The 269,826-nt window shown below is 45.2% G+C and overlaps 1 protein-coding gene and 1 long non-coding RNA gene across 5 annotated transcripts; one reads left to right on the forward strand and one right to left on the reverse strand.

The window, feature by feature from the left end:
* Positions 1 to 23,199: 23,199 nt before the first annotated feature.
* Positions 23,200 to 27,127, reverse strand: LOC143804773 (uncharacterized). Its single transcript, XR_013221108.1, has 3 exons — positions 26,997 to 27,127; positions 25,155 to 25,305; positions 23,200 to 24,576 (listed from the first exon to the last, which is right to left on the reverse strand). It is a non-coding gene; the product is annotated as an uncharacterized LOC143804773 (long non-coding RNA).
* LOC143804772 (saccharopine dehydrogenase-like oxidoreductase) lies at positions 26,867 to 219,876 on the forward strand. 4 transcript variants are annotated; one of them, XM_077283172.1, is made up of 12 exons: positions 26,867 to 27,251; positions 28,492 to 28,601; positions 55,264 to 55,344; positions 60,074 to 60,203; positions 114,513 to 114,562; positions 114,998 to 115,128; positions 133,194 to 133,311; positions 159,062 to 159,181; positions 176,663 to 176,719; positions 194,543 to 194,654; positions 194,773 to 194,854; positions 219,664 to 219,876. In XM_077283172.1, the coding sequence occupies exons 1-12, from the start codon at positions 27,053 to 27,055 to the stop codon at positions 219,764 to 219,766; spliced, it is 1,293 nt and encodes a 430-aa protein (XP_077139287.1). In that variant the 5' UTR covers positions 26,867 to 27,052; the 3' UTR covers positions 219,767 to 219,876. The 4 variants fall into 4 exon arrangements, with proteins under 4 accessions (XP_077139287.1, XP_077139288.1, XP_077139290.1 ...); XM_077283173.1 differs by lacking the exon at positions 176,663 to 176,719 and having other exon boundaries at positions 26,952 to 27,251; XM_077283175.1 differs by lacking the exon at positions 159,062 to 159,181 and having other exon boundaries at positions 26,952 to 27,251.
* The last annotated feature ends 49,950 nt before the right edge of the window (positions 219,877 to 269,826 follow it).

Below are 269,826 nucleotides of genomic sequence, written 5' to 3' on the forward strand. Positions count from 1 at the left end.
TTGAGATTCAGGCAGAAAAGGCCTTGCTGGCTATGTCTCAGGGCCAGGACGAGGCTGAAGTGTATTGCCAAAAATTTCGGAAATGGTCCGTGCTGACCCAGTGGAACGAGTGTGCATTGGCTGCTAATTTTAGAAATGGCCTTTCTGAAGCCATTAAGAATGTGATGGTGGGTTTTCCCATTCCCACAGGTCTGAATGATTCTATGGCCCTGGCTATTCAAATCGACCGGCGGTTGCGGGAGCGCAAAACCGCTAATTCCCTCATGGTGTTGTCTGAACAGACACCTGATTTAATGCAATGTGATAGAATCCTGACTAGAAATGAGCGGAAAATTCATAGACGCCAGAATGGCTTGTGTTACTACTGTGGTGATTCTACACATGTTATCTCAGCATGCTCTAAACGTCTTACTAAGGTTGTTAGTCCGGTCGCCATTGGTAATTTGCAACCTAAATTTATTCTATCTGTAACTTTGATTTGCTCACTGTCATCGTATCCTGTCATGGCGTTTGTGGACTCGGGTGCTGCCCTGAGCCTTATGGATCTGTCATTTGTCAAGCGCTATCGGATTTGTTCTTGAGCCATTGGAAAATCCTATCCCTCTTAGGGGTATTGATTCTACGCCATTGGCAAAAAATAAACCGCAGTTTTGGACACAGGTTACCATGTGCATGACTCCCGAACATCGGGAGGTAATACGTTTTCTTGTTCTGCATAAAATGCATGATTTGGTTGTTTTGGGTTTGCCATGGTTACAGACCCATAATCCAGTCTTGGACTGGAAGGCTATGTCAGTGTCAAGTTGGGGCTGCCATGGAATTCATGGAGATTCCCTGCCCTTGTCTATTGCTTCTTCTACGCCTTTGGAAGTTCCGGCGTATTTGTCTGATTATCAGGATGTCTTCAGCGAGTCCAAGTCCAGTGCACTGCCTCCTCATAGGGAATGTGACTGTGCAATAGATTTGATTCCTGGCAGTAAGTTTCCTAAGGGGAGACTGTTTAATCTGTCGGTACCTGAACATACCGCGATGCGTTCATATATCAAGGAGTCTCTTGAGAAGGGGCATATCCATCCTTCTTCTTCCCCTCTTGGTGCGGGATTCTTTTTTGTGGCCAAAAAGGACGGATCTTTGAGGCCTTGTATTGACTATCGGCTTTTAAATAAGATCACTGTCAAATTTCAGTATCCTTTGCCGCTGTTGTCAGATTTTTTTGCCCGGATTATAGGTGCCAAGCGGTTCACCAAGATAGACCTTCGTGGTGCGTACAACCTTGTGCGCATTAGGCAGGGCGATGAATGGAAAACCGCATTCAATACGCCCGAAGGTCATTTTGAGTACTTGGTGATGCCATTCGGTCTCTCTAATGCACCTTCAGTTTTTCAGTCCTTCATGCATGACATTTTCCGGAAGTATCTGGATAAATTTTTGATTGTTTATCTGGATGATATTCTGGTTTTTTCTGATGATTGGGACTCGCATGTGGAGCAGGTCAGGATGGTTTTTGAGATTCTGCGTGAAAATTCTTTGTTTGTAAAAGGCTCAAAGTGTCTCTTTGGTGTACAGAAGGTTCCCTTTTTGGGGTTCATTTTTTCCCCTTCTGCTGTGGAGATGGATCCAGTCAAGGTCCGAGCTATTCATGATTGGACTCAACCCTCGTCAGTTAAGAGTCTTCAGAAATTCTTGGGTTTTGCTAACTTCTACCGTCGTTTTATCGCAAATTTCTCTAGCGTTGTTAAACCACTGACGGATATGACCAAGAAAGGCTCTGATGTAGCTAACTGGGCTCCTGCTGCCGTGGAGGCTTTCCAGGAGTTAAAACGCCGGTTTACTTCGGCGCCTGTTTTGTGCCAGCCTGACATCTCACTTCCCTTTCAGGTTGAGGTGGATGCTTCGGAGATTGGGGCAGGGGCCGTTTTGTCGCAGAGAGGCCCTGGTTGCTCTACTATGAGACCTTGTGCCTTTTTCTCTAGGAAGTTTTCGCCGGCTGAGCGAAATTATGATGTGGGCAATCGGGAGTTGTTGGCCATGAAGTGGGCATTTGAGGAGTGGCGTCATTGGCTCGAGGGTGCTAAGCATCGTGTGGTGGTCTTGACTGATCACAAAAATCTGATGTATCTCGAGTCTGCTAAACGCCTGAATCCTAGACAGGCCCGCTGGTCATTGTTTTTCTCCCATTTTGACTTTGTGGTCTCGTATTTACCAGGTTCTAAGAATGTGAAGGCCGATGCTCTGTCTAGGAGCTTTGTGCCTGATGCTCCTGGAGTCGCTGAACCTGTGGGTATTCTTAAGGAAGGAGTTATCGTGTCTGCTATTTCTCCAGATCTGCGACGTGTGTTGCAGAGATTTCAGGCTGGTAGACCTGACTCTTGTCCACCTGACAGATTGTTTGTGCCTGCTAGATGGACCAGCAGAGTCATTTCCGAGGTTCATTCCTCGGTGTTGGCAGGGCACCCGGGAATTTTTGGCACCAGAGATCTGGTGGCCAGGTCCTTTTGGTGGCCTTCCTTGTCAAGGGATGTGCGGTCATTTGTACAGTCCTGTGGTACTTGTGCTCGAGCTAAGCCTTGCTGCTCTCGTGCCAGCGGGTTGCTCTTGCCCTTGCCTGTCCCGAAGAGACCTTGGACACACATCTCTATGGATTTCATTTCTGATCTTCCGGTGTCTCAGGGCATGTCTGTCATCTGGGTGATATGTGATCGTTTCTCCAAGATGGTCCATTTGGTTCCTTTGCCTAAGCTGCCCTCCTCTTCTGATCTGGTTCCTGTGTTCCTCCAGAACGTGGTTCGTTTGCACGGCATTCCTGAGAATATTGTGTCGGACAGAGGATCCCAGTTTGTTTCCAGGTTCTGGCGATCCTTTTGTGGTAGGATGGGCATTGAGTTGTCGTTTTCATCCGCTTTCCATCCCCAGACTAACGGACAAACGGAGCGAACTAATCAGACTCTGGAGGCTTATTTGAGGTGTTTTGTCTCTTCTGATCAGGATGATTGGGTGACCTTCTTGCCGTTGGCTGAATTTGCCCTTAATAATCGGGCTAGTTCCGCCACCTTGGTTTCGCCATTTTTCTGCAACTCTGGTTTCCATCCTCGTTTTTCCTCGGGACATGTGGAGCCTTCTGACTGTCCTGGGGTGGATTCCGTGGTGGATAGGTTGCAGCGGATCTGGGGGCATGTGGTGGACAACTTGAAGTTGTCACAGGAGAAGGCTCAGCGTTTTGCCAACCGCCGCTGCGGTGTGGGTCCCCGACTTCGCGTTGGGGATTTGGTATGGCTGTCTTCTCGATTTGTTCCTATGAAGGTCTCCTCTCCCAAATTTAAGCTTCGCTTCATTGGTCCTTACAAGATATTGGAAATCATTAATCCTGTATCCTTTCGCCTGGATCTTCCGGTGTCGTTTGCCATCCACAACGTATTTCATAGGTCCTTGTTGCGGCGGTACGTTGTGCCTGTGGTTCCTTCTGCTGAGCCTCCTGCTCCGGTGTTGGTTGAGGGCGAGTTGGAGTACGTGGTGGAGAAGATCTTAGATTCTCGTCTCTCCAGGCGGAGGCTTCAGTACCTGGTCAAGTGGAAGGGCTATGGTCAGGAGGATAATTCCTGGGTGGTCGCCTCTGATGTGCATGCAGCCGATTTAGTTCGTGCCTTTCACGCCGCTCATCCTGATCGCCCTGGTGGTCTTGGTGAGGGTTCGGTGACCCCTCACTAAGGGGGGGGGGTACTGTTGTGAATTTACCTTTTGGCTCCCTCTAGTGGCTACTAGTGATTTGACTCTGGGTATGTAATTCATCCCTTGTATGCTCACCTGGGTCGTTAGGTCAGGGGTGTTGCTATATAAGCTCCCTGGACCTTCAGTTCAATGCCTGGCAACGTTGATATCAGAGCTAATCTGTAGTGCTCTTGTCTACTGATCCTGGTTCCTGCTTGATTAAGCTAAGTCTGCTTTCTTGCTTTTTGCTATTTGTTTTGGTTTGCATTTTTGTCCAGCTTGTATATAATCTGTTTCCTGACCTTGCTGGAAGCTCTAGGGTGGCTGGTGTTCTCCCCCCGGGCCGTTAGACGGTTCGGGGGTTCTTGAATCTCCAGCGTGGATTTTGATAGGGTTTTTGTTGACCATATAAGTTATCTTACTACATTCTGCTATTAGTAAGTGGGCCTCTCTTTGCTAAAATCTAGTTCATCTCTGTTTGTCATTTCCTCTTACCTCACCGTTATTATTTGTGGGGGGCTACTATCCTACTTTTGGGGTCTATTCTCTGGAGGCAAGAGAGGTCTTTGTTTTCCTCTTCTAGGGGTAGTTAGTCCTCCGGCTGGCGCGAGACATCTAGCGACCAACGTAGGCATGTTCCCCGGCTACTGCTAGTGTTGGCGTTAGGAGTAGATATATGGTCAACCCAGTTACCACTGCCCTATGAGCTGGATTTTTGTACGTCGCAGACTTACTTGTTTCTCTGAGACCCTCGCCATTGGGGTCATAACAGGGGTGGTCCGTGACTCCTCCTGGCACATAGTGCCGGATGTGAGCTGCGATAGGCAGCTGACACCCGTCCGCGATCGGCCGCGTTCCCCCCGCGAGCGCGGCCGATCGCATATGACGTACTATCCCGTCGGTGGTCATACGGGCCCACCCCACCTCGACGGGATAGTACGTCAGATGTCAGAAAGGGGTTAAACTTGTATACAACAGTGTTTCAATACTCCAGCATACGCGGGTCCCTTTCTAGGGCGGGAATCATCTGACAAAATTTTGTTTTATAACGTGGATCTAATAAAGTGGCAACCCAGTAGTCAGCATTATTCCTAATCATAACTATTTGGGGATCATGTTGGGCTCTATCATGATATCCAAGACCATGCTGTGTTGGTGGCTGTGTAACAATGAAGCTTGTCTCCTCCGTACCCTCCTGCCAACAACAAACAACAGAGAGGGGAGGATTATTCTCTTCACCTGACAGTTGCTCACCCATCACCTCTTCCTCCTCCATTTGGTCCTTGGATCTTACCCCTTCAATAACAGTTTGCCTGTTATCATCATCACCAGCCCCTCGATTGCTGTACTACATCCTCCCTTGCCACCCGCCTGTGTGATGACAGTCTTGAACTTCGAGACAATGTTATCCCTTCCTCAGCCTCTTCTGTTTGCTCCTCTTTTTCTGGGACCATCATCTCCTCCTGCAGGTCAATCAAAGTCTGCTCCAGCATATAAATGACTGGAATAGTGATACTGGTGATGGCGTTGCCAGAGCTAACCATCTTAGTAGCCATTTTGAAACTGTGCAGAAGGGTGCCCACTCTGTAAATGTAATATACACCACCTCCATACTGCATTGACCCAGGCTATATGACATACTGCATCAGGGATTGTTGCTGCTGCCACAGTCGCTGCAACATGTGCGGAGTGGAATTCCACTGTGTCAGCACATCGCATATCAACCTGTTAACTGGCATGGACAAAGACCTCTGTATCGATGCAAGTCGATGAGCAGAGGGGTGCATGCACACAACTTATGTGTTTTCTGGAACAGGTCACCCAGGCCAGGATAGTGGCTGAGAAAATACTGCACCACCAGGTTGAGGACATGAGCCATGCAAGGCACGTATGTGAGCTTGCCTCGCTGTAGCGCCGCCACCAGGTTCGCACCATTGTTGGACACCACCTTCCCTGGATGCAGGTTCAGCAGGGACAGCCATTGATCAAACTCAGCCTGGAGAGCTGTCCACAATCCTTCAGCTGTATGACTGTGATCTCCAAGGCATATCAATTTTAAGACTGGTTGACTTCAGTGCCCCCTGGCTGCGCAGTACAGACGTGGCAGGGGTACACTATGCACTGTTGGAATTCGTGTCTCATGAAGGCAGAGGTTGAGGGTGCAGGTGGAGGCCCTACCTAGAGGAGATAGAGGAGGCAGCAGCAGTCAAGGAAGTGTTTAATATAGAGGTTTGGCCTGGAAGTCTTGGGGATTCCAACCCTTGTGGAGCAGCGTCTGTCCCCACAGCCACCAGAGTCATGCAGTGCCCAGTCAATGAGATATAACGCCCTTGGCCATGCTTACTCGTCCAACTGTCTGTAGTGAAATGCACCCTGGCAGACAGAGATTTTGTCAAGGTACGGGTGATGTTGTCTGCTACATGCTGGTGTAGCGCAGGCACAGCTTTCTTTGAAAAATAATTGCAACTTGGTAATTGGTACTGGGGGATTGCGAAGGTCATCAGCTTTCGGAAACCGTCGGTACCCACCAGGCAGAAAGGCAGCATTCCTGTGGCCAACAAATTTAAGATGGTGGATTCCAACCTCTTAGCTTTGTTATGCATGGGAGGAAACAATCTTTTCCATGACTACAACTGCGGAATTATGGGCTGGCTGCATTGATGTGAGAGGGCGAAATATGGTGAACCATGAGAGAGGTGCAGGCGGACTGTGAGAGAGGTGCAGGCAGAGGTTAGTGTGGATTAAGAAACTTCTGGTGTGATCGTTCTCTGAGATCGGTCAAAAACAGCAGGCATGTCCGCTTCCATTACAGCCTCTCAGTCTGTGTGACTCGATCGGGTTAAGAACCTGAGGTTCTATGGTTAAAGACCTGTGTCTCAATAGTTGGCACAGTAACAGAGGAGGAAGAAGCAGCAGTGGTGATTGATTGGGCAGCTGATGGTGGTTGATGTCTACATTTTTGCACAGTGGGATTCCCATACTAAAGCATGTTGATTGTGCTTGTGAACGTTTATACATATAGTAATCAAAATATTGCAGTTTTTACCTCGATTCAGTTTTTTTTGCAAAGCTGGCAGATGACGTGAGTTGGCTCATCCTTTGCAGTGTTAAAAAAGGCCCAGGCGAGGCAACCCTTGCCACTCCTGTGAGCTGCAGACCCACAGACACTACTGGTCAGAGGCACAGTTGTGGCTGAGGATGCATCGTTGTCGTGGCTGAATCACGTTTCTGCGACAGATGGCGCAAAGTAACCTCGTCTTCCTTCTCAGATGACCTACTCAGCTGTGTGCCTCTATGTTCACACCAACTAGGATCTAACCCCTCATCATCATCCTCTGTGTTATCACATTCCTGGCAATTGGAGTCACTCTCTTCCTATTCTTGCCCTGACAGAACAGTACAGTCCGCATGAGCCTCAGATATCTGAATTTCATCAGGATCACCTCCCCCAGGGGTTAACATATGATGACGATAGGATGTTGTTGGGACCGTACTTCTTCGTGCCCCGGAGGCAAGCAAAAAAAAATGTGGGCATCGGTGCATATTTCCTCATCTTGTCCCTACAAAGCGTTTGAGTACACTTCTGATCAACATGGCATAGAATGTGTGAACAGCTCTTCAGAGTCACCCATCTATGGCTCCATACAGTCAGTTGGGCGTCTGGATAGTTGGGAAGCAAGGAGAATTTGGGTGACACATCTTTGGACTGTTCTGGGTGTGATGTTGAGGTTGAGGAAGAGGATGAGAGTCCATTGAAGCTGCACTTGCCATCCACTCGAGTACATGCTATTTCTGGGCATCAATGACATGGTGTACCGCTTTGCGGCTGCTAAAGAAAGGTAATGGTATAGCCTGTCCGGTAACATAAGATGTCATATGTCTTTGCATAGGACGTGACTTTGCTTCACTAGTGCTTTCACCAACATTACCACCTACCCCACATACACATTGAACACCGAGCCTAATTGCACTTTCACCATGGCCTCACTTTTCTCCAGTCATGTTGCTCAGATAGTGTGGTATGAGCACAGTATTAACACCCAAAAATAAAATTTTAAACTCTGCACCACCTATGCAAATAGCTGATCTTCAGCAATAGTAAATTGAAAGTTGCAACATGGCGTGCTGTATCGTGTTAGTCACAGAAAAAAAATATATATATATTTTTTTTTTTACCAAGGATCAGGCCTCTATAACACACTAGATGCTACAAACTGTTTTTAAACTCAGGTCCCTTACTGTATGACGTTAATAACAGAAGAATTTTTTTTTGGGGGCCTATGTACCAGGCCTCTATGACACACTAGATGCTACAAACTATTTTTAAAGTCTTATCCCTTACTGTATGATGTTAATAACCAGGCTTGGACTGGCCCATAGGGGAATCTCCCGGAGGGCACCTCTGCGGATCTGGGCCCTCAACCTTACTGTATAGGCAGTACTTGTCATAATTCAATTAATTCATTCCATACAGAAAAAAGCAGTATCTCATTCATTAACCAAACTACCCAGTTTATTATTATATAGAGATATAGGTAAATTTGTGAACCAGGGTCATGTAATATTTGTATGCACGTGACAAGTTAGCCCTCCCCAAAGTCACTGATAGTGGTGTGCCCTTGGCACCCCATTCTGACACTGTTAATAACAGAATAATTTGTTTGTGGCCTATCAGGCCTCTATTACACACTAGATGCTACAAACTCTTTTTTAACTCTGGTCCCTTACTGTATGACTTTAATAACATAAGAATTTTTTTGGGTGGGGGGGCCTATGTACCAGGCCTCTATAGCACACTATCTCTGAAAATGTCATCTTGTCCCGCCTTAATTCCCCGCATAATCGTACCAAGGCCTTTCGCTATTATAGGTCCCAACAGGCCGATGTGGTCTGCCTCCAGGAGAGGCACTTCTCGGCCAGCTCCTATCCAAAATTTCTGTCGGCCTCCTACCCATTATTTTATTTAGCAAACACCCCGAATAAAACTAAAGGCGTTGCCATTTGTTTTAAAAGGTCTGTCCCTTTCGTCTTTAAATCTTCAGTTGCTGACAAAGAAGGTCGTTACTTAATTATAACAGGTTCCATTTCAGATGAACTGGTGACCATTGTCTCGTACTATGCCCCTAACACTCACCAAACTGCTTTTTTCTCTCAATTATGCAAATTAGTCTCCGAACATGCCCAAGGAACCACGTTACTATGTGGTGGTTCTAACTGCATACTTAAATCTAGCCTCGATAGGTCTGCCAGTACACGATCTCCTACCCCCCACCGCCATATCCCTCGGTGGACTCGACCTCTCTTAACATACTTCTTTCTCAATATCACTGGGTAGACCTATGGAGGGACTTACATCCTTCGGATAAAGATTATACGTATTTTTCCCCTCGTCATTTAGTCTATACTAGAATAGATCATATCTTTGTTCATCCACCCTTTATTCCAAATGTCTCAAACATTTCCATTCTCTCTACCCCGTGGCCTGATCATTCCCCAATTCAACTCATATGTACTACACTACATCCTAAACCTCGCTCACTTAACTGGACTTTGAATGATTCTCTGCTCTCCTACCTTGAAACCGCTCAAAAATCACCTCAAAGAATATTTTTCTTTGAACCTCCAATCGGCTTCTTCACCAATTTCCTTATGGGAAGCTCATAAGGCAGTGTTGAGAGGTTTCTGTATTCAAGAGGCCTCTCGTTAGAAAAAAGACAGAGGTGCGAGGATAGCTGAATTGGAGGACAGGGTATCAGTGCTGGAAACCCAGTTGAAGAGTTCACCCTCGCTTACCACATTCAAAAACCTCTCTCATGCTCAAACAGAACTCGATATATGCTTATCTGAAAATGCAGACCAAGCCATACGCTGGTCTCAACAACGGTTCTATGCTCTCAATAATAAAAACAATTCCAATTTAGCACGTCGATTAAGATGTCTACCCCAACCCCACCCCCCAATACGTCTACGTACAACTTCAGGAATTACATCCAACCCACAACAGATTATCCAACTGTTTCAGCAGAAGCTAAAACAATTATATAGCGCCACTACCACGGTCAATTCAGAGGAACTGGATGCCTTCTTAGATTCTATTCCTCTCCCAGCTCTTGGTTCAAATATGATTGATTTATTAAACCAACCTATCTCCCCGAACGACATAGAATTGGCCATCCGGCAACTGAAAGTTAATAAAAAACCTGGTCCAGATGGATTTACGGCCTTATACTATAAAAAATATGCCTCTCTCCTAATTCCTCATCTTACCAACTATTTTAATTCCCTGCGAGACGGTAATAATCCAGGAGGAGCCTCTTTAGTAGCAGCTGTATCTATGATATCAAAGCCCAATACTGATCAATTATTATGGTCCAACTACAGACCAATATCCCTAATAAATGTAGACCTTAAAATATTAGCTAAGATTTTATCTCAACGTCTAAATTCGGGCATGGGAGCCCTGATACATAGAGATCAGGTGGGTTTTGTTCCTAATAGACAAGCATCGGTCAATATACGAAGGGTCTCTCATCTGCTGCACCACTGCAAACAACGCAATACACCAAGCATGTTATTATCGCTTGACATCAAAAAAGCCTTTGACTCTATTTCTTGGCCTTAACTGTTTGCGGTCTTGCAAAGATGGGGATTCCCTGATCACTTCCTCTCATGGATTCATGCTCTTTACAGTTCCCCTTCGGCATATGTACGATACAATGGCTTCTCCTCCACAAGCTTCTCCATTCATAGAGGCACACGCCAAGGCTGTCCCTTATCACCTTTATTTCTTCTGGCATTTGAGCCACCAAGCGATACATCTTCGACTCAATTCAAACATACAGGGTGTCAAAATAGCGTCAGTCCCCCATAAACTTTTTTTGTTCGCCGACATACTGCTTCTTCTAACGACTCCCCAGTTATCCCTGCCAGCCCTACTTCAAACTCTTAACAATTTTGAACATGTTTCTGGCCTACAAGTCAATCCCTCTAAATCTTATGCTATGAATATATCCCTTCCCTCTTTTACTATCGCACAACTAAAACACAATTTTCCGTTCCAATGGACCACCAATCATTTGGACTATTTGGGAGTGAAACTAACTCCAGACTATAACTCTTTATATACTTATATACTATACTATGCTAATTACCCTCATATGCTTCATAAAATCCGTTTGATACTTCAGTCATGGGGTAAATTGCATCTCTCCTGGCTTGGCCGAGTACGTGCATTAAAGATGACAATCCACCCTAAACTGCTTTACCTATTTCAAGTCCTGCCAGTCTCAGTTCCTACCCAATATCTTAAAATAGCTCAACAAGCAGTTAATACCTTTGTTTGGAGGGGCGGTCTCCCCAGAGTTAATAGAGCCACCCTTTACCGCCACCGCCTTAAGGGAGGTTTGGGGGTTCCAAACCTCTCTAAATATTATCAAGCAGCCCAACTGGGCCTACTAACTCTCTACCATGCCTATTCTGAACCCCCCTTGTGGCTTGCTCTAGAGGCCTCTGAGTTTCACTCGGACACTCTTGATACAATATTGTGGATTCTCCCAACGCAACGCAGAAATATTTAAAATCCTATTCTAGTTCATTCACTTAAAATTTGGGACTCATTGAAATATTCTTCGCAGCTAATATCACCATTTTTACCCTTGGCCCCCCTCTGGGGTAATACCCAGTTTCTCCCGGGCGTAGATTCCCTCAGGAACTTTCGCTTATGGGTCGCTGCGGGAATAACAAGAGTACACCACCTTTTCAACATAGATGGGATTATTCCGTATTCAGTCCTGAGTGAAAAGCATCATCTCCCTCCTGAAGAAATATTCCGCTATTTACAACTTAAAAATGTTGTCCAATCATTATTAAAAAATTCTACCCTTCCTTATTCCTTCACCCCCTTTGAACAGAGATGCCACCAAAACCCACATGATCCGGGCATTATAACTCTTCTTTATTCACACATTAACTCACCCTCCAACAGGCAAAGCCTAGGCTATACATTGCGTTGGGAGTCCGATATTGGTTCTACCTTGACAGACTCAGAATGGACCCAAATTTGGTCCTCCTCCACTGGAGGAATGCTAAATACCCTCATGTTGGAAACTAATTACAAAGTGCTGACTAGATGGTACTTGACTCCAGCCAGAGTTGCAAAGGCAGTCGTTAATTACTCCCCAAATTGTTTTAGAGGATGTAACTCTACAGGAGATATGCTTTCGTCTTTGGAGAAGGTATGTATTGTTTCTTTAGCATATTTAGGAGAGCAGGAAGTTACATTGGGAAACATCCCTTTAATTTTCTCCAAATTGTAGTCTCTGGTAATATGCATAGAATTAGAAAGGGTATCTTCTCCTGGTAAATAAGCAAGTTGCAAACTTACATCATTCCCATTAGGTAGACGTTTGGCCCCGTTTAACTGTAGTTTAGTCATGTGTCCTTTAGTAGTGTTACAGCTCAATATATTAGGTGGTTGATGAGGAATTTTGGATTTAAGTATTGGTATTCTGCTTATCTTATCAGATGGTATGTGAGAAGTGTCAGGGTATGTGCACACGTCAGGATTTCTTGCAGAAATTTCCTGAAGAAAACTGAAAATTTTCTGCAAGAAATCTGCATTTTTTTTTGCGTTTTTTTCGCGTCTTTTTTTAGCATTTTGCAAGCGAAATTAGCTTGCAGAATGCTAAAGTTTTCCAAGCGCTCTGTAGCATCGCTTGGAAAACTGACTGACAGGTTGGTCACACTTGTCAAACATACTGTTTGACAAGTGTGACCAACTTTTTACTATAGATGCTGCTTATGCAGCATCAATAGTAAAAAGATATCATGTTAAGAATAATTAAAAAAATAAAAAAATGGTTATACTCACCCTCTGCAGACAGCCGATCTCCTCAGCGGCGTCCGTTCCTATAGATGGTGTGTGCAGGACCTTCGGTGACGTCGCGGTCACGTGACCGTGACGTCATCACGGTCATGTGACCGCGACGTCATCGCAGGTCCTTCACACACACCATCTATAGGAACGGAAGCGGCAGCATGCACCAGTGAGAGGTGGGAAGACTCCGGGGGCCATCGAAGGTGAGTATATCACTATTTTTTATTTTAATTCTTTTTTTTAACCAATTATATGGTGCCCAGTCCGTGGAGGAGAGTCTCCTCTCCTCCACCCTGGGTACCAACCGCACATGATCTGCTTACTTCCCGCATGGTGTGCACAGCCCCGTGCGGGAAGTAAACAGATCAATGCACTCCTAGGTGTGCGGAATCCCCGCAATTCCGCAAATTTAATGAACATGTTGCTTTTTTTTCCGCGATGCGATTTTTTCGCGGAAAAAATGCAACATTTGCACTAGAAATGCGGAATACACTTAAAATAATGGGAGGCATATGTAAGCGTTTTTTTCGCGTTTTTATCACGTTTTTATAGCGAAAAAACGCGAAAAATATTGAACGTGTGCACATGGCCTCATTCCTGAGAACCTTTCTCTGTTTTCCTTCATTTTGTGTAAACAAGATAACCTTCTCTGGGACCTGCTGTATATGATGAGCTTCTGAGGATTCTCTCGTTATCCTATGCAAATTGCCTCTTCTGAGAAAAAGAGGACTTAAACTCTACAGCGCCACCTATTGGAAACGATATCCCTTAGACCCCATGTCCAGAGCCTCTCACCTAGCCAAATCAGTTCTCATGCTTCGCACTGACGAGGGCCAACAGCCCGAAACACCGTGTCTGCGAATTGAGATACTGATTTGGCTTTTATCCTAAGTCATATTGTACGACTCGTTAAAGGGTTGATTGTGACTTGTAGGATCGCTACTTCCAATAGGTGGCGCTGTAGAGTTTAAGTCCTCTTTTTCTCAGAAGAGGCAATTTGCATATTTAAATTCCCAGAGGAGCATTGTACGGCAAATAAGCCTCCTTACCTTGACAAGCCAGAGATGGTATGTCACTCTCCATAAGGAGAAACGATACCCCTTAGACCCCATCTCGTTATCCTGTCATAATGGAATTCCTTTGACAGGCTTCTCTGCTTTGCAGCAATCCCTTCCCCCTTTATAGCAGGAGGATTTATTACAGATGTCCGACAGGTCTTCTTAGATCTATAATGGTACCGCTCCGTCTCGACAAAGGAAATCTTTTTGATGTGTCATCTTTTATCTTATTATTTCTCAGTCCAGGCATATTCTTACAGGTTTTAGGACCAAATATACCCCAAATAAGCTGAAGTAGCTGAAAATAGGGGATTATCAGGAGCTTTGCAGAAGCAGGTCCGCTCCTTTCCCCTGTAAACCACGCCCCTCCTGCTCACCGTTCTTGTGACCATTTTGACCCCATGGGGTGAGATCTCGTATGGAGCCCCAGAATGAAGGAGATTATCAGTTGTCTTCCATTTTCTTATAATAATAAGAAATAGCAATAGCTCCAACAGCTGATTTCATCACACCAAGCTGCTTGCGCCTATTGCAAATTTAGTATTCCCAGCCTGGTGCAGGGCTACAATTTTGTTCCTGGTGTCCCTCGACAGCTGTTTGGACTTCACCATAGTGGAGTTTGGAGTGTGACTGTTTGAGGTTGTGGACAGGTATCTTTTATACTGATAAGTTCAAATAGGTGCCATTACTACAGGTAAAGGGTGGAGAACAGAGGAGCCTCTTAAAGAATAAGTTACAGGTCTGTGACAGCCAGAAATCTTGCATGTTTATAGGTGACAAAATACTTATTTTCCACCATATTTTGCAAAATAAATCTTGCCGAATCAGACAAGGTGATTTTCTGGATTTGCTTTCTCATTTTGACTCATAGTTGTGGTGTACCTGTGATGTCAATTACAGGCCTCTCTCATCTTTGTAAGTGGGAGAACTTGCACAATTGGTGGCTGACTAAATACTTTTTTTTCTCCCCACTGTAAATCAAATTTTTTTTTAAACGCTTCAATAATAAAATAAATGTATGAGTTTTGTATTGTCCAAAATTATATTGACCTGAAGAATCGGGTTATGTAAATTTTACATCACAATGAACGTTATAAAAAGAAAGATAAAAAACCAACAGCTGAATTTCATTTTTTTTTCTCAATTTTCACAGCATTTTAAATTTTCTCCTGTTTTCAGAACATTATTAAAGTATTCAGACTTCCAAAAATGTTAGCTTTCAGTTTGCTGCTTCAGTGTTTTTAGATGTTTTAGTCAGATGTTTCTTTGGTTACTAAAGTATACGGTAATTATCAGCATTTCATAACTTTTTATATTTTTATTGACAAATAAAAATATGTAACAATTTATTATTTACAGCGCTGTTAGTTTTCCAGACTTTTGCCCTTCGTCCTGGCAGCTGAATATCAGCTTCTGGGCCAAATCCTGACTGATGAGAAGTAGTGATGAGGGAGTATACTTGTTGCTCGGGTTTTCCCCGAGCACGCTCGGGTGACCTTCAAGTATTTGTTATTGCTCAGAGATATAGGTTTTCATCACCTCAGTTGCATGATTTACGGCTGCCAGATACGCTGAATACATGTGAGGAATGCCTGTTTGTTAGGGAATTCCCACATGTATTCAGCTTGTCCAGCAGTCGTAAATCATGCTGCTGAGGCGATGAAAACTAGATCTCCGAGCACTAACAAATATTCGATCACCCGAGCGTGCTCGGGAAAACCTGAGCAACGAGTATACTTGCTCATCACTTAATGAGAAGCCATTCTTGTCTAATTAGTGATAGGCCATGTTCACTCATTTAGTATTTTACATCGGTAATTTAAGCAAGAACCAGGAGTGCGTGATAAATACAGAAGTGGTGACGTGTTTCTATTAAGCGCTGTCCCCAGCATGTGGTGCTGAAGCCGGCATTCATCCCTTCTGTCCTGCTCATCTGAAAGCAGCGCTTGCAGGAGAGAAGGGATGAAAGATCAAGTTTTTTTCTGTTAAAAATAAAGTTTGGGGTCACCTCCCACGTCCCACCCCTCCCCACCCCCCGCGCACCCGGCCGCTTGCAAATACTCATCTAGCTCCCACGATGCCTCCTCTTAGCGCTGGCAGCCTGTCCTGTGTGAGCGGTCACGTGGTACCGCTCATTACAGTGATGAATATGCGGCTCCACCTCCCATAGGGAGACCCCAAACTTTATTTTTAACAGAAAAAACTTGATTTTTCATCCCTTCTCTCCTGCAAGCGCTGCTTTAAGCTGAGCACGACAGAAGGGATGAATGCCGGCTTCAGCACCACACGCAGGGGACAGCGCTTAACTGTAGCACTGTTTCTCCTGCGGCGGGACGTGCACACGGAGGAGATTGCACACTGTTCTCCGTGTGCATGTGTGCGGGACTCTTTGCGGACCGTGCTGCCGGAGAAAAGCGGACATGTCTCCGTGTTTTGCACACGGACACACGGTCCGTGAAAACACGCAGGCATGTGCATAGACCCATTCATTTGAATGGGTCTACGTGTGCCAGTGTCTCCGGTATGTGAGAAAACTGTCACTACATGTACCGGAGCCACTGACATGTGAAACCGGCCTAAGTGTTATGATCCTAATGGCAGAGGATCTCAGGAGTACCAGCTAAGTCTGCAAACACAAAAAGCCAGCTCATAGGGAAGTGGTAACTTGACTGACCATATACCTGATCCTAACACAAACAACTAGCAGCAGCCGGGGAACGTACCTACGTTGGTTCTAGACGTCTCGCGCCAGCCGGAGAACTAACTAACCCTTTCAGAGAAAATAAGACCTCTCTTGCCTCAAGAGAAAGGACCCCAAAGTTATAATACAAGCCCCCAACAAATAATAACGGTGAGGTAAGAAGAAATGACAAACGTAAGAATGAACTAGATTTAGATAAGAGAGGCCCATTGACTAATAGCAGAAAATAGAAAGATGACTTATACGGTCAGCAAAAAACCCTGCAAAATATCCACGCTGAATGTCCAAGAACCCCCGCACCGACTAACGGTGTGGGGGGAGGATAACAGCCCCCCTTGAGCTTCCAGCAAAAACAGGAATCACATTTTAAACAACGCTGGAACAAAATAAGGGAAATTCAAATGCACAAAAAATAAGAAAGCAGGACTTAGCTTATCTGGCAAAATCAGGAGACCAGGAGACAGGAGAAAACAGACAAGGTCTGATAACAACTAATCCAGGCACAATACAGAGTATCCAGGAAGTTTATATAGTCACACCCAGACCAAACGAAGCAGGTGAGTGCCAACTAGGGGAAAGACACTCAAAGTGCCATACCGCTAATGACCACAAGAGGGAGCCAAGAACAATAGTTCACAACAGTACCCCCCCTTTAAGGAGGGGTCACCGAACCCTCACCAAGACCACCAGGGCGATCAGGATGAGCAGCGTGAAAGGCACGAACCAAATCGGCCGCATGAACATCAGAGGCGACCACCCAGGAATTGTCCTCCTGACCATAGCCCTTCCATTTGACCAGATACTGAAGCCTCCGTCTAGAGAGACGAGAGTCCAAGATCTTCTCCACCACATACTCCAACTCGCCCTCAACCAACACCGGAGCAGGAGGCTCAACAGCAGGAACCATAGGCACCACGTACCGCCGTAACAAAGACCTATGGAACACATTGTGAATGGCAAACGACACCGGAAGATCCAAACGAAACGACACCGGATTAAGGACTTCCAAAATTTTATAAGTACCAATAAAGCGAGGCTTAAACTTAGGAGAGGAAACCTTCAGAGGGACATACCGAGAAGACAAACAAACCAAATCCCCAACACGAAGTCGGGGACCCACACCGCGGAGGCGGTTGGCAAAGCGCTGAGCCTTCTCCTGTGACAACTTCAAGTTGTCCACCACAAGATTCCAAATCCGCTGCAACCTATCCACCACAGAATCCACCCCAGGACAGTCAGAAGGTTCAACATGACCCGAGGAAAACCGCGGAATGAATCGCAATGAATTCCCTGACAACCCCAACTTGACACGGACATAGCCTTCCAATCCAAAACTGGATTATGGGTCAGTAACCATGGCAGACCCAGAACGACCAAATCCTGCATTTTATGCAAAACAAGAAAACGAATCACCTCCCGATGTTCAGGAGACATGCACATGGTCACTTGTGTCCAATACTGCGGTTTATTCTTCGCCAATGGCGTAGCATCAATTCCTCTAAGAGGAATAGGATTTTCTAAAGGCTCTAGGACAAAACCACAGCGCTTGGCAAATGATAAATCCATAAGACTCAGGGCAGCACCTGAATCCACAAATGCCATAACAGGGTAGGAAGATAATGAGCAAATCAAAGTCACAGACAAAATGAACTTAGGCTGTAAATTACCAATGGCGACAGGACTAACAACCTTTGATGGCCGTTTAGAGCATGCCGAGATAACATGTGTAGAATCACCACAGTAAAAACACAACCCATTCTGATGCCTATGATTTTGCCGTTCGGTTCTAGTCAGAATTCTATCACATTGCATTGAGTCAGGTGTCCGTTCAGACAACACTGCCAGAGGATTAGCAGTTTTGCGCTCCCGCAAACGCCGATCAACCCGGATGGCCAGAGCCATAGAATCATTCAGACTTGTAGGAATGGGAAAACCCACCATCACATTCTTAATGGCTTCAGAAAGGCCATTTCTGAAATTTGCGGCCAGAGCACACTCATTCCATTGAGTAAGCACGGACCATTTCCAAAATTTTTGGCAGTACACCTCAGCTTCATCCTGGCCCTGAGAGATAGCCAGCAATGCTTTTTCTGCCTGTATTTCAAGATTGGGCTCCTCATAAAGCAATCCGAGCGCCAGAAAAAACGCATCAATATTTGCCAATGCAGGATCTCCTGGCGCCAATGAGAAAGCCCAATCCTGAGGGTCGCCACGCAAGAAGGAGATAACAATTTTAACTTGTTGAGCTGAGTCTCCAGACGAACGAGGTCTCAAAGATAGAAACAATTTACAATTATTCCTAAAATTCCCAAATTTAAATCGATCTCCAGAGAACAGCTCAGGAATAGGTATCTTAGGTTCTGACATAGGACTGCTAATAACAAAATCCTGAATGCCCTGCACACGTGCAGCAAGCTGATCCACACTAGTAATCAGAGTCTGAACATTCATATCTGCAGCAGAGCTTCAAGCCACTCAGAGATAAAGGGGAGGAAGAAAAAAAAACAAAAAAAACAAACAAACTCAGACTTCTTTTCTTATAGTCCCGCTTCAGCAATGCACTTTTTAGGCCTGGATTACTGTTATGATCCTAATGGCAGAGGATCTCAGGAGTACCAGCTAAGTCTGCAAACACAAAAAGCCAGCTCATAGGGAAGTGGTAACTTGACTGACCGTATACCTGATCCTAACACAAACAACTAGCAGCAGCCGGGGAACGTACCTATGTTGGTTCTAGACGTCTCGCGCCAGCCGGAGAACTAACTAACCCTTTCAGAGAAAATAAGACCTCTCTTGCCTCAAGAGAAAGGACCCCAAAGTTATAATACAAGCCCCCAACAAATAATAACGGTGAGGTAAGAAGAAATGACAAACGTAAGAATGAACTAGATTTAGCAAAGAGAGGCCCACTGACTAATAGCAGAAAATAGAAAGATGACTTATACGGTCAGCAAAAAACCCTACAAAATATCCACGCTGAATGTCCAAGAACCCCCGCACCGACTAACGGTGTGGGGGGAGGATAACAGCCCCCCTTGAGCTTCCAGCAAAAACAGAAATCACATTTTAAACAACGCTGGAACAAAATAAGGGAAATTCAAATGCACAAAAAATAAGAAAGCAGGACTTAGCTTATCTTGCAAAATCAGGAGACCAGGAGACAGGAGAAAACAGACAAGGTCTGATAACAACGAATCCAGTCACAATACAGAGTATCCAGGAAGTTTATATAGGCACACCCAGACCAAACGAAGCAGGTGAGTGCCAACCAGGGGAAAGACACTCAAAGTGCCATACCGCTAATGACCACAAGAGGGAGCCAAGAACAATAGTTCACAACACCTAAGATTCACTTTCTGTGCTGTTACTTGCATTTGAAAAATGCAAAACATGAAAAAATTGACATTCAGCAGATCTAAAAAAAAAATAAAAAGAAACACTTTGAGCACACTGGGTGTTTTTGCTGCATTTTTGTATGCTAATTTTCAGCTGCGTTTTACAGTACCAGCAAAAGCCTATGAGATTTGAGAAATCTCATGCACACACTTTTTTTGTCATCAGGATTTTGTGCTTTGCAGTGTTTTTTGGACATAGAGCATGTCACTTCTTTCAGCATTTTTTCACCCATTGACTTCAATGGATGGTGAAAAATGCTGCAAATACACAGGTTGACTTTTTTGCAGCATATTTGATGCAGAAAAGTCAAGGACAGCAGGATATGACCTCACTGTCAGCTCTGCTACCTCTAGATGGCAGACTGCATGATGCGCCCTTACAGCCTGTCATCCAGCAGAGCGGACCCGAACCCCATTCACATGAATGAGGGGTCCGACAATACAGTGTTTGACATGCTGTCACATGCATAATAGCGCAGCAAACACCGCTTCTGAATGGCAGTGAAACCATCCCCGCCGGTCACAGAGTCGCAGTTCCCACGCTCTCAAAAGACAGCGTGAGCGCTCAGCTGTGATCGGAGGTATACAGTTTACCTCCGGTCACTGGTGTCAGCTGACGGGACTACTTCTCCCATCATCCGATACAGTGATAGCAGGAGTGGATGATGGGAGTATTCATCAGCTGCTCCTGCGCTGTAAATACATAATTTAAAAAAAAAAACCCTGCTTGGGTTCCCCATTTTTGATAACAAGCCAAGCAAAACTCACAGCTGGGGGCTCCAACCCTCAGCGGTCCGCAGGGCTAGTTATCAAGAATACAGGGGCCCTCAAGCTGTTTTTTTAATTATTTAAATAAATAATAAAAAATGGCATGGGATCCCCCCATTTTTGACAACCAGCCTTGCTAAAGCAGACAGCTGGGGGCTGGTATTCTCACGTTGGTAAGGGGTCATAGAAATTGGTGCTCCCCAGCCTAAAAATAGCAGCCGACAGCTGCCTAGAAAAGGCACATCTATTGGATGCATCAATTCTGGCGCTTTGCCTGGCTCTTCCCACTTGCCCTGTAGCGGTGACAAGTGGGGTTCATATTTGTGCGGTTGATGTCACCTTTCGATTGTCAGGTGACATCAAGCCCATGGATTAGTAATGGAGAATCGTCTATAACACGTCTATGACACCTATGCATTACTAATCCTATAGTTACATGGTAAATAAAGACACAGCCAGAATAAAGTATTTTATTAGAAATAAGACTAAACACACTTTTCCATTTCTATTTAAAGGGAACCTGTCACCCCGTTTTTTCGGTATGAGATAAAAATACTGTTAAATAGGGCCTGAGCTGAGCATTACAATAGTGTAGTTTGTGGACCCCGATTCCCCACCTATGCTGCCGAAATACGTTACCAAAGTAGTCGTTTTCGCCTGTCAATCAGGCTGGTCTGGTCAAAAGGGCGTGGCGTCTTCCCCCAGATTTTGCGTAGTTTTCCGTTGGTGGCGTAGTGGTGTGCGCATGCCCAAGGTCCGGAATCCTCTGCCAGGGTATTTAAAAGAGCGCGCTGTTCGTTATTTCATTGGTGATCGGTGGGCGCGGCCATCTTCCTTTGGCCGCGCGTGCGCAGAAGCGGCGCTCTCCTGGCCGCGGCGCTCTGCTGGCCGCGGCTTCAGGAAAATGGCCGCCGCGATATCCATCTGCGCACGCGCGGCATCCCGCGGCCATTTTCCTGAAGCCGCGGCCAGCAGAGCGCCGCTTCTGCGCACGCGCGGCCAAAGGAAGATGGCCGCGCCCACCGATCACCAATGAAATAACGAACAGCGCGCTCTTTTAAATACCCTGGCAGAGGATTCCGGACCTTGGGCATGCGCACACCACTACGCCACCAACGGAAAACTACGCAAAATCTGGGGGAAGACACAACGCCCTTTTGACCTGACCAGCCTGATTGACAGGCGAAAACGACTACTTTGGTAACGTATTTCGGCAGCATAGGTGGGGAATTGGGGTCCACAAACTACACTATTGTAATGCACAGCTCAGGCCCTATTTAACAGTATTTTTATCTCATACCGAAAAAACGGGGTGACAGGTTCCCTTTAAAAATAACAAACACAGTTATACTCACCTAACGCCTATTCCACCGAAGCCCTCAATCTCCTGTAATAAACCAAAAGTAAAAAAACAACAATATCCCTCACCTATCCGTCGTTCTGTCCCATGCCGTAATTCATGTCTGGAGGATAAATAATTTTCAACCTGGATGGTGCCAAGATGCATTAGGGATATTGTTTTTTTTAATTTTTGGTTTATTACAGGAGAACGAGGGTTTTGATGGAATTAGGCGAGGTCGTAAGTATGGTTTAATTAAGATTATTAAATAAGTCTGTGTCATTCTTTCAATTAACCCCTTAATGACCCCAGCTTTTTTTGATTTTGCATTTTCGTTTTTCACTCTTTTCCTTCCCAGAGCCATAACTTTTTCCGTTAATATGGCCAAGTGAGGGCTTATTTTTTGCGGGACGAGTTGTACTTTTGAATGACACCATTGGTTTTTGCATGTCATGTACTAGAAAACGGGAAAAAAATTCCAAGTGCGGTGAAAGTGCAAAAAAGGTGCAATTCCACACTTGTTTTTTTTGTTTGGCTTTTTTGCTAGGTTCTCTAAATGATAAAACTGACCTGCCATTATGTTTCTCCAGGTCATTACGAGTTCATAGACATCAAACAGGTCTAGCTTATTTTTTATCTAAGTGGTAAAAAAAAAATCCAAACTTTGCTAAAAAAAAGAGCAATTTTCCGATACCCGTGGCGTCTCCATTTTTCGTGATCTGCGGTTGGGTGAGGGCTTATTTTTTGCGTGCCGAGCTGACGTTTTTAATGATACCATTTTGGTGCAGATACGTTCTTTTGATCGCCCGTTATTGCATTTTAATGCAATGTTGTGACAACCAAAAAACATAATTCTGGCATTTCGATTTTTTTATCGCTACGCCGTTTAGCGATCAGGCTAATTTTTATTGATAGATCTGGCAATTCTGAATGCGACGATACCAAATATGTGATTATTTCATATTTTTTTTTGTTTTATTTTGAATGGGGCGAAAGGGGGATGATTTAAACTTGTATATTTTCTCATATTTTTTAAAACATTTTTTTTTTACTTTTGCCATGCTTCAATAGCCTCCATGGGAGGCTAGAAGCTGGCATAGCCTGGTCGGCTCTGCTACATAGGAGCAATACTCAGATCGCTCCTATGTAGAAGAATTGCTATGAGCGCCGACCACGGGGTGGCGCTCACAGCAATCCGGCATCAACAACCATAGAGGTCTTCAATAGACCTTTGGTTGTCAATGTCGATGCATCGCTGACCCCCGATCACGTAACGGGGGTCTGCGATGCGCTCACTTTCGTCCCGATGGCCGGAAGCGCTAGTTAAATGCCGCTGTCAGCGTTTGACAGCGGCATTTAACTAGTTAATAGCGGCGGGTGGATCGCGATTCCAATGACGCTCTTTCGGGCACATGTCAGCTGTACAAAACAGCTGACATGTCCTGGCTGTGATGTGGGCTCACCGCCGGAGCACGAATCAAAGCACGGGATCTGTCCTCGGACGTACTATTCCATCCGAGGTCAGAAAGGGGTTAAAGGACTTTTTTCTGTGTGTTTTGTGTTTTCTTACAATGTGACTATGGGTTTAGTAATGGGGCGCCTCTGTATTACTAACCTTGGGGCTTGATGTCACCTGACAATACAAAGATGACATCAACCCCCCTCAGCGATCATCCCAGTTGCCACCGCTACAGGACAAGTAGGAAGAGCGAGGCTAAGTGCCAGAATTGGCGCATCTTAGAGATACGCCTGTTCTGGGATGGCTGAGAGCTGATGTTTTTAGCCTGGGGGGGCCAGTATTCCTGGCCCTTGCTAGGCTATTAATATCAGCCTGTGTAATAATTATAGGTGATAACTCAGGAGACTCTTTGCGTGGAACAAGACAACTACAGGACACAGTTTTATAAGTGGTAAAGTCTATATTATCACACGGTGATTCAAACAGGTGCAGAGAGAAACTCAAGTCCACAACATTTGGTGCAAATATCAAATGCAGCTCAGCAGTCTATAGGAAACTTCAGAGGAAAATGCAGTCACGCAGAAAGTCTATGAAGCACAATTATTCTTGAGGATACTTGACACGAATAAGTCCTTGCTTAGTCCAAAACACAGATAGATATGCTTATAAGGCAGTTCAAATAATATCCTAGCTCAACCAGGGAGGTCTGGGTAATAGTCTCAGGTTCTTGCAGAGCAGCAACAGCTTACATGTCCAGCAAATGCAGATGGAAGCAAAGACAAGCAGCAGATGAAGGAGGATTACTGGAACTGGTGTATGCAGCAGGAACTCAGAGCAGAGTAGCAGGATAACCCCACAGGTTCACAGGAGCAGGTATATAGCCAGGGAGTCACCAGAGGTCAGGAGCTGGATGCAAGGCAGAATACTCTAGCACAGACTGAAGGCTGGGGTGGAGTTTTATAGCAGGAAGACACAGTGCACGTGACCAAAGACGCCATCTTGGAAAAGGACAGTAATGCACAAAAAGGTAACAAAAAAATGTTCAGAGTCCTGACATTACTCCCTCCTTAGAAGCGGCCCCAGGACGATCCTGGACCTTCTGTTGGGCATTGATGTTTTCCACAGGTTCCCAAGAGTCTTCCTCAGGGGGATATCCCTGCCATCTTCTCAGATATTGGAGCTGATTCCTGCGAATCCTGGAATCAACAATTTCCTCCACCACAAATTGTTCTTGCCCATCAATCACCACAGGCTGCGGAGGTGGCACAACACATCCCTGGAAGGTATTAGGAGATACAGGCTTTAGTAAAGATACATAAAAAACTGGGTGTACCTTCATAGTCCTAATGAGGAGAGATGGTGTGCACTATGGTCAAAATATGAGGTGCTGGCGTAACGGACCGTGATGGCCCCAGAACATAATAGTAGAAATTCACCGCACACTCTTATATGTCAATTTGCAGGCGTGCTGTACACACTTTTTATTCCAAAAAAGATTGTCTCAAACAGATAAATAGACCACAAGCAGTGTAGGGATACAATTTCGATATAACAACCCAACGTTTCGACCCGCCCGGGTCCCATGACTAAGACCCGGGAGGGTCAAAACGTTGGGTTGTTATATCGAAATTGTATCCCTACACTGCTTGTGGTCTATTTATCTGTTTGAGACAATCTTTTTTGGAATAAAAAGTGTGTACAGCACGCCTTCATAGTCCTAGGCAGCTTCAGCCGGCAGGCCACAGAGCTCACAATACCATTGATCTTGAAAGGGCCAATGAATTTCTGTCCAAGTTTTTGTGAAGAAACATTTAACTTCAGATTCTTAGTTGCTAACCACACGGAATCTCCTACCTTGAACATGGGTGCAGGTTTACGGAATCTATCAGCCGATCTCTTATAACGTTCTTGAGCTGTGGTCAGGGATTCCTTCAGAACCTCCAGATTTTGCCTCATTGCAGTCAGCCTTTCCTCCACTGCCGGAACCGGAGAATTAATTGGAGACCTAGGTAAGACACACGGATGATAACCCAGATTGGCAAAGAAAGGTGTAAATTTAGTGGAGGCGCTCTGAGAATTGTTATATGAAAATTCGGCTAACGGAAGCAACTCCAACCAATCATCCTGGAGATGGCTGACATGGCATCTTAGATATTGTTCCAGCGTCTGGTTGGTACGCTCAGTCTGACCATTTGTCTGGGGATGGTAAGCGGAAGAGAGACAGACATTAATATTGAGTGCAGAGCAAAACCCCTTCCAGAATCTTGAAGTGAACTGCACTCCACGGTCAGAGATGATCTCATCTGGAACCCCATGCAACTGAAATACATTCTGTATAACCAAGTTCACTGTATCTTTAGCCGAGGGGAGGCCGGTGCACGGAACAAAATGAGCAGCTTTAGTCAGGCGATCAACTACCTCCATGATTGTATTCATGCCCCCCGATGTAGGCAGCTTGGAAAAGGGCAGTAATGCACACAAAGGTAATAAAAAATGTTCAGAGTCCTGACAGCCTGCAACTGTCTGCATAGCCTTTGATGGTTATTAATAATAGGGGGAGCTGGTATTGATAGCCTGCGAAGCTCCATGGGTATTACCCCCCTTCCCAGGCTATAAACATCTGCCCCCAGCTGTCGGCTTTCCCTGTGCTGGTTAAGAAAATTACCCTGGAGCTCATGCCATTTTTTTCAGAAAAATAATCTTTTAATTAAATACATGTGCAGTAATTTGCACACACACTGTACTAATTGTATTTGTCACTGACATCTGTATATCTATCTATTCTATGTGTATTTACTGTATGTAATCCATCTCCTCTATCCTGTCGGCTCCTGCTGTGGTTTTACAGAAGTCGGCATATGAATTACTGTCTTTTCTACTATCTGTGTAATATATATACATGTATATATGTGTGTGTGTCACTGACATCTATATATCTACGTATCCTATATGTATATTTCTATTCTAACCTGTCAGTGTGATTTTACTGTAGCGGCAGATGAAGTGTCGGCTTTTCAGAGGATCTAGGGGTATGGTTCTTACAGGAAGTAGGTTTTTTTTTCTCTGGGGGCACTCAACTTTATTAGCATGCACAAAGAGACACAAGATACGCACAAAAAAACTAACCAAAACCGCAACAAAAATGCAAACAAAAATGTACCAAAACATGCGCTTCTGACGCAGCTTCTTTCCTGCCAAGAAATCAGGTTTTGCTGCAGAAAAAAAGCACCAAAAAGCCCAATGTGAACTTACCCTGAAGGTTCAAAATGAACAAGGCCTTAAAATGGGATTCAGAGGAAGCACCGTGAGGGCCCCAGGCAGTCTCTGCACTAACGGACACGTTCAGAGAAAGCCACAGACGGGTGAACTCACACTCTGCTCGCGTCATTATAGTCTGTGGCCTGGCGCTTCGGTCCCGTTTTTAGGGAAATCAGAGGGAACCCGTCAAAAAGCAGTGCAGTGTGAACAGGGACTAAATTAACCCAGACGGCCCCCATGACATTCCCAGGCCCAGCTGCCTCCGTTTGCCAGTGACACGGATCGCTTTTGTACATGAATTCTGTCTGTCTGCTCACGTGTTTACAGCCACTGTCACTTCACTGGTAAAGTTTGGCAAACAGAACAGCTGCCCTGCCCTGCCCTTGGAGCCGTGCCCGGATAAAGCCTCGCCCATCTAGAACTGCCAGTGCCTAGTACCTGCTGCCAGTGCTGCCGTCCGCACCAGTCAGTCACACACTCTCAGCGCAGTCACTATGGCGACCAGAGCCTCCAGCCGCCCGTACCAGATAGTCGTATTCGGGGCCTCCGGCTTCACCGGGCAGTTCGTTGTGGAGGAAGTGGCCCGAGCGGCTGATGGAGAGGACTACAGAGGCCAAGAGCTGCGCTGGGCTGTGGCCGGCCGGAGCAAGAAGAAGCTGGAGGACGTGCTGAGCTGGGCCGCGGACAGGATGGGTGAGTGACAGGATGGCGGCCACTGGGGGGCGCACTGACCGTGCTGCTTCTGACGGCAGTAATGGGCACAACTTCCTTCAAGTGGCTAACAATCAGCTGGTGTGGGACTACAAGGCTCAGCATGCCATGCTGGAGAACTACAGGTTGCAGCCAGCTGCAAGGTTATATTATATACTGTGCTCCTAGGTCACGGGGTCCCGCACAGCCATATTGTCCCTCTGACCCATATTGGGGTCTGGCTAGTCGGTGTCCGGCTGGGCGTCCTGCTTGGCATGCTGCACTCGAGGCTCTGCCCTGGATATCCTCTATATCTGCAGAGCAGGGGGCCCCCGTTATCCTTGTATCCCACAAGCATGGGATTAGGGGGCTCTCCGGGTACAAGTGAGGCTGGAACCCCCCAGTCCGCCCAAGCCCTGGTCTCCAGAGGTAAACGCTGCCATCTGCGTCTGCTGCGACCTTCCGCCCGGGATTTCACCCGTTCAGTGTTGTCTGCCGCCTGTGTGCCCGATCTTGGGTTTAGGCCACTGGTAGAATGTTTTTCCTCCACAGATTACGATGCAGATTGGACTGTGGATCTGCGGAGAAAATCTGCAGCTTTCACAGCTTATGGAGCAGGAAAAACTCCGTAGGATTTAATGGGGTTGTCCATCCCGGCCCTCTTCTGCATCGGGAGGAGGCGGCACTGATGATGTCGTGTCTGCACATTGGCAGGTATAGCGCACCCGCCATGCTACAGAGACCTACAGAGACCTAACGTCATCAGCTCCGATTACCTGCCGATGTGGAGGGGCAGTCAGACTACTCGCTGACCACACATTAGATACTGTGGATCGTGGGCATGGGGCACATGGAGCACCTCATCATGCCCGATCCATTCCTTGGGGAGGTGATGACAGAAGTGACAATATGGACCTGCATATTTCAGAAGGTGTAAGATCTAGGGGACCTGAGAACCTGCAGAGCGGTAGTATAATGCCTGTGCTGCAGGAGAAGAGCCATTACATCCAGTATCTGACGGAGCGCGCTGCTACCTTTACTTTTAGTCTTGTATGGTAAAGGTCCCATGCTCTAGACTAGGGGGCTTATAGGTGGTATAATGACGCTTTATCGGTATTATTAATTGCTTGTCTTCTTTTGCACCGCCAGCCAGTATTCTAGGACAGTGCTGGATTTTTTAGCCATTGTAGAACTAACCGTAACTTCGTACCAGTCACTGCTTCTATCCATTATTCATCTGTAGGAAAGCCCCAGCTGAAGTCCATTGACATTCTAATCTCTGACGTCAGTGATGAAGCCTCCCTCGCTGAGATGTGTAAGAAGGCCTCTGTTGTTCTGGACTGTGTGGGACCAGTAAGTATCATACAGCCGTACATGGCCATCAGTGGGCACATTGCTTATTATCTAACCTGCTATCTGTTATATAAGTTGTATGTTTAATCTACAGTGAAAGGAAAAATGGAATACAACCCGATCGGAGACACTAAGTGACATCTGATCAGCTACATGTCTGTTGGTTGTTAGCTTGTATAGGTAGGCCGACCGCAACGGTGATGCTCACAGAGCAATCACTGATAAATTGTTCAGTGCTTTTGCTGTGTCATTGTTATCAACAGCACACGCCCTTTTGCAAAGGAGGGTGTGCTGCCGAGGAGGATGATCTCTATAAGCAAGCTTAAAGAAGTTGTCCACTACTATAAAGTTGTTTTTTTTTTTTCATAAATCTTGCTATTATGTGCCAATGAAAACATCTACTGTGTTTATTTTAACAATATTACCTGTTATCATGCTGTAGCAGCACATCTTCAGTGCTGGATTCAGCTCTCATGGGGTTAATCGACTACTTCCTTATTGTGCCCTAATACTACAAGTTCCATGATGCTTTGCACTGTCCTCTAAGCCCGAACTTAGCACACCCACTCCAAAACACACCCAAACCCCTCCCTCCTCTCCCTCCTCTCTCTTCAGGCTGATGAGGAGAGGTCACATCTTGGTCACAAGCTGTAAAGCAGCACCAAGCACTGCACAACCATGGTGATCAAGCTTTTAGCTTTTTTTCTTTCTCATCTATTTCATAGTATATATAGTTTAGTATACATATGATATACTGTAAAGAGATCCTACTGCGTATATGTCTTAGATATGTAAATTACACAGTACATGTGTGGTTATATGTGTCCATCTACATACGCTTGTGTGCATGTATATATTATGTGTGTTCTTATTTTACACTATTTGTGCTCATATACAGGAGAGGCCCCAGTTTCAGAAACAATATATGGGCCATTTGCAGAAATAACAGCTCATCCTAAGTCACAATTCCACCTGCTTTCGAGGTAGAAATGGCCCCCATTGCATTTTAGCTGCACAGATTGCACCAATATGCGATCACACCTTTTATATACACACCAATATATACTTCTATGTGTATGTATGGAATAAATTATTTATTCATATACATACACTTTAATATTTTGTTGCAGTGATATATACATACATATAGAACTTTGAAGGGTTTGTCCACTATTCTAACAACCCCCTCTCAGTCTGTATGTTTACTAGATTCCAGTGCCTGCACGTTCCAATAGTGTCGGCGCGGTGTCTCGCAGCGATTGTACCTGTGGTCAATCAGTGGCCGCATCACTCTCACCACCTTCTAAGCAAACTCTTATATCTGTAGGAAGTGAGTGTTGCTGCATTTTTTTTAAGAATTACCAAATGTAAGCCACTTCTTCCTAAGGCGAAGACAGTGAAGCAGCCACTGATTGTCCACAGGGTTCACATAATGACACTGACACAAATTCTCCGTGAGAGAAACCGTGGTGACAACATTGGGAGTATTCAAATCACATCCTTGTATTCACTCTGAGTGTAATATGAGTAACCAAAAATCTGCATTCACACTGAGAAATTACAGATTTGTAGACTGTAGTCTACACTGTGCATTTTATAGATTCAAAACAGTTTTAGTATCATATATTAAAGGGATTGTTCAGTACTTGTTCATTACTTTATATTTATGGTCTTTACTTTGGTTATGTCATCACTGGGATTGCGATAACCATATCTTCCACCCTCACCGATGATGCGTTTTTATAGAAAAAAAACTGAAAAAACACCCACCACCATCACGGTGATAAAGGGATCCAAACCCTAACCCTACCCCTAACCTCACCCCTAACCGTTTAATGAACATTTTCTGACATAGTGCCACGATATTTCAGTGCCACGTATGTAAGTGCCACGTATGTAAGTGCCACGTATGTAAGTGCCACGTATGTAAGTGCCACGTATGTAAGTGCCACGTATGTGCCACGTGACACGTATTTCAGTGCCACGGATTTAAGTGCCACCTATTTCAGTGCCACGTATATAAGTGCCACGTGCCACGTATATAAGTGCCACGTATGTAAGTGCCACGTGCCACGTATTTAAGTGCCATGTATGCAAGTGCGATGTATGTAAGTGCCACGGATTTAAGTGCCACGGATTTAAATGCCACCTATGTAAGTGCCACGTATTTCAGTGCCACGTGCCACATATTTCAGTGCCACGTACGTAACTGCCACGTGCCACGTATTTCAGTGCCACGTATTAAAGTGCCATGTATTTCAGTCCCACTCCCGTGTAGCGGTGGGATATGGGGTAATAAGGGGTTAATGTCACCTTGCTATTGTAAGGTGACATTAAGCCGGGTTAATAACGGAGAGGCGTCAATAAGACGCCTATCCATTATTAATCCAATACTAAAAAAGGGTTAATAAAACACACACACATTAGGAAAAAGTATTTTAATATTCTTCATTTAACCATACTTACCATACTCCAGCACCTGCAAAAAAGTAAAATAATAAACCGTATACTACCTGTCCGCTGTAGTCCAATTAATAACGAGTGTCCCACGACGATCTCCCCTATAGAACAGTGACATTGGGTGGTGTCACTGCTCTATAGGACCCTCAGTGACACACTGACAGAAGACAATGGCTCCTGTAGTGCATCACTGAGGTTACTAAAGTTCACTGGTCTCACTTTATGGCAAAAAGCTGCGTGGGAACTTTCTCATACAGCATGCCATAAAGTGAGACTAGGGACTATTTTCTCACAGGGGTGTAGGAATACATTGTGGGGAATACATTGTGGAAGGATACCTTCCTCCCCTCATTGTGTTCCTGGAGCCCCTGGAGAGTGGTTGCATCAGCAGAGGCTCCTGCTCTCCACGGGAGATCGTCGTGGGACACTTGTTTTAATTGGATTTCTGCGGATCAGGGAGTATATTGGTTGTTTATTATTTTAATATTTTTTACAGATGACAATGGCTTCGGGGATCAAAGTGACAAGTGATGGTGAGTATGTAATCTATGTTATATGTACTGTATGTCTGTTGTATGTACGTACTGTATGTGGCATGTTTCATGTCGCATGTCACATGTTGCATGTCGTCGCATGGTGCATGTCGCATGTTGTCACATGGTGCATGTTGACGCATGGTGCATGTCGACGCATGGTGCATGTCGACGCATGGTGCATGTCGTCGCATGGTGCGTGTTGCATGTCGTCGCATGGTGCATGTCTCATGTTGACGCATGGTGCATGTTGACGCATGGCGCATGTCGACGCATGGTGCATGTCGCATGTTGACGCATGTGCATGTCGTCGCATGGTGCATGTCGTCGCATGGTGCATGTCGCCGCATGGTGCATGTTGTTGCATGTCGTCGCATGGTGCATGTCGTCGCATGGTGCGTGTTGTCGCATGGTGCATGTCGTCGCATGGCGCATGTCATCACATGGTGCAGGTCGCCGCATGGTGCATGTCGTCGCATGGCGCATGTCGTTGCATGACGCATGTCATTGCATGGTGCATGTCGTCACATGGTCATGTCGCATGTCGTCGCATGGTGCATGTCACATGGTGCATGTCGTCGCATGGTGCATGTCGTCGCATGGTGCATGTCGTCGCATGGTGCATGTCGTCGCATGGTGCATGTCGTCGCATGGTGCATGTCGCCGCATGGTGCATGTGTTGCATGGTGCATGTCGTCGCATGGTGCATGTTGTCGCATGGTGCATGTCGTCGCATGGCGCATGTCATCACATGGTGCAGGTCGCCGCATGGTGCATGTCGCATGTCGTCGCATGGTGCATGTCGTCGCATGGCGCATGTCGTTGCATGCCGCATGTCATTGCATGGTGCATGTCGTCACATGGTCATGTCGCATGTCGTCGCATGGTGCATGTCACATGGTGCATGTCGTCGCATGGTGCATGTCGTCGCATGGTGCATGTCGTCGCATGGTGCATGTGGTCGCATGGTGCATGTCGTTGAATGGTGCATGTCGCCGCATGGTGCATGTGTTGCATGGTGCATGTCGTCGCATGGTGCATGTGGTCGCATGGTGCATGTGGTCGCATGGTGCATGTCGTCGAATGGTGCATGTCGCCGCATGGTGCATGTGTCGCATGTCGTCGCATGGTGCATGTCGTCGCATGGTGCATGTTGTCGCATGTCGTCGCATGGTGCATGTCGTCGCATGGTGTTGTATGTATGTATGTACTGTGTTTTTTTTTTTTTTTTACATTCAACACATTAGCCGGATGATGGGACTACTACTGTCCCATCATTGGCTAATGTGTCACTCACTGTCAGTGTAGCAGGCAGAGCCCGATGGGACTTGTAGTCCCATCGGACGATGCCTGCACACACACGCACAGCGCCGGCACACACACACACACGCACAGCGTCGGCACACGCACACACAGCGCCGGCACACACGCACACACAGCGCCGGCGGGCAGAAGCACCGGCGGTCACAAGCACCGGCGCCGGCGGGCACATGCACCGGCGGGCAGAAACACCGGCAGACCCCCGGCGACCGAAGCACAGCCCAGCCACACATCATGATCCCAGCACTGAGCAGTGAGCACACACAGCCCCGCCCGCCCCCAGCACAGCCCTGCAGGCACCCCCCAGCACCGCCCACAGCCCAGTCACTCTTGCTGAGTGACTGCTGACTGTGGGGGCTGGTCACGCCTGCTGCTGACGTCACGTCAATTTTCAGAGCCTGGAAATTGACGTGACGTCGGCGGAAATGAGCGGCGGCTGCAGTCTGGGGGTCATGTGACCCGGACTCAGCAGGAGGAATAGCGCCGCTCACAGGCGAAAACGTCAACAGAAGGTAATGGCACAATTCATTAGGGGCCCCGGGGGGATACATTGGGGGGTTAATTGAAAGTAGTGGACAACCCCTTTAAAGAGAATCTGTCTAGCAGAAATGCTACTTACCGACTGTGAGGGACGAGGGAGACTCCATTTTGGATTTATGAATTCAGGCCCCATAGATTATCCAGAGATCTCCCTCCACTCCTGAATTGTGGCTCCTACCCTTGGGAAAAGTACCCAATTTCCTAAAGCTCCGAACTTTACCATTTGCCCAGAGACTTAGAGGCCACCTGTTAATGAAGGCAGGGAGGAGCAGAGCTAGACCCTTGCTCTCTTTTGTGCAAGTCTGCTTACATAAAGGGAAAACTCCAGATCAAGTGTCACCAACATCTAGAGATGAATTATGAAAGTGCCGTGCATCTCACGGTGAAGTCCAATATACCACCAGAACCCTGGGAGCCCTTTTTGGCCCTTTATACCTTTTTGGCCCAGACGTCATCTCCCTGCTGTCCAGAATCCCGGAGTGTCTATCATACATATCCTCCTTCTTCTCTCGCTTCCGCAAACTCAATGTGGACAAATCTGAACTCATCATCTTTCCTCCATCTCATAGATCTTCCTTACCTGACCTATCTATCGCATTAAAGGACACCACGCTTTCCCCCATACCGGAAGTCCGCTGCCTCGGAGTAGCCCTCGTCTCTTCCATGTCCTTCAAACCGCACATCCAAGCTCTTTCCACCTCCTGTTGCCTCCAGCTCAAAAATATCTCCAGAATCCGTCCTTTCCTCAACCATCAATCTACTAAAATTCTTGTGCATGCCCTCATCATCTCCCGCCTTGACTACTGCAGCATCCTTTTCTGTGGCGTCCCTGCTAACACACTTGCACCTCTCCAGTCCATCCCTAACTCTGCTGCCCGACTAATCCATCTCTCTCCTTGCTACTCCTCCGCTTCCCCCCTCTGCAAATCCCTTCACTGGCTCCCATTCCCTTAGCGTATCCAGTTCAAATTACTAATACTGACCTACAAAGCCATCCATAACCTGTCTCCTCCATGCATCTCTGAACTAATCTCCCGATATCTTCCCTCACATAATCTCCGGTCCTCCCAAGACCTCCTCCTCTCCTCCACACTTATTCGCTCCTCACCCAACTGCCTCTAAGACTTCTCCGAATATCCCCCATCCTCTGGAATTCTTTGCCCCAACATGTCCGACTATCAACCACATTCGGATCCTTCAGACGGAACCTGAAGGATTTCTCTTCAGGAAAGCTTACAGCCTGCACTGACCTCGCTGCCTCCCCACCACTACTGGAGCTACCGCCTCACCAACACCGGAGCTCTTGCAACCCTCAACCTATTGTCTGCATCCCCACCATCCTCTAGAATGTAAGCCCGCAAGGGCAGGGTCCTTGCCCCTCTCTATCAGTCTGTCATTGTTAGTTTGCTTACTGTAAGCAATATCTGTAATTTGTATGTAACCTCTTCTCATTCAATGGTGCTATATAAATAAATAATAGTAACTGCTATCCCCAACCTGTACCCTAATTTTTATCTGTACTTCTGGCTGTAATCTCTGTATATTACACTGTATATATTTGTAGTAATCTAGTGTGCCTTTCGCCTATGATATATATATATATCTCTGACCTGAGGGTACTACGGAGGGGGGTCGCCAGAGAGCTGTGACTGTGTAAGCTCCGTCACAGATTGGTGACGGCGGGGGGATATGTATCCCCGACTCCTCTCGTGTGTGGTTTACTTACTCCGGCAGCTATAGGCAGGGCCGCCGTCAGGCCATTACTGCCCTGACTGGCATATGGGACCCGATGAGCAGAGGGGGCCCCTCTCTTCTGCTCACCGGGCCCAGCGGCAGGATTCTGCCAGTGCAGTAACTGAACCTGCGTCCGAGACGAGCCCGGATGGAGACTCATGGGGCAGGATGGAGACACGGGGCAAGATGGAGACACATGGTGCAGGATCATGGAACAGGATGGAGACACATGGTGCAGGGTGGAGACACATGGTGCAGGGTGGAGACACATGGTGCAGGGTGGAGACACATGGTGCAGGGTGGAGACACATGGTGCAGGGTGGAGACACATGGTGCAGGGTGGAGACAGATGGGACAGGACGGAGAGATATGGTGCAGGATCATGGAACAGGGTGGAGACACATGGTGCAGGGTGGAGACACATGGTGCAGGGTGGAGACACAGGACAGGATGGAGAGATATGGTGCAGGATCATGGGGCAGGATGGAGACAGATGGGTCAGGATTTAGACATTGGACAGGATGGAGACAGATGGGGCAGGATGGAGAGATATGGGGCAGGATAGAGACATGGGACAGGATGGAGACAGATGGGGCAGGAACATGGGCTGGCAACCCCTTTAAAAACACCAGTTACATATTGTACTGTCCACTTTGAAGCCTGTTCTGATGCCTAGAACCCGTTTGGGCCAGGCTAGAGTGATCTGAATTTCATTTAGGGCATTCTGATCTATATGTGTGCACTGCGAGATCAGTGGCCCAAAATCATTTAACCCTTTCAGCAACGCCCTACAGTACCGACTTTGATGCCAATTTTTGTGTCAGTTTTTTTTAACTTTTGTAGCTACTTGTAAGCGTGTTTGCATCAGGGCCCCTCGCTGCATTGTATTTTATTGTAGCTTTGTATTTTTGTTGTTAAACCTGTATATAAAAAAAAGAGCACCAAATAAGAAACCAGCTTCAGCCCCAAATAAGAAACTAACTTCAGCTTTGTGTTCACACTTGCGTCTGAGCCACTTTTAGGCGGGGTCTCGCCATATACTGTATTCATTGTTCTGGTATATACACACACAGAGACTAATGCTTATTTTTAAAGAGGTATTTCAGAATAAACAAATTGCCTCTCTACTGGATAGGTGATATCGCTTACTTCATTGTGGGTCCCATGGTTGAAAACAAAGAGTTGACGGCAGAAGCAGGTTGTGCATGCATTTGGCAGTCCATTAATGTCTATGGCATGGATGGTGATGCCAGTGTGGATTATTTCCGTGCCATAGATTTTGATTGGATGCTTAATGCTTGCATTATTTGCTGCTGCCTTCACAGTCTCCATATTGGCTCGCAAATGGAATCCCAACAATGGGACTCCTACTGATTTTAGTTATCTTTCTATGGACATGTCATGTCTTGCTGTAAACAGAATACCTTTTAAAAGGGAAGCGGTCACCCTTGGGATGTATATAATAATAATCTATATAGCGCCAACATATTCCGCAGCGCTTTACAGGCATTATCATCGCTGTCCACAATGGGGCTCAAAATCTAAATTCCCCATCAGTATGACTTTGGAATGTGGGAGGAAACCGGAGTACCTGGAGGAAATCCAAGCGAACATGAGGAGAACATACAAACTCCTTGTAGATGTTGTCCTTGGTGTGATTTGAACCCAGGACTGCAGCGCTGCAAGGCAACAGTGCTATTCACTGAGCCACCGTGTATATGATCTATTAATATGGGCATACAGGTAATGGAAATGTTAAATACAGGTAGCTGTATGTCTCATATTTATGATCTAGTTGTTGAGAAATGTTATATTCAGTCTTTATGCTAATGATTTCTTCCAGGTTGCGGGGTGTGTAGTGCTTAGAAGAAATCCTGCCTCCTTCCTTCATTGTAATACTACCCCTTCCCCATGTACGTCTGTTATGGCCCCGAAATCCTGCGCTCTGCACTCCCTCCACAATGCGTACCTCTTCCTTCCTTCTCTGGGCACTGAATTCAAAGGTTCTCCTGTGCAGGCGGCGGTGAGTCGCTGTGACCTCTGGCATGCATGCTGATAAGGTGCTCTCCCCACTTCCTTCCTGCACAGTCATCGCTAGGAACCATGTGTACATAGCAATGACTATGCAGTTAGGAAGTGGGGAGAGCACCTTATCGACGTGCACAACGGAGGTCACTGGAGAAGAAGTCGCTGGCGCAAGCGCAGGAGATCCCTGAATGCAGTGCTCATTAGAAAGTGAAGAAGAGGAATGTGTTGTAGAGGGAGTGTAGGGCACAGGATTCTGGGGCCATACGTCCCAGGGGGTAACAGATTCCCTTTAAGTGTTTAGCTGGTCATACACTTTCGAAAGCTATCAGCTAACACTCATCTTACCTGCTGCTATTCCTCCTATATTCCCCCACATGTATCATCATCCAAGTCAAGTGTACATGTGTTCTCAATAGGGATTGGGGCTAATCCACCACCAGACATTTCCTTAAAGAACAAAAATATTGAACATGTTTAAACTGGACTGCCTAATCCTGTTCCCCTGACATCTGGGAGAGCCGATGAGCCCTCAGGGACAAATTGCATCAAATGCTCAATCTCAGTGTTACTGATTGGCTTGGCACCCTATGTGACTCCACAGACCGGACACTGCTTGTTTCTTACCTCTCCTGTTTGGCAGTTTGATGCTATTTTGCTGATGTTACTGCATACACTAACATATCCTTTATGAAGGTATTATATTGATAGTTCTAGTACAGGTCTGGACAAACTGCAGCCCGTGGGCCACATCCGGCCCTTTGGTTATGCCTGGATCAGGACAGGCAGAACTTCTGAACCTGTGACTTTGGGGAAACCTGTACTTTTCACCTCCACCCATCATCTTGATTTCAACAGTATCTGTATCTTTGGGCATCAGTCTCTCGCGTGTTCTTCTGGGGAAAATAAATTGTCCACCCCTGTTCTAGACATTCACTGATTATAATTATTGCAGTGACCTAATAATGCAGCTCTGTGCTGAGCCATGATAGGGCTGCCACAGAGGTACACTTAGCCTCTAATCTACAGCTGTATACAGGGGCGGACATAGTCTGCAGAGGACCCCTGTGCAAGAAATCTTCCCCCCACATAGCACAACAAAGTTGTGTAAACATATAGGTTGTAATATTTATTATAAGTTTAGAACACAACTATCAACTCTAAATAATAAATTTAAGTTCCATACTTAACAACTGAATATAACACAAAGCAGTCATGCAATTGATGTCATATCTGCACAGAAGACACTTGCAGATCAACCTGTCAGCCAATCACAGATGTGCTTGTAAGGCTAGGTTCACATTGCATTAACAGCAGCCCGTTCAACGGGCTGCGTCAGCGCAAGTGCCAACATGCCATCGCGCTAGCGCAGATAGAGCTATCAGATGATCTATATGCGCTAGCGGTGACAGACCCGGAAATGCTGCAGCCCGCGTCCCAGAGTCCGTCACTCAATGACGGCACTCAATGCGTCCGGCATAGGGCTTAATGGCGGCGTTAACGGACTGCGTTACACCGCGTTATGCCGCAGTGTAACGCAGTCCGTCTAACAGACTACGGAAACGTAATTTGAACCCAGCCTAAGGCAGTGTGTGATTGGCTGAGAGGTAACCATGCACAAATGTCACTGTGCACTCCATATAACCTTAAACATGTACCAGGCGCTCTGTAGATCTCTATCCCCATCCACCTCCTATATAGTAGATCGATCATTTTAATCCATTTATTCCAGGGGGGAATTCATTCACTGTCGCTGTCATTCACATTCATTGCTTTCTATGTCCGTCGGGGGCCCCCTCCCACTCTGGGCCCCTGTGCGGTTGCACAGGTTGAACTGGCGGTATGTCCGCCCATGGCTGTATACCTCCACACTGTGACCTGCACCATCAGACTTTTCATCCATATTCTTCTCTACTACAAGTATTTACAATAGGGCTATACAACGTTAAGTTAGGAGCCGTAAGACTTTGTGCCCTTTGTACCTTTTGTCTTTAGGCTGAAAGTCCTTAAGTTTAAAAAAAATAATAAATAAAATGATGAACACTTTGTCTCAGCAATAGGCGGTTGCTTTGTTACCGAAGGTAATTACTCTGTCCTGGGTCCATGAGGTTTCATACATTTTGAATAAAGCACATGGGACCTGCTGATATATACCGCTAGATGGTGGCCCGATTCTAACGCATCGAGTATTCTAGAAAATGCATGTGTAGCACCCCCACTGCCGCAGGGCCGAGGGGTACCCAGTACCGGGCCTCTGAGTCTCTGTTCTGGGGTTGTCACGGTGGCTAGACCCGGTCCGTGACCCTGCTGAGGGGCGTACAATGAAGGTGGAGGCATGGTGATGTTGTGGTGGTGCGGTGCAGTGCAGGTCACAGTAAATAACGAGGACACCAGGTTGCAGTCTCTTTACCTCTTTACTGAAGGCTTCAGGATCCTCAGTCCGGAATACGGTTAACCGGGCTGCGCAAGTCCGGCCGGTCCGATGGCACCTCCAGAGTTCCCTTTGCAGATGGAAATCTGTGCCTACCTTCTAGCGCTTGTGTGTTGTGGTCCTCCCCTGCTGTGCTTACGGGATAGTCCCCACAACTGTTGTGTCTGTTTCTGAAGTTCCCTCACAACTCGATTATGATGTTCTTCTTCGTCCCCCAGATGATATGGCTAGGACGCACCCGTATGACGGGTAGGCTCGGAGTTCTTCCGGGACCCTAGCGTCGCCCCTCTCCTATTGTTGCCCCCTGTGTCTTCGTAGGTGATTTGTGTGAGACAGCCCGCCTATAGCTGACTGTCCTGCCGTAGGTTTGAAGTATTGCTTGGAGCCTAGTACTTCCTCGGTGTTCCGGCCACCGGCTACGCGCCTCAGTAGGATGTTGCCTCGTCTTACAGCACGACTCCTACTGGTATTTCTCCTTGTTGCGTTGATCTCGTTTCTCACTCAGCACAATGAACCTCGCTTCTTGTCCTTTCTTGGGGTACCGCCGCTATCTCGTGCAGGCGCGGTCCCGTAACGTTCTCTCTGTTCGCTAGGCCTCTGTCAGGATCCCACCCCTGACAGGGACCCCCCTGAGTCTCTCCCCGCAACACCCTCTGCCACAGGATGTTGCCTGTTCGATTCCCAGTCAGCTTCTGTCTAACTTTCTGCCTAACCCCCAGTTTTACCAGATTGTGAGGAGTGGCCTAATACATAGAACCCTTAGCTCCCCCTAGAGGCCAGACTGTGAAGTGTATTGCTGACTGTGATACCTGGTCAGAAGAACTCCTTCAGTGCCATCAGACGTACCATAGCCCCCCTTAGCGGCGGAGCATCAGTACTGCAACGACCAGGACTCTGGGGCGCTGCACTCCCCCCCGGTTAAATCCAGTACTCCTGGACTGGGAAGAAAACAACAATACATGTCAGCAAAAAGACATACAATTTTGGAAATGCAATAACAATAAGTAAATTGTAGTAAAAGAGCTTCCCTATATGGGAGGTGAGGACTGTTATGACCCCAATGGCGAGGGTCTCAGAGGAACGTGGAAGTCTGCAGAATACAAAAATCCAGCTCATAGGGCAGTGGTAGCTGGGTTGACCATATATCTACTCCTAACGCCAACACTAGAAGTAGCCGGGGATCATTCCTACGTTGATTCTAGATGACACGCGCCAGCCGGAGAATCTAGCTACCCCTAGTAGAGGAAAACAAAGACCTTTCTTGCCTCCAGAGAAGGGGACCCCAAAGCTGGATAGAAGCCCCCCACAAATAATGACGGTGAGGTAAGAGGAAATGACAAACACAGAAATGAACCAGGTTTAGCACAGAGAGGCCCGCTTACTGATAGCAGAATTAAGAAAGGTAACTTATATGGTCAACAAAAACCCTATCAAAATCCACACTGGAAATTCAAGAACCCCCGAACCGTCTAACGGTCCGGGGGGAGAACACCAGCCCCCTAGAGCTTCCAGCAAAGGTCAGGATATAGATTTGGAACAAGCTGGACAAAAATACAAAACCAAAACAAATAGCAAAAAGCAAAAGGCAGACTTAGCTGATATAACTGGAACCAGGATCAGTAGACAAGAGCACAGCAGACTAGCTCTGATAACTACGTTGCCAGGCATTGAACTGAAGGTCCAGGGAGCTTATATAGCAACACCCCTAACTAACGACCCAGGTGCGAATAAAAGGTATGACAGAAAAACCAGAGTCAAAAAACTAGTAACCACTAGAGGGAGCAAAAAGCAAATTCACAACAGAGGACACTTGAACGTTACAAACCTGGTTAAATACTTTAAATAACATACTATAAATAACTTTTCTTACCCAACCGGGTATTCTACTTAGTGCAATTTCTGAACAATAATTTAACATTGCCTTTAAGGATGTACACGCTGAATCCACTAAAGACCTTCTTATAAAACATTATAAGGCTAATCAACTTTTTCTTCATTTTCCACCTTTACATCTGCAGGACCGCCTGTCTATCTGCCCCAGGCCTACTGCCTCTCGTTCTGTTGCAGGACCGCCCCTTTCAGCCCAGGCCTACTGCCTTTCTGCTACTATACACAGTATAGAACTTATCTTCCATCTCTCAATTCAGGATCACCGAGCCATCTCTGTATGGCTCCTAGGAGGACTCACCGATTAACCCCATCTGGGTTCACTTCCTGTCCTCATTTTCTGACACATCATTAAACATTCCTTACAATCAACTGTCTGACTACATATAACTTCACATGTAAGCATTATCATTATTTCTCTTTAAGGCATCATTATACTTTAAGTGCTATGGATGAACGTTCCCTTTAAGAAGGAACCAAGTCTCTATGAGGTAGTGCAACTTCTCAAGCTGCAAGTCTGTACGCAGCAAGGACTCCGGTACTGCTTCCAGGAACAGTTTCTTCGCAAAGAGTCCTTTCGTTTATAAAACCAGTAGAGAGCACCTTTAAGAAGGTGCAAACTATTTACAATGAGTTTGTAATCATGCAGTGTTCATGATCCAGCAGTTCTTTCAACAATGATAAAACAAAAACAAAAAGCAGAAGAAGGGATCCCGGGTAAACAAAGGGATCCCTTTAAGAGTTAACCCTAGCCGGGTTTAAAGCAGCAAAACATCAGAAGGACAAACAGTTAACTATTTACATGTTCAGTAGATTAGAACATTTACTTGAACCACTCAGGAGGTAGCACCGGCGGAGGCAACCCCACTGGATATTGCCCGCCGCCTGGTACTGCGTAAGGGGGAGTGTTATCCCATCTGGGTGTCTGCGTACCCACTGTCTTCAGCCCTGGGGCAGCAGAGGCACCGACTACCTGAGGAGGCGCCTCCCCAGCCACAACGGTGGTTGAGGTGACGATGCTGCAGGTCGTAGTTTTGATAATGGTGCACGTTGGAGTGGCCACGGTGTTCTTGGTGATGATTGCGGGCTGACCACAAGGGGGCACCTTCGCTACGGGAAACAGCTTCACCGGCACCTTAGTCGGGGGTGTCTGTTGTGAATTAGACTTTTTTGGCTCCCTCTTGTGGTCACTAGTGATATGACTCTGGGATTGTCTTCCTCAGTTTGGCACCCACCTGGGTCGTTAGTCCAGGGGTGTTGCTATATAAACTTCTTGGATTCTCAGTCCAGTGCCTGGCATCGTTGTAATCAGATCCTTTCTGTTTGCTCCTGTCTGCTGGTCCTGGATCTTGCAAAATTAAGCTAAGTCTTGCTTCCTTGTTTTTTGGTTATTTGCATTGCTATTATTTTTGTCCAGCTTGTATTAAATGTGATTCCTGATTCTGCTGGAAGCTCTAGGGGGCTGGTGTTCTCCCCCCGGGCCGTTATACGGTTCGCAGGTTCTTGAATATCCAGCGTGGAAATTTTGATAGGGTTTTTGCTGACCGTATAAGTCATCTTACTATATTCTGCTATTAGTCAGTGGGCCTCTCTTTGCTAAATATCTAGTTCATTCTTACGTTTGTCTTTTCTCCTTACCTCACCGTTATTATTTGTGGGGGGCTTGTATCCAACTTTTGGGGTCTTTTCTCTGGAGGCAAGAAAGGTCTATCTTTTCCCTTCTAGGGTTAGTTAGTTCTCCGGCTGGCGCGAGACGTCTAGAACCAACGTAGGCACGTTCCCCGGCTGCTGCTATTTGTGGTGCTAGGATTAGATATACGGTTAGCCCAGTTACCACTGCCCTATGAGCTGGTTTTTTATGTTTGCAGACTTGGTATGTACTTTCGAGACCCTCTGCCATTGGGGTCATAACAGTATGCCAGGCCAAAGTTGAATGTTTAATGCATTGTAGAAGTGGGATAATAAGAAAGGAAATTCTGAGGTTTTTTTTTTTTTTTCCTCTCTTTGTTCCTCCCCTTTACCTCTGAGTGGCTTGTGCTTGCTGCAGACATGAATGTCCAGACCTTGATTACATGTGTGGATCAGCTTGCTGCTCGTGTGCAGGGCATACAAGATTTTGTTACCAGTAGTCCAATGTCTGAACCTAGGATACCTATTCCTGAATTGTTCTCTGGAGACCGATTCAAGTTTAGGAATTTCAGGAATAATTGTAAATTGTTTCTATCTCTGAGACCCCGTTCATCTGGAGACTCAGCTCAGCAAGTTAAAATTGTTATCTCTTTCTTACGGGGCGACCCTCAGGATTGGGCCTTCTCGCTAGCGCCAGGAGATCCGGCATTGGCAAATATTGATGCATTTTTTCTGGCGCTCGGATTGCTTTACGAGGAACCCAATCTTGAAATTCAGGCAGAAAAAGCCTTGCTGGCTATTTCTCAGGGCCAGGATGAAGCTGAAGTGTATTGCCAAAAATTTCGGAAATGGTCCGTGCTTACTCAGTGGAATGAGTGTGCTCTGGCCGCAAATTTCAGAAATGGCCTTTCTGAAGCCATTAAGAATGTGATGGTGGGTTTCTCCATTCCTACAAGTCTGAATGATTCCATGGCGCTGGCTATTCAAATTGACCGGCGTTTGCGGGAGCGCAAAACTGCTAATCCTCTGGTGGTGTTGTCTGAACAAACACCTGATTTAATGCAATGTGATAGAATTCAGACTAGAAATGAACGGAAAAATCATAGACAACAGAATGGGTTGTGTTTTTACTGTGGTGATTCTACACATGTTATATCAGCATGCTCTAAACGCCTAACAAGGGTTGTTAGCCCTGTCGCCATTGGTAATTTGCAACCTAAATTTATTTTGTCTGTAACTTTAATTTGCTCATTGTCTTCCTACCCTGTTATGGCGTTTGTGGATTCAGGTGCTGCCCTGAGTCTTATGGATCTGTCATTTGCCAAGCGCTGTGGTTTTGTTCTTGAGCCTTTGGTAAATCCTATCCCTCTTAGAGGTATTGATGCTACGCCATTGGCGGAAAACAAACCGCAGTTTTGGACACAGGTAACCATGTGCATGACTCCTGAACATCGGGAGGTGATTCGTTTTCTTGTTCTGCATAAAATGCATGATTTGGTCGTTTTGGGTCTGCCATGGTTACAGACCCATAATCCAGTCTTGGATTGGAAGGCAATGTCTGTGTCAAGTTGGGGCTGTCGTGGAATTCATGGTGATTCCCCGCCGGTGTCTATTGCTTCCTCTACTCCTTCGGAAGTTCCTGAGTATTTGTCTGATTATCAGGATGTATTCAGCGAGTCCAGGTCCAGTGCTCTGCCTCCTCATAGGGACTGTGACTGCGCCATAGATTTGATTCCAGGTAGTAAATTTCCTAAGGGAAGACTATTTAATCTGTCTGTACCTGAGCATACCGCAATGCGTTCGTATATCAAGGAGTCTCTGGAGAAGGGGCATATCCGTCCATCCTCTTCCCCTCTTGGTGCGGGATTCTTTTTTGTGGCCAAGAAGGACGGATCTTTGAGACCTTGTATTGACTATCGGCTTCTGAATAAAATCACTGTTAAATTTCAGTATCCTTTGCCTCTGTTGTCGGACTTGTTTGCCCGGATTAAAGGTGCCAAGTGGTTCACCAAGATAGATCTTCGTGGTGCGTACAACCTTGTGCGCATTAAGCAAGGAGATGAATGGAAAACTGCATTTAATACGCCCGAAGGTCATTTTGAGTACTTGGTGATGCCTTTTGGGCTCTCTAATGCTCCTTCAGTGTTTCAGTCCTTTATGCATGATATTTTCCGGAAGTATCTGGATAAATTTATGATTGTTTATCTGGATGATATTCTGTTTTTTTCTGATGATTGGGACTCGCATGTAGAGCAGGTCAGGATGGTGTTTCAGGTTTTGCGTGAGCATGCTTTGTTTGTTAAGGGCTCAAAGTGTCTCTTTGGAGTACAGAAGGTTCCCTTTTTGGGTTTTATTTTTTCCCCTTCTGCGGTGGAGATGGACCCAGTCAAGGTCCGAGCTATTCATGATTGGACTCAGCCCACGTCAGTTAAGAGTCTTCAGAAGTTCTTGGGTTTTGCTAACTTCTACCGTCGTTTTATCGCTAATTTTTCTAGCGTTGTTAAACCTTTGACGGATATGACCAAGAAAGGTTCTGATGTTGCTAACTGGGCTCCTGCAGCCGTGGAAGCTTTCCAAGAGTTGAAGCGCCGGTTTACTTCGGCGCCTGTTTTGTGCCAGCCTGATGTCTCACTGCCCTTTCAGGTTGAAGTGGATGCTTCTGAGATTGGGGCAGGGGCCGTTTTGTCGCAGAGAGGCCCTGGTTGCTCTGTAATGAGACCATGTGCCTTTTTCTCTAGGAAGTTTTCGCCTGCTGAGCGGAATTATGATGTTGGCAATCGGGAGTTGTTGGCCATGAAGTGGGCATTTGAGGAGTGGCGTCATTGGCTCGAGGGTGCTAAACATCGTGTGGTGGTCTTGACTGATCACAAAAATCTGATGTATCTCGAGTCTGCTAAACGCCTGAATCCTAGACAGGCCCGCTGGTCATTGTTTTTCTCCCGTTTTGACTTTGTGGTCTCGTATTTACCAGGTTCAAAGAATGTGAAGGCTGATGCTCTTTCAAGGAGCTTTGTGCCTGACTCTCCTGGAGTCGTAGAACCAGTTGGTATTCTTAAAGAGGGAGTTATCTTGTCAGCCATTTCTCCTGATTTGCGACGTGTGTTGCAGAGATTTCAGGCTGGTAGACCTGACTCTTGTCCACCTGACAGACTGTTTGTTCCTGATAAGTGGACCAGCAGAGTCATTTCCGAGGTTCATTCCTCGGTGTTGGCAGGGCATCCGGGAATTTTTGGCACCAGAGATCTGGTGGCTAGGTCCTTTTGGTGGCCTTCCTTGTCACGGGATGTGCGGTCATTTGTGCAGTCCTGTGGGACTTGTGCTCGAGCTAAGCCTTGCTGTTCTCGTGCCAGCGGGTTGCTCTTGCCCTTGCCTGTCCCGAAGAGGCCTTGGACACACATTTCCATGGATTTCATTTCAGATCTTCCGGTGTCTCAGGGCATGTCTGTCATCTGGGTGGTATGTGATCGCTTTTCCAAGATGGTCCATTTGGTATCTTTGCCTAAGCTGCCTTCCTCTTCCGATCTGGTTCCTTTGTTCTTTCAGAATGTGGTTCGTTTACACGGCATTCCTGAGAATATTGTGTCTGACAGAGGATCCCAGTTTGTTTCCAGGTTCTGGCGATCTTTTTGTGCTAAAATGGGCATTGATTTGTCGTTTTCGTCTGCCTTTCATCCTCAGACTAATGGACAAACGGAGCGAACTAATCAGACTCTGGAGGCTTATTTGAGGTGTTTTGTTTCTGCAGATCAGGATGATTGGGTGACCTTCTTGCCGTTGGCTGAGTTTGCCCTTAATAATCGGGCTAGTTCCGCTACTTTGGTTTCGCCTTTTTTTTTGCAACTCTGGTTTCCATCCCCGTTTTTCCTCAGGACATGTGGAGCCTTCTGACTGTCCTGGGGTAGATTCCGTGGTGGATAGGTTGCAGCAGATCTGGAATCATGTGGTGGACAACTTGAAGTTGTCACAGGAGAAGGCTCAGCGTTTTGCCAACCGCCGCTGCGGTGTGGGTCCCCGACTTCGTGTTGGGGATTTGGTATGGCTATCTTCTCGATTTGTTCCTATGAAGGTCTCCTCTCCTAAATTTAAGCCTCGCTTCATCGGTCCTTACAAGATATTGGAAATCCTTAATCCTGTGTCCTTTCGCTTGGATCTTCCGGTGTCGTTTGCCATTCACAACGTGTTCCATAGGTCTTTGTTGCGGCGGTACGTGGTACCTGTGGTTCCTTCTGTTGAGCCTCCTGCTCCGGTGTTGGTTGAGGGCGAGTTGGAGTACGTGGTGGAGAAGATCTTGGATTCTCGTCTCTCCAGGCGGAGGCTTCAGTATCTGGTCAAGTGGAAGGGCTATGGTCAGGAGGATAATTCCTGGGTGGTTGCCTCTGATGTGCATGTGGCCGACTTAGTTCGTGCCTTTCACGCTGCTCATCCTGATCGCCCTGGTGGTCTTGGTGAGGGTTCGGTGACCCCTCCTTAAAGGGGGGGTACTGTTGTGAATTAGACTTTTTTGGCTCCCTCTTGTGGTCACTAGTGATATGACTCTGGGATTGTCTTCCTCAGTTTGGCACCCACCTGGGTCGTTAGTCCAGGGGTGTTGCTATATAAACTTCTTGGATTCTCAGTCCAGTGCCTGGCATCGTTGTAATCAGATCCTTTCTGTTTGCTCCTGTCTGCTGGTCCTGGATCTTGCAAAATTAAGCTAAGTCTTGCTTCCTTGTTTTTTGGTTATTTGCATTGCTATTATTTTTGTCCAGCTTGTACTAAATGTGATTCCTGATTCTGCTGGAAGCTCTAGGGGGCTGGTGTTCTCCCCCCGGGCCGTTAGACGGTTCGGGGGTTCTTGAATATCCAGCGTGGAAATTTTGATAGGGTTTTTGCTGACCGTATAAGTCATCTTACTATATTCTGCTATTAGTCAGTGGGCCTCTCTTTGCTAAATATCTAGTTCATTCTTACGTTTGTCTTTTCTCCTTACCTCACCGTTATTATTTGTGGGGGGCTTGTATCCAACTTTTGGGGTCTTTTCTCTGGAGGCAAGAAAGGTCTATCTTTTCTCTTCTAGGGTTAGTTAGTTCTCCGGCTGGCGCGAGACATCTAGAACCAACGTAGGCACGTTCCCCGGCTGCTGCTATTTGTGGTGCTAGGATTAGATATACGGTTAGCCCAGTTACCACTGCCCTATGAGCTGGTTTTTTATGTTTGCAGACTTGGTATGTACTTTTGAGACCCTCTGCCATTGGGGTCATAACAGGTGTCACGGGGCTTCGCTTCTTATGAACATTCAGGGCGAACCACCCCTTCTCCCCAAAGTGCCGGGTGTAAGCGACGTCGTCCCCCGGGTAGAGATCCCGGTCTGGATGGCCTTCCCTGAGATGAGACTCCACATCCCTCCGGTTGACAAAAACTTCGGCGTACAGGCCCGGCTCTTTTATAAAGCCCCAGCCTCCGCGGAGCTTGAAGGCGACGACGGTGCCCTGCCTGCGCGGGGCCTGGTAAGCGATGGGGTCCTTGCGGGCCCGGTCCTTGACCGCCAAGTCCCTTTGGTGGTAGGCCTCTAGCCCGGCCTGGTACACCTTTTCCTTCTCCTCCCACTGCTGTTCCAGCTGGGCCTGGTATTCCTCCCAGCTCAGGGACTGCACCATCTCCCCTTCCTGTGTCTTCACCCCGGGGAATCCCATAACGTCGGGCCCTGGGTTCACCCAGCGGCACACTATACACTCTGCATGGACCTCACTCAGCGGGGTAGTTGGTGAAATCGGGGCTTTCAAAACATGTTCCATACCCGTTGTCTCCTCCCACGGTAACAAGCGCTGGAGTCTATGGGTCCCAGGGAGAGGGGGTGCAGCGACGGGGCCTATCAACAGACCCTCAGCTAGTGGGACAGGGTCGGCGGACTCACCAGTCGGTGCGTGCCCCTCCTTCTCAGTCGGCCCCGCTGGCGGTATGATCAGTGGGAGCGTCGGCTGGGGTTCCGGCAGCAACGCAAGCTTCGACGTTAGAAGGTCCTCCGCTGGCGTCTCCGTCCGCAGCTGGAGGAGTTGTTCGATCAGGCCCTCCATCTCCATTTGCAGGAGGCCGGTCCCTATCGCGGAGAGCTGGCTGCTGGGCTCATCCGGGTGGCTGGAGGAGCCTTCGGCCTCAACCCCGCATTCCTGGTCTGAGCGACTCGTCATGGCGTCCTCCGCATGGGTCGCTTCCTGGTCCTTTTCCCGCTCTCTCCTTCGTGGGCGGTTTCGTTTTCTCTGTCTCCGCCCACCATTGAGAATCAGGAGGCGGATCTCGGCTGCTGACGGACACGTCCTCACGGTGCAGAAATATTTAGACTGGGCGGCCATTGTCTTTCGCGCTCTTCAGCTGGTCCACGCCTACTCCACGCCCCTATCCTTCTCCTGCGCTCTCCTCAGCGCTGTAATGGCGGCGGTTTTTGGCGGCAAATGGTAATCCACAGTCTTTGCAATAAGTCACAGTCCAAGTACAATAAATCACAGTTCCAAGGCACACATGACCCGATTCTTCAGGCTTAAGTAGATCCTGTTCGTGCCGCCAAGTTGTAGCGCCCCCACTGCCGCAGGGCCGAGGGGTACCCGGTACCGGGCCTCTGAGTCTCTGTTCTGGGGTTGTCACGGTGGCTAGACCCGGTCCGTGACCCTGCTGAGGGGCGTACAATGAAGGTGGAGGTATGGTGATGTTGTGGTGGTGCGGTGCAGTGCAGGTCGCAGTAAATAACGAGGACACCAGGTTGCAGTCTCTTTACCTCTTTACTGAAGGCTTCAGGATCCTCAGTCCGGAATACGGTTAACCGGGCTGCGCAAGTCCGGCCGGTCCGATGGCACCTCCAGAGTTCCCTTTGCAGATGGAAATCTGTGCCTACCTTCTAGCGCTTGTGTGTTGTGGTCCTCCCCTGCTGTGCTTACGGGATAGTCCCCACAACTGTTGTGTCTGTTTCTGAAGTTACCTCACAACTCGATTATGATGTTCTTCTTCGTCCCCCAGATGATATGGCTAGGACGCACCCGTATGACGGGTAGGCTCGGAGTTCTTCCGGGACCCTAGCGTCGCCCCTCTCCTATTGTTGCCCCCTGTGTCTTCGTAGGTGATTTGTGTGAGACAGCCCGCCTATAGCTGACTGTCCTGCCGTAGGTTTGAAGTATTGCTTGGAGCCTAGTACTTCCTCGGCGTTCCGGCCACCGGCTACGCGCCTCAGTAGGATGTTGCCTCGTCTTACAGCACGACTCCTACTGGTATTTCTCCTTGTTGCGTTGATCTCGTTTCTCACTCAGCACAATGAACCTCGCTTCTTGTCCTTTCTTGGGGTACCGCCGCTATCTCGTGCAGGCGCGGTCCCGTAACGTTCTCTCTGTTCGCAAGGCCTCTGTCAGGATCCCACCCCTGACAGGGACCCCCCTGAGTCTCTCCCCGCAACACCCTCTGCCACAGGATGTTGCCTGTTCGATTCCCAGTCAGCTTCTGTCTAACTTTCTGCCTAACCCCCAGTTTTACCAGATTGTGAGGAGTGGCCTAATACATAGAACCCTTAGCTCCCCCTAGAGGCCAGACTGTGAAGTGTATTGGTGACTGTGATACCTGGTCAGAAGAACTCCTTCAGTGCCATCAGACGTACCATAGCCCCCCTTAGCGGCGGAGCATCAGTACTGCAACGACCAGGACTCTGGGGCGCTGCACATGTAGTTTATTTATGAAGATTTCAGAATAATGCAATGAATACACAGGATTCGGCCGGCAGGGCACGACCAATTAGCGAAGTGTGGTTCAAATCCCACGCCAATTCGCAGCCGGACTGCGTCTCTCGCTGATTGATTAGTCGCGCCTGGCCGGCCACGAACAGGGAAGCCAGGGCCAGCTCCAAGTTTTTGAGGGCCCCGGGCGAAAGAGTCTCACAGCCCACGTAGCATATAACACAGCCCACGTAGTATATAGCACAGCCACGTAGTATATAGCACAGCTTATGTAGTATATAGCACAGCAACGTAGTATATAGCTCAGCTTACGTAGTATATAGCACAACCCATTCAGTGTATAGCACAGCCACATAGTATATAGCACAGCCACATAGTATATAGCAAAGGCTACGTAGTATATAGCACAGCGACGTAGTATATAGCACAGCGACGTAGTATATAGCACACCGATGTAGTATATAACACAGGCCACGCAGTATATAACACAGGCCACGCAGTATATAACACACCCCACGTAGTATATAGCACAGCGACGTAGTATATAGCACAGCCACGTAGTATATAGCACAGCCACGTAGTATATAGCAAAGGCTACGTAGTATATAGCACAGCGACGTAGTATATAACAGCCCACGCAGTATATAACACAGCCCACGCAGTATATAACACAGCCCACGCAGTATATAACACAGCCCACGCAGTATATAACAGAGCCCACGTAGTATATAGCACAGCCACGTAGTATATTGCATAGCGACGTAGTGTATAACACAGCCCACATAGTATATAACACAGCCCACGCAGTATATTGCACAGCCACGTAGTATATAAACACACCCCACGTAGTATATAGCACAGCGACGTAGTATATAGCACAGCCACGTAGTATATAGCACAGCCACGTAGTATATAGCAAAGGCTACGTAGTATATAGCACAGCGATGTAGTATATAACAGCCCACGCAGTATATAACAGCCCACACAGTATATAACACAGCCCACGCAGTATATAACACAGCCCACGCAGTATATAACAGAGCCCACGTAGTATATAGCACAGCCACGTAGTATATTGCATAGTGACGTAGTGTATAACACAGCCCACATAGTATATAACACAGCCCACGCAGTATATTGCACAGCCACGTAGTATATAAACACACCCCACGTAGTATATAGCACAGCGACGTAGTATATAGCACAGCCACGTAGTATATAGCACAGCCACGTAGTATATAGCAAAGGCTACGTAGTATATAGCACAGCGATGTAGTATATAACAGCCCACGCAGTATATAACACAGCCCACACAGTATATAACACAGCCCACGCAGTATATAACACAGCCAAAGCAGTATATAACACAGCCCACGCAGTATATAGCACAGCCACATAGTATATAGCAAAGCCACGTAGTATATTGCATAGCGACGTAGTGTATAACACAGCCCACGTAGTATATAACACAGCCCACGTAGTATATAACACAGCCCACGTAGTATATAACACAGCCCACGTAGTATATTGCACAGCCCACGTAGTATATAAACACACCCCACGTACTATATAGCACAGCGACGTAGTATATAGCACAGCGACGTAGTATATAGCACAGCGATGTAGTATATAACACAGGCCACGCAGTATATAACACAGGCCACGCAGTATATAACACAGCCCACGTAGTATATAGCAATGTGGGCACCATATCCCTATTAAAAAAACAATTAAAATAAAAAATAGTTATATACTCGCGGCCCCCGGATCCAGCCCAGGCCTTTAGTGATGCTCCAGGCGACACTCCATTCCCAGTAATGCCTTGCGGCAATAACTCGTGATGATGTAGCGGTCTCGCGAGACCGCTACGTCATCATCTCGCGAGACCGCTACTTGATCTCGAGTCATTGCCGCAATGCATTCTTGGGACCGGAGATTCGCGAGGAGCGGGAAAGGCGCCGGGAGGTGAGAATATAATGATTTGGTTTGTTTTTTTAAATTATTTTTAACATTATATGTTTTTACTATTGACGCTGCATAGGCAGCACCAATAGTAAAAAGTGAAGCGGTGTTTAAATTCCGCCCCAATATCACGACCAATCAGCGACCCAGGATTTCCGCGACAGACAGACGGAAGTTACAGACAAACAGACGGACGTACCCCTTAGACAATTATATATATATAGATCTACAGCCTGGGTGAAGGGAAAATAGGAGAAAGAAAAAAACTGATTTAAGAAGAAAATCACCCATCTCTCGTATTTGATCCTAAATGGGGGACTTCTGGGATGGTACTATTGATGTCTATGAAATTCCTTGGTAATAAAAATCAAACGGACTACAAAAATTGGCAGTGGGCTACCCAGCCCTGTTATGTGGTAGACATGACTAGGGAGCTGATCAGCAGATTTAACCCTATCCAAACTAATGACAAGCATAAGGGAACATGCCATTCTAGTTGCTGTTCAAAGTACTTTTGCCGAGAAAACAGACATTTAATTTTCAGGTCACAAGTGCCCAGTGGGGCTTCTACAGCTAAACATGTGGCCTGGCTGTCGACACGGAAGCAGGGCAGCACTGTCTGGTGTGGACATGCCTGCCTCCGAAACCCCATGTTTGGGCTGGATATGAACAGTGCATGCACAGGATTTCAGAAGTGGGCACGGTGACAGTGGAAAGCACTGGCTCCTGAATTAAGACTAGTGGTAAGCTGTTGGGGACAGCTGCAGTGACAGCAGTCAGAGCTCTGCTTCCTGGGCACTTGCAACCTAATTAGAGTGAATATGTAAAATCTGCTTTCAGTTGTACCATGATTAGCAAGTAGAAAGGTATGTGTTCTCGAGTGTAAGTGTATTCTCCAATGCTGTGAAAAATCTTCAGAGTTTGATCCAGACAACTTGGTCGATTTGTCATCTTTATTGTCATCCGTGTGTGATCTGTTTTAAAAAATGTACATGATCAATACCGATCCTTAAGATAATAATTTAACCCATAATGAAATGAGGAAGGAGTAAATTTCATCAGCACCTTCCAGCCAGGTAATAAAACAACTTATTTTAGAAAGTTTTAAAAAGACCTCGAAGCCTGATGCATTTCTGGTGTCTTATAAGTAAGGGTATCGCTGAACACCACAAACCTGTCAGGCTTCGAGGTCTTTAAACTGAAAACTGTCTAAATAAAATAAGTTGTTTTATTACCTGGCTGGAATGTGCCGATGACATTTCCTACGTTTTCCTCTTCACTATGGCTGCTATCACCAGCGGATATGGCACCCACCGGATGAACTCCTGCAGAGAACTGAAGTCGTCAACGCGATGAGCTTCACCTACCCTCTCCTCCTTTCCCCTTTCTCCCTCCTTACCGTAAAGAGATGCTACATGGATGTTTTGTGTGGGATTTGAAAAAAATACATTTTATTTTTAACTCTACACGGACACTTGGTCCGTGTGAAAAAACTGTCATCTCACCAGCCCTATTGCGTTACATTGGTCAGTGTGCTGTGCAATCTTTAGGCTAAGTTCACACTAGCGTTGTGCGCCGCTGCGTCGGCGACGCAACGCACAACGCACGCCAAAACGCGGCAAAACGCACGCAAAAACGCTGCGTTTTTGCGACGCATGCGTCGTTTTTTGCCGAAAATCGGACGCAAGAAAAATGCAACTTGCTGCGTTTTTTTGGTCCGACGCTTGCGGCAAAAAAGACGCATGTGTGGCACAACGCAACAAAAAAAAACGCATGCGTCCCCCATGTTAAGTATAGGGGGCGCATGACGCATGCGTCGCCGCTGCGTCGCCGACGCAAACCCGACGCACATTAGCTTAACGCTAATGTGAACGTAGCCTAACTCAGACAACACGTTTCACTGCTCTAAATAAGCCATTATCAGAAGAAGTCTAAGGGCAGACTCCTACTCAGCATATTGTAAGTACCAATTGGCTCTTACCCACTATATAAATGATAAACCTGCCTCATATTTGTGGAGTTATGTAATTCTTATCAGTTGATTAGACATAATGCTGCAGGGCAAAGTTCTCCCACTTATTGGAAGTCCATGGTGCAGATATTAGTCTATAATGATGAAGCCTTTTCTGATTGTGAAACACTTTTCCTTGAGACGCCTCCGTCCACACCATTCACCTGGACTGCAAGCATGCAGTTAGTGTAGGTGAGGGGTGCTGGCAGCTCTATACAGAATGACCCTTCACATCACTGCCTTAGAGATGGCGCAAAGCCCCCTGATCTAGTTACATTGGTCAGCATTGCTTTTGCTAGTTGCACAATCTTTTATGTTATAAAGGGCTCACATTACGATGTATATTAGCATTTCTGAATAATTTCTGCTTACACTTTCTAGTTAAACCTTCTTCACAATGATGGACTTGTCTTCTGAATGTTCCTTGTATGTTTATTAGTACAGATTTTATGGGGAAGCTGTGGTGAAGGCCTGCATTGAAAATGGAGCTCACTTTCTTGATATCAGTGGAGAACCCAAAGTAAGTTTTCGTTCACTTAATACACAAATAATGGTTTATGTGCTTATAGTTATTACATTATTTACATAATTCTTTATTTTCTGTGTTTAAAGATTATTTCCATTGTAGTGCAGCGGGGTTGGTGCAGTGTGACAGACAGGCAGTGACCCTGGAAAGTTCAAAATAAATACTCTTTTATTGGTCAGCGTACTCACAAACAAACGGATCGCAGCCGGGAAACGAGAGTTCGGGACCGGTTGCCATGGGCAACTGCACTTGGCTCTGTGTTGCTTCACACAGGTTGAACTCTGCAGAGCCTCCTGCTCTGCACACTTGCAAGCCAGAACTGACACACCCAACCATCTGCTGCAGGGTTCTTACAAGGAACCTGTGGCCTTAGGCCACATGGAAGACCTGGTCGGGAGGAAGTGGACTGCCCCACTACCATCCTGTAGTCTGCCTCAAAAATAAAAGCCCATGGCAGGTTTTCTTAAATCTGCCTTGAACAAATAGCTTGCCCAAGACCAATACTTACTTTTATTTTGCATTGCAATCACAGCTACAGTATGTCTGTGACTACAATGCACTCCCGCGGCCTCAATATGCTTCTGTACGCATCCTGGGGGACACATAGCGACCCTTGCATATAACATCGATCACTGCCTCACACCATCTATAAACATATAACACCTATACTTGGAGGAAAAAGGCTGTGTAGACATCTGCACTACCATATTAATTCATTTTTTATGGAACTGCTGGAGATAGCTGAGCACAGTGCCTCTCAGGCCATATTTAATGACATACAGGCAGATTAAAGTTCACAAGATCACTATACTACATGCAGTACCGTGAAAGTGGTGCAGAGACCTGCATGTTGACACCGACTTGCTGGAATTCTGGCAACTTGCATAGTTCTATCCTTAAATAAATGGAAGATCTAAAGAGGTGATCTTTTTTCTTTAAGAAAACAGTGGTCAGCCACAGAGAGGTGATATTACTATATATCATTAACCCCTTAGCACAAATTACTGTAAGGCTATGTGCACACGTTGCGGATTTACTGCGGATCCGCAGCGTTTTTTCCGCTCAGAAACGCTGCAGATCCGCAAGTGATTTACAGTACAATGTAAATCAATGAAAAAAAAATGCTGTGCGGAAAATTCCGCACGGAATACGCTACGGATTAAAAGAAGGAGAAAGTCATTTATTTGTGCAGATCTGCAGCGTTTTTGTACGCATTCCATTATAGAAATCTGCAGGGGTAAAAACGCATGAAATCGGCACAAAATCCGCAGTAAATCCGCAAAAAATCCGCATAAAAAACGCATCAAATCAGCACCTGTGTTTTCTGCCAAGAGATGCAGAATCCGCACAAAAGGTTCCAGATGCAAATCCGCAACGTGGGCACATAGCCTAAGCGTACATTCATGCTGGGGTTTGAAAGTGTGGATGGGGCTCAGGATCTGAGACTGCTCCAAATGAAGCAGATGCCAGCTGGGCTACACAGTCAGCATCTCTTATCAGCAGGAACTCTCTCCAATCGCTGTAGTCTGTGTAGATACCTCTGTCACTCTCTGGCAGCAGGATTTTAATGAAGCTGTTGCCCCCTCTGAATAAGACCAGTAGTTACCATGGCAGTCAGGACCCTCTAAAGGCCCCCATGGCTGCCATCTTGGTACTACTGTGAAGCCCAGCAACAGTCCCATAAACTAATATAAATAATTCCACGATCCTTGCTTAGTTGCCATATGTGATAAAAAATTAAATAGTTGTGAAAATAGAATATTTTATTGGTGTCAAATTGACAATCCAGAAAGATAAAGAAACACAAATTGCACAAGGATTAAAGATTAGAAAAATGGCATCTAAGATGCAGAGTAGAGGAGAAACAGCATGAGAAATGATGTTACATTATCAGAAAAAAATATGAAGTACTAGCCCAAATGTGATATGGGAATCACACCGTCCCTCCGCCCCACATTCCGACTTTCATGTTGCTTCTTCAAGGAGTGATGGACGTCATAGGAACCCATGGTTTGCATTATATACTGAAGTATTGCAGTGATGTGCGCTATCAATGCTGCAGCCAAGAGTGACCAAAGCAATGCTAGGAGGCCTGTGCTGGAGCCGGGAAGGGCTAGATTTATTTTACTTTCCAGGAAGTGTTTGGGGTCCACGTTTCTAGAAGTGGAAAAGCCCTTTAAATAAAAAGGGCAGCCACAGGTGGGTTATAGGAACTCGCATGCAAGTTCTCACACGGTTGCTTAGTGTGCACCGTGTGGGAGAGCAGCCTGTTGATCACAACCATACTATTAGATCAGGTGGACCAGCAGCAATGTCAAGTCTAGCCTGGTGCAGTTGCTGGGATTGAGGTGTTAGTAATTTGTATGGCACACTTGTAAGGTTCTGGCCAGCCAGCATGTATGGGGGTTAGGGTAAGGACAGATGGTCGTAGATTTTCTCATACGAGAGAATCGGGTTGATTATGCAAATGACACTCTGAGCAGAGTATGATCAGAGTATCAACACAGTGTTATCCGACTCTTTCAGATGAGAGAATCTGAGCACACTGAGGAGAAGATGGAGAACAAAATTCCTACATCTTTTCAATTCTGTGAGTCTGCGTAAATTGGACTGCACTTGGATGTCATCCGAGTGCAGTTTGATGTTTTCCATGCACCCTTTGACTTGAATGGGTGAGTGGCATCCAATTTCCAAAAGAAATCGCAGCATGCTGCAATTTATTTCACTGACAGATTGTCATTAAAAAAATCATGCATCGGCAATGCTCTCTTGAATAAGATATCCAAGTGATCCGATTTAAAAAAATAAATACATTTAAAAAAATGGAGTATCACTAGTCCGATTTTTACACTGATGTGAGCGAGACCACATCGATGGGCTATAAGCCAGCATGGTGCACAACACCACGCAAAGCCTTATCTGTGTGCATGTAGAATACTAGGCATCCACCCCCATCTATGAATGATAGGTGGGCGAGTGGATCTTAATCAGTATTTTATTACCACCTCCCTTTCATAACATTGTGGTCTGTCTGCATCCAGCTGGGAACTGGTAATTAAACCTGTCCCTGTCTCAGTAAATTTAGGCAGTCCGATCTGAATTCTTTGCATACAGAACAGTTGTTAATATTATCGGCAGTACATCCCTTGGTTACATTGGACATAGTGCTGCCGTCAACGGTATTAATGTTTTGCTCATTATTACTGGCATATTTACACAAGGTGTTAATTGCTTGTTCCTGATATCAACTTGTCTCAATTAGCCTTAAAGGGAACCTGTCAGTCTATTTATGCGGGTCAAAGTACGCGGAGCATGAATCAGAGCCTGGTTTCACGATCACAGCCTGATATGTTTTACTCTGAAGCGCTCCAGTGCTTAGTTTGAGGAGCCGACTGGAGACCGTAGGAGAGACCAGATGACTCCAGATGATAAATCTCTCACTATGTACAAACATGGGAGAGACCTGTCAATCACCGCCGAGTACCATAGCGGACGCCTTGTGGCTTGTCTTATGCTTCGGCCAGATGGTCAAACTGTGTTTCTTGTGAAACACAAAAGCGTTTCAGATTAAAACATACCAGGATGCAATTGTGCAGCCAGGTTCTGATTCATGCAGCACGCAATTTGGCCTGCATGGATCGACTGACGGGTTCTCTTTAACAGTATGTGCACACGTTGCGGATTTTACGCTGCGTATCCGCAGCAGTTTTCCATGCGTTGTACAGCACCAGGTAAACGTATGAAAAACCAAATCTGCTGTGCACATGCTGCGGAAAATTCCGCGCAGAAACGCAGCGGTTTATTTTCCGCAGCATGTCAATTCTTTATGCGGATTCCGCTGCGTTTTACACCTGTTCCATAATTGAAATCCGCAGGTGTAAAAAACGCAGATAAGCTGCAGGTAAAACGCAGGACGTTTTACCTGCAGATTCTGCAGAATCAGCTCCGAAAAATCCAAAATGGAATCCGCAACGTGTGCACATAGCCTTAAGGGAACTTGGCCTGTCCCCCCATGCCATCCCAACCCATTAGCATTTGTTGCTAAATACCCTGCCTGAACAACCCACATAGCGTTTAACACCTAGACCCACGTTTAGAAAAGGCTTTATAAACTGTGTGTTTCCTATCCTAATTAGGCCTTTGACTAGTAGATGTGGCTTTAGTTTCCTAAGACTAGTCGCCCCGCACAGCATGTCATCACTCCCCCGTGGACACTGCCATTGTGGCATCATTGCCAGCATCCTGTAGAGCACGCTCATGTACGTGGATTTCTTTGCGCAAGTCATTGCTCCTTTAAAGCTTGGTGTAAGCTTTCTGGCTTCAGAGGTCCACTGCGCATGTCCAGAAGTGAAGAAAGCAGTTTAGGAAGCTTTTTTTTTTTTTTAAAACATGGGTCTAAGTGTTAAACACTGTAAAGGGCAGGTTAAGCAGGGTATTTAGCAACAAACAGTCTAATGCTGGTGGATTGGAGGGTATAGGGACCTGTCAGGTTCCCTTTATGTAATACAATCTGTCAGCATTCAAAGCAAACTTTTAAATTATTGTTAAAATATATATGGGTATAAATCATAGCTAAGTACAGTGCATGTGTATATAGATCACATACTGTTTTGCCATTGTATCCATATGGCCCTGTTCTCTTGATATTTGCTTATCTTTTTGGCATTTTTGTCCTATTGTGATATTCCTTTGTAATAATTACACTGTACGGTTTTCTTCCCAGTTTCTTGAATCAATGCAAATGAAGTATGACAGTCAGGCTGCAGACAGCGGGGTATATGTTGTGGGCAGCAGTGGCTTTGACTCCATTCCTGCTGATCTAGGGGTCCTATTTACGAGGAACAGCATGCAAGGTAAGGGTTGATACCAATCACCGTAAAAAAAAAAAAAAACTGTCCGATATCCGTCCAGGAAAAATGGGATGACTGTCATGCGATTTTCTTGCAAGTACAATGGGATTTTTTGATCACCTAGCATCCGAATGACATCTGATTAACATGCAAATGCGATCAGATTGCAATGCGATTTTTAACATTAGCTTTTACGTAGTAATTCTGTCATTTACTCATAGTTTCCAAAGGAAATATTCTTCTTCAAAAAAAGTTTAATTCTGCCTCCCAACATTCGGAATAGAAAGCGATAAAAAAATTTAATGTGCCCGAAAATGGTACCAATAAAAACGGAAGCTCGTCCCGCAAAAAAAAAGTCTTCACATGACTCTGTTGGGCGAAATATGGAAAAATTATACCTTTCAAAATATGGTAATGCAAAACTAGTTTTGGGGGAAAAAAAATTACTGTATTGCTGTAAAGAAGACATGTGAGAAATGTTATTAACTATTTTGTGTGACATAGCTCTCTGATTTAAGGGTATAAAAATGTAAAGTTTCAAAATTTTTGCTAAATTTCCTCTTTTTTTTTCCACACACCTGTCATATCGAATAATTTTATCACTATCATGAAGTACTAAGGCATAAGGCTATGAACATCAGGCCCTAGCTGTCCGCTTTCCCTCTGTCCTTTTCCCTCTTGTTTTTCAGAAAATAATTTATTTAGTAATAAAATACATGTACAGTAAGCTACACACGCACTGTATTAATTACATATGTCTGTCACTCTGTGCCTTTACTGTACGCGGCAGATGAAATTTCAGGTTTTCAGGGACATGAGTATGTAAAAATCGGATGGCATTCTTTTTTTTTTTTTTATACCACACCCATTGACTTGCATTGGTGAGTCTCGTCTGAGGTATAAGGACAAGTGAGAATAGTGCTATTTTTTTTTTTCTCAGCCCGATCTTAGCTGAGAAAGTCGCAGGTGAGCAGGGAATCCTAGATTAACATTGGTCAGTGCAATCTATTTTTTTTTTTTTTTTATTGGATTGCAATCATCTGTTTTTCTTGCAAATGAGTATGAACCCAAATAGTATTTAAAATAAATACCGTATATACTCGAGTATAAGCTGAGATTTTCAGCCCAAATTTTTGGGCTGAAAGTGCCCCTCTCGGCTTATACTCGAGTCACAGTCGGCGGCAGGGTCGGCGGGTGAGGGGGAGAGGGCGCTGAGGCATACTTACCTGCTTCCGGGGCTCCTGGCGCTGTCCCTGCAGTCCCACGGTCTCCGGGTGCCGCAGCTCTTCCCCTGTTCAGCGGTCACGTGGGACCGCTCATTAGAGAAATGAATATGGACTCCACTCCCATAGGGGTGGAGCCGCATATTCATTTCTCTAATGAGCGGTAACGGTGACAGCTGATAGAGGAAGAGGCTGCGGCACCGAAGACCAGCTGTCCGGGGGAAGGAGCGGGACGCCGGGAGCAGGTAAGTATTACATATTCACCTGTCCGCGTTCCACACGCCGGGCGCCGCTCCATCTTCCCGGCGTCTCTCCGCACTGACTGTGCAGGTCAGAGGGCGCGATGACGCATATAGTGTGTGCGCCGCCCTCTGCCTGATCAGTCAGTGCAGAGAGACGCCGGGACCGGACGCTGAGGAGCTGCAAGCAAGAGAGGTGAGTATGTCTTTTTTTATTGCAGCAGCAGCAATGGCACAGCTTTCTATGGCACATCTATGGGGCAATAATGAACGGTGCAGAGCACTATATGGCACAGCTATGGGGCAATAATGAACGGTGCAGAGCACTATATGGCACAGCTATGGGGCAATAATGAACGGTGCAGAACACTATATGGCATAGCTTTCTATGGTACAGCTATGGGGCAATAATGAACGGTGCAGAGCACTATATGGCACAGCTATGGGGCAATAATGAACGGTGCAGAGCACTATATGGCACAGCTATGGGGCAATAATGAATGGTGCAGAGCACTATATGGCATAGCTTTCTATGGTACAGCTATGGGGCAATAATGAACGGTGCAGAGCACTATATGGCACAGCTATGGGGCCATAATGAACGGTATGGAGCATCTATTTTTATTTTTGAAATTCACCGGTAGCTGCTGCATTTTCCACCCTAGGCTTATACTCGAGTCAATAAGTTTTCCCAGTTTTTTGTGGCAAAATTAGGGGGGTCAGCTTATACTCGGGTCGGGTTATACTCGAGTATATACGGTAAATAACCTTTTACTGATTATAACTGTTTGGCTTAAAGTGATGAATTACCATATATACTCATGTATAAGCCAAGTTTTTCAGCACATTTTTTTTGTGCTGAAAACGCCCCCCTTGGCTTATACACGAGTCATTGTCCAGAAAGCTGGAGGGGGAGCAGCGGCAGGAGCCGGCGGCTGTGGCTGTAACTGTGCAGCTGCTAAAGAGAAATGAATATTCATTTCTCTTAGGCTATGTGCACATGCTGCGGATTTTGCTGCGGATCCGCAGCAGTTTTGACGCTGTGGATTCGCAGCAGTTTCCCATGCGTTTACAATACCATGTAAACCTATGCAAAATCCGCAGTGCACATGCTGCGGAAAAAAATGTGCAAACGCTGCGTTGTTTATTCCGCAGCATGTCAATTCTTTGTGCGGATTCCTCTGCTGTTTACACCTGCTCCATAATAGGAATCTGCAGGTGTAAAACCGCAGGTGGAATCCACATAAAAATCACGGTAAATCTGCAGGTAATCCGCAGTGCGGTTTACCTGCGGATTTACAAAAACTGGTGCGGAGAAATCCGCAGACATCCCACCTACCTGTGCACATACCCTTATAGCGCACAGTGACAGCTGCAGCCGCTGGCTTCCAGAAGACATCATAGTCATCCTCCGGCGTGCCCTCGGAGCATCTCGTTGGTGCCGACTTCCAGTTGCTCTGCCTGTGCTGAGTGATCCTGTGGATCATTAAGGTAATGAATATGCACTCGTCTCCACTCCCATAGGCGTGGAGTGCATATTCATTACCTTAATGAGCGGTACCACGTGATCCCTCAGCACAGGAAGAGCTGCAGGTGCCGGGGAGGAGGATGAGTATGATGTTTTTGTTTTTTTTTGTAATAGGAAGCATGCATACCGGGACGGGAGGGGGGGAGCCACGCATACTACGACAGGACCAGGGGTGCCATGCATACAATGATGGGACCAGAGAAGCCATGCATACAACGATGGGATCGGGGGAGCCATGCATACAATGTTGGGACGGGGGGAACCACGCATACCAGGACAGGACAGGACAGGGGGTGAGCCACGCATAGCAGGACAGGATGGGGGGGTGAGCCATGCATACCAGGACAGGATGAGGTAAGCCACGCATAGCAGGACAGCAACGGGGGAAGCCATGCATACCAGGACAGGATGGGGGGTGAGCCATGCATACCAGGACAGGACGGGGGAAGCCATGCATACCAGGACAGGATGGGGGGTGAGCCATGCATACCAGGACAGGACGGGGGTAAGCCATGCATACCAGGACAGGATGGGGGGTGAGCCATGCATACCAGGACAGCAAAGGGGGAAGCCACGCATAGCAGGACAGCACCGGGGAGCCACGCAAAGAAGGATAGCGATGGGGGAGCCACGCAAAGCAGGACGGGATGAGGGGACAATGCATAAACGGCTTATATTCGAGTCAATAAGCTTACCCAGTTTTCCGTGGCAAAATTAGGTGCCTCGGTTAATACTCGGGTTGGCTTATACTCGAATATATACGGTATCTCTAATTTCTAATGTGATATTAAAAGGAACCTGTCACCAGTTTTGTGAAATAGCAGCTAAAAATATCACCTTATTCAACGTTTGCTATTAATTACCTAAATCCTTATAGAACCCCCTGACTCCCCTTGTATACTCCTGAAAACCTTTTTTTAATTTCTCCCGCGCTGTATGGTAATCTTCTCAGTCTGGTCTGATGGACATGGTTTCGGGCCTCTGCATTCCTCCCCCCGACTTCTGCTCTCCATCCTCCTGACATGGATAACGATTCACATCGCCATGTGACATATTGCGCCTGATCAGAAATATTGCGATTCGCATCTGTACAAAATGCTTTTTACCAATTGCGGGCAAAGCCGTAAAACAGAAGTGTGCATGCGCTGGCAAACGTAGTTCTGGTACATGAGCCGGAAGTACCATATATACTCATGTATAAGCAGAGTTTTTCAGCACCCTTTTTTTGTGCTGAAAACACCCCCCTCGACTTATACACGAGTCACGGTCCCAGAAAGCCGGTGGGGGAGGGGAGCGGCGGAGCTGCAGGTCACAGAGGCCAGAGCTGACGGCTGTGGCTAAAGCCTGTGCCGCTGCTGTAATAGCGCACAGTGCCAGCCACAACCGTCAGCTTCCAGCACTCATCATACTCCCTTACCGGCGCGCCCTCAGTACTGGTACTGCATCTCATTCTGGCAGCCAGCGCCTGCAGCTCTTTCAGCCGAGCCATCACGTGGCCCCGCTCAGTAAGGTAATGAATATGCACACCTCTCCACTCCAATATGTGTGGCTCGCATATTCATTACCTTAATGAGCGGGGCCACATGATCGCTCATAAGGAAGAGCTGCTGGAAGCCGGAAAAAGATGCAGTGCCACCGAGGGAGAGCAGGCAGGTAAATAAGATGTTTGGGTTTTTTTTAACAGGAATCATACATAGGGATAAGGTGATAAGGAGCCTTGCATACTAGGTCAGGGACTGGGGAACCATGCACACCAGGACAGGGACAGAGGAACCATGCACAACAGGACAGGAACTGGGGAACCATGCACACCAGGACAGATACTGGGGAGCTATGCACACCAGGACAGGGACTGGGGAACCATGCACACCAGGACGGGGACTGGGGAACCATGCACACCAGGACGGGGACTGGGGAGCCATGCACACCAGGACGGGGACTGGGGAGCCATGCACACCAGGACGGGGACTGGGGAACCATGCACACCAGGACGGGGACTGGGGAACCATGCACACCAGGACAGGGACTGGGGAACCATGCACACCAGGACAGGGACTGGGGAACCATGCACACCAGGACGGGGACTGGGGAACCATGCACACCAGGACGGGGACTGGGGAACCATGCACACCAGGACGGGGACTGGGGAACCATGCACACCAGGACGGGGACTGGGGAACCATGCACACCAGGACGGGGACTGGGGAGCCATGCACACCAGGACGGGGACTGGGGAGCCATGCACACCAGGACGGGGACTGGGGAACCATGCACACCAGGACGGGGACTGGGGAACCATGCACACCAGGACAGGTACTGGGGAGCCATGCACACCAGGACAAGGACTGTTCCACAGATTCCTGGGTACCGGAGAGACCTTAGGATCTCTACATTTTCTACATTGGACATTCTCCAATTCCGGATTGGAGTGTCCACCCTTTCTGGGATTGTTGGAGACACCTGCCGTGCTTTATGTGAAGTTCTGCGGGAAGAATTCCTCCCCCATCCCACAACTGAACTCTGGCTGGAAAATGCTGCTAAATTCCAGGAAATTTGTAATTTTCCAAACTGTTTGGGGGCTGTGGATGGCAAAGGCATTCGGATTCTGAAACAGGCTGGAAGTTGATCCAAGTATTTTAATTACAAAAAATACTTTTCTATTGTTCTCATGGCGATTGCAGATTCTGAATGTAGATTTGTTGCCATGGACGTTGGCTCATTTGGACGAGGAAATGACTCACAGACTTTCAAAAACTGTGACATGGGACAAGGTTTGTATGCTAATAATTTCAATATTTCACTGCCACAACCTCTTCCAAAGTCGGGACTTGAATCACACCAAAAGGATTTTCAACTACCGACTGACAAGGGCACGAAGAACTGTGGAGTGTGCATTTGGTTTGCTGTCATCTAAATGGCGCATTTTGGGAACACCAATCAATCTAAAAATTTTGACAATTGATGATGTTGTCAAAGCGTGTGTTGTGCACAGTTTCATCCTGGCAAGCGACATTTAGAACTTGACGAACCTGTTACCACTTTGCAGAATAACGTGATCACCCTCTGAGGACGACTGTGAAAGTTGCCCAGATGAGGGATAAGTTTGCTGATTACTTTTTTACTGATATTGGACGTGTGTCGTGGCAAGACAATATGGTTTAACCCCTTCAAGACCTTGCCCTTTTTCGGTTTTGTGTTTTCGTTTTTCGCTCCCCTCGTTGTGTTTTATCTAAGTGGTAAAAAAAAAATTCCAAACTTTGCTAAAAAAAAAAATAAAAATTGCGCAATTTTCCAATACTCAAAGCGTCTCCATTTTTCGACGTTTTTAATTATACCATATCGGTGCAGATAAGTTCTTTTGATCGCCCGTTATTAATAATAATCTTTATTTTTATATAGCGCAAACATATTCCGCAGCGCTTTACAGTTTGCACATATTATCATCGCTGTCCCCGATGGGGCTCACAATCTAAATTCCCTATCAGTATGTCTTTGGAATGTGGGAGGAAACCGGAGTACCCGGAGGAAACCCACGTAAACACGGGGAGAACATGCAAACTCCTTGCAGATGTTGTCCTTGGTGGGATTTGAACCAGGACTCCAGCACTGCAAGGCTGCAGTGCTAACCACTGAGCCACCGTGCTGCCCATTTAATGCAATGTCATGGTGACAAAAAAAACAATTCTGGCGTTTATATTTTTTTTCTCTCGCTACGCCGTTTAGCGATCAGGCTAATCCTTTTTTTTTATTGATAGATTGGGCGAATCTGAACTCGGCGATACCAAATATGTGTAGGTTTGATTTTTTGTTTGTTTGTTTCTTTTATTTTGAATGGGGCGAAAGGGGGGGTGATTTAAACTTTTATATTTTTTTATTTTTTTCATATTTTTTAAAACTTTTTTTAAACTTTTGCCATGCTTCAATAGCCTCCATGGGAAGGAGAAGGAGAAGCTGGCACAACTCGATCGGCTCTGCTACATAGGAGCGATCGTCAGATTGCCTCTGTGTGGTAGATTTACTGCATTGCTATGAGCTCAGACCACAGGGTGGCGCTCATAGCAATCCGGCATCAACAACCATAGAGGTCTCAAGCAGACCTCAGGTTGTCATGTCGACGCATCGTTGACCCCCAATCATGTGACAGGGTCTGCGATGCGCTCGGTTCCGGCCCGACGGCTGGAAGCGGTAGTTAAATGCCGCTGTCAGTGTTTGATAGCAGCATTTATCTAGTTAATAGCGGCGGGTGAATCGCGATTCCACCCGCCGCTATTGCGGGCACATGTCAGCTGTTCAAAACAGCTGAAATGTCCCGGCTTTGATGCGGGCTCACCACCGGAGCCCGCATCAAATCAGGGGATCCTTGTAAGTAAATGTACCTTTAATGTTTGTTGACTTTACTACTAATAAAACACCTCGAGTTACATACCTGTTGCAACTTCAGTCAACCATACTATACACACGTGTGTGTTTTCACCTAAAGAAGCAAAGAAAACACAGATTGCGAAAGCAGAATAAAACTTACTTAACAAAAATAAATTAGATGTATTTTGGGGGTCTGGGTCTGATTGGCGGTGAGATGGTGTGGACCTTGGGGGTGTGGAGCGGGGAGGATTGGGTGGCGATTGATGATGAAGGGGTTACAGGGGCAGGGGAGGTAAATTGTAGGATTGGCTCCTGGATTGGACTGGACACATTGGGAGTAGATGACACATTAGGATTGGAATCGTGGGAATGGATAGAAAAATTTGAAGTGAGGGAAGGTAGTGACAACAGAGACACACTGGGAGTTGAGGGTAGTGGTGGCAAGTCAATATTTGGGCGGCTTTTCTTGCCCCGTGTCTTCCATTTTCAGTGTGGTGATGAGGCACTAGTGGCAGTCTTTTCCCTTTTTTTTTGTGGGCAGAATTGGAGTGGTGGCCTCTAGCAGTGGATGCTGATTGCTGCAGAGGTGCTGCACTTGGCGGATGCTGCTTGCTGCAGGGGTGGTGCACTATGGAGCGTGGTGGATGCTGCTTGCTGCAGGGGTGCTGCACTCTGGAGAGTGGTGGACACTGCTTGCTGCTGGGGTGGTGCACCCTGGAGGCTGGTGCACTCTGGTGCGTTGTGGATGCTGCTTGCTAGGGTGGTGCACTCTGGAGCGTGATGGATGCTGCTTGCTGCACGGGTCGTGCACTATGGAGCGTGGTGGATGCTGCTTGCTGCAGGGTGCTGCACTCTGGAGAGTGGTGGATGCTGCTTGCTGCTGGGGTGGGGCACTCTGGAGCATGGTGGATGCTGCTTGCTAGGGTGGTGCACTCGGCAGTGTGGTGGTGTAGCTGTGAACTTGGGGAACAGCCCACTGTTCCTTATGGAAGCGATTCTTCATCGAACGGCAAAGGACTTTTACTCTCTTCACTGTGAAGGGGGAAGAAAAAAAAGTTTAAAAATATACCAACATTTACAGGAAAAGAGACGCGTCAGACCACTTTGCAATACTTTTGAAAATCCTTTCTGACTTGTGGCCTTGCATGGTCCCAATCATCCAACAGCGATCTGGCAACATCTTCTCAGAGTCGTCGAATCACTCCTGAGTCAGAATGGTTCCGATCACGGTGGTCCCACAACGCTGCTCACTCTTGCACCAGGGGAATGAGTAGGTCATTGTCAATTTTATGTCGAGCGTCCTCGCGTTGTCGAACCTACAGAACAACTAAAATAAGAAAAAAAAAAATAATAACCATATAGTGTTAAAGATACAAACCTGCAAAAAAAATTCCAATTACAAGTCTGAGAATGTAAAGAATACTTACACCAGTCTTTCCTCCTCAGGAATTTGAACCCGATGACCCTAGGAAGCTTCATTTTCACTGGACTGCTCCTGCTGTTCATCACTGGAAGATACCTGTAAAGAAAATACATGATTTAACACGTGTAGTATTGCCAGTCAATACATACCACTCAGTATATCAAATGTGATTACATAATCAGTGTCATGTCCAGTCTGAAGCATTCAGGTTTTCACTGGAGGACATGTTTGAACAGCAGGCAGCAGTCAAGTGAAACACTAAAACAAAAAGAACAGAAAAAAAAAATTCAACTTGAGCAAAAACCAATGCAGGCAAAGGCCAAAAAATACATAAATTGAAGTCCAATACGTACATTACAGTCAGTAATCCAACAGCACAGCAGTCAGGCAGCACAGAACCAGGACAGCAGCACAGCACCCCACCACCGGAACCAAGAAATCCTGGACAGGAGAACTGAGCATCAGTACCACTGCAACGGAATGTAGAAATCCTAGATAGGAGAAATGAGGGTAATCACATACCACAGCACCGGAACAGAGAAATCCTGGACAGGAGAACTGAGGACCACACCACCGCAACCGAGAAATCCTGGACAGGAGAACTGAGGGCCACAACAGAAGTAGTCGGGAAACAGAGCAGAAAACAGTCTAGAAGGAACAGAAAAAAAAACCATAAGTACAGAATGCAGAGAGACATTTTCAAAGCGTCTATACTTACATATACAGTGCCTTGCGAAAGTATTCGGCCCCCTTGAACTTTTCAACCTTTTCCCACATATCATGCTTCAAACATAAAGATACCAAATGTAAATTTTTGGTGAAGAATCAACAACAAGTGGAACACAATTGTGAAGTTGAACAAAATTTATTGAGTATTTTTTAAATTTTTTGGGAAATTCAAAAGCTGAAAAGTGGGGCATGCAATATTATTCGGCCCCTTTAACTTAATACTTTGTTGCGCCACCTTTTGCTGCGATTACAGCTGCAAGTCGCTTGGGGTATGTCTCTATCAGTTTTGTACATCCACAGACTGAAATTCTTGCCCATTCTTCCTTGGCAAACAGCTCGAGCGCAGTGAGGTTTGATGGAGATCGTTTGTGAACAGCAGTTTTCAGCTCTTTTCACAGATTTTCGATTGGATTGAGATCTGGACTTTGACTTGGCCATTCTAACACCTGGATACGTTTATTTGTGAACAATTCCATTGTAGATTTTGCTTTATGTTTGGGATCATTGTCTTGTTGGAAGAGAAATCTCCTTCCCAGTCTCAGGTCTTTTGCAGACTCCAACAGGTTTTCTTCAAGAATGGTCCTGTATTTGGCTCCATCCATCTTCCCATCAATTTTAACCATCTTCCCCCTGCTGAAGAAAAGCAGACCAAAACCATGATACTGTCACCAACATTTTTGACAGTGGGGATGGTATGTTCAGGGTGATGAGCTGTGTTGCCTTTACGTCAAACATATCGTTTAGCATTGTTGCCAAAAAGTTCGATTTTGGTTTCATCTAACCAGAGCACCTTCTTCCACGTGTTTGGTATGTCTCCCAGGTGGCTTGTTGCAAACTTTAAACAACACTTTTTATGGATATTTTTGAGAAATGGCTTTCTTTTTGCCACTGTTCCATAAAGGCCAGATTTGTGCAGTGTACGACTGATTGTTGTCCCATGGACAGACTGTCCCACCTCAGCTGTAGATCTCTGCAGTTCATGGGTGATCATGGGCCTCTTGGCTGCATCTCTGATCAGTCTTCTCCTTGTTTGAGATGAAAGTTTAGAGGGACGGCCGGGTCTTGGTAGATTTGCAGTGGTATGATACACCATCCATTTCAATATGATCGCTTGCACAGTGCTCCTTGGGATGTTTAAAGTTTTGGAAATCATTTTGTATCCAAATACGGCTTTAAACTTCTCCACAACAGTATCACAGACCTGCCTGTTGTGTTCCTTGGTCTTCATGATGCTCTCTGTGCTTCAAACAGAACCCTTAGACTATCACGGACCAGGTGCATTTATACGGAGACTTGATTACACACAGGTGGATTATATTTATCATCTCTAGGCATTTAGAACAACATCTTGCCTTGTGCCCGCATCAAGAGTCTTGTGCCCGCATGGGGAGTCTTGAGAGTAATGGAGTTCCTGTTTCCAGACCCCCTTTTATACAGCAGGCATTTTGCATGTGGTTACATCATTTCCTGGAGATAATTAATGAGAAGTTCGCATGCGTCTGCATGTCCTTGCGTATCAATGCGTTCCCATAGACAATAAGGCATTGTTTTGATGCACTCATCCGCATGCGTATGTCTGCGCATAATTGACGCCACAAAAATGCAACATGTTGCATTCGCCGCACACCACATAACGACGCATGCATACGCATCTGCATTTGAACAAATGCAAACCCATGTCGCTGTGTATACCATGTTAAAGATATGTACGAATGACGCATTCAGATCTATGCAGATCATACGCTATGCATAGAAACGCTAATGTGAGCCCGGCCTAAGGGACTTCTCTCTACATAGTAATTGAGGCTCTATCAGCCCCATTTGACAACTGGATTTTTTAAATATATTTATAGGAGCTATAGTGAATGGTGGATCATTATACATCTTTTAATCTCTGAAAATATACAGATCTGTTGTTTTCACAATCCTCTGCTGAAGATACAAGTCCCACTATAATACAAGTATATTACGTGTACGAGCACCATCTGTTGTCTACTGCGGATGTTAGCAGGCTATAGAACTACATCTTTGGTGGATTATTATTACTATAACAATCTTATGATCTTCAGGTACAACGGATGTTCAAAGGCGACATCCACAAAGGACTGTTAGCAATATAAATATATACAATTTAACATCGATCTCAGCCTAATTACATCCAACCCGGATCCTATGTGGGATGATGTGGACTAGATATGATGGAATGAATATATAAGCCACCCATGCCCTAAGGCTCCAGACACCTGACAAGGACTAACTCTCTTACCCTATTTCTATTTGCTCATCCGGGGATGCCCGTAAAACGCAGAGATCTAGACACAAGATCTCCCACTCCAGCTACACGTACTGAAGAAGTGCAGATTAACACAATCAGATGGTTTTTCTCACAGGTCAACCCCTCCTTGCCTAAAATGGCACCAATGCCTAACCCATCAAATAACTCACGAGGATCTACCAAACGTCCCAGAGACATTACCCACAAGGCCTCTAATGATTTCCAGAAGGAGTCACCCTCTATCTCCCCATCTCGAGAAGATTTTGAATATTCTTGTAATATGGAGGGAGCAGGGACATCACAGCCTACTCGAACAAGTCAGTATGCCTGTACGGCTAAACAAGGAAACACATCCTCTCCTCCTATGATGCATTCTTGCATTCGGACCTCCATTGATTGTGGAAATGAATACAGGCCTTACTAACAAAGCAAGATATTGACTATGGCACAGAGGATAGAGGCCTCACACCAATAAGCCATTGATTCACTACGAGAGGAAATCAATCTTCTGTCTTCAAGGGCTATAGCCAAGGAGGGTGCTTCTAGAGATCTTTCAGATCGGATTCAAATCACGGAAAGTAAACACGAAACCCCCAACTCAGGTACAAAACATGATCCTTCTCGACAACCAAGAAAATAGGGGTAGAAGAAATAATATTCGTATTAAGGAATTACCAAAGGGTGGAGGCCAGGAGGTCCTCAAATTTTTGGTCACCACCTTATTTAACAAAGTCTCACTAAGCCCCTGGATGCCACCTTCGTCATCGATAGAATGCACAGAGTCACGAGAATGGGCACCATAGACGTTCATAAGCCGAGAGACGTTTTATGCAGACTCCACTACTTTACAGATAAGGACATCCTATGGAACACTTGGGTTGCTGACCCTATCTCCTTGGATGGAGCGGAGATCAAACTGTTACCAGACATATCAAACTGTACTCTCCACAAGAGGCGTCTCCTACTACCACTACTGGCAAAAATCCATGACACTGGTGCATCTTATAGGTGAGGCCATTCCTACCATCTAATTGTTAAAAAAAAAAAAAAAAGATTGCTACCCTTTTCCTCAGACACATAGATATTCCTGCACCTATTCCCAGGTGACTCTCATTAGCAGGATATCCTCCCTTGCCGCAAAGATCATGACAGAAAAGACTCAACCGCCAATCTCAAGATCCTACCCGAGTTTAGCATGTTCTCTCCACTCCAATCAACACACTCGATGACCTCCCTCCTGTACTGAACTTTAGTTCATCACCCACCAATTCAAGAAGACTCACCTACAATGTCCAAGTTGTTGTAACCTCGTATCCTTTTTATATTATTGACATATTTATTAAAGTCATGTGGACTGTTACACTGGGACTCTGGTTATCTTCTAGTTGTGTACTATTCCAGAAATAGGCTTTAACCCCTTAATGACCGTCGATGTGCCTTTTAATGGCAGCAGTTAAGAGTACATTTTCCTTAGTGCCGCTTTTTAATGCTCCTGAGAAATAAGGTTATAGTGCTCCCCAGCATTGGAAAATCTCCAGGATCTCAGCTACCGGGGATAGCTGAGACCCCAGTGAATATTATTTGGGTTGGTTTTTACTGACCCCTGTGTTGCGATCACTGTTATTCACGGAATAACGTTGACCGCAAAAAAAAAGGCCGATTTCCTATTTATTTCTCTCTCCTCTGATATTATCTAGCACATCAGAGGAGAGAGACGTGGGGTCCCCCGAGCCCCCCAGTACCTCCAGAGTCCCCCGGCCCTCAGCATCTTCTTCCGCGAATAAAATGGCTGGCGCATGCGCAGTGCGCCCGCCGAGATCTGCCAACCGGCAACAATAGGAGATTTCTTCTATTGGTTCATTTTGATCACTGTGATAGGGTTTACCACAGTGATCAAAATATAAAAAACAGTAAATCAAACCCCCCTTTATCACCCCCTTAGTTAGGTAAAAATATATATTTTTTCTTTAAGGGTTAGGGTTATGGTTGGGGTTATAGGTGGGGTTATAGCTAGGGCTAGGGTTGGGGCTAGGGTTTGAGCTAGGGTTGGGGCTAGGGTTAGAGCTAGGGTTTGGGTTAGGGTTGGGGCTAGGGTTATGGTTGGGGCTAAGGTTAGGGTTTAGGGTTGTGTTGGGGTTTAGGGTTGGGATTAGGGTTAGAGGCAGGGCCGGGCTGAGCATCGGGCACTTCTGGCAAATGCCAGAAGGGCCGGTGCCTGTAGTGGGCCGCTCGATCTCCGCTTGCTCCGCCACTGTCAGCGCCGCAATCATGCAGTATTCTGCAGATTTGTCACCTGTTCTGCCGGAGTGATAGACAAGTAGGACGTGGGCTGTCTTCCCTCCAGATCACGTGCTGCCAGGATGTAGTTGAGGAGGCAGGGCTGGAGAAGTGCAGCACACAGCTCCCCCGACCCTGCCTCTTCAATTGCGTCACTGCAGCACGTGATTTGGAGGGAAGACCTCCCACGTCTTCCTTGTCTAGCACGGCAGCAAAGCAGGAAAACTTGAACTCACGCTGCAGAGAGAACCAGAGACCAGAATTAACTTGCAGATTTCAGGCAAGCATAAAAATAAACATAATTGCAAATAAAAGCACTGTACAGCTCCTGTGGTGAATTCTAACTCCCAGCATGCCATTGGAGCTTCAGGACATGCTGGGAATTAAAGTTCTCAAATACATACTAGTCACATACTGTAACATCACCACTTGAAATAAATAGCATTTATGGGGTCTTAAAGGGCACCTTTCTGCTTATATAGGCTGCCTGATCCACGGGCAGCGTGTAATGGACATTGGCTGCATGATTTCAGCCACATATGTTTTTCCCTGAAATACTACTGTGTTTCAGGGAAAAAAATACTTTAAAGAGAACCTGTCACCAGTTTTGGCCGATATATGTAATGGCCATCACCTTTCAGGGTTGATATACAGCATTCTATCTGTATATCTGCCCCGATCCCGACCTGTAAGAGAAGAAAAATAACTTTTATTACACTCACCTGCGGGGTGGTGCGGTTCGATGGGTGTCGCGCTTTTTGGTCCGGTGCTTCCCTTCTTCTTGCGATGCCGCCCTCCTGCTTGATTCGTGTGGATGACACGTCTTCTTGGCATCCCGCTCCTGTGCAGGCATACTTCTCTGTCCTGTTGAGGGCAGATCAAATTCCTGCACTGCGCAGGTGTTGGGACTCTCTGACCTTTCCCCGTGCCTGCGCTGTGCAGAACAGAGAAGTACGCCTGCACAGGAGTGCGATTCTGGGGAGTCTGTGTGAATGACACAGGGACACGTCATCCACACGAAGCAAGCAGGATGGCGGTATCGCAAGATGGGAGGCACCCAATCAAGAAGAGCGTGTGACACATACTGCAATATAATGCATTAATCAAGTAATTACTGATTTTTAAGCTTTAAATATGTGCAAAGATAATAGGCCTCCACACGTCCTGGTGTTTCCGGTACTGGAAAAATCAGTACAGGTGAGATCCGTGGTCCGTGTCCATGTGCCTTCCGTGTGTATGTGTGTGCTATCTGTGCGCTGCTAGTGTGCTGTTTTTGTGACATGTATGACATGAAATGCAGCATAGAAATTAAAGAGATAAATAGATACTGTTTTTTCTTTTTTTTTACATACTAAGTTAAAAAAAGATGGAGGGTCCCCCTACTTTTTAAAACCAGCACAGGTAAAGCTGGGCGCTTCTGTTATCGGCTGGGACAGTTCAGTGTTATTGGCTGTCCCAGCCAAAAAATAGAAGCCAACAGCCGCCCCAGAATTGGCACATCACATCAGATTCGCCAATTTTGGCACTTTACCCAGTCATATTGATGTGGTGGCAATCGAGGTAATATATGGGTTTGATGACAGCTGTGGAGAGGTGTCAGTCAGACACTCTCATTACTAACCCTATAAATAAAGATCATTAAACACAAACACAGAAAAGTCCTTTATTTTAAAATGAAAACCTAGACAACATCTTTCACCTATTATTTCTCCAGAAATCACCTCCACAGGTCCGTTGTAATCCACATTGATGTCTCACATCGGTCCCCGACGCTGTTACATCCTGAGGCTGTGATAAGCAGTAACATCAGTAAGGTTACCGCAGTTCACAGCTGGCTGCTCACACACTGCCATCTACGGATCACACAGAGGTTACCGTGAGAATCGCCAGCTGTGACCTGTGATAACCTTACTGACGTCACCGCTCGTTACTGCCACTGGTTCTCACACTACTCTGTGTGTTCCAGCAGCCGTGGTGAGCGGTGGTAATGCTACTGATATTGCCGCTCCTCACATCCTCCAGATGCAGCAGAGTTGAGGATCGTTGTGAGACGTCAATGTGGATTACAACGGACCTGCAAAAGTGTTTTTGGGAAAATAAATAGGTGAAAGAGGGTTGGTTTTTATTTTAAAATAAAGGATTTTTCTGTGCGTGTTTTAATGATTCTAATTTACAGAGTTAGTAACCATGGGGGGGGGGGGTGTCTGACTAACACCTCTCCATTACTAGCCCCAGGGCTTGATGGCATATGTGATTTTCGACAAAACACAGTTGTCATCAATACCATGTATATATATTTTTTTTAAATTATTTATTTTTCATTTTCAACATACAAAACAAAAAGAACAGTACACGGACATAAATCGCAAGAGGGCCGGGCTTATATAATAGCGATGTTAGGGTATGTCAAGTGCCCTGGTCCGATACAGGAAAGCGTCCAAGGAACCTGGGAGAAGGATTACTCATATCCGACGTAGAGGGTTATCAGAGGTCAAGTAGCAGTCCATGTATCAGTGGGAATAACTGTTAAGGCAAAAAACAACATACAACTAGAACAGTAAAAAACATAACGAATGAGTAGTCCAGGGGGAGAATATGACAAAATCCTGTAAGTAAAACATCAGGGTTGAGACAGTCAAAATAGTAAAGATCAAAAAAGACTTGAAGAAACAATTTTAGTAAGCCAGGAGTATCCTGGAGGCAAGATGAAGAGTATATGAATATTAATTAGTTTTATTTCAAATTATTTGAGCTCGGGTCCATCACACTGCTGCGTAGGTGGTATATAAGGTCCAATTCAACTTGGGGAAAGGTAAAAGGACCAATAGAGTTATGGATCAATACCATATATTAACCCGATTGCCACCACAGCAGGGCATCAGGATGAGCTGTGTAAAGTGCCAGAATTGGCAAATCTAATCTCATGCGCCAATTCTGTGGAGGCTGTGGGCTTCTAGTTTTTGGCTCAGGATGGGCCAAAAACCATGGACCGTCCCGGTCAGAAGCCCACAGACACTGTCTTTTTTATCTGCACTGGTTTTAAAATATAGGGGGGACCCCATGCCGTTTTTTTTTTTATTATTATTTCTTTTTTGCACGCTGTTCCCAGGTGCTGACTACAACTGTCATCAGCATTGCCTGGGCTTGCTGATCGTAGGGAGACCAGGCAAGGATGATCACAGTTGTAGTTAGCACCCGGCACCTGGGAATAGGGCTAACGGTACTGCTTTTCCCTGCCACCAGAGCATTTAATTCTGGTATGTGTAATGGTTTTTAGGGTTGATGTCAGCTGCGTAATGTCAGCTGCCATCAATCCCTGGTGTAAGTAATGGAGAGGTGTCTATCAGACACCCCCACTATTACCCCAGACCTGGCGAGACCCAGCGACTCTGAAGAGTGGTGACAGTAGTAACCATACCGCTCTTCACAGTCGCCGAGCGCAGCGCAAGACCGGGAATATCTGAAGAGTGGTGGTGTTACTGAATTACTCATGTCACCGCTCTTCAGAGTCACCGGGTCTCGTGCTGTGCAGCGGAACCAAAAGTGGCTGTAGGCAAAGTTTATGGACCATCAGAATGAGGTTCCATAGCCTTTGGTCATCTCAATCCCTTCATTAATAATAATAATAATAATAATAATAATAATAATCTTTATTTATATAGCGCCAACATATTCCGCAGCGCTTTACAGTTTAACATTTTCAAACACAACAGTCATAGGTAACAACGTAAACAATACAATAATAAAGCAAAATAAGACTATCCTGCTCGTGAGAGCTTACAATCTACAATGAGGTGGGGGAGATACAAAGTACAGGTGTGTATTTACAGTGATGTATTTACAATGATGGTCCAGCCATCTTCAAGGGGTGGGGGGTAGATGGAGATAGTGAATGGGCTACACACACACAAACATTAAATGACTTTGATTAGTTAACGTGGTAGGCCACTCTGAACAAATGTGTTTTGAGCGAACGCCTAAAACTATGCAAATTGTGGATGGTCCTAATATCTTGGGGTAGATTATCTACGAGATCCAGTTATGTAGGTAAAGTAGCGGCTTTTCTTGGTACTGCAACTAAAAGCCATAAATAGGACTGAGCTGTAATACTGGATACAGCTGTGATTATATGTTATATAGTCGTGTTACACTCCCCTCACTTCTTGTAACCTACAAGTGTACAAAGATATTATACAGTCACCATGTGACAAGTGGGCCTGTGTAACTTCAAATGCCAGGGCTGATTTTTAGTCCCAGTTTGGCCCTGGTTAGAGGTGTGTTGGGGTTAGGGCTGTGTTAGGGTTGAAGTTAGAATTGAGGGGTTTCCACTGTTTAGGTACATTAGGGGGTCTCCAAACGCGACATGGCACCCACCATTGTTTCCAGCCAATTTTGTGTTCAAAATGTCAAACGGTGCTCCCTCCCTTCTGAGCCCTGCTATGCACCCAAACAATGGCTTTCCCCCACATATGGGGTATTGGCGTACTCAGAAGAAATTGCACAACAAATTTTGTGGTCCATTTTCTCCTTATACCCTTGGGAAAATAAAGTTTGGTTCCAAAGTAAATTTTTTTGTGAAAAAAGTTAAATGTTCTTTTTTTTCCCTTCCGCATTGCTTTAGTTTTTGTGAAGCACCTGAAGGGTTAATAAACTTCTTGAATGTGGTTTTGCGCACCTTGATGGGTGCAGTTTTTAGAATGGTGTCAATTTGGGGTATTTTCTGTAAAATTGACCCCCTAAACTCACTTCAAATGTGAAGTGGTCCCTAAAAAAAAAAAAGATTTTGTAAATTGTTGGAAAAATTAGAAATTGCTGGTCCACTTTTAACCTTTAACATCCTAACAAAAAAAATTGATTCCAAAATTGTGCTGATGTAAAGTAGACAGTGTGGGAAATGTCATTTATTAACTATTTTGTGTGATATGACTCTCTGATTTAAGGGCACAAAAGTTAAAAGTTTGAAAATTGCAAAATTTTTAATTTTTTTGCCAAGTTTTTTTTTTTTTTTAAATAAATAAACGCAAGTCATATCGAATAAATTTTACCACTAACATAAAGTACAATATGTCACAAAAAAAAAAAGCAATCTCAGAATCCATGGGATCCGTTGAAGCGTTCCAGAGTTATAGTCTCATAAAATGACAGTAGTCAGAATTGTAAAAAATGGCTTGGTCAATAAGTACCAAATTGGCTCTGTCACTAAGGGGTTAATTGGCAGAGCAGCAGAAGAGTAGGGTGGGTGACCAGGAGGGAGGCAGAGGAGAAGCATACATATGGGACTCAAGTCTGAACTTTAAAGGGAACCTGTCACCCCGTTTTTTCCGTATGAGATAAAAATACTGTTAAATAGGGCCTGAGCTGTGCATTACAATAGTGTATTTTGTGGACCCCGATTCCCCACCTATGCTGCCGAAATACGTTACCAAAGTAGCCGTTTTCGCCTGTCAATCAGGCTGGTCTGGTCAGATGGGCGTGGTGTCTTCCCCCAGATCTTGCTTATTTTTCCGTTGGTGGCGTAGTGGTTTGCGCATGCCCACGTCCAGAATCCACTGCACAGGGGAGGGAAAAGAGCGCGATCTGCGCTATTCCCCTGGTGATCGGTGGGGGCGGCCATCTTCCTGTGGCCGCGCGTGCGCAGATGGAGCGCTCTGCTGCCCGGGGCTTCAGGAAAATGGCCGCGGGATGCCGTGCGTGCGCAGATGGAGATCGTGGCGGCCATTTTCCTGAAGCAGAGATGCAAACTCTGCTTCAGGAAAATGGCCGCCGCGATCTCCATTTGCGCACGCGCGGCATCTCGCGGCCATTTTCCTGAAGCCCCGGGCAGCAGAGCGCTCCATCTGCGCACGCGCGGCCACAGGAAGATGGCCGCCCCCACCGATCACCAGGGGAATAGCGCAGATCGCGCTCTTTTCCCTCCCCTGTGCAGTGGATTCTGGACGTGGGCATGCGCAAACCACTACGCCACCAACGGAAAAATAAGCAAGATCTGGGGGAAGACACCACGCCCATCTGACCAGACCAGCCTGATTGACAGGCGTCCACAAAATACACTATTGTAATGCACAGCTCAGGCCCTATTTAACAGTATTTTTATCTCATACGGAAAAAACGGGGTGACAGGTTCCCTTTAACCCCTTAGTGACGGAGCCAAATTTTTGAAATCTGACCAGTGTCAATTTATGTGGTAATAACTCTGCAACGCTTCAACAAATTCCAGTGATTTTGAGATTGTTTTTTCGTGACACATTATACTTTATGATAATGGTAAATTTAGGTCAATATGTTTTGTTTATTTATAAAAAATATCAAAAATTTGAGAAAAATGTAAAAAAATTTGAATGATTATCCCTTTAATCCAGAGGGTCATATCACAGCAAACCATTAATAAATAACATTTCCCACATGTCGGCTTTACATCGGCACCATTTGTAAAATGTTATTTTATTTTGTTAGCATTTTAGGAGGTTTAAAAATGTAGTAGCAATTTTTCATTTTTTCAAGGAAATTTACAAAATGTATTTTTTTAGGGACTTATCCATGTTTGAAGTGACTTTAGGGGTCCCATATATTGGGAAACCCCCAAACGTGATACCATTTTAAAAACAGCACCCCCTGACATATTGAAAACTGCTGTCAGGTAGTTTATTAACCCTTCAGGTGCATTTGAGGAATTAATCCAAAGTGGTATGACAGAAATGAAAATGTGTATTTTTATCATATAAATGCCTCTAACTTTTGAACAGATTACTACAGCTGTCAGACTCTAAAGGTACCGTCACATTAAGCGACGCTGCAGCGATATCGACAACGATGCCGATCGCTGCAGCGTCGCTGTGTGGTCGCTGGAGAGCTGTCACAGACAGCTCTCCAGCGACCAACGATGCCGAAGTCCCCGGGTAACCAGGGTAAACATTGGGTTACTAAGCGCAGGGCCGCGCTTAGTAACCCGATGTTTACCCTGGTTACCAGTGTAAATGTAAAAAAAACCAAACACTACATACTTACATTGCCGTGCTGTCGCGTCCCTCGCCTTCAGCTTCCCTGCACTGTGTAAGCGCCGGCCCTAAAGCACAGCGGTGACGTCACCGCTGTGCTTTGCTTTACGGCCGGCACTGACACATTCAGTGCAGGAAGCTCTGAGCAGCAGCGCGGACGCCGGGGGACGTGACAGACATCAGAGGGTGAGTATGTAGTGTTTTTTTTTTTACTTTTACAATGGTAACCAGGGTAAATATCGGGTTACTAAGTGCGGCCCTGCGCTTAGTAACCCGATATTTACCCTGGTTACCATTGTAAAACATTGCTGGCATCGTTGCTTTTGCTGTCAAACACGACGATACACGCCGATCTGACGACCAAATAAAGTTCTGGACTTTCAGCAACGACCAACGATATCACAGCGGGATCCAGATCGCTGCTGCGTGTCAAACACAATGATACCGCTATCCAGGACGCTGCAACGTCACGGATCGTTGTCGTTCTTGTTGCAAAGTCGTTTAGTGTGAAGGTACCTTAAGGCCGCTATTTGGTCATGAACTGCCATGGCAAACATCAGGACCACAAAATCATGATCTGAGGGCACCAGTTTGGATAAAGAGGAAGCCCCCACACTTTGATAACCATTTATAATGATGTAGTCACTATTGACAGCAGCATCTAAGGGGTTAAACAGATTTGGAAGGTGCAAACACTGATCGTGGCTGATACAGCAAGTTGTCAGCTATAGTGTACAGCCGACAGCTGCTGGATTATCACCTGTATGGGGGGACGCTATTCTCTTATATCTCAGGTCAGTTAAAAGTTGTATTGGCTGTCATTATGTTACCAAACGTTTGTGTTTATTTTTTTTTTTAGGTACCATCTCTTGATAGGATATTATCAGTTTATCCAGTTTATTTTAAGTTTATTAATAATACACTGTCAATGGTCTCTCACATTTCTTTCTGACCTTTATCAGGATCCCATACTCTGGGGAGGGGATATTTAGGCTTGAGCTGTGATTTTTGTGCTGAGACTCTCAATTATAGGTGTCTGGTTCCCTTAGGCTATGTGAACACGTTGCGGATTGATGTGCGGATTGTTCCGCACGGTTTTTGCAAAATCCGCCGGTAAACTGCACTGTGGATTACACGCGGATTTGCCGCAAATTTACTATGGTTTTTGTGCGGATTCCACCTGCGGTTTTACACCTGCGGATTCCTATTGAAGAGCAAGTGTAAACCACTGCGGAATCCGCACAAAGAATTGACATGCTGCAGAAAAAACACTACTGCGTTTCCACTTGTTTTTTTCCTTAGCATGTGCACTGCAGATTTTGTTTTCCATACGTTTACATGGTGCTGCACAACTGGGAAAACAGCTGCAGATCCGCAGCGTCGAATCCGCTGCGGATCCACAGCAAAATCCGCAAGGTGTGCACATAGCCTTAGGGCACCCTTTTCTCCCCCTAGGGGTTATTTTTCACTTCCCCTTAACCTCCAAGTTCTTGGCAGCTGTCCAGACATCTCATCTGGACAATTAGCGTTCGCTTTGTTCTTCCCTGTTTTGTCACCTGTGTTTATAGATTTGTTAAGCATTTCTCCTTTTTTTCATTTCCATATTGTCTCTTGTTTAAGTCCTCTACCCAACTCATTCCCTCTTCCTGCTCCCTTACTTATCCCAATCAAATACAAAATGACACCTGAATTTTGTTTAGAACTTACAGTGGGCTCTTTGAGTGTTAAAGGACTACATAGTCCTGAGAAAAGATCTATTTTACTAAATGTTCTCTATAAAAGGAAATAAGACATCACTTTCTTATAGGAAAGGCATTACTGTCAAAATAAACACTATTATTATTATTATTTATTTATATAGCACCAATAATTCCATAGTGCTGTACGTAAAGAGTTATAGATATTGTTTACAGCATACAAATTTACAATGACAGACTGGTGCAGAGGGGAGAGGTCCCGGTCCTTGCGGACTTACATTCTATCGGCTAATTATAGTTTTCCAACTGTGTGCCACAGTCCCTCTCCTGATTCCAAGTCCAAAGGTTCCTGTATAATTATATCCCGTTCAGTACCGTGGGTGTTCACAGATTCTTGTACCGATGGAGAGAGCCGCCTCCTAATGGTCAAAGGTCTCAAAGGTTCTAATAAGGTTACGTTTGCCTCCCTGCATCTACCCAACTCGGGACAGGATAAGGCACTCTCTACATATCTCGCCTATTGTATCCTCACCCAACCCTTGTAGATTGTGAGCCCTCGCTGGCAGGATCCTTTCTCCTCCTGTACCATTGTAACTTGTATTGTACTATACTCGTTTTTATTATGTATACCCCACCTCACATGTAAAGCCCTTTTGCAGAGGGAATGCTGATACTAAGGTGAGATTTTAATATAGGCTTTGATCCTTATATAAACACTTCCAGGGAAATATACTCTCTCGCGCGTTCCACACATTGACGTTTACTGAAAACCCTACAGGAACACCAATTGATTGATACCTGGCGACTTCTCCATCCAGCAGACAAAGACTTTTCCTTCTACTTTAATTCCCACAACATCTATACAAGAATCGACTATTTCTTGTTAATGCAGAAAGACATTTCTTTGTTACTTAGAGCCAATATACAGTAGATAATATCTTCTCGGATCACGCACTTGTTAGTGTCTCTATAGCTCTTACTGCTTTTAAGGCCAAACAATGTACCATAATTGGTGTCTGAACTTCTCTCCTTTGATAATCCAATCATCAGGACGGATTTGCAAAATTCCCTGGACACATATTTTGCGGTAAATTCTGTTGAGGGAACGGATCTGTGCATTGTGTGGGAGGCACATAAGTGCGTGATTAGATGTATCCTTATTAAGCATGGGGCCCATAGGAAAAGGGAATGAGCTTGGGAGATTATTTGTCTGTTGGGAGAGATTGAAAACTTAGAGAGATCACACAAACACTCCCAGTCTGATGACCTAAGAAGGACTTTGATAGTGAAGCGTGAATCCCTACAATTGTTACTTTTACACAAGGCAAAAGCTGATCTCACTAAATGTCAGCATCACTATTATTATTATATTTATATAGCACCATTAATTCCATGGTGCTGTAAATGAGAAGGCGTTACATCACCTCCCATCCACGCTCTATCACAAATTTCCGTAACCTCTCTAACCTTATACCCATTCGCCCAGCCCCCACTTCCTCAGTCCCACTAACAGGAGCTCTGTGGAACGCTCGCTTTGTCTGCAACAAGCTTTCCTACATCCACGATCTTTTTGTTACTACCAAACTTTCCTTCCTCGCCATCACTGAAACCTGGCTCACCCCTTCTGACACAGCTTCTCCTGCTGCACTTTCCTACGGTGGCTTCCACCTTTCTCACACACCCCGCCCCAGCAGCAAGCATGGCGGAGGAGTTGGTTTTCTCCTGTCAGATAACTGCTCCTTCACCCCATTCCCACTGCCACCCTCTGTTACCCTCCCTTCCTTTGAGGTGCACTCTGTGCGCATCTATGCCCCCACCAACCTCCAACTGGCTGTCATTTACCGCCCCCCAGGGCCAGCCACCACCTTCTTTGACCACTTCACCACCTGGCTACTTCATTTCCTTTCTGCGGACATCCCCACTATCATCATGGGCGACTTCAACATACACATTGACACTTCCCTCTCAGCTGCCACTAAACTTCTATCTCTCACTTTCTCCTTCAGCCTCACTCAATGGTCTTCTGCAGCCACTCACAAAGATGGTCACACATTGGACCTCATCTTCACCTGCTTCTGCTCCCTATCTAACCTCTCTAACTCACCTCTTCCTCTTTCTGACCACATTCTACTCACATTCTCTTCCCTCTCCACTCCTTGTCTACAATCCCCACCCCACAAACTTGCACATCCTCGCAGAAATCTTAAACACCTTGATCTACATTCACTCTCTGAATCGCTCCTCCCTCTCACAGACATAAGTTCCCTACACAATGCAGATGCCGCTGCCACTCTATGTAACACCACAATAGCTGCAGCTTTGGAATCTCTTGCCCCTCTCACACATACCAAAGCTCGCAAAATCAACAGACAGCCCTGGCACACCAGCCTGACCAAAGAACTGAGGCGAGCTTCCAGGGCTGCAGAGCGGAGATGGAAAAGATCCCACTCCAACGAGCACTTTATCGCATTCAAACAGTCCCTCCCTACTTTCAAGACCACATTCGCTACAGCTAAACAAACCTACTTCTCGTCTCTCATATCCTCCCTATCTCACAACCCTAAACAGTTATTCAACACCTTCAACTCTCTCCTCCATCCCCCAGCACCTTCTCCCTCCCCACTCATCTCAGCTGAAGACTTTGCCTCATTTTTCAAGCAGAAGATTGAGAACATCAGAGACAGTTTTAGTCGACCACCCCCAGAGCCCTTCCCAACTACCCAGCCCTCCACCTCGAAAACCAACTTCTCCACCATTACAGAAGATCGACTCTCCACTCTACTCTCAAGATCGCATCTCACCACCTGTGCACGTGACCCGATCCCTTCCCACTTCATCCCAAACCTCGCCACAGTCTTCATCCCAACTCTAACCCATCTCTTCAACCTATCACTAACAACTGGTGTTTTCCCCTCAAGCTTTAAACATGCTTCAATCACACCTATCCTCAAAAAGCCCTCTCTTGACCCATCCTCTGTATCTAGCTATCGCCCTATATCACTTCTCCCCTATGCCTCAAAACTACTGGAACAACACGTCCATCTTGAACTGTCCTCCCATCTATCTTCCTGCTCCCTTTTTGATCGCTTACAATCAGGCTTCCGGTCATACCACTCCACTGAAACTCACCTAACTAAGGTCACCAATGACCTATTAACCGCCAAGAGCAAGCGACACTACTCTATCCTCCTCCTCCTGGACCTGTCCTCTGCCTTTGACACAGTGGACCATTCCCTATTACTACAGACCCTCTCATCCCTTGGCATCACAGACTTGGCCCTATCCTGGATCTCGTCATACACACCCCACACACCCACACACCACCTCCTCACCTCGCCCCCTATCTGTCGGAGTCCCACAAGGTTCAGTCCTTGGGCCCCTGCTCTTCTCCATTTACACCTTTGGCCTGGGACAGCTCATAGAATCTCATGGCTTCCAGTATCACCTCTATGCTGATGACACACAGATCTACATCTCTGGACCAGATATCACCTCCCTACTAACCAGAATCCCTCAATGTCTGTCCACTATTTCATCCTTCTTCTCCGCTAGATTTCTGAAACTTAACATGGACAAAACAGAATTCATCATCTTTCCCCCATCTCACGCGGCCCCCCCAACGAACCTATCCATTACAGTGCATGGCTGCCCACTCTCCCCAGGCCCACAAGCTCGCTGCCTCGGGGTAATCCTTGACGCTGATCTCTACTTCAAACCACATATCCAAGCCCTTTCCACTTCCTGCCGACATCAACTCAAAAATATTTCACGAATCCGTACATTCCTCAACCAAGAATCTGCAAAAACCCTATTCCATACCCTCATCATCTCTCGCCTTGACTACTGCAACCTCCTGCTCTGTGGCCTCCCCTCTAACACTCTCACACCCCTCCAATCTATTCTAAACTCTGCTGACCGACTAATCCACCTGTCCCCCCGCTATTCCCCGGCCTCTCCCCTCTGTCAATCCCTTCACTGGCTCCCCATTGCCCAGAGACTCCAGTACAAAAGCCTAACCATGACATACAAAGCCATCCACAACCTGTCTCCTCCATACACCTGTGACCTCGTCTCCCGGTACTTACCTACACGCAACCTCCGATCCTCACAAGATCTCCTTCTTTACTCCCCTCTTATCTCCTCTTCCCACAATCGCATACAAGATTTTTCTCGCGCATCACCTCTACTCTGGAACTCTCTACCACAACATATCAGACTCACCTACCATCGAAACCTTCAAAAAGAACCTGAAGACCTACCTCTTCCGGCAAGCCTACAACCTGCAGTAACCACCGATCGACCAAAACCACTGCACGACCAGCTCTATCCTCACCTACTGTATCCTCAACCATCCCTTGTAGATTGTGAGCCCTCGCGGGCAGGGTCCGCTCTCCTCCTGTACCAGTTGTGACTTGTATTGTTCAAGATTATTGTACCTGTTTTTATTATGTATACCCCTCCTCATATGTAAAGCGCCATGGAATAAATGGCGCTATAATAATAAATAATAATAATAAATATCACTTACAGTAAACAAACTAACAATGACAGACTGGTACAGAGGGAAGAGGACCCTGCCCTTGCGGGCTTACATTCTGCAGGATTATGGGGAAGGAGACAGTAGGTCGGTGGTTGCAGTAGCTCCGATGGTGTTGAGGTGGCTGTTTGGTCATTACAGGTTGTAAGCTTTCTTGAAGAGGTGGGTTTTCAGGTTTATTTTGAAGGATCCAAATGTGGTGGATAACCGGACATGTTGGGGCACAGAAATCCAGAGGATGGGGATATTTGGGAGAAGTCTTGGAGGCGATTGGGTGAGAAGGAGGTCTTGGGAGGACCGGAGATTACTTGAGGGAAGATATTGAGAGATTAGTTTGGAAATATACGGAGGAGAAAGGTTATGGATGGCTTTGTAGGTCAATGTTAGTAGTTTAAACTGGATACGCTGGGAAATTGGGAGCCAGTAAAGGGATTTGCAAAGAGGGGAAGCAGGAGTGTAGCGAGGAGATAGATTAATTAGTTGGGCAGCAGAGTTAAGGACAGACTGGAGGGGTGTGAGAGTGTTAGAAGGTAGGCCACAAACGAGGATGTTGCAGTAGTTGAGGCGGGAGATGATTAGGGCATGCACAAGCATTTTGGTAGAGTGAGGGTTGAGGAAAGGACGGATTCTGGAAATATTTTTGAGCTGGAGGCAACAGGAGGTGGCAAGAGCTTGGATGTGCAGTTTGAAGGACAGGGCAGAGTCAAGGGTTACTCCGAGGAAGCGGATTTTGGGGACCAGTGAATGTGTGATTTCATTTATTTTGATAGATAGATTAGGTAGGGAAGATATGCGAGATGGACGAAAGATAATTGGTTCAGATTTGTCCACATTGAGCTTAAGGAAGCAAGAGGAGAAGGAGGATATGGCTGATAGACACTCTGGGATTCTGGAGAGCAGAGAGGTGATATCTGGGCCAGAGAGGTAGATCTGAGTGTCATCAGCATATAGATGGTACTGGAAGCCATAGGACCTTATGAGTTGTCCCAGACCGAGTGTATAGATTGAGAAGAGTAAGGGTCCTAGGAAAGAGCCTTGAGGGAACACCAACAGAGAGGGGGCGAGATGAAGAGGTAGTATGGGATTAGGAAACACTAAATGTGCGGTTGGTAAGGTATGAGGAGAACCAAGATAGGGTAAGGTCTTTGACACCAAAAGAAGAGATGATCTGTAGTAGGAGGCAGTGGTCAACTGTGTCGAAGGCACAGGACAGGTCTAGAAGGAGGAGTATAGAGCAGTGATGGGCAACCTTTTGAGCTCGGTGTGTCAAAATTCGCCAAAAAACCGAGCATAACTTGGGTGGTGTGTCACCTTGATAAAAAAACATAATTTTGCGACATGTATAGTTTAAATAACAAATATGTATAATTAGAATTAACTTACCTGCTTAGTGACTTCTTTGTTCATCTGTCAGTTGGTTTCTTTTGTTGGTCTTGCTATTATTTAACTTGTGTGGGGTGCCGTGAACTAAGATAAGTGAGGGGGAGGGGGAATTCTTCCAGTGATGGCGAACCTGTGGCACTCCAGCTGTTGCAAAACTACAATTCCCATCATGTCTTCACAGCCAAAGCCTTTGCTTTGAATGGCCAGCCATGATGGGAATTGTAGTTTTGCAACAGCTGGACTGCCACAGGTTCGCCATCACTGATGCCTCCCTCTCACTTATCTCAGTAATGGCCAATGACACCCCACAGTTCACTGGATGATGGTTGCTGTAGTAGTCACAGGGCCTCCAGACAGCAATCACAGGGCCTGAGTCCAGACAGCAATCACAGGGCCTGAGTCCAGACAGCAATCACAGGGCCTGAGTCCAGACAGCAATCACAGGGCCTGAGTCCAGACAGCAATCACAGGGCCTGAGTCCAGACAGCTATCACAGGGCCTGAGTCCAGACAGCAATCACAGGGCCTGAGTCCAGACAGCAATCACAGGGCCTGAGTCCAGACAGCAATCACAGGGCCTGAGTCCAGACAGCTATCACAGGGCCTGAGTCCAGACAGCTATCACAGGGCCTGAGTCCAGACAGCTATCACAGGGCCTGAGTCCAGACAGCTATCACAGGGCCTGAGTCCAGACAGCTATCACAGGGCCTGAGTCCAGACAGCTATCACAGGGCCTGAGTCCAGACAGCTATCACAGGGCCTGAGTCCAGACAGCTATCACAGGGCCTGAGTCCAGACAGCTATCACAGGGCCTGAGTCCAGACAGCTATCACAGGGCCTGAGTCCAGACAGCTATCACAGGGCCTGAGTCCAGACAGCTATCACAGGGCCTGAGTCCAGACAGCTATCACAGGGCCTGAGTCCAGACAGCTATCACAGGGCCTGAGTCCAGACAGCTATCACAGGGCCTGAGTCCAGACAGCTATCACAGGGCCTGAGTCCAGACAGCTATCACAGGGCCTGAGTCCAGACAGCTATCACAGGGCCTGAGTCCAGACAGCTATCACAGGGCCTGAGTCCAGACAGCTATCACAGGGCCTGAGTCCAGACAGCTATCACAGGGCCTGAGTCCAGACAGCTATCACAGGGCCTGAGTCCAGACAGCTATCACAGGGCCTGAGTCCAGACAGCTATCACAGGGCCTGAGTCCAGACAGCTATCACAGGGCCTGAGTCCAGACAGCTATCACAGGGCCTGAGTCCAGACAGCTATCACAGGGCCTGAGTCCAGACAGCTATCACAGGGCCTGAGTCCAGACAGCTATCACAGGGCCTGAGTCCAGACAGCTATCACAGGGCCTGAGTCCAGACAGCTATCACAGGGCCTGAGTCCAGACAGCTATCACAGGGCCTGAGTCCAGACAGCTATCACAGGGCCTGAGTCCAGACAGCTATCACAGGGCCTGAGTCCAGACAGCTATCACAGGGCCTGAGTCCAGACAGCTATCACAGGGCCTGAGTCCAGACAGCTATCACAGGGCCTCCAGACAGCTATCTCCTCAGGCCTCAGAAGTGCAGCCTGGGACTTCTGGTCGGCGCAGCAGGGAGCAGCGCAATGTCGCCCAAACAACACAGATCCGACGCAGAGGCCTGGGACTTCCGGGAGCTGCGCCTGGCCTACCGGAAGTCCCAGGCCTAGACGCTCTGCACCGGTGCTCTGTTGTTTGGACCCACAGACCTCCTGCATGGCATCCGATCCGATAAAAAATCGGATCGGATGCCATTGTTTAGCATTCCGATACCGCAAGTATCGGGTATCGGCCGATATTTGCTGTATCGGAATTCCGATACCGAGATCCGATACTTTTGTGGTATCGGGTATCGGTATCGAAACAACATTAATGTGTGTAAAATAAAGAATTAAAATAAAAAATATTGCTATACTCACCTCCCCGACGCAGCCTGGACGTCCGCGAGGGAACCGGCAGCGTTGTTTGCTTAAAAATCGCGGTTTTCCTTCCTTACTTGAAGTCCCGGCTTGTGATTGGTTGCGTGCCGCCCATGTGACCGAGACGCGACCAATCACAGCAAGCCGTGACGTAATTTTAGGTCCTTCAGGATTTTAAAATTACGTTCCGGCGTTGTGATTGGTTGCGTGCGGTCACATGGGCGACGCAACCAATCACAACGCCGGAACGTAATTTTAAAATCCTGAAGGACCTAAAATTACGTCACGGCTTGCTGTGATTGGTCGCGTCTCGGTCACATGGGCGGCACGCAACCAATCACAAGCCGGGACTTCAAGTAAGGAAGGAAAACCGCGATTTTTAAGCAAACAACGCTGCCGGTTCCCTCGCGGACGTCCAGGCTGCGTCGGAGAGGTGAGTATAGCAATATTTTTTATTTTAATTCTTTATTTTACATATTAATATGGTTCCCAGGGCCGGAAGGAGAGTTTCCTCTCCTTCAGACCCTGGGAAAGAAGCAATTTCTATGGGGCCGCGGCCGGCGTGTCACTGAAAATGACTACGCGTGTCAGCACTGACACGCGTGTCATAGGTTCGCCATCACTGGTATAGAGAATTGTCTGTTAGCTTTGGCTGTAAGTAAGTCGTTAGTAATTTTGGTCAGGCCAGTCTCAGTGGAATGGTGAGGACGGAAGTCAGATTGTAGGTTGTGGAAGAGAGAGATAGGTGCAAAGTGAGAGGAAAGTTCAGCATGGACATGCTGCTCAAGGAGTTTGGAAGCAAATGGGAGCAAAGATATGGGGTGAGAGCTGGACATAGCGCTTGGGTCAAGCGATGGCTTTTTGAGGATAGGTGTGGTTGTGGCATGTTGAAAGCAGAGGGGAAGGTACCAGAAGTTAGTGATCGGTTGAAGAGATGGGTTAGGGATCGGATTAGTGTGGTGGTGAGGTTGGGGAGAAGGTGGGATGGGATGGGGTCAAGCGCACAAGTGGTGAGGTGTGATTTGGAGAGAAGATGAGCAAGCTCTCCTTCAGTGATTTTGGAGAGGGAAGTTATGGGGTTAGGGCATTGGTCTGGTATACAAAGGGGTTGTGGTGGCTTGACAACAAAGACTTGCCTTGTTTGGTCTATCTTATTTTTGAATTGCGTGGCAAAGTCCTTGGCAATGATTAGGGAACTCGGAGGGGGCTTTGGTGAGTGGAGGAGGGAGTTAAAAGTGTTGAACAACTGTTTGTGGTTGTGGGATAAAGAAGTTACGAGGGATGTAAAATAGGCCTGTTTAGCAGAGGTGAGAGCTGATTTGAATGCGAGTGTTGCTTGTTTGAGTGCAGTGAAATCATCTTGCGAATGCGTTTTCTTCCAATGCCGTTCTGCAATTCTGGATACTTGTCAAAGCTTTTTAGTGATGTTATTGTGTCAGGGTTGTCTATTGATTTGTCGCTCTCTGCTATGCATGACGGGGCGACCAAGTCGATGGCTGATGCAAGAATGACATTGTAGAAACTAGTGGCAGTGTCTGTGTCGTGGAGTGAGGATGTGGATGCTAGTGGTAGGATAGAGTCAGAGAGCGTGTGGGTGTCAAGGTGTGCGAGGTTTCTGTGGGGGTGCGCATGTTGCTTGACATGGGTGACAGGTGAGGAGGACCGGAATGAAAGAAAAGTGAGAAAGTGAGTAGATGTTGGTCAGATAGAGGGAGAGGGGAGGTTATGAAGTTAGATAGAGAGCCGAGACGGGTGAAGACCAGGTCTATTGTATGTCCATCTGTGTGGGTGGCTGAGGAGGACCATGAGTACGTCCAAAAGATGAAGCAAGGGACAGGATTTTGGAGGCTGCTGACTGGTGGATGTCAATAGGGATGTTGAAGTCACCCATAATGATGGTGGGAATGTCAGCAGACAGAAAGTGAAGGAGCCAGGTGGAGAATTGGTCAATAAAGGCAGTGGTCGGGCCCGGAGGTCGTTATATGATGGCCATTTGAAGGTTGTAGGGGGAGTAGATGCGGACAGAGTGGACTTCAAAAGAGGGGAGTATAAGGGAGGGTAGAGGTGGGATTGGGTTAAAGGTACAGTTGGAAGAAAGGAGAAGGCCCACTCCTCCACCATGTTTGTTGCCAGGGCGAGGAGTATGGGTGAAGTGGAGGCCACCGTAACTTAGTGCAGCAGGGGAGGCTGTGTCAGAGGGTGTCAGCCATGTTTCGGTGATGCCCAGAAAGGAAGGATTACGAGAGGTAAAGAGGTTGTGAATCACGTGGAGTTTATTGCAGATGGAGCTGGCATTCCATAGTGATCCAACAGAGAGGGAGCAGGGTGGTGGGCATCAAGGACACGGATTTGAGGTGGACAAGATTTCGGGTGTTTATATTGGGTTGGGAGTAATGGGAAGGGGTAGTAATGGGAGGTATGAGCTGTGGGGGTCCAGGATTAGGAGATATGTCACCAGCAGTGAGGAGAAGCAGAGAGAGACAGAGCAGGTGGGAGACGGAGAGTAGGCGGCTTGTTTTGTGTTTTATTAGGAGAGATCTGAGGTTGAGGAGCAGGTCAGCGGAGGAGGTCAGGTGGGGAGGCAAGAGGGAAGGAGAGATTATTACTTGGTTAGAGGGTGCTGGGGTTTGGGGATAGGGAAGGAGAGTGAGGAGTAATGGAGCCAAAACTGTTAGAGCGTATGTCAGCATGATGAGAATAATTGTGGTGGAAAGGGATAGAAATTTATTACATTTATTAGCAGTGGTTAGTTGTACCTTCTGTTCACTTCTGGCTCATTTCTGGCATATTTCCGCTGTTATCTTTCTAGAGCCAACAGTAATAGCAGCCAGCGGACATACCAGGAATAGCAGACGGATACAGGGTAAGAAGGAACAGGAAAGTTGGGTGATGGTGATGGGATTGGGGTTGCAGCCAGTGGACATACCAGGAATAGCAGACAGATACAGGGTGAGAAGGATTAGGAAAGTTGGGTGATGATGATGAGATTGGGGTTGCAGCCAGCGGACATACCAGGAATAGCAGACGGATACAGGGTGAGAAGGATCAGGAAAGTTGGGTGATGGTGATGGGATTGGGGTTGCAGCCAGTGGACATACCTGACTGTTATGAACACAGCCCTTAGACTACAGAGAACTAACAAATATTCATTCAATAATGGATCAAACGCAAAGACGCAAACACCTTCTATCTGACAATGCAGAAACTTTTAAAAATTTCTACTCTTCACAATATTCAGTATACTCCACTAATCCTACTACACAAAGTGTTGACTTTAAATCACGCATTAAAACATACTTTGAGGAGTCCGGTTTGCCATCTTTGTCTGAAGCTGCAACACATTCCCTCAAGCTACCATATACTATAAGGGAACTACAAACTGCTGTTGAGGAAACCAAAACAGAGAAGGCCCCTGGCCCACATGGGTTCTCATTACCATATTACAAATTGTTCCTAGAATCTCTTTCTCCAGCTTGCCAGACTGGCAGTGGCTTCCAAATGGAGAGTGACTAGTGCACCGACCATACAATCTGTGATTGATAGGATGAACCTTCATTGCCAATACGAACGGGCACTGGTGTTATCTGCGTCATCAAAAACAAAAAAGTCTCAGATCTGGGAGCCGTGGCTTGATAGCCGGTTTTCCTTTATCCCAGCGTGAAGACGCTTGTCCTACTGTGATCCGGGATCTGATACTCCCGGCCCGTGAAAATCTTGCACTGTGCCTAGCTGTCTAGTTTATATGTCGCTTTGACTTTCAGGAACCTGTATTTCAGTAGGTTAGTTTATGTTTAGACCTTTGATCTAAATAATCTACAGTTGTATACCTATGTGTACCTACTCCCTTTCCCCCCCCCTCCCCTGCGTTGGTATGTCTGTTTTCTTATTGTATTAATAATCTACTCTGCTCTGTTTGCGGAATTGTTGTGTTTATCTGTCTAACCTGAAAATTTTTTAATAAACATGATTCAGTAAAAAAAAAAAAAAAAAGTAAAATTAATTGAGACATCAGTAGGTTAAGTGTCTTTGAATATCCATATTGAATCAGGAGCCCCATATAATGCTCCATACAGTTCATTATGGCCCCATAAGATGTTCCATATTAAAATATGCCCCATATAATCCTGCATAAAGGTTAATAAAGGCCCCATAAGATGCTCCATAGACACATTTGCCCAATATAATGCTGCACAAATGCTGATTATGGCCCCATAAGATGCTCTATAAAGATATTTGCCCCTTATAGTGCTGCACAAACGTTATGGCCCTATAAGATGCTCCATACAGCCACTTGCCCCATATGCCGTAGTGCCCTACAAACGTTAATTATGGCCCCATACAGACACTTGCCCCATATAGTGCTGCACAAACATTATGCCCCTATATAGTGCTGCAGAAACGTTATGGCCCCATATAGTGCTGCAGGAATGTTATGCCCCCATATAGTGCTGCAGGAATGTTATGGCCCCCATATAGTGCTGCAGGAATGTTATGGCCCCATATAGTGCTGCAGGAATGTTATGGCCCCATATAGTGCTGCAGGAACGTTATGGCCCCCATATAGTGCTGCAGGAATGTTATGGCCCCATATAGTGCTGCAGGAATGTTATGGCCCCATATAGTGCTGCAGGAATGTTATGGCCCCCATATAGTGCTGCAGGAATGTTATGGCCCCATATAGTGCTGCAGGAATGTTATGGCCCCATATAGTGCTGCAGGAATGTTATGGCCCCATATAGTGCTGCACAAACGTTATGGCCCCATAGATGCTCCATACAGACACTTGCCCCATTTGCTGCGATAAAAAAAATAAATCACATACTCAGCTCTCCGTCGCTCAGGCCCCAGCACTTTCAATAGTCACCTCTCCTCGTTCCGGGCGCCGAGCTGTCTCCAGCACTGACGTTCAGCAGAGGGCACGCACTGACCACGTCACCGCGCCCTCTGACCTCAGCGTCACTGCTGGAGACAGATCGGCGCCCGGAACGAGGAGCAGGTGACTATCGCGCAGCGCTGCGCTCCCCTCCCCGTATACTCACCTGGTCCTGCCGCTATGTAGATCCCGCTTCCCCCGATGCCGCAGCGCTTCATCCTGTACTCAGCGGTCACATGGTCCCGCTGATTACAGTAATGAATAGGCGGCTCCACCCCTATGGGAGGTGGAGCCGAATATTCATTTACTGTAATGAGCGGGACCATGTGACCGCTGAGTACAGGAAGAAGCTGCTGCTGCCGGCGCCGGGGAAGCAGGGACCGCGCCTGGACTAGGTGAGTATTTTTAGACAGCCCCCGCTCCCCCTCCCCTGCCGACCCCCGGTATGACTCGAGTATAAGCCGAGAGGGGCAATTTCAGCCAAAAAAAGTGGGCTGAAAATCTCAGCTTATACTCGAGTATATACCGTAATCTCCGCATCAGAGGATTGTCAGGGTCATATCTTGCTGGATGTCCTGTGGAAAAATGAGATTCCCTTTCGTTGGGGTTTCCCCTTGTCTCTGTCTGAAGAGGATCAAAGTCATTTTTTTTGCTCTCACCTGAAGATCTACCGTCATTTCTTTTTTTTTTTTTTTAAACATCATTTTTATTGATTTTTTTAAACATAATATTGGATAGGATAACATAGCATAGGATAGGATATAGTATCAGCAATGACACTGTAAATTACCAAAAGTACATATACAAATCTTACTTGTCAGACAACAATACTTTTTAAAATAGTATATAGATACATAGATAGATTTCCGTCAATGCCTTTTAACACTAATTTTGGGGAAACAGTAAGAGAAAGAAAGGACAGACTGACTACATAGAAGGATAATAGTGGAAGGAAGAGAATCTTTTACTGTATTTTGCATTGTGAAGAGTGTCGTTCTACGGTAATATATGTTGTATCTTTAATAGACATTATACATCTGAAATGGTTCCCAAGACCCCCTAACGTCCCGCTCAGATCCTCCAGACAGTACCATTCCGTGTGGCAGAAGGGACTAATCATTCTCGATATTTCATGAGGGCTATAGTGGAAACCAATGAACGTTTTCCACAGCGGAAATACTTTCGCTGCAGATTTTTCTTTACTCCTTTCCGCCTCTATTAATTAAATTCCCAGTAAGTGTTTCCTCTGGGCTATTATCATCACCATCGATGGCGTGTTTGGTTTAAGCCATTCGCCAAATAAACCACATAACGCTACAACTAAGAATGTGTGGATGTTTTTTGGGATCTTTGCTTTAACTCCTGTGGGTTGTGTCTCCGGGGGTCTTAACTGGTGAAATAGCCTAGTTTGTGGCGTTTGTGGGAGATGGATTCCCCAGAACGATCGAACCTGCTCCCCTACCTGTTTCCAGTACTCTTTAACTGCCCTGCATTCCCACACACCGTGCCAGAGATTCGTTGAAGGCGTTCCACACTTAGAGCGTGCTGTAATCCTTTTGGGGAATCTAGGAGAGGATGGAATATTGAAACCATATAATGCTGAAAGCATGAGCTTAAAATAGGTTTCCCTTTCACATAAAATGGATTTTTTTACCTGTTTCCACCCCTGTAGAATTGTCTCTGCGATATCCTTATCCCCGGTCCATTCTCCCAAGTCTTAAACAGCTTGTTTTGCTTTAGCTTCAGGAATTTATGACTTACAGTGTTGTATATTGAGGATATGCTCGCATTCTGAGTGTTCATACCCACTCTATTGTCTAGAATATGTAGCTCCACTTCATTAAACAGCCTACGAAGTCTAGATAAGCCAAAATAATGGACCTGCATGACCTGTAGGAAGTGTCTGCTTTCTATATGGAATTTTCCATAATCTCTTGTGGGCTCAGCCATCGTTTAACCTCTGTATGCATAATATCCCCAGCTTTCTTCATGTTATCGCCTGCTTGTCCTATCGCTCCTTTGATTTCTGTTCCCTGGGGAAATTCCGGGTGACCAAATAGTGGCATATGTTTAGAGATCTGGAAGGGAAAGCCAAATGCCTTCCTTACTATCTTCCAGCATACAATAGTATCCCAAAGCAATAGGGAGGATTTTACATTTTGCGGGAGTTTGGCCTGTTTTGTATGTAAGAGGGCATTTAATTCCCACGGCACCGCCAGCTGTCTTTCCAATTGGGTATTAGAGTAGCAGTTAGTCTCCTGTAGCCAATCTATCACATGTCTAAAAAGGCTTGCTATGTTGTAGGCTCTGACATTCTGAAAATTGATCCCACCTTCACTCCTAGTTAGCATCAGTTTTCCCAATGCGATTCTGGGCCTTTTACCCGCCCATATAAAATGGGTAAAAGCTCTATTTATTTTGTTTATATCTAGATGTTTGAGTATCAGTGGTAATGTCTGTAGTGGGTATAGTAGTCTGGCAAAGCTTATAATTTTAATTAAATGGCATCTTCCCAGAAGAGATAGCGGTAGATTCTGCCATCTCCGAAGTTCTGCTAGCATTTTTTCGATGAGAGGTGTATACTTTAGTGAATATAGTTGTGCCGGGAGCCTGCCTATCTTAATTCCCAGGTAGGTGATATGTGTCTTTGCAATATGTAGTTCTAAACCTAGTTTCTTCCACTGTTCTGCAGGTGTTTTGTCCCCCAGTTCCAAGAGTTCGCTCTTGGCGATATTGACCTTATAGCCCGAGTATTCACCGATTTTCTGGATAAACTGAAAGATATTTCCTAATTGTTCCAGTGGCTGGGACAAAAACAAGATGACATCATCTGGAAATAATGCTATTTTAGTGCTGTTAGAGCCCACCCTGATTCCCTCAAATAAATCTGACTCTTCCATATACCGAGCAAAGGGTTCCCATGCCAAGTTGAACAGTAGTGATGACATTGGGCACCCCTGCCTGGTCCCTTTATATAAATGAAATGGCTCAGAGAGGAAGCCTGGTGTGTGTATTCTAGCTGTTGGGTCCCTATACACCCCCTCCAGGTATATTCTAAAATTGCCCTTTATATTGAACGAGTCCAGAGTTGCCCCCAGCCAGTCCTAGCTAACATTATCAAAAGCTTTTTCTGCATCCAGAGCCAGCAAAGCCGGCTTCTCTCCTGACTGGCTGCGGCAACCCACTCCGTGCAACATAGTTAGTACCTTTCGTATGTTTTTCACTGCCGCCCTATGCTTAACGAATCCCACTTGTGCAGGGTTCACCAGTTGGGGTAGTACTACTGCCAATTAGTGATGAACGAGTGTACTCGTTGCTCGGGTTTTCCCGAGCATGCTCAGGTGACAGTATTTATGACTGCTCGGAGATTTAGTTTTCATCCCAGCTGCTGAGTGATTTACAGCTACTAGCCTGCTTGATTACATGTGGGGATTCCCTAGCAACCAAGCAACCCCCACATGTACTTAGGCTGGCTACTAGCTGTAAATCATTCAGCCGCCACAATGAAAGCTAAATTTCCGAGCAGTCATACTCGGAGGTCACCCGAGCGTGCTCGGGAGAACCCGAGCAACGAGTACACTCGCTCATCACTACTGCCAATCTGTCCGCCATTATTTTTGACATAATCTTCTGGTCTACATCAATAAGAGAAATGGGTCTGTAAGAGCAGGCCTCAAGGGGGTCCTTGCCTAGTTTGGGTATTACTTTAATATATGTTTCACATGGACCCGTAGAAGCGCTTGTGCGCGAAACGGCCGTCGTCTGTTTTGTCTCTGCACGCTCCTGCTCCCCTCATATGCCCTTACCTGTGCCGTGCCACGTTTGGAATGGTTTGTAATGCTGAATAAAGGACATCCATAAATTTGAAGACTTCGGGTGAGTGCTGCATTCTTTTGTTGCTTCGAAGATATATGGATTATTTGCTTAAAGGGAACCTGTCACCCCCAAAATGGCTGGTGAGGTAAGCTCACCGGCATCAGGGGCTTATCTACAGCATTCTGTAATGCTGTAGATAAGCCGCCGATGTTACCTGAAAGAGGAGAAAAAGACGTTAGATTATACTCACCCAGGGGCGGTCCCGCTCTGGTCCGCGTCCGACGGGTGTCTCCGGTCCGCTCCGGCGCCTCCCATCTTCGTTCCATGACGTCCTCTTCGGGTCTTCGCGCCGCGGCTCCGGCGCAGGCGTACTTTGTCTGCCCTATTGAGGGCAGAGCAAAGTACTGCATTGCGCAGGCGCCGGGCTTCTCTGACCTTTCCGGCGCCTGCGCACTGCAGTACTTTGCTCTGCCCTCAATAGGGCAGACAAAGTACGCCTGCGCCGGAGCCGCGGCGCGAAGACCCGAAGAGGACGTCATGGAACGAAGATGGGAGGCGCCGGAGCGGACCGGAGACACCCATCAGACGCGGACCAGAGCGGGACCGCCCCTGGGTGAGTATAATCTAACGTCTTTTTCTCCTCTTTCAGGTAACATCGGCGGCTTATCTACAGCATTACAGAATGCTGTAGATAAGCCCCTGATGCCGGTGAGCTTACCTCACCAGCCATTTTGGGGGTGACAGGTGCCCTTTAACTTGTAAAGCACCTCCCTATCTTCAGAGGAAGCTTAGTCCGGCTAGCCTTCAGGAGTTATTCCCGCAGCTGTGCTAATTTATGACAGCTCCTTCGGTGCCGGTCAGCTGTTTCTCTTTTCTGTGCTTGTTTAATATATGTTTCTTTAGATCTTTCTGGTATGACCCCTGTTAAGAGAATGGTGTTGTAATAGTTTGTTAGCAGTGGCGAGATATGTTCCCTGAGGGCCCTATAAAACTCCCCACCAAATCCATCTGGGCCTGGTGCTTTCCCATTTTGAAGATGACTTCTGGTTTGTCTCACTTCTCCATCTTGTTGTTCTTGTGTTAGTTTTGGAAGAGTGGCTTGTTGGAGGAATTTTTTACCTTCTGCCAAATTAGTATGTGAGGGTTTATAAAATTCTTTGTAAAAGTTTTGTAGTGTTTCATTGATTTTCCTGGGGTCGGAGGTTATATCTCCCTGGCCATCTTGTAATCTACCTATTGGACTCGCCTGTATCTCCCTTTTGCCAGTCCTGCTAACAATTTCCCCACTCTGTTCCCATATCTCAGCAATTCAGCCTCCTGCCTAGAGTGGAACATCTGCTCCCTCCTATCAATCCAGGTTTAAAACTCTTGTTTGGCCAGCTTCCATTGTTCCCTGTTTTGAGTTGTGGGGCTCTGCAGGAACTCTGTATATAGATTTCTAAGCTTCGCACTAGAATCTGAGTATTTTTCCGCTACTCTTGTCTTGAGTAAGGCCACAAACATCATAATTTTGCTTCTTAGTACCGCTTTCGCTGTATTCCAGTACAAAGCATGTTGGTTTGCATGTTCCTTGTTGTTCCATTCAAATTCCTCCCACCAGCCCCACAGTTTGTCATTAAATTCCTCATCTTTCGTAAGATAAGCTGGAAATTTCCATATGTAATGTGTTCCTTTTATCTGGTTATCCAGCAATTCCATACCCACCAGAGCAAGCTCAGATATGACCAGGTCGTGGATCTCCACTGACTTCGTTCTATTTAATAGTCTCTCCGAGATCAACAGATAGTCTATCCTTGACCAGGATTGGTGCACATGAGAGAAGTGGGTAAACTCTTTATCCTCTGGATGGAGCCAACGCCAAACATCTCTCAAACCTGTTTGTTCAAGGAAGGAGGGGAGAATAGTCTTTTTTGAAGGGATGAGACTGGCTCTTTCTGTCCTCCTCCCCATTGTGAACCGTGTTCAAGTCTCCCAAAGTAATTATCAGAGGTGAATTGTCCAAGACAATTTTCCTCTCCAGGTCATTAAAGAAGACTTTGTTTGGACCATTAGGTCCATATACATTGCAGATTGAATAGACTTTTCCTCCATGCTCTATGGTGACCCAAAACCCATCTTCCCTGATCATCACACTCCTGTGACAGCAGATTAAATACAGAATTATGATGGAATAGTGTCACTACTCCTGCCTGTCTGCCTTGAGCTGTCGAGCCCACTACTTTCCCTACCCACAGCTTCTTGAGCCTAGAAAAATCCTCTTCCTTTCGATAGGTTTCTTGAAGCAATACAATATCTGGTGAGTAGCTTTTCAGATGTCTCAGTATCTTTACTCTTTTATTCGGGGATCTTAGGCCTTTCACATTCCAGGAGATGATCTTCATAATCACTGTCACTACTGCCTATTGCCTCTTGCTTTGTTTTCCTTCTAAGGGTTCTCGAGATTATAGGGAGATTCTCAGGTGGTTAGAGAAGGATAAAAAAGAAAGAAAAAAAGACTCAACAAAGATATGAAAGGGGATAGAGATTAAAACCTTAAAGCAAGCAAACAGTGAGTTCTGAATACGCTATAGTGTATTTCTAGCTTCTTACACCACTAATAGTGTTGTGGACTTTCCTTTTTTCTGAAGAAGTAAGAACCGCCAAAAAATAAAAAGGAAAAAAGAGAGAGAAAAAAACCTGTGAGAAGAAACAAATCCCACATCACGTCATAAATAATTGTCAAATTGCCATCTGCATCTTCTCCTCCGCCCTGGGCAGCACCTTTGCATAGCTCTTTGCCCTCCACCCTGCCTAAAACCTGGTCCCTTGTCCCAAATATGGAGCCGATGGACACTTCTGTCATCTTGGGGAGACATTGTCCTGTTAGTAGGAAAGGTGTGTTTAGTGGTGGGGGGGAGAACAGTCAAGAGGAAGATGTATATGGTGCAGACCATTTCTATGGTGCTTCACCTGAGCTGGCCATATGTCCTCTGAGGCTTTGGTGTTGAGGGGAAGCGGTCTTCCTCACCGCCTCTTCTTCGTTCTATGTTTGTATTTGTTCCATATCTTTATATGGCCCTTAAATAATCATATTAACTACTTGGACACCATTATTTCGGCAGATTTATCAGAAATGTTTGATTTGAACTTTGGTCGATTTTTGTCCAGATTGGAAGGGGATCTTAATTCCTGGAAACGTGGAGAGTTCTCCTGGTTTAGCCGGGTTAACATTCTCAAAATGACGGTATTGCCTAGACTTTTGTATTTACTACAAACTATCCCTATATATATCCCATCCTCCTTCTGGATGAGAATCCAACGTAAATTCAGTCAATTTGTTTGGTCGGCTGGACGCCCAAGAATTTGTAGTACTGTTTTGGTGCTTTCAAAGGATTTAGGGGGTATAGGTTTGCCGGACTGCCGAAAATACTGGTGTCCGTCCGTGCAAGAATCTTAGATATTCTGCACTGCAGAGAATGTAAACTGTGGGTATGTATGGCCTATAAGTCTTGTCATACATCAGTTTACACTCTACCATGGACTTGGCCTATTTTAGCCCGAAATAACATCCCTATTCCATTTAATCTCAGTCACTCACTCAAAACTGTCCACATTCTCATTATAAAGGGAATTCTAATTGACCCATTAGGACCATTATCCCCTATAACAGATAACCCAAAACTCCCATCCGATGTCTCCTCAAGTCTTTTTCTCTGTAGCTCTAAGAAAAACCCCTTGCCTCTTTATCATGTGGCCCCTAAGGGTGTATTGCTTCCCCTCTCAGCTATGCTAGGTGATCGTCCACAGAAAGTGAGATTCTTTTGAATATATTCAACTAGGGCATGTTTTCTCTACATTTGCCAATCATTTAGAATGGGTGTACCCCCCTTTCTTCGTTTGAATCCCTATGTATGGCTCCAACTAATCCTGCGCATGCAATCTCCGATATCTATAAGCTTCTATTAGTGATCCGGATATGCTTTTGTAGGGCATGAGAAAGGGAGCTCCATCAAACCTTTACAAGAGAATAATGGTATGTTTCCATCTTTCTCATAAATCTAATATAGCCACTAAAGCTCACGAAACTAGTTATAAAATAGTATCTAGATGGTATTGTGTTCCTTCGGTCTTACATAAATGGTTCCCGAGAGTATCCAACTTGTGCTGGTGATGTGAGGCCCATGTGTTTTCGATGTCGCATATATGGTGGGCGCACCCGACCTTGGCGGCCTTCTGGGAGGGTGTTATTAAATCGATTAAAGAAATGACAGGGGTGTCAATCCCTAAAAGCTCAGAAGCAATTCTACTATTTATGCCTCCCATGTCTAAGAATGCTTTTAAGTAATCGTTATTCAGGCTTCTTCTTCAGGCTGCTAAGGTGATAATTCCATGACACTGGAAGTCTTTGGACCCGCTTTCGCTAGAGGAATGGTTTGGGGAGGTGGCTAGAGTTCACCGGATGGAATCCCTGATAGCCCATACACAAGAGGCAGCTAACAAAATGGCTTCATTGGGAATCCTTCTTATCCTCATCGACGTACCAAGATATGCTAAGATAGTCACTACCTTGTCTTTTTTACAATATTTGATATGCCGGTATCCTAGTTCATGCTCCATCTGCCTTTGTGATTTGTCCTCGTGGTCCCTATAAACATTTCTTCTCATTTCTCTTCTCCTTCTTGTTATTTAGTTTAACAGGTTGTCAATTGTCTTTTGCAAACTACTGTTGATACCTTATGAAGTTGTTTGTTTTCATGTAAATAAACAATTATCTATTTCAGTAGTTACTATGCCATATGGTTTGATTGTTTGAACCTGTTGATATGTTTGTGTTGTTGTGTATTATAAAACAATAACAATTTTGAATAAGAAAAAAAATAAAAATAAATAAGAATACACATATTTGGCATAGCAGCATTCAGAATCTCCCGAACCATCAAGATATAAAAAGAATTAATTTCATCGGTAAATGGCCTAGCGAAAAAAAAATTATTTGCTTTTTGACTCACAATCCAGAAACGTCAGTGGCTGGATGAAAGATGCAAGAGTCTGTCTGGATCCCAGAAACTCACTCAGCTTTTATGCACACACACTGATTACAAGCAAACAGGTCACAGGTGAGGATGTTAACTTCTGTGCATGTTATCAGGCCAAAATCAGGGGTATGTGAACTTTTGATCAGGGTAATTTGGATGTTTTGGGTTGTCATTATGATTTAAAAAGAGAAAACACAGTTGTTTGACAATAAAGGGATTCACCTAACCACTAACCATAAGTGGAGAAAAAGTTTTGGTGTTATCATTCATATTCTCTGAAGAAAGGCCAAGAAAGCAAAAACTCTGCCGGGGCATGTAAACTTTTGACCATAACTGTGTTTATTGGGAGACAGCACTCCCTGCGTGTGTTCGGGGACACTCACTTGGCAACAGGATTAAGGCACACATGAATGGTTTCTCACAAAAACAGTCTATTTGGTTTATTTACTCAACATAAACTGCATAACATAAAGTCCATTTCATTTCACCATGACAGATGATCAGCTCTCCACCCTTCTGTCAAGATCACATCTCACCACTTGCACGCTTGACCCGCTCCCATCTCACCTCATCCCTAACCTCGCAAAAGTCTTCATCCCAACCCTAACACAACTCTTCAACCTCTCACGTACAAATGGTGTCTTCCCCTTATCCTTCAAACATACATCAATCACATCTATCCTCAAAAAACCCTCCCTCGACCCAACCTATGTGTACAGCTATCAGCCGATATCCCTTCTCCCTTATGCCTCAAAACTACTGGAACAGCATGTCCGTCTTGAACTGTCTTCCCACCTCTCCTCCTGCTCCCTCTTTGACCGGTTACAATCTGGCTTCTGTTCCCATCACTCAACTGAAACTGCCCTAACTAAAGTGACCAACGACCTAACCACCAAGAGCAAACAACACTACTCTGTCCTCCTCCTCCTGGACCTGTCTTCTGCCTTCAACACTGTGGACCATTCCCTCCTGATAAAGATTCTCTCATCTCTTGGCATCACAGACTTGGCCCTATCCTGGATCTCATCATATCTAACAGACCGGATATTGAATGCCTCCCTCTCCCACACCACCTCCTCATCTCACCCCCTGTCTGTCAGTGTTAACCAAGGCTCAGTTCTAGGACCCCTACTCTTCTCCCTCTACACATTCGGCCTGGGACAGCTCATAGAATCCCATGGTTTACGATGTCATCTCTACGCTGATGACACGCAGATCTACCTATCTGGACCTGACCTCACTTCCTTACTGACCAAAATCCCACAATGTTTGTCTGCTATTTCATCTTTCTTTTCTGCTCGCTTTCTAAAACTGAACATGGACAAAACAGAATTCATCATCTTTCCCCCACCTCACTCTACCCCTCCACCAGACCTATCAATCAATGTCAATGGCTGCTAACTTTCCCCAGTCCTGCACGCTCGGTGCCTCGGGGAGATCCTTGACTCTGCCCTTTCTTTCAAGCCACAAATCCAAGCCCTTGCCTCCTCCTGCCGATTCCAATTCAAAAACATTTCCTGGATCCGTGTATTCCTTGACCATAAAACCACGAAAACACTAGTGCATGCCCTTATCTTCTCCCGCCTCGACTACTGCAACCTCCTACACTCTGGCCTCCCCTATAGCACTCTGGCACCACTCCAATCCATCCTAAATTCTGCTGCCCGACTAATCCACCTGTCTGCCTATTATTCCCCAGCCTCTCTTCTCTGCCAGGCCCTTCATCCAACTTCATCTAATATATATATTAGCTGTTTCCAGCCAGCTAACGCTCGGCACGCTCATTGCTATCTAATTAACGCTGCTGGTGATTATGCAATTAAATGTACGTTTACCTTGGCTGAAGTGGTTGAATTACATAGAAAGGAAGTGCTGCGTGTGGTAATGTGGGGGGAGGAGCCTCGTGTGGTAATGTGTGGGGACGGAGCCTCGTGTAGTTATGTGGGGGGAGGAGCTTCGTGTGGTAATGTGTGGGACGCAGCCTCGTGTGGTAATGTGTGGGGACGGAGCCTCGTGTGGTAATGTAGGGGGACAGAGCCTCGTGTGGTAATGTGTGGGGCCGGAGCCTCGTGTGGTAATGTGGGGGGATGGAGCCTCGTGTGGTAATGTGGGGGGACGGAGCCTCGTGTGGTAATGTGTGGGGCAGAGCCTCATGTGGTAATGTGTGGGGCGGTGCCCAATGCGGTAATGTGTGGGGGACAGAGCCTCGTATGTTAATGTGTGTGGACGGAGCATCGTGTGGTAATGTGGGGGGACGGAGCCTCGTGTGGTAATGTGGGGGGACAGAGCCTCATTTGGTAATGTGTGGGGACGGAGCCTCGTGTGGTAATGTGGGGGGACAGAGCCTCATTTGGTAATGTGTGGGGACGGAGCCTCGTGTGGTAATGTGTGGGGACGGAGCCTCGTGTGGTAATGTGTCATGAACTGGTGATTTAGGAGCGACATTCGACTAGCTCTGAGCAGGTGGTAACTATACTGACCGCAGTTCCTGATCTTAACACAACACTAGCAGTAGCCGTGGGATGTTCCTGTCACTCCCTGGACACCTCGTCACAGCCGGAGAACTAGCTACCCCTAAAGGTAGAAACAGGAAAGCTATCTTGCCTCAGAGAAAATCCCCAAAGGATAGACAGCCCCCCACAAATAATGACTGTGAGTGGAGAAGGAAATGACATATGTAGAATGAAACAAGATTTAGCAAAGGAGGCCACTACTAGCTAGATAGATAGTACAGGACAGAACACTGTGCGGTCAGTAATAAAAACTAGAAAAAGTCCACCGCAGAGAAATGCAAAAATCTCCACACCTGACTAAAGGTGTGGAGGGCAAAATCTGCCCAGAGCTTCCAGCTTAGCTGAATAGATCCATACTGATAAGCTGGACAAATGAGCAAAACATAGAATGAGCTAAACAATAAAGTCCACAACAAGAGGACTGCAAAAGGACAAGCAAGGACTTATCTTTGCTGAACAGGTCAGAGTGTCAGGGAAATCCAAAAGAGCCGTGACTCCAAGCAGGAACAATTGACAACTGGCATTAATTGAGGGATGAGGCCAGACTAAAATAGCCGAGCCAGAAAGACGATCAGTGGAAGCAGCTGCTGATGCTAAATCCAAGAAGCAGCCATACCACTCAAAACCACCGGAGGGAGCCCAAGAGCAGAACTCACAAAAGTGCTACTTACAACCACCGGAGGGAGCCCAAGAGCGGAATTCACAACAGTAATGTGTGGGGACGGAGCCTCGTGTGGTAATCTGTGGGGACAGAGCCTCGTGTGGTAATGTGGGGGGGGATTATGTGGTAATGTGGCGGGGGGGCGGGATTATGTGTGGTAATGTGGTGGGGGGCAGGATTATCTGTGGTAATGTGGTGGGGGTGGGATTATCTGTGGTAATGTGGTGGGGTGGGATTATGTGTGGTGATGTGGTGGAGGGGTGGGATTGTGTGGTAATGTGGTGGGAGGGTGGGATTATGTGTGGTGATGTGGGGGCGGGATTATGTGTGGTAATGTGTGGGGGCAGGATTATGTGTGGTAATGTGGTGGGAGGGTGGGATTATGTGTAGTAATGTGGTGGGGGGGCGGGATTATGTGTGGTGATGTGGTGGGGGGTGGGATTATGTGTGGTAATGTGGTGGGAGGGCGGAATTATGTGTGGTAATGTGGTGGGAGGGCGGGATTATGTGTGGTAATGTGGTGGGAGGGCGGAATTATGTGTGGTAATGTGGTGGGGGGCGGGATTATGTGTGGTGATGTGGGGGTGGGATTTTGTGTGGTAATGGGGTGGGGGGCGGGATTATGTGTAGTGCTGTGTTGGGGGGTCGGGATTATGCATGATGATGTGTTGGGGGCGGGATTATGTGTGGTGATGTGGTGGGGGGCAGGATTATGTGTGGTGATGTGGTGGGCGGGCGGGATTATGTGTGGGGATGTGTTGGGGGGCGGGATTATGCGTGGTGATTGGTGACGGGATTATGTGTGGTGATCTGGTGGGGGGGCGGAATTATGTGTGGTGATGTGGTGGGCCAGCGGGATTATGTGTGGTGATGTGGTGGGGGTTGGGATTGTGTGTGGTGATGTGGTATGGATTGTGTGTGGTAATGTGGTGGGGCGGGATTGTGTGTGGTAATGTGTGGGGGCAGGATTATGTGTGGTAATGTGGTGGGAGGGTGGGATTATGTGTAGTAATGTGGTGGGGGGGCGGGATTATGTGTGGTGATGTGGTGGGGGGTGGGATTATGTGTGGTAATGTGGTGGGAGGGCGGAATTATGTGTGGTAATGTGGTGGGAGGGCGGGATTATGTGTGGTAATGTGGTGGGAGGGCGGAATTATGTGTGGTAATGTGGTGGGGGGGCGGGATTATGTGTGGTGATGTGGGGGGGGCAGGATTATGTGTGGTAATGTGGTGGGGGGCGGGATTATCTGTGGTAATGTGGGGGGCAGGATTATCTGTGGTAATGTAGTGGGGGTGGGATTATGTGTGGTGATGTGGTGGGGGGCGGGATTATGTGTGGTGATGTGGGGGTGGGATTTTGTGTGGTAATGGGGTGGGGGGCGGGATTATGTGTAGTGCTGTGTTGGGGGGTCGGGATTATGCATGGTGATGTGTTGGGGGCGGGATTATGTGTGGTGATGTGGTGGGGGGCAGGATTATGTGTGGTGATGTGGTGGGCGGGCGGGATTATGTGTGGGGATGTGTTGGGCGGGATTATGCGTGGTGATTGGTGACGGGATTATGTGTGGTGATCTGGTGGGGGGGCGGGATTATGTGTGGTGATGTGGTGGGCCAGCGGGATTATGTGTGGTGATGTGGTGGGGGTTGGGATTGTGTGTGGTGATGTGGTATGGATTGTGTGTGGTAATGTGGTGGGGCGGGATTGTGTGTGGTAATGGGGTGGGGGCGGGATTATGTGTGGTGATGTGGTGGGGGTGGAGCTACTGTGCAGGGGGCGGGATTAGCAAGTGTGATGTGGTGGGGGGCGGTTATTATGTGTGGTGATGTGGTGGGGGGGCGGGATTATGTGTGGTAATGGGGTGGGGGGCGGGATTATCTGTGGTGATGTGGTGGGCGGGCGGGATTATGTGTGGTAATGTGGTGGGGGGCGGGATTGTGTGTGGTAATGTGGTGGGGTGGCGGGATTGTGTGTGGTAATGTGGTTGGGGCGGGATTGTGTGTGGTAATGGGGTGGGGGGCGGGTGTTATGACCCCAATGGCAGAGGGTCGCAGAAATAAATACCAAATCTGCAAACACAAAAAACCAGCTCATAGGGCAGTGGTAACTGGGCTAACCGTATATCTAATCCTAGCACCACAAATAGCAGCAGCCGGGGAACGTGCCTACGTTGGTTCTAGACGTCTCGCGCCAGCCGGAGAACTAACTAACCCTAGAAGGGAAAAGATAGACCTTTCTTGCCTCCAGAGAAAAGACCCCAAAAGTTGGATACAAGCCCCCCACAAATAATAATGGTGAGGTAAGGAGAAAAGACAAACGTAAGAATGAACTAGATATTTAGCAAAGAGAGGCCCACTGACTAATAGCAGAATATAGTAAGATGACTTATACGGTCAGCAAAAACCCTATCAAAATTTCCACTCTGGATATTCAAGAACCCCCGAACCGTCTAACGGCCCGGGGGGAGAATACCAGCCCCCTAGAGCTTCCAGCAAAATCAGGAATCACATTTAGTACAAGCTGGACCGAAAATAAGAGCAATACAGATAACCAAAAAACAAGGAAGCAGGACTTAGCTTAATTTTGCAAGAACAGGACCAGCAGACAGGAGCAAACAGAAAGGATCTGATTACAACGATGCCAGGCACTGGACTGAGAATCCAGGAAGCTTATATAGCAACACCCCTGGACTAACGACCCAGGTGGGTGCCAAACTGAGGAAAGACAATCCCAGAGTCATATCACCAGTGACCACAAGAGGGAGCCAAAAAAGTCTAATTCACAGCAGGCGGGATTGTGTGTGGTGATGGGGTGGGGGGCGGGATTCTGTGTGGTGATGAGGTGGGGGGTGGAGCTACTGTGTAGGGGGCGGGATTAGCGAGTAATCACGATGCCTCTTATATATATAGATGTAATAAAAGCCGGCAATTCATATGCACGTACAGTATAATCACAGAATGACAGGTTAGAGTAGAATAGATAGAATAGATATATACATACAGAATACATATATATATATATGAGGCATCGTGATTACTCGCTAATCCCGCCCCCTGCACAGTAGCTCCGCCCCCACACATCACCACACACAATCCAGCCCCCCACCCCATCACCACACACAATCCCGCCCCCACCACATCACCACACACAATCCCGCCCCCCCACCCCATCACCACACACAATCCCGCCCCCCCACCCATCACCACACACAATCCCACCCCCCCACCCCATCCCCACACACAATCCCGCCCCCCCACCCCATCACCACACACAATCCCGCCCCCCCACCCCATCACCACACACAAAAACATCACCACACACAATCCGGCCCCCCCACCCCATCACCACACACAATCCCGCCCCCCCCACCCCATCACCACACACAATACCGCCCCCCCACCCCATCACCACACACAATCCCGCCCCCCACTACATCACCACACACAATCCCGCCCCCCCACCACATCACCACACACAATCCCGCCCCCCCACCACATTACCACATACAATCCTGCCCCCCACCACATTACCACACATAATCCTGCCCCCCCACAACATTACCACACATAATCCCGCCCCCCCAACACATTACCACACATAATCCCGCCCCCACCACATTACCACACATAATCCCGCCCCACCACATTACCACACATAATCCCGCCCCACCACATTACCACACATAATACCACCCCCCACCACATTACCACACACAATCGCTCCCCCCCAGCACATTACCACACACAATCCTGCCCCCCACCACATTACCACACATAATCCCGCCCCCCCACCACATTACCACACGAGGCTCCATCCCCACACATTACCACACGAGGCTCCGTCCCCACACATTACCACACGAGGCTCAGTCCCCACACATTACCACACGAGGCTCCGTCCCCACACATTACCACACGAGGCTCCGTCCCTCCACATTACCACACGAGGCTCCTTCCCCACACATTACCACACGAGGCTCCTTCCCCACACATTACCACACGAGGCTCCGTCCCCACACATTACCACACGAGGCTCCGTCCTCACACATTACCACACGAGGCCCCGTCCTCACACATTACCACACGAGGCTCCGTCCTCACACATTACCACACGAGGCTCCGTCCCCACACATTACCACACGAGGCTCCGTCCCCACACATTAACACACGAGGTTCCGTCCCTCCACATTACCACACGAGGCTCCGTCCCTCCACATTACCACACGAGGCTCCGTCCCCACATGAGGCTCCATCTCTCCACATTACCACACATAATCCCGCCCCCCCACATTACCACACGAGGCTCCGTCCTCACACATTACCACATGAGGCTCCGTCCCCACACATTACCACACGAGGCTCTGTCCCCACACATTACCACACAAATCCAGTTTGCTTTTGATTTTACACTGTGAATAAAATGTATTGGTATTATTCTGATTTTAATTATTATTGTTATTAACTTCATTTTAAGTTAATTTACCACCTGCGTAAGCGCTATTGAATGTTGTCATTATTTACTTTAGTTTAATCACTAGCAGCGTTAATTAGATATCAATGAGCATGCCGAGCGTTAGCTGGCTGTAAACAGCTAGTAGATATATAGCGGTAGCAAGAAAAGGTGAATCTCTAAGATGCGACAATTCTGGCACTTGGTCTCGCTCTTCCCACTTGCCATGTAGCGGTGGCAAGTAGGGTGATAGTTGTTGGATTGATATCACCTTTGTATTGTCATGTGACATCAATCCCAGAAGTTAGTAAAGGAGAGTTGTCAATAAGACGCCCCCATTACTAACCCCATAGTCACATTGTAGCAAAAACACAAGTCCTTTAATGAAAAATGATACAGACTTCTTTAATATTCTTAATTACTGAGGCTGAGGCTCTGTTGAACTCGGGTGACACAGTGCAGAAGTGAGTTCACCGGGAGAATTTCACTGCAGTGAACTCGCCTCTGCACCGTGCGACTTTCTCACCGTGCTAGCGGGGATCTCACCGAGGTCACTGCAGTTCATCACGGCTGGGAACGGAGCCTCAGTGACATCACCACTAGTCACTGAGGCTGTGCTCGCAGCAGTTCATTCACCAGTGGTTCTCAAACTGGACGATCTCATCTTGGCACCGTCCAGGTTGATAACTGTTTACCCTCCAGACATGGAAGACATAACGACGGACAGGTATGGCATGTTGTTGTATTTTTATTTTACTTTTGTTACAGGAGAACGAGGGCATCATTGGAATTAGGCGAGGTTGTAAGTATGGTTTAATTAAGAATATTAAAGGAGTCTGTGTAGTTCTTTCATTAAAGGACTTTTTTCTGGGTGTCTGTGTTTTCTTACAATGTGACTATCGGGTTAGTATTGGGGGCGGCTTATTGACGACTCTCCATTACTAACCTCTGGGATTGATGTCACCTGACAATACAAAGGTGACATCAACCCTACAACTATCACCCAACTTGCCACCGCTACATGGCAAGTGGGAAGAGCGACCCTACATCATTTTTTTTAGGGTCCCCCATTTTAATAGCCAGTAAAGGCCAATTATACAGCTGTGAGCTGATATTAATAGCCTGGGAAACTCCATGGGTATTACTCCCTTCCCAGGCTATAAACATCTGCCCCCTGCCGTTGGCTTGCCCTCTGCTGGTTACAAAAATTGCGCTGGAGCGCACGCCATTTTTTTTAGAAAAATAATCTTTTATTAATTAAATACATGTCCAGTAATTTGCACACACTATACTAATTATATTTGTTACTGACATCTATATATATATATATATATATATATATATATATATATATATATATATATATATATATATATATATATATATGTGTGTGTGTGTCACTGACATCTATCTATATATATTTATAATACATACACATATATATGTATATATATAGATATATATACTGTATATATATACAGATATATAAGTGTATATACCCATTCTATCTATTCTATTCTAATCTGTCAGTGTGAATTAATTGTACGCGCACATGAATTGCCAGCCTTTCAAAGGACACTAGTTCATGGTCTGAGTGCTGTGCAATTTTTTTTTTGCACCCATAGGCTTGCATTGGCGAGTCTTGGTGACAATTGCAGCATGCTGCGAAGTGATTTTGCACGTACAATACGCCGGAGAAAAAATAGGGTGATGTGATATAGATTATGCAGCAAAGAAGAAAAATGCAGATAGCACTCACCGGTCCTTAAAACTTCATCCTTTATTCAAACTTTAAAATGTCATGGCCAGAGGAACAGGTTGCTGGGATGTGCGAGCTGGTGTAAGACCCATAGATTAACGCTGGTCCGAGTGCTATGCGATGTTTACTCACATAGCACTTGTCCGTATTCTACGGTAGTGTGAAGCCGGCCTTATTGTATATATTTGTTATTCTTGTTCTGCGTATATTTAATTAACGTTAATGTTTGAATTAAAACATATGAGGAAAATCTGAGCACGTCAGCCATGCAGCATAGACAAGAAGACTATGTTCACATGCAGCATTTTTTGTTGCTTTCTTTTTTGCATCTAAAACCCGCTATATTGGAAGCAAAAATGCTGTGCCCAAGCCTCATATTTTGCTACAATTTCAAAATCTCTGCAGTTCTCAAATTCAGTCTGGAATGAAAAACAAGTCTGTACATGAGATTTCCGAAATGTTATTTGCATAGAAAAGTTGTGAAAACGCTGTGTATGAGCATGGCCTAAGCATTCTCATAGTAATACTCCTGCATACAGTTCATTGTTAGTTTTATGTGGACGAGAAGATGCAAGGAGGATATTTTATTTGTTTATTTTCTTTCTAATTTTTAGGTACCTTGACAGCTGTAGAAGGTTTTTTGTCTTTAAAGTCTGGACCAGAGGTTAGTTTAATTCTTGGTGAAATAAACATCAGTAGCCAGGGACGTAACTAAGGGTGCAGGGGTTGCAATCTCACCTGAGCCCTGGAGTCTAGGGGGTTGAAAAGTCCCTTTTGCCTATATAAAATGACCAATGCTATTAAAGACTTGCAATAATTTGGAGCCGCTTTGGAGCTTTTGCATTGTTGCCAATGAGCTGCAAGTCCCTCCTCTGTCAGTAGCATATTGTTATCAGTGAGTCAGTGCACCGTGGGATAGATTAAGAAATTAAAGTTTAGAACTTAAAATAGTGAAATGTGTCACTTGGTGACACCCCGTCCCGCCCATGCTTAGCCCATATTGCCATAGTTGGGTGGGACTGGTGTGAAATGGCAAGTCACAATATTTTTGCACAACTTATAAAGTTATTCACCTCATCACACTTATGTTGTTGTGTAGGGCACGTGTCTTAATGAAGGGACCTGGCAATCTGCTATTCATGAAGCTAAAGATCAGGCAAATCTGAAGAATTTCAGAAAGCAATTGGCCCTCAAGCCACTTCCAGTTATTGGGAAAAGGTTAAAAAGCAGGTAAGATTAATTTTGCTCAAATTTTCTTCTATTTACATAGTTACATAGGTTGAAAAAAGACCTAAGTTGAACTTGATGTGCCTGTCACCCCCAATGTGTGGACTGAGGAAATCATCCAGCCCTTTTTTAAAAGTGTTATAGGTTCTGCCATTACTACGTCTTGAGGTTGGTCATTCCAGTGTCTGACTGCTCTAACTGTAAAGTACCTTTTCCTTTAGCTGCCTTAATCGCCTTTTTTCCCACACTTAATGAGTGCCCCTGGTCCTTAGTATGGTTTTTGTAAGGAATAAGTCATGTTCCAATCCTTTCGTATTGACCACACATGTGTTTAACCCCTTAACGTCCAATAACGGACATAGTCCGTCATTGGACACCTCCCCCTGTTTTGGACTCCTCCCCCTCATCGCCTGAGCCCGCACCTTTTCCGGTACATGACAGCTGATCTGATCAGCTGACATGTGCCTGGAACAGCTGCTGGTGGAAATGTGATTCACCCGCAGCTGTTAACATGTTAAATGCCACTGTCAAACTCTGATAGCGGCATTTAACATTCATGTGTAGGAAGTACGTCATTGCCTCCTCCCATCGGCGATCGTGTCACATGACTGCGGGTCGCCAATGGATTGGCCCCTGTGGTTGTCATTGCTGAATCGCTATGAGCGCCGCCTGGTAGTTGGCACTCATAGCAACTGAGCTTATCTGCTATATAGAGCAGGGGTGCAGCCCTGCTCTATGTAGCTGAGGTGATCAGACAACTGCAGCTTCTAGTCTCCCATGGAGACTATTAACCCAAATGAAAAGTAAAAAAAATGTTTTTAACCCATTACTTGCCAAATTAGCAATTTTCATTTTTTTTTTTTTTTTTTATGACAGATTTTTAATGATTTGGGTCCTAATGAGTCAGAAACATAATTTGCAAAATGTTTTCAAGTACGGATTTTTTCAGAAAAGGGCAACCCAATATTCAATTAAAAATGACAATGACATGATTTTTCCTATTTTGAAAACATTCATTTAATAAACACTATACAAAAAATTGGATCTAATTATAAAAATTATAATATCTTAGTTGCTAGAAGCTAAAGATTAGGCGTCCCAAAAAAAGGACATTGGTAGATAATGGGATTAAAAATATTTAAAAAAATAAAAGTTCAAATCACCCCTTTTTCGCACCATTCAAAATAAAACAATAAAAAAATCAAACATACACATATTTGGTATCCCTGCTTTCAAAATCGCCCGATCTATCAATATATAAAAAGAGTTAATGCATTCGGTAAACGGCGTAGCGAGAAAAAAATCGAAACGTCAGAATTATGGTTTTTTGGTCGCTGCAGCATTGCAATAAAATGCAATAACGGGCGATCAAAAGATCAAATCTACACCAAAATGGTATCAATAAAAACATCGGCATGCAAAAATAAGCCCTCACCCACTCTCAGATCCCGAAAAATGGAGATGCTACTAGTGATGAGCTAATATACTCGTTACTCGAGATTTCCCGAGCACGCTCGGGTGTCCTCAGAGTATTTTTTAGTGCTCGGAGATTTAGTTTTCATCACCGCAGCTGAATGATTTACATCTGTTAGTCATCTTGATTACATGTGGGGATTCCCTAGCAACCAGGCAACCCCCACATGTACTTAGGCTGGCTAACAGATGTAAATCATTTTTTTCACCACTTAAATAAAAATAGAACCTAGACATGTTTGGTGTCTATGAACTCGTAATGTCCTGGAGAGTCATAATGACAGGTCAATTTTAGCATTTATAGATCAACTTGGCACACACGTGATGAAATGCAAGTGAGGTTTAATTAAGGAGAGTACATACAATAGACGTTTTTGGTCATAGACCTTCATCAATGTACTAAATAAAAGAAATGATAACAAAATAAATAAAGTATTTACAGTAGATTGTACAACTATTGGTCTAGTACAGGTTACAGTGGCTAGGAAAATAACAACATCAGGATTAACCATAAAAATATGGCAATGTATTGTAAGGTACATTATCATAAACGTCCTAATAATCATGCACTGGTGGTGTTTGACTCAATGTAGTGAGAAGGTGGCTATTTAATAGTGACCGTTAGGGTGAGATATGGATAGTTCAGAACGTGCATTGAATATTGGAAGAGGAAAACATACCCTCTCTCAGAGAGATAACTCGTAAGTGGATTTAAAGGTGTTAACCTGGAAAATATGCGTAAATATATCAGAATTATGGGTTGCCCTTAAAGTGTCAAGTATACTCTCAGTAAAAGGAGTCAGGATTGACATACCCCATTTGGTCGTCTGGTACAATTCAGTGCAGTATAAACGCCAAATGTGGCACTGTAGGAATGAAGGCAGGTCTGGTATAAGAATACTAGTAATGCGGACCGTTTCCTAAAAGTGCTCTGTGAGCCGAGAAGTGCCTCGCTTACCTACAAGTATGGTGTCTGGACGCGGTGTCCACCGCTCATCCTGAGTGTGGTAGGGCCTTGGGGAGAGTGGCGTTATAAGGGCGCGCTGTAATTGTGAGACGCGCTTCCGGAAGTGCTAGACCCGGAAGTGACCATGCGTTAGGGGTATGGCTATGGTGCGTTCCACTTGTGCTGGAGTGGGTGGGACAGTGCGTTCCACTTCGGGCATGCGCTGTGAATGATGCCACTTCTTTCAGTGCGTGTTCTGCTTATTATTATGCAGAGTGGTGGGAGGTTACTCCGACGGAGAAGTATGGTGACGGGTGATTGTCCAGGGTGACCGATATCTGTGGGACAATAGTGTGGGTCCCAGACAACGTTAATGAAGACGGTTCTGTAAAGAGAGATGAGTGTTAGAATCATATACAGAAGATGACATTATCATCATCTTTGGAAGGTCATGTAACAATCACAGTACAGTGTGGCAATTATAACAGCGATTAACAGGTTATCTCACCAGTTAGGATAGGAAGGACTGGATATCGTAATCTCTGTTTAAGCCCCTCGGGGCTAGAGTTTGTAGTTCATGTATCCAGTACGCCTCCCTCTTTTTCAGGAGGCTTATCCTGTCGCCCCCTCTGCGTAATGGTGTCACCTGCTCAATTACTTGAAATCTTAATTGGGCAATGGTATGGCCCTGGGTGATAAAATGGTAGGGAATAGGTAACAAAGTGTTCTTACATCTTATCGTGGATTTGTGTTTTGAAATCCTCTGTTTGATGGGTTGTGTTGTTTCTCCCACATAGTATAGTCCGCAAGGGCACTTGACTATGTAGATAACATATGCCGAATCACATGTGAAGAAACCTTTGATAGGGTATTCTTTTCCACTATGTGGATGGTAGAGGGTCGTGCCTCTTTGTATGCTGTTGCACTGTATGCACTGTAGGCATGGAAATGTACCTGTCTTTGGGTTGGTGAGGAAACGTCTAGATGTAGGTTGTGAGCTACCCATATCCGCCCTAACTAATTTGTCACGTATATTGCGCGGTCTACGGAAGCATGGAAGGAAGGGTTCATTGAATTCCTTAATCCCTGGGTGTGCTGCCCCAAGGATGTGCCAATGGCGTCGTATGGACTTGTGGAGTAGGTATGCCAGAGGGTGGTAATTATGAACGAAAGGGATACGTTGTTTTGTGTCTGTCCTCCGATTTCGGGAGGGATCCATTTTGGTAACATCAAGAATGTGGGGGGATAACCCCTCTCAAGAAATTTTGTCCGCATCTCATCTAATCGCTTTTCTTGAAGTTTGTCATCAGAGACTATTTTATGGACCTTTTGAAACTGTGATTTTGGAATTGAATCTTTCATTTTTGTGGGATGAAAACTGTCATAGTGGAGAAGGCTATTGCGATCTGTAGGTTTGATGAATAAATCCGTGGAGAGTTCACCTTGTTCGTTTTTAATGATTATGGTGTCTAGAAAGTTTACCCTACGCTGATCATAGGTCATTGTAAAATCCAGGCCTGGCCAGGATGTCTTGAGGAATACAAAGAAGGTTTCCAATGTTACCTGTGGGCCATTCCAGATGCAGAATACATCATCAATGTACCTTTTCCACACCATAGCGTGTGTGCGGAAAAGGTCATTGACGTAGATAGTGCTGTTTTCATAATCCGCCATGTATGAGTTTGCATACGGTGGCGCAGCGTTACTATACAAGAGTATACTTGACACTTTAAGGGCAACCCATAATTCTGATATATTTACGCATATTTTCCAGGTTAACACCTTTAAATCCACTTACGAGTTATCTCTCTGAGAGAGGGTATGTTTTCCTCTTCCAATATTCAATGCACGTTCTGAACTATCCATATCTCACCCTAACGGTCACTATTAAATAGCCACCTTCTCACTACATTGAGTCAAACACCACCAGTGCATGATTATTAGGACGTTTATGATAATGTACCTTACAATACATTGCCATATTTTTATGGTTAATCCTGATGTTGTTATTTTCCTAGCCACTGTAACCTGTACTAGACCAATAGTTGTACAATCTACTGTAAATACTTTATTTATTTTGTTATCATTTCTTTTATTTAGTACATTGATGAAGGTCTATGACCGAAACGTCTATTGTATGTACTCTCCTTAATTAATTAATCCTCACTTGCATTTCATCACGTGTGTGCCAAGTTGATCTATAACGATATATGGTTTGGGCACCTACTTGCGCACCACTCCTAATAGTAGTGCCTATGGCTATCTTTCATAAATTTTAGCATTTAGTGAACCTAGTAAAAAGAGGCAAACAAAAAACCAGTGTGGGATTGTACTTTTTTTGCAATTTCACCGCACTTGGAATTTTTTCCCATTTTCTATTACACGACATGGTAAAACCAATGGTGTCGTTCAAAAGTACAACTCATGCCGCAAAAAACAAGCCCTCACATGGCCATGTTGACAAAAAATAAAAAAGTTATGGCTCTGAGAAGGGGAGCAAAAAATGAAAATGCAAAATCAAAAATAGGTAACTTAATTTTAGTCCAATAATAATTCACAAACTGGCACTTCCTAATCAGATAATTACACAAGTATGGACTAACACTGAACCAGAAGCCACAAGAAGAGATCCTAATATTAAAATCCAAATTTTTTTATTAATGTAATGTAAAAACAAACAATTATGTAATAAGACAGACAACAGTCCCCTAACTAGGAGGGACACTGGGTGAAAATCAGTCCTTCACAGTAGTAGCAGTTTGGGGCTATTTTTGAAGCAAATAGATCTCAATATCCAAACAGACATAATATATAACATGTTTGTGGGCATGGATTTATATATGAGGCAAAGATGCAACAAAGCTATATCCCGTATAGTGACAATATGTGGATGCCGGCACAACTGACCAGTATTATAAATGCCGTTTTACACAAATAGATGCACATAAATACAATAGAGAAAATTCAGTATATATTACCCGATTAGTGAAATGCATTGCAGACCCAGTGAGGAGATCAGCATGCCTCCTCAACCCGGATGCCCCCGGAAGAAGCGGATGCGAAACAAGCTGTGGCAAGAAGGTTTGCTGTGTCTGTCAGTTTAGTGTCCAGAGGCTGGAGGCACTACCAGGAGACAGGCCAGTACACCAGGAGACGTGGAGGGGGCCGTAGGAGGGCAACAACCCAGCAGCAGGACCGCTATCTCAGCCTTTGTGCAAGAAGGAACAGGAGGAGCACTTCCAGAGCCCTGCAAAATGACCTCCAGCAGTCCACAAATAAGTAAATCAAGCTTCTATAAAATCAAACTGTCCACTTAAGAAGCAACACTGTTTGACAATCAATTTCACATGCTGTTGTGCAAATGGAATAGACAACAGATGGAAATTATTGGCAATTATCAAGACTCACTCAATAAAGGAGTGGTTGTGCAGGTGGGGACCACAGACCACATCTCAGTACCAATGCTTTCTGGCTGTTGTTTTGGTCACTTTGAATGTTGGTTGGGCTTTCACACTCGTGGTAGCATGAGACGGACTCTACAACCCACAAAAGTGGCTCAGGTAGTGCAGCTCATCTAGGATGGCACATCAATGCGAGCTGTGGCAAGAAGGTTAGCTGTGTCTGTCAGCGTAGTGTCCAGAGGCTGGAGGCGCTATCTGGAGACAGGCCAGTACACCAGGAGATGTGGAGGGGGCCGTAGGAGGGCAACAACCCAGCAGCAGGACTACTACCTCAGCCTTTGTGCAAGGAGGAAAATGACCTCCAGCAGGCCACAAATGTGCACGTGTCTGCACAAACAGTTAGAAACCGACTCCATGAGGATGGTCTGAGTGCCCGATGTCCAAAGATGGGGGTTGTGCTCACAGCCCCACACCGTGCAGGACACTTGGCATTTGCCACAGAACACTAGGATTGGCAAATTCACCACTGGCGCCCTGTGCTATTCACAGATGAAAGCAGGTTCACACTGAGCATATGTGATAGTCTGGAGGCACCATGGAGAGCGATCTGCTGCCTGCAACATCCTTCAGCATGACCGGTTTCACAGTGGGTCAGTAATGGTGTGGGGTAGCATTTCTTTGGTGGGCCGCATAGCCCTCCATGTGCTTGCCAGAGGTAGCCTGACTGCCATTAGGTACCGAGATGAGATCCTCAGACCCCTTGTGAGACCATATGCTGGTGCGGTTGGCCCTGGGTTCCTCCTAATTGAGGACAAGGCCAGACCTCATGTGGCTGGAGTGTGTCAGCAGTTCCTGCAAGATGAAGGCATTGAAGCTATGGACTTGCCCACCAGTTCCCCAAACCTGAATCCGATTAAACACATCTGGGACATCATGTCTCGCAACATCCACCAACGTCACATTGCACCACAGACTGTCCAGAAGTTGGTGGATGGTTTAGTCCAGGTCTGGGAGGAGATCCCTCAGGACACCATCCACCGCCTCACCAGGAGCATGCCCAGGCATTGTAGGGTGTCATACAGGCACGTGGAGGCCACACACACTACTGAGCATCATTTCCGTGTTTTGAAGCATTTCCACTGAAATTGGATCAGCCTGTAACTTAATTTTCCACTTTGATTTTGAGCATAATTTCAACTCCAGACCTCCGTGGGATATTACTTGTGCTTTACGTTGATCATTTTTAGGTTTTATTGTGCTCAACACATTCCACTATGTAATTAGTAAAAATTGACAACTGGAATATTTCATTCAGTGATATCTAGGATGTGGGATTTTAGTGTTCCCTTTATTTTTTTGAGCAGTGTATATGCAGCAATAGGATTTCTCCATCCTAGGTGCATTAATCAACATCTATCATCTGTGACAGAGTCACTGGTGAAGTGATAGAGTTGAGATACCTGCCACTGCGCATGATGACGTCAGTAATGTAAAACCAAAATAGTTTCCTTCAGTACACTACTTGTTGGCATGGTTTATATAAGCTTATATGATGGGCTGGTTTTAGTGGACCTCCATAGAGCGGGTGTTAGGGGGTCCACCGTATCTCTACATGCATAGTCCTGACAGGATCTGTGTGATGTCAGGATCATGTGATCAGTCACATGATGGAGGAGTCACATTGTCTAGGCTTAAATGGCTGATTGCCAAAGCTTTCAGTGTTCAGGAGGTGCCTGGCGAGAGAGCACTCCAGGAAAGTATATGCTAATCTGAACCGTGAACATTACTGCCTGTGAGCTGGCTAATCCCCGCTAGGAAAACGACTGTGTTTCTTTTTGTTTCTTTGTTTTACTGTTTTGCCCAGAGGCAAAATTAACTTTTGTTCGTGGGAAAACCCCTTTGAAAAGCAAATATTAATGCCAACATGGCTCATAAAAAATGTGTCAATGACAATGAAAGGAAAGCAGCAAAGACACAACATCGAAGACAACAAAGGGCAAATGAGACTCTTGAAGAGCAACAGCATCACTGGGACAAAAACAATGCATATAAGCGTAGGCGTCAAGTACATGAGTGCCCTGATGCAAAAGTCATTGGATTATCACAGGATGCCATTAGGTAACAATAGCACCGCATGCCAGCCCCCATCGTGACAATACCACTCTCCTGATAAGATGGCATCGGGCCTCCATCTAGTATATATATATTTTTTTTTTTATTTTTTATTTTTATTTTTTCACAAATAAACGCAAGTCGTATCGAAGAAATGTTACCACTATCATGAAGTATGATCTGTCACGAAAATATAGTCTCAGTATCCATTGAAGCGTTCCAGAGTTATTACCACATACTGACACTGGTCAGAATTGTATTATTTGGCCTGGTCATGAAGGTGAAAACAGGCTTGGGGATAAAGGGGTTAAAGAAGGTTGTTCTGCCAACAACATGTATCACCTCTTCACCCAATAGGTAGGAAATGTATACCGTATATACTTGAGTATAAGCCGAGATTTTCAGCCCAAATTTTTGGGCTGAAAGTGCCCCTCTCGGCTTATACTCGAGTCACGGTCTGTGGCAGGGTCGGCGGGTGAGGGGGAGAGGGCGCTGAGGCATACTTACCTAGTCCCGGCGATCCTGACGCTCCCCCTGCCCGTCACACTGTCTTTGGGTGCCGCAGCTCTTCCCCTGTACAGCGGTCACGTGGGACCGCTCATTAAACTTATGAATATGGACTCCACTCCCATAGGGGTGGAGCCGCATATTCATTTCTCTAATCAGCGGTGCCAGTGACTGCTGACAGAGGAAGAGGCTGCGGCACCCGGAGACCAGCTGTCCGGGGGAAGGAGCGGGACGCCGGGAGCAGGTAAGTATCGCATATTTACCTGTCCACGTTCCACACGCCGAGCGCCACTCTGTCTTCCCGGCGTCTCTCCGCTCTGACTGTTCAGGTCAGAGGGCGCGATGACGCATATAGTGTGCGCGCCGCCCTCTGCCTGATCAGTCAGTGCGGAGAGACCCCGGGGAGCTGCAAGCAAGAAAGGTGAGTATGTGTTTTTTTTTTTTAATTGCAGCAGCAGCACCAGCGTTATATATGGCACAGATTTATGTGGAGCATCTATGGGGCCAAACTGAACGCTGCAGAGCATTCCATATGGGGCAGCTTTATAATGAGCATCTATGGGGCCAAACTGAACGGTGCAGAGCATATAGGGCACAGCTATATAAGGAGCATCTATGGGGCCAAACTGAACGGTGCAGAGCATATAGGGCACAGCTTTATAATGAGCATCTATGGGGCCAAACTGAAGGGTGCAGAGCATATAGGGCACAGCTTTATAATGAGCATCTATGGGGCCAAACTGAACGGTGCAGAGCATATAGGGCACAGCTACAATGGTGTTCAAAAGTCCTGCATAGGCGTGAAGAAAACTATATGTTTCATACTTCTGCATCTCTACAGTGAAACTGGTGGGACATATATGTTTTTGTAATCCCTCATCGTATGCCATACTCATTTTTGAATGTCCCAAGTGTATAAATTGTTATGGTATGCGCATTTTTGATAATTTTTTTTACAGCATAACCATACCTACACCAGTACAGTGTGTAGAATGGTGAACAGGTTTCTAAGTTCATTAACTTCCAATGCAAGTTCACACAGACTTAAATTTAACTTTTTAAGATTTATTATTTTTTATTTAATTCAGAGTCCTGAAAAGGGCCTTTAGAGTGCATCTTTAGCTTCTAATACTTTACTGGCCAGCCTTTGCTCTTGAGCACCAGCTTGCATCTCTGTGGCATTGAGTGAACAAGCTTCTGCAGATGTTCACGAGTGATGATGTGGTTCCAGGCCTGTATCAGAGCCTCAATCAACTCACTCTTGGTCCTTGGCTGTTTTCTAGATATCTCTAATGATACCTTGTGCCACAAATTTTCAATTGGATTGAGGTCCGGGGACTGAGCTGGCCAGTCAATAGTAGCCACCTTGTTCTTTTTTTTCCTTTCCGTTACTGTCTTAGCTCTGTGACAAGGAGCATTATCATCCTGGAAGATGTAATCCCCTGAAAAGAGGTGTTGAGCAGAAGGAAGCATTTTCTTATTAAGGATGTCTATGTATTTTTTTGCATTAACCATACCCTCCACAATATGAAGCCTTCCAACACCATTGGCTGCCATACAGCCCCAGACCATTACTTTCATCGGATGTTTCACAGAGAAGCTCAAACACTCTGGCTTGTACTCTTCATGTGGGAACCTTCTCACATAAGACTTGCCATCATTTCCTAAAATGCAAAAAGTGCTTTCATCACTAAATAGCACTTTTTCCCACTCCTCCTTCCTCCATTTTAAATATTTCAATGCCCACAGTTTTCGCCTTTGTCTTTGTATGGATGTCATCAATGGCTTCTTTCGGGCCTTGCACCCTCTCAATCCTGCTTCCAAACATCTCTTCCTAACAGTTGATGTTGCTACCTCAATATTGCACTTTTCTTGCCATTCTCGCAGAAGCTGAGGAGAGGTGAGTTTTCGATTGGCAAGGGATGTTCTTATGAGTACTCTATCCTCCCTTTTAGTTGACTTTCTGGGCCGACCAGATCTGGGCCTGTCCTGGGTAATTCCAAGCTGCTTATGTTTCTGCAAAATTCTTACGACTGTACTCTGATTACAGCCGACCTTCCTTGCGATCTGGGGGCCAGTATAACCCTCTTCATGTAGCACCACAACTCGCACACGATCCTCCGCTGACAAAAATCTGAAGGCTCCCATCATAAAACTCTACAGTATGATTCAGCTAGATAGACCAACAGATAAAACAAACAAACAAAGCAGCAGATGGGATGTAATGTGATTGGCTGCCATATCCAGGTTATGATTGGTCACAAGAACCTCATCTGTGATTGGCTAATTTTGGATCTGAAGCTGTACAATATTTAGTTGTGCTTTCAATTCCCATATTGTTGCAATAATATCAGGCAAAACTGCTTCAAAAGCTAAAAATATTACAGGGAGAGAATGCAAAATTGTATTCTGAACAAAACCATATATAATATGTCATATTAGCATTGAAGATATTCGACAGAAAACGTTTAAAACTTGAAAAATCAATTTATCCTATACCTATGCAGGACTTTTGAACACCACTGTATATAAGGAGCATCTATGGGGCCAAACTGAACGGTGCAGAGCATATAGGGCACAGCTATATAAGGAGCATCTATGGGGCCAAACTGAACGGTGCAGAGCATATAGGGCACAGCTATATAAGGAGCATCTATGGGGCCAAACTGAACGGTGCAGAGCATATAGGGCACAGCTATGTAAGGAGCATCTATGGGGCCAAACTGAACGGTGCAGAGCATATAGGGCACAGCTTTATAATGAGCATCTATGGGGCCAAACTGAACGGTGCAGAGCATATATGGCACAGATTTATAAGGAGCATCTATGGGGCCATAATGAACGGTGCAGAGCATATATGGCACAGCTTTATATGGAGCATCTATAGGGCCATAATGAACGGTGCAGAGCATATATGGCACAGCTTTATATGGAGCATCTATAGGGCCATAATGAACGGTGCAGAGCATTGTATATGTGGCACAGCTTTATATGGAGCATCTATGGGGCCATAATGAACGGTGCAGAGCATTCTATATGGCACAGCTATATATGGATAATATATAATATATGGGGCAATAATCAATGGTATGGAGCATTATATATGGCACAGCTTTATATGGAGCATCTATGGGGCAATAATGAATGGTATGGAGCATCTATTTTTATTTTTGAAATTCACCGGTAGCTGCTGCATTTTCCACCCTAGGCTTATACTCGAGTCAATAAGTTTTCCCAGTTTTTTGTGGCAAAATTAGGGGGGTCGGCTTATACTCGGGTCGGCTTATACTCGAGTATATACGGTAATTGCTGGGGGTCTTTAAGGCCCCTGTGTGGGTGGAGAAGTAAGGAGCATGTGTGACCACTACACCTTTCACTACATACAGTGGGTACGGAAAGTATTCAGACTGCTTTAAATTTTTGACTCTTTGTTTCATTGCAGCCATTTGGTGAATTCAAAAAAGTTATTTTTTTTTTCATTAATGTACACTCTGCACCCCATCTTGACTGAAAAATCAGAAATGTAGACATTTTTGCAAATTTATTAAAAAAGGAAAACTGAAATATCACATGGTCATAAGTATTCAGACCCTTTGCTCAGACACTCGTATTTAAGTCACATGCTGTCCGTTTCCTTGTGATCCTCCTTGAGATGATTCTACTCCTTCATTGGAGTCCAGCTGTGTTTAATTAAACTGATAGGACTTGATTTGGAAAGGCACACACCTGTCTATATAAGACCTCACAGCTCATAGTGCATGTCAGACCAAATGAGAATCATGAGGTCAAGGGAACTGGCCAAGGAGCTCAGAGACAGAATTGTGGCAAGGCACAGATCTGGCCAAGGTTACAACTGAATTTCTGCAGTACTCAAGGTTCCTAAGAGTATAGTGGCCTCCATAATCCTTAAATGGAAGAAGTTTGGGACCACAGAAGTCTTCCTAGACCTGGCCGTCCAGCCAAACTGAGCAATCATGGGAGAAGAGCCTTGGTGAGAGAGGTAAAGAACCCCAAGATCACTGTGGCTGAACTCCAGAGATGCAGTAGGGAGATGGCAGAAAGTTCCACAAAGTCAACTATCACTGCAGCCCTCCACCAGTCGGGCCTTTATGGCAGAGTGGTCTGGCGGAAGCCTCTCCTCCGTGCAAGACTCGTATGAAAGCCGCATAGAGTTTGCTTAAAAAACACATGAAATACTCCCAGAATATGAGAAATAAGATTCTCTGGTCTGATGAGATGAAAATAGACATTTTTGGTGATAATTATAAGTGGTATTTGTGAAGGAAACCAGGCACTGCTCATCACCAATACAATCCCAACAGTGAAACGTGGTGGCAGCATCATGCTATGGGGGTGTTTTTCAGTTGCAAAGACAGGACTATTGGTTGCCATTGAAGAAAACATGAATGCGGCCATGTACAGAGATATCCTGGATGAAAACCTCTTCCAGAGTTCTCCGAACCTCAGACTTGGCTGAAGGTTCAACTTCCAACGAGACGATGACCCTAAGCACACAGCTAAAATAACAAAGGAGTGGCTTCAGAAAAACTCTGTCACCATTCTTGACTGGCCCAGCCAGAGCCCTGACCTAAACCCAATTGAGCATCTCTGGAGAGACCTGAAAATGGCTGTCCACCAATGTTCACCATCCAACCTGACGGAACTGTAGAGGATCTGCAAGCAAGAATGGCAGAGGATCCCCAAATCCAGGTGTGAAAAACTTGTTGCATCATTCCGAAGAAGTCTCATGGTTGTACTAGCTCAAAAGGGTGCTTCTACTTAATACTGAGCAAAGGGTCCAAATACTTATGACCATGTGATATTTTTGTTTTTGTTGTTTTTTTGCTAAATTTGCAAAAAGTAGTACATTTGTTTTTTTTTTTCAGTAAAGATGGCATGCAGAGTGTACATTAATGAGAAAAAATGAACTTTGTTGAATTTACCAAATGGCTGCAATGAAACAAAGAGTGAAAAATTTTAAAGGGGTCTTAACAATTTCCATACCCACTGTATATGAGTACTAAGCGCACATGCGTGCAATTGTTCCATTCACTCGAGGAGCTTTGACTCCTCTTTTCTTGTGATTGTTGTGTTATCGGCGTTCATACATTGTGTTCTGTGTTTGGGAGATCTAATATTGTTTAATGAAGAACCCCTGTATTATGTATTCTGATCCCCTTGTCCCAATAGTATTTGTCCATCTTTACATTATGGTTTATCCCCTTTCCAATGCAAACCAGTTTCGGTCTTCTTGACAGACAATTTGACGTGTGCAATGTAGTCAGATACTCAAGGAAGAAAAAAAAACATGAAAATGGAATTTGCCTTCATGCCAAGCAAAGTTGATAAAACCTATCTAAAGGACCATGAGAGTCAAATATTGAAAAAATAAGTAAAATACTAATTTTCATTTAGAACATGATTTAAACCAATGTTAAATAATACGTATTATCAAAATTCATAAATGACATTCCACATTTAGAGTGTCAAAAATGTGATGAAACGATTAGGATTGTCTTACATAGATCTTGTACTAAATTGTGCGTAGACAAGGGAGAAACAAAGTAACATACATGACTGACACATGGAATGAGTAAAGATAAGGCAGTACTATGGCCAGGAGAAAGTATAAAGCTTGGGGTATCCAGGAAATAATCTCTACTTATGATTTGGGGCAATTTCTTAGGGGTCACCTAAGAAATTGCCCCAAATCTGTCCAAAGCCAAGTACATACTCCTTATGTATAGGATTTGGCCTCCTGGATCCCAGCCACTTAATTCTCCGATAGATTTGATCTTTTGATATATATTTGATATATATTTTAAATATAAATTGTGAAATATTCTACTGTTCTGCCCTTTTTTGCATTCAGTAATCTATACATGGGAAAAGACCTGTTCATCAGATATCAAACAACCCCCACCTCACCTCCGCTCAAATGTCACTGATCATAGAAGAGGTTTTACACAATTGGTATTTTGTCAGTCCAGATATTTTTTTTTTTTAAATAAAAACAGGATAAATGGCATACAAAGTATTTACTCATCAGATTCTTGTAAGAATAACATTACTCAGCAGTTGGTCTTTGGCGTTTACAGAGTAGGGCACTATGAGAACCTTTTCAGAAAAGTCTGTCTTTATGTTGCTGAAACACCACTATATCGCTGCACTTTTTAAGTGCACTGATACAATTTTATATTGATGTGTGCCATTACTAACAATATATATCTCTGTTGTCTATTATTTTTGCATGGGCAAATTAATGGACCAATCTTCACTAAATTTTGCAAATGGGTAAATCATGTGCTTCCAAAGGTTTTATTCTTGGTTTCAGTTTTCTAGGACCTAACATTGCCGACATATTTGCCAAAAACATAACCAAAAGCAAATATTAATTAGATATAAAGTTAGGACCAAATCTTCCCCAAATGGGCTATATGGATAAATCTGGCACATCAAAGGTTTTACACCAGGTCAATAACAGTAAGTCTTAGAGAGCTGAAACCTGATATGAAACTTTCTGAAGCACCAGATATACCCATTTTGCAATTTTGGGTCAGATTGGTTCAACAGTTTGGCCATAGACTACATATTATTTTTTGTGTTCTGCCTTTGGGGAAATAGGTTTCATAACTGTAGGACTGTATTATTATTATCATACATTTTTATAGCGCCATTTATTCCATGGCGCTTTACATGTGAACGGGGCAAATATAAAAAAAAGTACAATAAACATGAGTAAAACAAGGAACACACAAGTACAGGAGGAGAGAGGACCCTGCCTGCGAGGGCTCACAGTCTACAGGGGATGGCTGATGATACACTAGGAGAGGGTAAAGTTGGTCATGCGGCGGTTCAGCAGACAGAAGATCGCTGCAGGTTGTAGCCTTGTTGGAAGAGGTGAGTCTTCAGGTTCCTTTTGAAGGTTTCCGTGGTAAGTGAGAGCCTAATGTGTTGGGATAGAGAGTTCCAGAGTATAGGGGAAGCACGGGAGAAGTCTTGGATGTGGTTGTGTGAGGAAGAGATGCGAGAGGAGTAGAGAAGAAGATCGTGAGAGGATCAAAGGTTGCGTGTAGGTAGGTACCGGGAGACCATGTCACAGATGTATGGAGGAGACAGGTTGTGAATGGCTTTGTATGTCATTGTTAGTGTTTTGAACTGTAGCCTCTGGGCAATAGGAAGCCAATGAAGGGTCTGGCAGAGAAGAGAGGCTGGGGAATAATGGGTAGACAGGTGGATTAGTCGGGCAGCAGAGTTTAGGATGGATTGGAGTGGTGCCAGAGTGCTAGATGGAAGGCCAGAGAGTAGGAGGTTGCAGTAGTCGAGGCAGGAGATGATAAGGGCATGCACTAGTGTTTTTGTGGTTTCATGGTCAAGGAATGCACGGATCCAGGAAATGTTTTTGAGTTGGAATTGGCAGGAGGCAAGGGCTTGAATATGTGGCTTGAAAGAAAGGGCAGAGTCAAGGATCACCCCGAGGCACCGAGCGTGCGGGACTGGAGAAAGTGGGCAGCCATTGACATTGATGGATAGGTCGGGTGGAGGGGTAGCGTGAGGTGGAGGAAAGATGATGAATTCTGTTTTGTCCATGTTCAGTTTTAGAAGGCGAGCAGAAAAGAAAGCTGAAATAGCAGACAGACATTGTGGGATTTTGGTCAGTAAGGAAGTGAGGTCAGGTCCAGATAGGTAGATCTGCGTGTCATGAGCGTAGAGATGATATTTTAAACCGTGGGATTCTATGAGCTGTCTTAGGCCGAAGGTGTAGATGGAGAAGAGTAGGGATTCTAGAACTGAGCCTTGGGGAACACTGATAGACAGGGGGCGAGATGAGGAGTGGTGTGGGAGAGGAAGACACTGAATGTCAGGTCTGTTAGATATGATGAGATCCAGGATAGGGCCAAGTCTGTGATGCCAAGAGATGAGAGAATCTGTAACAGGAGGGAATGGTCCACAGTGTTGAAGGCAGAAGACAGGTCCAGGAGGAGGAGGACAGAGTAGTGTTGTTTGCTCTTGGCGGTTAGTAGGTCGTTGGTCACTGTATCATTTTGCCCCCCAAAAAAGAATATATAAGCATTCTCGAGATATTCGCAAAAACATGGAACATGAAAGCAAAATATAATTTACGACCAAACATTTGGACCAATCTGCCCCAAATGTGCCACATGGGTAAATCGGGAACTTTGGAAGATTTTACATCGGGTATCTGTTCTTTTGGGATACAACTTTCTTAACATAGTCATCAAAAAACGGAATATGAAAGAAAAACTGAAGTTAAATATCATAGTGCCACAACTGGAGATGTAAAAAAAAAAAGTACAACTTGTCCTGCAAAAATCAAGCCCCCATATGGCTATATTGATGGGAAAATAAAGTTGTGGCTCTGGGAGGAAGGGGAGCAAAAAATGAAACCACAAAAAAAACAGAAAATCGCACGGTGGTGAAGGGATTAAATGATCGGCCCTGTCTTTAAGCACCAAGTGCCAATACTTGGTTTGAACAGTCATTCTGTGCTGACCCAGTACCTTTAACCTCTTCTCAACCTGTGACTTATAGGTACTTCGTAGGTCATGTCTCTGCACTCCATGCGGGCTCCTGCGCTGAGCCCGCATGTTTTCCTGCACATGACAGTTGATCTGATGAACTATCATGTGCTCCTAACAGTCGCGATCCACCTGCAGCTATTAACATGTTAAATGCCTGCCACCGGTTCTCAAGCAGGTTATCATTTTCGCTACACACAGAAAGGGCAGAGATGATCCCAGCTTCTAGTCTCCCATGGAGACTATTGAAGCAGGTTTGAACTAGAAAAAATATATATGAAAGTTCAAATCAGCCCCCTTCCACCCAATCCAAATAAAACAATTTAAAATACACATATTTGGTATCGTAACGATCAGAATCAACCAATCTATGAATATATAAAAAAAAGTAATCCGATCGGTAAATTTCGTAACAAGAAAATCAAAACTCCAGAATTACGGGGTTTTTTTGTCCGCCACAACATTGCAATAGTATGCAATAACAGGCCATCAAAAGATCGTATCTACCCCAAAATGGTATCAATAAAAACATCAGCTCGGCGTGGAAAAAATAAGCCCTCACCCAGCCCCAGATCCGGAAAAATGGAGACGCTGCAGGTCTCAGAAAATGGCGACATTTATTTTTTGCAAACCTTAGATTTTCTTCACCACTTAAATAAAAAAGAGCCTATACATGTTTGGTATCTGCGAACACGTAATGACCTAGAGAATCATAACAGTAGGTCACTTTTAGTATTTGGTGAAACATGTTAAAAGAAAAAACAATTGTGGAATTACACTTTTTTATTTTCACCGCACTGCAATTTTTTTTAACACTTTTCCAGTACACGATATGATAAAACTAATGGTGTCGGTCAAAAATACAACTCATCCCACAAAAAAACAAACTATCACACAGCCAAAATAAATAAGTCAAGGCTCTGGGAAGACAGGGAGCAAAAAATGGAAACGGAAAAACCCAAGGTCATGAAGGGGTTAAACCGAGTAGACTCATGCAAGACTAGGCTATTCTACTGTTGTTGTTATATATATATATACAGTACATACATATACACACATGTATACACTAGTTTGCACTTTGTTTTGCAGGGGTGCAATATTTTATAGTAATGAGGTGCAGAAGTATTCCATTCCTTTTCCTGGATCAGATGCTGCTGTCGTGGAGAGGACCCAACGTTATCTCTATGAGAATCTGCAGGAGACTCCTGTGAGTAATGTCTGTTGGTTGTTTCTGTATTACTTGAAAAACTATAAAGGTTACACCATGAATTACCAAGAATGATTACTGTAGTCTAAAACATCAAAACTGCATTACTGCCATAGAAAATGGGGAAAAAAGGAAAGAAAGCGTTATATATAGTGTATACACTTGAGCTCAAAAGTTTACATACCCCAGCAGAATTTTTGCTTTGTTACCCTTTTTTTCAGAGAATATGAATGATAAAGCCAAAACGTTTTCTCCACACATGGTTAGAGGTTGGGTGAAGCCATTTATTGTCAAACTACTGTGTTTTCTCTTTTTAATTCATAATGACAACCCAAAACATCCTAATGACCCTGTTCAAAAGTTTACATGCCCCATTTCTTAATACCAAGTATTGCCTCCTTTAACATCAGTGACAGCTTAATAATAATAATAATAATAATAATCTTTATATAGCGCTAACATATTCCCCAGCGCTTTCCAGTTTGCACACATTATCATCGCTGTCCCCATTGGGGCTCACAATCTACATTCTCTATCAGTATTAAATAAACCCCAGAAAAAGAAGAATAACCATCCAGAGTTCACCCACATGCTCACAACCCGAGTGGGGGAGCCTAGACAAGAGGGGACTCAAAAGAATTTTTTGAAAAAGGACACTCCTACTAAAGAATAAACCAAGAGAAAATGGAGTACATGTCCATAAAAATTGAAGTTTTATTAACCATAATAAATGACATACACAGATTTAACAATACTACAGAACATACAAGAGAATTTATGCACAGGGTGGGTAGCACAGACTAACACAGACTGGTGCTGTCCATCACCGACGCCATATTCAGGGGCGGCCCCCTGAAGAAGCCGACGCGAAACGCGCGTTGGGGCAACGGTGCTGTCCTGGTCTGACGCCTGCTTGTTGGTAAGAGCATAGGAATGGATTTTTACATATAGCTACCTTGGGTAGTAGCCTGTGTACAGGGCTTTACCATGTTTTTCTATACAGTTTATCTATTTTCCACTTTTTTCTGTGCTCTGCAGATATATACTTATATAGGCATATGATCTCTTTACATATGGCGTCGGTGATGGACAGCACCAGTCTGTGTTAGTCTGTGCTACCCACCCTGTGCATAAATTCTCTTGTATGTTCTGTAGTATTGTTAAATCTGTGTATGTCATTTTTTATGGTTAATAAAACTTCAATTTTTATGGACATGTACTCAATTTTCTCTTGGTTTATTCTCTATCAGTATGTCTTTGGAATGTGGGAGGAAACTGGGGTACCCCGAGGAAACCCACGCAAACACGGGGAGAACATACAAACTCCTTGAAGATTTTGTCCAAGGTGGGATTAGAACCCAGGACTACAGAGCTGCAAGGCTGCAGAGCTATCCACTGAGCCACCGAAGCTTGAAGTCTTTTGTGGTAATTGTGGGTGAGGTTCTTTATTTTCTCAGGTGGTCTCTTCTTGGCAAAAGCCTCCAGTTCCTGTAAATTCCTGGGCTCTCTAGCATGAACTGTGCGCTTGAGATTTCCCCAGAGTGGCTCAATGATATTGAGGTGAGGAGACTGAGAAGGCCACACCAGAACTTTCACTTTGTTCTGCTGTAGCCAATCACAGGTCGACTTAGCCTTGTGTTTTGGATAGTTGTCATGGTGGAACGTCCAAGTACGTCCCATGCGCAACTTCCGGGCTGATGATTGCAAATTTGCCTCCAGTACTTGCTGATAACATGCTGCATTAATCTTTCCTTCAACTTTGACCAAGTTCCCTGTGCCTTTTTGAAGCTCACACATCCCCAAAATATCAGCGATCCACCTCCGTGCTTTACAGTATTAATGGTGTTCCTTTCATCATAGGTCTTGTTGACCTCTCTCCAAATGTAATGTTTATGGTTGTGGATAAAAAGTTAAATTTTTTCATCACTCCAAATTACCTTGTTCCAGAAGTTTTGAGGCTTGTCTCTGTGCTGTTTTGCATATTGTAGGTGATGTACTTTGTGGCATTTGCACAGAAATGGCTTTCTTTTGGCGACTCAATCATGCAGCCCAGTTTTCTTCAAGTGCCTCCTTATTGTGCATCTTGAAACAGCCACACTGCTAGTTTTCAGAGTATCCTGTACTTCAGCTGATGTTATTTGTGGGTTTTTCTTTGCATCCCGAACAATTTTCCTGGCAGTTGTGGACAACATTTTTGTTGGTCTAAGTGACCGTGGTTTTGTTTTTACAGAGCTACTGATTTTCCATTTGTTAATCACAGTTTGAACGCTGCTGACTGGCATTATCAATTCCTTGGATATCTTTTTGTATCCCTTTCCTGTTTTATGCAGTTCAACTACTTGTCCCATAGATCTGTTGACAGTTCTTTTGCTTTCCCCATGACTCACAATCCAGAAATGTCAGTGGCTGGATGAAAGAGGCAAGAGCCTGTCTGGATCCCAGAAACTCACTCAGTTTTATGCACACACTGATTACAAGCAAACAGGTCACAGGTGAGGATGTTACCTTTAGTAGCCATTCAAACCCATTTGTGTCAACTTCTGTGCATGTTATCTGGCCAAAATTACCAGGGTATGTGAACTTTTGATCAGGGTCATTCGGATGTTTTGGGTTGTCATTATGATTTAAAAAGAGAGAACACAGTAATTTGACAATAAATGGCTTCACCCAACCACTAACCATGAGTGGAGAAAAAGTTTTAGTGTTATTATTCATATTCTCTGAAAAAAAGCCAAGAAATCAACAATTCTGCAGGGGTATGTAAATTTTTGAGTATAACTGTATATGAAATATTCATCTGCAAGATTGCTATGAAAAATAGAGTGAAAAAGAAGGTACTTAGCGCATAAATTGGCCAATATATGTGCGCCCAACTGCCATGTCAAGGCGTCCTTCACTGTTGGGTCCCTGTCCTGATATGTCACCTCTCCTGGGCAAAAAAAAGCCTACAATTTATGGGTCAGAAATAGACCAACTAACTTCTTAAAATCACTAGCGGGAGTGCACATGTCCAAAAAGAGTTAGATACAAATAGTGAAAAAGACCAGCACATCCAAGCTAGGTGCCAACCAAAAAAATTATAACTTTAAAAACTATCTCTGGTTGTTTCTGTATTCACGTTGTTCATGTGATTAATGTTGGAAATATGTTTCAGTTAGCGAGGAGAGTGCAACACCAGCATCGTTTTCAAACTCTTAAGATTAGGGTTATATAACATGAAGGCTAACTTGTGAAACATTGTAGTTGCGCAATAGCAGCTCTCAAATCACAGCTAGACACCGATAGCTGCTACTGCGCTGGCGCGGGTGGCGCCATCTTGCCATCATGGAGGAGGATTTTTTTTTCTTCTCCAGTAAGATGACACCTCCCGCGCCTGCGCAGTAGTAGCTATTGGATTGCGACACCGATGGCTGCTAATGCTGTGCAGGTGCGTCCGGCGCCATTTTCAAACGGTTTTTTTTTTCATAGCTGGATAACATCAAAAAAATTTATTTTTGCCACACTAAACATGCGAGTATGCTGCAGAGCAGGTGTCACAGCTGGCACCTGCCTGCAGAAGCGTTTTTTGTCTCTTTCTTCAGTACGTTGGGTATTCATTATGCAAACTAGGGGGCAGGTCACTGAGGAATGAGTGATCTGTCAGCAGTCTGCATTATGAATATCTAATCAGAGTACCACATACACCAACCCCACCTTAGAGCATTAGAATCTCATTAACTACAAACTGAAAATAAAGATTAAAGAATAACCATAAGACGGATTTCATCAATCAAGGTATCATTTTAATCAGTATAATGGCGCCGACCTGACACTGTAGGTTACTGTGCACAGTCCTGCTGATAGGTTCCCTTTAAGTGATGAAAGTAAGTTAAAAAAAAAATCTGTCCAAAAGAATGTGGTCATTCTATTCTAAAAATCAAGGGGCGTTAATATGTTGTTGGTTCTCTTTCTGCAGCCGTGACAGCTTTTCTTCAGGGAAGGTTTTCCACAATATTTTTGAGTGTGCCTGAAGGAATTGTTACTCATTCATTCATAAAAAAAAAGTTTATGAAAAAGACCTTCTTATTCAACATCAGAGTGTCACGACTCTTTTTAGGAGTCGTGACCGTTCTGGTTCTGCTTTAATTTAAACTTTTTTTTACTTTTGCACCAGCAAAGGTTAATGTCAGTTTCCTTGCAGGCAGCTGCTTTCTTACTGGTCAGCTGATGTGGGTGGTGACCACTTACACCATCTTTTAAACAGTCACATGACTCATCAGCTGACTGTTGGTAATAGTTTGTCTATGTAGATCAACCTAGGATTTTGCAGCTCTCTGGTGCCAGCGGTGTGTCTGCTGTATCTGTGGAGTTTGGTTTCCTGATTCCATATCCTCTGCGCTGTGGAGTTTGGCAGTAGAGGCTGGAGCTAAGTTTCTTTTTTCCATTCGCTGTCTAGCCAGGGTATTGTTAGGTGACAGCTAAGGACTAGGCACATGATGGCGGAAGTGGGAAGGACCCGCATAGGGCATTAGGGGACCTTATGGATAGGCACAGGTTGTTGTCAGGTAGTGCCCCATCCCTCGCTCCTTACTGTTTGGGCCTTCCTCTCCCTTTTTCTATCCCATTGTATGTGTGTGTGTTGTGCCGTCCACCGGACTTTCACAGCCCGTGTGTGACACAGAGTCTGATTTCTCTATCTACGGTACCTTCTAGTTCCCTAAATCACGTACATGGGATGTTAATGCCACTACAAATTTCTTAAGTATTTACATCTGAGAATAAAACAGGACTTCATAACTTTTCTGGATATCCTTATTGACAAAGATCAAATGGAACACTTGGGGACCCGTACATTTTAAGAAATCTGCGTCTATTAACCATCTACTCTTATGCGAGCGTTGCCATCCTTACTCCCTTAAGGCCAGTTTCACACGTCTGTTTTTTCCAGTACTGGAAGAAAACTGTACTGGAGATGACAGTGTCCATGTGTGTAATACTTGCAGCACACGTTTGGCAACCATGTGCCGCATCAGTACCACACGCACGAGCGCCATGGAAGCAGCAGTACACTTAATGCTGTTCCTCAGCGCCAGATGCTGAACATGGCTTTCATTATTCTCCCCTGCTCTGCCTACGATAAGCGCAAGCAGGGAAGAATGGTGAGAGTTATATTCAAGTGATAACAATGACAGCAGGCGGCAGCTGATGAGACTGTTACTCCCATCAGCCTACACCTGCTGTCGCTAATTAATAAATAATAATTTTAAAAAAAACGGTGTGGGCCCCCCATTTTTGACATCGAGCCTTGCTAAAACTGACAGCTGGGGGCTGTATTCTCAGGCTGGTAAGAGGCCATTGATATAGGCCCTCACCAGCCTAAAAATAGAAGCCCGCAGCCAACCAGAAATTTTAGATGCGCCAATTCTGGCACTTTGTCTGGCTCTTCCCACTTGTCCTGTAGCGATGGCTGTTCATATTTGTGGGGTTGATGTCACTTTTGTATTGTCTGGTGGCATCAATCCCACGGCTTAGTAACGAAGAGGTGTCTTTAAGACACGTCTCCATTATTAATGCTATAGGTATATGGTAAATAAAGACACAGCAAGTATAAAGTCCTTTATTAGAAATAAAACAAAACACTTTTCCATTTTTATTTAAAAATATCAAACACAGTTAGGTGAGTATAATGTCTTATTCCACTGAATCCCTCACCTCCTGTAATAAGACAAAAACAAATAACAATATTCCTCACCTGTTCGTCATTCTGTCCCATGCTGTAATCCAAGTCTAGGGGATAAATAGTTTTCAACTTGGACAGTGCCAGAAGCAACGTTCAAGGCTGAGAACCACTGCTTAATCATTGACCAGCTGTGAAATCATTGAGGTTACCTCCGGTCTGCGAGGCTGCATTTCCAGCTGGGCTGAAATGCGGTGACCTCAGCACTGGGAAAAAGTAAGTCATGAGGTCACTGCAGTTCAAGCTCAGTGACTTAACAGTGATCTGCTGTGAACTCATTGAGTTGAACTTTGTGACCTCATGACTGACTTTTTTCCCACGGTGCTGAGGTCACCGCAGTTCAGCCTCACTGACCGGCGGTCACTGGAACGCAGCCTCACTGATGGGCGGTAATCTCGATATCACCGCTGGTCAATGATGGTGCGCTCGCAGCAGCTCATTCACCAGTGGTTCTCAGCCTGGACGGTCGCATCTTGCCACCATCCAGGTTGAAAACTTTTCATCCCCCAGACTTGGATTATGCCATGGTACAGCAAGACGGACAGGTGATGAATATTGTTGTTTTTTATTTTTGTTTTATTACAGGAGACGATGGATTCAGTGGAATTAGGCATTTGGTGAGTATAATACTGGAGGGGTGAAGGGGTGGAGAAAGAAATAGAGCTGGTGGACATAAAACCGGGAGTAGAGATGGGAATTTGGAAGTTTTGAGGAGTGGATGGATTGGGAGGCAGAAGAGGTGGTGGGTGGAGAAGAGGGTTGTGTTTGGGGAATGATGGGTGTGAAAGGAGACTGGTGGTAGTGGGCAGGTTGTACAGGTTGGGCAGGGAGTGGAGGCACAGATGATGTGGATGGGAACTAGTATGTTGCAGGATGCTGGTACGGGGCAGGAAGCTGGTATTGTATAGGAGGGGGAGGAGGGACAGTGGCTGGAGGGGGGCAGGTGCGGGAGGAACTACTGTGGCGGGTGGAGGGGCTTGGGAGGTAATATACGCTAGGGCAAACTGGCAGGCTTGCATTACATGCATCTGCTGGTCAGGAGATAGCTTGTCTATGTGCTCGAGTACTGCCTGGAAAAAGGAGTGATTTGACGATTTACTTGCATCTGAATGCATCCTATCCAGACGTGTGTGCAACTCGAGAATACTGTTGTTGAGCATATTAAATCCTGCAGTCATTTGCTCAGACAACAGTTTGAGACAGTTCTGGAAGGCTGCATTCAGATGCAAGAACTCGGGCGCATAGCTCTTTTCCTGACCTCTCTGGCGCTGCTGCCCAGAACCCAAAGGTGTTCTAGAGGTGGCAGCAGTATCAGATGGGTGGGGTAAAGGAAAAGCTACATCCTCACCAGCAGCTTCATGTACCGAAGTCTGCCACGATGCTCCAGCGCTCGTAGATGGGACCGAAGGACCAGATGTGAGGGAAGGCTGGGAAGGTGCAGATGGGTCGGGACTGTCGAAGTGGCCCCCGGTGGCGGACTCCTGTGGGATCTCTTCAGAAGGGTTCAACACTGCAGGCTCCCGAGTGCTGCAGATGGTGCTGTGGAGCAAAGAAAAAAAAAATGTACTTAATATATTGTTATTGCTTGGCCCTGGCTGAAACCAAAAAAAAAGGTTACACATGTAAACATTTTTACTTAGTCAATGGGGTGGGGAATATTTACCTTCTGCTCACCATAGTTGACCGGAGGAACGACAGGGCTTGAGCTTACTTGTATTTGCTCCTGCGTCCTCCCGATCCACTCGGGGCCTGCATCTCCTTGTTGAGCTCCTTCTTGAAGCGATCCCTGAGTGACCGCCACCGCTTGATAACTCTTTCCCCTGTAAAGTGAAAGCACAAATTGGTTAGTATACAACACATTACAGCCAGCAACATAACTTACTGAACTGCGAATACTTCTGGGCCCGAACATCAAGGTCCTCCCAATGGTCCACAAGTTCGTGGCATACTTCCTCCCAGAGACGACGGGTAAGGCTACTTTCACACTAGCGTTGTTTGCTGTCCGTCGCAATGCGTCGTTTTGGAGAAAAAACGCATCCTGCAAAGTTGCCCGCAGGATGCGTTTTTTCTCCATAGACTTGCATTAGCGACGGATTGCCACACGTTGCATCCGTCGTGCGACGGATGCGTCGTGTTTTGGCAGACCGTCGGCACAAAAAAAGTTCCATGTAACTTTTTTTGTGCCTCGTGTCCGCCATTTTCGACCGCGCATGCGCGGCCGAAACTCCGCCCCCTCCTCCCCGGAACTCACAATGGGGCAGCGGATGCATTGTAAAACTGCATCTGCTGCCCCTGTTGCGCTACATTAACACACTGTCCGTCGGTACGTCGGGCCTGACGGACTAGTGTGAAAGTAGCCTAAGGCTGCCGTCACACTATCAGTATTTGGTCAGTATTTTACCTCAGTATTTGTAAGCCAAAACCAGGAGTGGGTGATAAATGCAGAAGTTGTGCATATGTTTCTATTATACTTTTCCTCGAATTGTTCCACTCCTGGTTTTGGCTTACAAATACTGATGTAAAATACTGACCAAATACTGCTAGTGTGACGGCAGCCTAACACCAATATCTGCGTGGTGGCGGTCCCCCATATTCCACAGCGGCTCCCGCTCTCGGATTAGATCGATGAGAAGGTCGATGCCTAGATGGCCTCACCGTCAGAGTCCGGAGCACACTGTGAAGCCTGTTAAAAAACACAAAAAACAATAACAATACACTGAAATCATCAACATGAAGTGTAAAAAAAAAAGGTACTTACTCGATGGCGACCACCCTGACGCTCACGCCGACGACCCTGGGGGGCACTTTGAGGATCTGTAGAGCGAGCCCCAGAATCAGAAGACTAAAAAAAAAAAAAAACTAACAAAAAACAAACAAACATGTGCTTATGTGTTGTGTGTACTGTGATGTCTGTAATGATCTGTTTTTATGTGTTGTGTGTACTGTGATGTCTGTGATGATGTGGTTCCGCGATGCATGTAAGAAACTTACCAATCGAGAGCCCGCTTTGGGTATTGCTCCACCCCGTTCGTCTCCTTCTGGAAGCACCTCTGATGCTGCAGCTTCCTGTTATACAAAAATTACATAGTAATGAAAAATATATATATATATATATATATATATATATATATATATATATATATATATATATATATATATATATATATATATATGTGTATATATTATGTGAACATAAACAAAAAAAAAATATATATGGCATCAGCTTCAGCTCTGGTAGCAGGTTCAGCCCTGGTGGCAGGTTTCAGCTCTGGTGGCAGTTTTCAGCTCTGGTGGCAGGTTTCAGCTCTGGTGGTAGGTCTGTGTCTTGCTTGTTTGCTGGCTGGTAAATGGATTAGTGAAGCCCTATTAGCAGGCTTTAAATACACCTTTCCTAATTGGGGGCTGGCCAATTGTATCGGAGCATGCACAGTTAAAAAAAAATGGAATCTGTTGCTTGACGGATCCGGCGCCTTCTGGCGCCCATAGGCTTCCGGTGTAGCAAACGCCGGATTCAGCGCTGTCCGTTTTTTGTCGCGGACAAAAAACTTAACTTTGTCCGTTCTTTCCGGCCGCCGGATAAACAATTTTCGCCCGATGTAACATGATGCCTTCCGTTGCAATCGGGCGCTAATACAAGTCTATGAGAAAAAAACGGATCCGGAGGCATGATTCGCCAGATCCATTTTTTTAAAAAATTCTCCGGATTTAGCTTGATGGCAAAAAAACTGATGTGTGAAAGCAGCCTAATTTGGTTTATCATGAACAAGCACAAGATGTTTTGCAGGGCCGTTATCCATTACCTGTGCTCATGGAGGCCTACCAGAGTGCAAAGAAATGTGACAGTCTATTCCTGCTAAGACCCCGGGATCCAGAGGGTGAAACAAAACAGTCTGTTCAGGCGATAAAAACTTATGATGACAGATCACAAGGAATTAGAAATATGTTGACTAGACTTTGGAACATTCTTAAGGCGAACCCAAACTTAAGGGATGTTATACCCCCTTCCCCAGAAATAACTTTTAGGAAGTATACAGTCATGGCCAAAAGTATTGACACCCCTGCAATTCTGTCAGATAATACTCAGTTTCTTCATGAAAATGATTGCAAACACAAATTCTTTGTTATTATTATCTTCATTTAATTTGTCTTAAATGAAAAACCACGAAAGAGAATGAAGCAAAAAGCAAAACATTGATCATTTCACACAAAACTCCAAAAATGGGCCAGACAAAAGTATTGGCACCCTCAGCCTAATACTTGGTTGCACAACCTTTAGCCAAAATAACTGTGACCAACCGCTTCCGGTAACCATCAATGAGTTTCTTACAATTGTCTGCTGGAATTTTAGACCATTCTTCTTTGGCAAACTGCTCCAGGTCCCTGATATTGGAAGGGTGCCTTCTCCAAACTGCCATTTTTAGATCTCTCCACAGGTGTTCTATGGGATTCAGTCTGGACTCATTGCTGGCCACCTTAGAAGTCTCCAGTGCTTTCTCTCAAACCATTTTCTAGTGCTTTTTGAAGTGTGTTTCGGGTCATCGTCCTGCTGGAAGACCCATGACCTCTGAGGGAGACCCAGCTTTCTCACACTGGGCCCTACATTATGCTGCAACATTTGTTGGTAGTCTTCAGACTTCATAATGCCATGCACACGGTCAAGCAGTCCAGTGCCAGAGGCAGCAAAGCAACCCCAAAACATTAGGGAACCTCCGCCATGTTTGACTGTAGGGACCGTGTTCTTTTCTTTGAATGCCTCTTTTTTTCTCCTGTAAACTCTATGTTAATGCCTTTGCCCAAAAAGCTCTACTTTTGTCTCATCTGACCAGAGAACATTCTTCCAAAACGTTTTAGGCTTTTTCAGGTAAGTTTTGGCAAACTCCAGCCTGGCTTTTTTATGTCTCGGGGTAAGAAGTGGGGTCCTCCTGGGTCTCCTACCATACAGTCCCTTTTCATTCAGACGCCGACGGATACTACGGGTTGACACTGTCGCACCCTCGGACTGCAGGGCAGCTTGAACTTGTTTGGATGTTAGTCGAGGTTCTTTATCCAACATCCGCACAATCTTGCATTGAAATCTCTTGTAAATTTTTCATATCCGTCCACATCTAGGGAGGTTAGCCACAGTGCCATGGGCTTTAAACTTCTTGGTGACACTGCGCACGGTAGACACAGGAACATTCAGGTCTTTGGAGATGGACTTGTAGCCTTGAGATTGCTCATGCTTCCTCACAATTTGGTTTCTCAAGTCCTCAGACAGTTCTTTGGTCTTCTTTCTTTTCTCCATGCTCAATGTGGTAAACACAAGGGCACAGGACAGAGGATGAGTCCACTTTAATCCATGTCAACTGGCTGCAAGTGTGATTTAGTTATTGCCAACACCTGTTAGGTGCCACAGGTAAGGCTACATTCACACTAGCGTCGGGCCGAGGTCCCCGACGCTAGCGTTGTCTCCGCCGCACAACGGGTGCAGCGGATGCATTTTTCCAGCGCATCCGCTGCCCCATTGTGAGGTGCGGGGAAGTGCGGGGAGGTGGGGGCGGAGTTCCGGCCGCGCATGCGCGGTCGGAAAAAGCGGACCGTCGGGAGCAAAAAACGTTGCATGTAACGTTTTTTGGTCCCGACGGTCCGCCACAGCACGGCGCAACCGTCGCACGACGGTTGCGATGTGTGGCAATGCGTCGCAAATGCGTCGCTAATGTTAGTCAATGCAGAAAAAACGCATCCTGCAAGCACTTTTGCAGGATGCGTTTTTTCGGCAAAACGACGCATTTGCGACGTATTGCAGTTAACGCTAGTGTGAAAGTAGCCTAAGTTACAGGTGCTATTAATTACACAAATTAGAGAAGCATCACATGATTTTTCGAATGTGCCAATACTTTTGCCCACCCCCTTTTTTATGTTTGGTGTGGAATTATATCCAATTTGGCTTTAGAACAATTCTTTTTGTGTTATTTTCATTTAAGACAAATTATATCAAGATAATAATACCAAAGAATTTGTGTTTGCAATCATTTTCAGGAAGAAACTGAGTATTATCTGACAGAATTGCAGGGGTGTGAATACTTTTGGCCATGACTGTAGGTCAATCAAAGACCAGTTAGTACAGAAGTCATCACACAAATGAGAAAGTTAGGGTATGTGTCCACGTTCAAGTTTGCTTCAGGCTTTGGTCAGGATTTTATGCAGGTAAAATCCTGACCAAAAATGCACCTGAGGTCACTGGCAGGTCACCTGCGGTGTTCCTGCGTGTTTTGCTCATTGTAGCAACATGCTGCGTTCTGAAAAAACGCACCGCATGTGCGTTTTTGCGGGAAAAACGCATGCGTTTTTTAATGCACAGTGGAGACGGGATTTCATTAAATCCCCTCCACTATGCTGTAACATCTGGACGCTGCGTTTTTGACGCAGTGTTTCCTGAACGTGGACACATACCCTTACAGGCACTTGGTAGTAGAACAGAGCCATGGGGACATGTAGATGTGGAGAATGCAAGAACAATCAGTGCTTTCAGGAGAGCGACAACTGAACGTGAATACCATTGTCATTCTTTTGCTAACTAATACTGAGGGTGTTGTTTGTCTATTTAAAGGGGACCAGTTTTGGGTCATATGGGCGGGGTTTTCGGGTGTTTGATTCACCCTTTCCTTACCCGCTGGCTGCATGCTGGCCGCAATATTGGATTGAAGCTCATTCTCTGTCCTCCGGAGTACACGCCTGCGCAACCCGAAAACCCCGCCCATATGACCCAAAACTGGTCCCGCCAAATTCAGGTGACAGGTTCCCTTTAAATGCACTTGTCCATTGGAGTGCTTAGATAACGGATCAAGGATCGGGGACATGATCATACTACCCCAAATGTTAAGGAGATACATGGAGGAAGGCTAGACACGGTCTATATTTGTGTTATAGAGGTGCTGGCTCCCCATTTAGAGGTGATAAATGAGACCAGAAAATCTTAAAGAAGCTAAATGGGTACACAGAATGAACACGACTAAACCACATGAGCTTAAAGAGCAACTTTGCATTAACTTTTTACTGTAATCATGCCTATAACTCACTTATTTTCAACAATCAGATCCATTTTTTTTCACGTTTTCATTTCTAGAATATTTCTGTGCATCAACTGCTAGATTATATACCCTGAAAGGGAACCTGTACTGACTGTAACTTAAGAACAGTGTAAGGTTGGTGCCATTATACTGATTAAAATGATACCTGGGTTGATGAAACTCATCTTGTGGTTGTTGTTTAACCTTTTGTTTTCAGTTAATGAGATTTTCGTGCTTTGGGGCGGCCTGTGGGGAGGGTCTGTGGGCGGAGCTTTATGTGGTGCTCTGCTTACATATTCATCCTTATGGGCTTATGACAGGTCACTGATCCCTCAGTGACCTGCCCCCTATTTTACATGCTGTGTATGTTATGGATTGAAAAAAAAAATTCTTCTTCAAAGTGGCGCCAGTAGTATAATTTGGAACACGATTGATGCTACCGCGCAGGCGCGGCCAGGGCTATCTTGATGGAGACAATTTTTTTCCTCTATCAAAATGGCAGTGGCGCCTGCGTAATAGTATCTATCGTGTTGCGAATAATGCTACTGTGCAGGCGCCATTTTGAAAAAGAATTTTTTTTCTCAATCAATTTATATCACTAAAATAAAAATATGGATATTTTAGCTGCGATCATGCTACAGCGCCAGCGCCTGCATGATACTTGGATTTTTTTTTCCAAACCATAACATATTCAGTATGTAAAATTGGAGCAGGTCAATGAGGGATAAATGACCTGTCATAAGTAGAGATGAGCGAATATTTGATTATTTGATTTGGCTCACGATCACCGAATTTGCAATATTCGCTTATTTAATCACCAAATATAGCCGAACATATACAGCACAAAAGCTGGTGTTTCCCATGCTATGTGACAGCATGGGAAACACCGGCGTAGCGCTTCTGATCGGCCAGAGAGCTGTGGTTTCCACGCTGTCAAAAGACAGTGTGAGCGTTCAGCTGTGATCGGAGGTATGAAGTTTAACTCCGGTCACTGGTATCAGCTGATGGGACTACAGCTCCCATCAGCTGACACCTGCTGTTGCTAATAACAGTGAGAGCAGGAGTGGGGGATGGGAGTATTCATCAGTCGTTCCTGCACTGTAAATAAATAATTAAAAAAAAAAACTGTGTGGGTTCCCCTGTATTTTTTATAACCAGCCAGGTAAAATTCACAGCTGGGGACTGCAACCCTCAGCTGTCAGCTTCAGCAAGGCTGGTTATTAAGAATAGATGGGTCTCCATGTCGTATTTTTAATTATTTAAATAAATAATTTAAAAAAATGGCATGGGGCCCCCTCATTTTTGACAAACAGCCTTTCTAAAGCTCACAGCTGGGGGCTGGTACTCTCAGGCTGGTAAGGGGCCATGGATATTGCCCCCCAGCCTAAAAATAGCTGCCCGCAGCCACCCAGAAAAGGCACTTCTATTAGATGAGTCATTTCTGGTGCTTTGCCTGGCTCTTCCCACCTGTCCTGTAGCAGTGGCAAGTGGGGTTCATATTTGTGGGATTAATGTCACCTTTGTATTGTCGGGTGACATCAAGCCGGGTTAGTAATGGAGAGGCGTCTGTAAGACACCTATCTATTACTAATCCTATAGTTGTATGGTAAATAAAGATACAGCTAGAATAAAGTCCTTTATTAGAAACTAGCTGAAGAGTGCGGCGATGCCCGGGCATAGTAACTAACTGTGGTTAGTTAGAACAAATTATATTGCACATAAAAACATTTCACATCATATATTCACCACTGCAGATTTGCAACACAAATTAACTAAATGATTACCCAAGTATTGATAGGATTTTATTTTCAGCTCATTCAGCCTTTTGATAAACAACATTTTTGATTTTTCCTTCCGGTGCAAAGATGAACAGATTTTTGGCAGTTCCAACTCTTGAACAGGCCACGTAAAATTGACCACGGGAAAAGCATGGAGATTGCAAATCGATCCCTACTACTTTCAAGGACTGTGCCTGAGCCTTTATAGTCGCCTACTCCTGCAGTACCTCACACTCCTCTTCCATATACAATTGGAAACAGTTGATCCCGAGAGAAATTGCACTAATTGCAATGAAGCGTATCATATACACAGCCTACGTCTTCTGCAGCACCACACTTTTCTCCTTTAGACCTCGTTCACACATTATTTGGTCAGTATTTTTACCTCAGTATTTGTAAGCTAAAACTTGGAGAAAAACAATCAGAGGAAAAGTATATTAGAAACACGTCACCACTTCTGTATTTTTCTCCCACTCGTGGTTGTGGCTTTTAAATACTGAGGTAAAATACTGACCAAATACTGAACGTGTGAATGTGGCCTTAGACACAGCCTCCACCTGCAGCGCCTCACTCTATACACAGTCTCATACTAAACCAAAACGAAAAAAGATGATCAAAGGTCAAATTTCAAAAAGATTTATATAAATTTTATTAACAAAGTATTAAAATTACATAACACCAAATTGGGGAAGAAGGTGAAATAGGGCGACAAATTCACATAGTGTGATACATGGTAAGCAACGCCATCGCCAGGAACAACAGCTTATTCAGGTGATATAGACATAGGGTGATACCCTTAAAGGGAACCTGTCACCCCCAAAATGGCTGGTGAGGTAAGCTCACCGGCATCAGGGGCTTATCTACAGCATTCTGTAATGCTGTAGATAAGCCCCCGATGTTACCTGAAAGAGGAGAAAAAGACGTTAGATTATACTCACACAGGGGCGGTCCTGCTGAGGTCTGGTCAAATGGGCGTCTCAGGTCCGCTCCGGCGCCTCCCATGTTCATTCCATGACGTCCTCTTCGGGTCTTTACGCCGCGGCTCCGGCGCAGGCGTACTTTGTCTGCCCTGTTGAGGGCAGAGCAAAGTACTGCAGTGCGCAGGCGCCGGAAAGGTCAGAGAGGCCCGGCACCTGCGCACTGCAGTACTTTGCTCTGCCCTCAACAGGGCAGACAAAGTATGCCTGCGCCGGAGCCGCGGCGTAAAGACCCGAAGAGGACGTCATGGAATGAAGATGGGAGGCGCCGGAGCGGACCGGAGACACCCATCCGACCTTACCGCACCGGGACCGCCCCTAGGTGAGTATAATGTAACGTCTTTTTCTCCTCTTTCAGGTAACATCGGGGGCTTATCTACAGCATTACAGAATGCTGTAGATAAGCCCCTGATGCCGGTGAGCTTACCTCACCAGCCATTTTGGGGGTGACAGGTTCCCTTTAATAAACCACTACCAGCCACAGCTCACATGCCATAATTGGCCATTTGCCACATATTCAAATATCAACCGGTCATTACTAGCTGGTGCAGGGAAAAACACCATGCCCCTATAAATATCTCTCTCCATGCATTAAGTAGTACCACCATAAGATCCTTTAAATAGGAAACAGACCGTGCCCAGCAGGGACCATATAATCAGGTCACCAATATTTACCTGTCGGTGTTTTTCCCTGCACCAGCTAGTAATGACCGGTTGATATTTGAATATGTGGCAAATGGCCAATTATGGCATGTGAGCTGCGGCTGGTAGTGGTTTATTAAGGGTATCACCCTATGTCTATATCACCTGGATAACCTGTTGTTCCTGGCGATGGCGTCGCTTACCATGTATCACACTATGTGAATTTGTCGCTCTATTTCACCTTCTTCCCCAATTTGGTGTTATGTAATTTTAATACTTTGTTAATAAAATTTATATGGATCTTTTTGAAATTTGACCTTTGATCATCTTTTTTCGTTTTGGTTTTGTATGACATTTGATGATAGGTCTGGTAATCCGGTGGACACATGAAATGGGTTAATATGTGGCAAATAATTACGAACATGTGTCTGTGTTATATCTGCTTTATACAGTCTCATACTGCAGCAGCACCTCACTTCCCTCATTTTCCCCTCACTCCTCTCATTTTCACCTCACTCCTCTCTTCCCCTCACACGTGCACAGCAACTTCCTGTTATGAGCACAACGGTGTAATCCATGAGGCTCCTCCCTTTCCCATGCCTCACAGGAGCAATTCCATTCTAGACACGACAGAGCTAGATGTTGCCTGTGTCTGCCGCGCACTGATACTCTGAAGGCGGCGGCCCTGATTGTAGCTCGCAGCGGCTGGGATGACACAGCCTGTGAGTTTTACATGGTGGTTTTTTAGGCCAATGTGTCTCTGCCTGTGTGCGCTAATAACATGGGCCGTGTGGACGTGGCTTTCTGTGAGCAGTGAGTGCGGCTATGCGGAGTGGGCTGGGCTATGTGAAGTGGGCGTGGCTTGATACATACACACACACATGCACACATACATACACTCAGCTTTATATAAATAGATAAGACTAAACATAGTTTTCCTTTTTTATTTAAAAATAACAAACACAGTTATACTCACCTAACGCATATTCCACTGAAGCCCTCATTCTCCTGTAATAAAACTAAATTAAAAGATGACAATATCCCTCACCTGTCAGTCATTCTGTCCCACACTGTAATCCATGTCTGGAGGATACAGTGCCTTGCGAAAGTATTCAGCCCCCTTGAACTTTTCAACCTTTTCCCACATATCATGCTTCAAACATAAAGATACCAAATGTAAATTTTTGATGAAGAATCAACAACAAGTGGAACACAATTGTGAAGTTGAACGAAATTTATTGGTTATTTTAAATTTTTGTGGAAAATCAAAAACTGAAAAGTGGGGCGTGCAATATTATTCGGCCCCTTTAACTTAATACTTAGTTGAACCAACTTTTGCTGCGATTACAGCTGCAAGTTGCTTGGGGTATGTCTCTATCAGTTTTGTACATCGAGAGACTGAAATTCTTGCCTATTCTTCCTTGGCAAACAGCTCGAGCTCAGTGAGGTTTGATGGAGATCGTTTGTGAACAGCAGTTTTCAGCTCTTTCCACAGATTCTCGATTGGATTGAGGTCTGGACTTTGACTTGGCCATTCTAACACCTGGATATGTTTATTTGTGAACCATTCCATTGTAGATTTTGCTTTATGTTTGGGATCATTGTCTTGTTGGAAGACAAATTTCCGTCCCAGTCTCAGGTCTTTTGCAGACTCCAACAGGTTTTCTTCAAGAATGGTCCTGTATTTGGCTCCATCAATCTTCCCATCAATTCCCTTGCTGTAAAAACTAGCAATTTATTGCCTTTGATTAAATTCTGACTATTTTTTGTATGTGATTTATTGTGGAATAAAATTTGTAATTTGGACTTTAACTCCGTTTTTTCTGGAAAGTTCACCTGGGGGCGGTCAGGTCCTATGGGTGTCGCAGGTCCCAGTCCGCCGCCCCCCATCCTAAAATTGAAAATAAAAATTAAACAACAATCACAAGACGGATTTCAACAACCAAGGTATCATTTTAACCCCTTCCCGGCATGCACCGTACAAGTTCTGCTCTGCAGGAACTGCAGTACAGGTACGTGCATCGTGCGGTGACCAGGTTAAGATGGCTGCTGTCCCTGACAGCAGACCATCCCTGCACGTTGACTCAAGGGTCTGTACCGGTCCCCCTCATCGGCGATCGCTGTGATTGGCTGGTTAATGCTGACTAGCGAATCACAGCCATGTGACAATAAAGTTAATTAAAAAAAGACATGCTGTGATCGGTGCTTTGTGACACAGCACCAATTACAGCCATCACAATGCGTGGGGTGATTGCGACGTCACCTCACCTGATTAACCTCTTTGGCACTGATTGGTTGAACAATAGTTTATGGCCAGTCAGCGCCAAAGGGGTTAATCTAAAATAGCGATCACCACTCTGCACGCCATCTTTGTCTCAGATATGGCATGCAGAGCGGTTGAATATCCCCTCTGTGTCACCTGAGTAACAGATTCATTGGTGGCCAGTGTGATTTTCCCCCCCTGTGATCTCCTTCCTCCAAGTACTCCTGCTCCAGAGTGATCCTCCTGCGATCTGCCTGCTGTGTTGTGTGCTGGTTGCTGTGTGACTCATCAGTGATCACAGCAGCAGCAACCCCCATCACTATCCCAGTCCCCCATCACTGTTCCAATACCCCCCCACTCCCCTTCTTACAATTTAATTTGTAGAACACTTTTTTGCACGTTTTTTGTGTGTGCGCAGCATCCTGTGCAGAGCAATCGTGCTCTTCCGTTGTCCGCAAAGCTCTGATCAGTATCACTGCTGATCAGAGACTGCGCCATGGGACTTTTTCTTTTTTTTAAGCTAGTTAGCAATGTAAGTGACTGCCGATTTTATTTATTTATTTTTTTAAATAAAAATAATAGTAGTTAGTACAGCGTAGTTTTAGAGGTAGCGAGGTAGTGTGTTAGTATAGCCGGCGTCACAGTGCATGTGACGACCGATCTTGTTTTAGAGAAAAAAAAAAATCCCACAGCGTTGTTTTAGAGGTAGCCTTTTTTTTTTTTTTTTTTTGCATAAAAAAATGCTATCGTTAGGTAATTTCTTGTGCATTAGGGGAGCGTACATCACATTGTGGGTGACATCCGTTTTTCTTTTGTAAAAAAAAAATATTTGTGTTGGGTAAATTTATAGGGAGGGCATTAGTGTAGTGAACGTCTGTATTTTTTTTATACAAACTTTTTTTTTTTTTTTACATCTGATTTTTCTTTTCATTTTTTTCTTCTGTTTCTCCTACATTTTTTCTCTCTATTTTTGTCTTTGTTTTTTATAATAAATAGTACCCTATACACAAGCCCCACACATTACACGTGTAAAAGCACCACTTACACACATATCTGCCAGGTTTGGAAAAATAAAAATGGCCCATTCATCAGGACGCTATTCACCAGAGGAGGCATACGCCTTCTTTGCCTCCGACATGGATTCATCCAGTGAGGAAGATCCCAGATTCGTCTGTTCCTCCTCCTCCTCCTCTTCTAGTGAGGAAGGACCCCCAGTAAGGTACCCTAGGACCCAGGCAACTCCTGCAGCAATCAATCCCATAAGGATCACACACCCCGGAAATTATCAACCCGTCATTCCGGAATTCATCGACATCAGGAATCCAGTTTGATACCACTGACTTAACTGAAATTGAATTCTTCCAATGCTTTTTCAGTGAGGAAATAATGTTATGGTGGCCCAGACAAACCTGTATGGTCATCAATTTTTCACCCAAAATCCCATGTCATCATACGCCAGATAGACCCCTGTAAATGCAGCAGAGATGACAATCGGTACATGGGGGTGTAGATCTTTCAGATCAAGTCCTTAAACCATACAGTGCCAGGCAAAAAGCCATGGTACAAAAGTAAAGGAAAGTATGGTACAAAAAATTGGCCGTGCACATTGTACAGATGGCACTGCACAATGCTTTTGTGCTGTTCCGATCTGCAGGCGATACGGGGACCTTCCTTCAGTTTCAGGAGGTAATCATCCAGGCACTAATGCTTGACATTTAGGAAGGCGAGATCTTCCTTCAGTTTCAGGAGGTAATCATCCAGGCACTAATGATTGACATTCCGGAAGGTGAGGGTCCCAGTACTTCTGAAACTGATAGTGACCGTATTGTCCCAGGTCAACATTTCCCAGTACTGGTTCCCCAAACAACGTGGATATGACGATCACAAAAAGGGTGCAGAGCATGCTCCAAGAGGGGAATACTAAAAGACACAATTTACCATTGTGAAACCTGCCCTGAGAAACTTGGCACAAATTGATGAAATTAGTTTATACCCCGTTGATACAACACACTTTTAGAATCTGATGTACTCCGAACAACATGCACATAACACCACATTATAAATTCATACACCAATAAAGCCAAAAGCATTGTATCATATATTATATCATATCATTACTATGAAACTATGCCTCTACATAATCTCCTTCAGGGGTGTAGTTTTCAAAAGGGATCACTTGTAGAGGATTTCCACTGTTTAGGCACATTAGGGGCTTTGCAAACGCGATGTGACACCTGCAGACCATTCCATCAAAGTCTGCAATCCAAAACGTCATTCCTTCCATTCCGAGCCCTGCCATACACCCACACAGTGGTTTAACTCCACATATAAGGTATTAGCATACTCAGGAGAAATTGCACAACAACGTTTTCGGTCCATTTTCTCCTGCTACCCTTGAGAAAATAAAAAAAATTGGGGCTAAAAGATAATTTTTGTGGAAAAAATAAGATTTTTTTTTTTTTCATTTTTACGGCTCTATGTTATAAACTTTTGTGAAGCACCTGGGAGTTCAAAGTGCTCACCACACAGCTAATTCCTTGAAGGGTCTAGTTTCCAAAATGGGGTTACTTGTGGGTGTTTTTCACTGTTTAGGCACATCAGGGGCTCTCCAAACGCGACATGGCGTTCGCTCTCAATTCCAGCCAATTTTGCGTTTAAAAAGTCAAAAGGTACTCCTTCCCTTCTGAGCCATGCCGTGCACCCAAACAGTGGTTTCTCCCACGTATGGATTATTGGCGTACTCAGGAGAAATTGCCCAACAACTTTAGCGGTCCACTTGTGCCTGTTACCCTTATGAAAATTAAAAAATCGGTGCTGAAATATCATTTTTATGACTAAAAAGTTAAATGTTCATTTTTTCCTTCCACATTGCTTCAGCTCCTGTGAAGCACCTGAAGGGTTAATGAACTTCTTAAATGTGGTTGTGAGCACCTTGAGTGGTGCAGTTTTTAAAATAGTGTCACTTTTGAGTTTTTCTGTCATATAGACCCCTCAAAGTTACTTCAAATGTGATGTGGTCCCTAAAAAAATTGGATTTATAAGTTTTGTTAAAAAAATGAAAAAGCGCTGGTCAACTTTTAATCCTTATAACGTCCTAACAAAAAAAAATTGTGCTGATGTAAAGTAGACATGTGGGAAATGTTATTTATTAACTATTTTGTGCGATATTAGTCTCTGATTTAAGGGCCTAAAATTACAAATTTGAAAATTGCGACATTTTTGCCAAATTTCATTTTTTTTCACAAATAAACGCAAGTTTCATCAAAGAATTTTTACCACTATCATGAAGTACAATATGTCACGAGAAAACAGTCTCAGAATCAGTGGGATCCTTTGAAGCGTTCCAGGGTTATGACCTCATAAATTGACAGTGGTCAGAATTGTAAAAATTGGCCCGGTCAGGAAGGTGAAAACAGGATTCTGGGCAAAGGGGTTAATCAGTACAACAGCGCCAATCTGACAGTGTCTGTAGGTTACTCAGCACAATGCTGCTGGCAGGTTCATTTTAATGATTAGGTGACACCCTGAATAAACTACCTTATACCCACTAATCCTTATGGGTTTTGTCTAATATTTTATTTCCCACCATTCTTTTGGGGTTTATGTATTTTGCTGTTCTATGCGGTACCCTTTTTTTTAATGAACTATATAGTATCCTCTCAAGAGTTGTATTGAGACTTTACCCTTCCTTCTAATGATCTGTCTTGAGATTCAATCCTCATATATTCCCTACATTATACACAATTAAGGCATATTTGCAGCCCATTATTTTTATCTTCATATACAGTGGGCGATATAAGTATTGAACATCTATGGTTTGATTTCTTTAGATGGGTTGTTACTATCTTCTGGTAAGAATTTCATGTCGATAGCACCTTTAGGGTATGTGCACACGTTGCGGATTTGTTGCGGATCCGCAGCGTTTTTTGAGGTGCAGAAACGCTGCAGATCCGCAATTGATTTACAGTACAATGTAAATCAATGAGGAAAAAAAATGCTGCGCACACTTTGCGGAAAATCCACTGCGGAAACGCTGCGGTTTAAAAGAAGTAGCATGTCACTTCTTTTTTGTGAATCTGCAGCGTTTTTGTACCCACTCCATTATAGAAAACCACAGGGGTAAAAACCGCAGCAAATCCGCAAGAAAACCGCAGCAAAAACGCACAAAAAAACGCTGCGGAACCGCACAAAAAACCGCAGGTGCGTTTTCTGCCAGGAGAGGCAGGATCCGCACCAGAAATTCCTAAGCCTAATCCGCAACGTGTGCACATAGCCTAAGAAATAAATATGGAACACGTCACCAATTTTCTAATTAAACTTATTTCACCCGCTTTATACTTCCTGCTATTTTTTCATTGTGTATTTTTAGTTTATTTGTGGGGTTATCCCTGCCACTTTACATGATAAGTCATTTGATATCATGTTATATTGTGTTTCAGAAATTCGTATACTTTTTTCTTAATGTTGTTTAAATGGAATTAAATATTGTATGATGATATAGCGATAATCTAATACATGTGCTCTGCAAGGAATAAGTAATCGTTTCTCTCCTAACAGCACAGTAATTGTGATCCATTTAAAACCATGAAAACAATAACTAAATTGAGATGCAAGGGAAGGTTCCAGTTACTTTCCCTGAATAGTGGACCTCTGCACTGACGCATGATGGACCTGTGCACTGACGCACGGTGTTCAGAACGCATAGGTTATTTCCTTGTTTGAGGCTTTCTTTGACATGCACATTGATGGTAGAATACATGCCGCATAAGCAGGGCTGCCACTAGGAATTTCGGGGCCCCATACTGGCAAAATTTTTGTGGCTCCCTTGAGTCTCCGCCCAGGCTCCACCCCAGCCCCGCCTCCACCCCTTGAACTGTCCATAGTCCCACTGCTCTTTCTTGGAAAAACTTCACTTCTCACCAATCACACATTAACAGTTCCCATCACCAGATTACACATGTAGTCTGCAGCTTTGGGTTTGGCCAAAAGATTTTTTAAGCCGCCAAAACGACAACGACTCTTTTGGCCGAGTAATACTCTACTCTAACCTATTAAACATTTGTTAAAACATCCAATACAATTTAGGTATATTTTTATTTATTTTTAAATTTTTAAAATGACCAATAATATCACATACAAGGGACAAATACCACCGCACCATGACCAGACACCATATTGTCACCACATAGAGACCTATAATACCACATATAAGGAACAAAGACCACCACATCATGTCCAGACCACATATTACCAACACAGTGACCGAATAATACCACATACAAGGAATAAATACCACCACACCATGTCCAGACCACATATTACCACCACATGGTGACCAATAATACCACAAACAAGGAACAAATACCACCACACCATGACCAGACCACATATTACCATCACATAGTGACCAAATAATAGCACATACAAGAAACAAATACCACCACACCATGGCTGGACAACATATTTCAAACCACATAGTGACTGAATACTGCAATACTGATCATTAATAAAAAACAAAAACAGAATACTAATATCACTATAAGTGCCATTATGCACAGGAGATCTGTACTTAGTATGCAGTGTCTGTGTACAGGTAATACAGTGATTACCGGTGAAATTATACACAGGAGCACTGTATATAGTGTCAGTGTACAGGTAATACAGTGATCACCAGTGACATTATACACATTAGAACTGTATATATTGTACAGCTTATACAGTGATCAATGACATTATATAGAGGAGCTCTGTATATAGTGTCAGTGTAAAGGGAATACAGTGATCACTTGAGACATTGTACACAGGGCCGCTGTATATAGTATACATTGTATAGTGTCAGTGTACAGGTACACACTGACTCACCAGTGACGTCCCTAGGTGAAGTCCTTCATCTCTGCAGGAAATAACACAGTTATCTAGAACTCCGCTTGCAGAACACATTACTTAATTTTTTCCCAAGTTCTAAAAAAAAGGTGACAGTGTTGCTCTGCACAGTAACAGGACCGCCTCCCTCATTTAAAACAGTATCCTCAAAAAATAAAATAAATACATCACTGCAGTAATAATATCCCTTAATTAGCCCCTATGGTAATAATATCCCCCATTCTGGCCCCCGTGTGTCTCATTCCTGGCTCCAGCCATATGTTCTTCCATCCTGCCCTCATGGTATCCATTCTGCCCCCATGTAATGTCCCATCCTGCCCCATCTGTCCCATGATCCTGCCCAATCTGTCCCATGATCCTGCCCCATCTGTCTCCATCGTATCCATCCTGCCCCATCTGTCTTCATCCTGCACCATGTCTCCATCCTGCACCATGATCTTGCCCCTGTGTCTCCATCCTGCCCCCTGTGTCTCCCATCCTGCCCCGTGTCTCCCATCCTGCCCCCTGTGTTTCCAATCCTGCCCCCTGTGTCTCCAATCCTGCCCCCGTGTCTCCCATCCTGCCCCGTGTCTCCATTCTGCCCCGTGTTTCCATTCTGCCCCTTTGTTTCTATTCTGCCCCCTTTGTCTCCATTCTGCCCGTGTCTCCATTCTTCCCCTGTGTCTCTATTCTTCCCCGTGTCTCCATTCTGCCCCATGTCTCAATCCTGCCCCCGTGTCTCCATTCTGCCCCCATGTCTCCATCCTGCCCCCTTGTCTCCATTCTGCCCCCGTGTCTCCCATCCTGCCCCTTGTCGCCATTCAGCGCTGGGCAGGATGGAGATACATAGTCCATGTGTCTCCATCCTGCTGGTGAAACACATTGTGGCTTGCCGCTTTCCTACGGTGAAGATCCCTCCCGTTTGAAATGCGCACTCGCTGGCGAATGACAATGACGTCATATGCCGGCGCCGTGCACGCTGATGTCAGCTGCCAGCCTGGTTGGCTGGCTGCTTTAACTATTGCCTTGCGGGCGTCTCGGATGCAGGTTCAGTTACTGCATCTGGAGAATGTATGTAAAATGCATGTAAAATGCACAGATGTCTGTTGGGGCATACCTGATATGTGAACAGGGACTGATCGTGGACAGCAGTTTTGGGGACTTTGTCATCATCATGATCTGCATTCATCATGCTGTAAAAAGTGTTAAATGTCCAGGATTAGAGTTTACAACCATAGTTGTAATCCTCATATAATTATGAGGTCATCACATACAGACATACAGGTCAGTATGCAGCAAATCTTCCCACAGTATACATGTACATTATGATGTTAGAAGAGGTTTTAGGGGATTCCCGTCTCACAATTAAACCATAACCTTCTTTAAAATCCGAGTGAATGAACTGAAGGGCTTTCTGTCCAGTGTGTACATTGGAATAATATATATAGTTTTCCTCTTCCTAGGTGCAATATGTTGAATATTTTGCAGTGGGTGGTATCTCTTCAGTTATAAAATTGATGTTTGGAGGATTCTTCTTTCTGCTTTTTATCCTGTGCAGCTGTGGTCGGAAACTTCTAATAAAGGTAAGCATTTTTTTTCCCTTTTTTATTTTCTGTAGATAGTAGTATTGCTAGGGGCACACAACATCATCAAAGCAAACTTTGATATCACATATATTTTGTATCTTGTTATCAATACTACAGAATCTGACCAGCACCTCCTAACAGAATGAAGGAAATGTGAAAAGCTGCCGAGGCCAGCGATATATATATATATAAAAACCAGAGCGCAGCAGTGCCTAGATATACTGTATGAAAACACTGAATATGTATATTTTAAGCTGCATTACTGCCATATAGGCTTGCTTAGGTACTTCATGCACAAACTGGCCATTTCATGTGACCCACCAGCAAGGTGTACCATTCTTTAATTATTATTATTACTTTTTTTTCATATTGCATCTCTGGCAGCCAGGGCAATTTTCACACTTTTTTGACATGTGCAAATGAAATCGAACCCTGCAGTGCCCATTATAAAATAAAAATAATTTTTACGCACATCCATAAAATGTGCCATTCCTGCTATGCCAGTGTTGCTATTTTCATTGTCACATGATCACAGCAGCCAATCAGCAGTCACTTTCCAACCATTTGGACAGAATACTGTAGGCTGCAGGCAATCGGTGGTTGCATTGGCTGCAGCTGTAATGTGACACTGCAATGACATGATTCACCAGGAATGGCAATACTGAAAAATAAATTCACTTTAGAGGTGTGATACATAAAACCTAGTGTTCTGCAAGGACAGGAAGAGATCACACATTTCTCTCCTGTCACTGCATCCTGTTTGCTCTTCCACAGCCCTTTTCGCTCCCCTATCCCTCGTATTCCTTCACCCTCCCTCAGGGATGTCTATCTCCAATACACAGAGTGCCAAAAGTAAAAGCTTGGTCAAAGTCACGGGCCAATATTGATATTTATTAAAAAAAAGTCTACAATTTGGGAAGTTTTTTTTATCAGATATAACTAGGAACTTTTTCATATAGATACAAACGTAAAGGAGTTGTTCCGCGAACAAAGTACATTTTAATAAATAGATATTTAGAATAAAATATTGGAATAATATTTTATGTAAGAGCAGTAAAAAGCATATGGCCCAATGGCATAATTTAAATATGTAATAACAAAGGATAAGAAACCTTACATAATAAAGTATGATGCAAACAAAAGTGCCCCCAAACACCACATGATATCCCCACAGTGAATTCCTCCACATTACCCTCCACACGCACGGTATGACGACCCTCAATCTCCTCTATAAAGAGAATGGTGACCCCATCACAGTATGATTCTCAAACTGTAATCCCCACATAGTGCTCCATACAGTATAATGACCACAAAAAAGTGGGGCCATAATACTCATGCTCAGTTGCCTCTAGACATTTGTCAAAAACACAATGGAGATACTACATCCTGCATTGTTACAGGTATAGAAGAAATTAAGAAACCTTTGAGAGGAGATTTACATAGGATACTTTTAAATCGAGAAGCTTGGTGGATATTGGAATTAAATACTAGAATCCCGCAAGGATTAAATATTAAACATGATTTAATATATCATGATTAAAGGGAACCTGTCACCGCGTTTTTCAATATGAGCTAAAAATAGTGTTCAATAGGGCCTGAGCTGTGCTTTACAATAGTGCCTTTATTATCCTCTGATTCCCCACCTTTGCTGCCAAAATACCTTTGTAAACTCGCCGTTTTCGGCTGTCAATCACCCCGGTCTGGTCCGATGGGCGTTGCCAAATCGCTGAAAATTGAAAAAAACGGGGTGACAGGTTCCCTTTAATATTGCAAACTAAATTGTGATTATTTGTATAAATGATTTCTATATAATATGTTGTTTTTCCTTCCACCTGATATGATGTTTGGTTAATTGATTTCTATTGAGCCCTACAGTATGAATTAAATTACAAGATATTGAATTGAGAATGGAGAAAAAGATGAACTGTTTTGCAAAAATAGAAAAATATATGGATCGTCTACATGTTATTATAATTTTCAATGGATTAATGTGGTTATAATGAATGTGTACCATGTATTATTCTGGTTCTTCTCACAAAATTTAGAATATCATCAAAAAGTTAATTGATTTCAGTTCTTCAATGCAAAAAGTGAAACTCAGATATTATATAGTCATTACAGACAGTGATCTATTTCAAGTGTTTATTTCTGTTAATGTTGATGATTATGGCTTACAGCGAATGAAAACTCAAAAGTCATTATCTCAGTAAATTTAGAATGCTTTATAACACCAGCTTTAAAAATGATTTTAAAATCTGAAATGTTGGCCTACTGAAATGTATGTACAGTAAATGCACTCAATACTTGGTCGGGGCTCCTTTTGCATCAATTACTGCATCAATGCGGCGTGGCATGGTTGTGATCAGCCTGTGGCACTACTGGGGTGTTATGGAAGCCCAGGTTGCTTTGATAGCAGCCTTCAGCCCGTCTGCATTGTTGGGTCTGGTGTCTCTCATCTTCCTCTTGACAATACCCCATAGATTCTCTATGGGGTTAAGGTCAGGCGAGTTTGCTAGCCAATCAAGCACAGTGATACTGTTGTTTTTAAACCAGGTATTGGTACTTTTGACAGCGTGGACAGGGGCAAAGTCCTGCTGGAGAATTAAATTTCCATCTCCAAAAAGCTTGTCGGCAGAGGGAAGCATGAAATGCTCTAAAATTTCCTGGTATACGGCTGCGCTGACTTTGGTCTTGATAAAACACAGAAGACCTACACCAACAGATGACATGGCTCTCCAAACCATCACTAATTGGGGAAACTTCACACTAGACGTCAAACCGCTTGGATTGTGTACTTCTCCACTCTTCCTCCAGACTCTGGGACCTTGATTTCCAAATGAAATGCAACATTTACTATCATCTGAAAACAACACCTTGGACCACTGAGCAACAGTCCAGTTCGTTTTTCTTTGGCCCGGGTAAGACTCTTCTGGTGGTGTCTATTGGTCATAAGTGGCTTGACACAAGGAATGCGACACTTGTAGCCCATGTCCTGGATACGTCTGTGTGTGATGGCTCTTGAAGCAATGACTCAAGCAGCAGTTCACTCCTTGTGAATCTCCCCCAAATTTTTGAATGACCCTTTCTTAACAATCCTTTCAAGGATCCCAGTTGCTTGTGCACCTTTTTCTACCACACTTTTGCCTTCCACTCAACTTTCTATTAATATGCTTGGATACAGCAATCTGTGATCATCCAGCTTCTTTAGCAATGACCTTTTGTGGCTTACCCTCCCTGTTGAGCGTGTCTTTGACTGCCTTCTGCACATCTGTCAACTTAGCAGTCTTCCTCATGATTGTGGAGCCTACTGAAATAGACTAAGGGACCTTTTTTAACGCTTAGGAATCTTTTGCGGATGTTTTTTGTTAATTATTCTAATTTACATAGATAATGACTTTTGGGTTTTCATTGGCTGTAAGCCATAATCATCAACATTAACAGAAATAAACACTTGAAATAGATCATGTTGCTTGTAATGACTCTATATAATGAGTTTCAATTTTTGTATTGAAGAACTGAAATAAATAAACTTTTTGATGACTCTAATTTTGTGAGAAGCAACTGTATGTATCTTCAAAGTTTCACTTGTATAAGTAAGAAGTATAAGTAAAAACTTGTGGTTCTATACCACATGACTGCACAGGATATGACATAAAAAGCTATTCAGTGTTAAAATAGTATGCAATGAATAAGGATTAAATTCCGAAATGCGTATGCTAGATTTGCACATTTTTTCTGCCCATGTACACTGGTGCGACTTTTTAATTCTTCAATAAAGAATTCTGAATTTTATTCAACGCGCTGGATATATTTCTATTTCCACAAAAAAGTGCTTCATACAGTTTAATGGCTCCACATAGTGCTCCATACAGAATAATGGTTCTACATAGTGCCCCACACTATATAATGGGCCCCACATTAAAAAAATGAATACTCACCTCTGTCTTTTCCCCCGCTGCTCCTGTCTCTTCATTTTGTCTTCAAATCCTCTGCACATCTCAGTACAGCGGGAGAGTTGTAATCAAGTCATTCCGCCCACTGCACTGAGACTTCAGACACAGAGGAGGAATGATGGAAGAAGGATTGTCCGCTGATGCTGCCTCCTCCATCATTGCTTTCAACTGTATTCGTATCTAGGATGCCGATATAGTTGAAATTGTGATGCATGGTGGAGGGTCGTGGGTCAAATATACTCTCCCTGAAAACGGACAGTTTTTTTTTATTTTTTATGTGAACCCATTGCACTGTATGCAGCCCATTATACTGTATGGAGCACTAAGTGGGACCCATTATACTTTATGACATACTATGTGGAGTCATTATACTGTATGGAGCACTATACAGTTGTGTTAAAAATGTACATACCCCAGCAAAATTTTTGCTTTCTTGTCCTTTTTTCAGAGAATATGAATGACAACACCAAAACCTTTTTTTTTTCTCCACTCATGGTTAGTGGTTGGGTGAAGCCATTTATTGTCAAACTACTGAGTTTTTTCTTTTTAAATCATAAAGACAACCCAAAACATCCAAATGACCCTGATGAAAAGTTCACATACCCTGTTTCTTAATACCGTGTATTGTAAAGCTGCCCACTCTTCTTGGCAAAAAGCCTCCAGTTCCTGCAAATTCCCGGGCTTTCTAGCATGAACTGCGCGATTGAATTCTCCCCAGAGTGGTTCAATGATATTGAGGTCAGGAGACTGAGATGGCCACTCCAGAACCTTCACTTTCTTCTTCTGTAGCCAATGACAACTCAACTTGGCCTTGTGTTTTGGATCGTTGTCATGTTGGAATGTCCAAGTATGTCTCATGTGCAGCTTCCGGGCTGATGAGTGCAAATTTGCCTCCAGTATTTGCTGATTATTTTTTTAATCAGATAGATTTTTATTAACGAAATTCAAACAAAGAAACAGAGTCCAGACATTACAATGTCCACCAAGGTCACATATTTTCAATTACAGCCCATCCCCTCCCTCCCCCTTTTATAGAAACATCAGCAACAAATACTCAAAGTACATCCTCCTTTCAGGATCATCAGGATAATCTAACCTCTTTTTCTCATCTTTCAGGATACATCGGGGGCTTATCTACAGCATTACAGAATGCTGTAGATAAGCCCCTGATGCTGGTGGTCTTAGCTCACCTTCGATTTTGAGGGTGATAGGTTCCCTTTAATCAGATTTGTCCTTCCTACTACTGATAGATGTATCAAAAAACTGTCCTATATATTACAAAAAATGGCACTTCAGAATAGTAGAACCACAAGTAGCCAAGATGTAATTTAACAACCGGCTAAACGAAGAGAACCAAAATATCAAATTAAAATGTAAAGTTTATTAAAGGGAACCTGTCACCACGTTTTTGGAAGATGGGATAAAAATAGCGTTTTTAGGGATAGGGATGCCGCGCGTGCGCAGATGGATATCGCGACGGCCATTTTCCTAAAGCCGCGGCCAGCAGAGCGCCGCTTCTGCGCACGCGCGGCCAAAGGAAGATGGCCGCGCCCACCGATCACCAATGCAATAACGAACACCGCGCTCTTTTAAATCCCCTGGAAGAGGATTCGGGACCTTGGGCATGCGCACACCACTACGCCACCAACGGAAAACTACGCCAAATCTGGGTGAAGACACCACGCCCATGCGACCTGACCAGCCTGATTGACAGGCGAAAACTGAGACTTTGCAAAGTTATTTCGGCAACTTAGGTGGGTAATAAACGCATAACACACACACTAATGTAACGCCCACCTCTGCCCCTATTTAACGCTATTTTTATCCCATCTTCCAAAAACGTGGTGACAGGTTCCCTTTAATAAATGATTAAAATACAGGTCACAAGACATGAATACAAAAATACCCAGAAGGGGAACCAATGAAGAAACCTACCCAAAGATAAGGAGCAAGTACATAAGCCCCTAATCGGGCAACAATGATTACCAATAGAGAACAGAGCAGATATAGTACTGATTTATAGACATAGCTCTTGTAATTAAATAAATAGCTTTAACTTTGGTACAGAGCATTAATACTGTGACAAAGTGCCTAAGGCATCTTCTTCTAAATATACCCAAATGAAAGCTCAAGATTACACAGAGATAAGCAGAACTCAATGCAATGTTATAGTATGGTGTAAAAACATATTACCTGAATAGTGGGGCTGTAACCGCAAACACTGCAGACTAACAGACAATGCGGGTGGTGAAATGGTTCCCCTGCTCCCCGACATGCGTTTCACCCATAGCTTCTTCCGGGAGCGCCGCACTTCAACACCTTCCAAAGATAGCTCCATTCGATGCTGTCAAATACTTTACGTGCATACAACGACACTACTACCCTACAACCCCCGACAGCAACTGCAAATTAAGGAAGAGTCTACGTATGTTTATTGCTGTAGATCTATTCGGCATAAATCTAGCTTGATCGGTGGTGGACAAGATCTTGCACCACACTCGTTAATCGGTTGGCCAGAATTTTTACAACCGCCATCAGCAACGAAATAACATAGTAACATAGTTATTAAGGTTGAAGGAAGACTTTAAGTTCATCTTGTTCAACCCATAGCCTAACCTAACATGCCCTAACATGTTGATCCAGAGGAAGGCAAAAAACCCCATGTGGCAAACAGTCAGCTCCACATTGAGGAAAAAATTCCTTCTCGACTCCACATACGGCAATCAGACTAGTTCCCTGGATCAACACCCTATCAAGGAAACTAGTGAAACTATATAACATGTAACAGTATGCTTTTCAAGAAAGGCATCCAGTCCCCTCTTAAATTGTAGTAATGAATCACTCATTACAACATCATACAGCAGAGAGTTCCATAGTCTTGCTGCTCTTGCAGTAAAGAATCCATGTCTGTGATTATGCTTAAACCTTTTTTCTCCAGACGTAGAGGATGCCCCCTTGTCCCCGTCACAGGTCTACGAGTAAAAAGGTCATTAGAAAGGTCTTTGTACTGTCCCCTCATATATTTATACATTAAAATAAGATCACCCCTTAGCCTTCATTTTTCCAAACTAAATAACCCCAAGTGTAATAACCTGTCTTGGTATTGCAGACCCCCCAGTCCTCTAATAATCTTGGTCGCTCTTCTCTGCACCCGCTCTAGTTCAGCTATGTCTTTCTTGTACACCGGAGACCAGAACTGTACACATTATTCTAAGTGTGGTCGCATAAGTGACTTGTATAGAGGTAAAATTATGTTCTCCTCATGAGCATCTATGCCTCTTTTAATGTATCCCATTATTTTATTTGCCTTTGTAGCAGCTGCCTGACACTGTCCACTAAATGTGAGTTTGTCGTCCACCCATACACCCAGGTCTTTTTCACTGATGGTTTTGCCCAGTGTTTTACAATTAAGCACATAATTATACATCTTAATTGCTCTATCCAAGTGCATGACCTTACATTTATCCCTATTAAAGCTCATTTGCCATTTATCAGCCCAAGCTTCTAGTTAACATAAATCCTCCTGTAATATTAAAGTGTCCTCCTATGTATTGATTACCCTGCAGAGTTTAGTGTCATCTGCAAATATTGAAATACTACTCTGTATGCCTCCTACAAGGTCATTAATAAATATGTTAAAAATGGGCCTCTAGGACTCTGCCAACGTCGGATCTCTACCTTCCGTAGGTTAGGGATGACCACTATCACAGTCTCCCTCATGTACCACACTCCAAAGCCTCCTCGAAGTCCGCCTTTAGTCTAGGTGCTACCATCTCAACTAACTGTTTATAGATCACACCCGAGAGTCCTTCCACCCCCAGAGCCTTATTTGTCATAGACATTATAGCTGTTTCAACCTCCTCCGTGTGTTACAGGCTCTTCCAGTCTCCTCCTGTCACTCTCTGCAGTCCTAGGGAGTCCCGCCATCCCAAGAAATCCTTCCATCTCTGTTGATGAGGCTTCTGACTCAGAAGAATATAGCTGCTTATAAAACCATCTAAAATCTTCCAGTATATCCTCCATATGAACCACCTCCGTCCATTCTTCCGTCTTCAGCTTGTATACAAATGAGGATTCCCTCTGTGCTGCCGCCACTTCTGATAGCAAATGCCCCACCCTTTCACCCTCATCGCAGAATCGTGCCTTCTGGAAAGCTCTTTTCCTTTCTACTTTCTTTATATATAGTTTGTTGACTCCCTCCTAAGCTTCCTTGAGCCCTTTCTGACTCTCCACTGATGGGTTCACTATCAGTTCCCTTTCCACCCTTTCTAAAGCCTCCATCACTGCCCTGTCTTCCAATCTAGTTTTAGACTTACATCTAGAAATTTCTCGAAGCAGAAGACCCCTCAAATATGACTTCATGGCATCCCACACCACTCGCCTGTCAGCAGTACCTTCATTGATCTGCCAATATTCTTCTAACTCCCCATTTATTTCTTCCATATTAATATATTAATACATATTAATATGTTCCAACCATAGTGGATGGAGCCTCCACCCACTCCCCTGTCTAGACCATCCCCCAGTCTTTTTAATAAGCAGCTCCAGAGGTGTATGGTCCGAGATCACTCTCGGAAGATATTCCTCTCCACAAATCAATTCTGTCAACAATTTATTACCTAGCGCCAAATCAATTCCAAGGTCTTTCACATAGTTCCCAAATGAAGTCAATGTCCTGTCACCCTTTCCTATTCTCTGTTAATGCCTATCCCATCCCTCATCCATCACATTATTAAAATCGCCAATAATTAATAACAGTAGTCCCGCACCCCTTTTGTACAACTCTACCACCTCCTGGATCTTCTTCCTCAAGTACGTAGGTGGTATGTATATGGCCACAATATATAACAATTGTTCATAAATTTTACAGATTACAAAAACGTATTGGCCTTCACTGTCGACATGGCTTTCAATTTCCTCAAATAGTGTGGACGCTCCCACCAACAACGAGACCCCCCTGGCATATGAGTATGTGGAGTGATATGCCCTCCCGATCCATCTTCTCTTCAACACCTCCACCTTCTCCTTAATCAAATGTGTCTGTTGAAGGCATATCACATCCGGTCCCTGCTTCCTAATATAGTTCATAATCGTCGCTCTTCATGTTTCATCAGACAATCCCCTCACATTCCAATTAAGAATTTTAATGTCATCACCCACCATATTTCCCTATGCGTATACCTTCCCAATCCCATAGAGGACAATACTTCTCCCAAGAACCCCTAGAACCAACCCATAGCCTGAAGGGCCTTCCCCCTTCCTCCCCACTGTTGATGAACAGAACAAACCATTTTAAAGACTCCCAATGTGTTTCTCCCCTCTAAACCAGAGAGTGGGTAACTCTATACCTAGCAAACTCACAAATGTTATCCCAAAACGGTGAATTACTTTCAATCCTTCCATTTCTCCTCCTCTTATATGTGCTACCATCCACAGTCCCTCCATTGTCCTTAATAACTAGAATGCAGGAATAAAAACATTCTATATAACAACACCATCCATCTTTCCTCCTTGACAAGTATACCGCCCACCAAGTCTCTCAACATGTCTTTTCACTTCTCTTTTCCTTTACCAGCTCTGATCCTTTTCTCGTTCAAGTCCAGCCACTTGGTGGCCTCCTCCGGAGTCGTAATAAAATGAACAGATCTCAGGGCCACAAATCTGATCTTAGCAGGATACAAAGTACGCGAGTTCCATATCTCTTAACCTTTTCTTCACCCCACCATATCGCATTATTTGCTTCCGAACCTCAGCCAAGTAGTCGGGTATATGGACACTGTTTGGCCATTAATACTCATATCTTTAGCCGTTCTTGCCTCCCGTAGGATAATATCTATATCCCTATAGTTAAGCATCCTGGCCAGAATGGTACTGGGGAGGAACCCAGAGGAAGGGGGCTTCATGGGAACGCGGTGTGCTCTCTCCACTGCAAACAGCTTGGTCAGATTGTTAGCGCCAATTTTATTGCAAAGACAGTCCTCAACAAATGCTGTAAGATCAGGGATGCCCACCAACCGCACACTGTTCCGCCTAGAGTGGTTTTCGAGATCGTAATTTTTATCAGCCATAATGGCACACTGCTGCAGGCATTAAGTGTGGGACTTCTGCAGCTTAGGCCTCTTTCACACTTTCGTCTTTCACCTCTCGTCACAGTCTGTCGTTTTTTGAGAATGCAGGAAAATTTGCAGGATCCTGCATTTTCTCATAGACTTGTATTAGCGACGGATTGTGACAGACGGCCATCCGTTTCATCCGTCTTTCACTGGATCCTGCATAAAAAAATGGTCCGTCGGGCAGAGAAAATGTTCAGAGGAACGTTTTTTTCTGCACGTCGGAAAATCGGTCAGCGTCGCTGCCTGTGAAAAGCAGGAATCCAGCGACTGGTCCCGCCTTTTCAAAGAGAGCATGCGTGGAAGAATTTCCTGTCAGGGAAATTCTCTCTTCCTCGCTCTCTTTCTCTTTTTACTATTGCAGCCAGCGTTACTTCCTAGTAATACATTGCGAAGACCGCGACTTCTCGCGAGATTTCGCAGTGTATTACTAGGAATGCTAGCTGCTGGGAGCATCGCTGCGCGGGAACGCCGGTCGGTGAGAATACTGCAATTTTTTAATTTTTGTAACCTGGTTTGTGGTGTGTATGCGTTTTCGCAGCGGAAAACCGCTGAGAAGACGCATACACAACAGGTGCACATAGGCTCGACGGATCAATCAGAAAGATGGGCCCAGTGCACACGTTTTCCACAATCTGCACAGGATCCGTCATTTCAACGTCTTGACGGATCCTGTTCAGATTTGGAAGACGGAAGTGTGAAAGGAGCCTAAGGCTACTTTCACACTTGCGTCGTGTGACGTACGTTGCAATGCGTCATTTTGGAGGAAAAAGGCATCCTGCAAAGTTGCCCGCAGGATGCGTTTTTCTCCATAGACTTGCATTAGCGACGCATGGCCACACGTCGCATCCGTCGTGCGACGGATGCGTCGTGTTTTGGCGGATCGTCGGCACAAAAAAAGTTCCATGTATTGTTTTTTTGTGCGTCGCGTCCGCCATTTCCGAAACTCCGCCCCCTCCTCCACATTACAATGGGCAGCGGATGCATTGAAAAACTGCATCCGCTGCCCCCGTTGTTCATCTATTTCACAACATCCGTCGGTACGTCAGGCCGACTCATGGCGACGGCCCCGTACCGACGGAAGTGTGAAAGTAGCCTAAGAAAGTTGGTCCTCCAGTGAGCTCACACCACCCCCATTCTGGTATCAGCCTTGTTAATGGCTGCCTTCATATTGATAATTTCCTCCTTTATACTGTCCACTCTCTTTGTAAGGGTAGTTAGTGCAGTTTTGCAAAACTTAACCAGATCGTATATGTCTCTCTTTGTGGGCTCCCCTACTACAGGCTCCTCAGAAGTCTCGTGCATCATGCTGTCCTGCTCCTGCCTTCTCTCCTCTCCCTCTGGCCCCTCCTGTGCTGTATAGTCCTCCAGATCTTCTACATCCAGTTTCTTACCAGTCTCCTCCTCACCTCATTCAGGCATCTTCAGTGCTACTACGTCAATCCACGCAAAACTTTCAAGTTTAGCAGAAATTTCAAGCCACTTTGTGTATGCTGCATTAGCTGCATCAGATTTCTCCACTACCTCCACACTGTCGGTACCATCATGGACCTGGCTCCCTGCTCTTGCTCCCACGTCTCTCTACCTTTTTCTCACCATTGCCGCAGTCCTCAGTTACACTGCACATCAGGGTCGATTCCTGCGATCTTCTGTCCCGGTATAGGGCGGTACTGGTACTCTGGAGGCACTTTTAACCGGATAAAATCAGGATTACAGCAGAGGAGTCCTGAAAGGAGATGTGTTATCTGTTAACACTTGGATCAGTATAATTTTATGGGGCAGTGCTGATCAGCTTTTTATTGTCATACCCATTTCTGCATGAGAAAAAAAATTGCAAAATGCTGCGACTTGCAGCGCAAATCTGATGCCACTCAAGTCTATGGTTGCATGAAAACAATCAGACTCCACTCAGATGACATCCAAGTGCATTGTGGTTTCTGTGGACTCACAAATTGGAGATGGAGAAATTTTGTTTTCAGTCTTCTCCTGACCTGTGCTATGATTCTCTCATCCGAGATAATCTGATCACACTAAACTGAGGCTCAGATCAAACTTTCATCTGCGTTTGATCAGAGTGTCATTACCATAATTTATTTTATTCTTTCACATGAGAGAATCTACGCTTTGTTGCAGATTTTTCGCGTTTTTTCGCTATAAAAAACGCAAAAAAAAACGCATACATTATGCATCCCATCATTTAGAATGCATTCCGCAATTTTTGTGCACATGATGCCTTTTTTTCCGCGAAAAAAACCGCTTTGCGGTAAAAAAAAAAAAGCCGCATGTTCATTAATTTTGCGGATTTTTTTCGGATTTTCCACTATATTATTGCATTGGGAACCTCCGGAAAAATCCGCAAAAAAACGCAAGAAAAACACGCAAAAAACGCATGCGGATTTCTTGCAGAAAATGTCCTGTTTTGCTCAGGAAATTTCTGCAAGAAATCCTGAACATGTGCACATAATAAATCTGGGAATCTTCACTGCTGTAGTTGTGATCCAGGCTGAGATATGACCATTAGTAGCCATGAGATCTTATATATCCTTGGCTACTGACTTGACACCCTGCAAGGATGTATGTTATATATCCTTGGCAAGGAAATGGTTAACACTATCAGGTTTGCCACTCCTGGGCAAAGGACTGCAAATTTAAATGGAAGGTAGGATCCAGCCTTACGCTGCACTCACTCATCTGTGTGTCACCGTCCGAGACCCACCACCAGTCCATGAATCGTGATCCGTGACATATGGATGAGTGAAGGCAGCAATAGAATAATGAGTGCTCAGCCATTATGGAGGCAGTCGCCACCTCCAGTTGTGTTCTATATGTGGTAGATTGGCTCACTCGGCTGCACATGGAGGTAGTAAATGGAATACTGTGGCTTTAAGGGTGCACTTGGTTTATTTGGTACAGCAGAAACCAAGGTTTTAAGCACAAAAATAAACATGGCGCTCTGGGCAAAAAGAACAAAAACAAAACGGTAGCACTTTGTGAAGTCCTTGCACTAGTGCGGATCAGCCCACTCAGGGTTAACAATGTCTTTGCACAAGCACTATGTACATAAACACTCTCCTGGAGTGTTCCTCTCCAGGCCTGCAACAGCCCAGACTAAGGGTACCGTCACACAGTACCATTTTCATCGCTACGACGGCACGATCTGTGACGTCGCAGCGTCGTATGATTATCGTTCCAGCGTCGTAGACTGCGGTCACACGTTGCAATCACGGCGCTGGAGCGATGCCGAAGTCCCCGGGTAACCAGGGTAAACATCGGGTTACTAAGCGCAGGGCCGCGCTTAGTAACCCGATGTTTACCCTGGTTACCAGCGTAAAAGTAAAAAAAAACAACCGTACATACTCACCATCTGATGTCCGTCAGGTCCCTTGCCGTCTGCTTCCTGCTCTGACTGTGATCCGGCCGTACAGTGAGAGCAGAGCGCAGCGGCGACGTCACCGCTGTGATCTGCTCTCACTTTCCGGCCGGCAGACAGTCAGAGTGGAAAGCAGACGGCAAGGGACCTGACGGGCATCAGATGTACGTTTTTTTTTTTTTTTACTTTTACGCTGGTAACCACGGTAAACATCGGGTTACTAAGCGCGGCCCTGCGCTTAGTTACCCGATGTTTACCCTGGTTACAAGCGAACACATCGCTGGATCGCTGTCACACACAACGATCCAGCGATGTCAGCGGGTGATCAAGCGACGAAAGAAAGTTCCAAACGATGTGCTACGACGTACGATTCTCAGCAGGATCCCTGATCGCTGCTGCGTGTCAGACACTGCGATATCGTAACGATATCGCTAGAACGTCACGAATCGTACCGTCGTAGCGATGGAAATGGTACTGTGTGACGGTACCCTAACCCTAGAGTTCAACTATTTAAGGCCAGACCATGTGACTCTCCATCATTTGACTGATCACATGATCTTGACATCACACAGGTCCTGTCAGGACTCTCAGGACTCTACACGTGGACATACGGTGGACCCCCTCCCACCCACTTTATAGAGGTCCGCTAAAACCAGCCCAGAACATGACTCTAATTTATACTGTCAACACATAGTGTGCTGGAGGAAACTAATCAGATTTTACATCACTGATGCCATCATATGCAGTGACACATATCTCCCTCCATCACTTCACCAGTGATTCTGCCACATATTCCCCCCCCCCTGCACCAGTAACCACCTAGTTACCTGGACATTCTTTCCCTTCTTTTCCATCATCCATCTCAGGGGCGCATGATCAGATATTAGCCAGAACCTTCTGCCTAACAGGTAATATCTCAGGGTGTCGAGTGCCCACTTGATGGCCAAGCACTCTTTCTCCACGATGGCATAGTTCCTCTCACAGGAGGAGAGTTTCCTACTTGGGTATAGGGCTGGGTGTCCGTCACCGTCTATTTCCCGGGACAGCCCATCTCCTAAACAGACTTCAGAGGCGTCCATCTGGAGCATAAAATCCTTGGTGAAGTCTGGTGCGACCAAGACTGGCTGTCTGCACAGGACGAGCTTCAACTCCTGGAATGCCATCTCCGCTTCAGAGAACCATTTGACTGTCGTCGACTTTGTGCCTTTGAGAACATCAGTTAGGTTGGTTGCTGTCATGGCGAAGTTTGGGATAAATCACCGATAACATCCCACATTTCCGAGGAACGCCCTGACCTGCTTTTTGGAGACCGGCTGTGGCCACTTTTGGATTCCCTTCACTTTGTCCACTTGCGGCTTTATCTCACCTCTTCCAACATTGTAGCCCTAGTACTTTGCCTCCTCTTTCCCATGGGGTACACTTCTTTGGGTTTTTGGTAATCCCCGCTTTCCTTAGTGCTTTGAGTACCGCCTGGACCTTCTGCAGGTGACTTCCCCAATCCGGGCTGAAATTCATAATTTCGTCCAAATAAGTGGCTGCGTACTTCTTGTGAGGGACTAGTATCCGGTCCATAGCTCTCTGGAAAGTGGCTGGGGCTCCTTGTAGTCAGAACGGCATTCGGGTATATTGAAAGCACGCATCAGGTGTAGAAAAGGCCATCTTCACCTTGTCACTTGGAGAATTTGCCAGTAACCCTTCTTTCAGGGTGGTGATGTACCTGGCTGACCCTAGCCTCTCAATAAGCTCATCGACCTGGGTCATCAAATACGTATCAAACTTGGACACCTCAGTGAGCTTTCTGTAATCGTTACAGAAGCGCCACTCTGCATTCGGCTTCGGAACCAGGACAATAGGGTTGAACCAGCCACTCTTTGACTCCTCGATGACACCCCGGCTCAACATTCTCTTCACCTTTTGGAAGATCAGCTCTTGACAAGCTTCAGGAATCCGATATGGTTTTTGCTTCACCCTTACATGTAGTTCAGGCAGGATCTCGTGCTCCACTACCTGTGTACATCTTGGTAACGCTGAAAACAGGTCTCTGTTCCGCTGAAGCAGATCACGGCACTGTTGTTTCTGGGCCGGTGACAGTGTCTCTGCCACTGTGACATCCTCGACCTTGGCTTTAGGATGTGCTCCTAGGCACGGTGCTTCTACCGGATCCCTGTCTTGCCACGGTTTCAGCAGGTTCATGTAGTACACTTGGTATGGCTTCCTTCTTCCTGGTTGGTGGACCTTATAGTTGACATCACTCAACTTCTTGACCACCTCATTTGGCCCTTGCCACTTGGCCAGGAATTTGCATTCCACAATGGGGATCAACATGAGTATCCGGTCGCCAGGGCTAAACTTTCTCAGCCTCCCGGCCCTTGTTGTAGACCCTCACCTGGGCTTCTTGTGCTTGAAGGAGACTCTCCTTCACAATCGGCATCACCCTTGTGATTCGGTCCAGTATTTGGGCCACATGCACAATGACTCTCCGGTGGGGTGTAACTTCTGTTTCTCAAGTCTCCTTTGCAACATGTATAAGTCCCCAGGGGTGCCATCCGTATAACAGCTCGAACAGTGAGAATCCCGTAAAGGCCTGTGGGACTTCACTGATGGAGAACAGTAGGTATGGTAGGAAGCAATCCCAAATTCAGCTATCCTTCTCCACGACTTTCTTCAGCATGGACTTCAAGGTCTTATTGAACCTCTTCACCAGGCCGTCTGTCTGTGGATGGTATACCGACATCTTAAGTTGGGTAATCTGGAGGGCCTTGCACAACTCCCTCATTATCTTGGACATAAACGGTGTCCCCTGTCCGTCAAGATCTCCTTCGGCAGGTGGTAAGCACAAAAATAACCACAGCGCTCTGGGCAAAAACAAAACGGTTGCACTTTGTGCAGTCCTTGCTCTAGTGGAGGTCAACCCACTCAGGGTTAAAAATGTCCTTGAACAAGCACTATGTGCATAAGCACTCTCCTGGAGTCTTCCTCTCCAGGCCCTCAACAGTTCACACTAACCCTGGAGTTCAGCTATTTAAGGCCAGACCATGTGACTCTCCATCATGTGACTGATCACATGATCTTGACATCACACAAGTCCTGTCAGGACTCTGCATGTGGAGATACGTTGGACCCCCTCCCACCCGGTGTATGGCGGTCCACTAAAACCAGCCCATAACATAACTCTCATTCATACTGTCAACTTGTAGTGTGCTGGAGGAACCTACTCTGGTTTTACATCACTGACACCATCATGCGAAGTGACACATATATCCCCTTCATCACTTCACCAGTGACTCTTGACATATATAGAAGAAGAAATATATTCCAACCCCAGCAGCTTGTGCCTGCTCACATTTGATAAATCCTGTTAGGTCAAATCTGTTCTTTTGTGGTATACGTTGGAGGTAGTGATTGCCTCTAATGCTGGCTGAACACTCCTATCTATCTAAGGCCAAGTTCACATGACCATATTTTCAGTCTGAGATTTCTTGGACTCACGATTACAGCCAGGTATGTTTTACAAAACATATTTGAAAGATAACCTACAGTATTTTGAAGATCTCGCCATGGGTCATAGAGAGACATCACTCTCTCCGGTGTGTCTCTCTGCCTTTGTCCATTTGGCTGACAGGTCCTCTACCATGTGTGTACATGGGGAGTGACCTGCTAATCACCTGGAGTGGGGCTGAGCGATCCATCTGAGGACCTTGTCAGACTCTTCATGTGTCTTACTATGGACCCTGACTGGATTATCAAATTTTGTCTCTGAAATGCCTGAGCGTTTTAGAATAAAACCTACCTAGCTGCAATCATGCAGCCAGGCTCTGATTAATGCTGCCCATGGTTTGGGCATCGTGAATCCAGTGAGGTTCTCTTCTAATGTTGCCAGGCTTGCAGTTGCAGAGATTACTCAGGTAAAGGACTACAGTTTCCATGAAAACCGTGTACAGTATTCAGATTTGTGTGAAAGACTTCACTCAGATTTTTAATGGATGTTTTGCCTTTTGGTAATTTTGTCATGATTTATGTGTGTGTCTTTGGTTTTCATATACAGTACCCCAAATTCTTTTCGTTTGGTTATTTCTCCAAAGAAGGTCCAACTGCGAATCAGGTAAAGTGCCATTACTTGTTTGTGTATGTGTGTGTTGTTTTTGTTTGTTTTTTTCTTCCTTTCTATCTGGAAGAAAATGCATAAAGGAGAATACATCTTTTGAGCAGGATTACATGGGTCAGAACAGTGAGTTTGAAACTTTTTTTTTAATTCTAAAAAGATGAATTACATGATTTTCTACTAGCATGACCTGGCTACTGTCTGTAGTCACCTGTCAAAAATTAAATTGGTCAAGTAAAAATAAATATCATTAGGATACAAACATGACTATGTAATAATACAATAGGGTTATATGGCATTCTTGGCCAAGATGGGAATACCTGTATATACAGGTGTGTGAAAAAGTGTTTGCCCCCTTCCTGAATTCCTATTCTTTTGCATGTTTGTCACACTTAAATGTTTCAGATCACCAAATTCAAATATTAGGCAAAGCTACCACAATTATCCACAAAATGCAGTTTTTATATAAAGGCCTTTATTATTAAGGGAAAAATTACCGTATATACTCGAGTATAAGCCGAGATTTTCAGCCCAAATTTTTGGGCTGAAAGTGCCCCTCTCGGCTTATACTTGAGTCACGGTCGGCGGGTGAGGGCGCTGAGGCATACTTACCTGCTTCCGGGGCTCCTGGCGCTGTCCCTGCAGTCCCACGGTCTCCGGGTGCCGCAGCTCTTCCCCTGTTCAGCGGTCACATGGGACCGCCCATTAGAGAAATGAATATGGACTCCACTCCCATAGGGGTGGAGCCGCATATTCATTTCTCTAATAAGCGGTAACGGTGACCGCTGATAGAGGAAGAGGCTGCGGCACCGAAGACCAGCTGTCCGGGGGAAGGAGCGGGACGCCGGGAGCAGGTAAGTATTACATATTCACCTGTCCGCATTACACACGCCGGGCGCCACTCCATCTTCCCGGCGTCTCTCCGCACTGACTGTGCAGGTCAGAGGGCGCGATGACGCATATAGTGTGCGCACCACCCTCTGCCTGATCAGTCAGTGCAGAGAGACGCCGGGACGGGACGCTGAGGAGCTGCAAGCAAGAGAGGTGAGTATGTCATTTTTTTTATTGCAGCAGCAGCAATGGCACAGCTTTCTATGGCACATCTATGGGGCAATAATGAACGGTGCAGAGCACTATATGGCACAGCTATGGGGCAATAATGAAAGGTGCAGAGCACTATATGGCACAGCTATGGGGCAATAATGAACGGTGCAGAGCACTATATGGCACAGCTATGGGGCAATAATGAACGGTGCAGAGCACTATATGGCACAGCTATGGGGCCATAATGAACGGTATGGAGCATCTAGTTTTATTTTTTAAATTCACCGGTAGCTGCTGCATTTTCCACCCTAGGCTTATACTCGAGTCAATAAGTTTTGACAGTTTTTTGTGGCAAAATTAGGGGGGTCGGCTTATACTCGAGTATATACGGTAATTCAAACCTACAGGGCTCTGTGTGATAAAGTAATTCCTCCCCGCCCCCCCCTAAAACATAAATTAACTGTGGTTTATCACATCGTTGGAAAGCAGAGTTCAAACTCCATAGCCACACACAGACCTGATTATTGCCACACCTTTTCTCAGTCAAGAAATCCGTTAAATAGGACCTGCCTGACAAAGTGAAGTAGACCAAAAGATCCTCAAAAGCTAGCCATCATGCCGTAATCCAAATAAATTTGGGAACAAATGAGAAACCAAATAGTTGAGATCTATCAGTCTGGAAAAGGTTATAAAGCCATTTTTAAAGCTTTGGGACTCCAGCAAACCACAGTGAGAGCCATTATCCACAAATGTCGACAACATGGAACAGTGGTGAAACTTCCCAGTGGTGAAACTTCCCAGGAGTGGCAGCCTGACCTAAATTACCCAAAGCGCATTGACAACCAAGAGATCTCAGTAGACTCAACATCCAAAGAACTGCAGGTATCACTTGCCTCAGTTAAGATCAGTGTTCATGACTCCACCATAAGATAGAGACTTCGCAAAAATGGTCTGCTTGGCAGAGTTTCAAGACGAAAACCACAGCCGGGCAATAAGAGCATAAAGGCTTGTCTCAGTTTTGCCAGAAAATCTCTTGATGATCCCCACGACTTTTGGGAGAATACTCTGTGGACTGACAAGACAAAAGTTGAACTTTATCTAATAACCCTCCATGACAGCATACAGAAAGATGTCATCTCATCCTAATAGGGACAGGAAACACAAAAGAGGTCAAATAGCCCCACCTCCTTTCCCCAGTGTCTTTCATGTCCCTATAGGGACATAGGAGGTCATCCTGTTGTGCTCTGTGCCGGCGGCTGACAGCAGATATTTGTGGTCAGCGCTCATAGCAAGTGAGCATTTCTGCTACATACAGGCGATTTGATCATCGTCTGTATGTATCTGAGCTGATCAGACAACTACAGCTTCTAGTCTCCCATGCAAAAAGTAAAAAAGAAATGATTTAAAAATATTAAAAAAAGTTAAAATCACCCCCTTTCGCCCAATTCAAAATAAAACAATAAAAAAATTAAATATACACATATTTGGTATTGCCGTGTTCAGAATTGCCCGATCTATCAATATAAAAAAATAATTAACCCAATCGCTAAATGGCGTAACGGGAAAAAAATTCAAAACGTCAGAATTATGTTTTTTTGGTCGGTTCTACATTGCAATAAAATGCAATAACGGGCAATCAAAAGATCGTATGTGCACCAAAATGTTATCAATAAAAGCACCAGCTCGGCGTGCAAAAAATAATCTCTCCCCCAGCCCAAGATCACTAAAAATGGAGACACTACAGGTCTCGGAAAGTGGAGCATTTATTCCATGGCGCTTTACATGTGAATACGGGGCAAATATAGACAAATACATTAAACATGAACAAAAAAGCAAGGCACACAGGTACATAATGAGGAAGGACCCTGCCCGCGAGGGCTCACAGTCTGCAGGGGATGGGTGAGGATACACTAGGAGAGGGTAGAGCTGGTTGTGAGGCGGTTCAGTAGTTTGAGGATCACTGCAGGCTGTAGGCTTGTCGGAAGAGGCGAATCGCCAGGTTCTTTTTGAAGGTTTCTATGGTAGGCGAGAGTCTGATGTGTTGGGGTAGAGAGTTCCAGAGTATGGGGTAAGCACGGGAAAAGTCTTGGATGTGGTTGTGGGAAGAAGAGATGAGAGGGGAGTAGAGAAGGAGGTCTTGAGAGGATTGGAGGTTGCGTGTAGGTAGGTACTGGGAGACCATGTCACAGATGTATGGAGGAGATAGGTTGTGGATGGCTTTGTATGTCATTGTGAGGGTTTTGAACTAGAGTCTCTGGGCGATAGGAAGCCAGTGAAGGGTTTGGCATAGGGGGAGGCTGGGGAATAGTGGGGAGACAGGTAGATTAGTCAGGCAGCAGAGTGTAGGATGGATTGGAGTGGTGCCAGAGTGCTAGATGGGAGTCCAGAGAGTAGGAGGTTGCAGTAGTCAAGGCGGGAGCTGATAAGGGCATGCACTAGTGTTTTTGTGGTATCGCGGACAAGAAATGCACGGATTCTGAAAATATTTTTGAGTTTGAGACAGCAGGAGGAGGCAAGGGCTTGGATATGTAGCTTGAAAGAGAGGGCAGAGTTGAGGATCACCCCGAGGCACCAGGCGTGTGGGACTGGGGAAAGTGAGCAGCCATTGACATTGATGGATAGGTCTGGTGGAGGGGTAGAGTGAGATGGGGAACGATGATGAATTCTGTTTTGTCCATTTTCAGTTTTAGAAAACGAGCGGAAAAAATGGCTGAAATAGCAGACAGACAGTGTGGGATTTTGGTAAGTAAGGAGGTGACGTCAGGTCCGGATAGGTAGATCTGTGTGTCATCGGCGTAGAGATGGTACTGCATAACGTGGGATTCTATGAGCTGTCGAAGGCCGAAGGTGTAGATGGAGAAGAGTAGGGATCCTAGAACAGAGCCTTGAGGAACACCGACTGACAAGAGGCGAAGTGAGGAGGTGGTGTGGGGGAGGGAGACACTGAATGTTCTGTCTTGTCAGATATGACGAGATCCAGGATAGGGCCAAGTCTGTGATGCCAAGAGATGAGAGGATCTGTAGCAGAAGGGAGTTGTCCACAGTGTCGAAGGCAGAAGACAGGTCCAGAAGAAGGAGGACAGAGTAGTGTCTCTTGCTCCTGGCAGTTAGTAGGTCGTTGGTGACTTTAAAAGACCTGGAAGATGTTTTGTATCATGTTTTACACCAAAGCAGCCGGAACTCCGACAGCCTAGATCCTTGATTTCCTACAAAAAGGCTTGGAAAAAAGGCTCAGACCCAGTTCCCTAGGCTATGCGCACACGATGTGGTTTTGATGCATTTTTGCGGCTTTTTTTTTTTTACGCACGGAAATGCTCCAAAAACACAATGGATTACTTAAGAAATGTTAATCAAAGACATTCCTGAAGTGTTGTGCACATGATCCAGAAATTTCCATCCTTATTTGCAGCATTTCATTTTCGCAGCATGTCAAGTCTTTTTGCGGATCTGCAGCGTTGTAGCACCCATTGACTTCAATTGAGTCAGTCAAATCCACAGCAAAATTGCAGGTGTAAAAAGGTTTGGGATTTGCTGCCAGTAACACTGCAATTTGTCAAAGGGATATGATGTCAGAAGGAGGAAGAGTGTGTGGGCTGAGAATATGTGTGTGTGTCTGTCTGTCTGTGTGTGTCTGTCTGTGAGTGTACCAATGTGACCTGTGTACCCAGTCGTTGTCTGATGGGACTGCTCCCATCCGGCTATGTATGCTGTCACATATAACAGAGACAGCATGAGACGATTGATGGGAGAATAGTCTCCTCATCCGGCGCCTAAGCTCAATTGTAGATAAAAATCAAAACATTGACATAATCACATACACAATACATACTCGCCTAAAACCTAATCCCTGATGCCCGCGGTTTCTGCAAGTAATCAAAAATAATAAACCAACATATACTCACCTTTCCACCATAGTCCATTTAATACCGAGTGTCTCACGTCGATTTCACTCGGCTGCCAGTGCCACACTGCGGGACCTATTACCTCCTGTTAGCGTATCACTGAGCCATTGTGAGACTTCACCGAATTTCATCAGCTGATCAGCTCCGGTGCTCTCAATTATGGCACCGCTGCATGAGAAAGTTCCCATGCAGCGGTGCTGATGAATTTCCGGTGAACTCTCATGGCAGCACAGTGATACACTGTGGGAGCGATTACCTCCTGTCAGTGTATTGCCGGAGGCCAGGTAGAGCGGTCTCATCTCTCGATGTGACTGTTCTACACTTGAGATCGCCGTGGCACATTCGGTATTAAATGGACTATGTTGGACAGGATAGTATTATGTGTTGGTTTATTATTTTATTTTTGTTGCAGGAGACTAGGGCGTCGGGGATTAGGCATTCAGCAAGTATGGTAAATTTAGATTCAATAAAGGAGTGTGTGTGATTATTTCAAATGTAGGACTTTATTCTGGCCGTGCCTTTATTAACCATGTAACTATAGAATTAGCTTTGCATAGGTGTTTTATAGATGCCTCTCCATTTCTTAGCTGTGGGCTTGATGTCACCTGACCATACAAAGGTGACATCAACCCACAAATATGAACCCCACTTGCCACCACTATAGGGCAAGTGGGAAGAGCAAGGCTAAGTGTCAGAATTGGTGCATCTATAAGATGTGCCATTTCTTGGGTGGCTGAGAACTGATGTTCTTAGCCTGGGGGATGCCAATATCCAAGGCCCCTTCCCAGGCTATTACCATCAGCCCGAAGCTGTCTGCCTAGCCTTTGCTGGTTTGATTTTATAGAGGGACCCCATGTCAATTTTTTTCTGGGGTTCCCCTGTAAACCAGCTATTAAAGGTTAAGCAAACAGCTGTGAGCTGATATTAATAGCCTGGGATCCTTTGGCTATTGGCTCCTTCTCAGAATATTAACATCTGCCCTCAGCCGTCGGCTTTTCCTCTGCTGGTTATTAAAATTGTGCGGGAGCCCACTCAAATTTTTTTTATTTTTTGAAAAATAAACCGATATTGCATTTCACACAGATTTCTGACAGTTGCTTTTTTTTACAGCATATGTAGGTTAATTATGTTAATGTTCCTACATAGGTTGGTGTGTGTGTGTCTTTTTTAAAACTTTGTTTTTATTGAATGCAAAAAATTTTCATACATACATATAGTATAAAAAAGGAAACAGCACAACACTTTACTTATCTTCAGGTGCAAGGCCCCCAGGTAATCTGTCCAATGATTACACCAAATTCACAAAGATTCAAAGAAGAGGCAGCACTCCATTCCTTTCAGTAAGAACGTGGAAGATTTAATCAACCCACTTGTCTGGGCGACGTTTCGGCTCCATATGAGCCTTTCTCAAGCCAAAATTTTCATTACATATACATGATACATATATCAATGCAGGTAATGTTTGAGGAATATATAATCAAAACATCATCATTACAGATTGCTTTGGTAAACAGAACCGTAGATCAAGACCAACATGAAAACTGGGGAAGGGAAAAAAGGGAGGGGGAAGATGGGGGGAGGGGAGCATGTCAGAAACAAGTATAGTGCTAATCCATCAAACACTGAGCATGTCCGTCCAACTTTAAGTTCAGGACCCACCAACACCAAAGTACACCCCAAACACCCAGAAATGTCTCTCCACAGCGGTTCACCCAGAGACATCATTGTACAGGTGTCTCCCCCAGTAGTAGTTGCTCCTGGTACCAGATCGTCAGCTGAAAACAGGTCTTAATATCGCTCTGGATGCGTTGTGGGAGCAGAGAGATGAATCTCTTCCAAGTTTTGAAAAAGACCTGCACCCTTCCCTCTTTATGTAAAGAGGCCTCAACCCAATCCATCAGGAGCAAAAACGACAGTTTCTCTAGAAAGATTTTGAAAGGAGGGGCATGGTCGTGGATCCATGTTTGTAAAATGGCCTTAGCATAGGCTGCCATCTCCAAATGCAGTAGTTTACGGGCCCCTGGAGAGCAGGTGTAGTTATCTGCTTTTAAATATCCAAATATGGCCCATAAGGGTTCATCAGGAACAAAGTTTGTCATATGTGTAGCGGTGTATCGCCGTACTCTTTCCCAAAATGGTGTAATGACCTGGCATGCCCACAAGCAATGAAGCAGGTTGGCCTCTGGGGGATTGGCATTTAAAACGTTTGGAAGTTGTGTACAGCCCCATTCTATGACCCTTTTGCGGAGTCAGGTAGGAGCCATGACAGATTTTCAGTCTCAATTCTAGGAAACGGGCTGAAAGTAGGAATTTATAGACTTGGTCTAGAGCTTTCAGAATAGTGTTGGAGTTCAAGCTGGGGTCTTCAATCTGCCATTTTGTTAGCGGAAATTGGAAATGTTCATAGTCCAGGGCTGCATGGATGAATTTGCAATTAGTGGCTTTTTGGCCAGATGGAGAATTAAGTTTAGTGAACCATCTAAGCATGATTGATCTCCAGTCATGTTCAGAAAGATGGGTTAGTACTTTTGTTACATAAATTTTATCTTGCAAGTATTGGAAGGGAGGGAATATGGCGGTGGGATATTTACATTTCAACTCCTCTATTAAGTATATCCGTCGTTTCTCGGGGTAGACTAAGTGATTAATAGACGTTATACCTTAGGAGTACCACTGGTAGAAGACGGGGTGAGAGTGCCCTTCTTGAAAGTGGGGATTACCAATAAGTAGAATAGAGACATCCAGGGAGAGAGCTGGAAGTGTAGACGTAATTTCTGCCATGCCCTCCATGTAGACATTAAAAGTGGGTTAGCTCGCACCTCAGTCGGCAATTCAGTATAAGGGAGATGTAGTAGGGCAGTGAGAGCCAGTCCTGTGGTAAGACAGCATTCCAGGTCATATTGGGCATAATAAGACGTTCCTCTCAGCCACTCCACCACAACCCGGAACAGGGATGCTAGGTTATAGTGTCTAATGTCAGGGAAATTTATCCCCTCATTTCCCCTCAATTGTTGGAGATATTTTAAAGGCTATACAGGGCTTTTTTCACTCCCAGATGAATGAGCGATTTAGATAGTTGATCAACTTCTCCTCTTTAGGAGCCAGATAAATTGGGAGCGTATGGAAGAGGTAGAAAAGACGTGGGAATTCCGTCATCATAATTAAGTTGGCTCTGCCTAGATATGATAAGTTAAAATCTTTCCATTTGCCTAACATAGATTCTAAGTTTTTGAGATATGATTTAATATTAGCTTGTATAATTTGGCTGGGTGTTTTGTCACCTGTATTCCCAAGTATTTCAATGAGCCATTAGTAATTTGACACGGGAACCTTGATGCCCATAAAGGTTTGAAAAGGCCAAGAAACATCATCACCTCTGATTAAGCCTCCTATGCCCTTCAACTGTCGTATAAGAGGGTGTAATACCCTTCTGGGGTTGGTTACTACCAGCAGAATATCATCTGTAAACACCGCAAGTTTCAATTTTCTAGAACCCCTCGTAAGCCCTCCAAAAGTAGAGATCTGCAATAGATGGTGCAATAGGGAGTCTGTAGAGAGGTTGGATAAGAGGGGTGACAGAGGGCATCCCTGTTTAACTTTCTGAGAAAGATCAGTTGCTGGCGCATTGTATCCCTTGACTGAGACCCGAGTATAAGCGTTTGCATGAAGGTATTGGACATATTGTAAGAACTATGGACCGAAATTTCCCCTACCTAGGACTTCGTATAGGAAAGGCCATGCCACTTTTCAAAGGCCTTTTCGGCATCGAAACTCATCAGCATTGCAGGCAGTCTTGATGCACCTTGAGCGTATTTTTGCTACATTGCTCTGTTCCTCGGTAAACCCTGTCTGAGTCTCATATAGGAGGCCAGGCAGCAACATCTGCAGTCGGTTCGCCAGGATCTTCACCAAGAGTTTATAGTAGTGGTTGAGGAGTGAGATTGGACCGTAAGATTGTGGCAATAATGGGTCTCTATTAGATTTGGTGCTAACTATTGTGCGTGAGTCTGTGAATTGATCAATAGAAGCTCCTTGGAGAAAGGCTTCGTTAAAGAGATTAGTCAAAATGGGTACCAAGTCAGCAGAGAGAATCTTATAATATTCCGCAGAGAAACCATCAGGGCCCGGGGTCCTAATGTTAGATGCGCCTGATATAGCCTGCCTCACCTCATCCTCAGTGATCCCCGAGTCCAACATCATTTGTTGGTCAATAGTCAGTGATGGTAGGTTAATAAGGTTCAGGAAGGAGTTAATTGCCGGGGGATTGGCAGGGGAGGCTTTATATAGGTCCTCATAGTAGTCTTTAAAAATGTGTGTTATCTCTTCATGGCCAGTAGCCTGTAAGCCTGTTGCAATATTCTTTAGTTTAATAACTGGATTGTAGGATTGTTTGTTTTTGGTTAGGGTAGCTAGTATTTTGCCTGTCCAGTTTCCCCAGCGGTAAAATTTATTTTGGGTTTGTTGAATTTGCCAATACGATTGAGAATGTATAAAAGAATCCAGAATGTGTTTAGCCATAGAATGAGCTCGTTGTGCATCAGGGAAAGGGGACAGGGCGAGTGTTGTCTGAGTTTGTAGGAGGGAGGCATGCAAGGCGTCAAATTTCTTTTTATGCAATTTCCTCCTACACGACAGATAACTCATGATATGGCCTATCATGACAGCCTTAGAGCTGTCCCAGAGCAGAGGAACATCATCAGTATGGATGCCGTTGTCATCTTGAAAGTCATTCCAGTGAGACTTGAGGAAGATTTTAAAATCGTCTGATTCTACCAGGTAGGATGGAAATCTTCAGTGCGGTGTCTGAGGGTTTGGGTCTGTTAAAGCCAGAGATAGTGAAATAGGAGCATAGTCGGAGATTAAAATTGGGTGGTTGCGAGAATCATGGTGTTGGGGAAGTAGTTGTGTGGAGATGAAGAAGTAGTCAATACGAGGGAAGGATTGGTGAGTAAGGGAATGACATGTATATTCTCTAGCTGTAGAGTTCATCACTCGCCACAGATCACAAAGAGAGAGCTGTTCCATAAAGTATAGAAGAGAGGCAGTGGCCACTGAGGTTTGTGGGGAAGGCGGCGAACGGTCCAGAGCAGGACATTGCACTAAGTTAAAGTCTCCTCCTACTATTAGATCGTCCGATACAAGCCCCAAAAGAATCTGAAGAAGTGGTGTATAGAAGTGATGTTGGTCACAGTTAGGTGCATAAAGATTGACCAAAAAATATATTTTACCGGCTATGTCCGCTTTCAAAATCAAATATCTACCCTGGTTATCGCTGATAGAGTCTTGAATGGCCCTTTTTCATAAGAATGGCCACTCCACGTGATGATGAAGTGTGTGAGGCAGTATAACAATCCCCTATCCAGGGTGATGATAATTTACTAGGCTTGTCAGTCCTCCAGTGCGTCGACGTCCTGAAGAAAGATGACATCTGGTCAGAATCGTTTTGTGTGTGTTAGAACTTTTTTGCTTTTGTAGGGGGTTTAAAGGCCCGCCATGTTCCATGACAAAAATCGTAAGTGAGGTGTAAATGGCGTCAGAATTTGATGTTTGGGGTATACTCATTCTGAGTCCCAGGGCGAGGTCAACGCAGTGTGCAGCAGTACAGTGCATCCATCCCTTTCGGTCCTAGTGAGCCACAGGCATGAACAGATATAAACGTTGTCCTCCTAGAGTAAAAAAATAACATATATAACAGGTTTCGTATATCATTCCACTGTGACGGCTCCAGGGCGTTGGAATCTTCTGTATGCCATCTCTGGATCTTTGTAGATAGATACACAATTTTCATCCTGAATTTTCAATTTAGCTGGGTATAGCAGTTGAAATCTAATTTTCCTTTCAATCAATAGACGACAAACACATGTACAAATGTCTTTCGTTTTTGAGCTACGGCCACTGAGAAGTCCTGGAAGATTAGAATCTTATAGTCATGGATAGCCAGGTCATATTGTCCACGATATGCCCTTAAAGGGAATCTGTCACCCCAAAAATGGCCTATAAACTAAGGCCACCGGCATCAGGGGCTTATCTACAGCATTCTGTAATGCTGTAGATAAGCCCCGATGTATCCTGAAAGATAAGAAAAGCAGGTTATATTATACTTACCCAGGGGCGGCCCCGCTGCGGTCCGGTCCGATGGGCGTCGTGGTCCGGGTCCGGCGCCTCCCATCTTCATACGATGCCATCCTCTTCTTTTCTTCTTGCCGCGACTAGTGCGCAGGCGTACTTTGTCTGCCCGGTTGAGGGCAGAGCAAAGTACTGCAGTGCGCTGGCGCCGGAAAAGGTCAAAGAGGCCCGGCATCTGTGCACTGCAACTCGATGACGGAGAAAGTTGCTGCGGGGATAAATTGTCATCCATCTGTGACACAGGCAGTGGAGAAGCTGGATGGTGGCATGAGCTTTCAGCAGAGTGTTTGGGTGGTTTCAAGGACGGTTTGCTCTTGTGCATTGTAGATGGAGATCGTTTGCTGGATAGTGGCAGCACCTGGGAACGGGTAGATCTCTCTGCTTGGAGTTTTGTCCATTATAACTTCCCATAATTTGGGGGAGGTAGCCGGATGGCGGGTAGCAGGGGAGACTATCAGACCAACAGGTTACAAGTCGCAATGGGTTGAAGAGTAGGAAAACTGTTATAGTTAAGCTACAGTATCATAGTCCTAAACGGATGGGTTCAAGCAGGCAAGGAGTGATGTGCTAATACCACACATATCCCCAACTAGCAAGCTGGAGAAGGGTTATGTAGTTGGTACGCAATGTGCTATGCGGTAACCCCAACTTCCCTCCTGTGACCAGCCAAAACAGACGTCAAGAAAAATACACCAGCACCTTAACGTGACCCACAGGCATCTCCTTTTTAATGTCATGTGATCCACACACAGGGCTTCTGGAGGAAGAAGAAAAGGCCACAGTTCCGGAAAAACAGCAATATTGGTGGTATTTAGAAGACTAGGCTGTATAGGTAGGAACTGGTTTAAAAGGTGGTCACGCTAGATGTCCCGCTCTCGGGAGCCTTCCAGGAATTTTTTATTTAGTAGAAATATACATCAGGAATAGTTGTGGCTGTGAAATAAGACAGTCAGTAGATGGCAGCAGAGTTCAGCTCTTCTCCCCCCCCTTTTCACTATCTTCCCTCCTTTCCCTGTAACAGCGGTAGAATTATTTATATGATGTTTGAGGTGGATTTTTAAGCCCTCCTGACCCAGTAGAACAAGTGCAGAGGGGAAGCAGTGACTCTGTGCGTCTCGCAATCCCCAGGCAAGGAGCAGACCCCTCCGCTGCCGCACAGAACACCCCACCACACCACAGAGCTCAGACTCTAATATGGCGCCGCCTGGGGGTGGAGTGCCACATGGTCGAGGTGGCAACAGTCCCAGCCCGAGTAAGTTCAGTCTTCACCCTGGGGGGGGATGGAGGGGGAGAGAAGCCGTTAGAAGCCTGCACCGTTGGGACCACAGCACCCGGGATCCAGGGGGGAGACAAGGGGGGCACCCCGTCAGGTAGGAGAGGGGGCCAAGGTCTCCTCAAGGGATCAGCAATTGGACCCCCTGTATCTCCGCCACTGTCACCTCTGCGTCTTCCCTGTCGGGGAAAATACAAGGTGGGAAGATGGCTTCCTGTCTCTCTCTGCTAGCCTCTCAGGGTCTCACGGGAACGGTGACCGACCTTTTGCAACTCCCGAGTCTCATCCAGAGGACACTAAGGACCATTAGCACAGCTTCGGGGGAATAATGAATTTGAGAAAAGGGGGCTTTTTCTTCAGTTTTCCCCCAGTTTGAGCGGCAGCGCAAAGAACGTGTGTGTCTTTATTTAATATTAATGAGGGTATCTGGCTGAAGAGGTTGAACAAGGAAATTATATCACAATTCTTTTTTTTCTAATAATATATCTTTATTTAGCTCTATGGATTTACAAAAACGCATAAAAAAATGCATAAAAAATGCAACACATAAAAACCGCATAAAAAACACGCAGATTTTCCACTGCGTTTTTCTGCCAAGAGATGCAGAAACCTTGCAGAAATTTCTGCAAGCAAATCCGCAACGCGTGCACATTGCCTTAAAGTACAGGTGGTGGCATTGAGTTCATACTTCAACCAGACTCTGGCTGAACATCGTTGGGTGAAACAGTTCATGGCAGCAACCCCCCGGCTTTGACACAGACCGGTCAATCTTGTCCCCATGTTGGACATCACTATCTTCTTTAAATGATTAACACTTCCACCATTTGAGCCCCTACCATCAATAATGCTGGACAAGCTGTCCAGAAAAACTGTGCTCCTGGTGGCAATCACAACAGCCAGTCGAGTGGGGAAGTTACAGGCTCTTTCAACAAATGACCCCTGAGGATATTAGAAGACCAGTTGATGTTCCTTCTTGAGCCTTCATTTCTAGCAAAGGTAGTTTTTAGACTTTCATAAAAAACAGAACATAATACTACCTTCCTTCTGCCAAAAAAAAAAAAAACAGAAAAGAAGAAGAGTTCCATTCTCTTGATGTAAGGAGAGTGGTCCTACATTATCTCCACATAACCAAAGAGTGGAGGAGAGATAATAACCTGTTCGTTCAACCCTGTGGTCAAAATAGGGGAAAGAAAGCATCCAAAACTACGGTGGCCAATTGGATAATAAGGGCAATCGTTGAAGCTTACAGGTTCAAATTCTCACGGCTCTTTCCACAAGGGCAGTAGTAGTCTCATGGGCGGAAAAGGCCAGCGCCTCCCATCAAACAGATATGCAAAGCCGCTACCTGGTCACCTGTCCACACCTTTATCAGGCTTTACAGACTTGACTTGACATCCGTTAAGGATTTATTGTTTGGGAGAAGGATTCTCCAGGCGGTTGCCCCTCCCTAGTCATTAGTATTTGGTATTCCTCCTGTGTGCTGTCATGGGGGTTATTATAGAAAATAGAATTAGACTTACCTGTAATTCGGTTTGTAAAAACCCACCACGACAGCACGGGTAATTTCCACCCCTTGCTCAATTATTGGGTCCAATAATAATAAATATGATTTAAAGCGTTCATACTATTGTGGTCCTTTATAATAACACTGGGGAAAGGAGGTGGGAGGGGCTATTAGACCTCTTTCGTGTTTCCTGTCCCTATTACAATGTGATGACCTCCTCCTGTGTGCTGTCATGGTGGGTTATTAGAATTACTTGTAAGTCTAATTTTATTTTTTAGAAGGTGTATGTCCTACTACATCTGGCGTAGAAGTAACACAACATTTCAGGAAAGGAATGTCATACCAACAGTAAAATGGTGGTGGTAGTGGGTTTATCTGGGGCTGTTCTGCTTCTTCGTGACTTGGAAGACTGTGGTAAATGGAACCATGAATTCTGCTGTCTACCAAATAATCCTGAAGGAGAATGTCCTGCCATCCGTTTGTGACCTCAAGCTTAAGCTCACTTGGGCTATGCACCAGGACAATGATCCAAAACACACCATGAAGTCCACCTCTGAATGGCTTAAGAAAAACAAAATGAAGACTTTGGAGTGGTCTACCCAAAGTCCTGACCCTAATCTGATTGAGATGCTGTGGCATGACCTTAAAAACGGCGGTTCATGCTCGGAAACCCTCCAATGTGGCTGAATTGCAACAGTTCTGCAAAGATGAGTGGGCCAAAATTCCTCCAGAGCATTGTAAAAGACTCATTGCCAGTTATTGCAAACTCTTGATTGCAGTTGTTGCTGCTAAGGATGGTCCAACCAGTTATTAGGTTTAGGGGCAATCTTTTTCACACAGGACCCTGTAGGTTTGGATTTCCTTTTCCCTTAAAGAGAACCTGTCAGCAGGATTGTGCACAGTAACCTATAGACCATGTCAGGTCGGCGCCGTTATATTGATTAAAATGACACCTTAGTTGATTAAATCCGTATTGTGGTTGTTTTTTAAGTTTTGAGTTAATGATATGCTCGTGCCCTGGTGAGGTCCTGGAGGGGGGTTCTTTATGTGGTGCTCTGAAAAGATATTCATAATGCAGACTGCTGACAGGTCACTGATTTTTCTGTGACCTGCCCCCTAGTTTACATAATGAATACTTGTACATACTGCAGAAAAGAAAACCCTTCTTAAGGCATGTGCCAGCCGTGGCACCTGCGCTGCGGCATAGTCGCATGTTTAATGTGTAGTTACAACATGTGGTTGTAGCGGCTCTCGGCGATTGCTGAAAACTGCTAAAGCACAGGCGTGGACAGCGCCATCTTGGAGGAGGAAATTTTGTTTTTCTTCTCTAGCAAGATGGCGCCTGCACAATAGCTGCTATCGGAAATGCAGTAACTACACATTAACATGCGATTATGCTCCAGCACAGGTGCCATGGCTGCCATCTGCCTGCAGAAGGGTTTTTCTTTTCTGCAGTATGTACAGGTTTTCATTATGTAAACTAGGGGGCAGGTCACTGAGGGATCAGTGACCTGTCAGCAGTGTGCATTATGAATATATAATCAGACCCCCCCACAGGCCGCGCCGCAACACGAGCATATCATTAACTCAAAACTGAAAATAAAGATTAAAAAACAACCACAAGACGGATTTCATCAACCAAGGTATCATTTTAATCAGTATAATGGCCCCAACCTGACACTGTAGGTTACTGTGCACAATCCTGTTGACAGGTTCACTTTAGTAATTTTGTGCTTACTTCTCATGTTTGTCTAATAATTTAAATTTGTTTAGTGATCTGAAACATTTAAGCGTGACAGACATGCAGAGGAATATGAAATGAGGAAGGTGGCAAACACTTTTTCATGCAACTGTATGCAGAGGCCAGTAGCAGCTGAGCCAGCAGTGTTGAATTGATTCCATAACTCCCACTCGCATCAATCAAAATATATTTTTTAATGCTTACGAAACTACAAAGGATATTGTAGTATTAGACCCAAACTGCAGCCTGCCTCACTTTATTAGTTATTAATGTTATTGCTGCTCATTTTTATTAGACACGTGGTACTGAGAAAGACAATGTTCTTTCAATCCCAAAACTAGAAATAGGTTAATATATACTGCTCAAAAAAATAAAGGGAACACTTAAACAACAGAATATAACTCCAAGTAAATCAAACTTCTGTGAAATCAAACTGTCCACTTAAGAAGCAACACTGTTTGACAATCAATTTCACATGCTGTTGTGCAAATGGAATAGACAACAGATGGAAATTATTGGCAATTATCAAGACACACTCAATATAGGAGTGGTTGTGCAGGTGGGGACCACAGACCACATCTCAGCACCAATGCTTTCTGGCTGATGTTTTGGTCACCTTTGAATGCTGGTTGTGCTTTCACACTCGTGGCAGCATGATACAGACTCTACAACCCACACAAGTGGCTCAGGTAGTGCAGCTCATCCAGGATGGCACATCAATGCGAGCTGTGGCAAGAAGGTTTGCTGTGTCTGTCAGCGTAGTCTCCAGAGGCTGGAGGCGCTACCAGGAGACAGGTCAGTACACCAGGAGATGTGGACGGTGCCGTAGGAGGGCATAAACCCAGCAGCAGGACCGCTACCTCAGCCTTTGTGCAAGGAGGAATAGGAGGAGCACTGCCAGAGCCCTGCAAAATGGTGTGGGGTGGCATTTCTTTGGAGGGCCATGGGATCACCAGAGGTAGCCGGACTGCCATTAGGTACCGAGATGAGATCCTCAGACCCCCTGTGAGACCATATGCTGGTGCGGTTGGCCCTGGGTTCCTCCTAATACAGGACAATGCCAGACCTCATGTGGCTGGAGTGTGTCAGCAGTTCCTGCAAGATGAAGGCATTGAAGCTATGGACTGGCCCGCCCATTCCCCAGACCTGGATCCGATTGAAAACATCTGGGACATCATGTCTCGCACCATCCACCAACGTCACGTTGCACCACAGACTGTCCAGGAGTTGGCGGATGTTTTAGTCCAGGTCTGGGAGGAGATCCCTGAGGAGATATTCCGCTGCCTCATCAGGGGCATGCCCAGGCGTTGTAGGGAGGTCACATAGGCACTTGGTGGCCACACACACTACTGAGCATCATTCCCTTGTCTTGAGGCATTTCCGCTGAAGTTGGATCAGCCTGCAACTTCATTTTCCACTTTGATTTTGAATATCATTCCAAATTAAGACCTCCATGGGATATTAATTTTTATTTACATTGATCATTTTTATGTTTTACACTTCTCAACGTATTCCACTTTGTAATGAATAAAGATTTGCAACTGGAATATTTAATTCAGTGATATTTAAGCAGTGTATATATATATATATATATATATATATATATATATATATATATATATATATATATATATATATATATATATACAGCTCTGGCAAAAAGTAAGAGACGACTGCAAAATGTTAAGTTTGTCTGATTTTTCTCTTTATAGGTATATTTTCGAGTAAAATGTAAATTTTTATTTTATTCTTTATACTACTGACAACATGTCTCCGAATTTCCAAGCAATAAATTTTGTAGCTTTTTTCTGAAAAGGAGAAATGGTCAAAATTAAAAAAAATCAAAACAGTGCTTTCAGACTTCAAATAATGCAAAGAAAACAAGTTCATGATCATTTAGCAACAACAATACTAATGATTTAACTCGGGAAGAGTTCAGAAATATTTTGTGATTTTTAATCACAGCTTTCATGCGTATTGGCATGCTTTCCACAAATCTTTCACACTGCTCCTGGCGCAAAAATTTAAGCAGTTCTTTGTTTGATGTCTTGTGACTATCCATCATCCTCTTGATTACATTCCAGAGGTTTTCAATGGAGTTCAGGTTTGAAGATTGGGCTGCCCATGACAGGGTTTTGATGTGGTGTTCTCTTAATTTTTGCCAGAGCCATTATGGAAATATGAATGTTAGGTCTGCAATAAATGTATTTGCTACTAAATATTGTACTTGCAGATAGCAGAATCTTCATTCTCAATAACATTCTTCGGGGAGGGTTACAGTCAGGGCACAGACCCACAACAGGAGAAACCCAATGTGAAAATCTGCACACAGGTTTCAGGACCAGGTAAAGTTTTCTCGTCTATGTCAAATTAAACTTCTAGTAAACTAATGTAAATTATCTCAAAGTTGTTCTTTTCTGGAATAGAATTTGCTTACTATTTTTCCCAAAAATTGCTTCACAGAAATTGGGTATGTTACTACCCCAATAACCATGGTTCAAGCCGGAATGACTATTCTAAAGGAGCCAGAATCTCTTCCAAAAAGGTACCTGTAATAGTCAAATGAAAATTGCTTACTAATCTAATCTAATCTAATCGTAGATGCAAAGCTTCTTGGACATAGAGTATGTCACAAAAGTGAGTACACCCCACACATATTTGTAAATATTTTATTATATCTTTTCATGAGACAACACTGAAGATATGAGATATTGATTCAAAGTAAAGTAGTCAGTGTACAACTTTTATAACAGTATAAATTTGGTGTGCTCTCTAAATAACTCAACACATAGTCGTTTATGTCTAAACCGCTGGCAACAAAAGTGAGTACACCTCTAAGTAAAAATGGCCAAATTGTGCCCAAAGCGTGAATATTTTATGAGGTTACTAGTGATGAGCGAGCACTAAAATGCTCGGGTGCTCGTTGCTCGGGTCGAGCAGATTGGAATACTCGGGTACTCGGCCAGAACAACGAGCCCAATGTAAGTCTACGGGAGACTCGAGTATTTTTACCGCGATCCCCCTGGGGGTCCTTTTAAGGTCTAAAACGTCTGAAAATTATGAAAACAGTGCTCAAATGACACAGGGACATCATGGGGATCGCCCCTGGAAGCATTCCTGACTTCTAGTTCACAGCTTTAATCAATTTTTTCCGAGATTCATGCCATTTTTCCCGGTGCTACCAAAAACACACTAAAATGAAATCAAAATGGATTTTGCTGGAAAATATGTTAAGGTACATCCTTTTCAGGTTAATGACTTGCCTGTAAGGCCAAATATTTAACCCCAGACCGAAAATTTCCTCCCCCACTTGGGCTTAGTTCAGACGCAGCGTTTTTGAAGCGTTTTTTTAACTTTAACATTGCTTTCAACCACTACAAATGCATTCACTGGTAAATGTCATTGTAACATTTAAGAACCCTAGCTGGCCATGTGGTGTGTGCCCAATTCTCAATTCATGCTAAAAAAAAAAACAGAATGAAGAAGTAGGCTCAATGGAATATCATGCCCAATTCCCCAATGTGGGGTCCATTTTTAAAAAAATAAGAGTGCCATCACAGCCCCCTTACCCAAAATGCACTGTACAGAGCACGTTCACCCTGGTGATCTAGTGGCAGTTAAAGGACAAATTGCAGGAGACAGAATGAAAAAGTAGGCCCAATGTAATGTCATGCCCAATTCCCCAATGTGGGGTCCTTTTTAAAAAAAATTAAAATAGTGCCATCACAGCCCCCTTGCCGAAAAAGCACAGTACAGAGCACGTTCACCCTGGTGATCTAGTGGCAGTTAAAGGACACATTGCAGGAGACAGAATGAAGAAGTAGGCCCAATGTAATGTCATGCCCAATTCCCCAATGTGGGGTCCTTTTTTTACAAAATAAAATAGTGCTATCACAGCCCCCTTGCCCAAAATGCACAGTACAGAGCACGTTCACCCTGGTGATCTAGTGGCAGTTAAAGGACACATTGCAGGAGACAGAATGAAGAAGTAGGCCCAATGTAATGTCATGCCCAATTCCCCAATGTGGGGTCCTTTTTTTACAAAATAAAATAGTGCCATCACAGCCCCCTTGCTTAAAATGCACCGTACAGAGCACGTTCACCCTGGTGATCTAGTGGCAGTTAAAGAACACATTGCAGGAGACAGAATGAAGAAGTCGGCCCAATGTAATGTCATGCCCAATTCCCCAATGTAGGGTCCTTTTTAAAAAAATTAAAATAGTGCCCTCACAACCCCCTTGCCCTAAATGCACTTTACAGAGCACGTTCACCCTGGTGATCTAGTGGCAGTTAAAGGACACATTGCAAGAGACAGAATGAAGAAGTAGGCCCAATGTAATGTCATGCCCAATTCCCCAATGTGGGGTCCTTTTTTTCACAAAATAAGAATGCCATCACAGCCCCCTTGCCTAAAATGCACTGTACAGAGCACGTTCACCCTGGTGATCTAGCGGCATTTAAACAAGAGACATTGCAGGAGACAGAGTTAAGAAGTAGGCCCAATGTAGTGGTATGGGTCTCTGACACTTGTAATGGAGTGCCTGGCCTGACAAACATTTGCTCATGGGTGGTCAATTTTTTAAAAATATTTCATGTGAATCCTAGTCACCCTTTCCCAAAAACTGACTGTCTGTAGAATGACGGAACACGTGAACCCTGGTGATCTAGTGGTGGAAAATGATGAGAGGTGGAGGAAGGCCTCATTAAAAAGTAGGCCCAATGTCAATGAGCGGGTCTCCTTGATTTCTAATGCCCATACACTAAGTGCATGGGCTGTCAAACATTTCCCTATGGGTTTTTTTTATTATTATTTACGGGCATTATAAACACCTTGCAAAACTGTAAAGTGGTTTCCTACACAGTTGCTGCTGGCAAGGCGCATTTTTTTGTTTAAAAAATGGCGAACGAATCGTTGGATGAAGTGATCAGGAAAAGGGGCATGGTGATGACAGGAATGGGAACGTACATGATTAATAACAACGGTGGCTATGGGAGGTATGAGATCCAGGATACAGCCTACAATGATTAGTCGTTTAGCAACTACCAATTACCAGAATGTGTATCATGCCCGTCAGAAGATCGGTGTAACAGATACGCGTGTGTGACTCGGCCTAAAAAATGCATGCCAAAAATATGTTGCGAAACCAAAGACGCGCATGTTTGTCTAAAGGGCAAAGTGCAACATGTTCGTGAGATGCTGAATTATAGAAAGCAGATCGGTGTTGGAGGAAAACCAAACTGATGGATGCTTGTGAAAAACTAAGTTTAAAGAGGAGTGCACCATCCGTAACTATAAACACACCCGTGGCACAAGTTTCTTAATCTTCACCCATACATATTACCAATAATATCCAAATGTCACAGTGAAAAATTATTTGTTCTAGTGTAACAAACACTGTTAAAGGAATGCCACTAAATGTAGATAACCACGACCCTGGGAAACACCAGATTTCCTCTTTACAAGATATGGAGGATGATGGTATTGATGACGACTTTGAAATTTACCACATCAACACCAAGAAGATGAAGATCACAGCTGCAAAAAATGTGAAAAAAAGGCCGTGAATGTCTGGAAAATCATTTTCTCTTGGGCAAACTTTCCGTCTTATTAAAGTGGTACCAAATGATGCATACACAGCTCTCATGTCTATTTAGCGTGAGATGGTTGAAAGATAATGTATTCTGTTTTGTCCATGTCTACTTTTTGAAAGCGAGCATAAAAGAAGGATTAAATAGCCGCAAGACGTGTGATTTTGGTCAGTAAGGAGGTAATGTCAGGTACAGATAGGTAGATCTGCATGTCATCGGTGTACTGATGATATTGCAAACCGTGCCATTACATCAGCTGTCCCAGGCCCAAGGTGTACATGGAGAAGAGTAGGGGTCCTAGAACTGAGCCTTGGGGAACACCGAAAGACCGTGGTCGAAGTGAGGAGGTGGTGTGGGAGAGGGAGACACTGAATGTCCCCGTAACTCCCTGGTTGTTTTTTAAAGACGATAACCCCTAAAAGGCAATTTGCACCAACGGCCATGCCCACTTCAGCAGGGGTAGCAAAACTCCCATCCTAACCACCACAACCATGATCAGGCACATGGTTGCAAAGCACCCGACTTTGTTGGTTGAACACAAGGCTCCATGAACAGTGTCTGCGGGTGATAACACTACTTCTTCCTATGTTGTGCGTGCAAGCCAATCCCCTGTCCGTCGTGCATGCAAAGATGCCTCATGCCCTGCATCTGCAGTTGCACACAAACTCAACTAGCACCACGTCCTTGTCCCAGCGCAGCGTTCAGTTGTTCATACCCCAGTCTTTGGAACGCAAGCTGAAATAAGCAGCCAATGCCACAGTACTAAATTCACACATTTCTTGTCTGCTTGTGCTCGAAATGTTGCATTTTAGGTCCGTGGGAGACATAAGCTTTCCGCAACCTGATGCCGGTGACCATCACAAGGTACTCGTTACCCAGCTGCCACAATTGTTCCCTGTTTTCCTTCACGACATTACACAAGCAAGCACGTGTCTCACAACATTACCCAGGCCCTCTACAATGCTGTTACAGGGAAAGTGCACCTAAACACGGACACTTGGACAAGTGCATGTGAGCAGGGATGGTACATCTCGCTGATGGCACACTGGGTTAGCGTAGAGGAAGCCATGACCAAGTCGGACATTGGGAGACCATTTTGCAGATGTATGGAGACAGGTTGTGGAAGGCTTTGTCTGTCATAGTATGGGTTTTGAACTGTAGCCTCTGGGCAATTGGAAGGCACTAAAGGGCCTGGCAGAGAGAGAGGCTGGGGAATAACAGAGGGACAGTTGGACTACTCGGGCATTAGACTTTAGGATAGATTGGAGTGGTGCAAGAGTGCTAGAGGGGAGGCCAGAGAGTAGAAGGTTGCAATAGTGGAGGTGGGAGATCATCAGGGCGTGCACAAACATTTTTGCAGTTTCTTGGAATGTACAGATCCTGGAAATGTTTTTGAGTTGCAGTGGGCAGGAGGCAAGGGCTTGGATCTGTATCTTGAAAGAGAGGGTAGAGTCGAGGATCACCCCCAGGCCCCGAACAAGTCGGACTATTTGTACCGATGTGCCGTCCCGGCATTACACAGGCTCGTGTCCCACAACATTACCCGTGCCCTCCACAGTGCTGTTATTGGGAAAGTCCACCTAACCACAGACACGTGGACAAGTGCTTGTGGTCAGGCACGGTACAGCTCACTAAGGGCACACTGGGTTAACATAGTGGAAGCCGGGACCCAGTCCGACCTTGGGATGATGCACGTCCTCCCAACCCCGAGTATTGCGGGCCCTACGTCAATCTGGGTTGCCACCACAGTCTAAAGCTCCTGCACCTCCTCCTCCTTCGCATTCTCTTCGGCCTCTATCTCTGAAAGTAACACATCAGTCACAAGCCGGAAGCACTGCAGCACTGCCTCTGGCAAGCGGCAACAGGCTGTGCTGAAGCTAATATGCTTAGGTGACAAACTGCACAATGATGAAGACTTGTGGACAGCTCTGAAAGAGCAGGCAGATCTGTGGCTGACACCACTGAACCTACAGCCAGGCATGGTCGTGTGTGACAATGGCTGGAACCTGGTGGCTGCTCTGTGTCGAGGCGAGCTCACACACGTGTCATGCCTGGCCCTTGTGCTTAACCTCATTGTTCAACGTTTTCTGAAAACCAGATCTGCTAGGAAAAGTACGAGGCTCTGCGTACCCATTTTAGAAAGTTAGCTAGAGCTTCATCCGCCCTTGCCGTGCTTCTGCAGCGCTTGCAGCTTCTGGATCACTGACTTGTGTGTGATGTCCTCCCCATGCATTGGAACTCTACACTGCATATTTTGGAAAGGATTTGTAAGCAGAAGAGGGCAGTTGTTGACTACCATCATCAACAAGGCCGTTTGTATTCAGTTCTGATTTCACACATAAGATCTCAAGAGTGGACATGGATGTCAGACATATGTACCATCCTCCAAAACTTTGAGGAATTCACCAAGATGGTGAGCGGCAATGACGCCATCATTAACATCTCCATCCTGCTTCTCTGTGTTCTAATATTAATAGTTATTTATCTAGCGCAGAGGTGTCAAACTGCATTCCTCGAGGGCCGCCAACAGGTCATGTTTTCAGGATTTCCTTAGCATTCCACAAGGTGCTGGAATCATTCTGTGCAGGTGATTAAATTATCACCTGTGCAATACAAGGAAATCCTGAAAACATGACCTGTTGGCGGCCCTCGAGGAATGCAGTTTGACACCTCTGATCTAGCGTCAACATATTTAGTTTCAAACATAACAGTCCTACGTAACAACGATAACAATAATACAATAATTAAACAGAAATAAAACAACCCTGCTCGTGACAGCTTACTAAGTAACAACGATAACAATAATTACATTTAAAAAAAACATCCTGCTCGTGACAACTTACAATCTACAATGAGGTGGGGGAGATAAAAACTACAGGGGAATGTATTTACAATGATGTATTTACAATGATATTACTGAGGTTTCTCGAAAGTTGTGGAGGCCTGAGGACAAGGAGGAGGAGGAGAGCAGGGTCAGTTGTCCTCTTGGTGATGACACAGAAGTATCGACTGTTAGCAGTCTTGCACGCATGGCTGAGTGTACTGTATGTTCCGCTGCCTTCCCCGTCACCCTTGCGTTCTCAAAATTTTGAGTGACAGGGAATACTGATTGGCGACACTTCTAGACCCACGCTACAAGGAGAACTTTATTTCTCTTATTCCAGAGGCAGACAGGTGTACTACAAAGTTGGAGGACCATAGTGCCCTTCTTGCTGATTTATTAAAAAAATTCACGTCTGAAAATGCTGGCAGAAGAGGTCACAGTTTGTTGGCCAAGCAAGGAGTACAGGTGAGAAAGACACAACTCCAATCCAGCAGAGGCAGTGGAACACTGACAAAGTTCGGGGAGAGTTTTCTCAGACCCTCCTATCGCCCTGGCCCTGAGGCGTGGGGGACTCTCACAAGGAGTTCTTTGTTTGAAAAAATGCTGAGGGGGAGTACCTTGCTGACCGTACCAACATCCTCTGTCATTCCTCTGTGCCCTTTAATCATTGTTTTGCAAAGCTGAACACGGAGCATGAACTCTCTCTCTCTACTGCGAACGTGCGCTGTACTCATGGTCATGGAGCGCACGGTGCCTCGCTCTCTGGCGGTCACTGTGAGCATGGCTCCTCGCTTTCTGGCAGTAACGCTTTTATTGGCGGGAGCATACGCCTTCATAATACAGAGACAGACTATAGCACCGCCCAAGCGTTCACACTCTGCTTCTCAGACTTTCTATGTGCGCAGTGACTGCCCCTAGGCAGAAGATGATGATGGTGGTAGTAGTAGTTGGAGAATTTAACACAGTCATAAAGCAGCCATAACAACTTGAAAGAGAAGTATTTTGAACGAGATACCACACTGTTCGATATGTGGCCTGTATTTGTTAATTTTTTAAACTAAAATAGTGTACCGAACTAGGGTAACAGACAGCAAATAAAGCTGAATGTAGGCCTGAATTCCACCTTTTGTAGGCCACAAATACATCAGACGTCTGACAGCGATAACACACTGGCAAATATGTGGTCTTTTTATATTTTTTTATGCTAAATAGTGCTGCATATAATTAGAGTAACAGACAGCAAAAAGAGTGTTCCACCGGCCTACAATGCCCAAACTGGGAGAACGCAGATATATGAGGGCTGTCACGGAAATACCACACTGGCAAATATGTGTCCTTTTTTTATTTTTTTGAAGCTAAATAGTGCTGTATAGAATTAGAGTATCACATAGCAAAAAAAGGGGTAAACAAGCGCCTACAATGACCAAACTTGGAGCACACAGATATATAAAGCTAAATAGTGCTGTATAGAATTAGAGTATCAAACAGCAAAACAAGGGGTCCACCGGCCTACAATGACCAAACTTGGAGCACGCAGATATATGAGGTCTGTCACAGAAATACCACACTGGCAAAAATGTGGCCTGTTTTTTTTTTTTAAATGCAAAATAGTTCTGTATAGAATTAGAGTATCAGACAGCAAAAATAGGGGTACACCGGCCTACAATGCAAAAACGTGGAGCACGCAGATATGAGGGCTGTCACGGAAATACCACACTGGCAAAAATGTGGCCTTATTATATTTTTTTATGCTAAATAGTGCTGTATATACACTCACTGGCCACTTTATTAGGTACACCATGCTAGTAACGGGTTGGACCCCCTTTTGCCTTCAGAACTGCCTCAATTCTTCGTGGCATAGATTCAACAAGGTGCTGGAAGCATTCCTCAGATTTTGGTCCATATTGACATGATGGCATCACACAGTTGCCGCAGATTTGTCGGCTGCACATCCCTGATGCGAATCTCCCGTTCCACCACATCCCAAAGATTTCATGTTGTTTACGCCAAATTCTGACCCTACCATCCGAATGTCGCAGCAGAAATCGAGACTCATCAGACCAAGCAACGTTTTTCCAATCTTCTACTGTCCAATTTCGATGAGCTTGTGCAAATTGTAGCCTCAGTTTCCTGTTCTTAGCTGAAAGGAGTGGTACCCGGTGTGGTCTTCTGCTGCTGTAGCCCATCTGCCTCAAAGTTCGACGCACTGTGTGTTCAGAGATGCTCTTAGGCCTACCTTGGTTGTAACGGGTGGCGATTTGAGTCACTGTTGCCTTTCTATCAGCTCGAACCAGTCTGCCCATTCTCCTCTGACCTCTGGCATCAACAAGGCATTTCCGCCCACAGAACTGCCGCTCACTGGATTTTTTTTTCTTTTTCGGACCATTCTCTGTAAACCCTAGAGATGCTTGGGCGTGAAAATCCCAGTAGATCAGCAGTTTCTGAAATACTCAGACCAGCCCTTCTGGCACCAACAACCATGCCACGTTCAAAGGCACTCAAATCACCTTTCTTCCCCATACTGATGCTCGGTTTGAACTGCAGGAGATTGTCTTGACCATATCTACATGCCTAAATGCACTGAGTTGCCGCCATGTGATTGGCTGATTAGAAATTAAGTGTTAACAAGAAGTTGGACAGGTGTACCTAATAAAGTGGCCAGTGAGTGTAATTTGAGTAACAGACGGCAAAAAAAGTGGTCCACCGACCTAAAATGCCCGAACTTGGAGCATGCAGATATATGAGGGCTGTCACAGAAATAACACACTGGCAAATACTGTATGTGGCCTTTTTATAATTTTGGAAGCTAAATAGTGCTGTATAGAATTAGAGTATCAGACCGCAAAAAAAGGGGTCCACCGGCCTACAATGACCAAACTTGGAGCATGCAGATATATGAGGGCTGTCACGGAAATACCACACTGGCAAAAATGTGGCCTTTTTTTTAAAATGCAAAATAGTGCTGTATAGAATTAGAGTATCAGACAGCAAAAAAAGGGGTACACCGGCCTACAATGCAAAAACTTGGAGCACACAGATATATGAGGCCTTTTTCGGTGAATTTAAAACACAAAAAAAAAAGTGGCAGAAGGCTAGCACACACAACTATGCTACGTATGTGAACCATCCAATATAAAAAGAAAAAAGTGGCACTCACCAAAGGCTTGCTTGACAGTGATCGTCCTTTATTGCGATATTACAACATAACGACTTTTACATGGAGAGGCGGCAGGTAGAAGGTAGGGTGCGGGGAGTGAGGAGAGGACTACGGCCGTTTCACGCTTGTGCGCTTCAACGGGTCCAGGTCCAATGACCTGGACCCGTTGAAGCGCACAAGCGTGAAACGGCCGTAGTCCTCTCCTCACTCCCCGCACCCTACCTTCTACCTGCCGCCTCTCCATGTAAAAGTCGTTATGTTGTAATATCGCAATAAAGGACGATCACTGTCAAGCAAGCCTTTGGTGAGTGCCACTTTTTTCTTTTTATATTGGATGGTTCATTTACACCTATTTCTGTGGAGCACCGCCTAGTGACTGCTGCTGGCACATCTTAAACTAGTCCGCAATCAACCCTATTTTATCTAAGTTGACTGGGATTTATTGGAGCCTAGTGCCGGATATCTTGTGTTGTTTTACAGTTATGCTACGTATGCCTGACAAACTATGATTTTTCAACAGGCCTCAGTCTGACAGAACAGACTGTATATTTTTGTTTTTTTGAGGTGAATTTTTTGGAAAAAAATGCAACTAGGTATATAGTAAAGAAGCTGCAGCAGCAGACAGTTATGGAGCTTTGGGATGGATGCAGTGGGAGCAATGGACGCACATACAGTGCCTGCAGGCCTTGCACTGATGTGGATATGCTGTGCCCTGCCTACCTAGCGCTGCAATATCTGGACCCATAAATTAGCCCTAAAAAGGACTTTGGTTTCTCAGGAGTTGTGGATTTAAGAGTTGCAGACTTACAGTAACTCTAAAAACCACGATTCTGACTCTATCTCTGCAGCAGCTCTCCCTACTCTCGCTGAATCCGGAGATGAATGCGGCGAGCAGGGCGGCGCCAGGTCCCTTATACTTGGGATGATGCTGTGCGGCCAAGCCAATCACTGCACGACCACAACAAAGATGGCTGCGACATTACATGGCCTGGCAGACAATCCCTGCACCGTGATTGAGTCTTTAACCCCTTAAGCCCCGAGGGTGGTTTGCACGTTAATGACCGGGCCAATTTTTACAATTCTGACCACTGTCCCTTTATGATGTTATAACTCTGGAACGCTTCAACGGATCTTGGCGATTCTGATACTGTTTTCTCGTGAGATATTGTACTTCATGTTAGTGGTAAAATTTATTCGATATAACTTGTGTTTATTTGTGAAAAAAATGGAAATTTGGCAAAAATTTTGAAAATTTCACAATTTTCCAACTTTGAATTTTTATGCCCTTAAATCACAGAGATACGTCACGCAAAATACTTAATAAGTAACATTTCCCACATGTCTACTTTACATCAGCACAATTTTGGAACCAAAATTTTTTTTGTTAGGGAGTTATAAGGGTTAAAAGTTGACCAGCAATTTCTCATTTTTACAACACCATGTTTTTTTAGGGACCACATCTCATTTGAAGTCATTTTGAGGGGTCTATATGATAGAAAATACCCAAGTGTGACACCATTCTAAAAACTGCACCCCTCAAGGTGCTCAAAAGCACATTCAAGAAGTTTATTAGCCCTTCAGGTGTTTCACAGGAATTTTTGGAATGTTTAAATAAAAATGAACATTTAACTTTTTTCACACAAAATTTACTTCAGCTCCAATTTGTTTTATTTTACCAAGGGTAACAGGAGAAATGGGACCCCAAAAGATGTTGTACAATTTGTCCTGAGTACGCCGATACCCCATATGTGGGGGTAAACCACTTTTTGGGCACATGACAGAGCTCGGAAGCGAAGGAGCGCCATTTGACTTTTCAATGCAAAATTGACTGGAATTGAGATGGGACGCCATGTTGCGTTTGGAGAGCCCCTGATGTGCCTAAACATTGAAACCCCCCACAAGTGACACCATTTTGGAAAGTAGACCCCATAAGGAACTTATCTAGATGTGTGGTGAGCACTTTGACCCACCAAGTGCTTCACAGAAGTTTATAATGCAGAGCCGTAAAAATAAAAAATCATATTTTTTCACAAAAATTATCTTTTCGCCCCCAATTTTTTATTTTCCCAAGGGTAAGAGAAGAAATTGGACCCCAAATGTTGTTGTGCAATTTGTCCTGAGTACGCTGATACCCAATATGTAGGTGTAAACCATTGTTTGGGTGCATGGCAGAGCTCGGAAGGGAAGGAGCGCCATTTGACTTTTCAATGCAAAATTGACTGGAATTGAGATGGGACGCCATGTTGCGTTTGGAGAGCCCATAATGTGCCTAAACATTGAAACCCCCCACAAGTGACACCATTTTGGAAAGTAGACCCCATAAGGAACTTATATAGATGTGTGGTGAGCACTTTGACCCAACAAGTGCTTCACAGAAGTTTATAATGCAGAGCCGTAAAATTACAAAATCATATTTTTTCACAAAAATGATCTTTTCGCCCCCAATTTTTTATTTTCCCAAGGGTAAGAGAAGAAATTAGACCACAAAAGTTGTTGTGCCATTTATCCTGAGTACAACGATACCCCATATGTGGGGGTAAACCACTGTTTGGGCGCATAGCAGAGCTTGGAAGGGAAGGAGCGCCATTTGACTTTTCAATGCAAAATTGACTGGAATTGAGATGGGACACCATGTCGCGTTTGGAGAGCCCCTGATGTGCCTAAACATTAAACCCCCCCACAAGTGACACCATTTTGGAAAGTAGACCCCCTAAGGAACTTATCTTGATGTGTTTTGAGAGCTTTGAACCCCCAAGTGTTTCACTACAGTTTATAACGCAGAGCCGTGAAAATAAAAATTCTTTTTTTTTTCAGAAAAATGATTTTTTAGCCCCCAGTTTTGTATTTTCACAAGAGTAACAGGATAAATTGGACTCCAAAAGTTGTTGTCCAATTTGTCCTGAGTACGCTGATACCCCATATGTGGGGGGGAACCACTGTTTGGGTGCATGGCAGAGCTCGGAAGGGAAGGAGCGCCATTTGGAATGCAGACTTAGATGGATTGGTCTGCAGGCGTCACGTTGCATTTGCAGAGCCCCTGATGTACCCAAACAGTTCAAACCCCCCACAAGTGATCCCATATTGGAAACTAGACCTCCCAAGGAACTTATCTAGATGTGTTTTGAGAACTTTGAACCCCCAAGTGTTTCACTACAGTTTACAACGCAGTGCCGTGAAAATAAAAAACCTTTTTATTATTTTCCCAGAGATAACAAGAGAACTTGGACCGCAAAAGTTGTTGTCCAATTTGTCCCGAGTACGCTGATGCCCCATATGTTGGGGTAAACCCCTGTTTGGGCGCACGGGAGAGCTCGGAAGGGAAGGAGCACTGTTTTGCTTTTTCAACGCAGAATTGTCTGGAATTGAGATCGGACGCCATGTCGCGTTTGGAGAGCCCCTGATGTGCCTGAACAGTGGAAACTCCCCAATTCTACCTGAAACTAATCCAAACACACCCCTAACCCTAATCCCAACTGTAACCCTAACCACACCCGTAACCCTGACACACCCCTAATTCTAATCCCAACCCTAATCCCAACCGTAAATGTAATCCAAACCCTAACCCTAACTTTAGCCCCAACCCTAACCCTATCCCCAACCCTAACTTTAGCCCCAACCCTATCCCTAACTTTAGCCCCAACCCTAACTTTAGCTCCAACCCTAGCCCCAACCCTAACCCTAGCCCTAACACTAGCCCTAGCCCTAACCCTAGCCCTAACCATAGCCCTAATGGGAAAATGGAAATAAATACATTTTTTTAATTTTATTATTTTTCCCTAACTAAGGGGGTGATGAAGGGGGGTTTGATTTACTTTTATAGCGTTTTTTATATCGGATTTTTATGATTGGCAGCTGTCACACACTAAAAGACGCTTTTTATAGCAAAAAAGTTTTTGCGTCTCCACATTTTGAGACCTATAATTTTTCCGTATTTTGGTCCACAGAGTCATGTGAGGTCTTGTTTTTTTGAGGGACGAGTTGCCGTTTTTATTGGTAACATTTTTGGACATGTGGCAGTTTTTGATCACTTTTTATTCCGATTTTTGTGAGGCAGAATGACCAAAAACCAGCTATTCATGAATTTCTTTTGGGGGAGGCGTTTATACCGTTCCACGTTTGGTAAAATTGATAAAGTAGTTTTATTCGTCGGGTCAGTACGATTACAGCGATATCTCATTTATATCAGTTTTTTATGTTTTGGCGCTTTTATACGATAAAAGCTATTTTATAGAAAAAATAATTATTTTGGCATCGCTTTATTCTGAGGACTATAACTTTTTTATTTTTTTGGTTATGATGCTGTATGGCTGCTTGTTTTTTGCGGGACAAGATGTCGTTTTCAGCGGTACCATGGTTATTTATATCCGTCTTTTTGATCGCGTGTTATTTCACTTTTTGTTCGGCGGTATGATAGTAAAGCGTTGTTTTTTGGCTCGTTTTTTTTTTTTTTTCTTACGGTGTTCACTGAAGGGGTTAACTAGTGGGACAGTTTTATAGGTTGGGTCGTTACGGACGCGGCGATACTAAATATGTGTACTTTTATTGTTTTTTTTATAGATAAAGAAATGTATTTATGGGAATAATATATATTTTTTTTTCTTCTTTATTTAGGAATTTTTTTTTTTTTTACACACGTGGAAATTTTTTTTTTTTACTTTTTTACTTTGTCCCAGGGGGGGACATCACAGATCGCCGATCTGATAGTTTGCATAGCACTCTATCAGATCGGCGATCTCACTCACATCGCCGCAGGCTTACCAGCGCCTGCACGGCACCCGGAAGTACTCCCTGCAGGACCCGGATGCAGCCCCGCGGCCATTTTGGATCCGGGGCCTGCAGGGAGGAGACGCTCGGTACAAGGTGAGTACATTCCCTTGTACCGATCGTCTCAGGGAAGCCCGCAGGGAGCCCCCTCCCTGCGCGATGCTTCCCTGTACCGCCGGTACACCGCGATCATGTTTGATCGCGGTGTGTCGGGGGTTAATGTGCCGGGGGGCGGTCCGTGACCGCTCCTGGCACACAGTGCCGGATGTCAGCTGCGATAGGCAGCTGACACCCGTCCGCGATCGGCCACGCTCCCCCCGTGAGCGCGGTCGATCGCTATGACGTACTATCCCGTCACTGGGAATTAAGTCCCAGGTCACCTTGACGGGATAGTACGTCATATGGGATTAAGGGGTTAAAGTCTGCCAAAAACACTGGGTGGAGACACCAGGTACCGCCGAATAATCCCGGAAATGCTCGGTGCTCGCCGAGTCCACCGAGCATAGTGATACTCGGGCGAGTAACGAGTAGTGGCGAGCACATTCGCTCATCACTAGTGGCTACCATTATTTTCAAGCACTGCCTTAACTCTCTTGAGCATGGAGTTCACTAGAGCTTCACAGGTTGCCACTCGAAACTTCTTCGACTTCTCCATGATGACATCATGGAGCTGGTGGATGTTATTGCGCTCTTCCACCTTCCGTTTGAGCTTGCCCCATAGATTCTCAATAGGGTTTAAGTCTGGAGACATGCTTTGCCAGTCCTGCACCTTTATCCTCAGTTTCTTTAGCAAGGCAGTGGTCATCTTGGAGGTGTGTTTGGGTTTGTTATCATGTTGGAATACAGCCCTGTGGCCCAGTTTCTGAAGGGAGGGGATCATGTTCTGCTTTAGTATGTCACAGCACATGTTGATATTCATGGTTTCCTCAATGAAATGTAGCTCCCCTCAGTTTGCAGCACTCAAGCAGCCCCAAACCATGACAATCCCACCATCATGCTTGACGGTAGGCAAGACACACTTGTCTTCTTTGGTCGACTGTAGCGAGGCCTGTTCTGAGGAGTAGAACCTGTCTTTTTAAACTGCTGTATGGTCTTGGCCACCGTGCTGCAGCTCAGTTTCTGGGTGTTGGCAATATTCTTATAGCCTAGGCCATCTTTATGTAGAGCGACAAATCTTTTTTTTTTGGTTTCAGAACCTCAGAGTTCTTCGCCATGAGGTGCCATGTTGAACGTCCCGTGATGAGTATGAGAAAGTGTGAGAGCGATAGCACCAAAGTTACCACACCCGCTCCCCATTCACAGATGAGACCTCGTAACACTAAGGCTGCCGTCACACTAGCAGTATTTGGTCAGTATTTTACGTCAGTATTTGTAAGCCAAAACCAGGAGTGGAACAATTAGAGGAAAAGTATAATAGAAACATATGCACCACTTCTGCATTTATCACCCACTCCTGGTTTTGGCTTCCAAATACTGATGTAAAATATTGACCAAATACTGCTAGTGTGACGGCAGCCTAATAAGTCACATGACGTTGGGTAGGGAGAATGGCTAATTAGGCACGATTCAGCTATTTTCTTTGCTAGTTTAGACATCAATGGCTGTGTATTTTGTTGCCAGCAGTTTAGACATTAATGGCTGTGTGAGTTATTTAGAGAGCACACCAAAGTTACACTGTTATGCAAGCTGTATATTATTATGTTATGCAAGCTTTACATTGCATCAAACTCATATCTTCAGTGTTGTCCCACAAAAAGATAAAATATTTACAAAAATGTGAGGGGAGTACTCACTTTTGTATTATACTGTACCAAATTGTCCACTGCAATATAGTAACAGAAAGGAGGCAGCATCACAAATATTTGAGCAAAGGTTGACTTTTATTGGCCCATATGGCGACATTTCAGTTGCCACATGGGCCAGTAAAAATCTACCTTTTGCACAATTAATTGAATGCTGGCTCCTTTTTCTTACTACATTTATTTAAAATCATTATTTTATACTGTATAGCAGAGGTGGGCAATTAATTTTCATGAGGGGCCATATGAGACCATTTCTATCATAGAGGGACTAATAATACTGCTTCTGATATCCAGCCCTCAGTACCATGAAAAACATCCTAAAAACAGTATGTGACCCTCTTTCACACTGACATTCTCTGGCCCCTCACACCATGATCCGACACATAGAATGAACCCATAGGCAGTATAACCCCCTACAGCGCCCTATGTTCGCAATGACAATTAAGACCCACCAACAACCACATTCCACAATATGATGGCCTCCACACAGTATGATGGTCCCACAGCTCAGCACACAGTATGCTGGACACCACAGTCATCCACACACAGTACGATCCCTGCACACACAAAAAAATAATGACCCCAGAGCCCCCTAACACCGTATAGTGATATCCCACACAAAGTATGATGGCTCCCCTCACAATATGATTCCCCAATGCCCCACAACACCATATCCTCTACCCGTAAATATAAGAATGACCATAAACAAACACTTCCCACCTAGCCCCCCCCTAGCTTCCTGCTGTGCCCTCCCCACAAAATTGAGGTGGCGCCTGTCTGTGGTCACTGTTTCCAGCTCATCTGATGTGTTAGAAACATGCAAAGGGCAACATGTGGCCCCCAGAATGTAGTTTGTCTAGGTCTGCGCTAATACATGATAAATATACATTGCAGCCGCCAGACATTGAATGAACACAGGAAAGCCAGGAAAGATTACTGGATAACAATCTTTTGTCTCAGTGTGTGTATTAGTTCAGCTTCTTAATGGTTAATGTGAAAATCTCTACTGTTTCTAATCATGTTTCAATTTTGTAGAAACCTCTGTTTTTAATTTATATTGTGTAATCCATTAAAGGGGTTGTCTCGCCTTATGAAATGGATTTTCTATCAATATCATTACTGCAACTTCAATGGGAGCAGAACTGCAATTTACTGAATTTCATATCCGCTTGCGCATTGATCTACTTTCCTTAATATTGAGATTGCAAAACAAAGACTGAAAAGTTGTGAAATTATGAAAATCTCGGGATCAAGAGACTTGTTAATAATAATATGCAAATGATGAAAAAATGGAGACAAGATTTTCAAAAGATTTCTATTTATTTAGTATAGAGTATGAGCACAACAGGCAAAAATACATATACTTCCACACCTTGGCTTGCTATTAATGGTTGTCTGAGGACTATTGTGCAACACCGAATGCCCTTGGGAGCACAATCGTGACATCATTGGTTGGCAAGTCCAGAGACACTGCAGGCTATGGTAGTATGTTAAGGCCATGCAGTCTGCTCTCAGTGACACAAACAATACGTGGCTCAGTGTAATGTTAAATAATTGCTCCTTGTACGATACACTTTGAAGAAATGGCTGTAACACCGAGCTGTTGGTGTACCTGGAATGAACACTAGAGCAGCCCGGTTACCATATATTATGCCACCCCACAGCATAATCCCGGGAGTTGGACCAATGTGATGTTGCCTCGTGCGGGCCTCTTAAAGGTATTGCCCACTTTGTCTCCAGATAGAGACATGAAGTTGGAATTGAGGTCCATCCTCTTCAGTGATTATCCCGCTTTTCGTCTTGGATGCAATGAAAACCAGAGATTGGTCTGGTGACGATGTGGGCAATGGCATGAAGAGGCCTTCACAAGACAACTGTCACTACCGACACTGGTAATTCCAGTTGACGACACAAACACCAACAACAGGATGGAAAAAGGGAGAGGAAGGCCCTAATAGTAGGGAACGAGGGATGGAGCACCTCCTAATACAGCTTGTGCCTATCCCTAAGCTCCCCTAACACCCTATGCGGGTCCTTTATCTCCGCTGTCGTCACTTGCCTTGTCCCTAGCTGTCACCTCACTGGACCCTGGCTAGTGCACTGTCTGGCAAAGACGCTAGCCCCACCACTGCAGATGGTGTAAACACTGGGGTAGTGACAAGCACAAGACTGACAAGGAAAGGGGAACTGTTATGACCCCAATGGCAGAGGGTCTCAAAAGTACATACCAAGTCTGCAAACATAAAAAACCAGCTCATAGGGCAGTGGTAACTGGGCTAACCGTATATCTAATCCTAGCACCACAAATAGCAGCAGCCGGGGAACGTGCCTACGTTGGTTCTAGACGTCTCGCGCCAGCCGGAGAACTAACTAACCCTAGAAGGGAAAAGATAGACCTTTCTTGCCTCCAGAGTAAAGACCCCAAAAGTTGGATACAAGCCCCCCACAAATAATAACGGTGAGGTAAGGAGAAAAGACAAACGTAAGAATGAACTAGATATTTAGCAAAGAGAGGCCCACTGACTAATAGCAGAATATAGTAAGATGACTTATACGGTCAGCAAAAACCCTATCAAAATTTCCACGCTGGATATTCAAGAACCCCCGAACCGTCTAACGGCCCGGGGGGAGAATACCAGCCCCCTAGAGCTTCCAGCAAAATCAGGAATCACATTTAGTACAAGCTGGACAGAAAATAAGAGCAATACAGATAACCAAAAAACAAGGAAGCAGGACTTAGCTTAATTTTGCAAGAACCCGGACCAGCAGACAGGAGCAAACAGAGAGGATCTGATTACAACGATGCCAGGCACTGGACTGAGGATCCAGGAAGTTTATATAGCAACACCCCTGGACTAACGACCCAGGTGGGTGCCAAACTGAGGAAAGACAATCCCAGAGTCATATCACTAGTGACCACAAGAGGGAGCCAAAAAAGTCTAATTCACAACAGTACCCCCCCTTTAAGGAGGGGTCACCGAACCCTCACCAGGACCACCAGGGCGATCAGGATGAGCAGCGTGAAAGGCACGAACTAAATCGGCCGCATGCACATCAGAGGCAACCACCCAGGAATTATCCTCCTGGCCGTAGCCCTTCCACTTGACCAGATACTGAAGCCTCCGTCTGGAGAGACGAGAATCCAAGATCTTCTCCACCATGTACTCCAACTCGCCCTCAACCAACACCGGAGCAGGAGGCTCAACAGAAGGAACCACAGGCACAACGTACCGCCGCAACAAAGACCTATGGAACACGTTGTGAATGGCAAACGACACCGGAAGATCCAAGCGAAAGGACACAGGATTAAGGATTTCCAATATCTTGTAAGGACCGATGAAGCGAGGCTTAAATTTAGGAGAGGAGACCTTCATAGGAACAAATCGAGAAGACAGCCATACCAAATCCCCAACACGAAGTCGGGGACCCACACCGCGGCGGCGGTTGGCAAAACGCTGAGCCTTCTCCTGTGACAACTTTAAGTTGTCCACCACATGATTCCAGATCTGCTGCAACCTATCCACCACGGAATCTACCCCAGGACAGTCAGAAGACTCCACATGTCCCGAGGAAAAACGAGGATGGAAACCAGAGTTGCAAAAAAAAGGCGAAACCAAAGTAGCGGAACTAGCCCGATTATTAAGGGCAAACTCAGCCAGCGGCAAGAAGGTCACCCAATCATCATGATCTGCAGAAACAAAACACCTCAAATAAGCCTCCAGAGTCTGATTAGTTCGCTCCGTTTGTCCATTAGTCTGAGGATGAAAGGCAGACGAAAACGACAAATCAATGCCCATCTTAGCACAAAAGGATCGCCAGAACCTGGAAACAAACTGGGATCCTCTGTCAGACACAATATTCTCAGGAATGCCGTGTAAACGAACCACATTCTGAAAGAACAAAGGAACCAGATCGGAAGAGGAAGGCAGCTTAGGCAAAGATACCAAATGGACCATCTTTGAAAAGCGATCACATACCACCCAGATGACAGACATGCCCTGAGACACCGGAAGATCTGAAATGAAATCCATGGAAATGTGTGTCCAAGGCCTCTTCGGGACAGGCAAGGGCAAGAGCAACCCGCTGGCACGAGAACAGCAAGGCTTAGCTCGAGCACAAGTCCCACAGGACTGCACAAATGACCGCACATCCCGTAACAAGGAAGGCCACCAAAAGGACCTAGCCACCAGATCTCTGGTGCCAAAAATTCCCGGATGCCCTGCCAACACCGAGGAATGAACCTCGGAAATGACTCTGCTGGTCCACTTATCAGGAACAAACAGTCTGTCAGGTGGACAAGAGTCAGGTCTACCAGCCTGAAATCTCTGCAACACACGTCGCAAATCCAGAGAAATGGCTGACAAGATAACTCCCTCTTTAAGAATACCAACTGGTTCTACGACTCCAGGAGAGTCAGGCACAAAGCTCCTTGAAAGAGCATCAGCCTTCACATTCTTTGAACCTGGTAAATACGAGACCACAAAGTCAAAATGGGAGAAAAACAATGACCAGCGGGCCTGTCTAGGATTCAGGCGTTTAGCAGACTCGAGATACATCAGATTTTTGTGATCAGTCAAGACCACCACACGATGCTTAGCACCCTCGAGCCAATGACGCCACTCCTCAATTGCCCACTTCATGGCCAACAACTCCCGATTGCCAACATCATAATTCCGCTCAGCAGACGAAAACTTCCTAGAGAAAAAGGCACATGGTCTCATTACAGAGCAACCAGGGCCTCTCTGCGACAAAACGGCCCCTGCCCCAATCTCAGAAGCATCCACTTCAACCTGAAAGGGCAGTGAGACATCAGGCTGGCACAAAACAGGCGCCGAAGTAAACCGGCGCTTCAACTCTTGGAAAGCTTCCACGGCTGCAGGAGCCCAGTTAGCAACATCAGAACCTTTCTTGATCATATCCGTCAAAGGTTTAACAACGCTAGAAAAATTAGCGATAAAACGACGGTAGAAGTTAGCAAAACCCAAGAACTTCTGAAGACTTTTAACTGACGTGGGCTGAGTCCAATCATGAATAGCTCGGACCTTGACTGGGTCCATCTCCACCGCAGAAGGGGAAAAAATAAAACCCAAAAAGGGAACCTTCTGTACTCCAAAGAGACACTTTGAGCCCTTAACAAACAAAGCATGCTCACGCAAAACCTGAAACACCATCCTGACCTGCTCTACATGCGAGTCCCAATCATCAGAAAAAAACAGAATATCATCCAGATAAACAATCATAAATTTATCCAGATACTTCCGGAAAATATCATGCATAAAGGACTGAAACACTGAAGGAGCATTAGAGAGCCCAAAAGGCATCACCAAGTACTCAAAATGACCTTCGGGCGTATTAAATGCAGTTTTCCTGTCATCTCCTTGCTTAATGCGCACAAGGTTGTACGCACCACGAAGATCTATCTTGGTGAACCACTTGGCACCTTTAATCCGGGCAAACAAGTCCGACAACAGAGGCAAAGGATACTGAAATTTAACAGTGATTTTATTCAGAAGCCGATAGTCAATACAAGGTCTCAAAGATCCGTCCTTGGCCACAAAAAAGAATCCCGCACCAAGAGGGGAAGAGGATGGACGGATATGCCCCTTCTCCAGAGACTCCTTGATATACGAACGCATTGCGGTATGCTCAGGTACAGACAGATTAAATAGTCTTCCCTTAGGAAATTTACTACCTGGAATCAAATCTATGGCGCAGTCACAGTCCCTATGAGGAGGCAGAGCACTGGACCTGGACTCGCTGAATACATCCTGATAATAAGACAAACACTCAGGAACTTCCGAAGGAGTAGAGGAAGCAATAGACACCGGCGGGGAATCACCATGAATTCCCTGACAGCCCCAACTTGACACAGACATTGCCTTCCAATCCAAGACTGGATTATGGGTCTGTAACCATGGCAGACCCAAAACGACCAAATCATGCATTTTATGCAGAACAAGAAAACAAATCACCTCCCGATGTTCAGGAGTCATGCACATGGTTACCTGTGTCCAAAACTGCGGTTTATTTTCCGCCAATGGCGTAGCATCAATACCTCTAAGAGGGATAGGATTTACCAAAGGCTCAAGAACAAAACCACAGCGCTTGGCAAATGACAGATCCATAAGACTCAGGGCAGCACCTGAATCCACAAACGCCATAACAGGGTAGGAAGACAATGAGCAAATTAAAGTCACAGACAAAATAAATTTAGGTTGCAAATTACCAATGGCGACAGGGCTAACAACCCTTGTTAGGCGTTTAGAGCATGCTGATATAACATGTGTAGAATCACCACAGTAAAAACACAACCCATTCTGAAGTCTATGATTTTTCCGTTAATTTCTAGTCTGAATTCTACCACATTGCATTAAATCAGGTGTTTGTTCAGACAACACCACCAGAGGATTAGCAGTTTTGCGCTCCCGCAAACGCCGGTCAATTTGAATAGCCAGCGCCATGGAATCATTCAGACTTGTAGGAATGGAGAAACCCACCATCACATTCTTAATGGCTTCAGAAAGGCCATTTCTGAAATTTGCGGCCAGAGCACACTCATTCCACTGAGTAAGCACGGACCATTTCCGAAATTTTTGGCAATACACTTCAGCTTCATCCTGGCCCTGAGAAATAGCCAGCAAGGCTTTTTCTGCCTGAATTTCAAGATTGGGTTCCTCGTAAAGCAATCCGAGCGCCAGAAAAAACGCATCAATATTCGCCAATGCCGGATCTCCTGGTGCTAGCGAGAAGGCCCAATCCTGAGGGTCGCCCCGTAAGAAAGAGATAACAATTTTAACTTGCTGAGCTGAGTCTCCAGATGAACGGGGTCTCAGAGATAGAAACAATTTACAATTATTCCTGAAATCCCTAAACTTGAATCGGTCTCCAGAGAACAGTTCAGGAATAGGTATTTTAGGTTCAGACATTGGACTACTGGTAACAAAATCTTGTATGCCCTGCACACGAGCAGCAAGCTGATCCACACTTGTAATCAAGGTCTGGACATTCATGTCTGCAGCAAGCACAAGCCACTCAGAGGTAAAGGGGAGGAACAAAGAGAGGAAAAAAAAAAAAAAAACTCAGAATTTCCTTTCTTATTATCCCACTTCTGCAATGCATTAAACATTCAACTCTGGCCTGGCATACTGTTATGACCCCAATGGCAGAGGGTCTCAAAAGTACATACCAAGTCTGCAAACATAAAAAACCAGCTCATAGGGCAGTGGTAACTGGGCTAACCGTATATCTAATCCTAGCACCACAAATAGAAGCAGCCGGGGAACGTGCCTACGTTGGTTCTAGACGTCTCGCGCCAGCCGGAGAACTAACTAACCCTAGAAGGGAAAAGATAGACCTTTCTTGCCTCCAGAGAAAAGACCCCAAAAGTTGGATACAAGCCCCCCACAAATAATAACGGTGAGGTAAGGAGAAAAGACAAACGTAAGAATGAACTAGATATTTAGCAAAGAGAGGCCCACTGACTAATAGCAGAATATAGTAAGATGACTTATACGGTCAGCAAAAACCCTATCAAAATTTCCACGCTGGATATTCAAGAACCCCCGAACCGTCTAATGGCCCAGGGGGGGAATACCAGCCCCCTAGAGCTTCCAGCAAAATCAGGAATCACATTTAGTACAAGCTGGACAGAAAATAAGAGCAATACAGATAACCAAAAAACAAGGAAGCAGGACTTAGCTTAATTTTGCAAGAACCCGGACCAGCAGACAGGAGCAAACAGAAAGGATCTGATTACAACGATGCCAGGCACTGGACTGAGTATCCAGGAAGTTTATATAGCAACACCCCTGGACTAACGACCCAGGTGGGTGCCAAACTGAGGAAAGACAATCCCAGAGTCATATCACTAGTGACCACAAGAGGGAGCCAAAAAAGTCTAATTCACAACAGGGAACAAGAAACTTAGCTCCAGCCACCACCACCAATCTCCACACAGCAGAGGACACAAAATCAGGAAACCAAACTTCACAGAAGCAGCAAATTAACTGCTGGCACCCGAGAGCTCAAAACTCCTAGGCTGGTCCACATAGAATAACTCTGTCACGATACCCGGTATTAATGCTGCAGGGGAAACTGCACCCAGCAGCAACGGAGCTGGACCAGACACCGGGTAACTAACCTGATCACCAATGGGACCTTCCACATGAGACAAAGTGATCAGGTAAAGCAAAAGGACCTAAGATCATGTGACAAAGTGGGAGGCGGTCAGGGGGCGGAGCCAGACGCCGGGGAAACAGAAGGAACAAGCATAAAATAATAGTGAAACAAGCATAGGTCATAGCCAGGAGATTACAAGATACCAACAGGGAGAGTCAGGGAATAGTCAGAAGCCAAGCCAGGGGTCAGTAATCCAGGAAAACGAATAAAGCACGTGACAGCAAGACACTAAGCAAGCCAGCACACACTTCAGAGGTCAAGCATACAGACTGCAGAAAACCTATAGCTGACAAGGATACCAGGTTAGGAGAGAGTATAAATAGCACTCCCATCTTGAAAGAGAGGCTAACAACATTAACCCTGAGAGCACAGGGCATTAACCTTCTCCTAACCATGACATTCTATTACCAACAGTCAGCTGATGCGTCATGTGACTATTTAAAGGATGGTGGGAATGGTCACCACCCACATCAGCTGACCAGCAACAAAGCAGATTCCAGCAAGAAAACTGACAATAACCCTTGCTGGCACGAAAGCAAAAAACAATGTTTAAATTAAAGCAGAGCCAGAGCTGTCACATATCCAAAAATGAATTGTGACAACAACTACTTCTGTGATTACGAGGTGAGGTGGCAGAATGTACTATACCCCTCTTGCCTTCATTCTAGGTACACTAATAGCTTAGCATTACATTGGTTTGGTGGTGGAACCAGTAGTACGGCCATTTCACCAGTGTGTCCCAAGAGCCATTTTTCAACACATAATTCCATGACTTTTCAATCTTGATGCTGGAATTTCAATGTTGAGGAGTGGGGATAAGGTCTCCAAGATCATAAGCCTGGATAACCCCTTTTATTCTTTTTGTACAAGATTCAGCATTTTTCACATGTACATAGTGAGGTTCTTCATCAACGTTTATAAACCAGGTTGTATATCTCAACAGTTTTGCTGCATTTCTTGCGCTATTGTTTATTCATGGTGTAATCTGAATTTTAATAAATATATGTGTATATAATATATATATTTTTTTTATCTTGCAGTGGAGGAGTGTACACTCCAGGAGCTGCATTTTCCAAAACCAAGTTGATTGACCGACTGAATAAGGCTGGCATTCATTTTACTGTTCTTAGCCAGATGGAGTAGTACATTCCACTATAGCTACCTGCATGACAAGCTGGTTCAGCACTTAATAACACAATCAATATATTTTTCAAATGAAAATGAATTGCATTAATAAAAAGTTTTGTGTAAAATGAGAATTGTTATCATGTTTTTCATTAGTAAATAAAGTCTATACTAAAGGGGTATTCTCACAGTATGAAATTGGAGAAAATGAAAGTAAATACATTTACAGTTAGGGTATGTGCACACGTAAGAATTTCTTGCAGAAAATTCCTGAAGAAAACCAGACATTTTCTGCAAGAAATCCGCATGCGTTTTTTTCGCGTTTTTTTCCGGAGCTTTCCCAATGCATTATATAGCGGGAAAATCGTGAAAAAAAAGCAAAATTAATGAATATGCTGCGGCTTTTTTTTCGCGGAAAAAAACTCATCATGTGCACAAAAATTGCAGAATGCATTCTAAATGATAGGATGCATATGTATGCGTTTTTTATGCCTATTTATCACGTTTTTATTGCGAAAAAAAGTGAAAAAAACGCAACGTGTGCACACAGCCTTAACTTGCTTTTTCTATCAGCTGTCATTCTCCTGCTGTGAGATTTTTTCTCTTGCATAATGTACAACTTGGTGCCAAGGACATCAACCACCAGAGGCTGGCTGAGCATGTGCAGTAGTTACACTCCAATAGAGGGGTTAACTCCTAATATACCAGTCAACTCTCCCCCATCCCCTTGATTTCTATACAGCAAACATCTGCTTTATCCTTCCTACCAGCCCCTAACCTATTATCAGTCATGCAAAATCACAATCAACTGGGCCACCACCAGCAGCAGTTTCCAGATCTGTTTTTGTACTCCTTGCTTTCACTGTCCAAGCCCCATTTTTGCTCAAAGTAGTAACAGATTCCAGATCAAGCAATAATAGACAGTTAATGTGTCACTAAAAGCGAGCACAAACTTGGTAGACTAAGCTGCTGAAGCAGCATTGTCACTCAAGGAGGTGTGCACCCTTTCCCCCACAACAACAATAAGGAGGCCGAAAGCTGTGCAGCAGTGTGCTGCTGAACACACAAGTTGCGAAAAACTTTATGGTAACTAGTTCAGCAAGTTTTTTCAGAGCTGAATAAAACGTTTTGTCTTTTTCACCTCTCCGTTGCGGATATTAAAAATCAAAGTATTTGGCCCCTAATGAATTAATGTTTAAGTCCAAATGGGTGTTACGAGTTGGGTCATGTACTTCATTTCCCTGTATGATGCTGACCATTCATAAGCGAGCAGCAACACTTAAAGGAAAGAAGAACATGCTTCCAACATACAGTAACTTAGAACAGGTTTCTCACTGTGTGAGATGTTATGACACAGACCTGCTCTGGTCTAACCTCCTGCATGAGTCAGTGTGGGGTGAGGGGCCATGCATCTGAGGTGTATTTGCAGCGCCCCAGAGTCCTGGTCGTTGCAGTACTGATGCTCCGCCGCTAAGGGAAGTGATGGTACGTCTGATGGCACTTAAGGAGTTCACCTGACCAGGTATCACAGACACCAATACACTTCATAGTCTGGCCTCCAGGGGGAGCAAAGGGCACTATGTATTAGGCCACTCCTCACAATCTGGTAAAACTGGGGGTTGGATAGAAAGTTAGACAGAAGCTGACTGGGTTGGAACCAGGCAAGATCCTGTGGCAGAGGGTGTTGCAGGGGAAGATTCAGGGGGGTCCCTGTCAGGGGTGGGATCCTGACAGAGGCCTAGCGAACAAGAGAGAACGTTAAGGAACCGCGCCTGCACTACATCGCGGCGGTATCTCAAGAAAGGACAAGAAGCGGGGTTTATTGTGAAGAGTGAGAAATGAGATCATAGCAAAAAGGAGATAACACCAGTAGGAGTCGTGCTGTAAGATCGAGGCAACATCCTACTGAGGCGCGTAGCTGGTGGCCGGAACGCCGAGGAAGTATTGGGCTCCAAGCATTACTTCAAACCAACGGCAGGACAGTTAATTATAGGTTGGCTGTCTCACCTAAATCACCTAAGCAGACATAGGGGGCAACTGTGGGAGAGGGGCGTCACTAGGGTCCCGGAAGAACTCCAGGCCTACCCGTCATACGGGTGCGTCCTAGCCATATCATCTGGGGGACGGAGAAGAACATCAGAACAGACATAAGTTGTGGGAAAGAACATCAGAAACAGACACAACAGTTGTGAGGACTATCCTGTGGTGCTCAGCAGGGAAGTAGTACAACACACAGGCGCTAGAAGGAAGGCACAGATTTCCACCTGCAAAGGGAACTCTGGAGGTGCCATCGGACCGGCCGATCTCAGACAGCCCTGTTAACCGTACTCCGGATTGAGGATTTTGAAGGCTTCAGTAAAGAGGTAAAGAGACTGGAACCCTGTGTCCTCGTTATTCACCGCGACTTGCACCACCACTTTCACCTTTCATTGGGCGCCCCTTAGCAGGGTCAGGGACCGGGTCTAGCCACCGTGACAACCCCAGAACTGAGACAGAGAGGCCCGGTACCGAGTACCCCGCGGCCCTGCATCTGGGGGCGCTCCATATTACATTACAAACCCTTCTATAATCTTTCCTCCTTTCATAGCACTGTCAGCTCTGCTATACTTCTGCTTTTCCAACACTTCCTTTCAGGATCATACTTATGTCTATTGCGTTCAACTGACATCCTGTGTCAGATGTAGTTGGAGCGACCCCCAGACACAGGACAGCAGGGTACTCGGATCCGGGTCTGTCTGTCACGGTGGCCCGACCCGGTCCGTGGTCCTGCTAAGGGGTGCCCAATAAAAAGGTGTAGGTGATGGTGTAGGTCGCAGCAAATAACGAGGACACAGGGTTGCAGTCTCTTTACCTCTTTACTGAAGGCTTCAGCATCCGCAATCCAGAGCACTGCTAACAGGGCTGGCTGAGACCGTCCGGTCCGAAGGCACATCTGTTATGATCTGGTGGCCTAGGAGTAGCATTGGACGTACTCTGGAGAAGGTGGTATCTATACTGACCGCGGACCCTGAACTTAACACCGCAACTAGAAGTAGCCGTGGGATGTACCTACTGATCCTAGACACCTCGACACAGCCGGAGGACTAATTAACCCTATAGATAGAAAAGGGAAAACTATCTCGCCTCAGAGAAAATTCCCAAAGGATAGGCAGCCCCCCACAAATATTGACTGTGAGAGGAGAGGAAAAAACATACACAGGCTGAAAACAGGATTTAGCAAAGGAGGCCAATCTAGCTAAATAGGAAAGATAGGACAGAGAACTATGCGGTCAGTATTAAAATACTAGGAAATATCCACCACAGAAAATACAAAAAACTCCACATCTAACTAAAGATATGGAGGGTATATCTGCCTCTCCAGAGATTCCAGCTTGACTGCATAAATCCTTACACAGATTAAGCTGGACAAGAAAAAACATGAAATGCACTGAACAATGAGGCCCACAACACGTGGGCTGCAAAACAAGCAGAACTTATCTTGGTGAAAAGACCAGGAAGCAGGAGAAACCATGAAGGGATGTGAATCCTCCAGAATACAATGGACAACTGGCACTGACTAAAGGGTGAGGCCAGACTAAATAGCCCAGTCCAGAGTGGACACACCTGATAACTGCTGTGAAGGACAGATAGCAGCGCTACCACTTATAACCACCGGAGGGAGCCCAAGAACAGAATTCACAACAGTACCCCCCCCCCCTTGAGGAGGGGTCACCGAACCCTCACCAGAGCCCCCAGGCCGATCAGGACGAGCCAAATGGAAGGCATGAACCAAATCGTCAGCATGAACATCAGAGGCAACAACCCAAGAATTATCCTCCTGGCCATAACCCTTCCACTTGACAAGATACTGAAGCCTCCGCCTTGAAAAACAAGAATCCGATATCTTCTCAACAACATACTCCAACTCCCCATCAATCAACACCGGGGCAGGAGGATCAACAGAGGGAACGACGGGTACCACATATTTCCGCAACAAAGATCTATGAAAAACAGTGTGGATGGAAAAAGAGGCTGGAAGGGCCAAATGAAAAGACACTGGATTGATAATCTCAGAAATCCTATAAGGACCAATAAACCGAGGCTTGAACTTAGGGGAAGAAACCTTCATAGGAACATGACGGGAAGACAACCAGACCAAATCCCCAACCCGAAGCCGGGAACCCACACGCCGCTGATGGTTAGCAAAACGCTGAGCCTCCTCTTGAGACAAGACCAAATTGTCCACAACATGAGCCCAAATTTGCTGCAACTTGTCAACCACAGAGTTCACCCCAGGACAATCAGAAGGCTCAACCTGCCCCGAAGAAAAACGAGGATGAAACCCAGAATTACAAAAAAAAGGTGAAACCAAGGTAGCAGAACTAGCCCGATTATTAAGGGCAAACTCGGCCAATGGCAAGAAAGCCACCCAATCATCCTGATCGGCAGACACAAAGCATCTCAAATAAGTTTCCAAAGTCTGGTTAGTTCGCTCGGTTTGGCCATTTGTCTGAGGATGAAATGCGGAAGAAAAAGACAAATCAATGCCCAGCCTAGCACAAAAGGCTCGCCAAAACCTGGAAACAAACTGGGAACCTCTATCGGACACAATATTCTCCGGAATGCCATGCAAACGAACCACATGCTGAAAAAACAACGGAACCAACTCAGAAGAGGAAGGTAATTTAGGCAAAGGTACCAAATGAACCATCTTAGAAAACCGGTCACAAACCACCCAGATAACCGACATCCTCTGGGAAACCGGAAGATCTGAAATAAAATCCATAGAAATATGCGTCCAAGGCCTCTCAGGGACCGGCAAAGGCAAAAGCAAAAGCAACCCACTGGCGCGTGAGCAGCAAGGTTTGGCCCACGCACAAGTCCCACAGGACTGCACAAAGGAGCGCACATCCCGTGACAAAGAAGGCCACCAAAATGACCTACTAATCAAATCTCTGGTACCAAAAATCCCAGGATGGCCAGCCAACACAGAACAGTGAACCTCAGAAATCACTTTGCTAGTCCATCTATCAGGAACAAACAGTTTCCCCACTGGACAGCGGTCAGGTTTATCAGCCTGAAATTCCTGAAGAACCCGTCGTAAATCAGGGGAGATGGCAGAAAGAATCACCCCCTCCTTCAGAATGCCGACCGGCTCAAGGACCCCAGGGGAATCAGGCAAAAAACTCCTAGAGAGGGCATCAGCTTTAACATTCTTAGAACCCGGAAGATACGAGACAACAAAATCAAAACGGGAGAAAAACAGAGACCATCGGGCCTGTCTAGGATTCAGCCGTTTGGCAGACTCGAGGTAAATCAGATTCTTATGATCGGTCAAGACCACAATACGATGTTTAGCCCCCTCAAGCCAATGTCGCCACTCCTCAAATGCCCACTTCATAGCCAACAACTCACGATTACCGACATCATAATTGCGTTCCGCAGGCGAAAATTTTCGAGAGAAGAAGGCACACGGTTTCATCAAGGAACCATCAGAATTCCTCTGAGACAAAACGGCCCCTGCCCCAATCTCAGAAGCGTCAACCTCAACCTGAAAAGGAAGAGAAACATCCGGCTGACGCAACACAGGGGAAGAAGTAAATCGGCGTTTAAGCTCCTGAAAGGCAGAAACGGCCACAGAGGACCAATTCGTCACATCAGCGCCTTTCTTCGTCAAATCGGTCAGGGGTTTAACCACACTGGAGAAGTTGGCAATGAAACGGCGATAAAAATTAGCAAAGCCCAAAAATTTCTGAAGGCTCTTCACGGATGTGGGCTGGATCCAATCATAAATGGCCTGAACCTTAACCGGATCCATTTCTATAGATGAGGGCGAAAAAAAGAAGCCCAAAAAAATAAACCTTCTGTACTTCAAAGAGGCACTTAGACCCCTTCACAAACAAGGCATTATCACGAAGGATCTGAAATACCATCCTGACTTGTTTCACATGAGACTCCCAATCATCCGAAAAAATCAAAATATCATCCAAATATACAATCATGAATTTATCAAGATAATTCCGAAATATATCATGCATGAAGGACTGAAACACAGATGGAGCATAAGAGAGTCCGAATGGCATCACAAGATATTCAAAATGGCCCTCCGGCGTATTGAACGCAGTATTCCATTCGTCCCCCTGCTTAATACGAACAAGATTATATGCCCCTCGAAGGTCAATCTTAGTAAACCAACTAGCACCCTTAATCCTGGCAAACAAATCAGAGAGCAAAGGCAAAGGGTATTGGAATTTGACCGTGATTTTATTCAAGAGGCGATAATCAATACAGGGTCTCAAGGAGCCATCCTTCTTGGCAACAAAAAAGAAACCTGCTCCCAATGGAGAAGAAGATGGCCGAATATGCCCCTTCTCCAAAGACTCCTTAACATAACTCCGCATGGCGGCATGTTCTGGCACAGACAGGTTGAAAAGTCGGCCCTTAGGGAACTTACAGCCTGGAATCAAGTCAATAGCACAATCATAGTCCCTGTGCGGTGGAAGGGAACTGGACTTGGGCTCATTGAATACATCCTGGAAATCTGACAAAAACTCAGGAATTTCATAAGAGGGGAGGAGGTAATTGACATCAAAGGAACGTCACCATGAACCCCCTGACAACCCCAACTTGTCACAGACATAGATTTCCAATCCAACACCGGATTATGCACCTGTAACCATGGGAAACCCAGCACAATAACATCATGCAGATTATGCAACACCAGAAAACGACAATCTTCCTGATGGGCTGGCGCCATGCACATGGTTAACTGTGTCCAAAACTGAGGGTTTTTTTAGCCAATGGTGTAGCATCAATACCCCTCAAACGGATAGGACTCTGCAAAGGCTGTAAGGGAAACCCACAATGTCTGGCAAATTCTAAGTCCATTAAATTTAAAGCGGCGCCTGAATCCACAAATGCCATGACAGAAAATGACGATAATGAGCAGATCAGGGTCACAGATAACAGAAATTTAGGCTGTACAGTACTGATGGTAACAGAACCAGCGATTCTCTTGGTATGCTTAGGGCAATCAGAAATAACATGAGCAGAATCGCCGCAGTAAAAACACAACCCATTCTGACGTCTGAATCCTTGTCGTTCAGCTCTAGACACAATCCTATCACATTGCATAGGCTCAGGACTCCGCTCGGAAGACAACGCCATAGCGTGCACAACTCTGCGCTCACGCAAGCGCCGATCAATTTGAATGGCCAGAGACATAGAATCACTCAAACCAGCAGGCGTGGGGAACCCCACCATAACATCTTTAATGGATTCAGAAAGACCCTTTCTGAAAATTGCCGCCGAAGCATCCTCATTCCATTTAGTCAACACAGACCATTTTCTAAATTTCTGGCAATATGATTCTGCCGCTTCTTGACCCTGACACAGGGCCAACAAGGTTTTCTCAGCATGCTCTACAGAGTTAGGTTCATCATACAATAACCCAAGCGCCTGAAAAAAGGTGTCTACATTAACCAACGCCGGATTCCCAGGTTCCAGGGCAAATGTCCAATCCTGGGGTCGCCACGCAGCAGAGATAGGACAATTTTAACCTGCTGGATAGGATCACCAGAGGAACGGGGCTTCAGAGCAAAAAAAACAGTTTACAGTTATTTTTAAAGCTCAGAAATTTAGACCTGTCCCCAAAAAACAGATCAGGAGTTGGAATTCTAGGCTCCAAAGCTGGAGTCTGAATGATATAATCAGAAATACCCTGTACTCTAGCAGCAAGTTGATCCACACGAGAAGCAAGTCCCTGAACATCCATGTCAGCGCCAAACTCCTGAACCACCCAGAGGTAAAGAGGGAAAAAAAAACAAGAGTACAGAAAAAAAATGGCTCAGCACTTTCTTTCCCTTCTGAGATGCGGTTAACTCATTGTAGGCCAGTTGTACTGTTATGATCTGGTGGCCCAGGAGTAGCATTGGACGTACTCTGGAGAAGGTGGTATCTATGCTGACCGCGGACCCTGAACTTAACACCGCAACTAGAAGTAGCCGTGGGATGTACCTACTGATCCTAGACACCTCGACACAGCCAGAGGACTAATTAACCCTATAGATAGAAAAGGGAAAACTATCTCGCCTCAGAGAAAATTCCCAAAGGATAGGCAGCCCCCCACAAATATTGACTGTGAAAGGAGAGGAAAAAACATACACAGGCTGAAAACAGGATTTAGCAAAGGAGGCCAATCTAGCTAAATAGGAAAGATAGGACAGAGAAACTATGTGGTCAGTATTAAAATACTAGGAAATATCCACCACAGAAAATACAAAAAACTCCACATCTAACTAAAGATATGGAGGGTATATCTGCCTCTCCAGAGATTCCAGCTTGACTGCATAAATCCCTAAGGCCCCGTCTCACACAGCGACGCTGCAGCGATACAGACAACGATGCTGATCGCTGCAGCGTCGCTGTGTGGTCGCTGTGTGGTCGCTGGGGAGCTGTCACACAGACAGCTCTCTCCAGCGACCAACGATCAGGGGAACGACTTCGGCATCGTTGAAACTGTCTTCAACGATGCCGAAGTCCCCCTGCAGCACCTGGGTAACCAGGGTAAACATCGGGTTACTAAGCGCAGGGCAGCGCTTAGTAACCCGATGTTTACCCTGGTTACCAGCGTAAATGTGAAAAAAAAAAAACAGTACATACTCACCATCTGTTGCCCGTCAGGTCCCTTGGCGTCTGCTTCCTGCTCTGACTGAGCCGCCGTACAGTGAGAGCAGAGCGCAGCGGTGACGTCACTGCTGTGCTCTCACTTTACGGCGGCTCAGTCAGAGCAGGAAGCAGACGCCAAGGGACCTGACGGGCAACAGATGGTGAGTATGTACTGTTTTTTTTTTTTTACATTTACGCTGGTAACCAGGGTAAACATCGGGTTACTAAGCGCGGCCCTGCGCTTAGTAACCCGATGTTTACCCTGGTTACCAGTGAAGACATCGCTGGATCGGTGTCACACACACCGATTCAGCGATGTCAGCGGGACCTCAACGACCAAAAAAAGGTCCAGGCCATTCTGACACGACCAGCGATCTCGCAGCAGGGGCCTGATCGCTGGTACGTGTCACACATAGCGAGATCGCTACTGAGGTCGCTGTTGCGTCACAAAACTTGTGACTCAGCAGCGATCTCGCTAGCGATCTCGCTATGTGAGACGGGGCCTTTACACAGATTAAGCTGGACAAGAAAAAACATGAAATGCACTGAACAATGAGGCCCACAACATGTGGGCTGCAAAACAAGCAGAACTTACCTTGGTGAAAATACCAGGAAGCAGGAGAAACCATGAAGGGATGTGAATCCTCCAGAATACAATGGACAACTGGCACTGACTAAAGGGTGAGGCCAGACTAAATAGCCCACTCCAGAGTGGACACACCTGATAACTGCTGTGAAGGACAGACAGCAGCGCTACTACTTATAACCACCGGAGGGAGCCCAAGAACAGAATTCACAACACACATCCAGAGTTCCCTTTGCAGGTGGAAATCAGTGCCTACCTACTAGCACCTGGGTGTTGTAGTACTTCCCTGCTGAGCACCACGGGATAGTCCTCACAACTGTCGTGTATGTTTCTGTTCTTTCTCTCCGTCCCCCAGATGATATGGATAGGACGCACCCGTATGACGGGGTAGGCCTGGAGTTATTTTATAGGGACCCTAGAGACGCCCCTCTCCCACAATTGCCTCCGTTGTCTTCATTAGGTGATTTAGGTGAGGCAGCCAACCTATAATTAACTGCCCTGCCGTTGGTTTGAAGTAATGCGTAGAGCCCAATACTTCCTCAGCGTTCCTACGCGCCTCAGCAGAATGTTGCCGATCTCGGGGCACGACTCCTACTGGTTCTATCGCCTTTGTGCTGTGATCTCGTTTCTCACTTCTCCACAATACACTTCGCTTCTTATCCTTTCTTGAGATGCCTCCGCAATGAAGTGCAGGCGCGGCTCCGTAACGATCTGTCCTTTTCGCTAGGCCTCTGTCAGGATCCCACCCCTGACAAGGACCCCCCTGAATCTTCCCAAGCAACCTCTTCTCTCACTAGGTGTTGCCTGGGCAAAACCCAGTCAGCTTCTCCCTAACTTCCTATCCAGCCCCCAGTTTTACCAAAGTGTGAGGAGTGGCCTAATACATAGAACCCTTTGCTCCCCCTGGTGGCCAGAGTGTGAAGTGTAATGTGTGACTGTGATACCTGGTCAGGTGAGCTCCTTAAGTGCCATCAGACGTACCATCACTCCCCTTAGTGGCGGAGCGACAGTACTGCAACGACCAGGACTCTGGGGCACTGCATAATGACGGTCTGATCTCACTGCAAAGCAACTTGCCTGTACTGGACTTCTTTTTTTTTTTTTTTATTTGTTTATTAAACCACAAAACAAAATGTACACATTAGTATACAACCAAAATAGTACACATGCATCTGTCAAAGCGGTTATAAAACAACAGCAAATTTGTACATTAAACTGCAGAATTTTAGTTTCCATATAATGCTGTATGGACAATAGATTAACAAATAAAGAGAAAACAATATTTAACCATATATATTTGGTAGTATAAAGCTCAAAATGATACTACACATCTAATTAAACTGCAATTATCCCGTTGCCAAGTATAGTTACACAATCTACAGTGGGGCAAAAAAGTATTTAGTCAGTCAGCAATAGTGCAAGTTCCACCACTTAAAAAGACGCCTCTCATCTTTTTAAGTGGTGGAACTTGCACTATTGCTGACTGACTAAATACTTTTTTGCCCCACTGTATCTATATATATAATTGTCTAAGGGTTTTTCCGTCTGTCTGTCTGTCTGTCTGTCTGTCTGTCTGTCTGTCTGTCTGTCTTTGTCTGTCTGTCTGTCTGTCTGTCTGTCCTGGAAATCACTCCATATAAGGTATGGTCTACAAACAGGATACCTTATATGGAGTGGTCGGCGGTTTGTAGACCATACCTTATATGGAGTGGTCGGCGGTTTGTAGACCATACCTTATATGGAGTGGTCGGCGGTTTGTAGACCATACCTTATATGGAGTGGTTGGCGGTTTGTAGACCATACCTTATATGGAGTGGTCGACGGTTTGTCGGGCGGCCTCGACCAATCAGAGACGGGCACAGCATGGCGACGATGATGTCATAATGGTTGCCATGGCGACGATGATGTCATAAAGGTTGCCTCGACCAATCAGCGACGGGCACAGTCTGCCGCGAATCACATACTACGGGGACATGCATATTCTAGAATACCCGATGCATTAGAATCGGGCCACAGTCTAGTATATATATAATTGTCTAAGGGTTTTTCTGTCTGTCTGTCTGTCTGTCCTGGAAATCCCGCGTCTCTGTTTGGTCGAGGCCGCCAGGCCTTGACCAATCAGCGACGGGCACAGCATGGCGACGATGATGTCATAAAGGTTGCCTCGACCAATCAGCGATGGGCACAGTCTGCCGCGAATTCGCCTCGACCAATCAGCGACGGGCACAGTATCGACGTAGATGTCATAATGGTTGCCATGGCGACGATGATGTCATAAAGGTTGCCTCGACCAATCAGCGACGGGCACAGTCTGCCGCGAATTCTGGAATCATCATTGTCCATATACTACGGGGACATGCATATTCTAGAATACCCGATGCGTTAGAATCGGGCCACAGTCTAGTAATATTAATAATAGTCTTGTGATGCCATAAAATATAACTCGATGCATTTTAACCCTAATATTCACGGTGGCACTAGACCGCTACGTACTAGTATAGTAAGATGAAGAGAGTTCCACCTGTCCCAAATCTTGTCAAATTTCCCTAAACAACCCCTATTCTGATATAGTGTTCGCTCATATGGTATAACTGAATTTACCAATTCAATCCAAGCTCTGAGAGAGGGATGTGAACCACTCATCCAACGTAATGCCAACACCTTCCTGTGTCTCACGCTGGAAAATCCTAGCATAGTGTCCCCATGTCTCCTCATCCAACACCTCAAATAAACATACTAGTGGACTAAGAGGAACAGGAGTTTGTATTAAAGGGAACCTATCACCCCGTTTTTTAAAGATTAGATAAAAATAGTGTGAAATAGGGGCAGAGCTGGGCTTTACATTAGTGCCTTTTTGGTGCCTTTACACCCCCGTTAGGCTGCTGAAATACCTTTGTGAAGTGGCCGTTTTGTCCTGTCACTCAAGTTGGTCAGGTCGGATGGGCGTGGTCACAGCGCTGTTTCTCCCCCAGATCAGGCTCATCATTACGTTGGTGGCGTAGTGGTGTGCGCATGTCCAAGGTCCCGAATCCTGCACAGGGGAGTGAAAATAGCAGCGATGTCCGTTATTTCATTGGTGGTCGGTGGGCACGGCCATCTTGCTTTGGCCGCGCGTGCGCAGAAGCGGCGCTCTGCTGGCCGCGGCTTCAGGAAAATGGCCGCGGGCATCCGCGCGTGCGCAGATGGCTATCGCGGCGGCCATTTTCGTGAAGCCGAGATGCGAACTCTGCTTCACGAAAATGGCCGCCGCGATAGCCATCTGCGCACGCGCGGATGCCCGCGGCCATTTTCCTGAAGCCGCGGCCAGCAGAGCGCCGCTTCTGCGCACGCGCGGCCAAAGCAAGATGGCCGCGCCCACCGACCACCAATGAAATAACGGACATCGCTGCTATTTTCACTCCCCTGTGCAGGATTCGGGACCTTGGACATGCGCACACCACTACGCCACCAACGTAATGATGAGCCTGATCTGGGGAGAAACAGCGCTGTGACCACGCCCATCCGACCTGACCAACTTGAGTGACAGGACAAAACGGCCACTTCACAAAGGTATTTCGGCAGCCTAACGGGGGTGTAAAGGCACCAAAAAGGCAGTAATGTAAAGCCCAGCTCTGCCCCTATTTCACACTATTTTTATCTAATCTTTAAAAAACGGGGTGATAGGTTCCCTTTAAGGATGTCAAAACGATGTTACCTCGCTCCAGTAGGAAAGAATAATAGGGCAGCCCCATACCATATGTATAAAATCTTCATTTAGTGAGTGACATCTCAAACATTCTGAGGATTGGAGCTGACCCATTTTAACCCTTTCACGACATGCGCTGTACATGTACTGCGCATGCCGTGAATCCCCCTTTGATGTGGGCTCCGGCGCTGAGCCCACATCAAAGTCGCGACATGTCAGCTGTTTTGTACAGCTGAAATGTGCGCGCAATAGCGGCGGGTGAAATCGCTATTCACTCGCCGCTATTAACCTGTTAAATGCCACTGTCAAACGCAGACAGCGGCATTTAACTAAAGGTTCCGGCCGGGCGGCCGGAAATGACGTCATCACCGACCCCTGTCACATGATCGGGGGTCGGCGATGTGTCAGGACAGTAACCATAGAGGTCCTTGAGACACTATATATATATATAGCTCTCATTTGTGATGTGATACAGGCATGATTAAGACCGATCTAGGTCGAAGCGCGTAGCCGTGATCTACATACACCTGTTTGGTCCACCAAATGTAAGGACTACGTTTTAACCATTTTGGATAAATAAAGACCTCAATTTTATCGGAGCTGGAGTATCTATTTTCTATTGGATTTGCTGCTGCTAGGACGTCTGGGTCAGGACGAACCTCCGTGCTCTGTACCTGCAGGACTGGTTGGTGAGCTGGCTATGGCTTTTTAAGCCTTTTTTTTTTTCTTATGTGCTGATGGTTACTGATGCTGGCCTGCTGTGAGCGCCCCCCTGTGGTCGGCGCTCACAGCACACCTGCATTTCAGCTACATAGCAGCGATCTGATGATCGCTGCTATGTAGCTGAGCCAATCGAGTTGTGCCAGCTTCTAGCCTCCCATGGAGGCTATTGAAGCATGGCACAGGTAAAAAAAAAATGTTTTTAAAAATATGAAAAAAATATAAAAAACATAAAAGTTAAAATCACCCCCCTTTCGCCCCATCCTAAATAAAACAATAAAAAAAAACCTACACGTATTTGGTATCGCCGCGTTCAGAATCGCCCGATCTATCAATTAAAAAAAAGCATTAACCTGATCGCTAAACAGCGTAGCAATAAAAAAATTCGAAACGCCAGAATTACGTTTTTTTGGTCGCCGCAACATTGCATTAAAATGCAATAACGGGCGATCAAAAGAACGTATCTGCACAAAAGTGATATTATTAAAAACGTCAGCTCGACATGCAAAAAATAAGCCCTCACCCGACCCCAGATCACGAAAAATGGAGACGCTTCGGGTATCGGAAAATGGCATTTTTTTATTTTTTTTTTTAAGCAAAGTTTTTAATATTTTTTCACCACTTGGATAAAAAAAAAACTAGTCATGCTAGGTGTCTATGAACTCGTAATGACCTAGATAATCACAATGACAGGTCAGTTTTAGCATTTAGTGAACCTAGAAGAAAAGCCAAACAAAAAACAAGTGTGGGATTGCACTTTTTTTGCAATTTCACCGCATTTGGAATTTTTTTCCTGTTTTCTAGTAAAAGACATGGTGAAACCAATGGTGTCGTTCAAAAGTACAACTCGTCCCGCAAAAAATAAGCCCTCACATGGCCATATTGACGGAAAAATAAAAAAGTTATGGCTCTAGGAAGGAGGGGAGTGAAAAACGAAAACGCAAAAACGAAAAAGGGCCGCGACTTGAAGGGGTTAAAAAGCCATAACGGAGTCAGATATGATTGATATATTTAACTGAATCATTCTACAGTATTATTTACAGATGGGGATACTCTAATTGGAGATTCAAGAATCTCCTCCCAGTCTTCATCTTGAACATCAGGGATGAGGCCTTCCCATTTCCCCTTAACTGTCATTATAGCAGAGTCAGTTCCCACAGACAACATGTACGAATATAAAGAAGAAATGAGACCCTGGGGACCTTGTGATTTAAGGATACCTATTAAAGGGAGAGAAGAGATAGTTTTGGTTGTATTTATATAGCATAAATGTGATTGGAAAGCTGATCTGAGCTGAAGGTAACAAAAGAATTGAGACCTCGGGATCGGCAGGCACGGTACTGATTAAGAAATGTGCCTCTGACTGCGGAGCCCATAGGGTTAAAGCTAGAAGTAAACACTGTGCAGTGCCCAATTCCCCCTCCCACTACTCCCCCCAGGTGATGCCATAATTGGGATGCACAACTGACCAACGGGAAGAAAGAGGAAGGAGCATATGGCCACACCCTCAGGGGTTAAATCCAGGTGCCCGGGGTCAGTGCCTTCCTCTTTCTCCCCGGCTGACAACGGAAGCTGTTGTGGACTCCTGAGCCTGCGGCATGTCTGACCCCATGATCGAGGCCCTGCGGCAGAGAGCAGCACAGGAAGGTGAGCAATGGTTACAAGCCCTTATAACTGGCCTCCGTGCTCACCTCCCTGTGCCCTCTCATGGCCCCCTAACAGTGCTTCCGGTGTCCTCATCACCTCCCCGGGTCTTCTGCCCCTCGTGGCCTCCCCTATCAGGACCCACCTCCGTCAGCGCCCCCTCGGGTTTTGGTTCCCAGTGCGCTGTCCCCACTCGTCCGCACCGCCGCTCCTCTCCCAGGCCGCACGTCGCCTTCGACATCATCTGCCGCTCTGGGTACGAGGGGGTCGGCGGCATTCAAATTTAGGCCCCGGCTTGGGCATACTCCACGCCGTCCCGAGTCTCCGCCCATTTCCAACAAGGCTCCGCCCACTATCGTGCATCACCGGGAGGCTCCACCCCCTTTGTCCTGCAGTGGCGCTAGCTTCGCCTTCATTATCTGACAAGGCCCACTTCCCTTCAGTCACGTCACTGTGAAGCTCTGCCCACTGCCGCAGTGAAGCTCCGCCCACTTCCTGTGCCCGTTTAGTGCTACCGTTCCTCATACAGGCAGCATAACCGCGAACTGCCTGCAGGGGAGACGGGGCACCGGATGCTGTATACAGCTGCAGAGCGCGCTGATCGGTCCTACCAGACCGATGAGCGTGCTCTGCAGCCACCATGTTAGTATGTGAATGCACCAGGCACCACTAACTTTATTAGCCCTGCCTCAGTCCACACCGTCCCTACTGCAGGCGCATCCACGCTGCCTGCATGGGAGGACGCTAAGACAGGACTTGGATCCCACAATGCTGCTGAGCATGTTGATCGACCGATCTGCACGCTCTGTGACAGCAACAAGTCAGCAATAGTACGCACCTATTAGTAACATACCACTAACACCGCCAACGCCCGTCCAAACAGAAATAAAGTACTTTAACCCCATTCCCTCCCATACACAGCCCATGATGGTGATTATTGTAGCATACGGCCACATCCCATATTACACAGCACATCACTATCAGCTACGGCCCTTAATACACTTAATGAACCCCTTAACGGTGAAAATACCACCCCCCATAGCAGCAGCGGGCACAGGTATGGATGCCGCCGGGTTTCCTGCTCCTCCTCAGACGACTCCCGTCACCATTCCCGCTATCCCTCGAAAACACGTTCATCACGCTACCATTACAGACACAGCTCACATAGGAGCCGCTACAGATCTCATCCCTCTGGATGGCGTTCCCCATACACATCTGACTGGTCCGACGTATCCGGGAGTCACAATACGAGTGCTCGGGCACACGAGAGATGCCAAAGGTCACGTGCTCCACCACTGGCTGATAGCCGGAGTGATTCATCACCCAGGGCTTCCAGCCAATCCAATCACCAGAACAACGCCGCAGTTCCTCCATCAACGGGAGTCACTTGGGCCCAGGCACATGAGGGAGGGCAGATGTCACATGCTCCATCATCGGCTGCCGGCCGGAGTGAATCATCACCCAGGGCCTCCAGCCAGTCCAGCAACCAAATCAACCCTGGAGTTCCTCCATCAATAGGAGTCACTCAGTCATGGGCACATGACAAAGGTCAGACGTCACGTGCTACATCACCAGCTGTCAGCCAAAGAGATCCATTCCAATCTCCTAGGGCTTCTGGCCAATTCAAACACACAAGGCAGTAGAATTAGTACACAAAGCTGGGCTCGGTGCCTCGCTGTCAAAGTCTGTCGGCATTCCGCCTAGTGCCCGTGCACCCCTAATGCTTCCACCTGTTAGATTGCAAGGTGGACCAGCACTATTATTTTGATATCTGTCTGCTGAGTTCCATTTCGTGTCACTACTTCGAACTATCCAGTACTTGCCTGAACGGGGTAGTCCGTTATGAAACATGTGGACCCAAAAAATTCTAAACTCTGCTCCTTCCTCTTTGAAAAATTAAAAATTTACATCTCAGTACTTCAGCGTGCCGCTATCACCCAAAAAGACAGTCGTCCCATGTAACATACTGCCACCAATTTTGTGTACCATCAGAAAAAATACAGAAACACTGCTAAGTGTCGGTGAAGTTAAAAAAGACGAACAGAAAAACACTGCCCCTCCAACAGATGCACTCCTTACTGGATTTGCTGACATTTGCAGTGTAATGCTGGTCACCAGATTCTTCCCGCTCTGATTATCACTGGCAACAAACAGCATTGCCCAGACGGGCCATATAATTAGAATCACTCGCTCCTTGAAAGCAGACTTACTAGTCTGAAAAACATTCCTACAACCCTACAATGGTTTCCCTCAATCCTACAATGTACAGCAAGCTGGGACCGTGATCCAGCCCTGTTAGAAATTTTTGCAATAGTATCTTCAGTGGATCTATGGGGTACTCTGTCGAAAAACACAAACATCTGACTTTAACGAAAAGTCCTTGAACCTAAAACTCCTTGCACAATATGTCTTCTGCATCCCCACCTTTATTTCCTCTTGGACACCGGCTAACTCTACTATGCTTGAATCACAACATCTGGTGTCGAGCCAGAGTAATGTGGGACGTAGATGATAATCTTGTTAACTCAAATTTTACCTTCCAATTAGCAGGCTTTCAAAGTCCTCCCCAAGGTGCAACCATCGGGTGTCCAGTTTCCTCCATCCCTATGGGACACAGTGGCAAATCACCGGTGCCCTTAATCCGTGCTTCCGGTTACACCAGCTAGAGTAGAGTATTTGAATCAGCTCGGGGAAAGAGACGGATCGGGTACATCGCATTTATCGGAAATAGCCTTTATTATTCAATTAATGGGCTGGGTGGACGTTACTAAATTCCTTTTATCAAACAAGCCGTTAAAGGCTGGAGAAGGCTTCAACCAAGTCTGGAATGCCGTCGCCCTATATCATTGAGACTATCGCACGACATTATCACAATCTCCTCATCAGTGGCATGTCGCTCATATCAGCAGCCCTCGCTATCCCTTTGTTTTCGGCGCACTGCGCATTAGTGATTCGTTACAGAGGTCTAAAAACAGCGTCGGAAGGTGGGTTAATCAATGAGGAATTAGTCATTTGCAGCAACGCTTCGCGCATTTGCATTCGCAAACCCAAATGCGATCCCGCCTGTAGAGGCACATGGGTCTCAGTTAACTCATCCGATGGACCATTATGCCCGCTAAAAATAGTCAAACACTACGCGGTAATAATAAATACAAGCAGATTTGTCTCTCACATATAGGAAGGTCCCCTCTTACCAAGTATCAATTTCAAGCAAATTTATAAACAGTGCAAAACAAAAAAACCCCGTCGCTAATCCAAAAGGAAAACTTGACACAATCTCTCCTAATAATAGCAGCCACCGAAGCTATCTGAGCCTGAAGTGCAGACAATGGGCCGCCGTAAATCCACTTGTTTCGCCAGATATATGACCTGATTTGCTCGAGTAACACATCTTGTCTCTTACAGGCGTCTGTAAGCCCGCAGTTTAGGTATTAAGCCATTCTTATGTCCACTGGGTAAGCAAAGGAGCCGAACTTCAGCTGGGTGGAAAAGATCTAGGCTCCCCAGGACTAACGTTCAATCTGAGAGGTATCAGAGGTCTCCAACGGCGACATGTGTTCCCGAAAATAGTCAACATCGCTAAGAGGGCCAAACGGCCGGTGATATTAATGTTACATGCCGGAGGCAATGATCTGGGCAAGCGAAGAAGTGGGCAGCACGGTGGCGCAGTGGTTAGCACAGCAGCCTTGCAGCGCTGGAGTCCTGGGTTCAAAAAAAGGAAAAGAACCCATGCAATAAAACATGCACACCTGCTACAATTTTTATGAAAAATATAAAGAACAATTTTTATTACAAGCAAAAACACATTACAACCATAAAATCAATTAAAAGCAGTATAAATACAAAACACCCCCAAACATCAATCAAATGCAATTGGCAAAAAATGTGCAAACACACGCTATACGTCCTGTGCTAATGGACTAAATATACATAAATCCGTATCACCTAATATGGGGTAAATCAGCATGAACTTTGCAACAAGTATAACAATGGCCAAAGCAAGCCCTATAAATACCACATAATAGGCGTCCCTATATGTGTACTGAATAGTGCCAAAAAGATGAGCATATGGCTTATAGAGTAATGAAATATGTCACTGGCCCTGAAAGGGTGAACAAGTGCCGCAAAAGAATAATACTCACGGTGTGCAAGCCTGCAAACCACCCCTGGGAACCACAATGGAGGAAAAATTAAAGAAAATCAGGTAGATGAATAAGACCTGAAGCCTGATAACATGGTCAGCATGGCAAAGTGGACCACAGGGAGAGCATGAAATAACCTGCAATGAACGGTGCCTCAGGATAAAGGCAGCCAAAAGATATATATACCGGCATCACTCATGCATGTCAGGGCCAAGATGTAGGGGGTGGGAAATTCCCACGCGTATCGCTGCTACGAAGCTGCTCCCTTAATGATCATATAAATCCGAAAAAGGAGAAAAAGAGTAAACTAATAATGGTCTGCACATCCACTGGATAAAATATGAAAAAACCTTTATTCCATCTCAAACCAAAATGACATTAAAAACATGTAAAAAATTCAAATAGCATGACTAATGAACCAACACCCCCAAACAAGACACAATAATGCACAAAAAATACAATGAAAGAGCAGTAATAATTACACAATGCACTTCTACTATATAATTGTCTAAGGGTCACTTCCGTCTTTCTGTCTGTCTGTCCTTCTGTCTGTCACGGATATTCATTGGTTGCGTCCTCTGTCTGTCATGGAATCCAAGTCGCTGATTGGTCTCGCCAGCTGCCTGTCATGGCTGCTGCGACCAATCAGCGACGGCCACAGTCCGATTAGTCCCTCCCTACTCCCCTGCAGACAGTGCCCGGCGCCTGCTCCAAACTCCCCGCAGTCACCGCTCACACAGGGTTAATGCCAGCGGTAACGTACCGCGTTATGCCGCGGGTAACTCACTCCGTTACCGCCGCTATTAACCCTGTGTGACCAAGTTTTCACTATTGATGCTGCCTATGCAGTGTCAATAGTAAAACATCTAATGTTAAAAAAAATAAAAAAAATAAAAAATCATTATATACTCACCTACGCCGCCTTTCCCGCTCCTCGCGACGCTCCGGTGACCGCTCCATGCAAGCGGCAGGTTCCGGTGGCAAGGATCTTCCATGACAGAAGGACCTTCCATGACGTCACGGTCATGTGACCGTGATGTCATCACAGGTCCTGTGCGCCTGCGTGAGAAGGACCTGCCATGACGTCACAATCATGTGACCGCGTAGTCATCACACTCTGGGACCGGAAGCTGCCGCCTGCACCGCACACAGGCGACAGAACTACAAGGGTACCCTCGGAAGGTGAGTATATGTTTATTTTTTATTTTTTAACCTGTGACATACGTGGCTGGGCAATATACTACGTAGCTGGGAAATATACTACATGACTGGCCAATATAGTACGTGGCTGGGCAATATACTACATGGCTCTGTGCTGTATACTACGTCGCTGTGCAATATACTATGTGGCTCTGTGCTGTATATTACTTCACTGGGCAATATACTACGTGGCTTTGTGCTGTATATTACGTCGCTGTGCAATATACTACGTGGCTCTGGGCTGTATACTACGTCGCTGTGCTGTATACTACGTCGCTATGCAATCTACTACGTGGCTCTGCTGTGTACTACTTCACTGGAAAAAAAAAAAACAAAAACACCAGAACACAGGCATGCTTACCTGTTCAAGGCCTCCAACAATTGCACTACCCAGGGTGCACCAGGCCCAAGTAAAGATAGCAAACAACACAGGTGCAAATAATACCGATGCAGCCAACCTACAATCAGGAATTGGCTGCTTGGAGCACCCATGCAAAAAAATAGTCTGTATGTGGCATGTTCACACAGGACTGCAAAGTATATGGTGAAAAGCCTATTAATGACGCCATAAATATAGCGGGCTAACCATGATGCATCCTGTGTGAACAGAGGCCACAGTGTACAGAGCCATCTAGGGCCCAGGCGCACCCTGGAAAAATGTACAGTGCACCAAAAACATAACAATGTATGCAAGGTATTGGTTGATATTATGGCCACAATATTGAAGCTACCAACCCACGTCAAGGGTCCTTGTATCTTGGCAGTCCTAATCTAAAAAAACACCATTGGAGGAAAACCTCCACTAAACTCAAAAACTTTTTTTTTGAGTTTAGTGGAGGTTTTCCTCCAATGGTGTTTTTTTAGATTAGTACTACTTCACTGGGCAATATACTATGTGGTTCTGTGCTGTATACTACGTCGCTGTGCAATACACTACGTGGCTCTGTGCTGTATACTACATCGCTGTGCAATATACTTCGTGGCTCTGTGTTGTATACTACTTCACTGGGCAATATACTACGTGGCTGTTGTGAATTCTGCTCTTGGGCTCCCTCCGGTGGTTATAAGTGGTAGCGCTGCTGGCTTTGGATCGCTGCATTCATCAGGTGTGTCCACTTACTGCAATTTTGACTGGGCTATTTAGTCTTGCTTGACCCTTTAGTCAGTGCCAGTTGTCCATTGTTCCTGGAGGATTCACATCCCTGCCTGGTCTCTCTTGCTTTGCTGTTCATTTCAACAAAGATAAGTTCTGGCTTTGTTTTTTTGTAGTCCACATGCTGTGGGCCTTATTGTTCAGTTCTTTTCCATGTTTTGTCTTGTCCAGCTTGGTCTGTATAAGGATTTGTTCAGCCAAGCTGGTATCTCTGGAGATGCAGATATACCCTCCATATCTTTAGTTAGATGTGGAGATTTTGTATTTTCTGTGGTGGATATTTTCTAGTGTTTTAATACTGACCGCATAGTACTCTGTCCTATCCTTTCTATTTAGCTAGAGTGGCCTCCTTTGCTAAATCCTGATTTCAGTCTGCGTATGTTATTTCCCTCTCCTCTCACAGTCAATATTTGTGGGGGGCTGTCTATCCTTTGGGGATTTTCTCTGAGGCAAGATAGTTTTCCCTTTTCTATCTCTAGGGGTATTTAGTCCTCCGGCTGTGTCGAGATGTCTAGGGAGTGTTAGGTACATTCCACGGCTACTTCTAGTTGCGGTGTTAAGTTCAGGGTCTGCGGTCAGTACAGGTACCACCTTCTCTAGAGTACGTCTCATGCTGCTCCTAGGCCACCAGATCATAACAGTACAACTGGCCAACAATGAGTTAATCGCATCTCAGAAGAAGGGAAGGAAAGTGCTGAGCCATTTTTTTTTCTGTAGTCTGTTGTGTCTTTTCTTCCCTCTTTACCTCTGGGTGGCTCAGGAGTTTGGCGCTGGCATGGATGTTCAGGGATTGGCTTCTCGTGTGGATCAACTTGCTGCTAGAGTACAGGGTATTTCCGATTATATCGTTCAGACTCCGGTTTTAGAGCCTAGAATTCCAACTCCTGATTTGTTTTTTTGGGGACAGGTCCAAATTTTTGAGCTTTAAAAATAACTGTAAACTGTTTTTTGCTCTGAAACCCCGTTCCTCTGGTGATCCCATTCAGCAGGTTAAAATAGTCATCTCTCTGCTGAGTGGTGACCCTCAGGATTGGGCATTTTCCCTGGAATCTGGGAATGCGGCCTTGTTTAATGTAGACACCTTTTTCCAGGCACTAGGGTTATTGTATGATGAACCTAATTCAGTGGATCATGCTGAGAAGACCTTGTTGGCCCTGTGTCAGGGTCAAGAAGCGGCAGAATTATATTGCCAGAAATTTAGAAAATGGTCTGTGCTGACTAAATGGAACGAGGATGCCTTGGCGGCAATTTTCAGAAAGGGTCTTTCTGAATCCATTAAAGATGTTATGGTGGGGTTCCCCACGCCTGCTGGTCTGAGTGATTCTATGTCTCTGGCCATTCAGATTGATCGGCGCTTGCGCGAGCGCAGAGTTGTGCACACTATGGCGTTGTCTTCCAAGCGGAGTCCTGAGCCTATGCAGTGTGATAGGATTGTGTCTAGAGCTGAACGACAAGGATTCAGACGTCAGAATAGGTTGTGTTTTTACTGCGGCGATTCTGCTCATGTTATTTCTGATTGCCCTAAGCGTACCAAGAGAATCGCTAGTTCCGTTACCATCAGTACTGTACAACCTAAATTTCTGTTATCTGTGACCCTGATCTGCTCATTATCGTCATTTTCTGTCATGGCATTTGTGGATTCAGGCGCCGCTTTAAACTTAATGGACTTAGAATTTGCCAGACGTTGTGGTTTTCCCTTGCAGCCTTTGCAGAGTCCTATTCCGTTGACGGGCATTGATGCTACACCGTTGGCTAAAAATAAACCTCAGTTTTGGACACAGCTGACCATGTGCATGATGCCAGCCCATCAGGAAGATTGTCGTTTTCTGGTGTTGCATAATTTGCATGATGCTATTGTGCTGGGTTTCCCATGGTTACAGGTGCATAATCCGGTATTAGATTGGAAATCTATGTCTGTGACTAGTTGGGGTGGTCAGGGGGTTCATGGTGACGCTCCTTTGATGTCAATTTCCTCCTCCCCCTCTTCTGAAATTCCTGAGTTTTTGTCAGATTTCCAGGATGTATTCGATGAGCCCAAATCCAGTTCCCTTCCACCGCATAGGAACTGTGATTGTGCTATCGACTTGGTTCCAGGCTGTAAGTTCCCTAAGGGCCGACTCTTCAACCTGTCTGTGCCAGAACATGCCGCCATGCGGAGTTATGTTAAGGAGTCTTTGGAGAAGGGGCATATTCAGCCATCTTCTTCACCATTGGGAGCAGGTTTTTTTTTGTTGCCAAGAAGGATGGCGCCTTGAGACCCTGTATTGATTATTGCCTCTTGAATAAGATCACGGTCAAATTCCAATACCCTTTGCCTTTGCTTTCTGATTTGTTTGCTAGGATTATGGGGGCTAGTTGGTTTACTAAGATTGACCTTCGAGGGGCATATAATCTTGTTCGTATTAAGCAGGGTGACGAATGGAAAACTGCGTTTAATACGCCCGAAGGCCATTTTGAATACCTTGTGATGCCATTCGGGCTCTCTAATGCTCCATCTGTGTTTGTCTTTCATGCATGATATATTTCGGAATTATCTTGATAAATTCATGATTGTATATTTGGATGATATTTTGATTTTTTCAGATGATTGGGAGTCTCATGTGAAACAAGTCAGGATGGTATTTCAGATCCTTCGTGATAATGCCTTGTTTGTGAAGGGGTCTAAGTGCCTCTTTGGAGTACAGAAGGTTTCTTTTTTGGGCTTCATTTTTTCTCCCTCATCTATATAAATGGATCCGGTTAAGGTTCAGGCCATTCATGATTGGATCCAGCCCACATCCGTGAAGAACCTTCAGAAATTTTTGGGCTTTGCTAATTTTTATCGCCGTTTCATTGCCAACTTCTCCAGTGTGGTTAAACCCCTGACCGATTTGACGAAGAAAGGCGCTGATGTGACGAATTGGTCCTCTGCGGCTGTTTCTGCCTTTCAGGAGCTTAAACGCCAATTACTTCTGCCCCTGTGTTGCGTCAGCTGGATGTTTCTCTTCCTTTTCAGGTTGAGGTTGACGCTTCTGAGATTGGGGCAGGGGCCGTTTTGTCTCAGAGAAATTCTGATGGTTCCTTGATGAAACCGTGTGCGTGGGCCAAGCCTTGCTGTTCCCGCGCTAGTGGGTTGCTTTTGCTTTTGCCGGTCCCTGAGAGGCCTTGGACGCATATTTCTATGGATTTTATTTCAGATCTTCCGGTTTCCCAGAGGATGTCAGTTATCTGGGTGGTTTGTGACCGGTTTTCTAAGATGGTTCATTTGGTACCTTTGCCTAAATTGCCTTCCTCTTCTGATTTGTTTCCGTTGTTTTTTCAGCATGTGGTTCGTTTGCATGGCATTCCGGAGAATATTGTGTCCGATAGAGGTTCCCAGTTTGTTTCTAGGTTTTGGCGGGCCTTTTGTGCTAGGCTGGGCATTGATTTGTCTTTTGCTTCCGCATTTCATCCTCAGACAAATAGCCAAACCGAGCGAACTAATCAGACTTTGGAAACTTATTTGAGATGCTTTGTGTCTGCTGATCAGGATGATTGGGTGGCTTTCTTGCCATTGGCCGAGTTTGCCCTTAATAATCGGGCTAGTTCTGCTACCTTGGTTTCACCCTTCTTTTGTAATTCTGGTTTTCATCCTCGTTTTTCTTCAGGGCAGGTTGAGCCTTCTGATTGTCCTGGGGTGGACTCTGTGGTTGACAGGTTGCAGCAAATTTGGGCTCATGTTGTGGACAATTTGGTGTTGTCTCAGGAGGAGGCTCAGCGTTTTGCTAACCGTCGTCGGTGTGTTGGTTCCCGGCTTCGGGTTGGGGATTTGGTCTGGTTGTCTTCCCGTCATGTTCCTATGAAGGTTTCTTCCCCTAAGTTCAAGCCTCGGTTTATTGGTCCTTATAGGGTTTCTGAGATTATCAATCCAGTGTCTTTTCGTTTGGCCATTCCAGCCTCTTTTTCCATCCATAATGTTTTTCATAGATCTTTGTTGCGGAAATATGTGGTGCCCGTTGTTCCCTCTGCTGATCCTCCTGCCCCGGTGTTGATTGATGGGGAGTTGGAGTATGTGGTTGAGAAGATTTTGGATTCTCGTTTTTCGAGGCGGAAGCTTCAGTATCTTGTCAAATGGAAGGGTTATGGCCAGGAGGATAATTCTTGGGTTGTTGCCTCCAATGTTCATGCTGACGATTTGGTTAGTGCCTTTCATTTGGCTCGTCCTGATCGGCCTGGGGGCTCTGGTGAGCGTTCGGTGACCCCTCCTCAAGGGGGGGTACTGTTGTGAATTCTGCTCTTGGGCTCCCTCCGGTGGTTATAAGTGGTAGCGCTGCTGGCTTTGGATCGCTGCATTCATCAGGTGTGTCCACTTACTGCAATTTTGACTGGGCTATTTAGTCTTGCTTGACCCTTTAGTCAGTGCCAGTTGTCCATTGTTCCTGGAGGATTCACATCCCTGCCTGGTCTCTCTTGCTTTGCTGTTCATTTCAACAAAGATAAGTTCTGGCTTTGTTTTTTGTAGTCCACATGCTGTGGGCCTTATTGTTCAGTTCTTTTCCATGTTTTGTCTTGTCCAGCTTGGTCTGCATAAGGATTTGTTCAGCCAAGCTGGTATCTCTGGAGATGCAGATATACCCTCCATATCTTTAGTTAGATGTGGAGATTTTGTATTTTCTGTGGTAGATATTTTCTAGTGTTTTAATACTGACCGCATAGTACTCTGTCCTATCCTTTCTATTTAGCTAGAGTGGCCTCCTTTGCTAAATCCTGATTTCAGTCTGCGTATGTTATTTCCCTCTCCTCTCACAGTCAATATTTGTGGGGGGCTGTCTATCCTTTGGGGATTTTCTCTGAGGCAAGATAGTTTTCCCTTTTCTATCTCTAGGGGTATTTAGTCCTCCGGCTGTGTCGAGATGTCTAGGGAGTGTTAGGTACATTCCACGGCTACTTCTAGTTGCGGTGTTAAGTTCAGGGTCTGCGGTCAGTACAGGTACCACCTTCTCTAGAGTACATCTCATGTTGCTCCTAGGCCACCAGATCATAACAGTGGCTCTGTGCTGTATACTACGTTGCTGTGCAATATACTAAGTGGCTCTGTGCTGTATACTACGTCGCTGTGCAATACACTACGTAACTGGGCAATATACTACGTGGCTGGGCAATATACTACGTCACTGGGCAATATACTACGTAACTGGGCAATATACTACGTGGCTGGGCAATATACTATGTGGTTGGGCAATATACTACGTGGCTAGGCAATATACTACGTGGGCTGTGCAATATACTATGTGGGCTGTGCTATATACTACGTGGGCTGTGCAATATACTACGTGGACATGCATATTCAAGAATACCCAATGCGTTAGAATCGAGCCACCATCTAGTATATGAGAACACATTTAAATGGTGCAAACAAGCAAGTATGAATGACAACCTACAAAAATATCCCAAGGCAAAAAAGGGAAAGTGTGTAGATAATAAACACACTATACCTTTGAGGATGTACTAGTTAATGATAATATTCAAATATACACCACCATCAGGACCCCTAAAAATGATGTAACTCAGCTCTCATAAACCTAAGAATACAGGTATCATGAAAATAGGCACCCACAAGACCCCATATGATAATATACCTCTCATCATATAAAGCCTTGACTGAGGAAACATTATGTAAGATCCAGAAATCAGTGGATGGGTGGTTTAATAACACTGGGAAATAAGTATTATTCCATAGCAGCATTTCAGCTATAATATCCTTAAAACGGATTACTTTTTTTAAATTTGTTTCCAAACTGACCGCGCTAATCGAAGTTGGGGCAATAATCGAGGGACATTAAGTTTGTCTGTTTCTATGAAGCCCAACAGGCAATCAACCTTTGCAGCATGGGCCAGATGACTTTCTGAGTTAGGTAGATAATTATCAGGCATCCACTTACCCAAAGGTTTAACCTGCCCAGCCAAATAATATAAAAAGAAATCCGGCAATGCCACTCCTCCCATTTGTTTAGATCTCTGCAAAGTAGATAACTTGAGCTTAGGTCTAGTATTCCCCCATATAAAAGATGTAATCATGGAATTTAAATTTGTGAAAAAGGATTTAGGCACTAATACAGCACTATGTTGGAAGGAGTAGCTAAGCTTAGGAAGTAAAATCATCTTAATCAGATTTATACGACCGGCTACAGAAAACGGAAGTTTATTCCATGAGGTAAATTTAAGCTTGACCAGTTCCAATATTGGGAGAATATTAAGCTGTAGGTCAAGGTTACTGCATTTGGATATATTAATTCCTAAGTATTTAAAATGAGACACAATAGGCAACAGAGACAAGGTATCAAGGTGAGCCATTGGGCTATGGGAGAGGGGCAATAAGGCGGACTTATCCCAATTTATGTATAACCCCAAGCATTTACTAAATTTATCTATGGTAGTAATCACCTGTGATGTCTCTTCTGTCTTATCTATAAATATCACCATATCATCAGCATATAAGCCAATAATGTCTAGACGATCTGCTATGTTTATACCCCTAATAGTTGGAGAGGACCTTATAAGTATTGCCAACAACACCTTAATAGCAAGAGCAAAAAGGGCCAGGGAGAGGGAGCATCCCTGACGTGTTTCTCGAGACAGAGAAAACCATTCTGATACAGAGTTATTTATAATTCTACGAGCCTTAGGTTTTGCGTATATTACCAATCCACTTTTGAAATATAGCACACTATATTTCTGTAAACATGCAGACAAGAAAGGCCATTCAAGGGAGTCGAAGGCTTTAGCCGCTTCCAACTACGCCAAAGCCCAGTTATTGTCTGGCACCAAAGAACTATATTGAACCATCGACTGGACTTGCCTATTAATAGAAGTACTTTTACCAGGCATGAAACCAGTCTGGTCCGGGTGTATAAGATCCAATATAACAGAGTTCATTCTAGTGACCAGAACCGTAGTAAAAATTTTATAATCTACATTTACCAGCGATATTGGGCGATAAAATTCACATTCAAGGGGGTCCTTCCTTTCTTTCCGAAGCACAATAATATTTGCCTCATAGAAGGAGTTTGGGAAAGACCCTCCCTCCCAGATCCCCCGAAACACCTTTAAAAGAAGTGGCACCAATATATCTCGAAATTTCCTGTATAATTCAATGGGGAACCCATCCGGTCCGGGAGCCTTCCCAGAGGCCATATCCATCATGGCACCTTCTATGTCCTCTATAGTAAAATCAGCACCTAGAAATGCCCGCTGGGTAGAACTCAACATGGGAAATTTTATATCTGATAAATAATCCAAACATTCTAGGATATCAAGACCACTCCTAGAGCTATATAATGTTCCCCAGTTCAAAGTAGAATGGGTAAAAAATAGTTTGCGTTTAGATTTGGTGTCCATATATTGGGTATATAGGAAAAATTGAAACGATAGCGGCACACCACTGATGAAAAAACTTTATTCAGGCATAGGACACATAGCACATTCTATGACTAAGGGTGCTGCATGCACCTGAATCGCGTAAGGCTTTTCATGTTTTTAATATGGCTTGCTATGCCTGAATAAAGTTTTGTTCCTTTTTTCATCAGTGGTGTGCCGCTATCCTCTCAATTTTTCCTGTTTGACTGTTCTCACCAGCCTTGTGAGCACCCACCTGCCTTCTGATTTGGCTCTACCCATTTGGTGCTGCATGTGGATCCCGTTGAAGCTCCCAGACCTCCTTTTCTTGCATATTGGGTATATAGCCTATGTGAGGTCAGCCACTCATTCTATTTTCATTAGTCTGACTAGATATGTACGCAGCTTCTGAGTCCTTCAGTCGCTGTTCCATCTTATCATCCTCCTTTGAAGTTACCCGTTTAATATAAGAAATTGTAGATAAACATCCTCTTAAGTATGCCTTGAGGGTATCCCAAAACAGGTTAATATTCTGGAGTTCAGGGTGGGACAAAATGAAATGATCTAATTGATCTATAGTTCTATCATTAGAACCTATTAGTTTCAGCCAGAATGGATTTAGCTTCCAAAATATATTGTAATTCAGTTGGCCAAATCTAAGTCTAAGTACAATCGGACTGTGATCAGAGACACCTTTATTACCATGCTTTATGTCATCTGCCCACATCGCTAAATAGAACAGAATGCATCTAGTAGATGAGTGACAAGTATATTCCCTCACCTTAGGATGATGCATCCTCCATAAATCTAGCCACCCACTACCTTCTATGAACAATGCTAGCTGAGACAAAGATGGAGATGGGTTCCCCCCAGAATTCCCAACTTCCAGCCTAATTCTGTCAAGACAATTGTGCATGACTAGATTAAAGTCTCCCATGCATATGGAGTGTGCATCCGGATAATTTGAAGCAAAGCTCATTGCCATTTGAAGAACTGAGACATTGGCTGGGGAGGATTATAAACACACAATATAACGTACTTACTTGAATTTATCAATGCATATACAAAAATAAAGTTGCCCTCAAGGTCTTTCCGAGCCTCCTTGACCTCCCACCTAACGTCTGTATCAACAATGATACTCCCCTTAAATAACTAGTATGGAATGAGTAGATGAACCAGTGCACCAATGGTTTCTGTACGCACCGAACTGAATCTTTGGTTAGGTGCGTTTCAACCAAAGCCACAATGTGAGGGTGATAACGCTTAATCTGGGAAAATAGCTTAATTCTCTTACGAGGATACATGTAATTTCACAACCCATATTTTCTCATCCAAATATGATATACATTATAACACAGATAAAAATTACGGGCATCATATAAAGACTTATCGTCAGCTTCTACATAAACAACAACAAACAGAACTGATATAAAAGAGAACAAAATAAAATCAAAAAATAAAGGAGCAAAGTCTCCTCCTCCTATCATGAATTGAACAAGGGGATACCCTCACTGAACACAGTGTCCGGAATTGCTGTTAAACTGGACGCTAGTCGAAAAAGCTCCAATCATACAACTATCAGGAGACTTCCAATTAGCTGCAAGCATATCAGGACTTCTTTTCATGAGATCCCACATAGGATTGGAACCATTCAGCTGCCTCCGCTGGATTTGTAAAAAAATATGGAAGAGCCCTCATAGACAATTCGGAGTCTAGCTGTAGATCATTGAATATAGAACATTCTTTCCTCTGAGCTGCTTCTTGATCTCCATAAACTGTGCTCGTTGTTTCTGGAGTTCCATAGAGAAATCAGGGAATATCGAAATTCTGGCATTATTGAACTTAATAGGACTCTTTTGTCGTGCCATGCGTAGAATAGCATCTCTGTCTTTACAATTGAGGATACGCACCAGAAAAGGTCTAGGTACACTGCGTGGAGGAAGAGATTTTGTAGGGATCCTATGAGCCCTTTCCGCAGAAAATGTGGAGGAGAATTCATCTCTCAGAGCATCCTTTAGCCAACCTTCCAGGAATTGCTCAGGTTGCTGGCCTTCCGAACGCTCAGGCAATCCAATGATTCAGATGTTATTCCGGCGCTGTCTATTTTCCAGATCATCTGCCTTTTGCTTCCAGGCATTTATGGAGCCAGCCACTTTTGTCAACTAGGTCTCTATAGGTGTAAGATTGTCCTCTAAGTGGGATACTCTGGATTCAACTTCTGTAATGCGCCCCCCCCCCATGGTCTGCATATCTTGCCGGAGACGCCCTACTTTAGAGTGCACATCCTCTATTTTTCCGGTCAGGGATGTTCTAGTTGAAGATATGGCTTGCATTACCTGTTCTAATGCCTGTTTAAGAGTTAGACCCTCGGTCACCACCCTCTTCATTATCAGAAATGTGGTTTTCAGGCTGGAGTCACACACAACGTATAAAAATATGGTCTGTTTTTTACAGACCAAATACGCAGAATTGTTCCCTGAACAGTGATTTGTATGTCATCCGTAGGCAAGGTGTGGTTGCGTATTTTGTGCATGTAAACCTCCTTATGTAATCCGTATGGCATCCGTACAGCAAGATTTTCTCACCGGCTTGCAAAATGGACATAGAATGGATCCATTGTTATGGCTAGCGGAACACACCGAATAAATAGAGATGTTTTTATTGATATTGGTACGTTCGCAGCCCGGGGTCCACCATGCAGGAGTACCTGCTGCTAGCAACGGCGGCACGATATGGCGGTATGGACTAACTCAGTTACTTCACCGAGTAGTCGTGAAAGAAAAGCACCGTGCCCTGTTAGGCTTCACAGAGGCACAGGCTAACTGCCCACACAGAGAGCAGTCAGTAGTCACGCATGCACACAAAACTCCTCGCCGGAGGTGCCAGCATTCTAGGGGCTTATTTCAACTGGGTCCCTGAACACATTCAAACACAAACTCCTCGCCGGAGGTGCCAGCATTCTAGGGGCTTATTTCAGCCGGGTCCCTGAACACATACTCTCGTGACCACACTGGCGCAAAGCACTTAACAAAGAACAATACTAGCGCAAGGCCGTGCGGTCATGCGAACCTTAAATAGCTGCAGCACATACAGGACCTTCCTAGAAGGACCAATGAGAAGCTATACCAGAGCATGAGCACCTACAGGAACTTCCTGAAGGAGCCAATGACCTTAGCTGCAGTATCAGATCATGTGACCCTCGATCTCCACTGAGAGATCTTACTCTGGGCATGCTCAGAACGAGCAAAGCAGGACTTAGACCCAGAAGCGTCTGCTCGCCGCTGCCCAGCACTGACTTCAATGGAGGAAGCAGGAAAGGCAGCAGTAACTCTTAGCACAGAGTCAGACTGAGCGAGATGCTGGGACCGACGTCTCTTCTGAGCAGGCTCCACTGCGGCAGGAGAAGAATGGGAGACTGCAGCGGAGATGGACCGAGATTCCCCCTGTGCAGAGGAGGGAACTCGACCCCTAACATTCATGGGCTCAAATATTCGTGAAAACATATATACAGTCTATATATTCATATATATATATGTCAGTGAGACACACATATGTACAGTACAGAGCAAAAGTTTGGACACACCTTCTCATTTAAAGATTTTTCTGTATTTTCATGATTATGAAAATTGTAAATTCACACTGAAAGCATCAAAACTATGAATTAACACGTGGAATTATATACTAAACAAAAAAGTGTGAAACAACTGAAATATGTCTTATATTCTAGGTTCTTCAAAGAAGACACCTTTTGCTTTGATAACTGATTTGCACCGCAAGTCTAGATAGGTATGTTCCCCTGCATTCCATTCATTCCCCAGTTTTTACAGCCAGGGGCAGCTGCATTAGCAGGCTCCTGCTTGTAAAATTATTTAACCCCTTCAGATGGATTTATATCATGGGACATGACTGCACGATAGACAGGTATGGGATATTGTTTTTTTTATTTTATCTTTTTTTCAGATGACAAAGGTCGTCATTTGGATTGAGCGTATAATAAAGCTATTACAACACCATGTGGATTTATTTCATTAAAATACTTTCTTCCTAATGTGTGTTTTTTTAACCCATTAATATTGGATTAATAATGGATAGGTGTCTTATTGACACCTCTCCGTTATTAACCAGGCTTAATGTCACCTTACATTAGCAAGGTGACATTAACCCTTTATTACCCCATATCCCACCACTACTCGGGAGTGGGAAGAGAGAGGCTCAGTGCCAGAATAAGCGCATCTTACAGATGTGCCTTTTCTGGGGTGGCTGGGGGCAGATGTTTTTAGCCAGGGGAGCCAATAACCATGGTCCCTCTCTAGGCTATTAATATCTGCCCTCACTCACTGGCTTTCCCACTCTGGCGGAGAAAATTGGGCAGGAGCCCACGCCAGTTTTTTCTGTGATTTAACCATTATTTTAACACCTAGAGCTCCCAAATTTTGCACACAGACACTAACATTATTAGTGAGGGATATATAAAAATATAAGGGATATGAAATGGTTTACTTTATGTAAACCATGTCTCATATCCTGTCAGGTTTGATAAGGAGATAGCAAAAGACGGCAATTGAATTACCGGATTTTCTGCTATCTAGCTCTGTATTAAATATAAAAATATATATGTATATGTGTCTCACTGACATATATACAGTATATAGACTGTATATATGTTTTCACGAATATTTGAGCCCATGGATCCATTCTATGTCCATTTTGCAAGCCTCGTACGGATGCCATACGGCTGACACACAATCTTTTGAGAAAAAAATTGTATCCTCGCGTTTACTACGGATCAGTGTTCAGGAACCTTTCTGCGTATTACACCTGTAAAAAATGGACCATATTTCCCTACGCTAAGTGTGACGTCGGCCTAAGTCATGTGACAAGGCTCGTTAAAGGGTTCCAATAGGTGACACTAGAGTTCTAGTCCTCTTCCTCTCTGAAGAAACAATTTGCATATTTCCCAGAGGAGCATTGTAGCTTTAAGGCTCCTCATCTCGGCACGCTCAGCATGTCAATCTCCACAAGGAGAAACAATACTTCTTGGATATCAGTCAGATCCCTCTCAGTCAGCCAAGCCAGATCTCCACTTTGCAGTGACGAGGGGCAGTACCCCGAAACACAGTGTCTGCAAATTAAGCTTCTGGTTTGGCTTTTATCCTAAGTCATGTGACAAGGCTCGTTAAAGGGTCGACATTGACTTTTAGGATTGCTACTTCCAATAGGTGGCACTAGAGTTCTAGTCCTCTTCCTCTCTGAAGAGACAATTTGCAATGACTGCCTTCTGCACATCTGTCAAGTCAGCAGTCTTCCCAATGATTGTGGAGCCTACTGAAACAGATTAAGATCCTTTTAAACGCTTAGGAAGCCTTTGCAGGTGTTTTGTTAATTATTCTAATTTACTGAGATAATGACTTTTGGGTTTTCATTGGCTATAAGCCATAATCATCAACATTTAACAGAAATAAACACTTTAAAATAGATCACTCTTTTTGTAATGACTATATAATGAGTCCTAAGGGGTATCGTTTCTCCTTATGGAGAGTGACATACCATCTCTGGCTTGTCAAGGTAAGGAGGCCTTTTTGCCGTACAATGCTCCTCTGGGAATTTAAATATGCAAATTGCCTCTTCTGAGAAAAAGAGGACTTAAACTCTACAGCGCCACCTATTGGAAGTAGCGATCCTACAAGTCACAATCAACCCTTTAACGAGTCGTGCAATATGACTTAGGATAAAAGCCAAATCAGTATCTCAATTCGCAGACACGGTGTTTCGGGCTGTTGGCCCTCGTCAGTGCGAAGCATGAGAACTGATTTGGCTAGGTGAGAGGCTCTGGACATGGGGTCTAAGGGGTATCGTTTCTCCTTATGGAGAGTGACATACCATCTCTGGCTTGTCAAGGTATCCTAAGTCATATTGCACGACTCGTTAAAGGGTTGATTGTGACTTGTAGGATCGCTACTTCCAATAGGTGGCGCTGTAGAGTTTAAGTCCTCTTTTTCTCAGAAGAGGCAATTTGCATATATAATGAGTTTAATTTTTTTGCATTGACGAACTGAAAAATTTACTTTTTGATGATATTTTAATTTTATGAGAAGCACCTGTAATATATATGTCAGTGACATATTTATATCTATTCTGTTCTAACCTGTCACGGTGTGATTTTACTGTACTCGGCAGATGAATTGCCTGCTTTTATTCTTATATATTGTAGAGGCTTGTACTCACTCAGCTGCGGTTGACGTAGGCATGGGAAACAGTATTGATAAAATGTCTAGGCAAGTTTATTCAAACTTAATAAACCGCTCAGGATACCAAAACAAAAGAACAGCCTTTTCCAGCACAAAGTGAAAACATAAAGTAGAAAGTCCATACACTACAGCAGGTCCGCCTGCTCAGGACAATGTCTGGTTCTTTAGGTCTAAGCACAGACAAACACACAGACAATCCTCACATCTCCAGCTCAACACTGAATGAGAGACTGGGCCTCCATTTTATCTGCCAAACCACGCCCCTGGGGTTGGGATATGTGAGCAGTCATTCCCACTCATCTCTTATGACCGCTTGTAAAACCCGACCCTGGAATGGCCTAACAACTCTCTCAGCACTATATGTGCTGGAGCATGCTTCCGAGCTCACACCACCACATCTAATAGTCATGATGACACATACCTCCCCTCAAGGACTCGTCTGGCGGCCATCTTACAATATACAGTATATATATATTGCACTGCATTCGGATAGCAATCGCACTTCAAATCGGACGCTAGGTGTGAAACATCGAATTGTACTTGTTTGACACGGATGCGACTCTCATCTATGAGAATCAGACAGATTTTTTTTACGTTTAGTGTGACTGAAGCCTAATAGTGGAAGAGAACCTCAACAGATGACTGCGCTGTCGCTGAAAATAATCTCTATAAAAAGACCAACATGGATATTACCGCCATATGGTCAGTGGTAGATACCAGTCCTACGGAACATGTAAGGCAGGTTTTACATTTGCATCTGTTCGTGCAGCATTTGATCTGCATACATCCGGACGCGTCATGCGTACATATATTTAACATGGTGTACACATAATAATAATAATAATAATAATAATAATTTTATTTATATAGCGCCAACATATTCCGCAGCGCTTTACAACTTATAGAGGGGACTTATACAGACAACAGACATTACAGCATAACATAAATCACAGTTCAAAACAGATACCAGGAGGAATGAGGGCCCTGCTGCTCGCAAGCTTACAATCTATGAGGAAAAGGGGAGACACGAGAGGTGGATGGTAACAATTGCTTTAGTTATTTGGACCAGCCATAGTGTAAGGCTCGGGTGTTCATGTAAAGCTGCATGAACCAGTTAACTGCCTAAGTATGTAACAGTACAGACACAGAGGCTATTAACTGCATAAAGTGTATGAGAACATGATGGAGGAACGTGATTATGTTGTTGTTTTTTATTAATAGGCCACACAGGGATAATTAGGTTAATGCGTTGAGGCGGTAGGCCAATCTGAACAAATGAGTTTTTAGTGCACGCTTAAAACTGTGGGGATTGGGGATTAATTGTATTAACCTAGGTAGTGCATTCCAAAGAATCGGCGCCGCACGTGTAAAGTCTTGGAGACGGGAGTGGGAGGTTCTGATTATTGAGGATGCTAACCTGAGGTCATTAGCAGAGCGGAGGGCACGGGTAGGTTGGTAGACTGAGACCAGAGAGGAGATGTAGGGTGGTGCTGAGCCATGGAGTGCTTTGTGGATGAGGGTAGTAATTTTGTACTGGATTCTGGATTGGATGGGTAGCCAGTGTAATGACTGGCACAAGGTAGAGGCATCGGTGTAACGGTTGGCGAGGAATATGATCCTGGCAGCAGCATTCAGGACAGATTGGAGCGGGGAGAGTCTGGTAAAAGGTAGGCCAATTAGTAGAGAGTTACAATAGTCCAGACGAGAATGAATAAGTGAGACAGTAAGAGTTTTTGCAGAGTCGAAAGTAAGAAAAGGGCGAATTCTGGAAATGTTTTTGAGATGCAGATAAGAAGAGCGAGCCAGTGATCGGATGTGGGGGGTGAATGAAAGCTCGGAATCAAGGATGACTCCAAGGCAGCGGGCATGTTGCTTTGGAGTAATGGTGGAACCGCACACAGAGATGGCAATGTCGGGCAAAGGTAGGTTTGTAGAGGGAGAGAACACGAGGAGTTCAGTTTTTGACAGGTTCAGTTTCAGATAGAGGGAGGACATGATGTTAGAGACAGCGGTAAGACAATCACTGGTGTTTTCTAAAAAGGTCGGCGTGATAACAGGAGAAGAGGTATATAATTGGGTGTCGTCAGCATCGAGATGGTACTGGAAACCAAATCTACTGATTGTTTGTCCAATAGGGGCAGTATACAAAGAGAAGAGGAGGGGGCCTAGGACTGATCCTTGAGGAACCCCAACAGTAAGGGGAAGGTGAGAGGAGGAGGAACCAGCAAAACAAACAGTGAAGGATCGGCCAGAGAGATAGGAGGAGAACCAAGAGAGAACGGTGTCCTTGAGGCCGATGGAGCGGAGCATAGTGAGGAGGAGCTGATGATCCACAGTGTCGAATGCTGCGGAGAGATCCAAGAGAATTAGCATGGAATAGTGACCATTAGATTTAGCTGTTAGTAGGTCATTAGAGACTTTAGTGAGGGCAGTTTCAGTAGAGTGTAAAGAGCGGAAGCAAGATTGAAGAGGGTCGAGAAGAGAATTATCTGAGAGATAGCGGGTAAGACGGGAGTGGACCAGGCATTCCAGGAGTTTAGAGATGAAGGGAAGATTAGAGACAGGTCTATAATTAGCGGCACAATTTTGATCGAGGGAGGGCTTTTTAAGTAGTGGATGTATGATGGCATGCTTAAATGAGGAGGGAAAAATACCGGAAGTGAGGGAAAGGTTGAATATTTTTGTTAGGTGAGAGGTGACAGCCGGGGAAAGGGACTGGAGGAGATGCGACGGAATGGGGTCGCTGGTGCAAGTGGTCGGGCGAGAAGATGCAAGGAGCCTGCTTACTTCTTCTTCTGTAACTGGTTCAAAGTCAGAGAGTGAACTAGATGCAGTGGGGGAGGGAGGACAGTGCTTGGTATGAAGAGATTGGGAAATGATTTCCTGTCGAATGTGGTCAATTTTTTCTTTGAAGTAATTGGCCAGATCGTCAGCGTGGAGATCTATGGTTGGGGCCTGCTCTCTTGGGTTGAGTAGGGACCGGAAAGTGTCAAAGAGACGTTTAGGGTTATTGGACAGCGAGGTGATGAGGGTGTTGAAATAGGTTTGTTTGGAGAGGTGAAGGGCAGAGTTGTATGTTTTTAACATGAACTTATAATGGATGAAATCTTCGGGCAGATTAGATTTTCTCCACAGACGTTCGGCGCACCTGGAGCACCGCTGCAGGAAACGTGTTTGCAGCGTGTGCCACGGTTGTCGCCGTCTGTGCCGAGTTGCTCTATGTATAGGAGGTGCAGCTTCTTCCAGGGCACTTTGCAGGGTTTCATTGTAATGCTTCAGAGCAGAATCAGGACAAGAGATGGAGGAGATTGGGGCCAATGAAGACTGCAAGTTCTTCATAAGTTTCTGGGTGTTAATGGCCTGTATGTTTCTATAAGTGTGGAAAGTGGGGATGACCTGAGCGGGATGGCAGTTCTTGATAGAGAATGAAAGAAGGTTGTGGTCAGAGAGCGGGAGAGGGGAGTTTGTGAAATCATCCAGTGAGCAAAGCCGGGAGAAGACCAAATCAAGGGAGTTTCCATCATCATGTGTTGGAGAGTTAGTATGCTGCGAGAGGCCGAAAGAGGAGGTTAGAGATAAAAGGTGAGAAGCAGATGGGGAGAGGGGAGAAGCAATTGGGATATTGAAATCACCCATGATGAGGGTGGGGGTGTCATAAGAGAGAAAGTGTGGAAGCCAGGTGGCAAAATGATCCAGGAACTGGTGAGAGGGGCCGGGAGGACGATACACCACCGCCACTCGCATGGAGAAGGGGACGTAGAATCTGACAGCATGGACCTCAAAGGAAGGGAATACAAGTGAGGGTACTTGGGGGATAACTTGGAAGGTACATTTGGGTGAAAGGAGCAGACCAACGCCTCCACCTGCTCTGTTGTCTGATCTTGGGGTATGAGAAAAGTGTAGTCCACCAAATGAGAGAGCAGCAGCAGCGGTGGTGTCTGACTGCTGGATCCAGGTTTCAGTAAGAGCCAGGAGATTAAGAGAGTTAGAAAGGAAGAAGTCATGAATGAAGGAGAGTTTATTACACACAGAGCGAGAATTCCAAAGAGCACACTTGAAAGAGACAGAAGGCATGCATGGAATATTAATAAGGTTAGAGGGGTTTCTGGGTGTAGCAGTTGGGAGGTTTGACTGGCTATAACATGGGGGGCCGGGGTTCGGAGAGATGTCTCCAGCAACTAGGAGAAGGAGGATAGAAAGAGTGAGCAGATGGTTAAGTGATTTGTGAGAGCGTCTCTTGTGTTGGATGGTGGGACTGAATGGATCTGTACTGTTAAGCAATGTGAACAGAGCATGAGTGCTATACATAGGAGAGGCCAGGACAGAGGGGCCAATATGGATGGAGTGTAAAGAGTTGATGCAAGGGCGGTGATTGTGTGTGAAAGCAGCAGCCATGATATAGATTATACAAATACATATGGTGAGTATTTGCTGTGTGCCAACTGAATAGGGAATAGATTTTGATTGTCTTACCTGTCTCCTGCCCTGTCTAACTGCCATGTTATAACTGCTGAATACTTAGAAAAAAAAGTACTTTGAAAAAAAAAATTTACACGAATAATAGTGCACGAATGCCCCCTGCATGAATGCTTCCCCAAGCTATATCTACATTTATAGGTCGCCAGCTCTTAGATCTCACTTTTTTTTTTTTTTTTTTGGTCTTCCCCCCTCTCGTTACCAATCAATCTAACTCAATTGAGACAGCAGGGCACAATAAATGTAGTGATCAGATAAACAAATGTCCAGGTCTACATGGATCATAAACCCCTTTGAAAAACAGTTATGCGAACTCTTGGCATAAGGACAAGCAGAAGAGAATTAAATATCTAGAAACAAAAACAATTGCATAACAAGCTGGCTAACAAATATAGATATAAGCAGGAATCAATGCTGAAGGTAGAAGGACTCTGATACCATTCAAGCTTGCTTGCTGTCAGGGAATGGAGCAATAGACATGCAGGATATTTCAGTTCAAAGAATGAATGATATGTTACCATTCAAGCTTGCTTGCTGTCAGGGAATGGAGCAATAGACATGCAGGATATTTCAGTTCAAAGAATGAATGATATGTTACCATTCAAGCTTGCTTGCTGTCAGGGAATGGAGCAATAGACATGCAGGATATTTCAGTTCAAAGAATGAATGATATGTTACCATTGGTACACATGGACATGCGTTTGCACGTGTTTGCATGCTTTTGCTTACGCATGCATCATTTCGCGGTGTGTGGCGGGGTCCGGCGAACGCAACATGTTGCATTTTTGGAGGTGTCAAAAATGTGCACGCATACGCATGCAGATGAGTGTGTTAAAAAATGCATTACTGTCTATGGGAACGCATGCATATGCATGTCCTTGCATTCGATGCGCTTGCATACTTCGGACTGTGCATATCCAGGAACTAATTGAGACACGCCCATTGAGACACGCTGTCCTGGAAATATCGATCGCATGCACATAAAAACGCAAACGCAGGCAAAAAACGCATTCAGCACACACAGCTTTTTTAGCCGTCATGCGTAAGGCCTCTTTCACACTTCAGTTTTTTACAATCAGTCACAATCCGTCAAAATATTGAAAAGACGGATCCTGTGCAGATTGTAAAAAACGGATGCACTGGGTCCGTTTTTTTTACTGATCCGTCGAGGCTATGTGCACACGTTGTGTATGCGTCTTCGCCGCGTTTTTCTGCTGCGAAAACGCATACACAACACAACCCAGGTTAAAAATAATAATAATTTTAAAAAAATCATGATATTCTTACCTTCCGGCGTCCCCGCAGCCTTCCCAATACTCGCGATGCTGCCGGCAGCTCGCGTTCCCAGTAATGCCTTGTGAGCAATGACCTGTGATGAGGTAGTGGTCTTGCGTGACCGCTACGTCATCGGCTCATTTCGCAAGGCATTACTGGGAATGGGAGCTGCCGACAGCATCGGGAAGGCTGCGGGGACGCCAGAAGGTAAGAATATCACGATTTTTATTTTTTTTTTTAATTATATTTAATATTATATCTTTTTACTATTGATGCTGCATAGGCAGCATCAATAGCAAAAAGAGAGAGAGTGAGAGAGAAATTCCCTGACTGGAAATTTTTCCACGCATGCTCAGTTTCAAAAGACGGAACCTGTCGCTGGATTCCTGCTTTTGACAGTCAGCGACGGATCCTGCGCCCATAGGCTTCCATTATAGCCAACGACGGGCAGTGCAGGATCCGTCGCTGGGCGATTTTCCGACGCACAGAAAAAACGTTCCTCTGTACGTTGTCTCCGCCCGACGGAGAGCAATTTTACGACGGATCCAGTGCACGACGGATGAAACGGATGGCCTTCAGTCACAATCCGTCGCTAATACAAGTCTATAAGAAAAAACAGGATCCAGCAGAAACATTTGCTTGATCCGTTTTTTTCACAAACTGACGCATTGTGACGGAAAAAGAAAGACAGAAGTGTGAAAGAGGAACAGCTGATGCGGATAAAAAAACGCTGCGTAAACATGCGTCTGCAAGCGTTTTGGCATGCGTTTGTGTATGCAGATGATATGCTGCACACATATACGCAAATGTGAACTTAGCCTAAGAGACCACAGTACAGTTACAGATAGTGACTTACCGAGGACGTTCTTTCTGATGGAGTCATTCGCTTTTCCCATCTCTCCCAGACCGACATGACAACTTATTCCAGCCACGAGTTGTTTGCATAGATTACAACAAAGACACGTTTCACTTCTCATATTTTCAGCACTGTCCCCATCTATTCCCAACCTGCACAAATTCCTCATCCTGCTGATACCCCAATACTGAGCTGCTGCTGCCGTATGTGTCCCTATTACTGCACTTCCTGTGTGGCACTGTGTGTCTCTAGCTGGTAAAACAAACCTCTGGAACAGGGGTCTCAAACACACAGCCCGCATTCGGCCCCTGAGGTTGCTTCATGTGGCCCGCAGGCACTGTGAACACCTTGGCGTCCCTGCCTGGTTCAGAGGGCCGCAGACCGCAGGGTTGTAGTTTAGTTGCCTGTGCAAATTTAGATGCACATTCAGTTGAAATGATGTACCTCCTCTGGCTGTCACAGGAGGCAGGAGCCGGCTGCTGCAGCTAACCCCTGTGCCGGCTGATAAAATAGAAATGAATATTCACGACTCTCCATGCCTGTGGGCGTGGAGAGCAGTGAATATTAATTTTTCTTTAATAGCGGGCACAGTATGTGCAGGCTAGCCCCCGGCTTCCTGCAGCAGCTGGGCAATAACATGTACCACCACTAAAGGGAATGAATATTCACTGCGCTGCACGCCGGGACTATAGAAGTGGAGAGCAGTGAATATTCATTCCCTTAAGTAGTGAGCACATGTGATCGCCAGGCCGCAGGAAGCCGGCTACTGTGCCCGCTATGAAACATCAATGAATAGTCACTGCTCTCCACTCCTATAGTCCCGGACTGGGGAGCAGTGAGTATTTCGTAACGCTTCCAGTCTCATCAATGCTGTGAACTGTATTGGGAACTTGCGATGACAGGCGGGGGTAGGCCCACCACTAGCAAGGCCCCCCTACTTCTCAGGGGCCCGTAGTGGTTAGATGGAAGGGAGATCAATTCACCCTGCTCTGCCGAAGAGTGTAACTGTATGCGCTCACTGTGCACGCCGATCGTACAGTACCGTAGCTCAGGGTGGGCCCCTCAGACCGTCCCCCGGTACCCAAGCTACTGGTCTGAACTAAAGGCTGAGTCACACATAACAATATCGTTAACGATATCGTTGCAACGTCACGCTTTTGGTGACGTAGCAACGATCCCGCTAACGATCTCGTTATGTGTGACAGCGACCAACGATCAGGCCCCTGCTGGGAGATCGTTGGTCGTTCGGGAATGATCAGGACCATTTTTTGGTCGCTGATCACCCGCTGTCATCGCTGGATCGGCGTGTGTGACGCCGATCTAGCGGTGTTCACTTGTAACCAGGGTAAATATCGGGTTACTAAGCGCAGGGCCGCGCTTAGTAACCCGATATTTACCCTGGTTACCATTGTAAAAGTAAAAAAAAAAACAGTACATACTCACATTCTGATGTCTGTCACGTCCTCCGGCCTCCACAGGGTTAAAACTGCTTTCGGCAGGAGCGCTGCTAATATGCACGCGCTGCTGCCGAGAGCGTCCCTGCACTGACTGTGTCAGCGCCGGCAGTAACAGCGGTGACGTCACCGCTGTGCTCTGCTTTACGGCCGGCGCTGACACAGTCATTGCAGGGAAGCTCTTACTAAGCGCGGCCCTGCACTTAGTAACCCGATGTTTTCCCTGGTTACCCGGGTGCTGCAGGGGGACTTCGGCATCGTTGAAGACAGTTTCAATGATGCCGAAGTCGTTCCCCTGATCGTTGGTCGCTGGAGAGCGGTCTGTGTGACAGCTCCCCAGCGACCACACAGCGACTTACCAACGATCACGGCCAGGTCGTATCGCTGGTCGTGATCGTTGGAAAGTTGTTTAGTGTAACGGTACCTTAACGGTCACATTCAGGGAAAGTCACAGACGGGTGAATTCACACTCTGCTCGTGTCAGTATATTCTGTGGCCTTGAAGTTCAGTCCCGTTTTTAGAGAAAATCTGATGGAACAACTCAAACCGCCAAACCGCAGTGCAGTGTGAACAGGGACTAAATTAACCCAGACGGCCCCCATGACATTCACCAGGCCCAGCTGCTTCTGTTTGCCAGTGACACGGATCGCTTTTGCAAATGATTCGGTCTGTTCACAGAAAGTCCAAATGTGACCAGTCCGGAGCGTGTACGTGTTTACAGCCACTGTCACTTCAATAAAGTTTTGGTAAAAAAAAAAAAAAAAGAAAGAACAGCTGCCCTGCCCTTACTGCCGGTGTTCTGAAAATTGTCGGCATGTCGTAGATAGTAGGGATGGGCGAGGCTACGGAGTCACGTGCCGCAAACTGACCAATCACGGCCAAGCAACAGCTGAAGATGCAGGGTGGAGAGAAGAGGAGCTCTGGGCGGGGCTCTGGGCGGCAACATGCCTGAAAATTTCAGGGACGGGCGTGATTATGGCACCTGGGGGCCTGGTTAAAACCACAATAGTGAGGGAGGGGGCGTGACAAAGGGAGGGGGGCGTTACTATGCCCAGAAATTTCAGGGCGTCTTCATTTCTGCAAAGGGGGGTGATTAAAGCAGTGGGGAGTGACTACATGCCGAGAAGGGGAGTGTATACATGCCCAGAAATTTCACCAGAGGGCGTGATTAAGGCAGGGGGGAGTATATACATGCCCAGGAAGGAATGTCAGTCCTGAACGTGCATTCATTGAACACTCAGGACAGATAGCCGAGAGGAGAAAAGCAGTTATGGAGGACGCTACGGCGGTGAGTGCGATTATCGTGCCGTGTGGATGAGCCCCTATCTCTTCACGATGCTGAAGTTGGTTTCTTATTCGTTCAGTTTCTTATTCGGCTATTTTTTATTTTCTGTTTTTTTTCAGGTTTTTCAATAAAAATAAACCATTCTAAGTATATAATATTATGCGGTCATGTGCCCTCTTGTGAATACACTTAAAAACAGATAAAAATATTAGAAGGCTGGCACAAAAATGGGCATCAAAGTGGGCACTGAGGTATGGTATTAAAGGTGTTAAATGGCTTTGTGCCACTGATCTGACACCTGACTTGCATACCTTGTGATGCCACACATCAAGTTCCTGTCAATCCAGCCTGGCACAAATGGGTTCTGGGCATCAGAACTGGCATCAAAGTGGGCAGAGAACCAATTTTCACACATGCGAATAAGTAACAGCTATTTTTAAGGGGTTAAATGCCTTTGTGCCACTTATTAAACACCTGATTTACATACCTACTGATGCCCCACATGAAATCCATGTCACTGCAGCCTGGCACAAATGGGTTCTGGGCATCAAAACTGGCATCAAAGTGTACAAATCACCCATTTTCACAGATTTGAATAAGTAACAGCTATTTTTAAGGGGTTAAATGCCTTTGTGCCACTAATCTAACACCTGATTTACATACCTACTGGTACCCCACATGAAATCCATGTCACTGCAGCCTGGCACAAATGGGTTCTGGGCATCAGAACTGGCATCAAAGTGGGCAAACAGCTCATTTTCACAGATTTGAATAAGTAACTGATGTTTTTAAGGGGTTAATTGCCTTTGGGCCACTGATCTGACACTTAAAATACACAGAAAGTGATGCCCTGCATCAAACCCAGGTCCCTTCAGCCTGGCACAAATGTTTTCTGGGCATCAGAACTGGCATCAATTTAGGCAAACAGCCCATTTTCGCAGATTTGAATAAGTAACTGATGTTTTTAAGGGGTTAAATGCCTTTAGGCCACTGATCTGACACTTAAAATACACAGAAAGTGATGCCCTGCATCAAACCCAGGTCCCTTCAGCCTGGCCCAAATGGGTTTTGGGCACCAGAATTGGCATCAAAGTCGGCAAACAGCCCATTTTCACAGATTTGAATAAGCAACTGGTGTTTTCAAGGGGTTAAATGACTTTGGGCCACTGATCTGACGATTACAATTCACAGATAGTGATGCCCTGCATCAAACTCAGGTCCCTTTAGCCTGGCCCAAATGGGTACTGGGCATCAGAACTGGCATCAAAGTGGGCAAACAGCCCATTTTCACATATTTGAATAAGTAAGTGATTTTTTTAAGAGGTTAAATGCCTTTGGGCCACTGATCTGACACCATTATTACATGCATTTTGATGCCCTGCATGAAATTCATGTCACTTTAGCTTTTCCCAAATGGGTTCTGGCCGTGAGAATTGGCATCAAAGTTGGCATTGATTTTAATGATTTGAATAAGTAACTGAATTTTAAGGGGTTAAATGACCTTGGCCACTGATCTCACACCACTATTACATACACAGGCTGGAGACACACTAGCGATTTAAAAATCGGTTCTATTTATTGCAGGAAAGTCTGACGAGTGCAATGCAAGTGTCATGTGAGTGTCAGGCGGTTTTTGTGCGAGTACAATCTGACTTTTCACACCTAACACCCGATCTACATCCGACTGCAGTGCGATTTTAACATGAGATTTTACATACAGAAATGTTATTAATCATTTACACATAGTTTTAAAACGTAATATTCTTCAAAACGTATATATATATTCTAGATAGATAGATAGATTAAAAGCCGGCAAATGATCAGCCACGTACATTTTAATCAGTGACAGGTTAGATTACGATAGAATAGAGATATACACATAGAATAAATGTGTGGTGTGTGTGTATATACATATATACAGTATATATATATACAGTATATATATATATATATTATAACGCTGATAGCGTCACTCTGTCCAAAGCCTTTATAGACTGCGCAAGCGCGACGCGTCTGCACAGTCTGGATCCCACAGTGTGACGCATCCGGGGAGGAGGATTGTGGCCCAGGAGATCGCGGTATGAGTAAGCACTGAACGCATACCGCTATCTCCAACGGAGAAGCAGAGACGCACCAGGAGGGTGAGTATGAAGGGGGAGGGTGAGCCATGCTATATTCACCTGTCCCCGTTCCACCACCGGGTCTTCCGCATCCTCTGGCTGTGACGTTCAGGTCATAGGGCGCGATGACGTGGTCAGTGCGCGCCCCCTGCCTCAACAGTCACAGCCAGAGGACACGGATGACAGAGTGGCGCGCGGCGGTGGAACAGGGACAGGTGAATATCACAAGTGCCGGGTGTGACGGGGCATGCGACAGAGCAGGAAGAGACACCACGCCAGTAATCAATCCAATAAAATTTATCGGAACAGGGAACTGGGACAACACAAATCAAAGTAATTCTGCAGCGTCCGTAATTAGTCTACAATGAGTCCACACAAAGGGAGCAGATCCGGGGGCGCCACCTGGCAATCCGAAGCCAGGGAAAAGAAAAATAATCCTGGGATGGGTTTACTGGATCCAGCAGATGAGGGACACAACACCATTCCACGTGGCAGCTTTTAATCCTCCACACACGGGCACCAGGATCTCGCCTCAGCATACGATCCCAGCCCTTCGCAAGTCACCACACAATTGAATCAGCCAACACATGAGTCTATTGTTCTGTGTCCTGGGATCCATCCCTCCATGAGGGAAAGCTCCCCCTTCTGGTTGTTGACTCAAGCCTGATTACATAGCAGTCCAGGGACACAGGCCGTGGGAGGGACACGCTGTTACACCGGGGGCCTTAGCCAGCGGCGACTCCAGCACCTGACCCCCATAGTGCGCTGGTGTTCCCGCCTGCTTAGGCACTCGGCGCCCAGCGACGAGAGGTGAGTCTGTCTTTTTTTTTTTTGAAATCGCAGCATCAGCATACGGGGCATATTATGCTATGGAGCATCTTATGGGGGCCATCAACGATGGGAGCAGCACATGACAGAATGGGGGCGCAGAATGGGTGCAGCACATGACAGAATGGGGGCGCAGGATGGGAGCAGCACATTACAGAATGGGGGCGCAGAATGGGAGCAGCACATGACAGGATGGGGCGCAGGATGAAAGCAGCACATGACAGGATGGGGGCGTAGGACGGGAGCAGCACATGACAGGATGAGGGCACAGGAAAAGAGTAGCACATGACAAGATGGAGGCGCACAAAACAGGATGAGGGCGCAGGATGGGGCTGCACATGACAGGAAGGGGGCGCAGGATGGGAGCAGCGTATGACAGGATGGGGGTGCAAGATGGTAGCAGCACATGACAAGATTAGGGGGCAGGATGGAAGAGGCGCATACCAGGATGGAGACCATATACCAATATAAATGCTCACCACCCGGGCGTAGAACAGGTTCAATAGCTAGTGGGTGTGTGTATATATATATATATATCTAACGCCAAGAAGACCAAAAACGAACGGCACTGTCTGTGAAACGAGGTTATCCAAAAATTTCGGGTTCAGGTATTAATGAATAATAGTCCTAGCATCAGCCATGCATCAAGATCATAGGTGCTCTTCTGAAAATACACGAAAATCCATGACCATATGCAAGAAGAAAGAGAAGGCACTCACCGATCTAAAATTCCCAACTTTATTTCATCTTCATGTTAAAAAAATACTGACCCGTGGAAGCACAAGCACAAACGGCCGTCGTCTATCCCTGCTCACAAGAACTCCGCTCCTCACTCCCCCGGCCATAGAATTTTTTTAACATTAAGATTATTATTATTATTATTATTTATTGTTATAGCGCCATTTATTCCATGGCGCTTTACAAGTGAGGAGGGGTATACATAATAAAAACAAGTACAATAATCTTGAACAATACAAGTCATAATAGGTACAGTAGGAGAGAGGACCCTGCCCGCGAAGGCTCACAATCTACAAGGGATGGGTGAGGATACAGTAGGTGAGGGTAGAGCTGGTCATGCAGCGGTTTGGTCGATCGGTGGTAACTGGAGGTTGTAGGCTTGTCGGAAGAGGTGGGTCTTCAGATTCTTTTTGAAGGTTTCGATGGTGGGCGAGAGTCTGATGTGTTGTGGTAGAGGGTTCCAGAGTAGGGGTGATACGCGAGAGAAATCTTGTATACGATTGTGGGAAGAGGAGATAAGAGGGGAGTAGAGAAGGAGATCTTGTGAGGATCGGAGGTTGCGTGTAGGAAAGTACCGGGAGATGAGGTCACAGATGTAAGGAGGAGACAGGTTGTGGATGGCTTTGTACGTCATGGTTAGGGTTTTGTACTGGAGTCTCTGGGCAATGGGGAGCCAGTGAAGGGATTGACAGAGGGGAGAGGCCGGAGAATAGCGGGGGGACAGGTGGATTAGTCGGGCAGCAGAGTTTAGAATAGATTGGAGGGGTGCGAGAGTGTTTGAGATTAAATAAAGTTGGGAAATTTAGATCGGTGAGTGCCTTCTCTTTCTTCTTGCATATGGTTATATATATATATATATCTAATATATAAAGCTGAATGTGTGTGTGTGTGTATGTATGTATGTATGTATGTATGTCCGGGATTGGCATCTGAACCGTAGCAGCTACAGCCACAAAATTTTGCACAGTCACACGTCTGGACCCCGAGAGCGTCATAGGCTATGTTGTGAGGTGAAATTTTAACCCCGCGCTTTCCAATTCACCAAACAATTTTGCCCCTATCTACATAATGGGGAAAAAGTGAAAGGAAAAGTGTTGGAGGCGTCGCAGCTACAGGCACAAAATTTTGCACAGTCACACGTCTGGACCCTGAGAGCGTCAAAGCTATATTGTGAGGTGAAATTTTAACCCCGCGCTTTCCAAGTCACCAAACAATTTTGCCCCTATCTACATAATGGGGAAAAAATGAAAGGAAAAGTGTTGGAGGCAAATTAACAGCTGCCAGATGTGAACAAGGGGGACTTAAAGAATGACAGCGATGGCACCAAAGAGTATATACTGTACAGTTGCTAAGGTGGGGCCCCAACATGGGATAATCACACCACCACGGGGATATGAACACACACACAAAATGCGCCACACACTACCACGTGCTCGAACACATATACCACCCTCAGTGCACATTTCACCACACATACACCAACCTCGCCACATAAAAGTAGAAACACAAAAGTCGCCGCTCAAAACTCGCCACGCGCAAAACTCTCCACATGCAAAACTCGCCACACGCAAAACTCGCCACACGCAAAACTTGCACACGCAGAAAAATTGCCACACGCAGAAAAATTGCCACATGCACAAAAGTTGCAACACATGCAAAAGTTGCCTCA

The sequence above is a fragment of the Ranitomeya variabilis genome, chromosome 2 (genome assembly GCF_051348905.1).
Source record: "Ranitomeya variabilis isolate aRanVar5 chromosome 2, aRanVar5.hap1, whole genome shotgun sequence".
In the NCBI taxonomy this organism is placed as follows: domain Eukaryota; kingdom Metazoa; phylum Chordata; class Amphibia; order Anura; family Dendrobatidae; genus Ranitomeya; species Ranitomeya variabilis.

Coding starts and splice junctions, on each gene's coding strand:
- LOC143804772 (XM_077283172.1), top strand. CDS start 27,053: ATGGCGACCAGAGCCTCCAGCCGCCCGTACCAGATAGTCGTATTCGGG. Junction 27,252..28,491: donor CTGGGCCGCGGACAGGATGG/GTGAGTGACAGG, acceptor ATTCATCTGTAG/GAAAGCCCCAGCTGAAGTCC. Junction 194,655..194,772: donor CACACAGGTTTCAGGACCAG/GTAAAGTTTTCT, acceptor ATTGCTTCACAG/AAATTGGGTATGTTACTACC.